Source organism: Grampus griseus (assembly GCF_964374135.1).
Source record: "Grampus griseus genome assembly, chromosome: 16".
Lineage (NCBI taxonomy): Eukaryota > Metazoa > Chordata > Mammalia > Artiodactyla > Delphinidae > Grampus > Grampus griseus.
Window position 1 is genome coordinate 61,773,910 of NC_139010.1, and position 277,197 is coordinate 62,051,106.

Below are 277,197 nucleotides of genomic sequence, written 5' to 3' on the forward strand. Positions count from 1 at the left end.
TAGGGGCACCATGAAAACAGAATTTTATAGTTGCCAGGGCTCTTAGAGACCATACGATCATTCTGAAAGGGCAAACTACTACAAAAATTTTACCTTAGCAGTTATCCTGTTTTCTGGGTCGTTCTGAATTGTTTCAACTCCTTGAAGACACCTCTGTTAAAATTGAAACTCGGGCTTCCCTGGTGGCGCAGTGGTTGAGCGTCCGCCTGCCGATGCAGGGGACACGGGTTCGTGCCCCAGTCCGGGAGGATCCCACATGCCGCAGAGCGGCTGGGCCTGTGAGCCATGGCCGCTGAGCCTGCGCGTCCGGTCTGGGAAGGTCCCACATGCCGCGGAGCGGCTGGGCCCGTGAGCCATGGCTGCTGAGCCTGCGCGTCCGGAGCCTGTGCTCCGCGGCCGGAGAGGCCACAGCAGTGAGAGGCCTGAGTACAGAAAAAAAAGAAAAAAAAAAAAAAAAAAGTGAAACTCATGTGTAATCCTCAGGGTGTAGAGTAGTGACTTGTGCACAGAGCTGGTTAATCACAGGACAAGTAATTTTGAGCCAGTGCTCAAAATGATCACATCCAACATATCTCTTATGTAGCAAAGAAAGAAGAAATATAATACATACAACTATGGAGCCATATTAGCACAAAGGCTTCTATCAACCTCACAGGCTTAGTTGCCTGAATGCTGTGGCTAGTTAATGTCTGAATGAAATAAATTTGATAGGGATTATTCAAATCCTTGAAGTTGAAAAGATGTTATGGCATCTAGATTTTTAAACTGGAATTTGAATACCACTTATAAAAGAAGTATGTCTGTACAGTTTTTTTTTTTAATTTCCTAAGATCTGAATATGTTAAGACTTGTCATTACACTGTGAAATGCTTATGATTCATTTGAGCAGAAGCAGCTAGGGATGAGGAGAGGGTGGGAGTGTGAGTGTAACAGTTCTGTATGATGCAGAAAGGGAGATGAAGTAGAAGGGAGGAAGTTTTGGATTCCTTTTTTGAATCAAAAATAGCTTAAATCAAGTAATTTGTTTACTTTTAAAACAGGAAAAAATGACCAAAAATCTGTAGTTTCCTGAATGACACACAAATCCTATTTCAGGAGAATAATTGTCATAATTGCAGGTTACTTTCTTAAAATACCTGAAAAAATTCCTTCCTAAAAGTGTAAGTTCACAAGGATAGAAAAATATATTTACACCACAGGGTGCTCGTACACCAAAGGAATTTGCTCCTTCCACGTAACCTCCACAGTAGCATTTAAAGAACTTATTAGCAAATTTACTGCCTAAATTAGAAATTTGGAAGGGAAAAGGAATTGACATGTAACTTGATTTCACTAGGTATAAAATTCTTTTATTTTCATTCATTATCCAACAAAAATTTATAGAATACGACAAAGACATGGGGCTAGATGCAGGGGGTGTAAGGATGAGCAAGACACAGTCCCTGCCCTCAAAGTCTAGAGGGAGAAACATACACATACTTTCAGACATATACTCAAATATACACATGCTCACACACACAAACAGACCCACATATACCCCCATACACATATATTCACATACATATTCATTGCTCATCACAAACACACCCAACACCCATACACTTTCACATACTCACACACATTCACATATAAACATATTTACACATACACACACACATACATTTGGGAGCTCACAAAGTGGAGACCATGAGTAGAGTATGTTTCCAAGTTACAAAGGGAAGGAGAAAGAAACAACAGTGGCAACAATCCTGTGAGACAGCTATTACAGAAGCTCAGTACGGCTAAGGAGATAGTCATAGTGGAGTTGTTAAATGCTAAGGAACTGGTTTACCAAGATCTAGATTCAAGTTCAGATCCTCCATTACTATCTCTGAGGTCATGTTGTCTCAGTTTTCCTCACTTTTACTTGGGAGCTATCACAGAACTTACCTCAAAGGGTTTATATGAGGTTTAAATGAGATGATACATGTAAACCACTTAGCACAGTGCCTGGCATGTAGTAAGCACTCCATACATATTCAGTTTTTAACTTTTAATGATATCCTTATTATTATCAGTGAAGGTTAGTTATCTGGTAAATTGTGAAGACAGTTCTCCGCTCACCAATCTGTCAGTGAGTGGAGACAAAACATTGTGTATTAAATGAATACTTTACGTGGCCACTGTTTAAACTTAATTTTTAAAGGATTAAAAATTCAAGGAAGGCAAACTATATTTACAGTTAACACAAACATCTAGATATCCCACTGGCCAATGAACTCACAAGTGTAGGTAGTGTGCTACATGAGGGGCAAGTTTTTCGCTAACGTCACAAGGGTCTCTGGCCCAATGAGTGGAGTTTGATAGTAATACTTGCTACAAATGTAAAAAACAAACAAACAAAAAAAACCCATCTAGATATCATGGTCATTATTGGGAAAATCTGAATCTGACTAAATATCATCTCACCTGGTATTATTAAATAATTTCTGTGGTTGTAACTTCATGGAAAAACTATATAAGCTATTATTAACTCCACAATCATTTCACCAAAGTATGTTGAACTTGATCACCTCATTTATACACTACTGACCATGTCATTTGATATTATTCATTGATATGATGAGGCAATTCATAAAATAAGAAATAAAGGTGGCCAGTATACATCTGAAAAGGTGTTACATCACCAACAATCAGAGAATTGTAAATGAGAGATTATTTTGGACTATCTTGGCAAAGTTTAAAAAGATGGATTGGGTGCTATTGAGGGGCTGGTGACACTGGCATTCTCATACCTACATTGTTAGTAGGAGCAGAGATTAGTACAACCTTTCTAGAGGCCAATTTGGCAATACAAGTAAAAACAATTAAAAATATGTTCTTTGATTCAGCAGTTCCACTCCTTGAATTTTATCTTAAAGGAATATAATCAGACAAATACACAAAAATGCTTGTATGTGCATGCTCACTGCAGTGTTGTTTGTGATGACAAAAAATTGGAAACCACCTAAATGCCTGCCAGTAGAGAAATGCTTAAATAAATGATGGTAGAGCTATACACTGGGACTCTATGCAGCTATTAAAAAGATAGATCTATTTGTGTTGACGTGAAAGATGTCCATGATCCATATCAGATACCATTTTTATATTAAAAAGGTATATGCATAGAAAAAAATTTGGTCATCTATAACTTTTTAAAAGCAGCTTTATTGTGGTATAATTTACATACCATACAATTCACCCATTGTAAGTTTACAATCCAATGACTTTTGGTAAATGCGTATAGTTTTGCAAGCATTACCACAATCCAGTTTTAGAACTTTTTTGTTACCATCCAAAGTTCCCACCTGCTCATTAAGGCTTAACTTTTAACAGTGGTTAGGTTGAGGATGAAGTCTGGGAGAGTGAAGGCAGGAGGGGAGAATTATAGACAGCTTCCTAGTTTATCATTTCTGTCTCATTTGAATTAATTTACACCAAGGATATACTATCTTTTCATTGAGAAAACAGTAAAGGTTTTTCTATTTTGAAAAGAACAAAAAAAGGAAACAGACTTATACCCTTTGACCCAAATCTACTTCTGGTAATTTACCCTAAGGAAATAATCAAATATGTGGAAAAGGATCTGTGAACAAATATATTTATCAATGTTTTATCTGAAACAGAGAAAAGTTGTTAAGCAATCTAAATATCTCATGATGGAAGAAAACAATTACTAATCACACTGAAATATGAAAGGTACAGGATGCAAATATTTATATGCAATCTTTATAATTTTATCCATGTAAAAAAAGTTAATGCACAGCCAGAAAGTCCTGTTTGGAAATATAATGAAATCTTTCCAATGGTTATCTCTGGATGGTAGAATGATAGCACTTTTAATTTTTTTGTGCATTTCTTCATTTCCCACAATGAGTATGTATTTTCTTTACATCTGAAGCCAACTACATAAATGATACTAATTAAAAATAGGGTTTCCCTGGTGGCGCAGTGGTTGAGAATCCGCCTGCGGATGCTAGGGGATACGGGTTCATGCCCCGGTCTGGGAAGATCCCACATGCCGCAGAGCGGCTGGGCCCGTGAGCCATGGCCGCTGAGCCTGCGCGTCCGGAGCCTGTGCTCCGCAACGGGAGAGGCCACAACAGTGAGAGGCCCGCGTACCGCAAAAAAAAAAAAAGAAAAGATTAATTATGGTATTGTTTTCACAGGTGTTTCTATTTGTCAAAACATAAAAGTGTATATTTTATTTATTTTTACAATAACTTATTTTCTCATTTTTATTGAAATGTAGTTGATTTACAATGTTGTGTTAGTTTCAGGTGTACAGCAAAGTGATTCAGACCATATATATATATATATATATATTCCTTTTTAGATTCTTTTCCATTATAGGTTATTACAAGATACTGAGTATAGTTACCTAAAAGTATATATTTTAAATATGTACATTTTATTGTATATCAGTTATACCTCAATAAACCTATTAAAATATAGTCTTGAGAAACAAGATCATCATACCCCTCTTACTGCAAGAGGGGTTTTGTTATGCCATTTTGGGGCTGGAGGACAAAATGATTCGGTAGGGGTACTTAGACAGCAAAATGGCCTCTGCTCCAGATAGCATGCATGCATGCATGCATGCATGCATGCATTCATTCATGGAATCTGCCTTCCTATCACATGCCAGGAATGTTGGTAGGTACCTGCATATCATGATGCTTAACCAGCCACTGCCCTGAAAATGCTCCCTCCTAGTGGAGGGGAAGGCGCGGCACCATCTGACAGATTGCAGCCAGCACCCACATTAGGTCGTTTTCCACTAGTGCTGTCCAAGGGGGCCGGAGGCAGATCAGGAAGTGAAGGCCTTAGTAAGTGGTTCAGATGGAGTCACGAAGGGTGACACCAGGATTACGGCTATGGAAGTGGCCAGAAGAAGGTAGATTACCGTCAAGGGAGTGTCGTGGTCATCACTCAAGAAGCGGGCTTAAACAATTTTTATATGTTTATGTCTGTCTTACGTGCACACTTGTAACAACAGCAGGAACTGAAATTGAGCGTTTGCCGGTGCAGGCACCTTGCAAAGGGCTTACATCCATTGCCTCATTTACTCCTCGCCACAACCCCCAGGTCGGGACTTTAAGGACCTTCATTTCACCATGAAGAAACTGAGGCTCGGAGAGGTTAGGCGCCCAAGGTCACAGAGCTCATAAGCTCTGGATCCAAAGCAAACAGCCACCACAGATACTTCCCACTCACTCTGGGGCCCGTTTGAGAACGAAAAGGTCCAGATCGGGACAGCTCAGCTTTCGCTCGCTACGTATTTTCCCAGATCCAGAATGGAGGAAACATCCGCTACCACAACCAACAGGGTCGTACGCAAAGGGGTAACTCCATCAAAGCCGTTGGCTGACAAGAATTTGGGGCTTGGAGGACAAACCCGGAGCAACCGTCAACCAGCTACCAGCTCAAGCACCAACAGCGCACCCCGCGCCGGGGGCAAGCAAGCCTCCTAGGGCCGCCAGCTTGCGGGGCTCAACGCGCGTGCGCGGGGCCAGAGGGGCCACCCCCGCGCGAGTGCGCGGAGAGCCTGGCGCGCGGCCGGGGGAGCGCGCGGGCGCGCTGCGGCGTCGGCGTTGGCGCGCGCTTTAGGCCGAGGCTGCGTGGGCTGGGGAGGGAGCTAGGCGGCGGCGGCGGCGGCGGCAGCGGCTGCGGCAGCGGCGGCGGCTGCGCCCCAGAGCCCAGGGGGACGCGCGGACCTCGCACCGCGGGTGCAGACGGCTGCGGAGGAGACCCCGGGCTCCCGGCCCGGGGCGGGAGAGCTCGGCCAGACGACTGCCCGCCTCAGAGGCCGCCGGCCGCGTCCCTATCCCGGAGTGGCCGACGCCCCTGGAGACTCGCCGTGACACGGGCCTAACCGCGGTGGCCGCGGGCGTCCGGACCACTCGGGCCCGTCGGGCCGGGCCGGTAGAGGGACGAGCGTCCGGGCAGGTGCCGTCCCCCGAGGGCCGGCCGGGGGCCAGGCGCTTAGCCGCGCGGCCCGCGGGCCGGGCTCGGCGGAGGGGCCGCCCGCGCAGCGTCCCCACCCCGCGGGCCGGAGCGGGAGTCGCGCCCCGCCTTCTCCGGAGACTGCCGGGCCGGAGCGGCGGGAGCCCGGACAGCCAGCGCCCGCCGTCGCCCGCCGGGCTCGCGCGGGAGAGCGGGGAGGAGAAACTTTGCCTCTTATTGTTGTTTTTACTCCTTAAGTGTAAGGAACTCTGTTGGGAGGAAGAATGTCCTTCTTCAATTTCCGTAAGATCTTCAAGTTGGGGAGCGAGAAGAAGAAGAAGCAGTACGAACATGTGAAGAGGGACCTAAACCCCGAGGAGTTTTGGGAAATTATAGGAGAATTGGGCGACGGAGCCTTTGGGAAAGTGTACAAGGTAAGAGGGAGAAACGGGAAGTTGCACTTGTGAGATCAAACAGCCCGTGGCCCGAGTGGCACGAGGATTTCTCGCTCCCGCGTCCTGTTCCTGTCTCTTGGACCTTATTCTGACTTCGTAAACGTACGTTGGAACTTTATTTAGGTTATCATCCAAGCAGTAGCTAAGAGGTAGGGTTTAAGGCTGAACAAAATGGGGCCTGGATGTAGTTTAAAGAGTGGTTGCCAAACGGAGGCAAGGTTTACCGTCTGCTCTGTTAAACGTTAAAGGAAATGAGGGTGTTCTTTAATTTAAAGGAGGGGTCTGGATGTGGCCCTCAAGCATTTTCAAATCAGAAACTCATTATACTTTTCAGTGGATTTCTATTTGTGTACTAGCTGTTTGCATTCGTATATATACTTACACTAAAGCAGTTCCCTTTTGGGGTCCAGAGTATATATTTGGTTGTATCTATTGCTCATACATAACCAGTCTCTTGGGGATGAGAGCGAAGTGATTGCTACTTGCAGACTATTCTTGACTTGGTGGCTTGACAGCATACTGTAAAATGGAGTGGAATTTCTGATAGAAAATTTTTGGAAGAAAACCTGCATCTGGTATTAGTTTCTAAATATAATTATAATAAGCATTGACTAGAAGTCAATTTCAGGGCTTAAGAAATTAAAAAAAAACATGCACCTACATATATACACATATTTTTACATACAGATATTCATTTCAGTAGAAAGAGGTTTGCTGTTTCAATAGGAAGGCATGGGTTAACTGTTTACTGTCTTGTAAGGAGTATATGAATGATGTCATCAGAATATTTTAATCCTGAAGGGTGAGGATTTTATGAGACAGTTTAAGGGGAAGGACCTACAGGGTTGCCTAGAAGTGAAAATATAAATAACTTAAGTTTATACAGGACTCTGCAGTTTTTAAAGTACTTTCACATAATTTGGCCCCCATGAGAGAGTTCTGCGAGATATGCAGGTCGGTAGTATCTACATTTCATAGATGAGGACACTGAGACTCAAATTGTTCACATTCACACTAGTCACAGCCTAGATTTGATCTCAAGTCTTCTGACCCCATATTTACTGTTACTTTTTTTCTTTTAACTTTAATGTCTATTGGTAGAAGTGATAGCATTTTTCCTTCTTTCTAAGCATCATCACACTGTCTGCCTTTGCCCTGCCTCTAATGCATCTCACAGCCCCTCATTCTTAGTCTGGAATATCTACTCTTTTCTGTGTGCTTTCAAAACACATTGTTCACCTTGCTTACTATGGCACTTGTCACATGTTAATGTATTTATGTTTTTATGATAAGACTAGGGGCCAAAATTATATACATTTGGGTTAATTCTATTGCCTTAGCACATAGTGCATTTCTCTTTATATTTGTGGAAATGAAGGAATGTGTGTTACCTGCTTGTGAGCGCTACTGAAGCTACTATGTGCTGTGAAAGTTGACAAAGTCAACTTCAGTGCCTAATGTGGAGGGTAGACTATGGATTTCAACAAGAGCTTACAGTATAGAATGTATGGTAGACAGGGCTTTTAGTGCAGTGGGAAGATCACTCCTGGGAGTTAAGAATTGTGTTTTATTGCTGGTTGTCACAAACCAGCTTCGAGATCTTCGAGAAATATAATGTCTTTGGACCTCCTTTTTCTGAGGTGGGAAATCATAGATTTCCCTAAATGTTTAGATTCTTTTACCCATTAATGTTCTGTGAGTATGCAGTTATCTAGGAAAGGCAAAAATAAATCCTCAAGGCATCTGGGATCTGGTAGTTAGAAGGCAGTAGGTGATTATGGGCAGTTTTCATGGTATAAATGTTTTATTGAACAGGAACAGTGTAATATTAAGACACTGGCTCCAGAGTTGGACTATATCTTGGCTCCCTCAATAGCAGCCTGTGACCTTGGACAAGTTACTTAATCGTTCCATGTCTCATTTTTCTCATCAGTAAGACCTACTCCTTAGTGTGTGAGAATTAAAGGAGATAAAAAATGTAAGACACAAAAAAGGGCTCAGAAAATGGCAGAAAATTACTGTTGTTACATTTACAGCTCGGAAACAAAATATGGGATGGGACAGGAAAAGGGACCTACGAAGATAGTAAACCATTTTCTGGCACAGGCAGATTGTGTGGACATGCTAATGCTATGTGATTTAATTCTTTAATGACTCTGCAAAGTGAATGTATCCTCCTATAGTGGGACACCAATTGAAAAAATTTTGAAAAACAAGAGACTTACTCCATGTAGTTGAACACTATAAGATTGTGTCAAGGATAATTTTTGTGGGCTTGATTATCTATTTTAGTGTGATACTTGAAGAGTGTGAGTTCTTTGCATCTTTTCTTTTCATCTTTCATTTTTTTATGCTTTCAAGGAGTAAGCTCTGAGATTTTTTTAAAAAGAAAATTTTAAATTTAAACTTATCTGACCTGTTCTGCCTTTTTTGTAACCTTTTTTTATTGTACAAGATTCTCTAGGAATTTTAAATGTATAGACTTCTGTGTAAGAGAAAAAGCTTTGATAGCTTTTGTTTGTTTGTTTGTTTTGTTTTTCTTTTTTTTTTTTTTTTTGCGGTTTGTGGGCCTCTCACTGTCGTGGCCTCTCCCGTTGTGGAGCACAGGCTCCGGACGCGCAGGCTCAGCGGCCATGGCGCACGGGCCCAGCCGCTCCGCGGCATGTGGGATCTTCCCGGACCGGGGCACGAACCCGTGTCCCCTGCATCGGCAGGCGGACTCTCAACCACTGCGCCACCAGGGAAGCCCTGATAGCTTTTTTTACAATTGTATGTAATAGAAAACTATTTCTGAAGTTGATTCCAACTGTCATTTGCTTATGGAAATTAGTAACTGTTACAAAGGTTAAATTTCTAAATAGGCAATCATTTTTCCGTCATATTGTTGTATGCCCTGCACTCAGTCCTGCACTATACAACTCTGTAACAGTTACTCTCTTGCCTGAAAGATCTTCCCAATTTTAAATTTATTTTCTCTTTTTAATAGTATTATTTGACACATAAATGAAGATATGTAGTATCCCTCACAATTTTTTATGTTTAGATTTCTGTTGCTTTTAACAGAAAAAAAAAAAAAGGAATGACATGAAATGATCTGTTGAATTGAAGCTGAACTATTGACTGTGTGCTGGATGAAAGTGATTCTTTTTATGTCCCTGATGGGCATGCACTTTTTTTAAAAAAAAAGTAGTGAAATATATAATCTTTGTATTGAAAAGTACAAAACATACATGTACTATTTAGCAAACAATAGTAAAGTGAACTCATATTAACAACCATCAGAGTAAAGGAATTCTGCCAGTACCCCAGAATCCTTCCCACCTCCTTTCTGAATTACTTCCTCTCTCCCCCTAAAAGAAACCGCTATCCTATCTGTACGTTTTTCATTTCCTTCCTTTCTTCATAGTTTACTATCTAGGAGTGTATAACTAAACATGATAACTTTAGTTTTGTATGTATTGAGTGTATTTTGTGTCTTGCCTCTTTTGAAATCAGCATTATGTTTGTGAGGTTTGTCTTTGTTATCGCTAAAGCGGTATGTAGTTAATTGTTGCATAGAATTCCAATATATGGTTACATCACCAATTATTTACCATTGTACTGTTAATGGATATATCAGTTGTTTCCAGTGTTTGGCTTTTATACACAGTACTGGTGCATATATGTATGAGTTTCACTAAGACTCAGGAGTAGAATTGCTGGGTTATAGGGTAGTGTATCTTTAATTTTACTAGATGATGCCATACTATACCAGTTTACACTCCCACCAGCAGCGTATGATAATTTCCTTGCTCTGCATTCTCTCCAACATTTGATATTGTCAGAATTTTTAAGTTTTGACAATCTGATGTTATAGTTTTCCTTGTGCTTTTAATACATCTTTCTCTGACTGCTAATAAGTGATTCTTTCCATAGGTTTATGAGTAATTGGAATTTCTTCTTTTGTGTTCAGGTTTCTTGTTCATGTTCCTCTTGGATGTCTTTTCCTTGTTTATTTGTAGTGTATTCTGGATTTTAACCATTTGCTGGTTATGGTTATTGCAGATACATTTTCATTCTGTGCCTGTCTTTTCATTTTCTTTATGGTGTCTTTTTATGAACAGGAAGTTCTTGACTTTAATATACTCCAACTTTGTTTTTTCTTTTTCAGTTAATGCTTTCTGTATTGTATTTGAGAAATTCTTTCCTGGAGTGTCCTTCCAGTTGTTGGATGGGATGCTGCCTGATTGATGAATCACCTAATAAAGCTAATTAGATCTTTGGAAAAAAAAAAAAAGAAAGGCTTTCCTAACCTGAGATCATGGAGATAATCCCCTATTTTATCTTCTAAGAGCTTTATGATTTTGCCTTTAACATTTAGGTCTACAACCCTAAATGTTAAAATAGATTTTTGCAAATGGTATGATATAGGGGTCCAATTTCATTTTTTTCTCCGATGGATACACAATTGTCCCAAGACTCATCACTGGGGGAAACTGTTCTTCCACTGCTCTGCAGTGCTGTCTGCAACATGTGTCTGTTTCTGTGATCTCTAGTCTCTTCATTGATCTATGAGTCTATTCCTTTGTCAGTATCCTGCTGTCTTAATTAGGAAAGCATTGAAACAAATCTCTGCTAGAGAAAGACTTCCCCTTGTTCTTATTCAGCAGTGTCTAGTATATTCTTGGCCTTTAGTGCTTTCATGTACATTTTAGAATTAGCGTAATTGAGTTCCACAAAAAAACCTGTTGTGCCTTTTTGAAGGGGTTTTATTGAATTTATATTTAGATCAACTTTGGAAAAATTAACGTCTCCCTGATACTGAGTCTTCCTACCTATGCATATGTTTTATCTCTAGGTCTTTTTTTAAATATCTCTCAATAATGGCTTATAATTTTCCTCCCCAGAAGTCTTAGGAGCTCAGACTACTTCGAGAGTCTCTTAAATGCTTTGTTTTTCCTATTGGAATTTCTTCCTTATTTTGGTTATGTACAGCCTTCAGTAGTCTTCTGAGAAAGGATGAATGGAAGGTTTGGTTTTTAAGACCAGGCCTGTCTGAATATGTCTGTATTATAATGTCATACTTGATGTATAGTTTGGTCGTAGAATTCTAGGTCAAAAATACATTTTTGAACTAGCGTTGGTGAGGACAAAGAGCAATTGAGAAAATCCCCATCCCTTACTTATGGCCAGTCTTCCAAAGTGATTGTATGAATTTATACCCCCATAAGTAAGGGATGGGGATTTTCTCAATTGCTCTTTGTCCTCATCAACACTTGCTATTGTTATTAATACTGTTATTAATATTTTATGTTAGCCATTCTGGTGAGTGTGAAGTGGTTTTATTTACATTTTCCTTATGACTAAAAAAATTGAGTCATGTGCCTATCGAATATTTGGGTATTTTCTTTTTTGTGGAAATTTCCTGTTTGCCCATTTTAAAAAAATAGCTGTATTGAGGTATAATTTATATAACTCAGAATTCACCTATTTTATGTTTATAACTTGATGAGTTTTAATAACTTTGTACAGTTGTGCAACCATCGCTACAATCTAGCTTTAGAATCCGCTTTTGACCACCTGAAGTTCCCTTGTGCCTATTTACAGTCAATTCCTGTTCCTGCTGGGGTTTTCTTTGTCTGATTACTAATGCGGTTGAGTTCCTTTTTATATACTTATTGGCCATTTGGATTTCTTCTTTTCTGAAGTGCTTGTTAAAGTCTTTTGGATTCTTTTTCTTTTTCTCACTGATTTATGGGAGTCTATATATTCTGTTAACTAATCCTCTCAAGTTATATATGATGCACATTATTTTCTCTTGCTTTGTAGTTTGTCTTTTCTTTCTCTTTATGATATCCTTCTTTTGTATAGACATTTCAGATTTTAATGTAATTCAGCTTATTAACTTTTTATACTTAGTGCTTTTTGTCTTAAAGTTTCCTTACCCAGGGTGATGAAGATGTCCTCCTCTGTTATGTTCTTAAAGTTTTATGGTGTTGCCCTCTTCCTATACATTAGGTCTGTAATTAAACTAATGTTGGTTTTTGTCTATAGTGTGAAGTAGGGGTCCAGTTTCATTTTTTCTGTGTAGATACCCAGTTGTCTCAACACAATTTACCGAAAAGACCACCCTTTCCCTATTGCTTTGCAGTGCCTCCATCATATGTCAAATGTCCATATACACATGGTATATTTCTATGAATTTCCTATTTCTTTAGGATAAATTCCTAGAAGTAGAATTGTTAGGGCAAAATACGTGAGCATTTATTAATGTTTACTGTGAAATTACTCTAGAAAGGTTTATAAATTAATTTTTAAATTAATTTTTAATTATATTGTAAGATGTTATGGAAAAACCTGAATGAACTTTTTGGCCAATCCAATACAAATAATTAAAGAACTTCTATTTATTGGGAAAATTAACTTGTTAGAGATTGAAATTAGTTTCTTTGACCATTACTCTAATTATTGTTCCTTCTCTTCTCTCCATAAATGTAACTATTATCATCGGTTTCTTTTTCTGTTTGTTTTGTTTTTTGGGTTTTTTTTTGGCCGTGCTGCGCAGCTTGAGGGATGTCAGTTCTCTGATCAGGAATTGAACCCAGGCTACGGCAGTGAAAACGCTGAATCCTGTCCTCTGGACCACCAGGGAACTCCCCATCATCAGTTTCATGTATATGTTTCTAGATGTTTTTCTGTGTACTTACGTATATATACATGGGTTATACCTATTGAAACAACCCAACAATGGTCTGTTTCTGTGCCTTTGTTCCTTGACCTTTTTCAATGTTAGTTTTTATCCTTTTAAAAAAGTATTTGCTTTTTCAGTAGACAAAAGGAGTATCTGTTTATTTCATTTTCCATTTCTCTCATTTTTAAAGAGATTGCCGTTTAAAAATTAATTGAATTATTCATATTCTAATAGAGTTGTTTTCTTGTTGATTTGAAAGTACTTTTTATGTACTATGAAAATGAGCACTTTATAATAATGGTGCAGTTATTTTAGTTACTTTAGTTTATGCTGCTTTTTTGATATAAAGACATATAACGTTCTTTATTCTACAAAATCTGTCAATGTGTTACTTTGCTTTTTTTTCTTCACTTTCATGCTTAGAAAAGCCTTCCCTACCCAGAAATTAGATAAATATTTATCTATATTTTCTTCTAAACTTCTTAATAGTTCAGTTATGAAGAATTTTAATTTTAATTCATCTGGAATATAATTTTTTTCTATGGATTGATATGGCGCTCTATTCTACCCTAAAAAAACCAAAAATATATTTTCTCTATTTCTAGAAATGTAAATACTATTATTTTGAAAATATAGCAAAGTATAAAGAAGAATATATAAAAATAATTCTACCTTTTAGATAACCTGTTAATTTAAAAGAACTCAAGGATATACTCATGTGGTTAGAAACTTGAACAATACAAAAAATGATAAAATTGAAAAATGAAAGCCTTCCCCGCCAGTCATTTTTCCTGAATTTAGCCACTATAATAATATCTGTGTATCTTTTCAGGTAAAGTTTTATGCCTGTATGAGCATATATACAAATGCTTGTTTGTAAAACTGAAAATATATCAACACATGCACGTTAGTATATACAGGTGAACTTAACTGCCTGTCAAATTGATAGCATAATCATACTGGAAAAGTGCTTCAAATGATGTTTTTAATTAATTAATTAATTTTTGGCTGCGTTGGGTCTTCATTACAGTACGTGGGCTTCTCATTGTGGTGGCTTATCTTGTTGTGGAGCACAGGCTCTAGGTGCGTGGGCTTCAGTAGTTGTGGCACGCAGGCTCAATAGTTGTGGCTCGTGGGCTCTAGAGTGCAGGCTCAGTAGTTGTGGTACATGGGCTTAGTTGCTCTGTGGCACGTGGGATCTTCCTGGACGAGGGCTCGAACCCGTGTTCCCTGCATTGGCAGGCGGATTCTTAACCACCGCGCCACCAGGGAAGTCCCAAATGATTTTTGAATAGAGTGCTCTGACTAGTGGGATATATTTAAAGGATAAAAAGAACAGCAAAGAATGCTTGAACTTTATTAAATAGGTTTGTTACTAGTAGTGATACTAATGTTATAATTCTGAAAATACTTTATATGTACTATAGGATAGAGCAAATTAATTATTATAGTGCTGTTTTCGGAACTAGGGTTGTAACTCGGAGAAAGGGGTTATAAGCATGAAATGTAAGGAGGAACCCTGTGACATTGATTTTTGAACTGGAGGTTTTAGTTTGAACTCGTGATAAAACATGCACTCATGCCCCCAACACACACACACACACACACACACACACACACACACACACACACACACACACACACACACTACATATATACATATTCCTGTTTTCCACTGAAAAGGCCTAGAAGTAATGATAACTAGTACTCCTAGCTCTTGGTTTCTAAATACCATTCCCCACTAAAAGGAGCCAGGGCTCGTTGAAAAGTCTGATCCAGGTCTGGGCTAGAGAAGTACAAAAGTGATAAAAATTGAAAAGTAAAAGCCTCCCCACTACTCGTTTTTTCCCAAAGGAGCCTGGATATCTTGGACCAGAAAGCAAAGATATGCTCAGAAATTAATGGGGACATGCCCAAAGAATACCGGTTAGTTTTGAGCAACAAAAATATCAACAAAATAGTAGCCTAATAGAGGAATGCTAGTTGGTTAATATATAAAGATTGATAAAATTAGAAAAACCACTATTTTGCAACCACACTATAATAATTCAGGCAAAAATTATTGATGGATGCTAAAAAAATCATTGTGTGGAAGGCTGTGGAAGAACATGGTTTCACCCCGTAAGTATCGTAAGTAAGTATCACCCAGTAAATGTACCTTTTTGGTAGAGAGAGCTGATGGATACCATCTTAATCAAGTGATCAAACCTGGGGTTAATCAACAGTAACAGGAGGAAATGTATTTTCTGATGTAATTCAGTGGGAACTGTATATAATCACCAAATGTAGTATTTTTGTTAAAGATATTTAACCTGAATCTGATAATGAGGAAACAATCAGACAAATCCATGGTTTGAACTTTTAAAAATGTAAGCAATAAAGGAGTTTTTTTTTTTAGATATTTGAGAAATTTGAATATGGAGTATATATTAGATATTGTATCAATGTTAAATTCTTTGGGTATGTTAATTATATTGTGGTTATATGTGAAGTGCAGCTTACTTTGCAAGTGGCATAGTAAAAAAGAAATGCATGTGTGTGTGTGTTAGTATATACATATCTATACACATACATACATATCTTTTACATATATATGTAAAAGATATGTATGTGGATCTTGTGTGCGTGTATTGAGAGTGAGAAAAGCAAATATAACAAAATGTTAATCGGTGACTCTGGGTGAGGGGTGTATGGGTGTTCACTGTCTGTTCACTCAACTTCTCTGTAGGTTTGAATTTTTCAAAATAAAAAAGTAAGGGGTCATATTTTAAAATACTCTTCTACACATTGCTTTATTTCACTTAACAGTTCTCCTTTTCACATTTTTTCCCTCCCTCTATATAGTCATCATTTTTCTCTTTCTCTTTTTCTATGAAAGGAGAAAGAAAGTCTCCTTTCAGAGTAGGCAACTACTTCTGTACTATTACTAAAGTTATTTGGTGTTTATTAAATACCGCATTATGTTTTGTACTCAATACCACATGAAGTCCAAATTCCTAGCATGTATACATTTATGTTTTAAAAGAGGTAACTGAAACTTTGGATTGCAAAAATAGCTTTAACGTGCTGGCTTTTCTTTTTTCCTTCTTTGTAAAAATCTTAGTATTTGTGTGGAATAACTTACCTTGACAGCAGCATGTTCTGGTCCTTTTATAATTTAACGTTGAGAATGGTTGTGTGGCAATGACCTTCCTTACCATCTAAAAGCCTTTATTTTTCTTGAGTTAATGTCCAGAAGTAGTACATCTTTGTCGTATTTTTAAATATTTTTTTGAAATTGTCTTTTCGTGTTCTCACTTTTTCATCTTTTCAACTACATAGCCTATGCAAATTTCCACAGCTTATCTTTCACACAATTGTCAATAATGTTTCAGTTTATTCAGGCTGCTCCGAGTCAGCAAGTCCTTGAAATAAGTGGGAAAACTGTGTGATCTGAGAATTGGTAAAACATTTTGGAAACTGCAGATTTAGCCAACATTAACTTATTACTGACATTTTGCTGTTGGTATCTTGACCGGCAGTAACTCAGTTTTCAATAAATAACCAGAACAATATAAATAAAATAGTGTTTGGGAATATAAAGAGAATATAGAGTATATTCCTTTCTCTTCTGCAGAATTCAGGAAATGAGATGAAAATTCTTTTTTAAAAAAAAATTTATTTATTTGGCGATGCCAAGCGGCATGTGGGATCTTAGCTCCCCAGCCAGGGATGAACTCATGGTCCCTGCAGTGGAAGCGCAGAGTCCTAACCACTGGACTGCCAGGAAATTCCCCGAAAAATGCTTTTTTAAAAAGCATTTCTGTAATATTTCCCAGATGGGAAGAGTATAGTTGATCCTCATTATTTGCGGATTCTGTATTTGTGAATTTGTCTACTTGCTAAAATCTGTTTGTAGTCCCCAAGTCTCTACATGCATTACTTTCACAGTCATTTGTGTACGTGTGCAAAGCTATGTAAAATGTGAGTCCCTAGACCCACACATTACATGCTGAGATTGAACTAGGTGATGCTACGTCTTCTTGTCTCAGCTCTCATACAGAGATTTCCAAAGGATGGAGACAGTAGAGAGCAATGTAGTGAAGTGCAAGAAGCTCCTGCTTTGGGACGAGTTGGATGGGGTTTGAATCCCAGCTCTGGCACCTGTTAATTGGGGCAGCCACCTAACATTTCTGACCCTCATTTTCTCTTTTGTAAAACAAAGAAAATAGAATCTACCAGGATGGGTTGTTTTTGAGATTGAAGATTATAATCTATGTGAGGAGGGGTGTGTGTGTGTATTTCTTTTAGGAGCAGTGGTTCAGTATTCACTAATTCAGGATTTGTAGTGACCTATATAGAACATAACTAGCACAAATAATGGAAAGCAACTGTATATCTTTGCCAAGTGATGTTGAGTAATTTTATTCTCATTTGATATTCACACTCATTCCTAGCAAAATCGTATCAGGGCTCTGAGAAGATCACCAGAATTAGCATATAATGTAAAACAGGTAGCAACAATAGCTAAACAATCTAAAACTATCTGCTTTCTCTAGTGCTATTCTTTTTTTTTTTCCCTCACTTAACTGCTCTTTGGAACTTTGAATGTTTATTAATCAATATTTGTTTTTAATTTTTTTAACTTTTTACTTTATGTTTGAGTATAGCTGATTAACAATGTTGTGATAGTTTCAGGTGCACAGCAAAGGGACTCAGCTATACATATACATGCATCTCTTCTCCCCCAGACTCCCCTCCCATCCAGGCTGCCACATAACATTGAGCAGAGTTCTCTGTGCTATACAGTAGGTCCTTGTTGGTTATCTATTTTATTTCTTTATTTTTAAATGCACAGATGTTTTTAAAAGTTTTATTTATTATTTATTTTATTTTTGTCTACGTTGAGTCTTTGTTGCTGTGCACAGGCTTTTCTCTAGTTGCAGAGAGCGGGGGCTACTCTCCGTTGCGGTGCGCAGGCTTCGCATTGCAGCGGCTTCTCTCGTTGCTGAGCATGGGCTCTAGAGTGCAGGCTCAGTAGTTGTAGCGCACGGGCTTAGTTGCTCTGTGGCATGTGGGATCTTCCCGGACCAGGGCTCGAACCCGTGTCCCCTGCATTGGCAGGCGGATTCTTAACCACTGTGCCACCAGGGAAGCCCCAAGAATAGCTCAGTCTGCCTTTAAGGGGCTTGTTGAAAGCCAACTAACAGCTGGAGGTGCCGGGGAATGAACCTGGGGCCTGGTACATGCATGTACATGTTGATCCCAAACTCCGTGACTATCCCTTCCCCCCATCCTTCCCAGTATGAGTTTGTTTCTGTTTTGTAAATAAGTTCATTTGTATCATTTCTTTTTAGATTCTGCATAACCAAATATTTAATACTACTCTGTGTCTTAGTTCTCCCATCTATAATCCTCATCTGTTTTAGAAGGATTATGCCACTTATTAAATTCGTGTCTTTCAGCTCCAGACACCCCCTTCTATGGCTCTACTTTGTGATGCTGTTCTAAGATTTTGCAAATCACATTTCTGACTTGCCAGCTGCTCACTTTTAGGTTTCAGAAGTATGGAGCACTAAAGGGAGGCTGCAAGGAGGAGGAGGAAGAAAGAACCTACACCTTTCTCTTTGTTTCCTGTGGGCTCCCTGTCTGCTTTCCTGTTACTTTGACCATCATCCTAGTGGAAATTCTTCACTCCAGCAACAGTAGTCCTGAATTCAGTTTGTAGTTTTTCCAGCACTCACAGAGCCAGCCTCATCACAGCCCTTACTAACACCAGCTCCAGTTGGCTAGTCTCCTCTTCTTCAAAAGGTACCCTAGCCCCACAAGATCCTCTTCCAAGTTCAGAGCTGCCAGCAGCAGCTGAGCAGAGCAGCACTCTCTCCTCAGGGAGCTCAGTTTCAGCTCTGCAGAATCTTTCCTCCAGGTTTCTGAGTTTTAGTTATTCCAGTCTCTTTCCTTGGCTCCTGTGATTCGTGAAGATAAAAACATAGTGATTTTTAAGTGATCACAACTGATCTCTGAAAACTGTTTATATATTTAAGTTATGTCTCCTTTAAATTAATATCTGAGTATTTGTTATTTCATTCTTGTTTTTATTAACATTTGTTTAGTTATAATTACATCTTTATGTGAAGAATTTTCATGCTTTAGGTGGTAGATGAGACTGGTTTTTTTAAAATAAATTTATTTATTTATTCATTTTTGGCTGCATTGGGTCTTCGTTGCTGTGCACGGGCTTTCTCTAGTTGCGGCGAGCGGAGGCTACTCTTCGTTGAAGTGTGCGGGCTTCTCATTGCTGTGGCTTCTCTTGTTGCGGAGCACGGGCTCTAGGCGCCAGGCTTCAGTAGTTGTGGCTCAGGGGCTCAGTAGTTGTGGCTCGTGGGCTCTAGAGCGCAGGCTCAGTAGTTGTGGCGCACGGGCTTAGTTGCTCTGTGGCATGTGGGATCTTCCTGGACCAGGGTTCGAACCCTGGTCCCCCGCACTGGAAGGCGGATTCTTAACCACTGAGCCACCAGGGAAGTCCCGAGACTGTTTCTTTTTAACACTTTATTTGCATTATGTTTGTTGATAGTTTTACACACTTAACAACGTTTATTTCAGTTTTGATTTTTCGAGTTCTCTGGAATCAGATCCTGATGAGTAATCAAGTTATTTTCAAACAATAATGTAAGAAGCACTATATTTTCTAATGTAAATTTTATTTATTATTTATATTAAACCAAATGGTATTATTGTTGGTTTAATTAGTATACCCAGGACAATGGAATAATGAAATTTGTTACTACAAAGAACTTTAGAGATTATCTAGTATTAATTATTTTTCCCCTTTCATGCCATTCTATTCACAAGTAAAATACACATCTTTAAAATCTTCCAGGACATTGGTAGAGGCATGCAGAAGCAGGATGACTTTTAACTTTACTCACAATATCCTTGGTCTCTTACCAGGGCTTGTATTTTATAGTGTTCCTCTTTAAGAACAGTTCCTCTGTACTCTTTCTTCCCAAAGTGTTAAGTTAAAATGGTGAGAGAAGGGCTTATTTCTCACTGGCTTATTTCCTGACTTGGGGGAGGGCGAGTTCTATTTATTATTTTTTCAACTGTAGTGTCTTTCTTAGAGAGATAAACGTAATGTCATATTTTACCAGTTATGATAGACTTTTTTTTTTTGCGGTACACGGGCCTCTCAGTGTTGTGGCCTCTCCCACTGCGGAGCACAGGCTCCAGACGCGCAGGCTCAGCGGCCATGGCTCACGGGCCCAGCCGCTCCACGGCATGTGGGATCTTCCCGGACTGGGGCACGAACCCGCGTCCCCTGCATCGGCAGGTGGACCCTCAACCGCTGCGCCACCAGGGAACCCCAGACTTTTAACTTTTAAACATCTCTCTAATTGGGATATGTCCCAATTTATTGATTGACGCCTTAGTATTGTTCGCCAGATGGCAGTTGTGATGTATCTGTCATTGCTTATGCTTTGTGAACGTAGTTGTATCTCTGTCATTGCTTATGCTTTGTGTCATACAGTTGCAAACCCTTGATGTTTCAATCAATAAACCATTTAAGAACGTTTTGAAGAAAGAATGTGAGTCCTAGTTGTCATCTGAAAGCTTCATTTAGCACCTGTGGTAAGATCAAGAAAGTATCAGCATTATAATTGCAAAATGGGAGACAGTGGCTTCAAAGAAAATTTTGGAGACAGTAGTAGAGGGGCACTTTTTAAAGAAATGCTGCATCACCAAAGCTTTTCATGGCTAGAGAATGATATTTTGTGGAAAAACACAGACATTAGATAATTCTGAGTGAAAAAGTGACTCAAGAGTTAAATGTGAAGAAGTGTTTAATTTTTCATGTATGCACAAGGGTAATATACGCTAACAATTTTTGTCTATATTTATCCAGAAGAGCTCTTAAAAAGGAATAATGTGAAAGTTCTAAATGATAAAGTGCCTGGCAGTTTTTCTTTCTTAGTGGAGCGTAAGATAATGGCACATCTTAAAAGACTTCGTAGATTTGATAAAATATGGTAGATTAGCATATTATTCTAGAGTGGTAGTTATGACTGATAAAGTTATCTTTTATCCATACATATTCTGTGAACCCTAAACATTAGGGTTACTTTGTTAGTAATTAGTATTAATTTTTACCTCTACCTAAGGAAGTAAAATGTAGCAAAATCTAATTAGGAGAATTCCCATATATAGGCTAATACCTGGTTTGTTTATTCTTTCTACCTAAGGAAGTAAAATGTAGCAAAATCTACTTAGGAGAATTCCTATATATAGGCTGATACCTGGTTTGTTTATTCTTTCATCATCATCTCAAAGGTTAGATAATAGATCCCTAAGAAATATCCCATAGACTGATTTTTTTGTATCTTATTGCCTCTGTAAAAATAATACATGTCCATTTAAAAATGTAAACAATATGAAAAATATAGAAAAAGTCAAAGCACGTGAAACTCTGCCATCCCCACTGATGATGTCTTTCCAGATATTTCTTATGTAGCTATCCCTGTGTGAAAATGGATGTGTAGTTTTTGTAAAACTGCATACCTTTTGTGTTTAGTAAGTTACTTTTTTTCCATTCAGTGATATGTTGTGGCTTTTGTCCCATCTTAAGAAATATTAATTGGTTAGTCAAATAATTTTAATGGTTGCATAATTTTCCATTGTAGAAGCATACTGAATGATTTAAGTAGGTTCCCGTTAATGGACATTTAGGCTGATTAAGTTTTCTTTATTGTAAACAGTGCTTTGATGAATATTTTGTGCATGCATTTTTTTTTTGTAAAATTATCTCCTTATAAATTATTAAAAATGGGATTTGGACATTTATTTGTTTATTAAAACACTTATTACTAGCTTTTGAAAGTTTGCTATTTTTTCTTTTAAGGTGATGGATTTACTGAAGTGATGGTAACATATATAATATTGAAATGTCTTTTAAAAACCCATTAGTATTTTAAGATTTGATTCCTAACTTTAAAAAAATGATCTTGGCTTCTACTACATATTTGGAAACCTTTCATTTCTAATAAATGGAGGTGAGAAGTTATTCAATTAAAATGGAAAAGTTAAAGTACTAAAAACAATGAAAAATAATTAAACTGATGGAAGTATAGGGAAACTGGAAAGGGTAATGATTAAAATAAAGAAAGGGCTTTGGAAACAACCAGGATTTGAATCCTGATTCAGCCTCTTACTAGCTCTACATGACCTCGGGGAAGCCTTTTAATGTCTCTAAATTTATTTATCCTTCTTAAAAGTAGGGATGCTAATATATCATGGGGTCATTTTGAGGATTAAATAATAATAGTAATAATTCCAGATAAGATGTTTGAATCTTTTTTACTATGTGTGGCAGGTGTTGTATTAAATGTTTATATGTATTCTTTTCACTTGGCAAGTATTTATTAATTCTCACAAACTCGTGAGATATAAGTATGTTTTATTGATGAGGAAGCTAAAACTAAAAAAGGGAGTTTGTAAGTTGCCCAAGCAACATAGTTAACAAGTGACAGAGTCAGAATTTGAGCCCTACCAGTCTGACCCAGTAGAGCCTGCAATTTGAAATTCTATCGTATGTGTATATAAAGCACTTAGCACAGTGAAAAGCATGCATCAGTTAATATTTATGTTTAGGCTATCTTTAAAAAATAAGTATGTCAAGAGAATGAGAAGACAAGCCACTTGGAGAAAATGTTGGCAAAAGATATATCTGATAAAAGACCGTTATTCAGAATATATTAAGAATTCTTAAACCTCAACAATTAGAAAACCTACAGTCTGATTAAAAAATGGCCAGAAGATTTGGACACCTCACTGAAGAAGATATTCAGATGGCCAATAAGCATATGAAAAGATGCTTAGTATCATATGCCATTAGGGAGTTGCAAGTTAAAACAGGGAGACACCACTACACACTTATTAGAATGACAAAAATTTATACCAACAACACCAAATGTTGGCAGGGGTGTGGAGCAGCAGGAACTCTCATTCATTGCTGTTGGGAATGCAAAATAGTATAGGCACTTTAGAAGACAGTTTGGCAGTATCTTGCAAAACTACACATACTCTTACCATATGATCCAGTAATTCTGCTCCTTGGTACTTACTCAAAGGGGTTGAAAACTTAATGTCCACACAAAAACCTGCACACAGATGTTTATAGCAGCCTTATTCACGATTGATAAAACTTGGAAACAACCAAGATGTCTTCAGTAGGTGAATGGATAAACAAACTGGCACATCTATATAATTGACTATTATTCAGCGCTAAAACGAAATTAGGTATCAAACCATGAGAAGACATGGAGGAATCTTAAATGCTTGTTACTAAGTGAAAGAAGCCAATCTGAAACGGCTACATACTGTATGAAAAACAAAACTATGGAGACAGTAAAAAGATCAGTGGAGGGGTTAGGAAGAAGGGCAGGATGAATAGGCAGCGTATAGAGATTTTTAGGGCAGTGAAACTATTGTGTATGATGTTATAATGGTGGATACATATCGTACATTTGTCCAGACCCGTAGAGCACATACCAGGAGTTAATCCTAATGTAAACAGTGGACTTTTGGTAATAATGATGTGTCAATATAGGTTCATCAGTTGTAACAAATGTACCACTGTGGTGCGGAATGTTGATGGGGGGGAGGCCGTGCATGTGTAGGGAGGAGAGTACATGGGAACTCTGTGTACTTTCTGCTCAGATTTGCTGGGAGACTAAAACTACTCTAAAAAATAAAGTTTATTAAAAAAAAAATTTAAAAAGCAAGTATGTGTTATAAGCATGAACTTTTGATACTTTTGTTTTTAGGCCCAGAATAAAGAGACCAATGTTTTAGCTGCTGCAAAGGTGATTGACACCAAATCTGAAGAAGAACTTGAAGATTACATGGTTGAAATTGATATATTAGCATCTTGTGATCACCCTAATATAGTGAAACTTCTAGATGCCTTCTATTATGAGAACAATCTTTGGGTAAGTATTTTCTGTTAATCTATAGGAATAACCAAAATGAGTTAATTGTCCTAAAGAGGTTTATAAGTTTTGTAGGCCTATTTTATGTACTACCTCTTCTTTTTAGTCACTTATGCTACTTGAATGAGAATTGACCTGCTGATGAGAGGGTCATTAACAACATAATTATCCTTAGCTTCAACAGATGTTTTTTTTTTTTTTTGCGGTACGCGGGCCTGTCACTGTTGTGGCCTCTCCTGTTGCGGAGCACAGGCTCCGGTCGCGCAGGCCCAGCGGCCATGGCCCACGGGCCCAGCCGCTCCGCGCCATGTGGGATCCTCCCGGACCGGGGCACGAACCTGTGTCCCCTGCATCAGCAGGCGGACTCTCAACCACTGCGCCACCAGGGAAGCCCCTTCAACAGATGTTTTGATGTGTATTTCAGATTGTACTGTATTTCATGATTGTTTGGCATTGGACTCAAATGTAGAAACTTCGTTAAGAATATTAAATTTCCTAAATAATGAAATTAGATGCCTTTCTTGTTTTTAATTAATTTTTTTTCCCAGTTGGAATTTCTTTCTTTCTTTGAAGTCTTTTTTTTCCTGCACTTTTAAAATTTTATTTTTTCTAATTGAAGTATAGTTGATTTACAATGTTGTTAGTTTGAAGTGTCTTGTTTAAATTTAAGTGTCTTGATTTAAATTTAAGCATTTACTTAAAATGTTTTAGAGTTTCTTTTGTTTTTTTGCAGTTGTTTATAATTTCTTATACTAAACTTTTGATAAATCATGTAATAAATTATAAAATGCTTACTAGAAATGTTAAATACTGGGTTTGCCAAAAAGTTCATTCAGGTTTTCCCTTATGGAAACTTTTTGGCCAACCCAACATTTATCTTACATATTATCAAGCCCAACTTTAGTGCATGATGTAGTGGCCAAGTCTGTATGTAAAAATTTTATTCATTTTTAGGAAATATTAGGCATAAATAAATATATAAGTAAAGTGTTAATATTTAGTATAATAACCAGTCAGTCACTTGCTCTGCACCGATACTAATTTAATCAAGAGGACTTTTTGAAATGGAGTTTTAGTTTTTTCTCCTTGAAGGAAGAAACAAAGTGTTACGAAAGAAGAGTAGATTGTACAAGCTGTACCTGATTGGGAATCAAAAGGCCTTTATTTTTTGATTTTGGTGACGCTAGGCAGGAGCTTGAATAAGTCAATTAACCTTTATGACTTGTTGACTCATCTCTAGGATGAGTAATGATCTGTCTCTCAAATTATTTTTCATATGATATAATGAATTTCCAAACAATTTATTGGCAAGCTCCTGTAAAAAATAAAGTGTTGTTATACAGAGGAGAAAAAAGTGTGAAGCTACACAATTTGTTAAGGTATGTAATTAAAAATAAAGTCTGTAGTTATTATTAGTGTGGTGCCTTCTAATATAGTTGTTCAGAGTTCTAGCAGAATGTTTCCAGAGATAGTAATGAAAATGAATTCCTAGACAACTTAATAAATAGATAAGATCTTAACTTGAGACTATTACAAAATAAAAAGCTGGACAACTGTGAGGGACAGTTTAGTGGGAGAGATAGACATTAATTAATCAAACAATCATAATAAATATAAAATTAAAACTGTGATAAGGGTTAAGAAGGAAAGGTGCATGGTGGTATGTACCAGGGAGGTCTGGGAAGGCATCCATCAGGAAGTGATAATTGAGCTAGGATCTGAAGCTTTTGTATATGTTTTTTCTCCTATTTTTTAGAAAAACTAAAAGTTTCTCTTTTCAGGGTTTATTCCTAGAAATAAAGTTAAAAAATATACTTGATCACTTACTTCTCAATAGTTACCTTAAAAAGGAGGGTATAAAATCTTTCAGTGGTGATGAAATGGATATATAATACTGTCCTGAATAAAAATTCTACACCTGGTAATTTTACAGAAGCAGGGACACTAAAAATGAAGATTAACAAAAATGCACATATTTCCACAATGTGTTTTCTTTGTGCTTTCTTAGTTGTATATCATTAAGACTTGTAACTCTTTTTACAAAGAAAATCTTTATGGTTGTTAGCATACTATTGTTTCTGTAACCTAGGTTATTTTATAGCTATTTCTTTATCTTTTATGCTAAATTGAAGAAAAAATACTCAAACTCAATGCCATGTTAGACACATGCTTTTTTATTTGCCTGCAGATCCTCATTGAATTTTGTGCAGGTGGAGCAGTGGATGCTGTGATGCTTGGTAAATGGTTTTTTGTTCTTCATGTTTATATCTTAAATTATACTTTAAAAAGTCAAATGATTTCAAACATTTATACATATATATTTATCTTATTGTTTAGAGACATTCAGTAAGTTAAGAAATCAGCCTAATTATTTTTATATTCTTGGATAATTGTAATAAAATTCTAAAATTAAACATTGAGTATAATATGTGAAGAAAGTTTTGTGTATAGTTTTTTAAAAATCAGTTCATTGTGTGTGATCTTTGGCAGTGATGGTAAAGTTATATAGCCTGCTGGTGCGCTTTCACTGTACAAAATGCAGATTTGTTTACTTTTTTCCTTGTAGAGCTTGAGAGACCATTAACTGAGTCCCAGATACAAGTAGTTTGTAAGCAGACTTTAGAGGCATTGAACTACTTACATGATAATAAAATCATCCACAGAGACCTAAAGGCTGGAAACATTCTTTTTACCTTAGATGGCGATATTAAGTTGGGTAAGTTTATTCCTTTATATAAAACATTTGAATTTGTGCTTTGAGATTTCCCCCGTATGTCTGTAACTTAATATTGTTTTGTTACAAGTCAAATATGTGAAACATGGAGAATTATATTCAAATACGTGAAACATGGAGAATTATTCAGTGTTAATTTTTTTTCCCCATTTATTTAGGTCTTCTTTAATATCTTTCAACAGTGTTGTATAGTTTTCAGAGTACAGGTCTTTCAATTCCTGTATGCTTTTATTTATTTATTTATTTATTTATTTTAAACATCTTTATTGGAGTATAATTGCTTTACAATGGTGTGTTAGTTTCTGCTTTATAACAAAGAGAATCAGCTATACATAGACATATATCCCCGTATCTCCTCAGTGTTAATTTTTAAGATACTTCCTTGGAGGGAATTCCTTGGCGGTCCAGTGGTGAGGACTCGGTGCTTTCACTGTTGAGGGCCCGGGTTCAATTCCTGGTCAGGGAACTAAGATCCCATACACCATGCAGTGTGGACAAAAAACAAAACAAAACTTCCTTGGATACATAATTATCCATTAACTCCCAGAATTCCTAAGTATAGGTACCTCATATAAAGACTCTTTAAAAAGTAAGAAAGGATGGATTTTTATTTTTAAAATGGCACACTTTTAAAAGACTGGCTAATTATTTTTCCTTTAAATTTTTGTATGTAGACTTAATACTTGTAAATATAATACATTTAGAAAATGCTATAGTATGTAAAACCACTAACTTAGTTTTATGTTCATTTCCAAAACTCGTATCTAGTGGTTTCTTTTTTCCATGTCTAGTTTTATATTCTATTTTGTAGATATGGTATCTTGGCTAAACTAACAAAGTAACTAACCTCAAGTCTGAAAAAGATGCCTAAAATAAATGTAAGGACTAGAATTTTTAATTTTGTTTTTTACACTGAGGGAATAAATGATAATTTCATAAGGAGAAATAGATGTAGATTTTAGATGGGAAATTAATGAATTTCATATACACATACAAATAGAAGTAAGTATCCCCAAGATATGAATTAAAAAAAAATCTGGTGATGAAGTCTAAATTTGGGTATTTTGGATGGATATTAAAAACAAAATATATTCAAAGGCCATGCTGATACCAGTGATCATAGTCATTTCACTTCACTTTGTCATGACATCTAAACAGGTATAATTTGATATACTACTAAATTTTAACCTTTTTATTAAGAAATGGTTACAGATACAGAAAACCACACTAACAGTTGTGTAGCTTATTGACTTGTAGCTTTGTACACAATAGCTTTGTGACCACCACCTAGATAAATAGAATGGGACTTCCCTGGTGGTCCAGTGGTAAAGAATCCACCTTGCAATGCAGGGTATGTGGGTTCAATCCCCCCTGGTCGGGGAACTGAGATCCCACATGCCGCGGGGCAGCTAAGCCCAAGTGCCGCAAACTACAGAGTCCACACTCTCTGGAGCCTGAGAGCCACAACTAGAGAGAAAAAACCCACACGCCACAACTAGAGAGAAGAAGCCTGTGAGCCTCAACAAAGAGGCCGCGCGCCACAGTGAAAGATCCCGCATGCCTCAACGAAAAAAGAACTAGATCCATGTCAGGCACCCTAGCAGCTGTTTCATGTGCCCGCTCTCAATCACACTGTCCCTCCCTTCTCCACAGGTAATCTATATCCTGACTTTTATAGTAATCACTTCCTTGTGTTTCTTTATGGCTCTATCACCCAGTGTTCATGTCTAGACTTTAGAGTTTAGACTTACCCATATTTAAAACCTGCTTTTTCTTCTAAGTCTCTTTTAATTTATAGGTTGCCCCCCACCGCCCTGTCATTCCTTTTTTCTCTTTACATTTTATCTATGGCATTCATTCTCATGGCATGCTTTCTCAAAGAAAGTTGGTTCTTTGGGGACAAAAAATTTTAGTGTTACCATGGTTGTGACCCTCCAAAGGCCCATAGATATACACAAACAGATATACAATATATCTGTGGCATTAAAATTTCATGGGGGGGAGGGAGGATTCGGAAAAAATGTCTAAAAAGGCTCCTTAGGAGAGAGATGAAAAAAAGGTTGAGAAACACTGATGTATAGGACCTAGGCTGTTGGACCTGTAGAGTTTCTCTCATCTTGCATTTTGCTGACTGTGTACTCCTGATGACTTTAGTAAGTTCCTCTCTGTATTTCCCTCAATTTGCAGATGAATCCAAAAGCCTCATCAGTCTCAAGTTTGACTTTTTTGGCAAGACTATAGGTGGTTTTGTGTTCTTTCATTGGGAGGCATGTATTACCGGCTTTTTGATCTTTTTTTGATGTTAGCAGCTGTTGATGTTTAATGCCTGGATCCGTTCTTTGATTGGAGTGGCAAAATGAATTACATCATTTTGTTTTTGTTTATTATTTTTGATAATAATTTTGGTGTAATTATTCATCAGTTATTTCATTATTTTCATTTATCATCATTATAAAATTAGGAATACTTATATAAAAAGACACTTCTCTTCAACTGTTTGGTTATTCAGGAGTATAGTTCCTATAGACAGGACAGGAAAAATGCTTGATTCTTTCCTTTTATTTATTTAGCTTTAAAGACAATGAATTGGTTCTCTCTCATCCTTAGTTGGTGGCCAGTATTTTTTTAAATGGCATTATTAATTCATGAATGTAATTTTATTTTATAGGTTTCAAATCTATTACAATTTTTATCCTTATTAAAGCTCACGTTGTACCATCTTGGTCAGTGGGAGCTTCTTCAAGCTGGCTTGTTAATCTTTTTGACATGACTCTACTCATCTTTGGTAGATTCCTCGCCGTCTGTTAGGTTGAGATGTTTCAGGCTCATCTTTTACATTTCCTGCCTCAGACCTGTAATTAGCCATTTCTTCAGGAAGCCCTGACGAAGAAGTTTCAGTAGGACATGGTATTTCAAGACCACAATCTGAGTGTTAGACATGCTTACAGTTTCTGGATTTGCCTTCATTCTAGGCCTTTACAAAGGACAGAGCTAGGCTCTCATGAGTTCCTACATATGACCTATTCAAATTCAGGGTAAAGCCTTTGTTTTTCCTTCTCTTAGCCCCTTCTGTATTACATCTGTATCGCTTTTCTTCTATCCTGAGAATCTTGCTTCTCAAGAACATTGAAGATAGATTTGGAGTATTCTGTAATTTCTCATTTTAACCTTCATTTCTGTATTCAGCGCTCACCACCGCTCTCGTTCATGTCTCTTTGGTTATGTTGGTTGTCTGAAGTTCATTCTCTGGTAGATTTCTCTGAAAGGACTCTCTGAGTTCTTATATAATGGTAACACTTCTACCCTTTATACTTTGAAGGTCAGTTTTGCTGGATAGAAAATCCTTGGTTCACATTTCTTTCCTTGAATATCTAAAATTTGTTCCTCTGTTTTCTTCTATTATAAAGTGTTATTGAAAAGTCTGATGAGAATCTGATTTTCTTTCTCGTGTAAGTCATGTGATCTTTTTGCCTAGATGCCAAAGACTTTTTTTTAAGGACTAAACTTTGACTGAACTTTTCTAAGTGTTGTTTTTTTGTTTCCCGCTCACCCCCCACCCCCCAGGAGGGTTTTCTGTAATTATAGATATGAGTATTTGTTCTGTTCCCTTGCACTGACTTTCTCCTTTGGAGACTTTTATTATCTTTTTGTCATGCTTGACAATCATCAGTATTTATAACTTTCTCTCAGGTTCTTTTTATCTTTCTTCATTTTTTTTCATTGTGGCGAAATATACTTAAAATTCACCGTCCTAACCATGTTTAAGCGCACAGTTCCGTAGCATATGGCGCATTCACACTGTCGTGCAGCCAACCCTACCGCGCCTCTCCAGAACCTTTTCATCTTCCTCAACTGAAACTCTGTACACATTAAAACGCTTAAGTCCCCATTTCCTCCTTCCCCCAGCCCCTGGCAACCATTCTCCTTTCTGTCTCTGTGAACTTGACTACTCTCCGTACCCCATGTAAGTGGAATCCTGCAATACTTTTCCTTTTGTGACTGGCTTATTTTACTTAGCATAATGTCTTTAAGGTTCATCCATGGTGTAGCATATGTTAATTTTCTTCCTTTTTAAGGCTGAATAATATTCTGTTATATGTATACACCACATTTTATTTATCCATTCATCCATTGATGGACACTTTGGTTGCTTCCACCTTTTCGCTTTTGTGAATAATGCTGCTATGAACATGGGTGTACAATATCTATTTGAGTCCCCGCTTTCAGTTCTTTTGGGTATATACCCAGAAGTGGAATTGCTGGATCATATGGTAATTCTCTGTTTAATTTTTTGAGGAACCACCCTACCATTTTCCACAGTGGTTGCGCCAGTTTACGTTTCCACAACAATGCACAAGAGTTCCAGTTGCTCCACCTCCTTGCCAGCATTTGTTATTTTCTGTATTTTTGATGATAACTATCTTAATGGGTGCGAAGTGGTAATGGGTGTGCATTTGTTGTGTTTATTTGCTCTTGCATTCCTCCTACTTTAGCCTTTGTTTCTAAAATTGTTTTTTATTTCTAACTTTCCCTTGAGTTCTGTCACCTCATTTATGAGTTTTAAAATTCTGATTTCTGTTACTCTTTTATGTCATCATTTTTTAGTCTTGTAGCTCGTTTTGAAATATAATTTTGATCTTTTTTAGTGCATGTTTTTCTGTAAGCATACTGAAATCTTATTTGAATACAGGAATATACTTCTGTGTAAAATAATGCATCATTAAAAATAAGTATATTTTTGAAGATTTAGGAATGCCAAAATAGTTTTGAGTTGGTTGACTTTTAAAATAGTTGCACTTTGTTTCATTAATTCATAAATACAGAGAACCTTCCAATTCTGTGACATTGTATTAAGTGTACACAGATGCATGTAGAACCATACTATCCTCAAGAACCATATATACAATAATCAAGTTTTTATGGTTTTGTCAGATCACATTGTTACAAATGGAAATAAGTATGTAAAATGCTATTTTAACAGACCAGCATATATATGCCATATCATTATAAGTAGAACTGTAAAGCACATAATGACCTTAGTTTTCCCCTTTGCACAAAAATGAAGATGGCTTCTTGTCCCTCCTTAGTTTACCTCCTGCTCATAAGAGTGCTTCGAGAGGTACGAATGTTGACAGTGGACCTTAGTGGTTTAGGCCTGTTTCTCAACCTCCTTTCCCAGTCATGTTCTGAGGGGGAAACAGTTAAAAAGAATAGACCATTAGTAGCTTCTAGGAACACACTGGAATACGTACTGAGCTGACTCTACCTGAGTAGAAAACCTCTTCTGGCAGGAATTTCATATTGTGATCTCAATCCCATCCTGTGGAAACATGGCAAGTTATAAGTTGAGGAAGTAGGGGGGTAATAGGGATGGAGAGTCCTGAATACATCTATTTATGTTGCATTTTCTGCAGATATATCTTCCAAGTATAGTATGTTCTATTGGCAAATTCATTTATTAATTTAATTATAAAACATTAATGAAATATCTAGTGTAACAAGAGATATTATAAGAGATAATATAAACACCATATTAAGAAGCTTAAACATTCTACAGGCAATAGGTGGCTGCCAAGATGTTTTAAGCAGGAGAACTACATGGTCAAAAAAAGAAAAGAAAGAACTACATAATAGACATAAGTAATTAGAATATAGGGCAGGATTTCATGAGTTTTAAGAGTTCTACGGCCAAAGTATCACAAAGGTTAAAATTACACATATGATTAATAACAGTAGCTGACGTTTATTGTGTGTATATTCTGTGCCAGGCCTTGGGGCATGAATACTAAATACAGGATTTTTGGTATTTATTCAGTTTTGAGAATCATGGCATGTCAAATGAAACTTTAAAAGTTAAATGTATATGGCATGAGGTAATTTATGCAGCAATAGCAATTTTATGTTGCTATTAATGATTGAGCTCTAAGCTGAAAAGGAGTTAACAACCGATAAAGCTATAATGTTACTGTGCCCTATAATTTAAACTAGAAAGCATCATTCCTAATTTTTTTCTTTGTGGTATAATTTTATGAGGAAGTTAGCAAGACATATGCTGTCATAAAGGCTGCTTTGGTATAATTTCTGTTTTTCACACTATAGAAAAAATGTCCCTTAATTTAATTGTCACATATAGCACTAGTTGGCGTTTATTTTGGTGAAGTGGATAGACTGATCTATTTCAAAGTTACTTTTTTTTTTTTTCAATTCTGGAGAATTTGTGATCTGAAGATGTGTAAGGATGGTGGTATCAAGTGTATTAATGATGGAATCTTTTCTTTGGCAGTTTTTTTTGGAGGGGTGGGTGTATGGCAGAAAGAGGGTGGTCAAAATTAGGATGATAGAGAAGTTATTTATCTTTCTATTTTGCTTACCCTTTAATAACAGTGGCCTTATTAAAGACTTGATATGCTTTTCCCTTATGTTGAATATAGCGTCCTTTACTTAAAAACTGTCATTAATACTTTTGTATGATTATTTCAAGCGGATTTTGGAGTATCAGCTAAAAACACAAGGACAATTCAAAGGAGAGATTCCTTTATCGGCACACCCTATTGGTATGTATTCAGTTTTATGGATTTGCAGCGTTAGTTATGTCAACAGTTATTATTACTCATGAATTTTGTCCACATAATCAATTATACTATCTTTCACGTGGTTTGTGATCACTGCTCTTAAGTTAAACATCTTAATTTTCAGTTCTCTGTCTTCATAGGATGGCTCCTGAGGTAGTCATGTGTGAAACATCTAAGGACAGACCCTATGACTACAAAGCTGATGTTTGGTCCCTGGGTATCACTTTAATAGAAATGGCTGAGATAGAACCACCTCATCATGAATTAAATCCAATGCGAGTGCTGCTAAAAATAGCAAAATCTGAGCCCCCTACATTAGCACAGCCATCAAAATGGTAAAGTATTCCTAAACAATTTTTTTTAAGAAGCAAAACTTGATGCTTTATTCTTCCAACTTTCCAAGGGTATTTAAATTTAGGTACATGGTACAAAGATTGTATGAAGTAGAAAACTGATTTTTGGTGTATTTTCAAGACTTAAGGACCATATAAACTCCTGTAACTGACTTTCCCCATAAATTAAAAGATACGAGTGATCTGAGTTCTACATGAAAGAGATATTTTCTGTACTATGAGAAAGTGAGGCATATATGTGATTGATCTGTATTTGTGGAGTTTAATATAATGGAAGGGGGCTTCCCTGGTGGCGCAGTGGTTGAGAGTCCACCTGCCGATGCATGGGACATGGGTTCGTGCCCTGGTCTGGGAAGATCCCACATGCCGCGGAGCGGCTAGGCCTGTGAGCCATGGCCGCTGAGCCTACGCGTCCGGAGCCTGTGCTCCGCAACAGGAGAGGCCACAACAGTGAGAGGACCGCGTACCGCAAAAAAAAAAAAAAAAAATATATATATATATATATGTATATATATATATATATATATATAAAATGGAAGAATTTTTGTGATTTTTAGCATACTTATGGATATATGGCTGTATCTCAATGACTTAAACTATGAATCTATTTACATATATGTAACTTATATTTATAGATAAATGACTTATGAAATATTAATATTCTCATAACTAGTTTTCTTATGTTGAATTAATACTATTACATACATAATGGAACTTAACCATAGTTTCTCAGAGTTTTGATTTTATTAACAAGAAAAATAGAATGTCATTATTAAAATTTTATTTTGAAGGTCTTCAAATTTTAAGGACTTTCTAAAGAAATGCTTGGAAAAGAATGTGGATTCCAGGTGGACTACATCTCAGCTACTGCAGGTAAGATAAGAGTAGTATGACAATGGCAAACCATATAATTGTTGTAACATCTCTTTAAGAAGAATACAGTTTCAGATTCCTTCAGTGTGCCCTCTCTCCACTTGAGTTTCCCTGTGCAGACTCACTCAAGGTTCATTGTAGTAGTTAACATTTGCTTTACAAACATTTGCTGCTGTTATTAAAGCGCATTTATTTAGCTTTTAAATTTCTCGTATGCTTTTTTGATTCGGTTTAATTGTGGTTTTTTCATTTTGTTTAGTTATTTCCACTTTATCAGTTACTTACATTTTGTCTCTCCAGTTACTAGAAAACAAGCACCTTGGTGGCAGGGGCCATGAGCTAATTAATTTTTTTTTAATGTCCCTTACAGTGAGGGTAAATGTTCAGTAAATATTGCTAACTTTTAAAAAATGGTGTTAAAGTGATTGGATAATTTTGTTTTATAGCAGGACTTGTTTGTAATATTTGAAATAAAATTTTGTCAATAATAGTATAGGTAGAGAAATAGAATGACAAGTCTTGAGGCAGTTACTGTTAGATTGAGTACAGCTCCTCCATTGTAGTTTTTTCGGTTGATCTATTTATCTGGGGGGAGAAGCGGGAAAAATTTCCTTTCGCTGTACAACAAGTATATCCTTGGAACACACTTTCTCTTATTATTTCACTACCCCCCCCCCCATTTGAAGGCCTTAATCTGTGACAAACACCAAGTGCTGAGTGTACAGAGGTGAATAAAATATCTTCTTACTCTTAAGAATATTTGAACTATGTCAAAAAACAGATGTTTATAGACACTTTTTATTAATTTTTATTGGAGTATAGTTGCTTTACAATGTTGTATTAGTTTCTGCTGTACAACAAGTGAATCAGTTGTATGTATACATATATCCACTCTTTTTTAGATTTCCTTCCCATTTAGGTCACCACAGATCATTGAGTAGAGTTCCCGTGCTAAACAGTAGGTTCTCATTAGTTATATATTTTATGCATAGTAGTGTATATATGTCAATCCCAGTCTCCCAGTTCGTCCTATGCCCCCTTCCCCACCTCGGTAACCATAAGTTTGTTCTGTACATTTGTGACTTTGTTCATCTATACCATTTTTCTAGATCCCACATATAAGTGATATTATACAGTATTTGTTTTTCTGACTTACTTCACTCTGTATGACAATCTCTAGGTCCATCCGTGTCTCTGCAAATGGCACTATTTCATTCCTTTTTATGGCTGAGTAATATTCCATTGTATATATGTACCACATCTTCTTTATCCATTCCTCTGTCAATGGACACTTAGGTTGCTTCCATGTCCTGGCTATTGTAAATAGAGCTGCAGCGAACATCGGGGAGAATGCATCCTTTCAAATTACGGTTTTCTCTAGATACATGCCTAGGAGTGGGATTGCTAGGTCATATGGTAGCTCTGTTTTTAGTTTTTTAAGGAACCTGCACACTGTTCTCCCTAGTGGCTGTACCAATTTACAGTCCCACCAACAGTGTAGGAGGTAGATACTTTTAACGGAACTTTAAAGCTTTTTGTAATTCTTTTATTGAGGCTTTATACATATTGTTACTTTCTAACAATTAAACATATTGTAAACATACTGTTACTTTCTAAAACTAGTAATGTACTTGAAACTTGCTTTAAATTTTAATTTAGATTTTAGGTTATGAAGTTTTCAGACATACAGAAAAGTATATATACCTACTACCCAGATGTAATATGTTATCATTTTTGACATATTTCTTTCAGATTCTTAAAAAAAGGTACAGATACAGTTGCAGGCAGCCCCTACTCCTGCTCAATTCCCTCCCCCTCCTTTTCCCAGATGTAATATCATCTGAAGTTGTTTGTATTTTTCCTACTTATATGTTTATGTTTTTGCCACATAACAATGTGTTTTATATATTTGAAATTTACTTCACAAGCATTTCAGTTGTTACTGAGTATGCTCTTTTTAATGATTAAACAGCATCCCTTTGTGACTGTTGATTCCAACAAACCAATTCGAGAATTGATTGCAGAGGCAAAGGCTGAAGTAACAGAAGAAGTTGAAGATGGCAAAGAGGAGGATGATGATGAGGAAACAGAAAATTCTCTGGTCAGTATTTAGAAAGGAAATTTCATTTAGGTCATTTTTAGAGTTGAGTTTTGAGGTATGATTGCAGCTGTGTCTAAGAATTAATTGATGGGTAGCATTACAAAAACCTTTAATTTTTGAGGTGAAGATTTATTAAGTTTGCTCCTTGCTGCCCATTTTTGTCATATTTATTTTGTGAAAATTTGTCAATTCTTTAAGTTATTTTTATAATTTCATCAAATTTTACTGAATAAAGATATTAAATCATTATATATATGAATTAAATCATTTTTATATATGAAACGTTATTTTGGTTACCATCTTGAAATTATGTTTTAACACTATAACTGTATAAAATCTTTTTTAGCCGATACCTGCAAGTAAGCGTGCCTCCTCTGACCTTAGTATTGCGAGCTCTGAAGAAGATAAGCTTTCACAAAATGCTTGTATTTTGGAATCTGTCTCAGAAAAAACAGAACGTAATACTTCTGAAGATAAATTTAACAGTAAAATTCTTACTGAAAAACCCACCACCGATGAACCTGAAAATACTGTGGTAGGCATTAATGAACATGTTAATGATACTCATTTAGAAGCTATGGCTGAACTTCATAATAGAGCAACAGTAATCGAGGAAAATGGGAGAGAGGAGAAGAGACCCAAGCTTGAAAATCTGCCTGACACAGAAGACCATGAAACAGTGGACATTAATTCAGTCAATGAAGGAAAAGAAAATAACATAATGATAACTTCAGAAACAAATATTGAACAGAATCTGAAACCTGAGGAAGAAGGGGATCAAGAAAAGCAACAGATATTTGAAAATAAGTTTATAAAATCTGAAGAAATTGAAGACACTGCTATTCAGACAATGGATTTAGTTTCTCAGGAGACTGGAGAAAAAGAGGCAGATATTCAGGCAATTGAAAGTGAAGTTGAGTTTACAAAGGAAGACACCCTCGAGGAATTGGGAAGAGATGACAAAACTGAAAAAGATATGATCAGTGATACAAGCAAAGTGATAGGAACAAATGAGGCAGAAGACATTGCTCAGAAGGCAACTGAAAACAGTGCTGAGGATGCTCAGAGTAATGATGGGAAAGAAGTGGGTGAAGTAGGCCAGATATTAGTGATCAAGTCCACAGAGGGTCCTGAGGCTGGTGGTACTGAAGAAGTTTCTATTAAAGAAATAGTTGAAACTAATGAGATAGATCAAAAATCTGTAGAAGGTAAAGGTGAGGAACAGTTAATCAGCAGTTCAGAGAACATAGTGGAGACCAATGAGGAGCTCGGGACAAATGAAGTTGAGATTACTGAATCGAGTAGCACTGAAGGAATGGAGGTCAGAAGTGCGGTGACTGATAGTGACCAAAAGGCTTTAGGAAGTGAAACTCGGGATGCTCGTGAAGCCACTGCTCAGATGGACACAGAGCAGAAAGATATCCCGTGCGAAGTGCCAGTTAAGGCAGAACCTCAAGTTCCTGCCACTTCACAGCCCAGTGAACCTCAGCCTGTTCTAATACCCAGTATTAATATCAACCCTGAAGATGCAGAAAATAAAGGAGAAATAGGTGCTTTATCAAAAACTGAAACCATGTTACCAGAATCTGAGAATCAAAAGGAAAATGATACTGATTCAGGCACTGGTTCCACTGCTGATAATAGCAGCATTGACTTGAATTTATCCATCTCTAGCTTCCTAAGCAAAACTAAAGACAATGGATCAATATCTTTACAAGTAAGTGTGCACGGGTCCTTGTTTGGGTGTTTCTTTGTTATTTTGGCAGTTGAGAGTTTATGTGAAACTGACATCTTGAAAACAAAACAACACTAAATCAGTGTAGTATTAACCCTATAAAATTCTTAAGGCCTATGAGGGCAATCAATTAAAAAATAAACTAAGATTCCGGATGTAATCTTTAAATTTTTTTGTAGTACCTATCTATTTTTGCCAACTTGATAGAAATAGTATAATACAGTTGCTTACTGGAATTTGGGTTTTCCTATTGTACATACCTAGGTATAATTGTAGCAAGAATCAGCAGTATATGAAAGAATTGAGGACTTGAAAGAATGATCTCTTTTTAAGAATGTTTAGGGTATAAACAGCCCTTGTTACCACTGGCACGTGCGGTGACCACTCTTACCTCCTCAGTCATAGCAATCGCTACTGCCGTGAGAATCATCGTGGGAAGAAAGCCAAACGCTAACCCTCGAACACTTGGAGCTGTTAAGCATAATTCTCCAATCTGAGTTACTGGGGGGGCTGTGTAGAAGTATGGAGTGGGGCCAGAGAATACGTATTTATAGCAAAAGATCCCATGGAATTCTGATACAGGTGAGACTCTGGATTGACAGGTGGCAGAAAAGCAGAAAGAACTGAAGAAAATTGACCTTAGGGATAGGACGCCAGGGCACGACTGATCAGCCTGCGTATCTGCCCCAAATTATTACATGTATTGCCGAGATGGTCTTCAGTTTTCAGGTTGTTTCCCTGCTGAAATTCCATTAATCTGAAGTTCATTCACTGACTTAATAGTTAGCCTTTCCAAAAAATTCAGATACTTCTGTGAGAATTAAGGTGATATTAGCTGTGGATACTTTAGTAGGAACTGAAGAAATGGAAAATTTGGAGGTTACAGGGAGGTAGATTTATTTTTGGAGCATGCCCACTTTAGGTTTTAGATGAAGTCTGGATAGGGTGGCCGTAGTTCAGGGCTCAGAGAGAGCAGTTTGAGAATACTGGAAGCCTAGAGAGTACAACAGTAAGAGGCTGAAGAAAGGTGATTAGTAAGTGCCAAAGATCAACTTAAAAATTCTAATGCATTTTGAATGTAGTATTTTCACATTCCCCTTTTGCTCCCTCTGCTTTCTAACCTTTTCCACCTATCAAAACTAAGTAATTATCTGTTCTGAATATTTACATGTTTACCAAGAAGTATTTGTAGCAGTGTTACACTTCTGTTATTTCTCTTTGCTTTTAAAAAGCATTTGGATAACCAACTGAGAAATGAAGAGTTTGGTCTTGATAAAGAATTTTGGGCAATAGCTGACAGGCAGATCTGGTATTTTGGGAGTACGGTAAAGGTGCTGTCTTTCTAGTAACTCTAAAATCACTCATCCATCTCCAGCCCTGAGATGGAAGAGGGCTGGTGATACTATTGTTGATGAAATGGATTTTGAATCCCAGTCCTGGCAGTGTTTATAAGTTATATGGGAGCCTTTCAAAATGAAATTCTCAGCCACGCTCAGACCTATTGATTTAGATTCTTTAAGGGATGAGCCCCAGGAATTCATTTTTAATTGCTTTGTAAGTGTTTCTAAAACAGAAAAGCAGAGGTATCTGCGAACCTACAAGATAAAAAGAGGAAAGAATGGTTAACATGTGAAAGTTGTACTAATTACTCTTTTTTGTGAATTGCTTGTTACCACTTGTGCCTAATTATGATGTGGTATAAAAATTCTACATGTACATCATCAAAATGCATAATTTCACTTGAAAAAAAATTGATTTTATCTGTAAAATCATGTGAAAGTCAAATGAGGTGTGAGATGATATAATTGGCTTCAAAGTTGAGTCTTACTGATTTCTATTCATACTATATAGTGTAGTCTTCATAGCTGTTCAGTTTCTTGTTTTTGTTTTTTTAAGAAGAAAATGTTTTCTCTCTCTAGTATTCCCCATATAAAGCCTAACTAAAATAAAATCTCACTCAGGAAACAAGAAGACAAAAGAAAACGTTGAAGAAAACACGCAAATTTATTGTTGATGGTGTCGAAGTGAGTGTAACAACATCAAAGATAGTTACAGATAGTGATTCCAAAACTGAAGAATTGAGGTTTCTTAGGTGAGTAGAGAAACAACATGATTTAAACTGGTTTTGTGACTTCTCAAGTCTCTGCAGAGTCTGAAGAATAGAAACAAGAGTAAAGTCTTGGCTAATTTTGGATTCTTGTATTACTTTTCCATTTGAAAATAAATGTTACTTTTAAAGATTTTTTTCTTTTAAAGCATTACTTCAAAGGTGTAACTTTTGCTGTCTTTCTCTATCCTTGCCATTAAATTTTATCAGACGTCAGGAACTTCGGGAATTAAGATTTCTTCAAAAAGAAGAGCAAAGAGCCCAACAGCAGCTCAATGGCAAACTGCAACAACAGCGAGAGCAAATTTTCCGGCGTTTTGAGCAGGAGATGGTGGTAAAGTCTTGGAATTTTGTACCCTTTTGTTAATAAAGAAATTTAAGGCTTAGAAAAAAACCCACCACTGGCAGGTTTTAGAACTTGTTCTCTGATTACTAGATTTCTCTGGCTTTGTGATGCATTTCTCGCCTTTATCTCTTTGGTGTTTTAGATGCTTTCTTTTTTCTTCTCTTCTCTTCTCTTCTTTTCTCCTTTTGCCTGACTTACAGTGTGTTGGGTGTTTTCATTTTTCTCTGATTAAATCTGTCATGAAAACCTGGAATCATGAAGCTAGTAGATGGTTTGCAAAGTTCTTAGGTGTGCCTGTTGCTGTATAACTTTTTATTGTTACAATTTGACCTCTCAGAATTAGAATCCAAGATTTAAACCAGTCTAGAGCAGTTGTCTTCAAACTTGGCTGAGTATTAGAACTTCCCGGGGAATTTTTCAAAATACACTTACTTCTCTAGCTACTACAGTTAAGCTTCCACATCCCTTTTCACAGCTGCTAGAGAAGTTAGTGCTGACTTGTAAAGGGTAATTGTCACCGAGTCTTTAAATTTTTACTTTGTGTTCAAAGTTGGAAAAGGAATTATTAATGTGATATAAAATTTCAGTAACTTATGTTGAACATGTAGCTTAATGTAGGTTAGAAAAAAGATCATCTGAAATGTTATAGGATTCATGGTTGATTATAGTACTTACATTTTGATAATTTTAAGTGGTAAGGATTGTTTTGTGTGAAGGTTGGCATTGCTGATTACATATGTTGGATCATAACTTAGAATTCCTAAGAAAATTATGAACTTTTTTTCTCTTTGAGTATTTTTACAGTACTTATATTCTGTTTTTTCAGGACCTTATAAAAACTGTTTCTCCCCCCCCATATTTTCCAAAATATTTTGCTTTTTAATTTTTTTAAAAAGGAAACACCCTTTACAAATACCTGTGTCTAAAATTGCAATGTTACTCAAGTATTATATAAGCAGGAATCTTTTGTTGAGAGAGTAGATTTATAATTCTAAAAGGTTTGTATCAATGAAATATGATGTTTAAGAATCTTAATGAGGAAGAGTAAATTTGAAAATGACAAGTAATGGTACGTTTTTAAAATAGACTTCAAATGAGACCTTTGATTTATCAAAAATTTTATAGGATAAATATTGAAAATTTTCTTTAGTATTTCATAGCAACTGGATATTCTTCTAGATTGTCTAAAATTTTTGAACATTCTACACTTGTACAATAGAAAAAAGTGTTTCCCATATTAGAAAAAAACGAAATGCACATCTTTTTGAAAAAGTTTTAAAACATATTTGAGTGCATTTGAACTTGTTCAGTATTGCAAAGGGTACATATGACGTCACTCAATTTAAATGCCAGTTATGTGCTCTTAGTAAACATCTTCAGTATAATGATATGAGCGTTAATGTTAAAGTTAAATGATCTTGAGCTACATCATTTTACAGAGCAAGAAACGACAATATGACCAAGAGATTGAGAATCTAGAAAAACAGCAGAAACAGACTATTGAACGTCTAGAACAAGAACACACAAATCGCTTACGAGATGAAGCCAAACGCATTAAAGGTGAACAAGAGAAAGAGTTGTACAAATTTCAGAATATGTTAAAGAACCGAAAGAAAGAGGTAAGTGTAACTACTGTTTTTAATGTACACTTAAGACTGTCTAAGGAATTAAGATAATACTTGGTAGTTAAATGGCACTCATTCATTTTTTTTTTTGGTCTTCCCAGCAGTTATGTAGGGTAGTAGTAAGGTCAGATGTTATCTCATTTTACTGCCAAGAAAACTGGAGTAGAAGAGGTTTTAATGGCCTGTTCAAGTTCACAAACTATTATTAAATGTCCAGCTAACCCTTGAACCAAGTCTTCAAATTGAGTGTAATCCATTTTCCTTTCAACCTATCACTTCTCCTTTATTAATGCAACATTTAAGGCCTGACATAGTAATGTTTTTTTTCAAGAAAGCATACTATGTTCTGTTTGCCGGTGGCAATAATAATTCATCTTAATATTTATTTGTAATATTTAATTCTTGCTTAAAAATTTTTTTTCTCTTGATTAGCTTGATTACCTTTCTTAGACTTTGTGTCAAAACAAAAGCTGAGTAAGCTGAAATTTGAAATAATATCTTTAAGTTTATCAAATTGTGAGATACTTTGAAGAATCACAGGTGGAAAATATCTGTAAAGTCATTTGATTATAATGAATTTTTTCATTTTTCCTGAAACTGTTCCATATTGTCATAGAATCTATTTGTGGTATTATTTACTATGAAAGATTGTCATTGTTTCAGAAAGAGGATTTACATATTGTATTAGTGTGTCTTTTTCTTCCCCAATTAAAATAACACTAAGAGAGCTTTTACATATTAGCAGTTTTGAGAGATAATTTTATAATTTATTCTGTTCCTTTAGTGTAAGAGGAGAATTTATCTTTTCATGATATGAAAGACCCCAGGACAATATTATGATCAGTTTTATTAGTTTTGGAACACACTAATATCAGCCAAACTAGTGAATACATTTTCACTTTTGTTGCATGTCCCAAGTACTCAGATTCATTGATTTTAACAATGAAATTATGCAGATAATGGAACATCATTTTGCTGAACTTGAGGATCTGCTTTAAAAAGGATACAATCAAGCGTTAATAAATACAGTGCATTCTATGATTTCTTTAGGTAAAGATAAATGAAATGGTATATAGCCTTTTGATTTGGCTACCATTTCTAAAAATTACTGTTTTATTACTGTTTATTATATTTTATATAGAATTGCTCTATATACCATGATGTATGCCTTTACTGTATTAACTAAATATTAATTTTCTTGAAACCATGAGTAGTTTTTATTAAGAGGTTATTTTTTAATATCAGGTTAAATTTTGTAGGCAAGTATATGATTTAATTATAGATATATAGAAGTTTCTAGTTATTGTTACTGTTTTGGAGAGGTTTAGCCAGAGAACATGTTTGAGATAGCGATATGCATATTTTAAATAATTCTATTCTGTATTTTTTTCCTTACCGCTAAACTTCTTGCATTTGGGGAGTCTCTTCTTTTTCATGGTGATTTGGTTTCATGAGAGATTACTGATGGGAAATTTTAAATACACTATGTTAAATCAAAATCAGTCTCTTTCACAGACCATCAATGGCGTGTGGTGATTTGGAATCTGGTTGCTTTTGGTGCTTCTACTTATAAACACGTGATCGTCTTTCGTAGTTGGATTACAGATCTATTGTTAGGTGGAATACATATCTAGGGTTTTGAAATGATTGAAAGAAGGAGCTCTAAAATACACTTCATTTTATAATATACTTTATTTGATATAATAAATCATAGCATATAAACTTACTTTATGAGGGGTTATATTACTGATTTTAAAGCTGACAATTGATTTTGGCTTAAATTATCAGCAAAGGAGAATGTTTTTCTAATCTAATCCCAAAATCATCAGATGTGTTCATTTTTATTGCACCATATATAAAATAGTTTATTATGAAAAAAGAAAACTTAGTGTCCATTTGTCTCTCCTTTGTGTATTCTAATGCTTACTTTCCCTTTTGTTTTTCTTTTGATCTCATTAAGTGGATTTCATTTAGAATTATTTCATTGGTTTTATCAAGCCAATTATGAAATTTTACAGATTTATAAATGAATGGCATTTGTTTTCCTTATATCCAATATTTCAGACAATGTCAGTAGATATGTTTATAATTTTATGATCTTTCAAGGTCAGTTGAGTTTATCACCTTTAGTTCAGCGTTAGCGTTGCAAGTAATTCTTTACTGATTGTCTTAGGATCTAAAGAGAGAAAGATATGTAGGGATAATTAAGCAACTAATTTTCCTTATATGGTGTAATGTCCCTTTCTGCACTGAGATTAAGCATGTTCTATCCTTTCATTCTTTTTCACCAAACTAACACCTGTGCTAATGCATGTTGAAAGGAGCTTTTTAACAACTTGACTTGACTTGTAGCTTGTCTGCTCACATAAATGCTTGCTGTGGAGAAAGTGTTTTTCCCCACCTCCTGCATGCTTATACACTGTAGGTTATAAATGAAGTGGAGAAAGCACCCAAAGAGCTGAGAAAAGAGCTCATGAAACGCAGGAAAGAGGAGCTTGCACAAAGCCAGCATGCTCAGGTAACAGCAGCAGCTTAATGCTACTAAAAACAGAAAGCGGCAATATTCTCACAGCTCAGTAAACCATGGTTGAAAGGGTAAATTCGGTACTTATGTGATGTTGACGTCTCCTTATACAAAGGTTCCCAGGGCATTCTTTATGTAGTACTAAATTCACACTAATGGTGACATTTAAGTTGCTAACGTGAAATTAAGTGAAATGTTTGGAAAGCTGACTCCAGATGAAATAAAGGTGTATGTTAATGTATAATCCACTGTATTCTTATTTTAATCATGATGGAAGCTTGTATTTAAGTGGTAATGTCAATGGTTGATAGAAGATTTTTAGGGCAAAAGAATATAGAGGGTGAGTATATAAGCTTTATGCATACAAAAGGAATGCATATTTAAAAGGCCATTAATTCGGGAGTCCCCTTATGGCCTGGTGGTTAGGATTCCGGGCTTTCACTGCTGTGGCTTGGGTTCCTTCCCTGGTCGGGGGAACTGAGATCCTGCAAGCCTGGTAAATGGTAATGTTAAATGGTAGATCAAATACTTATTACTGTTAAACTCAACAATGTAAGCAACTTAAAACCAGATTTTAAATGTTAAGTATGTTGTTTTTCTTTTTGGTTCAGAATCCAGCAGTTACAAAAATAGACAGTTTTTACCTATATAAACCTGATTCTAGATTATGATAAGGCTGAGCCAATTGATGGGTGAATTCTCTACAAAATAGATAAATTGGTATTTTCAACAGACTTTTCTAGAAGTATCTCACATGAGTATGAGGTCTTTTATACTTGGGATCACCTTTCTTTTAATTAAGCTTGCACTCAGCTGGGAGGCAAAGAGAGAAGTGAGCTCAGTTTGTAGTTACAGATGTTAATGAAAGGAAGAAGAGACATGGATTATTTATTTGTTGCTTTAAATTATCTTTTTAATGTGGGTTTTATGTAATTTAAAAAGTGGTTCCCAGACTTGGATTTTATAGATTCATGAAAAGAAACATAGAAGCAACAAAACCCTTTGGGAGGCATGACAGATGGGTTGCCATTAAAAATTTTTTTTGTTTTTGACAAGCAAGGTTATTTGAAACTGCCCTTTATTTGTCACCATCATTTCAAAAGAGAGATGATTTTAACACCATGAAAAATAAGGAAACTGTCTCAGAATTTAAGATTTTAATAAAACTAGCCTATTTGAATAAATGTAGTTGTTTTTTTCTTCCTGTGAGCCAATGAAAATTTCTGTCTTGGCCTGGTGTGGGGATTACTACAAGCACACCTCGTTTTATTGCTCTTCACCTTATTGCGCTTTTGCAGTGTTGTGTTTTTTACAAATTGAAGGTTCGTGCAGCCCTGCATTGGGCAAGTCTGTCAGCACCATTTTTCCAGCAGCTTTGCTCACTTCGTGCCTCTGTGTCACATTTTGGTAATACTCACAATATTTCAAACTTTTTCATTATTATATTTGTTATGATGATCTGTGATCTTTGATGTTACTACTATGACTTGCTGAAGGCTCAGGTGATGGTTAGCATTTTTTAGCAATAAACTACTTTTTAATTAAGGTATGTATGTTTTTTAGACATAATGCTATTGCACACTTTAATAGACTACAGCGTAAACATAGCTTATATATTTGGGAAACTGAAAAATTCATGTGACTTGCTTTATTGCGGTGGTCTAGAGCCGAACCTACAGCATCTCCAAGGTATGCCTGTAGTTAAGGTGATAATACCAAACACAGCATTTACTGTATGGCACATACTGTTCTAAATGCTTTACCTATATGAACTCATTTAACCTCACAACACAGGAGGTAGTTACTCATATTACCCCCGTTCTACAGGTGAGGGAACTAAAGCACAGGAGGTTGAATGACTCTCCTACGTTCATGCATTTGGTTAGTGGTAGAGCCAGAATTCTCATCTAGGCAAGTTTGGCTCTATGTTTCATACACTGAACCACCGCATCATACTGCCTCTTGTATTTAAGCTACCCCTTCTGTGCCTAATCTAAATTATTGGCTTGGCCCAGTGGTTGTTGGCCATGTCTTATTAATAGGTGAAGAGGAAGTCCTTGCTGGCCACACATCAATTTTGGGGTAATTTGGATTTCAAACCAGAAGATAACAATTTGGTTTAGCGTAAAGGAATGTAAAGTTTTTAATTCCAAAAGGTAATATGTCAGACTCCAGAGTTGAAATTGAGGATTTAGTGTTGAATGGTAAGTGATCCAATGCTTTAATAAAACTTTGTTGGTGATTTTTCATATAATTTGAGGGGCTAGCCTGTATTTTCCAACTAAAGCTGAAAGCAGTAGTAAATTTCTATCTGTAAATTTAATGAAGAATTTAGTAATCTAACAAATTTCAAAAGTATTTCTATTTAGCTACCACTTTTGATGAAGGTGTTAACACATGATAACTTGAGTCTAATATTTTAAACTTTTTAAAGAGTTTATGAATAATAGCCATATGGTCGTGGAACTAGAATGTATTTGATCATCTAGTCCAGTGGTTTTCAAACTGTACTCTCCCGAGCTCTTGAGTTTGGAAGAAGCATCTCGAGAATCCTTCAAAAAGTGAGGACAGGGCTTCCCTGGTGGCGCAGTGGTTGAGAGTCCGCCTGCCGATGCAGGGGATGCGGGTTCGTGCCCTGGTCCGGGAAGATCCCACATGCCGTGGAGCGGCTGGGCCCGTGAGCCGTGGCCGCGGAGCCTGCACATCCGGAGTCTGTGCTCCGCAATGGGAGAGGCCACAACGGTGAGAGGCCCGCGTACCGCAAATAAAAAACAAAAACAAAAAAAAGGACAGTAGGGCTCTGGGCCCCTGCTTCCAGAGCAGGACCACTTTACATCTGTTTTATAAACTGAGATTGTTTTGGTGAGTTTTTTAAAAAGAGAGTTCAACTGGTTTAAAAACAATGGCAGCAAATTAGAGTTTGGAAACCACTGATCTAGTTCAAATCCTTCATTTTACAGATGAGAAAGAGACCCCTTTGTTAAGTGACTTGTTCCAGGCCTCAGGAAACTCTGCGTTTGTATAATTATTCTTTCCATTTACAAAAAGTCATTCAGCTCTATTCTTACCTGGGAAGTGCGTTGTATTCTGATCCACAGGGCGTTGCTCAGGTCATGATTCAGTCTTTTCAGTTGTCATCTTGTGCAGTCTTCAACGCCCAAATGCAGGACGTAAGTCCCGCGTGCCTTGTAGGAGGGTGCCTTCTTCTGTTTTACCTGCTTTTTCTTTGGCTCACATGTGCCTTTTCATTGTTAGCTTCATTTGTTGTAAATCTAGAAGATTGATAGATGATAATGTCAGTGACGACAGTAGTAATAACCTGACATGAACTTTATAGTACAGTATTCTTTGAAGAGTTCACATTTGATTCTCGTTGCCAACCCCTAATATAGGGATGGAGTGTATCTGTTTTACAGATGAGGAAATCGAGGCACAGAAGACTAAGTGATTTGCCTAAAGTCACAAAAGAGATTAGTGGTAGAGCTGGAACTAGAACACTTCTACTACAGTGTTCTTTTTTCTGTCTACACCACCACAAATTTTAATCTGAGATTTTCACCTTTTTCAAGAAATATCTTCTCAATAGTATTTTATGAACTTTGCACATGTGAGAAATTGAATGCTGTGGTTAGATTTTTATCTTCGTGTGAAGTGACATTTTGATTGCCTATATGTTTATGTAGATGTTTTAATTATGGATATGGTCAGAAAAGCCATGTTAAAAGTGGTGATTTTAGTTCCATTTAGTTTTCCCTGTTCAAATTGTCCATAATGAATGGTGGGTTGCTATTCTCCATGTTGCAGTTTTAAATTAAGTCTGGAGTTCCAGGCTGTATTCTTTCTCACAGTTTCTATAGGGAAATGACTAGCTTATTTAACACTGTAATTTTTGTTTGTGATGTTTGATATACACAACTGGAGTAGATAGAATACAGCTTGATTTCAACCCCTCCTTCCCCCTCCTGAAATTATTTATTTATTTATTTATTTATATTATTGTCAGCCATTGGACTCTATAGTTTTCTGAAAGAGTAGTCAAAATGTTAATTATTTTTTGACGAGAGGGAGAAATTATGAATTACGAACACTTTTCTGATCATTACCATTTTTAGCTTTTAAGTTAAAGTGACCAGATGATGTACAAATAGTGCCACGTATCATAACCCTTTCTTAGAGTTTTCTAGAACCCAAAGCTGTATTTTTAATGTTCACAGTTATCTAATAGGATAAGATTCCTTATCAGAATTAAAACTTGTACATTTAAAGAACACTCATTTTACAATTTCTGTGTCCATTTTGAAATTGTTACTCTTAGTGATCAAATTGATCTGTTATTATTTTTTTAAATGAGTGTAATTTGTGCAGTCTTTTTGGAATGTAAGATCACTTTTCTTTTAGATCCTAAGAGTAATTTCTAATTACAGATTCCACTGTGAATGTATTATACTTGGCTTTTGAAGTTAGGAAATTTAATGAAAGCTCAGTGATATTAAATTTTCATTTCTTTTGTGGTAATAAAATATATTAATGTGTAAGGGACCTTTTCGGTAGTTTTTGGCCTTAATATAAAAAAAAATCAAATGTGCAGTATTCTTGACTGTGTAATCATCCACACTCTGCTTGATTCTTCAAGTCCATAGCTCTGTAAGGCAGCTGGTGTCTTTGCAAACTCTGATGGTTAGGAAACGCTTCCATACATTGCCTGCCTTGACCTGTTGATCTTTATTTACCTTCTGGAGCAGCACAGTGCTAGTTCTGCCCGCTTCTGTATAACAATCTTAGCTCCTTTTTCCTCATATACTGGCCGCTTCAGGGCATGCTTTTGTAGTTCCTTGTCATTCATTTTGAGTCTTGATCTCTGGACCCTTATTCCTTGCTTTGAGTTCTCTGTGGCTTACTTTTGAACTTTTCGAAGTATGTTACTAAGGGAAGGGACCCACTACTCTTTATATGGGCTGACAGATAAAACCAATTTGGGACCAATAGAGTGGAAACTCCTCGAAGGCAGTACTGTCTTTTATTAATTTTAGTAACCCTGTAAGTAGTACAGTCCCCAGCATTTACTAAGTGCTTAATAAAGGTTTTCTTTGACCTGAACTCTTATCTTGTTTAATTTAGACATAAATATAATAATACGACCAAAAACTGCATTGACAAGAAATCACGTTCACTTTTTTAGTGGCACTGGCTTATACAGTTGACCCTTGAACACCTCAGGTATTGGGATACTGACCTTCCGCGCAATTGAAAATTCACATACAGTTTTACAGTTGGCCCTTCGCATCTGTGGTTCCACATCTGGACATTCATCCAACCATAGAATGTGTAGTACTGCAGTACATACTTAGTGAAACACTCCACGTTTAAGTGGACCCACACAGCTCAAACCTGTGTTGTTCAAGGGTCCACTGTGTTTACCTTTTTTAGTTTCATGTAAATATTTATTTGCCCCATCTTTTACACTTGATTTTTTTGATAAATATAAATGTAATATTTTTATTTATGATAATCTGGACCCATTATTTCTGTCCACACAGATATTTTTTAAAAGTTCTTTATGCAAACTAGTGGTAAAAATGTTGAACAAAAGAAAACTTTTGATATATCTGCAGGTTATATTGTTTATTAAACAAGTTTGCACATAGAAATTTCACAGTGAAATTAGAGAATCAATTTAATTTTTATTACAAATGATATTTACTGTAGGAAAAGAGAAGCTTGACAACTTACTTTGTTACAACTGCTTATAAGATAGGATGGGGATTTTTGCATCTCTTTAAATAAAGCTCAAAAGCCTTATTCTAGATAGTTGAATTTAAATATTCATTGAGTTTTTATTTTTTTCTTTGCTGTGATAAAGCGATGTAGGTGACTGTAGTCAAGTTGGCAGTTGTAAATTTTTTTTGTATAAATTTGCTCAGCATTTATTATATCTACGGAACTGACAACTTGCGTGATATTTTTGTTTAACGACACATAAGTACATTTCCTGTCCCCAGTACATAAGACCATAGCTCAATAAATACAAAAGTACATGTTATTCCACTTGCAACTGGCAATTGTATTTTATAGAGACAGTTTATTAGTCTTATACAGTAGCAACTGTATATTTGTATTTATGCTAAAATACAAATCATGATGTAGATGAAACAGCAGCATTTGTGACAACAAACTAACAGGATGTCATGGATGGTAAGACCTGATTCTCACCTCCAGAGAAACAGTAGTAAGACAAGCATCTTGAGGAGCACTGCTGACTCACTCTTTGTGCACTGAAGACCAGGCTGGTAGTGATCTAGATCCTGTCAGACTCTGTCCAAGGCCTAAAAAATAGTTCCAAAATGGATCTTGAGGTTTTATATCTCTTAGATGTGCAAGAGGAGGGATTATAGGTGAAGTGCTGCTCAACCCCAAATTTCTAAATCTATACTCAAATTGATCAGAATACCCTTGAGCTGATCACAAACTGCTGTAACAGCCAAGAGGGGGATGGAGAGCCAAATGTTTACTGGCAAAATTTGCATTTCTTCAATTTGAGTATGCTTCCTTTCCTTCTGCAAATGTATAATCTAGCATAATGACCATAAGTCACTTCAACCTTCCCTTTCCTTACACAGTAATTGAAGGATTTTTTTTGAAAGTATAAGTTTGGCATTTGGGCAAAAATAGTATGTAGTCAGTAAATACTGTTGAATGAATGAGTGAATCCCTTACATGTTGGTAGAATTCTCTGATTATAAGGAATTTTGTTTGTAGAGTCATAAAATGTTAACTCATTTTCCTATTTCTAGTTCACATTTCTCTAGCAATGCATTATTTCTCATTAAATCCTTAAAGTATTGTTCTTTTTAGGCACAGGCTAAAGATACAGAATCTGTCTTTCTCTGTTAGTGTAGCCATGGTATGGCTTCGTCTTTATTAATAGAAAAATAGAGAGTTTAAAATCCCGATATGTTTTTCTTGTTTGCTCTTTATTGCCTCTCTTCCTGAAAGACATTTCTTGTTTATTCTTGTTTTGTCCACACTCTAGTGAAATGAATAGTCAGTTTTAGAAACTGTAAATTTATTTTTTTTCCCAAAGATGTAGGGCATTTTAATTATGAGTGGGTTATGGACTTCTTTTGTATGTGTTATTCTTAATAGTTTAGAATATTATGTATTCTAGTACTTCCTTTCTGGGCTTGAATTGGGTGACTAATACATTTATGTTATGTCTATACTATATAATTTTGGTGATTTTTAAATCTAGTTGACTTTAGAAACTTGGTTCAGAAATCTTGTTAATCACTAATATATACAGAGGTATAGATAAATGGATGTTTTGCTCAGTAGATACTTATTAACTGATGGTTAACTATGTCTAATAGGAACAAGAGTTTGTTCAGAAGCAACAACAAGAATTAGATGGCTCTCTGAAAAAGATCATCCAACAGCAGAAGGCAGAGTTAGCCAATATTGAAAGAGAGTGCCTGAATAACAAACAACAGCTCATGAGAGGTATATGAAATTATGCAGCATATGTATATATATATATCTCAAAACATTGCAGAGATATACCTTGGAAATTATTTGAATGTTTTCTTTTGCTAGAGTGGTAGAGGGAAAGATGAAGCAACTTAAATAAGAGGAAAATACTTTATAAAATTAAGAAATACTGCAATAGAAGTGAACATAAACATATAATCCTTAAAACATCTTTTTTGTCCAGATGATGGTAGAAATATACCTGAATAATTTTATGTACTCATTATGCCTTACAGTGTTGGTATACTTAAATTGGCTACATGATAGAATGGAATTTTAAGCACTTATTTCCCCTAACAAATACCTTATAGTTTTTTTCTTTCTCATTAAGATGATTAAATGGAATTTTGGTGTTGTGGGTAGGGCATTCTCTGTTTACAGGACATCAGAGCAGAACGGAAAGTGGTAATGGATATTATCTTTATGTTGGTAATATTGCATTTATAGCTCAGAATGTCCGTGTGTATTAATTAGTGTATTAGAACACTTGTATGTAAATATTAAAATGAAGACCAAAGTACATTAGTAAAAAGAGCAAAGTTACATTTTGAAATTGCTTTCTTCTTCTAGCTAGAGAAGCTGCAATTTGGGAGCTTGAAGAACGACACTTACAAGAAAAACACCAGCTGCTCAAACAGCAACTTAAAGATCAGTATTTTATGCAAAGACATCAGCTACTTAAGCGCCATGAGAAGGTTAATGAAAGGAAAATTTGTTCACTTTTTTGTTCATTTTAAAGTGTGCAGAGCTATTTATTTTTGAAACTTATATTTTTTACAGAATAAAGTTCAGGTTTCCTTTCTTTTATCCTAAAATTTCTTTGAAATTTGGAGTAATTAGTTGTATGTTGGTCACGATTGCAAACTCTTTTCTACAAATTCCAAGGAAGGTAACTAATTACAATGCTTAAAGACCTCTTATACATTATAATCTTCATCTTGTCTCTCAGAGTTAGCTATTTTGGCTCCATTTATGGTTCAGGTATCTTAAAAATGTGGACTCCCTATACTTAGTATACGAGAGTCAATATGCATCTCTTATTACTAATAGCTTATTTTTCTTATAAATTATTTTTTGCCTAGTATTTTGCTGGTTGGTATGCAACAAGGGAGAGAGTAATTTGGGGAAGCAACAGCAAAATGACATGTTTGAGCATACATGTGGGTACTGAGTATTATATCTACATCACTGGACTCTGAAACTTTCTTAGGAAACGGAACAAATGCAGCGTTACAATCAACGACTTATTGAGGAGTTGAAAAACAGACAGACTCAAGAAAGAGCAAGACTGCCTAAGATTCAGCGCAGTGAAGCCAAGACTCGCATGGCCATGTTTAAGAAGAGTTTGAGAATTAACCCAACAGCAACACCAGATCAGGATCGTGAAAAAATTAAACAAGTAAATAAGAAAATTGCTCTCTTTAAGTTTAAAAGTTTTGAGTGGCCTTTAGGAGTAGCACATAATTGTGCTGTAAACATTTGGAGCTACCTTGGGCTCGCTGATGTTCACCATGGCTCTGTACACATATGGCATATACCAACTCAGTCTCCCCCAGGTGCTGGCCACGGAGAGCTGTTCTCTTCCACGCCCCACACCAGATCCAGGGCTAGGCTGGTCCTAAGACCAGCTCTGGGAATAAGATGACTTGGCCAGCTTTTCAGTCAAACGTGTGGTCTCACTATACTTCTACAGTCACAGATCCCACACGCAAATTAACTGAGGTCACTAAGCAGGTAGGAGGAAGAAGGTTTTAATCAGAAGTCTCTCTCCACCTCCCTACACTCCGCCAAAGCCATGACGTAGACTCCAGCTTTGAGCCCCAGCATATTACTACTTGAAGCTTTAGTTTACTGTACTTTAAGCTTTGTTACATTCCCTAATTACACCTTTGGAAGATACAGAAATTACATTACTTGTTAACCATATTTATCTTTTGTTTTTCTTACTTATAGTTTGCCTCTCAAGAAGAAAAGAGGCAGAAAAATGAGAGAATGGCTCAGCATCAAAAACATGAAAATCAAATGCGGGATCTTCAGTTGCAGTGTGAAGCCAATGTCCGAGAACTGCATCAGCTGCAGGTTAGCTGCAGAAGCATGAATGCAAAGATGGTACTAGATGCACAGTACAGGTGGCTGGTTTTGAGGAAATAATAGCTACTCAGAGGAAGCCGCACATTGCTTGTGAAGATGCTGGGATTTAAAGGTTTTCTTTCCTCTGTAGACCCAAAGGAAGATCAGTTTAGTATCGCAGGCACTTGTTTAGAACTTACACAGCCGTGATTAGTATAAACATGAAGCTAATTTATGATATAAGAAGTTGCATCTTTCGGGCTTCCCTGGTGGCGCAGTGGTTGAGAGTCCGCCTGCCGATGCAGGGGACGCGGGTTCGTGCCCCGGTCCGGGAAGATCCCACATGCCGTGGAGTGGCTGGGCCCGTGAGCCATGGCCGCTGAGCCTGCGCGTCCGGAGCCTGTGCTCCGCACCGGGAGAGGCCACAACAGTGAGAGGCTCGCGTACCAGTAAAAAAAAAAAAAAAAAAAAAAAAAAAAGAAGTTACATCTTTCAAAAGTACTATTGAGAATTTTTAGTGTATTTTGCAAAGAAGATGAACAAAGTTTTAAAAATGATGTAGGCATTTTTTTATCATTCTGAATTTAAAATTTCTTTTTATTTAAGGAGAAATAGTTCATTTTCTTCAAGGTTTTTGAAAAAGGTGATAAGTATATGAGAATTCTTTTCCTAAGGAATTTAAACATTACTTTAGAGAGGACTGTTTTTGAACCTTACCTGGAGTATGCAGCTCTCTAATATAATATAACATAATATAATGTATTGTAATGTAATATAATTTCTAAAATGTTTACAGTTTCAGAGTAGTGTATACATTGTGGATATGCTACATATTTGCTTAATTTACTAGAGTGGAATAGTTTCTAACCCCATGTTCTGGTACCATTGGATAACATGCTTGCAAGTTGCCCTCTGAAGTGTCAGTTTTGTGAGTAAACCTTCTTAGAAGGAAAATCAGGATCAAACTACTTCTTTCTATTCAAGTTCTTTTCATATGGATAACAGATCTAGCCTCTAAACTTGCAAAAATGAAGTTATGACTCTTTTCATAATTCTTGGCCTTCGGTTGTTAGAGGAGAATTTCAACCTCAGTAATAGCTTTATGTTTAATGAATACTTTATTATTTTGGAAGATAATTGTATTTGTGAAAAATTGCTAACTTGATCTGAAATTTTTTAAATCCAAACTTTATTTGCAGAATGAAAAATGCCACCTCTTGGTTGAGCATGAGACTCAGAAACTAAAGGAGTTAGATGAGGAACACAGCCAAGAATTAAAGGAATGGAGAGAGAAATTGAGACCTAGGAAAAAGGTAATTTTAAAAGCTTTAATTAAAATATACTTGCATTCATCCATCCCTCCATCCTCCCAGCTATTGGCTCTTTACCTAATATGTGTCAGGAGCAGTGTCAGGGACAAGAGACACAGAGATGAAGAGTCAAAGTCCCTGTCCCCGAAAGGTTCAGAATCTAGTTGACAAGCCGTTGCAGATCAGTAGCAGCATTTGTCTGAAGGAGATAAGCACAAGATACAGAGCAGAGGAGCACAGTGTGCCAGCAAAGGAGGAGGAGTGCATAAGTCTGCTCAGAGAAGTCAGGAAGGGTCAGAGAGGAGATGCCTTGTAAGCCAAGTGAGGCTTGTTAGATGAGTAAGAGCTTGCTAGGAGGACAGACAGATTGGAGTGGAATGGGGGCAATTTAAGCACAGAAAAGAGAATGAGTGAAACTAATGTGTACAGGAATCATAAGTAGCTCCCTATCATTGTAGCATTAGAGGGAGTGTGTGCCTGTGTGTAGGCATTAGGGAGGGAGAGAGGGAAGGGATGACAGCTTTGTCTGGATGGGTCGACTGGAGCCAGATTACACGGCCCTTGTGTGCTGTGTTAATTGACAATTTAGTAAAATAGAGATGGCTTCCTACACCGCGCCAGCCAGCCAGCCAGCCAGCCAGCCAGCCAGCCAGCCAGCCATCTAGCCATCTTCTTTGTTTGCACTTGACTCCCTGCTAGCCTGGTCCAACTGGTCAGCCATTTCAACTCTGTCTTTGCTATTACTATATGATTCTCTCTCTTTGCCAACTGTCAAACTTAAACCTTTATTTTCTCTTGGGCTTCCTGCCTGCTATACATTTCAACGATTCCTTTCTTCCATTCACCCAATGGGTTAATCAAAGAAATATGTATTTAGCACCTACCATGTGCTAATAGTGCGGCTTTTTAACTTGAATTTTGTTTTTTGTTACATTTTTGAATAGGTAGTTCATTCATGTGTTTCTGCATTCAAAGGGTACACAGAGGGGTGAAAGTGAGAAGTCCCTTCTCCAGTTCCTCCTTTCACCCTTTGCAGTCTAGCTTTTGCCTCAAATTCCTCCCCAGTTGAATTGGTTGACAGTGGTCACCAGTGGCATTATCTACCTGTTCTTCTTAAAAATCTTCTTAAAATTTTTTTCTCACCTGACTTTTGTGACATACTCTTTTCTTTCTCTGTGCTCTTTCTTTGTCATCTAGTCACCGGAAATGTAGACATTTTCCAGTTTTACACTCTTACCTCTGCTCTTTATCTTGATGATCTTGTAGATTGTCATGGCTTCAGCTGCATGTTTAAGGACAATTCCAAAACTTGTATAGAACATGAATTATAAAGTCATACAGGTCTGGGTTCAGATCTCAGTGCTGACACTGATTAATTTTGTCTCTTAACACTTCTGAGCCCAGTTTTCCTCATTTGTAAAATGAGGATGTTACTACCTCCCTAATTGGGGTTGTTAAGACAGTTAACGGAAGTGATGCGTGTACAGTACTTGTCCCAGTACTTGAGATGTGGTCAGGATCCAGCGAATGGTTGTTATGGTTATTATTTTATTGTTTTTATTATCAGTTCGTGCTCTCAGCTCTCATTTTCCATATGGATGTTCCATTCCTCCTCATTTCATTCATTCTGTCCCATTGTCATCTCATCAAAGGTTTCTTTTTTTGATGACTGTATATAAAATATAGCTTCAATGCCTACCTCGAACACTCTCTATCCCCTCAACCTTTCTTTGTTTTTCTTCATAATATTCATCACCACCAGACACATTTCTTTATTGTGTGTCTTCTCCCACCAGGATGTAAGCTCCTTGAAAGCGGGGACATTATCTCGTTGTTCACTGATATATACCCAGCTTCTGGAACAATTCCTGCACATTGTAAATGATCAGTACATACCTGTTGAATGTTGTTGAACGTTGACTAAAGATTGTAAACTCAGTGGAGATAAAACTAAACTCAAAATCTTTTTTCTTTCATCTCCATCTCATCTTTCCCCCCCTCTCCAGTCCTACCCACCATCAGGTGTTCTTGCTAACATTTCTGTTCTCTTAACTGACATCTAGGCTAGAAACCTGAATTACCTTTCATTTCCATCACACCCCACGTTCAATCAGATGACAAATAATTTTGACTCTTATTTCATAATATTTCTCTTTCCCTTTACTGTCTTCCTACTATTGGCTTAAAATTGTTCAGTAATGTCCTAATGGTCCTTCTGGTCTCTTGTTCCCTTTCCTCCTACTTGCCTGCCATCACCAGAGTGTTTATCCTCAAGAGCATCTCTGTTACTGTCATAGTGGTGTTGATAAACCTTCAGTTCCAACAGAGTAGAATGTAAACGCCTCACTTTGACTTTGAAGCCTTCATAGTGCCACACTTTGCCCATATCAGCCCTTCCAGCTTCGTCTCCCACCAGCCACTTTGTTCCCGGTTCATGTTCCAGTGCTGGGTATAGTCACCGCTACTCACAGCAACTCCACAGTTTCCTGCCTCTGTGCGTTGTTTCAGCTCACTTTGTCTGGCGTGTCTTCCCCATCCTGTCTGTCAAATTCTTATCTTTCCTTTGAAACTAAGCTCATGGTGTTCCTCTTCTGAGAAACCTTCCTATACTTCCATCTTTTCCTGTACTTTGTATTTTTACAGCAGTACTTCTCCTGAGTCACTTGTCCACAAAGTAATTGATACCTCAGATATTTATCAAGCACTTACTATATTTGTTCCATATTGTGGGGTTGTAAAGATGAATCTGGTTTAGGTTTTACCTTCAAACAGTTTATAGTTCAATGTGAAAGAAAAGACATGCACGTCAGTAATCAAAATAAAAAAACAGAAAATGGTAAGTTCCATGTGGAAGAGACGGTTAATATCAATAGTTAATAACAGGTGCCGTCTGTTGAGTACCTAGTGTGTGCTCAGTACTTTATTACCACATTTAATCCTCTCATAGCAACCCAGTCGAAGTAGATGGTATTATCGCTGTTTCATAGCAGAAGCATGAAATGATTCTGTAATATAGAGAAGTTAAGTAATTACCCCCAAGTTATCCATTCATGTGGCTGAGCCAGGACTTGAACCCTGGGCTGGCTGTACAGCCTGTGGTCCTAGCTGTTGAGCAGTCTCTTCTCCCTTAGGATAACAAAGTCTTTGGGGCAAATAATTTTATCTGGGCTGTCAGAGTAAATTCTGTTTTTAATACCAGTGCATAATTTCTTTTTCCCTTCCTTTTTAAGACACTGGAAGAGGAGTTTGCTAGGAAACTACAGGAACAGGAAGTGTTCTTTAAAATGACCGGGGAGTCTGAATGCCTTAACCCATCAACACAGAGCCGGATTTCCAAATTCTATCCTATTCCTAGCTTGCATTCCACTGGATCGTAACAATGGGAAGCATTCTGTGGTTGGGTTTGTCTTCTTAAGTATGTCATTCTGTTCTCTTCATCTTCTGCCATAGTCTGTATCAGAGAGCTCACGAAGACAATCACCTGCCTCACCTTCCAGATGTTTTTTTGTTTGTTTTGTTTAGCAAAGATAAAGGGAAAGGCACTAAGACAGATGCTGGGCCATGCTGGCAAAGTAGCATCTTGCAGTAATTCCCTAAGGTGATTTTTGTATATAATCTTAAAAATTGTGTTGTTTAGATACTGTTACCTGAAAAACTGGTAGAGAGATAATGTTTAAAGTTATTTAAAAAAACCCTGTTACGTCACTTAAGTATTACTAAATATCTTTTTTCCTGACTTAACTTCTCAATGATGCCTAAAATCTATAGTTGAAACTGCTGTAGAGAGTTGGATTAATTTTTTGGTGTATCAGCTCTCATGAAAAAACTATGAGTTGCTCAAAATATGATATTGATTCAGTAAATAAATCTGTTACCTTTAAATGTTAGCATCAAACTCTTTTAAAAGAGAAAAATTATTTCAATAATTTGTCTAAAATACTTACCTGTTTAGACATGAGCTAATAATTAAGGGTGCTAGTTTTATTAAAATAGTGCCTAAAACACTAAATTTCAGTTGAGTCTAAAATTGCATTTCCTTTTTTGATTCAACAGGGACAAAACACCCTTAGCATTAAGCATTATTGTTTTTTAAATCTTGCTCCTGTTACCAATTGATAGAAATTTTCATCCTAAAGTATATGTTGTACCAAGTTGGAAAGATGAAAAAAATAAACGGTAGCTTTTAGATGTCCAAATTGGAAATGTAAAACTCACCAAATTAAAAAAAATACAGATATAGCTATCTCAGCTTATTTCCTAAAATAATACATGAGCTGGTTAAATGAATTCTCCCATCTTAGCAAATTCTGTTTAAAACTGTTGGAGGCTGGCAGGCTCTGAGTTATATTTATGAATATATTTTTATGAAATTAATCTTAAAAGAGGCATTTGTTCAGAATAGTTTTTAAGAATTTAAAATATTTAGGCAAATATCAGAAATGACTTTTCGTTGTTTTGAGATCAAGTCATTTATATTTTGGTTTTGTTTTGTTCCATGTTTAAATTATTTACTTTGATTTGAGTGGGAAAAGCCTGGAACCTTTATCGTGAGGGTGCTGATACGTGTAATTATTAATGAAATGTTCACTCTAGTCCCTTTTGAGGGTTAGAATTTCAAGCACGTGTCAGCTCGAAACAGTATTATAAACCGTATTTCGGGTGTGAGACAGTCCATTTGTAGACGAAGCTTGCTGCCTGCCATGTGCGCCTGTTCTGTCATGAGTGCCAGGTACCAAATTGTAGAAATTTCCGTTTTTAGTTATATTACATTTGAGGCTCGTGAGAAATGCAAATGCAACTTTGTGGGAACACTGATTCATGTTAAGAAAATGTAAATATCTGTAGCACTTTCTTGCAGTTAATTTGAAAACTTTGAATGCTGAACCTTATTTTTTCAGTGGTTTAGATGATTTAAAAATGCATGTGATTTTAATTTTGTAATTGTTTTGACAAGCATAATTTACTTGGACAACTTTGTAGGTAGCCTTAACTTCTGGCCAAGTTTGTTTTTTATATAAATATATATACATATATATATATTATGTATGGTTGTAAATTCATACACTTATCACATGAATGTGTTACTGTATACGAAACTCTTTTAATGCTTTATTCTCAAATGCTGGGTTGAAAAATGTTTTGAAAGACTTTTAAAATATATATCTTTATAAAGTAATGTTCAGGGTGATGATGGAAATTGTTTATATTGTTATGATAGAAATGACAGTATAATGTTACCCAGTGTATTTAATGATTTATTTGAAGAGGGAGAGAGGAAGAAGGTTCTCATACCACTTTCTCCTTTGAAATTTTCAGTTTATTGGCTTTTTAAAAATTAATACTTCAGGCAGTGGACATTTTTTCAGTATCGTTTAAAGGATATCCTGTGTGCTGAATAGTTTATGGCACATAATTAATTTGGTCTGAATATTTGGTTCTTTTTCTTCCTTTCAAGTTGACAGAGTATTGAATAAAGAGACTCAGAGTAGAACGATTGACACGCTGGTAAGTTTGTTAGCACCTCTTGCATCTCCCGTAAAACTGCCCTTTGGATTCCTTGTTCACGCTCGAGTTCTCTTTCAAAAGTGACCAGACCATGTGCATGTAGGAGCAGGACTACAGAATGATATTCATGTAGAGGTAAAAACCTTCATTTTAATACTTAAAGTTACATAAATCTTTTCAAAAGGTATTTTGTTGTATAGACCATGCTGTTTGTACCCATCCCTGCCCACTTCTTGCTGTAGGCCCTGTATTCACGTACAGAAGTGTGAGCCTTCTCTCTTGCATGAAGTGTAGGTGGGGGGTTGGGGAGGGACACAGACATCTTTGAAATCAAAGAGTGCAGTCAAAGGCATTCCTGAGTTGGTGGTTTTGTTGCTGTGGCAGAATGTGCTATGAAATGCATTGAAGAAGTTCTCCATGTGTGCCCCCTAATTACTCAGCCTCCCCTCCTCTCCCTGCGTGCTGTGGACACGCCAGGCCACCACGCTTCTGCAGGTCTAGCTCGTGGAGCTCGTTGCACCAGGTTGCCTTTCCTAGTCCTGTCAATCCATGGTCGGGTGTGAATTGCTGAATTAGCCGCCATACTATGTGGACTCAGAGTTAAGCTTTTTCTTACCGTTTTCTATGGGGAAGCTATAGGGTGGGTAAGGAGGAAATTTGGAGTGCTTATACCTTGCTGAAAATGTTGAAACTTTCCTGTGACAGGATACAGCAAATTGTAATTAAATATAAACCAGAACCAGAGCTACCTCTAAGTAGTGTTTCCTCAAGCACAAAGCTCTCAGGCATATGAGACCCACTGTGATGGAGGGTCTCTGATTTCTTGAGCATCAGTGAGTTTCAGAAGTGATTGTCTTTTGTAGTCTCCTAGTTCCCTTGTAACTACACACTTTTTTCCCCATTCCACACTGTGCTTAAATGACAAAGACTCTTCTGAGAAGCCAAATTCTGTCAAATGATTAGCTAGAGATATTGTTGATTACAGGGAAATGTAGAGCTGTGAGGCGGAGGCGGCGAGCTCTGTAGTTCCAGTTCTAATAGGCTTCTGGTTGAATAAATCAGTTCTTTCCTGGGAAATGATCTTTTATAGGAAATGGGATATTTTAAATGCTTTTCTTAAGTTGAAGGCACAACAGTTAATGCCACTACTGTTGCTATCCTGTGGCTGACATGGTTTTGATACAGCTTTAAAACTTCTGTTACCAAGCTTGGGGTAGAATGTGATACCAGTTTTAAATGTTGGCTGTAGCTTTTTGTAATCCTTCTCTGATTTGCAGTGTAATAACTTCACAAGCTAAATTTTCAGAAAGAATTTTGTTTCAGAAAATGCCTCTTGTCTATTTGGGAGCAACATGTCTTTTCAATCATGGGGTTGGCAAATGAAAAATAAAGTTATTTCTTACTCTACTTTGGGAAGCAGTCTTTTATTGGGACTATTTGAAACTAGATTGTCCTCTGTGAGAACATTTTGTAGCATTTTTTAAAATCCTAATTATATTTTAAAACTCGCAGTCCTCCAGATCTTCTGACCCTTCAGACTTACTAGCATTCCAGACCATCTGTAGTCATCACACACAAGAGGGTCCTTTTTACTGGTAACTTGGGACTGGTAACTGGTCTTTCATTGCCCAAACCCCGCCTTTGGGTGGTACTTAAAATATTTCCATCGACATATGTATATATACCTTTTTTTAATGTCCTTTTTTCCCCTTGGAATGGATTATTTTTCTCACCAAACATTTCACAAACTGTGACGTCACTTCTGCTAAAAACAACCTCTTTTCATCATTCACGCAAGATTCAGTAGACATACTAGGCTGACCATTTGGCACGTGGTCAGTTTGGATGGAGGGAGGCACAGCATGTCATTTTCTAATCCAGGAGCATTGCATACTGTGGAGCTCATGCTTGACTTTTTTTTTTTTTAATGAAACAAAAGAGGCTAAGATCCACTGCCATCCAGCTGAGGACATATCTCATATCTGGGTTCTGTCCAGAGAAGCTAGCGAGTTTGGGCTTTTACCGTATTTCTCTTGGGCATACGATTCTATGAAGACTTTGGGATAGCTTGGATAGGCAGATCTCATAACTAGGACAAAACTCAAAAGTCTGGTTAATCAAGGTAAGAATCATTAAAGGGGATATAATACTTGAGCTTCTAAAGCTACTATTACAAAAACAAATTGAGTCAGCCTTTAGGTAAAACTAACATATGAGAAAGGCACGATGCGTTCATTCATTATACATAAGTTTTCATTAGACAGTAAAATGTCAAAATTAACCGAAAATGTTTTCCTCCTTTCCTTTCTTCCTTCCTTCTTCCCTCCTCCCCTCCCTTCTTTTTTTTTTTTTTTTTGGTTAGATGGATCACATTAAGCATATTAAAAAAGAAAAAACCCTTTAATTGGAAATTTTGCAATTGAAATGACTCATCTAATAGACCACGTGAATATTTGTAGACATTGAAAAGTGCAATAAAACCAACTGCGCCCAGTCCCCCATGCATTTCCTAAGTGCAGAGCAGGGGTGCCGGCTTCCGGTGTCAGGCAGTCTGCTCTCCCTCCCCTCCCCTCCCCTTCTTTCCTCCTTGCCCCCTGCCTTTCTCTTCCTATTGGCTGCAACCTAGTTCAGTGTAACATACTATCAACTCTAGCGTGGACCTATGGAGACAGATCATAGCTGCAGTCAAACTTCCTAAGTGGGAATGTGATACATAGAAATACTAGTAGAAACCCTGTCACCACCTCACGGGAAGTGGATTTCTTAAGTTTTTTCAGCTGAGAGTTTTGTCTATGACTAGAAAATGCAGAGTGAAGAGAGGAGAGAGGAGGTGAGAGCACAGCCTTGCAGTGTTGACCAGAACAGTCCCATCACGTGGCTCCCAGGAAGGCACCCCCCCCCATCCCATCTTCCATTTCCTGGGCTCATTTTTAAGGTGAAGCTCAAGGGCTCCTGAAACAACTTTTATGTACCTGGCTTTCCTAGGCTGGGGCTTGAGCTCAGTGTTAAAGAAGCCGAGGAGCTCAGGCCTGGACAGCAGGGAGGCCAGCTTCATCCTCCCACACTGCATGCGGCCACTGTTGGGTCTACCCCGTGAAGCTGTTTCAGACTGTGTACCTTGGACTGAATTCTACATACATATATTTTGCTCCAGACTAAGATAAGGGTTCTAGTTGCTGTGCTGCCTCAGTAGGACAGTGAGATTCCAGCTTTTACCCTCTGGAGAGGTCTTGACATAAGCGCCATAAGCCACTGCGAGAACTGGTCCAGGCGGCTGTTACGCCAAGGGTCGCTCATGGCTTGACGGCGATGCTTCTCCTTCTCCGGCCAGCATAGACTTGGTCACCTAGAAGTTGGAAGATGAATGGGAAGTTAGAAAATGTCCTGTGGTCTGTGGGGACTTCCGCTTGGGTAATTACAGTAACTGTGACCACTACAAAACCGGCTTGAAAGATGAACTCTTCTGTAAGACTGTCAACTGATTGAAATTGATTACCCTATTTCATTACCAGCCTGGTTCTCCTTTTCCTCCCTGCATTGACATTCTTCTTCCTTTCTCCCTGGCTGTTCATTTGATAGTTACACAAAGTATGCTGTTGCCAGTACCTGCCTTTCGTAGCTGGCATTTGCCTAAAATTTTCAGGCTTGCTCTGGAACACGTGGCCTGCTTCCCAGCACTCCAGGAACTGTGGCAAGTGAGGCTTACCTTTGTCTCCTCTTTCTCCCTTGTGTCCTCGAGGGCCGGGTGGCCCAGGCTGACCTGGTGCCCCAGCAGGGCCCCTCTCACCTAGGAGGACAGAAGGGGGCACGGCTAAGCGAGGCACAGTGCAGGGCCTGAAGGAGCCGCACATGTTCCCAGCACGGCGCTGGCAAGGGAGCTGCTTCCCACAAGAGGCAGTCGTTAACACGGGATCCTGGTGGCTGTTTCCTGCCACCACTTACCTTTGGGGCCAGGGATGCCCATCTCTCCCTTCTGCCCAGGGGGTCCTGGGATGGCTCCATACGCTGCAAGGGGGAAAAGCTGGCCTTAGACGAGAGCTCGTCCTGGGGCTTGGGAGGTAAAGTGATTCGTTCAGACTGACACAGGCAGGTGGTGGTAGAGTTTGGACTTGTAAGAAGAAAACGGTTCAGAATTTATCCGATTTTCAGCATCTCAAGTGTTAACAAGGTTTCTGGGGAGACTGGTTTCTGTGGAACAGACTACACGGCAAGTGAAGTGTTGGGAAAGTAATCGGGGCGTGCCCTTACTTCTGAAGAAGTCCATGAGGTCCTCGGTCACGTTGCTGTAGGCAGAGAAGACCTTGCTGATGCCAGGGGGCCCCTGGGGCCCAGGCCGGCCTGGTGGGCCCCGCACAGTGTAGGCCATCCCTTGGAGCAGGCCCTGACCTGTAAAAACCAGAGTGGTGGGCACAGGCAGCAGGGGTCACCTGGCACCCTCCTCACGGTGGGAGCGCGGTGCCCTCTGACTGGCTCCCATCCCAAACTCTTCTGTGCGGCAGCGAGGGAAGAGCCTCCTTAGTCTCCCCTGTTGACAGGCACGTCTCGCCTCCGTGGGCTTGTTTCACAGGCCTTTTACTGCATAGCTGTGCTGGTGAGCCGCCCGGGAAAGGCTTAGTCAACAGCCTGCCCTCAGCCCCACCAGAAAACCTTCATAGTCATATAGACTCTTCTGGGAAAACAAAGGACAAAGACCCCAGCATCTCTGTTCCCTGCAGCATAGGTTCCAGTCCCGACTGGGCCCCTTGAACTAAGCTTGTCTTCAGTCCCTGCCCGTCTGATTCCAGAACTGCTGTCCTCCTGGATGTGGAGATGCTCACATGCTCCCGTAACCCCGCAGTGCTGAAGCCTACGTGTCCCCACTTACGCTGCAAGCTGTCAGACACCCGAACGGCCAGCTCGTTGTAATCCAGACCTCCAGCAAAGCTGGCCCCGAAACCACCGTCACCACCATACATGCCGCCTTCTGCCGCTGCCCCATAGCCTCGGCCCCGGCCTGTGTCCAGGCCAAAGGCTCCCCCTTCGCCCAGGGAGCCTCCGCTGGCTCCTCCTATGCCCGTGGAGGAGCTGTGGGAAGAGGCCCGACCGAGAGAAGAGGAGCTGCCGCCCCGGCTGTAGGAGCTGTCCGTGGACACCAGGCGGCTGTCCCCGGGGGGACCCTGGGGCCCGGGAGGACCCGGCGGGCCGACGATGAAGCCGCGCACGTCAGGGCCTGTGGGGAAGAAGCGGCATTAGTGGGAGCCAGGTCTGGGGGAGACAGAGCAGTGGGACTTGGGGGTGTCTCTCCCAGGGCCTCAGCACGCCTGAGCAGGATGTGAACTCGCACCGAGCGGGAGCATGTGGGCTGGGAGGAAGCCGGGCTTCCTCGACCGACCAGGGCGGCTTATGTGTTTGGCCTCCAGTTCCCTTCAAGCCCCGCTGGCTGCCCCTCTCACAGGGAGAAGCCTGGTCTGGGAGGGGATGGAGGAGGGAGAGTGACGTCAGGGACACGCACTTGTGAGGTAGCTGATCAGCTCACTCCGGAAGTTGTCGCTGTTTTCAGCTGCGTATGTCACCAGAGCTCCTGAGACACCCGGGGGCCCTCGAGGGCCTGGGGGGCCAGGGGGACCAGGAGGGCCTGGGATGGATGACAAGCCAGCAGCTGAGCAGGGGGCAAGAGAAAGAAAGATCAGGGATCCCCTGCCAGGACCGCGGAACTCCCAGCCTGGGCCCGTCTGGAAGGAGGCGGTGAGGGAGGCCCCCACACGCGTGTCCCGTCCTCCCCTGGGGTGACTGCTCCCCGCTGCTCTCCACCCCCAGTCCCGGGCCTCATTCAACCCAAATCATATCCCTTCCCCTCAGCCCTTCTGCCGCTGGGAGTTGGGGCTGCCGGCTGGGCACCTGGTCACCCGCTGGCCCCTGAGTTCTCTCGTGACTTGGACGCATGGTGTCCCCCCACTTCTCCCCCTGCCAGGGCTGAAAGCACCTCAACGTCAAGTGTGTCCCCCTCCAGGGCCCCAGAGCCCGGCCCTGTACCCGCTCTAGGAGGACTGGTGCCTGGGCTGAGCCCTCCATGGCTGCCCTGGCTCAGACCCGCGGGAGCCCTGAAGGTCAGGCTGCAGCCCTCGCCTGCCTCACTCCTTACTCTGCAGGTAGGATGAGAGGTCCTCCATGCTGATGCTGGACCACGCGCTGCCTGGGAGCCCTGGTGGCCCAGGGGGACCTGGGGGCCCAACAATGCCTCTGAATTCAGACCCTGAGACACCAAGGAAGAGCAAGGATCGGTCACAGCCTGGGCCAAGGAGCTCTGCCGTCCACCCCGAAGCACTCGGTCAGATGGCCCTGCTCGGCCGTACCTTGGAGCAAGGAGAGGAGCTCCTCGTAGGATGTTCCCGGCAAGCCTGGGGGCCCTGGGGGGCCAGGAAGCCCAATGCTGACTCCGGAGCCTGAGGAACAAATCCCAAGTTGCGATGGATGCAGATCAGACAGGGAAGGGCAGATGGAAACACCATGTCAGAGAGGAAGCCAGACAGAAGCAGCCTGAACAGAAACGGAGGCTGGGATAGGGGCGAGAGGGGCAGCGGGAAGAGACCGGCAGAGGGTAACGGCGCCACGGAGGAGAGGCCCCAGGGCCGGGGACGAGTGCAGGTCAGAAGTGCCCACAGCCCTCCTCCTGCTGGGTGTGTGCGTGTGTGCATAGAGAAGTGTGCATGTGAGTCGTGTGCAGGACGGTGCCCGGGACACTCATCCCGGCCTCCCTCGCCCAGCTCCGTGACCTGCTCTGGGGCCACAGGTTTGAACAGCTCTGAAGCGCCCCCGCTCCCTCTGGGTTGGGTGCAGCCTGGCGGGAGAGGGCCAGGGGGCCATTTCCGGGGTGTCCCGCCCACTGCCTGCCCCGCCACGGAGGCGGACACTCACTGGACATGTAGCTGAGGACGCGGCTGCTCAGCTCTGCGTAGTCCAAAGACTGGAGGGACCAACCTCCACTGGCTCCTGGTGGCCCTGGGGGACCCCGAGGGCCCATCAGGTACTGCCGTAGATATTGACGCACGTCATCCCCTGAAAGGAGAGGAGGCGCCGGTATGGACCACACGTCCAGCCTAACCTCCCCACAGACTGGCCCGAGTGATGTGTGAGCTGGGGGTTCTCAGACCCCCAGGGGGACATCAACAAGCTTCCGGGAGCTGAAGGGGCTCCTGCCCGGTTGTCTGTCCTTAGAGGGGAGAGCTGATGCCCCCTTTCCAGCTGGCTGCTGGGAGGGAGGAGGGAGTGGCTGCTGGGAGCGAGGAGGGAGTGGCTCCTTGTCCCAAGGGACCGCCAAGTGTGCCTGACAAGTGCGGCCAGGAGAGAGGGAAGGCACCCCACCCTCTAGCCCACCACAGCCGACTCACGCTGGAGCACAGCCAGGATGTCTTCAGAGGAGATGGAGGTGGAGGACGTGCTGATGCTGTACCCCGAAGCTGTGGGGAAGGAAACCGGTTACCCGCTTAGCTGGTACTGAAGCAACGCACTCATTACTCCAGAATCACAGACCCGGTCAACCAGCTGTTTCCGTTTGGGGGCAATGAATGCACGGGGGTGTTAGCAGGCTATTTATAATGTCTATATTTCTTAATCTGAACAAACCTTTTTTGAAGCTAGATTCGGCGGCCTGATTACCGTGAATTCAGCATTGAACATCACATTCAGAAAAAGGGCAAAGCAAACAGCAAATTAAGAGACAAGACTCCAGGAATAACCGTGGACCCTGGGAGGAAGGTGTCATTACAGGGGCTGGGGAGAGGCTTACTCTGTAAGTAGCTCACGACGAGGCTGGCCAGCTCTGAATAGTTGAAAGTCTCACCCGTGATGGTGGTGACAGGCCCGGGGGGACCAGGTGGGCCTGGGGGACCCTGAACTCCAGACAGATAAGACCTGATACTGTCACCTGCCAACAAAGAAATAAAGCAAAGTCAGGCTTGTCCCCAAGAGGGTGTGTCCTCCCCACAGAGGTGACCTGAAGTACTTGATGAAATGCAGCCACCCATCCCACACAGGGGCCAAGGCAGGGCCAGCAGGGAGCCTAGGCTCCCCTTGCTATAGATGGAGAAACTGAGGCAGGCTCTGTGCTGGGCCAGGCGGATCTCCATGGCTGTAGAGTAACAAGACTCCAGTCAGCCACCCATTTGACAAAGCTCTGGTGCCCACATGTGTGGAAATCACACCGTCACCTCCACAGCACATGGATGAGGTTGGGGGAGTGCACACCAGTATGAAAGTGTGTGTGTGTGTGTGTGCGCGCGCGCACGTGCATGTGGATGAGCATGTGGGTGTACGAGCCTCTGCTGGGGTGAGGACAAGTCTATGTATCAATACGTGGACACACACACACACACACACACACACACACACACACACACACACACACACACACACACACACACACACACACACACACACACACACACACACACACACACACACACACACACACACACACACACACACACACACACACACACACACACACACACACACACACACACACACACACACACTGCCCCACTCAGGCACCGGGCACTCACTCTGCATGTAGTCAGAGATGTACTGCTGAATCTCCAGGCCGGAGCTGCTGATGGAGCCTGGAGGCCCGGGGGGCCCTGGTGGGCCTGGTGGGCCCTGCGTGAACATGGTGCTCGATGACGATCCCCCTGCAGGAGAGAAAGCCTCTGAGTTGGTCTCTCCACCCTGGGGTCCAACAAGGGAGCCCAGGCAATGCTTTTACAGTCTGAGGAGGGAGATTCTTTCTCAGTAGGAGAACTAAGACAGTGGCAAAGAGCTCCTAGGAGCTCTCCCAGGCCGAGCCCTCCCTTTTCTTCGGCAACCTGCTCACCGCCCACATGGCCTCCCTCGCCCCTGAACCCCTAGCTCCCAGGCTCTGTGCTCGCCGTCATTCATCATCGGCGTTGCTAGTCATCTTTATCGTGCAGGCATCCTTCCCTCCCACCCCCGCTAACTTGTAACCTCCTTAAAGGCAGTTCAGAGATCCCAGCACGTGGAGAAAGTATCTCATCAACACTGAATCATGGATAAGTGAATGAATTAGTTAATTAACATCCTCACTGGCATGATCAGCCTCGCTTGAAGAAGGAGAGAAGAACTTGGGCACCTTTGGTTCTTACCTCGAGAGGGCCCACTGGGAATGCCGGGAGCCCCTGGGACTCCGGGATCACCTGGAATCCAAAACAAGCAGCTCTGTTTGCATCACCTCCTCCAGGAAGCCTCCCCTGGTTCCTCAAGTTCAACCACACTGTCAGCTGTGGCTCAACAACTGTCCCATGTTTCTCAGTCTCATTTCTGCAATGGTGTCACAGCTTCCCTGGGCAGACTGTATCCCCACCCCCGTCCCTTTCTCCCTCCAGGCTCTCCTCTCTTCAGCCTCTTCTTCCTTCCAAGTCTGTAGCATCAGCAAGTACTCGCTGCCCTCTATTCGGGCTCTGGGAGCCAGCCTTGCTCCCACTCCTCCCCACCTTCACTGACCTCTGTCACCCTTGGGTCCCTGAGGGCCGGGTGGGCCTGGCGGTCCTTGTAGGTTGAGTCCGAGAGAACTGGAGCCTGGAGGCCAACAACACAGGGCAGTCAGCCAGGTGGGGAGAGGCTCCGGCAGAGCTGGCAGCAGGGGGCTCAGCACTTACCTGAGGCTGAGAACCCTGGGAGGCCTCGCTCGCCTGAGGGACACAGCAGAGAGGGAACAGTCAGCTGTGCCGGCCTCCTTCTCCCCGTGCCCCAGCCCAAGGCACCACCTCCCTCCCGAGGCTCCCCAAGATTCAATGGCTGGGGCAGCACCGGCCCTTGGGTGGTATCTAGAGCTGCCGCACAGACAGACACACGCACACACATACGCACGCACGCACACATGTAAGTTCTCAACCATCAGAGACACACTCTGATCTACCCTCATCTGGACCAAACTCAAGAAGCTCAGGGATCTTGGAAGGTCAGCCTTTGCCACTCCCACCCCTACCCCAGGTTTGTTTGATGCCAGTTCTATTTACCTTGGTGTCCTCGGGGGCCTGGGGCACCTGGAGGAGAAGACAGTCATGAGACAGGTCCCACCCAGATGCTGTGACTGCAAGGGGCCCATGGGGAAGGAGTCGGGGCTCCAGGGCCCCTCGTGCCTCTCCTCCCATCAGGACAAGGACAAGGCTTCTTGACAGAGCTTCCGACCCCCCGCCCCACGCCCTGCTGCAGGCTGCTGAGCCCCTAATGGGATAGGGCAGGAGGGTGAAGGCCCGCTCATCCAGCCTCATCAGAACTCTCCCGGCCACCAGCTGGGTCAGCTGGGGTCAGCTGGGGTTCACACAGGCTCCTGCGCTCCCTAAGACACGGTGCTCACCTTGCTCTCCCTTGGGGCCTGGGGGGCCAGGTGGGCCTGGAGGGCCAGAGAAGAAGGTCTCTGTAGAGGAAGGAAATAGTTTTGAGTGTGGACGATAGATGGATGGATGGATGAATTTTCTACTAGAGACAAGTTCTGGGCTAAAGAATGTTCTAAAGTTATTTCCATATGTTTCTATGTTATACTGTCAGCATTTATCTCATTTCATGAGCATGTGTCCTACCTACTTTATCAGAGCTGGGCTCCCTGAGGACAGGAACTAGGTCTCCCCAGTTGGCCCAGAAGCTTCCCAAAGGCAGATCTCCCCCAGGCTGGGCAACCAGGGATTCTCAGGGTGGCTGGGTTGGCATCAGTTACCTTCTCTCCACACAGCAGGTAGCATGGAGTTTATGCAAACACACTCACGGTGGAAAGTCAGAAGGAGAAAGCATGGTGAGTAGGTCAGAAAGGCTGTGTGCCCATGACCATGGCATGGGCTGGGGCTGGGGCTGAGGTAGAGAACAGGAGCGACTTGACTCCCCAGCATTACCTGAGCTGGTCAGGAGAGATCCTGGTGGGCCTGGTGGGCCTGGCAAGCCTTCCCCTAGGTAAGAGAGCACCCAAGACCTATTAATGCCAAGAGGTGGGCCAGGAACACTCTGCCCAGGAGCAGAAGTGACAGAGAAGCTCTTTCCTAAGAGCCGGCCCAGAAGAAGCCTGGGCTCTGGGTCCCATCGTCTCTCATCTCCCATTGCTTAGCTCTCACCTGCTGGGCCTCGGGGTCCTGGGGGTCCTGGAATGGATGGTCCTGTAGAAGAGGGTGAGGAAGAGGCAATGCTGAACCCAGGATCTTGGCTTCCTCACTAAGTGCCTTGAGCCCCCTGCCCCCAAGATTCCCCACCTTCCAAAGATCCCTGAGGTGCTCACCTGGTGGCCCAGGTGGTCCAGGTGGGCCTTGGGGACCTCGTAAATCAAGACCCTCTGTGGAAAGGAGAAACCAGAAATGAGCAAAAGCTGTCATGAGGCTGCTCTCCGCCAGCCTCACCCCTCACCAGGATCCTCGGTGCTTGTGCTCACACCCACACACCAGGCCGTGGGTCATGGGTCGTGGCACAGGACCCTCCAAGACCCCCTCTGCTAGAGATGCCTTTTGCTCAGAGGCAGGGCAGGGCTGAGTCGAGCTCCCTGGTGGCTGATGGGGGTGTGCAGTGATGATTAAGAGCATGGCTTCGGTGTCAGACAGCCTGAGTTCAAATCCTGCCTCATCACTGCCAGCTTGTGGGCAAGTTCTTGACTTTTCAGCCTCAGCTTCCTCCACTGTAAACCAGAGGCCCAAGACCTACATCACAAGGGCCTTGTGCAGACTCGGTGGGACGACAAGGCAGAGCGCCTGGCACGTGGTGACTGTTAGACCAGGGCTAGCGTTGTCTTTGCTGTTCAGGTGGCCAGGTGCCCAGGTGGGAGGCCCAGCGGCATCTCTGCCTGGGTTCTTTAAAGGACTCTGGGAACCGGAGGACCCAGGAGTCAGCGCTCCTAGGCCGGGCCTATGGTTGAGAACCCAGGGACCCTCGTCGTTGTTCATGGTGTGGGGGATTCAGGACTCCTCCAGTCACACTCACAGGGCTGGGTTCAGAGGCCTCCTGGAATCCGGAGAGCCTCTCTGACAGCTGTGCCATCCCCTGTGACTCATCCTCCACAGCTGATAAAACCCCTGCTGTTCCTTCTCAGCGAGAGGACCTGGCCATCTTTACACTGGGGCTCACGATGACTCACTGGTGCAGCTGCCGCAGGCCCCAGTGCATGGCCACCTCTCCCACTCCCACCCCTGTGTCACCTGTCCCGGAGAACACGGTGGCACTCACGGGCGGAGAGGACCTCAGAGATGGAGCTGCTGCTGCCCATGAACGATTCACCAGGAAGTCCTGGCTCCCCTCGCGGGCCTGTGGGGAGGACACAGAGTTGGGGGACACCGCCTGCAGCTGTCAGTGCTTTCTCTCTGGAGCCGCCCAGGTGCTCGGGGTGGGGCAGGGCCAAGCGGAGCTGACTGTGGGCGGGGCTGAGCTGACTGTGGGCGGGGCCAGAGTGTTGGCTGGGAGCGAGACACACCCCAGGAGGACCTGGAGTCCGTGTTTTGATATTTGGATAAGTTGCTGGACAGTGACACGATTCTCAGGATCTGGTCACCAGAGGCCTGAGGCCTGTGAAGATAGCTGAGCTTGATCCTGACCCAAGAGCCTCAATCTCCCTTTCGGGAGGACCCCTACCTTCTCAGAAACATGGAAGAAGGTGGGACGAGGTGTCTCCTCTGGCTACGGAGGCCTTGCCGGGGCCTTGGAGAAGAGCCCGGTGGCCCCTCACCTCCCTTCCCAACATGCACATCTCTCACTTAAAGATGGGGTGCAGGGCCACCCCAGGAAGGAAGCTCTCCACAGCCTACAGTCATGCGTTCTTTCAGGGTGTGACATACCTTGCTGTCCTGGGAGACCAGCTGGGCCAATGGGACCTGGAAATGGGGTTGGGGAAGAAAAGGTTTTATCACACCTCTAGGGGCAGAGTTCTAGAAAGAACTGAAGAAAAGACAGGTGCCTGGGTACATTAAGTACCTTCCTCACAAGGCATGGAACAGTGGCCCAAAGAGGTCATCTTGCTTATTTGAAAGCAATAAGCAATTTGAGACCAGCCCTGTGGTCCATTCCAGTGAGAATTCCTCTGCCAGGCACTGGGGCCCCTGGGATGGGCAGGACTGCCCTCTCTGACACTGTCCTCCGATGGTTAGGGACTTCTAAACACCCCCAGTGTCCCCAGTCTCCCTGGAGTTTATCAGGAGGGAAGACCGATCCACACTTGCATTGGTCATATTAGACACAAACATTTTAAATAATTAAAAAATAGATATAAAAAAACAGCCATTTTGGATAAATAGAAAAAAGTATCACCCACAATTCTTTAACTTACAGGCATTTTGTTGTATTTCCTTCCAGCATTTTTTTGTCGTATATAAATATAGTTGCAACTACAGAGCACACATTATCTAGTATTCTGCTCTTTTATTTTTTAAAAAATTTTTTATTGGAGTATAGCTGATTTACAACGTTGTGTCACCTGCCCTTTTAAATAACACTGTTATCTGCTAACAACTTTAAGTTCATATTTTTGTAGCCGTCTCATTATTGTTGGACAATTTGGGGCTATTTGCTTCAAATAGATTCCTCGCACTTTTGTTGCTCTTGATGCATATTATCAAGTTGTTTTCCAAGAGGAAACAATTTGAGGACTGACTCTGACAAGTCAATACTGGTTCTGGAGGCAGAAGGACCTGGGCCGAACCCTGACTCTGCTATTTCTTATCCGTGTGACCTTAGGCGTGTCATTTGCCTGCTCGAGCCTCCAACGGTACTGTGGGGACCTAGTGAAGCAATGCCATGCAGGGCTTAGGATACGTGCTGGGGAGTGATCAGGGCTCAGCAGGCTGTCTGGGAGGGGCTTTCTCAGCCCCTTCCTACTCTTCCCCGGGTTCCGGCCCGGGTTTCAGGATTTGAGCGAATGCTGCTATAGTCAGATGCAAGCAAGGCCTGATGCTGATCTGGGGCAAAGCAAGAAAACAGACTGACCTGAGGCACCTGGAGGTCCTGGAGGTCCCATGGCTCCAGGAGGTCCCGGGGGACCTGGGACAGTGAGAGTCGATGATCCCTCTGAAAACAGAAGGCACGTTGAACGCTGAGCCCCACTCTCCTCGCTCAGAGGGGACCCAGGCCAGGCTGTGGGCCAGGTTGGGCCAGTATTACGTCTGAAATCCCCCGACCCTCCTCACTTCTGACTGGAAGCGTTCAGCACTGCGCCTTGCCCAAAGCGCGGAGCCCGCGGACTTGCAGGGTGTTGAGGCAGAGCCAGGGCGCAGTGCAGGGTCTACCTACCTGAAGTCACGATCCTGCCTGGAGCTCCCGGTTCACCTGGGAGGGGAGGCAAAGGAGAGTGGTTATTCCCAGGATCAGTTAGTGGCTCAATGAATCATTTTCAAGGCTTCTGATTGCATCTGAGACCCACTCCTGGGCTTCTAACCCTCAGGCTGAAGGCATTTTAATGAACTGAAGGGGAGCATACAGGATGCATTAAGCACCAATCTCTGCACTGGAGACCCTGGAGGCTCGAGCATCAATCTTCTTGGCCCACATTAGCTTTTGGAAGAAGCTGGGACTCTGCGAAGGGGCTTCATTTGTGGATGTTGGAGAGTTTGCCTGGTGGTGAGGCCAGAATGAGCTGACTCAGGAGTTGTTCCCCCTCCCACACTCTATCTTCTCCCACACTGGGCATTGCAGGCTCTTACTAGGAATTGCTTTAGGTGCAAAAAGCACTGAGAGGTCAAAGAGCAGAGGCAGTGAGCCTGTGGGGTAGAGCCTGGTTCCCAGTGCCCCTCAGGTGCTAATTCCCTGGGACAGTAGTAGGGTCTACACAGAGTCAAGAGGGGGTTCCGTGGTCTGGGAAACTCCGAGTCATGTAAAGGTTAACAGATCTCTTCTCTGCCTTGTGTCTTAGAGGGTTGAAAATGCGAATGTGCATGGAGGACTTCCAAGAAGGGAATGTCAGATTCACACTTTCCCAAGGCTGTCACGATGGAAATCCACATTCTGCAGAACCGAGTGAGTGAAGTAGAGGATGGAAAAACCCTTGACTGGAGATTCTTCTGGGACGTTTTTGTCACTTCCCAAGGCCTGTGGGCAATTCAGTCATCCACATGCTGAGGGGTGATACTGATTTCCCCCTTTGGGGAAGCTTGCAATCTGCCAGCCCCTCGAGGTCAAGGCCAAGAGAAAGCACTGGACTTTCTTTTTGTTGGAACACAACCCAGTGTCAGGTACAATGTCCACCTCTGTGCACGCTGGACAGAAAGTCACAGGCCCTGGAGAATGGCAGGGTGTCTCTCCTCGAGAATCCCCAAGCCTCTGATCTTTTACTAAAGATGCCATCAATCCGTGAGCAGATCTGTGGACCCAGAGACGTGTCTGCTTGGGATGTACTTGAAAGAACTCCTTGGCCCAACCTGTTGTTAGCCATAGTTTCTGGAAAGCAGGTCCCCCCGCCAAGGTGACAGTGACAGAGGGCAGCTCCACCGAACGTCAGGGTTCAGGAACGTGGGGTCACAGGGACAGAAGGAGAAGGACCGTCCCTGAGCAGCCCCTTTCCTGGACTGGCTTGGGGTTGGGGTCTGATGGCCCAGAACCGGATGCGAATGTCGCCCTACATGTAAGGGTCTGAGTCCTGAGGATGCCCCTCTGAGAACTCTGACTTTGGCCTCTTAGTAACATCTGAGAGGCTCCTCCCTGCCTGCACCAAAGCCCCCTCTCAGAAAGGGGGTGGCAGTGTCCCCGTTACACTGAGGCCTGTGTGGACCATAACACTTGTCCCAGGGAAGAGGCACATCATGGGGGGACCACGCCTAAGTAAGGGGACAGAGCACTCGTGGGGGGGCATTACAGAGTCAGCGGTGGGGACAGCACCCTTGCAGATCCTCCTCCATCGAGGGCTTGGAGACAGCCAGGCACCAAAGCGAGGCTCTGGATTGTGGGGGGAAGGGTGGGGCTTGAGGACTCAGGGCTTAATTGGTCAGAAGAATCCCTGGCTCCCCAGCCTCAGAGCCTTCCACTGAAGCCACTAGATGCCACTATTGATCCAGGCTCTGGCCACACAGGGACCTCCCTCCTGCCAATGCCTCCCCTCCTGCCAAAATGACCGGTGACTGTCTAATTTGGAAAATCACTTACCTTTAGCCCCTGGTCGGCCGGGGGTCCCAGGAAGTCCTGGTGTGATTGAAAACAAGTCAGTCAGGATGATTGAGGGCCAGCAATTCCAGACCCCCTGTGGTAGCACCTGGCGCTCTGTCACTGGCAAGGCCACAACTGCTGACTGAAACCTGCAGACCCACCTGGCTCAACCTTCCACCTTAGCCCAGCTCCCTCGAGGGAGCCTCTTGCTCTGAGCCCTTCTCCCTCTCTAGGAAATGGAGCAACAGCTGGGCTGGAGGCAGAGGCTCACAGGTCTAGCTTTGGGGGATCCCAGTCCCTCTGGGTGATGCGCCCCCTGCAGCCTGCAAAGCAGCCATTGTAACCCACCGGCCCTGCAGCCTGGGGGAGTAGGGGCTGGGCTTCCTGTATCTGATGCAACACCCCCTCTTGCTTTTGTCCACAACTCCACCAGGAAGCATTTGAAAGATATCCCTGTGCGCTCAACTGTTGAGGGGTGATGCTGTTTGATTTTATTTTACATCTTTGCCTAATTTCCTTTAGGAGTTGGGGCTGGTGTGGTGACAGCTTCTCAAATCCAAGTGGGTGCACACTGTCCAACTATCGGACAGGCTTTGACACTGGGGCTGTCCCAGGGAGGCCGGGCCCTTCTGCATGAGATGAGTGCCCACTCCCTACCGTGCCACAGGGGAGGTGGGCCTCTGTGGGGCTAATGGGACTCCTGGGCCTGGAGCCTCCTCTTGGGGGTCCCTGCACCAAAGGGGACCAGGCTCAGGCAGACAGCATTCACGCGTGACCTAACCTCATTCTCCTAGAACGGCTTTCTAGATTGTTCTGTGCATAGTTTTCCTTCCTAAGGTGTTTCTCAAGACTCACTTCAGAATGACCTGAACCCATTTTTGCTGGGGGAGTGAGGGAAGGAGAGGACACACTAAGGTGACTGGAGGAGCATCTGCTGAATGCGGGGATTGGGAGGCTTGGCGGTGGCGTTTGAAGTGGCAGTGACCCGATGACTCACCCTGAGGTCCTTGGGGTCCTGTGAGACCTATGGAGAGAAGAAGACATGAGAGGAGAGTTGAAGGGCAGAGGAGCCGACCCCTCAGCAGCAGGAGCGGGCAGAAGGGATTGGTGGGCGCAGGAGGACGAACCCCGTGTCTGGGGCAGCCGGACTCCAGGGTCCTCGCAGCCCTGGATGAGAGCAGTTTTCTGACTCACTGCTCCATCAGGGGATGGTTCTTAGCCCATTTGGGCTCAAGACCCTTTGGTGTCTGAGAGCTACAAGCCCCAAAAGTTCACACACTCACTGAGCCCTAATGCTGCCCCCAGGCTCCCTCCTGGGTGCTCTCCATCTGTGCGCCCACCAAAGGAGCCCAGGGGCCCCCTGCTCTTCATCGGCCCCTGAGGGTTGCCACCTCGTCCTCCCGGCTTTCTTGGCTTGTGTTGATTTGTTCCTCCTGCAGCCCTGAGGATCTTGCTCCTGCTAGGCCTTTGGTGGAGACCCTAACAACGGCTTATCTCCCCAGGCTGGGTCCAGGCACGGCCCAAGGGGGTCCACAGGGGACCCAGACACTGAGGTGGTGATAAACTGGCATTTTTAGGAGACTCCTTGCCCCTTTCTAGAACTCCTTGCTTTCAGTGTTGATCTCTCTTTTCCAAGTTGCCAGACTTGGTGACTCAGGTGTCAGGACTCACAGCCGCTGTGCCCGGCTCTAGCCAGCAGTTGTGGCATTTTCCTAATGAGCTGCTAGAGGAAAATGGATTAGGGAAGGTACACACACACACACACACATACACACACACACGCTTCCCACTCTGTTACCTGGCTTTCCTGGGTCTCCAGAAGGTCCTGGTAAGCCCCGGATTCCGGGCATCCCTGGAAGACCTTGTTCCCCTAGAGAAAGCACGACCAACGTGGAAACGTTTGCCTTTTAGGCACGCTGACCAGCCGACGCATCGGAGCCAATGGTCTCTTGGGGTTTTACTGAGTAACTTGCTGGCAGGTGGAAGGGAGGAGGGGGATGAGACCGGGACCTTGCACACCTCCCCGTGATGTACGCCCTCTGGCCTTGTGATCGGGAGGCTGGGGGCTGTGTGCTGGGACGTGGGCAGGGGGGGCAGTGGCGGGCCAGGGGAGTGAGGAGAGCAGCTGAGTGACCAACCTCTTGGGCCTTGGTGTCCGTCGGGGCCAGCTTGTCCTAGGAAAGCAGATGCAAGTTCATCAGTGACTCTGGGAGCTACTCTGGGACTCCCTCCCTCCACTGCGTTATAGCCTCCCAAGCTGTCTCCTAGGTGGGGCACCCATGCACCCCCTCCTGCAGCCATCAGACGTGGAAGAAGCCCTGTCGTTGTCACACCTGCAGGGTGAAGCTTTCCTGCCCTCTCCTCCTAAACCAGTAATGCCTCTTCTCCTGCTGAGAACTGTTCCATGGCCCCCACTGCATCTCCCACATCGACGGCACAGGACTTGCACACACCAGATGCTCAATACACGTCAGCCTCATTTGGTCCAGGTCCTGGAGGTCAAGATTCTCCAAGATCTTGTCTCCTCTGCTGTAGGCATCACCCTAACCTCCGTCCACAGTGATGTCCTTCTGGGGCCAGCTCTTCCCACCTGCTTTTTCCCACCTCTTTGTCTTTCCTCACTCATGTCTCTGCGTGGCATTTTCTAAATTGATGTGATTAAAATCTTCTTTACTTTTTAGAACCATCTGAAAAGGCATCTCCTTCATCCTTCCGGTTGGAAGAAACTTCTCTCTCTACTGTTTCCACATAGCACCCTGTACCTTTCATGGCCCTTATCATCGCACACAAGCTTTATCTCCCCTCGAGGGAGGTAAAGCATCTTACTCGCCCAGCACAGCATCCTGCACACCGTCAGCGCTTCCTAACACTTCGTTAATGAATGAGATCATGAATGCACCACGTCTCCATGGGTGGGGCTTAGACCCTTCTGGGATGTGGTGTCAAATGCCTGGCCCCGTGGGGGGTCTTTAGCCAGCCTCCTTGTCCTGGCTGACAGGTCCCTCAGTAAGGGTCAGCCAAAGGGCTGAACCCTGGAGTATCAGGGCTGTGCCTGGAATTCTGTGGGTTCCAAAGAACCTCAGCCCTTGTTTCTCCTCCCCAAGGGCCTGAGGGTCTTAGAGGCAGGAATCGGGGCAGATGGACCATATCCTGCCAAGCGCCTCCAGAGCAGTAAGAAACTGTCAGAGACAGCAGCTCTCTGAGCCCCAAGAGGGATGCCCAGATCCAGGAACAGCCTGTAAATGGAGCCTCTACCGGGGGTGGGTAGATTAGAGAATGGGAGATGCAGCTCTAGGAGAATCTCAACTCTAGGGCCATGACGATGACTGCGGCGGGGCAGACCCATGGCGTCTGCTGCTGTGAGACACTCACCCATTGCTCCTTTAGGCCCAGGCTCGCCCACAGCACCAGGTAAACCTTTCAAGCCGGGCTCGCCTGCAAAGGAAATGGACTAGGTGTTTGGAGGAGCTTGACAGTGGTAGAACACTCTACCCTCCCGGCCACCCCCAGGCCTGCCACCTCCCCAACCAGAGGAGCTTGGTGTGCCAACCAGAGGCTGGAGACACAGCGTCAGCTTTGACTCTAAAGTCAGGCCTCCCACCCCCGGCAGTAGGCACGGACTGGCCCAGAGGCGACGCCTGGTCTGAAGGGGCCTGTGTATGAGTCTTATTTCCTTGGCAACAAAAAGCTGGCCCTTGTAGCCAAAGCACTAGCACTGTCAAATTCCTTTTTAATCATGCAAGTTGGCAGGAGGTAAGTGGATACAAGTAGGGCAAACTTTCTGCCACTTAGGGAAGAGCTTAATTTTCCCAACTCAATTCTTCAAAAGAATCGGAGATAATCATAAGCTCCCTTTTCTGCCCCAGACATTGACTGTCTGGACCATACATGTTGATGCTGGCTTATACTCCATTCCGGGCTTTATTTTATCTTGTCCTGCTTTTTTCTAGATTGCAAGTCCCCTGAAGGTTTTAGACAGAGATTCTGTCTCCTGCTTCTGTATTTTTTCCCCCCATCTCCAGTACCCAATGGATTTACAAAAAGTCTTTAGTGGATCACAGTAGATTCCTGTGTGGGACTGACCTGTGAGGCCTCGGGGTCCTTTCTCACCCTGGTCACCTAAAATAAAAATGGGGCAGGGGTGGGGGGGTGGAGGAAACAAGCGTCAGTCAGAAGCAAGGAAAAGAATCTCACCCAGTAAGAGGGACCCCGGGCTGCAGAACGGTTCCCACTGCACCTGTAAGCTGCTGTCAGCTGAATGTTGGCAAGAACTCAGCATTAACAAAGCCCAAAAGGCACACTAGGTAGATCTCTTCCGGGTCAGGGCCCACCCACAAACTGACCCAGGCCCTGCTGTCACACCAGTGGGTGCTGTGGGCAAGAGGGGGACCACACTAGAGGGGAGAAGCCTCAGTGCTCATCGATGCCACCCCGAGGGCCACCCCAAGCATTGTGACGCTGGTACTGTTTCTCCTCTTTGTGCCTCAGTTTCCCTGAGAGGTTCGACTAGAATCTCAGATCCCTCCCAGCCCCAGGGTCCAGGAGCCAAGTCATATGGGTTTTTGGACACCAGGACAGGGGTCACATCTGGGTTCCCAGGAGTCGGCAGGGTGTGGTGTTGTCCGGGCAGCAGCAGGAGAAACATACCTTTGGGTCCTGGTGGTCCCATAGGTCCTTTGTCACCTGAAAAGGAAATGGACACCTTAGTGTAAAGAGCCTTGGTAGGGACGACCAACAAGGGGCAGAGTCTGTGTCTGAAGACAGGCTCCTCCGCAGTCCTGACTGCCCCTTCCCCTGATGCACCTGCTGGCCTGCACAGGCTGTTGGAATATCCACCAGACCCTGTCCCCCCAGACCTCCTCCTTTTTTTTTTTTGGCCGTACCACATAGCATGTGGGATCTTAGATCTCTGACCAGGGTTTGACCCGTGCCCCCTGCGTTGGAAGCATGGAGTCTTAACCACTGGACCGCCAGGGAAGTCCCCCAGACCTCCTTCTTAAGTGAGTGGCGTCTACAAGGTGATGTCCCCTCCCTCTAACCCCTTCCCCCAGCTTACCTCTGATGCCAGGGAGTCCCACTTCACCTCGGAGCCCTTGGCGACCTACAGAGCCTGCACACAGAGGAAACCACATGGGTGGATGAGTGTCCCCAGCTCTGGAAGGGATGGACATGCACACGGCACACACACACACAACACGTACACACCTATTTGGCACACAAATGTACACATACACATAGGCACACACACTCCCTGGAGTAAAAGTCAAGGGCTGCTGTTCACAGACTCCTCCCCATGTCCCTGCTACATCGTCCTGGTGCAGGTTCCTTGTCCCTGAGATTACCAGGCCCGGGGATGAGGACCCCTCATGGGACCCTGGCAGAGACGTTGGCCTGCATCACAGAGTGGGCTGCAGCTCAAGACTTCCAGGACAGCGGGACAAGCTCCGGCCCACAGGGGACCAGGTGAGGCAGGCGCTTTGCTCAGATCAAGGCAGGCTGGGAGCTGCCTGCTGCTGAAGCTGCTGGAAGGCCTCGTGCCCCAAGTCAGGTCAGAACAGATCTCAGGGGACCCATCGGTACCAGCCTCAGCCACAGGGGACACACGTGCAGATGTGAGTTTTGTGTCTCTTAGAGACTCTCTTTATAATTGCTTCATTTGCTTAAAAATGTTTGTTTCTCCATTTAACATCCCTCTCTTTTCCTCAGAAATAGCGTCTATTTATGAGAAGAAGGCTACTGACCTGGGGGACCCTGTGGGCCAGGAAGACCGCTAGAACCTGAGGAGGACAACACGACAACGATGATCAGATGGGTCGGGTACAGGCCAGGGACACTGACCCCATGGTGAGTGGCAGGTGGAAGGAGTGGGGCACGCACCCCCAGGTGAGGGCTGTGTGTGCACACCAGGACCCCAGAGCCAGTGGGTCCAGGAGTGATCCCAGTGCAAAGTCCTCCTTAGGCAGGAAGCTATAGCTGCTGGGATCAAGAGACCCTTTGCTCCTTCCCGGTCAAACATTTGAGCTGGGGTAGGGGCAGGGGCAGGGAGGAGAGTGGACCAGAGGGGCGTCACACAGTGAGAAGGCCCCATTTGCCTGGCTTGTCCAGACATATTGCTCTCAAACGTTTGCATCTCGGCCCTAGCCAGCAAGGAAATTGTCTGATTTCTGATTTCCAGATCCATCCCCCCACTTAGGGGCCACATAACAGGGCCATCAAAGAGAGATGGAAACGTGACTCCCAAATTCACCACAGAGCCAAAATTACAGCCCCAATCCTGATGCCCAGGGATTTCTTTGTGGGGGGACCCTCTGTGGGCCCGTCGACCCCACACAGGCCTGGGACCGTGGGTTAGGACCATCTGGGATCCCAGCGCCTGGATCTCTGAGATCCATCCTGGTTGTGGCAAACTTGGGTACCGTCTGGGTACCTGGCTTACCTTTGGGACCCACAGAACCTGGGACACCAGGTGGGCCTTGAATGCCTGGTTGACCAGCATCCCCTGGGGAGAAATAAGCACTTTGAGAGGGTACCCCCAGTTTGGTTGCCCACCCAGCCCAGTGGTGTCATTTGCAGGGTGGAGGGAACACTTCCCACCCTGCTAGTGGTCTCTGATCTACTGGGGTCTCCATGAGGCCAAGAATCAGCAAAACACCTTCAGTTTCTACCTCCAGAGTCTTTATATTCCATGAAGTCTGGCACCCAGTAGGTGCTCAATAAATATTTGTTGCCTGGTTGAGTAATATTTTTAAGAGTGAAGCTAAAAATAAAGCTTCTTGCTCACGACCTTTTGGCCTTGAGAGGATTTCTGGTGTCTGTGCTTCATTTCCCCTGATGAAAGCAGGCTCACGGTTAAGTATCTAATGCAACATCTTCCCAGCTCCCTCCAGGGCTGGGCTGGTGTCTGAAGCTTTCCCCGCCTCCTTCCAGCCATGAGAGGCTCCAGGGCAGGCACCCCACTCTGTCTTCCGTCAGGCCCTGCCCTGAGCTCTCCACCTCAGCCCCGTCTCGTCCCTACCCCCTCCCAGGAAGATCATTTCTCCCTGTGACCATGTTCTGTGGACTCAGACTGCAGGGGTCTTAGCCCCAGGCTTGAACGCACAGCACAGCCCACGCCCCCTCATTAGACCACAGTCTCTTCAGGGCCCAGCACAGCCCCTGGCTCAAGGCAGGTGCTCAGCTAATGCTAGTAAAAGACAGAGGGAGGGAGAACGATGTAAGAAGGAAGTGTGGACGCAGCTAACCCTCCTAGTGAAGGAATCACCTCTTACCTCTGTCTCCTTTCTCTCCAAACCCAGGAGGCCCTGGTTCACCGCGAGGCCCCATGGGGCCTTCTCGCCCTCTCTGGCCCATGGGTCCCTCCATGCCAGGCTCTCCTAAAGACAGGAATGTCCATCTCAGTTAGGGCCGCGAAGGACGCCCCAGGCAGCACCTCGCTGGCGGGACACCTGCCTGGAGCGTCCACACCCAACTCCCTACCTCTCTCTCTCTCCTGTAGCCCAGACTCAAAGCAGAAGCCAGAGAGTTTGAAAAGGCAAGTGAATCGTGTCCCATTTCTGCCCCAACCTGCCCTGCAAATGGCTTCTCTACTCACTGGGAGTAAAAGCTGACCCCTCGCGAGGCCTCCAGGGTCCCTCTCGACTCTCTGCCTTCTTAGTGGGCTCCAGCACCCGCCCCCATTCCTCCTGTTCCCTCCCAAGCTCCTGGACCCACGGGCACACGCTTGCCCCAGGGCGTGTAGCTGCTCCCTCTGCCTAGAGGGTTCCCCCAGATCTCCTCAGGCCTGGCTCTCGCCCCACTTTCACTTCTTTCCTCAAATGTCACCTTCTCAGCAAGGCCTTCCCTGCCGGCCCTATTTTCAATTACCCCTCAGCCCTCCCAACGCTCCACTGGGCTCTGTGTTCCCATTTCACGAGCCACTTCCTCCCTCTATGTACTTCACTTATTTATCATGTCTATTTTTTATCTCCACCCAAAAGTAGGCAGGGGTTTTGTTTTGTTCACCACGTCTCCCCAGCACCTAAAACAGGGTCTGACACACAGCAGGCACTTAACGAACATTTACTGAATGAATGAATGAATGAATGAGGGAATAAGTGAACAGAAAAGCGGTTCTCACCCACGCTGCCTTTTTGTCCCTTTGGTCCCTCCAGACCTTGGTGGCCCAAGGGCCCAGGGATACCTGTGGACACACAAGAATAGCTCAGCCCTGCTTTCCTCCCAAACCCCAGGATCAAGGACTGGGCAGCCTGCAACCTCAGCAGAACCATCAGAGGCTACGCACCTGGAGTCCCAGGGAAGCCTCGATCTCCTGTGGGAACAGAGAGAAAAAGTCAGCCAGAGGACTCAGGCGGGTCACCTAAGGAGCCACCAGTAGAATTCAGGTGGGATCGCCAAATTTAGCAAGTAAAAACATGGGGCTCTCAGCTAAGTTTGAATTGCAGGAAAACATTGAATAAACTTTTACTTATAGTGACAAGCGATTTAGTGTTTATATGTAATTCACATTTGACTGGGCATCCTATATTACAGTCAGGAGGGGTGTGGGACCTGCAAGCTGGAGCCTTGAGGAAGGGGGGCTGAGGCGGTGACCCAGGGTGTGCGTGTCGGGGCAGGGAATCCTGAAATTGAGGGCCACCAAGTGGAGGAACCCCAATTCCTGCATCGGGATCCCCTGGGAAGGAGAGAGGGATGACCCTGTCATTCCCAATAGTGATTCTCAGAATGGTCTGTGCAGCCCTGGCTTCAGAACCACCCGGGGTTGATCCAGGCCACAGGCTCACGGCCCCACCCACACCTGCTCCTCAGAGGCTCTGGGAGTAGAGCCCAGAATCTTCCAGCAATTCCCACATACCCCGAATCTTGAGAATCCCACTCAGCTAGATCGAGGGGCACTTCTGTGGTCACTGGGACTGGAAAGATCTTCCTGCCACCCCTAGGCCTGTCCCAGTGAGTGTCAGACCACTTTTCTGAGGACATGTATCAGTTTCCTACAGCGACACTGTGCCACCCAAGTTAGCAGGTGACTGTCCCCCAGCTAACCAACACTGAGGGGCACCTTTTCCTGTGACTATGTCCTGTCTCCCTGCCAGACGCCCCTACTTCCCCTGAAGGGAGGTGGTGTTGCTCCTACTGAATTCCCCCGCTCCAGGTGCTCCATTCCTGACTGGTGGCTTTTATTCCCAGCCTACCTGGGCCAAAACCCCTGAGAGCGGGCTTCTCACCTGGATCGGTGATTCCTGACCTGGTTCATCAGAATTAACCTGGGGGGAGGGGGTCCGTCCCCAGAGCATCTGATTCCTGGCAGGGCCCAGGAATCTGTATTTCTCAAAATCTCCCCAGGGTTTGTGCAGTAGCAGGCCCTCAGGCTGCCCTTTGCAGCTGGGGGAGATGCAGGCCCTGGATGCAGGCCTCCTCAGGGTCCCTGGCGTGGGAATCCCTGAGAAGGGGCCAGCGCCACCATGCTGCCCCAGAGATGTAGCCTGGCTCTGCCGTGAAGCCCCCGGGTCCCAAAAGCCCGAGGGTGTGAGGCTGCTCTGCAATTCCCGGTCCTACCACAAGGGGAGATGGCCAGGGGAGCGGGAGGTGCGTTTTCTGACACTTGCTGATCGCTTCAAACTGTCAACCCTCGCTAATATTTAAGGTAAAGTTTTCCAGGTTTTGTTTACCTTTAGGGCCTTGACTTCCCATGTCACCTAAAATCAGAAAGACATGAAAACTGTGAGATGGGGTGAGAACCCAAGGGCCATTCTCTCCTAGTATCTTAAGGCCAGCTGACAGCGTGTAAATGGCATTTCAAGGTGCGCTGGCGTGTGGTGTAGCTTCCTCGCGGTGTCCGTCTGTGTCTCTCAGGCACCTCACTCGGCCTCTCTTAGATGATGCCTTAGTTCCCTTCTCATTCTAAGATATTCTGACTGTAGAGCCAATTCTCAACGCTCCCAACAGATTCTGTAAGATCTTTCCACTGCTCATCCTTCAATGTGCAAAAAAGAGAAGTTTTCCGATCCTCCCAGAAAACCCAGCTCCAAGTGCAGGAAATGAGAGCAGGGAAAGGGCTCCATCCACTGTGATACCTTTAGGGCCAGGGTTTCCTCGGAGATTTCCTACAAGAGACAACAAAGCCTGAGTTAGCCGCACATCTTCTGTGTCACACACACATACACACACGCACACACACATTTGAAGGGGATCACTGTGGTACAGTAGGAAGAAACAGAGGCTAGGACTAGCCATCTGATTCTAAAGTGTGCAGGTTGTGTGATCTTGATCATGGGCAATTCTCCCCAGGTCTGAGTTTTACTAGCTGTAAAACAGGATAGCAATACGGGTCCTCCCTCCCTCCCTCCCAGGGCTGTCAAGAGGGCTGAATGAGGGGCGCTTGAGAGTGCCCTAAATGGGTGCCACGCCACATACAGGAGCCGGGACCGGGAGCCACTGGCCCTTTGCCTTGCGATGTGCTCACCGTTTTCCTGTTCTGCCATCAGCTTTCCCCTCATGAATTGCCATAGGTCTTCCTGACTGTAGCCGTCAAGCCCAGATTTGCCGACACCTTCGCCCAGCCTCGGCGCGACACCCTGCACGGAGTCCTGGCTGCTCCTCTCCATCTTCTTGTTGTAAAGGAACATGCTGCCCCTGCCCTTCTCCAGCTCGTCCACACGTGCTTTCAGGTTCCTCACCTCCTCGGCTGAAATGGACACACGGAGGCAGTGTCAGCACAGGGGCCCCTGAGCCAGTGCCTTCCAAGCTTCCAGGGGAGCCTGAAAAGGGGGCTCTGGAGTCCGTGGCAGCTTCTTCATGCCATGGGGACATTTTGTTGGCATATTTTGGGGGAGACAGTCTGTCGTGGCTACCAGCAGGATAAGCTACTCAAATTCGGAACCGAGCCTTGAAGACGCCTGGCCATCATCTGAGATGGTCACAGAGCTGGCCCTCTCTCCCAGGGAGCTGGTGTGAGGGCCAACAGAACGTGGAAAGTAAAAGGGCTATGAAAGGCCTGTCCTGATTGTTAAGGGCGTCCAGGTGCTTAGAGCAGGATGCCACGGGGTTGGGGCCCGGGGCCAGGACCGAGGAGCTGCCTTAGAGTTCCAGCTCAGCCACGGAGCAGCCATGGGACCTTGGCCAGATGCCTCCTGGAGGCCCAGTTTTCTCATCTGCAGTAACATGGGGTCTGCACCCATGATCTCGGGGCCCTTGGCCCCTGACGCTTGGGACATTCACTGATTCTTGCCCTTCGGAACAGGCAGCGGGGCTGCCATCACCACATACCCAGAGCGATGAGGCCAAAAAGCAGCCCCAGGAGCAGCAGCCAGGTGAGGAGCAGGCCCAGCAGCCACTTCCACCAGCTGCAGCAGGAGCCGCAGGGGCACCAGGCTGGCGCTGCTCCCCACGAGCCCTTGCCGCCTCCACCGGAGACCCCGCTGCCGGCGCCCCTGCCGCTGCTACTGCCGCCCCCACGGTGGCGGTTGTAGCCGTAGAAGTCTGTGGAAGAGAGGGCAAGGGTAAGGTGAATGCAGGCAGCTCTTGCCCTCTTCCCTCCAAATTCTCCAACTTTTGGTGCCTTCCTGTGGGCCTGAGTGAATGTGAGTGGGGCTTTCAGGTTCCTGAGTGGCTCCTGGAAAAAACACAGGGCTGTGGCTGGCGAAGAGTGGAGGTCTGACAACCCTGGCCTTGAGCTGTGTGACCCAGAGAAAGTCACTTAACCTCTCTGTTTCATTTATTATAAAATAGAATTCAAAGCTGACCTTTCTTCATGAGATGGATGTTGAATGAAATGAGATAAGGCATGTAGAGTAATTAGCAGAGGATGTAGCAGTTACAACCAGGCTTAAAACTCTTGGTTATGAACGTGGATCTGCTACAACCTCCTGCATTTTATTGTGCCCAAAGCTGATAATTCTCATCTTCACGTCTCAGTTCACATGGCTCTTTCCTTGTAATCCCCACAGTGCCTAGAACTACACTCAGCTCTTAAGGGGTGGTCAGGAAGCTTTTTATTTTTATTTATTTTTTAGTTTCAGTGAAAGCGTTTTTAGTTTTTAGTATCTAAAATGGGCTGACACCCCTTGATCTGCTTCTCTCACAGATTATGGGAGCAAGTGAGGAAAGTGTAAACGACTGCAGAAGTGCGTGGCCTTAGTGTCACCTTGCAGCCCGTGTGGGTGGGGGGAGGGGAGTGGTTTGTAAGACACGACAGTAGCCTTGCTGTGCTGCTCCTGCCATGTTGGCAGACTCTGCAGCTAAGGGCAGACAATGGGCACCCAGCAGGGGCAGTGTGGCCCGTGAGCACATCTCCTGAGCTAAGCTCCTTCAGCAGCCCTGCTCCAGCCCCCAGCCAGCCCCTCTCCCGCCCTCCACCCCGCTCCCACTGAAGGCTTTTGGGGAAGATCTGTAGAGTTGGGGGGCTCGTGCACGCCCTGGCTCCAGGCTAGGGGGCCGTTATCTATTCCATTCACCATAACCAGCCCTTTCTGCTCCAGTCACTGCAGGGCCCAGGTCTTACTCACCTGCAGAGGCGGCCTTGCCCTTTGCGGACACGGTCTTCACGTCTCCTGAAATACAAACACCGAGAACACATGTTTTGACTGAGCCTTTCAACTGCAGGAGCCCAGTCCAGTCCAGCCTGTGCGTGGACTTGGGACAGGGCTTGAAGTAGATGTGCCCCCAGGGACCTTGTGGAACAGCCACGTGCATGTGCAGGAACATCTATTAACTAAGTCCTCACAGATCTCATATTTGCAACAATCACATTGTTGAAGACATGGCTTGGCAAACAAGTCACAGTGGGAAAAAGCACAGTGTCATAACCTTCTTGTGACTTTCAACCTCTAAAGCCCAAGACATTCTTTGGAGGACCGTGTTAGGAATGACCATGGCATTCAAATAATAAATGTGCCTGTGAGAAATGACTCTTGATTTCTTGGTTACAAGACTGCACACAGGTTCCTAACCTGGGGTGGAGGGAACAGAAAGGCAAAGACGGACTTGGAGGAGGGCTGATCATGAGTCCTGGATGCTATCTGACCACTGAGTTTGTGGGCATGTGTGGAATTTTCTGGGAAAACTTGTTTATAGCTTTCATCAGATTCTGAAAAGGATCTTTGGGCTCCAAACCCCACCTCCACCCCTAAAATGTAAGGAACTGCTAACTTAGAAGACTTGGCTTCCAACCTTGAGAGGATTATAACTGATGTCATTTGCATTTTTAAAAAAATGTTCTGTGACTTAACTTTTCTCTTCCTGTACTGACCTCCTTAAAATCAGTGATTTGGAGAGATTCACAGGAAGCAGAGCAGTGAAGAAATGTGGTTATCCAAGACAGAATCCAGGTATTTGGGAAGAAAAAAAATAAAGCTAGCAAGCGCTTTGGAAAGCCTTTTTCTATTAGCTCTGAAAATTATGGAGGACAAGTAAGGTGAGAAAAAAATACCACTGTGGACTTTAGATGGACCATGAGAAGAGTTTGCTTCTATAATTAGCACCTGTGAATCAACAGGGGAGCTTGTTAAAATGCAGCCTCCGACACAGCAGGTCTGGGCTAGGGCCCAGGATTCTGCATTTCTAACGCGCTCCCAGGTCTCACAGATGCTGCTGGTCCAGGACCACACGCAGAGTGCTGAGGTCTTGGGAGACAAATGAATGACAGATGGATTGGCCGGAGTCAAAGTGGACAGCAATCAGATTTGCTCTTACCATTAGCTTCTGACATTAGGTAGGTGTCAGTGGTGCATGCAGCTTGCTTTTCCTTTTTTAGGGTGTCCTCTGAAAAAGAAGCTATGCACACAACCCACGATGACCCTGGATATTGTCTCCCCGCTCCCGCCACCCCACATCCTTTCCCGCTTGTGGAGGTAGAAGCTAGCCTGGTAGGAAGAGGGCCTGCTTTCCCGGGGTTAATCCCCCCAGTCTGGGCCTGTGGTTAGGAGACTTATTATTGCCCAAAGACACTCTGGGAGCTCTTTGCTGGAATTTCCCTGACTTGTCTGCATTCAAGGCAGACCCTGGAACACCCTATTTGTCAGCCATTTTCCATTTGAATGGGATGACTGTGGTTTCATCATTCAAATGTCTCAAACCATCTTGCTAGGACATTTGTCTACGCTGTTTGTCCTTCTTCCAAAACCCAGGTCTCGTGGGCTCCCACGTACTTGCAGTGACACTGGCGGGGGAGGCGGTGAAGACCTTCCCACTGTCCTTGGTCATGATCAGCAGCTCCATCTCCTTCTTGGCAGGTGTGTTGTCTTTCTCCAGGATCAGGAATTTACAGTCCTTGTGCAAGAGGTCATTGTTCTGGACACTTGTGGTGCTGGCTGGAGAGGAAAGAAGTGGGTGAGGAGGACGGAAAATGTGAAGGGAGAGGAAGAGGGAAGAAATGACCAGAAGAAGGAGAAGAGGAAGAGAAGGAGTGTGGAGGAAAAGAAAGGGTTAGTGGGTGTGTCAGAGGGTCTCCTGCTCTTGCTCTCCATGGTTACTAAGAAGCATCTTGGGGACCAGAGACACCCTCCCCTGCCTAGCTGGGCCTGGCCATCAGGAGGTCAGGTCAATGTCAGAAGTGCTGGGGGCTTGCCTGAAGGGCTGCCCTCCACCTGAACATTACAGGGTCTTCAGTGAATGGTCAAAAGTTGCTGTGTCAGGCAGGCCTTTCTTTAATCAACTGGGTGGGTTCATTTCTAACTGCAGGTCTCAAGTGTTTGCAGCCTGGGGGCGCTTTTCCTGACCACTCCGTCCAGCATACACACAGGCCTGTCTCTACCACCCCATTATGTCAGCCCTTCAATTATGTGTCATTTACTGTGACTATCTTGTATACTTTTTCCACTTGTTTGTTATCTGCCTCCTCCACTGGAACTGTCAGCCTGGTGAGGGCAGGAATCTAGCCTCCTTGCCTATGTCTGTAATCCGGGAACTCAGAACACGGTCTCACACAAAGCAGGTGAATGAGTTGTTGAATGGAGGGAAACGCACCAGAATCAGAGCAACGGAAGAGATGGACACATGACTCGTGGCAGCCTAAGTTGATAGATTCCACGGGAAGTAGGGAGGGTGCAGCAGCTTCTGGGGGGCGCCCTGGCCCTTGTGATGGGTAACCAGTAACCAGGCCAGGGGCTTCCAGCAAGGGTGGGGGCTGGGGTGTGAGTGCCTGACCCTGCGCAGGTGTGGAGCTTCCTGGCCCCCTGGGACAGGAAGGCCAAGGTAAGGTAAGGGGCATACCCCCCTGCCCACTCCTGAAAACAACCAAGAGGCCCGTGGGGTGAGTCCCATTTGCAGACCTCAGACCACCAATGGGTTATGTCCCCTCCTGCCATGTGTCACTCAGAAGCAGCTCTTCCTGTGGGCCAGCTTGCCCCCAGCAGCTGGGGACAGCACTCACCTGTGGAGGTGGACACCCCAGTGCTCACAACGGCAGGGCTCTGGGGCATGTTTCTCTTCACACCATATGCTGCAAGAGAGGAACCTATGAATGAGCAGAGCCAGCATAGGAGGGCAGCTCCACGCTGGGTGGAAGCAGCCTGACCCACCCTGGCCGACAGGCAGCCTCCCCAGGTGAGAGGAAGATATTGGGTTGGCCACAAAGTTCATTCGGGTTTGCGGTAGCATCCTGGACAAACTTTTGGCCAACCCGATAATAATGAACAGAATAATAATGAATAATAGAATCAACTTTCTCCCACCTTGGGGGCAGCAGTGAGTTTAGATGAAAACGTCTATGATATAATCCCCATCCTTGGAGGACCATTCCAAAGGCCACCTCCCCCGTGAAGTCCTCCCAGACCCTCCCACATTTCCTTCCCTTCTGAATTCCTTCAGCTAACACCTGCTCTGCACAGCTTGATTCATGCTCTCTAACAGGATCCCCCAGATGTTTCATGTGTCTTAGACTTTCTGCTCCAGCTTAACGGTAAGCAAGTTGAGTTCAAAGGCTGAGGCTCACACCTTTTCTGTCCCCCACCCCACCGGGTGCACTATAAAGTCAGCCAGATGATTGACTTGCAGTGACAGTGGGCTGTCAAGGACAGCAGTGAGACATGGGGATATACAGGAGACACCGCCAGCACAGGCTCCCACTCATGTCTGAGCCAGCACATGATTCAGGTTGGCATCTCTGGGTCGAGGTGTGGAGGGTTGTTTCTTTGGTGGGAAAGGTCGATTGATTTTTAGGGACATTTTTGCCCCTCTAATTCCCTTCTTGAAAAGGGCTATTGTGAGTTATAGCTGCAAAGAGGCGTTATTTCCCATCCCCTAGGCTCCAAACCCCAGTTACGGACCTGTGGAGGTGGTGGTCATGCCATGGGACAGGGTGGGTGAACTGGGGGCCAGATTGTTCTGCATGCCAAACACTGTGAGAGGAATTGAGGACAGGTGAGTGCAGGTACATAGATGAGGCCCCCCCAGGTTAAGGCAGCCAGTCCCAGGAGCTCCCCAAACCATTTTCACAAGTAATGCCTTTGCATATGACAGAGATCCCTGACATTCTCAGTTCCCACACTCTCACTGACACGGTGATTTTTTTTAATACCCCACCTCCCTACCCCAGGCAAAAGTTACTAAGCTCCATTTATTGAGTAGTTAGGTTCACACAACTTAATAGCGGTAGTTCGCATAGGGTCTGTTGCTGTATGCCTCAAAAATTTAAAATATCCCAGGGGTTCCCTTCCCTGCAGGACCCTTGGGTGCCGTGGTGTACAGTGTGGGAACTGTGGATACAGACACAGTGGAGGCTAAGAAGCACTGACTGGGCAGGACCCTTGTTTTCCTCCTTTCTTTTCTTGGCTCAAACACACAAAACTCCCCTCGCCCCCATTACGATTTCAAAGGCTGGTTATTTGTTTGTTTTTAACAATGTGCAGAAGCTCATTCCTCCCCAGGTAACAGCTTCTCTTATTCCATCCTGTCTAGAGTTTGGGGCACAAGATCATGGATCCAACATCAGCCTGCCCTCCTCAGTCAGGACTTTGCAAAGTATTGATTGAATAGCGAAGGCAGGAGGAACAAAGCATGAAGCTGGTGTCTTCTGGGCTTGTGGGACTCTAGTCAATTGGAGGTGTTAAAATCAGAAGGCAAGAATACCAGCCATCACCGTATTTATTAGTCATGATATCACAGAGGGGAGGCAGATTGCTTTAACAAAAGATGTGGGCGGATCACTTATTTACGTATAGGCTATTACGATGTACGTGGAACTAGAGTGAACACATACTTCTTTAAAATGATCCTATGTTTGCCTTGGACGTTAAGCAGTAACATTATTGAGCCCCCAAGGAACTGCGATATTTATAAAAAGATGTGAAGTTAAGCTCTTTCTAAATTAACAATGCTTTCCACCTGAAAATGTCCTGAGCTCTGCCTCACTTGGCCCATTTCCATCTCTCCACCTCTCCCATTAAGTAAGGGGACCAGAGCAGAATAAGCACGTAAGTGTGGTCTCCGGCGCCCTCCCCTTAGCCCTTTCCCTCCGGGACTGAGCCGTGTCTCCTATGGAGGGCAGGCTCTGTGCCTTCTAACGCAGCTCCTTGGCTGCTAATTCCACGTTGCCATGGGCATGGAGGAAGTCCTCATGCTCTCGGTCAGGAAGAACATCCTCCCTACAAACCATTGCATTGTCCTCACTAGGCAAGAGCATCCCTGTTTGTTTCAAGCTGGCAAGCACCGACCTGAGGAGCTGGTGCTGATTCCAGGCTGCAGAGCTGGGGAGCTAGAGGCCATGTTGTTTGGAACTCCAAAGACTGTGGGGGAAGAGGAAGGCTGGTGAGAGGACGTCCACACAGAACAGGGGCAAAGAAGCACAGGAAGAAAGGCCAGCACTGCATTGTGTTACATTTCTGTTTTTAGGAATAACCTGGGCTCTTGCTTTGCAGCACGGAACCAACCATTAGTCTGTGGTGTGCCTTGGGTCATAACAGCCAATGGGCGGTCACAGGTCGGTGGGGTTTGAGTGGACATCAGTTCCAGCCAAGCCCCTCTTGTTAGTGACCATTTTACAGAGAAGGCACTTTAAGCCCAGAGAAGTTAAATGACCTCTTAAGGTCACACAGTTAATCCACATGGAGTGAAACCACGTTCCTTACATTTGTTTTCATGTTCTTTCCCATTACTTTTTTTTTTTTTTTTTGGATACACTGTACCATGTAGTCCTTTCCATAGGGGACCCACCAGAGGAAATGCCATAGAAGTTGAATTGAAGTTCCAGTGGAAAAATCTTGGGATGCTTGGCCACAGAAAGCCCCTCTAAGAAGCCTTGGGGATGGAAAATGCTGGAGGGGTCATTCAGCTCCATCATAAGGCGTGGAGGGCTTAGCACTGGGAGGGGATGTGCACTGCAAGCCACGTACCTGATCCTGCAGAATAGGCATTGGTGTTGAGGAGGGATGAGCTCTGGGCTGTGATGTTGTTGTGATAGGTGCCCATGGAGGACCCTGCCGGCAGTGTGGAGGACCACATGTGGGAGGGAAGGTTGGCATCCAGGATGGTTGTGTCATAGGTGCCGGACACTGGAAACAGACATGCCCGACCACACCCCAGTGAGAGACAAACCCTCTCTGTACTGGGGGGATCCAGTGGGCTTGGTTTGCCAGGACTTTCCTGGTTTAGCCTTGAAGATCCCATGCCCTGGCAACCCCCTCAGTCTGAGGTGAACTGGGACAGTTGGTCATATCACTTCTGTTTGAAATCTCAGAGCTGGTGAAAACCTGACCTCTTGGGTTAGAAATTCTTGTTGGCTCTTGGTGAAATCTGAGGTAGGTAAATTTTTCTCTGCGGTCCACCCATTTCTCCTGCTAAGCCCCCTTTGCCACCTCCTGGTGCACTGTCCCCACCAACGGTCTCTCTCTCCCTCTGTTGCTGACTCCACCTTCCAAGATGCCATGGACCCGTGACTCCCTTACAGTAGAATTCCAGGCAGACAGCAGCACAGGTAGGGAAGCCCTCTGTCCCAAGGCCACGCTGCACGGGTGGCAGCCTTCTCCGGTTGAACCCTCCTTAAACATTCCCATGTGCCAACCAGACCCAAGGGGCACTCTGCCCCCAAGAGGGGCTATGGGTACTTCTTCAAGTCTGAAGTCAGTTCTGCCTATTTCTTATCTGAGAGGGAGTTAGCCACTCAGGTCACAAAGTACCCTGAGGTTTTGGTTTTATATTGAACAACACAAGATCACTATCTCAAGATGGTTTTTCTTCAGTAGTGAATGAGAGGAAAGCTTCACCTCATAGCAGAACTGGCTTCTTTCCTCATCTCCCTCCAGAGACCTTGCCCTTGGTAGGCACGTGATATATGAATGCTGAACTACACTCATCCTGCTTGACTCCCCCCAGAGGCCCTCACATCCACACGGGCAGTGGCCGTGTCCATCCTGCTCACTGTCTTTCCTCAGTGCCCGGTGCTTGGCATATAATAAATGTTCATTGGATGAATGAGTGAATGATAGAAAACACTGCAACTTTCCCCAATAGTCTTCATTCAGGGAACCTGGCCAACACATTCCCAGGACATGTCAAGAATCTCCTGGGAGAGACTCTCTAGGATCTAGAGCTGGACTATAGCCAGCACATAGAATGGTTGACCAGACGGGGGTGAGAAGGGTGCAGCCCACATTTTCACGCTGCAGGAAGAGCAATGCTCAGGGTTTTGTGAAGTCTCTGCCACGGCCTGAAAGCCCTGCCTGGACACATCTGCCACCTTGTTGCCTTCCTTCCACAGCAGATCGGGGCTGTGGGGCTTACCTGACTGGGAGCTGGCTGTCACCAGTTTGGTCTCCACGGTGCCTTTCTTGGGGATGGGGAGTGTGTGAGAGGAATTCCGGGTGGGGCTCACGCTTGCTGATCGGCTTCCCTTGAGCAAACGCTTGACGTCATCCAATTCCGTCCCTGCAAAGGAATCCTCCACTTTTTCATCAGGCCCAGGATTCCTTCCTGAGTCCAAGTGCAGTGGGAGGAACATTCGTGGCACTCTGAATACGAGGGAGGATGAAGCCTCCACCTCACCCCCCGGGACATTTTTGGTTAGCCTTATAATTTTTGCCTTTTGTCCATTTATAGCACCGATTAACCTGGTGTTTTGTAATATTAGTGGCCGCATAAATACAGTGCCTCTACAAGGAGGTCAAAGTTCTCAGTACATATTTCCTAATTAGACCTCATCAGACAGCACAGGGAAGATTCTGTGGCTGGAAGACACTGTCATCGTGGAACATTTACACCCAGGACAGTTGGAGCACCAGACCCCTTGAAACAAATGCTTCAGCAGTGGTCTCATCCCGGGTACAGGATGCCTCAGGTGTTGGGTCCCTGACCTTGTATGCTCTGTAGTGTCAAATGGAATTTGTGGCCCATAACTCTTAAATATTACACTGCTTTCCTGTGGGTTAATTGCAAGCCCCTCTGGCTGATATAACCTGTAGCGAGGTGATTCAGTGGAGTGAGCACCCCGTGCCTCCCGAGGTGGCAAACAGAGGGGAGGGGGGCGTCGCGCAAGGGCAACGCACAGGACATCTTCAGACGACATTGCTGGAGGACTGCCCAGGCAGCCCCTCTCCCGAGAGCTCCATCCTTTGTGCTCAGCACCCCGAGCCTGGAAGGACTCAGGTGAGACAGCATCAGGCCTGGAGTCCAGCCCAGGCCCTGAGCTCTTTGGGCAAGTCCCAGGCTCTGATTGCTGAGCCACTCGACCCAGATCTTTCTCCTCCTAGTCTTTGTACTTGGCTCTCACCCATTTGGGCTCATTTCAAAATGGCAAACAACAGGAGTCCAACACAGTCAACAGACAGAGACCGGGAAATCCTTGACATTTGAGATAAAGTTCAAACTCTCACACTCTGCTTCTGAGCCTTCTCTAAGCTTCACCAGTCCCACTGCGTCCCCTCCTGCCCTTTTTCCTTCAGCTGCACCGAACCTTCCTCCCGTGTCTCTGCCCTCTCCTCTCGCTGAGTCTAGCTGACCCACCCTTCTGTCTCCCTTCAAGTGACTGACTAGCCCGGGGAGACTCCTGTGGCCCCCACTCCCTCAGCTCCCTGAGCTGTCATGGTTGGTAGGTTTATTGTCTCCCCTTAGTCTGTGAACTGTGAAGCATCAGGGACCATGACTGACTCAGAGCTCCTCACCCCCCGCACCCAGCCCGGAGTCCCCGTCAGAGAAGGCCTTAGACATGTCACTTATGATGGAGTGACTGCACACATACGTGCACACGTGCACACACACACAGCAGTAGCCCTGGATTCCTGGATCCTTCCCAAGACCTGAGAACTTACATCGGGTAGATGGGGATGAACTCTGCAGTCGAACTCGGATCTCGCTCTCTGTACAGGGGAGAGATGGAGAAGCTGTGAATGAAGGAGCTTGGTTCACAGTGCCTGACACTGAGCTCTGAGCGGCAGATTATCTTTGGGCTGCTCTGCAATCTGTGTCCTGGGAACAGAAAAGCTAGGTGTGCCCAGGAAGAGTGCTTAGAAAGAGGCGTCTTCTCTCCACCCCCCAGCCTGCCCACAGCTAACCTCCCAGGCGCCTGGAGCAGAAACGCCAGGCTGAGCCCCGAGACTCCACCACGATCAGCAATGACCAGCCCCTTTCACAGGGCCCACTCTGCAACAGCAAGACAATTCTAAAGCCTGTAGTGTTTCCTTAGCCATTCTGGCCTCTGTAGGGCAGAAAGTGGGTGATTTAACATTATGAGCTTCAGGTGGCGTATTGGCCTCTATCGGACTATCAGCCTAAAGTTGTAGGTGGTCGGTATGTGCCTAACTTTCCAGTTACCAATACAACCAGGCCCCTGGGAAGTTTAGACTGGTCATTGAGAACTCCCGGGGCCTGTGAAGAATTCTGCCTTCCATATAGCCCTCACACGCTCCTTGCCACCCTCACCGGATATATCAAGGCCAGCTTTCTCCAGGACACATTCCCTCCTAGGGCCTTATCTACAGGCAGTTGTGGAGAGTGCGAAACTCTCAGGGAGCCCTTTGTCCCCTGGAACGATGAAAAAGAAGGGCTTGTGCTCACTTCTTGCTGCACAAAGGCAATTACAGCACATCTTGTTAAAGTCACCGAGGAGGCCGGGTGCGAAACCAGATGTGACGCCAGCACCTTCAGACAACCCACAGCAGTGCAAACCACTCTGTGTACTTGCTAGGTCGCTGTCAAAATCTACCCTTCCCACCCTCATGGAGCCAGCGGAAGACGCCCAGATGCTACAGGCTCCTTAGAAGCCGTGACTTATTCATTCTTTACACCTCACATTTCCTGGCTCACAGCTGGACACACGTTAGCAGCTCAGAAAATACTGGTTGAATGAACTGAACTGAATCCAGCAACGGAGCTTACCTCGTGTTTGGCTCCGTCCTCTGGTTGAAGAAGACGCTGAGAAACAAAGGAAAGTAATATTAGGCACATATAAGAGGTGGCATGCTAAATATTTGTGACATGGAGGAAGACCTATTTGGGTGGGAGGTGGAGGTTGTTTTCATAGTGCGTTTATATCCAGGTAGAAGCCTTAATGTACGGTGGGTGCTTAGTAGGTCACGCCCGCATAGCCAAAGGGCAGAGCAAGTTCTGTGAGCCTCAGTGCATTTAGGGTGTTAAGTTAGCAAATGAATGTGAAGTTGGCTCACACTTAGTGTTAACTAAGGAAATTGTTTGGGAGCATGATGCATTCGGACTGGCTGACCACACTGATCAACTGTATCAAAAGACTGCCAGGTCCTTCCCTTTCCAGGTCTTTTGTTAGAGACTGCCTTCATTTTCCCACTGTATGCAAATAAATGCATGAAATTATAATCACTGTAAAATCCATGATCATATCATAAATTCATATGCACAGTGAGAACCCAAGAATGTGGACTAAAGATTTAAAGTCATGTGAAGATACAGCCTAGGGTTTCATTTGGTTAAAATGTGTCCCTTTGAGACTGCTTTGGAGGAGGTGCTGGGATGTTTGACATCTGTGCATTCTAAGCCCTGCTCCCTTTTGCAGGGAGGTCTCTGTGGGTCCTGTGGAAGGAAAAATCCTATGACTGTTACCTGGCCTGAGGGCTTATCTGTCCAAGCCTGAGCCTTGTATGAATAACTTGCCATTTCACGAGCAAAGGCTTATGACAGTAAACTAATGGAGCTGACAGTCCCCTTAAGATGCTTCAGGATAAAGAGCAGGGAAGAGGGGTCAGCAGAGGTCAAACTCCTCGAGAAGAATCCGCTTAACTCATGATGCTCCCCCCTATCCCCACCAGGCATGTTTGACCATTTCTACAGAAAATAAGGATAGGACATACCAAACTCCTTCCGAGGGTACTCAGGGGAAGAGTTGCCGCTGGAGCTCCCTGGAGAGAGGAAAAAACACTTAGTACAAATGGCCCCTTAGGCCCAAACGGCTTCCCAGAGAGTGGGTCCTGTCTGAAGCTCTGCAGCCTGGGTGTTCAGCACCAGATTTAAACAGGATTCGCCCAATGGATGTGCTTGCGGCACTCCCTTCTGGTCACCGATCTACTGTGGTGGGGCAAGGTTTGAGCAAAGGAGAGCAGGAAGTTTTCGTTTCCTTTCTGTTTTCACGTCCTCGACTGCATTGGCCCTATGCAGTGCTTACACCAGCGAACCGGCTCTGATCAAATGAACGTGCTGTCAGCACCAGGGGTTCTCTGACTCCATGCAGCTCGTCCCGGATGTGGGCCTTGTGAAATGAAGAGACAAGCCCACGTGCCGGCAGAGCAGCAGGAAGCACTGTGGTGACCCCATCCACCTGGCCTAGGTTTGGGGCTCTCCCTACACCTGGCAGCCGTGGGTCAAAATCATTTACTGGGGTACCCATCCTTAATCCTGCTTCTCTATCATTGGTACCCATATCCATTCACTCTTAGACCCATCTGCCGCCTGGCTTGTCTATTTTCCACTAAAATGTTTCTTCAGATCACCAGGAACTCCAGTAACCTTAGGAGCAGGACCCAGATGTCTTCCTCTCGCCTTCTCCTTCTTAGTCATGAGCGCTCTCCCTCCCTCCCTCCCTCCCTCCCTCCCTCCCTCTCTCCCTCTCTCCCTCTCTCCCTCTCTCCCTCTCTCCCTCTCTCTGACTTCAGTGGCATCGCCATTGACTCCTCCTTCTTTCTGTGATCTGGCTGTTCTTTCTCCATCTTCCCCCAACTTTATCTTTGTATGCTCCCTTCTGCTTTTTTTTTTTTTTTTTTTTTTTTTTGCGGTACATGGGCCTCTCACTGCTGTGGCCTCTCCCGTTGTGGAGCACAGGCTCTGGACGCACAGGCTCAGGGGCCACAGCTCACGGGCCCAGCCGCTCGGCAGCATGTGGGATCTTCCCGGACCGGGGCACGAACCCGTGTCCCCTGCATTGGCAGGCGGACTCCCAACCACTGCGCCACCAGGGAAACCCCCCTTCTGCTTTTAAACTCTTTCCTTGGCCAACTCCTTCAGTTTTCCAACCTCTACTAACAACTCCTTGTGAAAAACCCCAAACCGGGTGTCTTGCCTTGACTTCTCCCCTTAGTGCAAGTCCTATGTGTCCCACTGCCTGCGTGGTACCCCCAGCAGAAAGCTGTGGCAGCAGCTCCACTTTAGGACAAAATAACTGAACTCGTCCACTGGGAGGCCTCCCCCTGGCCTCCCTGCTTCAGTTGTCGGCACCACCATGAACCCAACCACCTGTGTCTGAAATCTCAGTGGAAACACTGACTCCTTTTTCTCCCTTCCCCCCAAAATTGAATAATTAACAAGCCCGTCAATTCCAGCTCTGCAACACCTTTCACTCCAGGTCCTCCTGTCGGCTCCCATTGCTACCACCGCAGTCCCGGCCAAGGTTCCCCTCCCCGGACTACTGATCACCTCCTAACTTGTCACCGTGTTCAGCCTCTTCCCGCCCTATGCGTCCTGAGCATGGCAACCAGAGTTCTAGTCCTGGACCACAGACATGATGGACGCCTTTGCTCAGAAATCTCTGTGGCTCCTCACTGTGTGCAGAATAAACCCCAAACGTCTTGGCCTAGCACCGAATCTGAGTCTTTCCATCTCTCTTCACACAAGTACCACTGCTGCTCGTACCTGAGCCCTGGACTCCCGTCTTCGCTGTGCTGCTGTTCCTGCAGCCTGGAACAGCCCAGCTCTCCATCGGGTAAAGGCCTTACACATCATGAAGGCCCAGCTCAGATGCCACCTCCCACATAGACTCTTCCCTGAAGACCCATCTGGAAATGATAACCCCCTTCTACTTCACATTATAGCTTATCCGTCATCTTAACTTGTCTATTAGATTCTAGGCCCTCTGAAGACAAGATCCAGGTCTGATTCATTTAAGCGTCCATCCAGGCATTCTGCACGGCATTAAACGCCTGGTACATATCTGATAAAATACCAGTTGAAAAAGTGACTAAATGGATAAATGAATAAATGAGGGGTCGATAAATCAACAAAATCCCCAAGTAACCTGAGTCCATAAAAGAACCGTAACAATAGTGGAAAGAAAGGTGGGAAGGCCCAGGTGAAGACAGGTGGCTGAGGCTTCAGTCTTCAAAGGATGAGAGAAGTTACTGAGGGAAGAGAGTGGCTCTCTCTTAAAGTCTATGGGACCGGTACCTTCGTATGTTCCATGGCGGGTGACGTGCGTTTTTCTCTCAAAGGTCGAGCCTGGTGAGTTGGGCAGAGTGGAGGCCAAGTCACCAGGGGCCCTCCTGTAACTGGAGGTAGAGGCATTGCCTCGTGTGCTCCCGCCTACAAGAGGGGAAAAAGCACAGACCCTCAGAGCACTTCACAGATTGACATACGGTTCCACTAAGTGCACGCAGACTGCTCCTAATAAAGGAGGCCCTGTGGAGGGGCCAGAGGACTTCAGGAGAGCACGTCCGAAGGGATCCACCCCTCAGCATTCCCGTGGCTGCTCAGAGATGGGAGATGGAATTATTGCTACTGGAAGGTAGGGAGGTCCTTTATGTCTGTGGCCAAAGTGCACAGAAATGGGGAAGCGGGATGTTTCTTGAGGACTTGGCCTGCAATCGTAGAGCACTGCTGGGTGGACCAGAATACAACCCCACGTGGAAGTATTCCTCGAGAGGTAAGGGCAGGCGCTGCACTTGGTCAGCCCAGCTGTTTGCCTGTCTTGGGTCTTTTCTTTAGTGTCATTCCAAGATTTTAAAAATGGCTTCAGCGGGGGTGTGTGTGTGTGTGTGTGTGTGTGTGTGTGTGTGTCTGTGTGTGTGTGTGTCTGTGTGTGTCTGTGTGTGTCTGTGTGTGTGTGTGTGTGTGTGTGTGTGTGTGTGTGTGTTTTCTCCCTGCTTTGTTTTGTTTCAGTTTGAAAGCTACCATGAAAGAATGCTTCTTTGGGAACAACTAGGCCTGTGTTGGACGCTTGCCCGGTGGAAATGCACAAAGTGTGGGTTCATATGTCACCAGATTTCCTTAGCACAGTAACCCAATCATTAAGTTTCTTTTGTTGTTGTTAATTCAAACTGTAAACCCTCAGACATGCACACCCTTTTCTAAAAGAGATGGCTTAAAGAGAGTAATTCAGTGGGAAAGGAGTCAACTCCCCAGGAAGCCTTCTTAATTAATTATTGTTATTTATATCAGGGGACAGAATGATAACTGATTCCATTTTAAGTAGGCTTCAAATGTGGGTAGTTCGAAAGTCTCACCTTTGGTGGGATGTGTGTCCTTTACACAGCTCTTCGGGGTATTTGGAATGGGTGACAAACAGTGGTAATGGTCTCCCTCCATTCAGGACCCTCTCTCTCCCTATCTGCCCTACCCCAGCCCTCACACCAGCAGGCACTTACTTGAGTTTATGTAGCCGCTGCTGCCATGCATCAGGCTCTGTTTCTCTAGCCGACTCCCTCCACCAAGAGAGCCTGTTTTAGCATAGCCGTTGCTGGTGCCCCCTTCTGCAGAAAGGAGGAGCAGGTGACAATTTACAAGTGGAGTCAGTGCAGAGGGTTTCCTCGTTCCCTGCCCCTCGGAAGCCTTCCCTGGCTTCTCACCCACGAGGCTCTTGGTTTGGGGCCCCTTTCCCACCTGCACTGCACAATACATGCTGCCGTGCTCTCGGTTTGTTTGTTTTTGATACAAATGTCAAGAGCAAATATTCTACCCAATTTAAAAAGAAAGTTCCCTGGGTGGAGCATAGCAAGTTGCTGATTAGGAAAATTAAATATTTGAAAAGTCAGCAAGTGACGAAAACTCCTTGAGGCCAAGGCCTGGGTTGGTCTTGCTTTTTTTGAATGCCTGGTCGGTACACTGGACATGGCAGCCACTGGAAGTGTTGGAGGGATGAGTGAGAGCTCTGGGTTGCTGGTGTTTCACCTGGCAGCCCATCATGCTCCAACCTCCTGTGTGTGGATGGAGGGATCTCCCCACTCCCCACATTGAGCCAGGCTTCCCGAGAGGTGCAGGGCTAGTTTGAGGGCTCAGATCTCCATTATAGAATCCACTAACCCTAATAACCTCCTGAGAAAAAAGTGGTTTCAGACAGAAGCCTGGCTGTGGTTCCCTCCTCCACCCCAGGCCCAGGCTGGATAAAATTTCTGAAATTTTAGTGTCTAGATCAGGCAAACTTATAGAGACAGAAAGTAGGTTTGTGGTATTCAGGGGCTGGGGAGAAGGGAGGGGGAATGGGAGTGACTGCTAATGGCCGTGGAAGGTTTTTTTGAGTGATGGAAATGTTCTAAAATTAGATTGTTGCAAAGGGTCTGCACGATTCTGTAAATACACTAACAACAATTAAATTATACACTTTGAACGGGTGGATTTTGTGGGATATAAGGTAATTTCAATACAGTTGTTTGAAAAAAAGATTTCAGGGCTTCCATAGTGGCGCAGTGGTTGAGAGTCCACCTGCCGATGCAGGGGACACGGGTTCGTGCCCCGGTCCAGGAAGATCCCACATGACGCGGAGCAGCTAGGCCCGTGAGACATGGCCGCTGAGCCTGCGTGTCCGGAGCCTGTGCTCCGCAACGGGAGAGTCCACAATAGTGAGAGGGCCACGTACCGCAAAAATATATATAATAAATAAATAAATAAATAAATAAAAGATTTCAGATATTTTGGACTTGCTCAATGGGAGAGTGAGTACCCACGGAAAAGGTTACATGTGGAGCCCTTCACACAGGCCTTACTGAGAAGAAAGCTCTCAAGATGGTCACTTACTTGGTGGTAAGGACGTAAGTCTTGTAGTTATTGTTTCCGTGATAACTAGAAAAACACAAAGAAAAGATGAGATCTTAAGTAATGTACTGAAATCTCTGTACTTTGGCAAGGTCTCACATCGTTCACAGGTTCGGCTCATTAAATTAGGTTCAATATAGACTTTTATACACTTGTGCTTTAAGGTATTTGATCTGACCCACTGTAAAAGCAAATAGGTGCAATAACAATAGGTCTTAACGTACCTGGAAAACAGGTTTATATCCCTTTGGTACCAAAAGTAGTTAGTTACCCACTGATTTGAACAATGAGTTGTCTTGCATTAATGTCTCTCATATAACAATTAGATCTAGTCCAGGCCTGGATTTGCCCTTGAAGGAGGATCAGGCCCTCAAGTCACTCTCTTTCTCTGCACTGCCCCTTCTAAATGGTCACCCGGTCCAGCTGAGGCCAGCATATCATCCTGGCTGATTACACTGTGATGCGAATAATTACCTTGAACCCCTTTATGAATTTGGGGGTGTCTCAAGGACATCATAATTCATTCTAAAGTCTTCAGGGCCACCCCTGAGTGTGAGGAGGTGTAGGAAGGAAGGGGGTCGGTAAGTCACATTTGGTGCTTGGACAGATGAACATCCAAGACAGACTTGAAAATCCAGTCCCTTTGCCTCCCGAAACTGAGAGGACTCCAAGTGATGGTGAGTCTATAGAGGTCACAAAAGCTTCCGGTGTTTTTGAAAAACACCAGTTAGAAGAAAGACCTCTTGCCTTCCTGAATCACTCTCTCCTCTACAGCAGCATGGGGAGGTGAGTAGATTCCCGAAACCATAACTGGGCCAATTCTGTGCTCTGACTGTGACCATCACCAACCACTACCTCCCTCTGGGTTGGACATCAAGGAGCACCTATCTAGCTAAGGTCGCTGGTTTCTAGAAGCACCCTTCTCGTGCACACGCCCAAGCATATTCATATGCGTGTTGTGTATGCACGTATGGTTGGTGAAAGGAGAAAAGGATGAAGAAGATTGTGGGGCATCACTTTGTGCTGCTGGCAACGGCTGCATCCCACACCGGTCTTACTGCTCCCTCACCCTTTCCTTCTTCACCCTGCGTGTTCCTATTAGCTTGGTTGTCCTAGCAGCGACATGGCGTTATGAATGGAGCAGAAGCATCATTCCATGCGTAAAAGGAAATGGTTTTTCAGACTAAAATGGCAGCTTGATTTGAATAATAGTCCTTGAGCTTCCACTAAACCTCTCATTGTGTGGACCTTTGGGATCCTATGACACATAAAAATAAATTCTTGCTTAAGCTAAAAGTTCCAAGTCTGTGGAGCCAGAATTTTTTATTGGCAATATATGAAAGTCACAGGATAAATGAAAGAGTCAGAGCTGTTAAGGGGCTATTTTAATGTCTCTGAGTTTATTATTTGGGCAGTTTCACAAAAGAAATGTGTCTGTTTTCAGTTTTCAGTGTAGACTGCAACTGTGACACCAGTTTGATTCCAACTTTGTCCCTGCAATAATGGGATATTATTCTCTTGGATTTCTGTTGCCCTGCATCCCTAAAAACGAACACGGTTAAATAAGCTGTTGTAAATTCATTCAACAGGATATTATGAAACCATTAAAAATGCTGGTTATAAAAACTGGAACATAGAAATGGTGATTTTCATCTTTGAAGAAAAAGCAGAACACATTTTGATTACACGTGTGTTAAAAAAAATCAACAAAAGGCTTCTTATAGGAAGAAATAGTCTATTTAGGAAAACATTTAAAATGATACAGTGGGGAAAAAAGCAAAAAGAAAAAGCTAAGAAAAAAACTAAAAACAAAAGAAATAGAAAAAAAGATACAGTAGTTGTGGTAGAATTAGGAATAAATTATTTACTCTTTCCAAAAATTTTTTTACTTTTATAATGACACGTTTCATGCCCTTACGTCTTTCAGTGACTTCACTGCCATCTCGTCTGTTCTTCTTGGTTACATCCATACCATCGCCCCCTATGGAAAAAGCCAGAAACCATGAATAACCATGTCTATGACCATCACTTCATAAGTATAGGTCCCTACTATTCAAGCTGAGAACCAAAACTTGATTCCTAGAATTCAAAGCATAATTCTTTCGTGTGTATATTTTTTTAACAAGAGTCATTCCCACTTCCTGTATCAGTGAGAGAGTAATTTAATAGTTCCACCTTGGATTCTACTCCTTTGTATTGGGATTTTTTTTTATTTTTTTTTATTGAATGGAGACACCATAATTTATCTCATTCCCCACTGATAAAGATTTAAATTGTTTTCAACTTTAACTTTTTATAATACAATATATATACAAACAGGGAGAATAGGACAATGAATATCCCTGTTCCCATAATCCAGCCACAACAATCAAAAATTCATAACCTGTTTCTTTTTTAATTTTATTTTTTTATACAGGTTATTAGTCATCCATTTTATACACATCAGTGAATACATGTCAATCCCAATCACCCAATTCATCCCACCACCACCCCCCACCCCTGCCGCTTTCCCCCCTTGGTGTCCATACGTTTTTCTTCTACTTCTGTGCCTCAATTTCTGCTCTACAAACTGGTTCATCTGTACCATTTTCTAGGTTCCACATATATGCGTTAATATACGATATTTGCTTTTCTCTTTCTGACTTACTTCACTCTGTATGACAGTCTCTACATCCATCCACGTCTCTACAAATGACCCAATTTCATTTCTTTTTATGGCTGAGTAATGTTCCATTGTATATATGTACCACATCTTCTTTATTCATTCGTCAGTCGATGGGCATTTAGGTTGCTTCCATGACCTGGCTATTGCAAATAGTGCTGCAATGAACATTGGGGTGCGTGTGTCTTTTTGAATTATGGTTTTCTCTGGGTATATGCCCAGTAGTGGGATTGCTGGGTCATATGGTAATTCTATTTTTAGTTTTTTAAGGAACCTCCATACTGTTCTCCATAGTGGCTGTATCAATTTACAGTCCCACCAAACATGCAAGAGGTTTCCATTTTCTCCACCCTCTCCAGCATTTGTTGTTTGTGATTTTCTGATGATACCCATTCTAACCAGTGTGAGGTGATACCTCATGTAGTTTTGATTTGCATTTCTCTAACAATTAGTGATGTTGAGCAGCTTTTCATGTGCTTCTTGGCCATCTGTATGCCTTCTTTGGAGAAATGCTTATTTAGGTCTTCTGCCCATTTTTGGATTGAGTTGTTTGTTTTTTTAATATTGAGCTTCATGAGCTGTTTATATATTTTGGAGATTAATCCTTTGTCCATTGATTCATTTGCAAATATTTTCTCCCATTCTGACGGTTGTCTTTTCATCTTGTTTATGGTTTCCTTTGCTGTGCAAAAGCTTTTAAGTTTCACTAGGTCCCATTTGTTTATTTTTGTTTTTATTTCCATTACTGTAGGAGATGGATCAAAAAATATCTTGCTGTGATTTATGTCAAAGAGTGTTCTTCCTATGTTTTCCTCTAAGAGTTTTATAGTGCCCAGTCTTACATTTAGGTCTCTAACCCATTTTGAGTTTATTTTTGTGGATGGTGTTAGGGAGTGTTCTAATTTCATTCTTTCATATGTAGCTGTACAGTTTTCCCAGCACCACTTATTGAAGAGACTGTCTTTTCTCCATTGTATATCCTTGCCTCCTTTGTCATCAATTAGTTGACCATAGGTGCGTGGGCTTATCTCTGGGCTTTCTATCCTGTTCCATTGATCTATATTTCTGTTTTTGTGCCAGTACCATATTGTCTTGATTACTGTAGCTTTGTAGTATAAAGTCAGGGAGTCTGATTCCTCCAGCTCTGTTTTTTTTCCTCAAGACCGCTTTAGCTATTCAGGGTCTTTTGTGTCTCCATACAAATTTTAAGATTTTTTGTTCTAGTTCCATAAAAAATGCCATTGGTAATTTGATAGGGATTGCATTGAATCTGTAGATTGCTTTGGGTAGTATAGTCATTTTCACAATGTTGATTCTTCCAATCCAAGAACATGGTATATCTCTCCATCTGTTGGTATCATCTTTAATTTCTTTCATCAGTGTCTTATAGTTTTCTGCACACAGGTCTTTTGTCTCCCTAGGTAGGTTTATTCCTAGGTATTTTATTCTTTTTGTTGCAGTGGTAAATGGGGGTGCTTCCTTAATTTCTCCTTCAGATTTTTCATCATTAGTGTATAGGAATGCAAGAGATTTTGGTGATTTTTTTTTTTTTTTTTTTTTTTTTTGCGGTACGTGGGCCTCTCAATGTTGTGGCCTCTCCCGTTGTGGAGCACAGGCTCCAGACGCACAGGCTCAGCAGCCATGGCTCATGGGCCTAGCTGCTCCGCGGCATGTGGGCTCTTCCTGGACCGGGGCACAAACCCGTGTCCCCTGCATCGGCAGGTGGACTCTCAACCACTGCGCCACCAGGGAAGCCCTGTGCATTAATTTTGTATCCTGCAACTTTACCAAATTCATTGACGAGCTCTAGTAGTTTTCTGGTGGCATCTTTAGGATTCTCTATGTATAGTATCATGTCATCTGCAAACAGTGACAGCTTTACTTCTTTTCTGATTTGGATTCCTTTTATTTCTTTTTCTTCTCTGATTGCCATGGCTAGGACTTCCAAAACTATGTTGAATAATAGTGATTTGATTCCTAGAATTCAAACTTGAATTCAAAACTTGATTCCTAGAATTTGAAGCATAATTCTTTCGTGTGTGTATGTGTGTGTGTGTGCGTGTATATATATATATTTTGTGTGTGTGTGTGTGTGTGTGTGTGTGTGGTACACGGGCCTCTCACTGTTGTGGCCTCTCCTGTTGTGGAGCACAGGCACCGGACGCACAAGCTCAGCGGCCATGGCTCATGGACCCAGCCGCTCCGTGGCATGTGGGATCTTCCCGGACCAGGGCACGAACCCGTGTCCCCTGTATCAGCAGGCAGACTATCAACCACTGTGCCACCAGGGAAGCCCCGTGTGTATATTTTTTAATGAGTCATTCCCACTTCTTGTATCAGTGAGATAGTAATTTAATAGTTCCACCTTGGATTCTATTCTTTTGTATTGGGATCTTTTTTTTTTTTAAGGTCTAATTGAGCAGGCTGCCCCCTGCTGAATGTTAAAGGTCTTACATAGAAGATCTGGTGCCCTGACTATAAAACTTCCACTTTTTGCCCAAGTAACACATAGCTGAAGGATATCTGTCAAAGCACATGGTGCTTTCAACTAATTCATTTTGATGTATCCCATAGTGTTCAGTGTTCTATATGGAGCTCTACGAATACAAGACATTCGTGCTTCATTATTTAGAGTTCGGATGTGAGAATGTTTGATGGATTCAAATCAGGATAAAAATCATAATGGTCATACTTGTGTAGAACTTTACACTTCTTACAACATGAAACTTTCTCTTCGTAACACACCAGCTCTACTATGCTTATTTACAGACATAAGTAGTGAAGACATGAAGAAAATCAGTGTAAAATCTATTGAAATACATAGGAAAATATTTGTACATGTCATCTGTGTTCTCCCTTCACTCTTACTCTGTGTTCTGAGTAAAAAAATCATTGAGGTCTTGTCCGCTGTCCTGAAGCCTGGATGAGATAAGGCAAGGCTGACTTAAGGGGTGGGGCCAGGCTGGGGGGTGGGGGAGGAACGTGATTCAGGCTTGAACACACAGAAGACCATGGCAAGGATCCCTGACCAACTGGGTGCATTTGGCTGTAGTTCCCAGTCTCAGGCTCTGCAGGGACTTGAAATCTGGCTTTCCCTGTGGTTCTCTCCTCCCAGCCCCCCAACCTTCCCTTCCTCCTTGTTTATTTGTTGGATGCAGTTCAAATTGGATTCTAGAATTCTGGAGCAAGCTACTTCTGCCCAGGACAACCCTTTCTTGAACGCTTTTAGTCTTTTTCTCCTGCCTGGTGACCTTAGGGTCTACTTATCCATTAGGTGCAATGGGCACAGTGCCTAGCCCCATCATACTTTCAGGGGCCCACAAAAATGTTTGAACTTTTTTATAATCGAAAGGAAAAATGAACACAATCCAACTTGGATTATATTCTTTCAATGCAGGTTTTTTTTTTGGTTTGTTGTTGTTGCTGTCATTGCTTGTTTTTTTCCTGGAGGCAGGACATCCACAAAGGCAAAATTATCTAGGGCCGACAGAAGTCCTAGTGCAGCCCTGAATGACTGTCCCACTGAAAATCAAGACCACACAAGACCAACTGGTCAACTATCCAGGGAAATTCACCAAGATCCACACACTTAGCGTCAGGGCCTGATCGAATGTGCCAACTTTTTGCTCATCAGAGTTTTTTAAATGCAGCAAGGAATGAGGCATCACGGAAAAACTCCTGGCTGCATCTGAGAAGACACAGTTCTTTGCAGGTCAGGTATGTTTCCCAGAGCCAAAGAGCAGGGGCTCCATAAGCAATTTAACAATGGAGTCCAACCTCATTAGTGGGCCAAACCTAGCCTGTGACTGTCTGCATTCCAGCTATTACCTGTATGACTTATGTCACACCAACCTACCTACCACCTGACACCCTCTCTGAAATCCTTTGTTGAAGCATGAATTGCCTTTGGTACTTCTGAAATCCCTCCTCCTTTTTTTTATTTTCCCCCAACTGGTCATTAGCTGTGAAGCAGGAGGTATTTTGGAGTTCAAATGCCCCTGGCTAAAAAAAAAAAAAAAAAAAAATGCCCCTGGCTGCTGGTGGAGAGCCACCTAGGATGGCACCTGAATCGATATGAAATATTATCCTGAAAGGAACTGTTTATAACAATCCATGGAAACTAACTTCCCACAAGTTATTGCTTACTATGATCCTTTAATGAAAGTTGCTGCCGGCAGCTATAAATTTGGGTTTGGCTGGGTTGTTTCCACTTGTAGCCATCAAGGCAGACTGATGATAGCTCCACTCCATTTAAGAGTCTCAGCGTCTAGGCAGCAAAACTGGCAAGTGTTTTCTTGCTCTTTCTGTACCCCGAGATATAACAGACATTTCTAGGTATCCCCCATCTTTTTCTTAGGTCCCAATGATGAAGCCTTAAGATCTGCAGCAAAAAGCCAGGAGTTCCCTAACTTCCAGAGGGTGTGAGGAGACAGCCTGCTAAGAAATCAGATGCCCCCCTCCAGGGCCTGGGGGCTCTTCACTGACTGGTGCTCTGGGATAGAAGGCCCCCTAGGTGGGTGCAGGTAGATTGGTTCTTGCCTCTCTCTCAGCCTGCAGCCCCTAAATGGCTGCATCCCATGGCCTTAACACAATGATTTCTCGGGCCTGAAGTACACAGGACGGAGCTCTGCTGACCTTGCCAAAGCTCTTTCCCAGATTGATAGTCTGAAATGGCAAAGATGTTTTGGGAGGTGGATTCCGTTAAACCAGAGGTAATGGGAAGCTTTCTGTGAGTTATCAAAGGAAAATGATGGGTTGAGGCACAAATCTGGACAGGGATCATCCCGTGGGGGCCTATAGTTTTCCCACAGGACTTCCTTTTTAAATATTTTAAGTGCCGGTAGTTTTAAAAAGTGTAACTTAAGGGAAAGGAAAGTTACATGCCCAGGCACGTGTCTGAGCCTGCCTCTCCCAGCAGTGCTCATCCGTACACCTTCCTCCAAAAGCACTACTTAATGGAAGCACAGTCAAGTAGCATAATTTTAAACTTCTTGGATGTCTGAGCCACTTAACTAGAACCGAGGATAAGCAGGTCATTCAAGTTCTTAATTCCAAAATTATGTTCATTTCCATCCATATTTCTAAGGGGATGCTTTGTGGCTATTTCAATACTTAATGTTCTTTTGAAGATGTAAAAATGATCCTGTGTCATTTTCTTATGTAAGAAAACACAATGCAAAATCCTTTTTCTACTTGTATGAGGTTTTTTCCTTTCCCCTTCATTTAAATGATGTCACATCCACCTGAAACTATTCCGATGAAGATGGGGTGTAACCCAGGCACAAACCGCTGATACCAACAGAAAACCACCTCACTGAACTTATTATAACAACTCATGAAACACTTGGTCTTTGACACAAAGAAGGGAATAGAGAAGCTAAGTGTTTTTCTACTTTCCAATCTCTGCATACTTTACATTGTAAAACAAAACAACGGAATAACCAAAGTGTGGGAAAACCACCCACTAGCTCTTGCTCTGTTAACAGAGAAGGGGCAAGCAGTTTGCAGGGGGTATGAACACCCATGCCCTAGCGTTAACTGTTTCAGAGGCTTCTGATCCCATGCCACCCCACCCCCGTGGCTCCCCAGCAACGGGTCTCCAGCTTGCTGCATTTGGCATCCTCCATTTTCATAACCCAGGGGTGAGGGAGCTTGGGCCCTGGCTTTGTGACCATGCCGCTTGTTTCGAGCCATGTTTGGTTAAATCCTGCCGCCGCTAACAATGGCAAATGAGCCAAACCAGACAGATGCAAACTTCTTTCGGTCAGGCATAATTTAAGAATGTGGTTAGTCCTTAGGTCCAATCGGTTTCACCAATCTGGGTTTCTATCCAAGCTTGAAGCAGGACTCCTTGCTTTAACTGCCCCCATGTCAACTCTGATCAGATTCGTGTGAGTGTTTTGAAGGGGCTGAGAGTAAAGCAAGCCCCCTCTGACTCTCGGAAGGGCTCCCTGGGGGGCTGGACATGTGCTTTCGTTTAGTTCCGACTTTGATCTGTGCCTTAGCTCTAAGAGAAAGCATGTGGGTGTAAGGAGAAACAATTCTCCTTTCCAAATGAATTTCTTTTAAAAGTCTCGCTCACTACCTTTTATGGACAGAACAAATCCAACTCTTAAGGCTATTAATTGACCGCTTCTCAAAAGAAGTGAGGTACCACAGGCTTTGCCTACACTTCAAAAAGTAAAGTGGTCATTTGTCAGTTAGTAGTTAATGTGGTCCAGTGAGATACCTCAACTGGTAATTCTCACCCCAAAATGAATTCCTTTTGGCCCAAATTGGCCAGTAAAAGTAAGACAGATTTTTTTTTTTCTTGTTCCAAGTTTGCCTCCAGGAATTTTCTGGATTAATTATATCATTTCAAATATTCCACTTTACTTTAGATTAGGGGCAGTAATCATCAAGCGTGATATACAGCAGTGTCCACCCACCCCTTGAGCTTTATCAGAACCTCCCAGCGCAGACACCCGGGCAGCACTTTGGTTCTTAGTTCTCAGGGGCTACTTCTAGAAGCCTCAACTCACCTACACTTTAACTTCACCTCTGAGCTGTCCTCTTGCTGTCAAGGGGAGAGAGGGGAAGTAGAGGAGGGTGGGGAGAGAGAAACTGATTGAGAGAGAAGGAATTATAAACTCATCATATTTTAAATAAAACAATTTAACACAAGTCTTTTTACACTACTGAAAACAATACCAAAGAAATCTGGCCACTGGAGCTCACTTTATCTTAACTGGCCTTTTTCTTCTCTTTCTCACTGACAAAACTTTCTTGTTGTTCCTTTAAAAGACCTACCCTAAAAATAGAACACATGAGCCAAAGTAATCATTTATGATCAATTAATCACTTCAACCAGAACACTGGAAACTAAATAATGTCATCTCAGATTCTCTGACAAACATTGAAGTTCTCAGTGGCAAACCTCAAATTAAAATCTCACAAGAAGAGAAAACGGTCAAATTCCTATTACTTACCTAGGTTGAGGTGTTGAAGGAACCAGAAACAACTTTGAGTAAATGCCCCCTCTCTCCTTCTTCCCCTGACGTTTCCTTCTAGACGTTTGCTGTTCCCACTTTTTTTTATCCAGGCCCAGTCAAGGTGTGTTAGAGCTGAGTGATCTTTCAAAAATGTTCACTTCTTCTCTTGCCCTTGTTTCTTTCGGTTCTTTGCTTCCAAACAAGTCCTGACAAAGGTGTGTCGGCATTTACGGTGTGACTCCACCCTTCCAATTATCTGACACTTGCCGGATTAAAAAAAGTCTGCCTCCAGGATCAAACTTTACAGGAGGCAGAAACCTTCTCCAGTTTAGGTGGATCAATCATTTATGGGCCATGGGGAAAAGGGAGCAACTGTTCAGAATAAGGAAAAGACATTTTATTGCTCCTCCTTACCTTCTACAGCCAGAGAGCTGCCACAACCCGGTGTTCCCCTCGCGCGCTGCCATGGGAATAATCAAAATCCCCATGTGCGTGACTCATGGTGTAGCCAGGCATGTAGGGGCCTGTGGTCAAGGTCTGAGCCTGAGCCCTAGAAAAACTGTGAAGTTGACAGGATTTATATTCAAGACCTGTTTCCCCTATACATACCTTTTCCCTCTTTCCCCCAAACATACCTTTTCCCTCTTTCCCCCATTCTGACCCAACCCATGTCAATCTCACCTGGAGGAAACAGTGGGTGAACCAATTCAGAGTAAGACATTAATGACTGAAAACATAGAGCAATTGGTGGCATAGGGTTCATTTTTTAAAAGTAACCAGGTATAGTAATGCTGAGTCTAAGGAGTGATGTGAGTGACAGGATTTTAGGCATTTAGCCACCTAGTAACGGAGAGAGATACTGTTGGGGAGGGTTAAGGACGTTCTTGCCCCTCAATTCAGCACCCACATAGTCTCTACACATGCAAAGACATGTGTGGACTCCCAGAGGCCCTGTAACTCCAGGTACATTTCATGGGGCCATTAGACTTTTGTAAGAGGGCCAATTTGCGCCAATCTAGAAAGTTCTCATGAGCACCTGGATAGCATCTGGCTTTCTGGGACCCCTGAACACTAACTTGAGGGACTTCCCTGGCAGTCCAGTGGTTAAGACTTCACCTTGCAATGCAGGGGGTGCAGGTTCGATCCCTGGTTGGGGAGCTAAGATTCCACATGCCTCTGGGCCAAAAGAACAAAACATAAAACAGAAGCAATATTGTAACAAATTCAATAGAGACTTTAAATATGGTCCACATCCCTCCATACCCCCCCCCCCCACAAAAAAGAGTAATTTGAGACTCTTGGTGTTGGGAATATGGGAAGTCTGACCCTAGAACTCACGCAGGTGGTTCTTTGGAGCCGTAGCATCTTCTTGGGACCCAATGCCAGGTTTGGATTCCCTGTTCTGAGGCATTATTCCAAGATCCTGGAGGGGAGCTGAGGAATTCCTGTAGCATAGTGCCCATGCATGTCTACACTGTGCTATTGTGGGTACTCACACTGCATGGGAGGGTAGAAGACAACTAAGCACCCCTTGTGGGATTCTCACTCCTAAGCTCCCAATATTTCTGCGTTGAAGTCACTCATTTCAGATCCCTTTCAATGTTCTAGAATGTGACACTTATTGGGTTCTTGTTTTCTGGGATGTTCCTGCCTTCCCTAAATAAATATTTACTCAACATGTCTGCTGTTTATCTCACAGAAGAGCATTGAAGGATCTGAAGAGGGAGAGCTTTCAGCATGAAATGAACATAACCCTGCCTCATTTATTCACTTACTCATTAGCTCATGAATTAAACAAAGATATATTGGCTTCTTGCCTCCTGCTTGGAGGCAGACATTGAACTGAGAATTTGGTGGTGAAATATAGACATATTCTCAGTCCTTACGGAGTTCAGAGTCTAGTGGAGGAAGATAGGCCTTAAATGTATTAGTCTGCTAGGGCTGCTGTAACAAAATACTACTGGTTTTGTTAAAAGCCAGAAATAACAAGTCCAAATGGAGTCATTTGCCCCCACAAGAGCAAAGCAAGACTTAATTGCAATTCCAACCTCTCCCAGGAATGGAACCTTTAAGTAGACAATCCGAAATTTCCTGATCAGCACTTAGTGAGGTAATCTGCTTAATAAGACCCCTGCTGTTCCCTTCCCCCACAAAATGATGACCTGGCCTGAAACAATTCTTTCTTGTCTTTTGCTAATAACATCCTTGCCCAACCCTCCTTCTGCCTAAAAACCTGCCATTTTGTACAACCCCTTGGAGAGCCCTTCTATTTATTGGACAGGATACTGACTGATTCATGAATCCTTGAACAAAGCCAATTAGACCTTCAAATTTACTTGGTCAAATTTTATTTTTTAACAGATTGGTGGCAGTAGTGGGATCCAAAGTGAACTTCCGATGGCTGTCAGAACATTCAGGCATGGTACCCCGTGAACCATTTTGAGTTCACTACCTTTCTCACTGTTTCTGAGGGAGGTTGGCGAGGTCCTCTCTGGTTAGCTCTGCTTTTTTTGCACTCAAGCTCCCAACCTAATTGACTTTCCTCTACAGGACAGGTCAGCTTGAGCTTGTAGATGATTCTACCCAGAGCCCAACTGAGCTGGCGGATGCTTCTGCCTACAGCCCAGCCCCTAACTTTTCAGACCACAATTCCCCAGGTGAAAAACCCAGCCCTTAGCTCTGTCCCTGGATTCCACATTGGACACTGCTGATAGTTTGGTCTGCAGTTCTCTGTTTGTTTGGAATCTTTCCCCAGGTTTCATGTTGGGAGCTGTTGCGGGCAGCTGGAGCTCTCCATAGGTGTGGAATTAGACTATAGTCCCCACTCTTTGGGGTTTGCTGGTCCAATCCTTTCTCCAATCCAAGGTTCCATGGGAATTGGTGGGGTGTGCACAGGGCCATCTTCTGGCCAGGACACAGTAACATCTCTTACTTACTGCTAATACATTAAGGTGTTTGTCTTATTTTGTGCAGCTAAAGGCTATTGCTAAGTGGGTACCTGGAAAACCAAAAGAAACCCCTGTGGGGTCTGTCCCAGCATCCCCAGATTCCATGTTGGGAACTGCTGGTGGCAGCTCTAGTTCCCCCATTTATTTAGAATCATTCTGCCGTCCCCATTTTTTGGGACCTGCAGGTTCAGTTCTTTCTCCACTCCCCAGATTATTAGTATGACTCTAAGAAACCCAAAGGCCTAGCTAAAGAAATGGGATTCTTTATATCCAAAGAGTTGTGTGTGTCACCTTCTGGCATACTTGCTTACTTTGTGTTTAAAAACTATAGTCCTGGAAGTTGAAGATCTCTAACAAGATGGCAAGATTTTATTAAAAACAATCTAGAATTACAACAGTCATTATGAGGAAAATTCCAAAGAGATAAGATCATTTAAAAAGTGCACTTAAAAGCAAGAGCTGCTAAATCAAACAGAATTGAATACCTATTTTAATTAGCATGATGAAGGCTCCAAAAGTTTTTGAAATTTCAAAATAGTTTCATTAAAAGATTGGTTGGGGCTTCCCTGGTGGCACAGTGGTTGAGAATCCGCCTGCTAATGCAGGGGACACGAGTCCAAGCCCTGGTCTGGGAAGATCCCACATGCCACGGAGCAACTAGGCCCGTGAGCCACAACTACTGAGCCTGCGAGTCTGGAGCCTGTGCTCTGCAACAAGAGGGGCCGTGATAGTGAGAGGCCCGCGCACCGCAATGAAGAGTGGCCCTCGCTTGCTGCAACTAGAGGAAGCCCTCGCACAGAAACGAAGACCCAACGCAGCCAAAATAAATAAATTAATTAATTAAAAAAAAAAAAAAGATTGGTTGTACAGTCAGTGCTCGCGTGTGCACTCTGCCTTTGCCCAGCGCAGGGCCCTTTACATATAGCTCTTCATTTCATCACCACAACCCATTTAGGGAGGGATTATGAACCTCATGAAAGCCTGTAGCCTGTTAAGAGGCTCTGCTGATATTCAAAGCCAGTTCTCTTTCCAAAGGCCATGTTCTTATTCACCTGGAGATGCTGCCACAGCATGTCTTCCCTAACCCCATTAGTTTTTGCTGTTGTCTACTTCTGTCCCAATTATTTGTTCACTCATGCATTATATACCAAATAGCTACGAGATTCTTAATATGCGTCCTGCTCTGTGCTCGATGCTCTCAATACAGCAGGGAAATCAATGCATTTCTTCCATTCACGGAACTTACAGTCAATCAGAGGAAACTGGGAATTACTAATCATCATCATCAAACAGTATTTATTAAGTACCTAGAAAGTGCAGTCTCTGTCATTTTTGAAGCAATGCTTTACTTTGGTGATATCACCTTCACTTTACATATAAGGAAACGGGCTCAGATACATTTGGCAACTGGTTCTGATTTCAGTCAGCTGTAAAGTGTCTGATCAGGGATGCCAGCCTTGGCCTGCAAAATGTCCTGTTGCCTCCTCATGACATCACCTTGCCTCATTACTATGCCTCTTGATTCTTCAATGAATTTCTCATCAGGAACATAAGTCCCTGTGCCACCATCTTTTGCATTTTTTTGCCGCTACCATGTTGTTACTTTCCCTCTAAGTCACTTCTCTGTCAGAATCTCCCACAGATGGGATCATTTTTGTACAAAGTAATGTGTTCAAAGTAATGTGCTAATAGTCTCAAACAGCCTCATCTCCCATGAGAAACACACATGCGCATGCACACACGCACACACACTTTAGCCATGGCGCATGTATTAAATGAGCTAAAAAAAAAAAAAGATTGGTTGTAAAGGCTAATGAAAAATTAAAGACACTAAAGGTATTTAAAACAACACCTAGGCGTCCCCCATTACACCCTTCTAGGCGGTCATCAAAACACTGGCCCAGAAGTTGATGCCTCAATTGTAATCAACTGAAAGAAACACTGGAAAAAAGATTCTCCTCAAAGGCCCTCGCAAATTCTTCAACATCAACTTAAGTGCCCCGATATAGGCCCCTCCCAGAGTTGACGAAATTCTGAGGGCTTTTCTGGTAAACTGCTATATTATTCCCTTAAGCAGCCAAGGGGAAACTAAAGTTAAAATTTATTGGGTTGTTCAATACTGCCAGAAATATTCAGTTTGTTCCAACTGAAACCTGACAAGATATTTGAAAGGATTTAATAACTTTATGATCAGAAATGTGGCCAAATTGGAAGCTGTTATTCAGGGTCTGCTAGGAGTTTTTTTTTTTTAGGGTTCTCCCCTTAGCTAAATGTATCCAGAGGGAAGGAGACATTCCAACAATAGGTGGGTGGGTGCATCAGTTCTTTTTTGTCAATCCCCAAACCTCCTCTATTCATCTCAAAATAGTTGTAAATATTGGGATATTAGAAACAGAATTGTCCTGCAAATATAATCCCCAAACTCCGTCTTGGAGAAAACCTGGACACCTTCTCTGTGCCTTTTCTACCCTCATTTTCTCTAGGACCTAAGAGCCATTCTTTGAAATGCAAATGTTTCTCATCAGAAAAAAAGGAGGAAGAAATTGGGCAGATTAAAAAAAAAATTAAGTGTCTTCTCCACAAATATTAGTAGCTATAAGACTTCTATTTGCATCTATGTGTATCTATATATGTATGTTGTAGATGTGTGATTTTTTTTTTACCTCTGGCTGGTGTTTCTAAACTTAATTTGTAAAAGAGCTGTATTTAATTGGGTTAAAAGTCAAGTGCTTATATAAATTAAGGGTTGGGTATTCCACAACTCTCAGAATATAGAGACTAACCCAATTTTTTTTTAAGTTCACGTGATCTAAGGTTAATCTTTTATAAATAAAATCTAGTTTGTTTGTTGGTTTAATTAAAACAGACATGTCTTTAGAGTTACCAGCATTAAATATAACACTTTTATTCTACCTTGATTTACAAATTTGTCAGCAAGAAAAATAGGTATGATGAAGTTTTTGTAGATAATATAAACCACTTTTAGGAGCATATGATTTAGATAGGTATAATTGGATAAGAGTTTACAGATAAACTTTTTAACAACAATTATATTTTATGGTATATGTACTTAAAACTAGCGACTAAAATGTTTTTGGTAATTTGAAACCTTAGAGTTTTGCTAAATTAAGGTAAATGATGGGAATTCATTGAATATCTAGAGTCCAAATTAAAAAAAAACTGAAACATTAATTATTGAACATAGGTTTATCTATTTTAGGCTTCTTTTTAGAGAAACTAAAGATAAATTTGGTTCTCTTAGAAAACATTTCTTTTGTCACATTGAAAGATTGTACTGTGAAGAAGCACGTTTCTAGAAATAATGAAATGTATTCATGAATTTGTCGAACTAAAGAACGCTGGTATAAGAGACAGTCTACGATTATTTACTTCTTAAATTTTCACTAGAAATAAAGTTTCTAAAGGTTTAGAATACTAATGTAATTAAAGCTACTGAAAACAAAAAGTGAAACATCTCCATATGCAAAGAAAGTAGGTTGTGTGTTTTTGGCTAAGAAAACCATGAAGACTGAAGATGGATTTTTGTTAAGGGAAGTGAGAGTAATTTTGTCTAAACTAGACTTTCTGATTATTACAGAATGGAAGGGAAGAAAATGAAGGACAGACTAAATGTATACAGAAAGAGAGAGGGAAAAAAAGAATTTTACCTTGTGTAATCAAGCTGACTAAAATCCCATTGTTACTATAAGGGTTTTCAAAATTAAAATTTGACATCATAGTGTATTTATGTAAAACTAGAACTTTTCTTTCATCTGCTAAGTAGATAATTAAGTATTTTTCATACTGATCTGTGATTGTATTTAGTCAAGTGTCCAAACCTTTTGATATCTTCAACAAATCTTCCAAAATCAAGTTCCAAAAATGAAGTCTTTTTGACCTGGAAAAGACTTTGGAATTTTTCCAGAGGGCCCCTGGAACATTCCAAAATATTTCTTAGACTAATTAGGCTTACTTGATACATTAAATTACATGGGAAGTATTGCTAAATAGGAAGTAACATTAAGCCTTGTTCATGTTTTGTCTGTATAGATAGATGTTATAAGTGTTCCAGAAATTATGTAAAATTCCTGGAAGTCTGATGTGTCCTGCTATAAAATGTTGTCTGTTATCAAAATGGAGCCTCACACTAAAAGGACTGAACATGAGTATCAGGGAAATGCCCTGGCTGACTTTCACGCAAGAGCAGGAGCAATAGAATCTATAAAGACTGTGGCACATGTGGATGAAGCCCATTCTGCTTCTGCAAAAAATGACCCCTCATCACCCGACTTTGACATTCTGATGTCCTTGTAACATGGCAACAATCTGCTCCTGAATCAGAGACATTAAGATGGGTAAACAATGGCTGTAAATTAATCTCCAAAATATATAAACAGCTCATGCAGCTCAATATTAAAAAACAAACAACCCAATCCAAAAATGGGCAGAAGACCTAACTAGACATTTCTCCAAAGAAGACATACAGATGGCCCAGAAGCACATGAAACACTGCTCAACATCACTAATTATTAGAGAAATGCAAATCAAAACTATAGTGAGGTATCACCTCACACCAGTTGGAATGGGCATCATCAGAAAATCTACAAACAACAAGTGCTGGAGAGGGTGTGGAGAAAAGGGAACCCTCTTGCACTGTTGGTAGGAATGTAAATTGATACAGCCACTATGGAGAACAGTATGGAGGTTCCTTAAAAAACTAAAAATAGAATTACCATATGACCCAGCAATCCCACTACTGGGCATATACACAGAGAAAACCATAATTCAAAAAGACACATGCACCCCAATGTTCATTGCAGCACTATTTACAATAGCCAAGTCATGGAAGCAACCTAAATGCCCATCGGCAGACGAATGGATAAAGAAGATGTGTTACATATATACAATGGACTATTACTCAGCCATTAAAAGGAACAAAATTGGGTCATTTGTAGAGACGTGGATGGATCTAGAGACTGTCATACAGAGTGAAGCAAGTCAGAAAAAGAAAAACAAATATCATATATTAACGCATATATGTGGAACCTAGGAAAATGGTACAGATGAACCGGTTTGCAGGGCAGAAATAGAGGCACAGATGTAGAGAACAAACTTATGGACACCAAGGGGGTAAAGCAGTTGGGGAGGGCGGTGGTGTGATGAATTAAGAGATTGGGGTTGACATATATGCACTAATATGTATAAAATGGATAACTAATAAGAACCTGCTGTATACAAAAATAAATAAAATAAAATTCAAGAAAGAAAAAAAAGGAACAGACAGGGCTATGGGAAAAACAAGATGGTGGCTTGGTTTTTCCCGGCTCTCTGGCAAGCCCCATTTTTTGTTTGCAAATTTCTTAACCACTATAGGAAAATTTTTTTTTTGTCTCCAGAGGCCTCAGAACTCCTCCTCTGAGCCCTTTGCGTGTCTGTACCTGGACTTTGTCCAATTGTCGTTTAGTATGGGTTATCAATATGTTCTTGTTGTTGCATGTACGTTTTCTGGTTGGGTTGTAGTCTTCCCTTGCGGCACTTATATAACAATCAGGCCAAATTTAATATAAACAAATTAGTTTTACTGAGATTATGTTCGGGAAAAAATGTAGAGAGAAGAATTATGTTTGTACCTTTATAGATATTAGATTCTAGCCTTGTTAGTTATCTTTGAGGTTTTGTTATATAAATGTAAACTAGACTGAATCCTGAATTCTTCTAGTTTCCTCAAATATACGGCCACAAGAAATGTTTCACATTTTCTCCCACCCTTCTGCTTTGAAATCACACAACAAAAGATGGCCCTTCAATCTCCCTGAAAGGGACTGTACCAGGTCCTCCTCACTACCCAGACGGCAGCCGAACTTCAGGACTTGAGCCTCAGACACACATCACACAGACGAAAGGGCTATAGCTGACATCTGGTTCTGTACAAAGGCTAGAGACCTTCAAATCTAATTGACGAGGAAGAGGAGGAGCTGCCATTGAGGTAGACTGCTTCCACCCAAAATGATGGATCAAGACCTACTTTAACTAAACACGAAACCCTTTCTTATCTTTCCTTTACTCTGGCATACACCCTCATCTGTATCTCCCAGGCCGTTGATAAGGGGAGTAATCCCTGGAATTTAGAGCAACTTTTATTTCAGGCTAAGAGAAATTTCACTGACCCCTGGCTTGAATGGGCACATGCAACAATTCTTACAAATGAATCCATTAACAGTGCCGCCTTAGTGGAAGTAGTTCGTGCCCCAACAGGATTTATCTTCTTCTGTGGTGGTTATGATTCTCCTTGGACCTATGAGTGCCTAGATGGCTGGTGCACTGGTGAACAATGCTTCCTGTGTTATCTAACCATGTCCCTAACTATTCTGGAAAGGACTGACCAGGAGTTTTTTTTCATGATTCATGGTTCACTGCCTTTAGCAGAGCCCTAGTTCCCTGATTAGGAGTAGATGTGAATGAGACTATGATCAGAAACCTCTCCTTAACTCTTTTTTCTTTAGTCCTATTGAGATATAATTGACACACAGCACTGTATAGATTTGACATAAATACACTACCATGTGTAAAATAGATAGCTAGTGGGAACCTGCTGTATAGCACAGGGAGCTCAGCTCGGTGCTCTGTGAAGACCTAGATGGGTGGGATGGGGGGAGGGTCAGGGAGGTCCAAGAGGGAGGGGATATATGTATACAGTTAACTGATTCACTTCACTGTACAGCAGAAACTAACACAACATTGTAAATCAATTACACTCCAATTAAAAAAAAAGATGTATAGCATAATGACTTGACCTTCATACAGCATGAAATGACTACCACACTAACTTTAGTAAACATCCATCATCTCATATAGCTATAAAATTAAAGGAATAGAAGAAAATATTTTTTCCTTGTGATGAGAACTCCTAGGATTTACTCTCAACAATTTTCATATGTAACATACAGCAGTGTTAATTATATTTATCTTGCTGTCCATTACATCTGTAGTACTTATTTTTAACTGAAAGTTTATACCTTTTGACTGCCTTTATTCATTTCCCCCTTCTCCCACTCCTCGCCTCTAGTAACTACAAATCTGATCTCTTTTTATGAGTTTGCTTTGAAATATGATAGATTATGTTAGTTCCTAGTACACAACATAGTGATTCAATATTTCTATGCATTTCAAAATGATCACCATAAGTCTAGTTACAATGTCACTATACAAATGTATTATATAGTTATTGACTATATTCCCCACACTGGGCATTTCATACTTGTGATTCATTTATTTTGTACCTCTTAATCTCCATCACCTATTTCTCTCCTCCCTCCATCTTCCTGAAACTTCTCCTTAACCCTTGATGATAATGCAGATTCTATTGCTAAGCCATTACCTGCCCAGCAAAAGTCTTTGGACTCTCTGACCAAGGTTGTTCTTATTAATAGAATACTCCTTGATTATCTTTTAACTGATTAAGGAGGTGTCTGGGCTGTGGCCAACACTACCTGCTGCACCTGGATTAACACTTTTGGGGAAGTTGAAACTCAGATACATAAGGTCACTGAGTAAGCCACTTGGCTTTAGAAGATGAGTCCTTTGATGGGGTCTTTTTTTGACTTATTTGATTCTGATTGGTTTTGGTCTTGGGGACCATGGCTCCCAAGTGCACTCCAAATATTGGGAACTGATCTGCTTATAGTTATTATAAAAATCTCCCTGGTGCATTCCCAAGTGCACTCCAAATATTGGGAACTGATCTGCTTATAGTTATTATAAAAATCTCCCTGGTGCATTGTATCCTCTCAAAAGCTTTAAATACATGTTTCCAGCCACTAACTGCCAAGCAAATGATCTCCCTAAGACTGGAACATCAAAAAAAGGAATAAGGAGACCTTCAAGATGGCAGAAGAGTAAGACGTGGAGATCACCTTCCTCCCCACAAATACATCAGAAATACATCTGCATATGGAATAACTCCTACAGAACACCTACTGAAAGCTAGCAGAAGACTTCAGACTTCCCAAAAGGCAATAAACTCCCCACATACCTGGGTAGGGCAAAAGAAAAAAGGAAAAACAGAAACAAAAGAATAGGAACAGGCCCTGCACCTCTGGGAGGGAGCTGTGAAGGAGGAAAGCTTTCCACACATTAGGAAGCCCCTTCACTGGTGGAGACAGGGGGGGTGGGGTGGCAGGGGGAAGCTTCAGAGCCACAGAGGAGAGCACAGCAATAGGGGTGCAGAGGGCAAGCAGAGAGATTCCCTCACAGAGGATCGGTGCCGACCAGCACTCATCAGCCTGAGACACTTGTCTGCTCACCCACCAGGGCGGGCGGGGGCTGGGAGCTGAGGCTCGGGCTTCGGAGGTCAGACCACAGGGAGAGGACTGGGGTTGGCGGCCTGAACACAGCCTGAAGGGGGCTAGTGAGCCACAGATAGCCGGGAGGGAGTCCGGTAAAAAGTCTGGAACTGCCAAAGAGGCGAGAGACCATTGTTTTGGGGTGCGCGAGGAGAGGGGATTCAAAGCACCACCTAAACGAGCTCCAGAGACAGGCGTGAGCCGCTGCTATCAGCGCGGACCCCAGAGACGGGCATGAAATGCTAAGCTGCTGCTGCAGCCACCAAGAAGCCTGTATGCGAGCACAGGTCACTATCCACACCTCCCCTCCTGGGATCCTGCGCAGCCCGCCAATGCCAGGGTCCCGTGATCCAGGGACAACTTCCCTGGGAGAACGCACGGCGTGCCTCAGGCTGGTGCAACGTCACACTGGCCTCTGCTGCTGCAGGCTCCCCCCGCATCTGTACCCCTCCCTCCCCCCACTGCCTGAGTGAGCCAGAGCCTCCGAATCAGCCACTCCTTCAACCCTGTCCTGTCTGGGCAGGAACAAGACGCCCTCAGGTGACCTACATGCAGAGGTGGGACCAAATCCAAAGCTGACACCCAGGAGCTGTGCAAACAAAGAAGAGAAAGGGAAACCTCTCCCAGCAGCCTCAGGAGCAGCGGATTAAATCTCCACAATCAACTTGATGTACCCTGCGTCTGTGGAATACCTGAATAGACAACGAATCATCCCAAAATTGAGGTGGTAGACTTTGGGAGCAATGATATATATTTTTTTTTTCCTTTTCCTCTTTTTGTGTGTATGTTTCTGTTTCTTTGTGTGATTTTGTCTGTATAGCTTTGCTTTTACCATTTGTCCTAGGGTTATGTCTGTCCATTTAAAAAAATTTTTTTAATAATTATTTTTTATTTTAATAACTTTAATTTACTTTATTTTATTTTTCTTTCTTTCTTTTTTCCTCCCTTTTCTTCTGAGCCATGTGGCTGACAGGGTCTTTGTGCTCCAGCCAGGTGTCAGGCCTGTGCCTCTGAGGTGGGAGAGCTGAGTTCAGGACATTGGTCCACCAGAGACCTCTGGCTTTACATAATATCAAGTGGTGAAAGCTCTCCCAGAGATCTCCATCTCAATGCTAACACCCAGCTCCACTCAATGACCAGCAAGCTCCAGTGCTGGACACCCTAGGCCAAAAAACTAGCAAGACAGGAAAACAACACCACCCATTAGCAGAGAGGCTGCCTAAAGTCATAATAAGGTCACAGACACCCCAAAACACACCACCAGACTGGTCCTGCCCACCAGAAAGACAAGATCCAGCCTCAACCACCAGAACACAGGCACTAGCCCCCTCCACCAGGAAGCCTACTCAACCCACTGAACCAACCTTACCCACTGGGGGCAGACACCAAAAACAACAGGAACTACGAACTTGCAGCGTGAGAAAAGGAGACCCCAAACACAGTAAATTAAGCAAAATGAGAAGACAGAGAAACACTCAGCAGATGAATGAGCAAGGTAAAAACCCACCAGACCAAACAAATGAAGAGGAGATAGGCAGTCTACTTGAAAAAGAATTCAGAGTAATGACAGTAAAGATGATCCAAAATCTTGGAAATAGAATGGAGAAAATACAAGAAACGTTTAACAAGGACCTAAAAGAACTAAAGAGCAAACAAACAGTGATGAACACAATAAGTGAAATTAAAAATTCTCTAGAAGGAATCAATAGCAGAATAACTGAGGCAGAAGAACAGATAAGTGACCTGGAAGATAAAATAGAAATAACTACTGCAGAGCAGAATAAAGAAAAAAGAATGAAAAGAATTGAGGACAGTCACAGAGACCTCTGGGACAACATTAAACGCACCAACATTCGAATTATAGGGGTTCCAGAAGAAGAAGAGAAAAACAAAGGGACTGAGAAAATATTTGAAGAGATTATGGTTGAAAACTTCCCTAATATGGGAAAGAAAGTAGTTAATCAAGTCCAGGAAGCACAGAGAGTCCCATACAAAGCACAGAGAGTCTCCTTGGATAAATCCAAGGAGAAATATGCCAAGACACATATTAATCAAACAATCAAAAATTAAATACAAAGAAAAATATTAAAAAGCAGCAAGAGAAAAACAACAAATAACATACAAGGGAATCCCCATAAGGTTAACAGCTGATCTTTCAGCACAAACTCTGCAAGCCAAAAGGGAGTGGCACGACATATTTAGTGATGAAAGGGAAAAACCTACAACCAAATTACTCTACCCAGCAAGGATCTCATTCAGATTTGACGGAGAAATTAAAACCTTTACAGACAAGCAAAAGCTAAGAGAATTCAGCACCACCAAACCAGCTTTACAACAAATGCTAAAGGAACTTCTCTAGGCAGGAAACACAAGAGAAGGAAAAGACCTACAATACCAAACCCAAAACAATTAAGAAAATGGTATTAGGAACACACATATCAATAACTACCTTAAATGTAAATGGATTAAATGCTCCAACCAAAAGACACAGAGTAGCTAAATGGATACAAAAACAAGACCTGTATATATATATGCTGTCTACAAGAGACTCACTTCAGACCTAGGGACACATAGAGACTGAAAGTGATGGGATGGCAAAAGACATTCCATGCAAATGGAAATCAAAAGAAAGCTGGAGTAGCAATTCTCATATCAGACAAAATAGACTTTAAAATAAAGACTATTACAAGATACAAAGAAGGACACTACAGAATGATCAAGGGGTCAATCCAAGAAGATATAACAATTGTAAATGTTTATGCACCCAACATAGGAGCATGTCAGTACATAAGGCAAATGGTAAGAGCCATAAAATGGGAAATCAACAGTAACACAATCATAGTAGGGGACTTTAACACCCCACTTTCACCACTGGACAGATCATCTAAAAGGAAAATAAATAAGGAAACACAAGCTTTAAATGACACATTAAACAAGATGGACTTAACTGATACTTATAGGACATTCCATCAAAAAACAACAGAATACACTTTCTTCTCAAGTGCTCATGGAACATTCTCCAGGATAGATCATATCTTGGGTCACAAATCAAGCCCTGGTAAATTTAAGAAAATTGAAATCGTATCAAGTATATTTTCCTACCACAACGCTATGAGACTAGATATCAATTACAGGAAAAAATCTTTAAAAATACAAATACATGGAGGCTGAACAATATGCTACTAAATAACCAAGAGATCACTGAAGAAATCAAAGAGGAAATCAAAAAATACCTAGAAACAAATGACAATGAAAACACGATGACCCAAAACCTATGGGATGCAGCAAAAGCAGTTCTAAGAGGGAAGTTTATAGCAATACAGTCCTACCTCAAGAAATAAAAAACATCTCAAATAAACAACCTAACCTTACACCTAAAGCAATCAGAGAAAGAAGAACAAAAAAAACCCAGTTAGCAGAAGGCAAGAAATCATAAAGATCAGATCAGAAATAAATGAAAAAGAAATGAAGGAAATGATAGCAAAGATCAATAAAACTAAAAGCTGGTCCTTTGAGAAAATAAACAAAACTGATAAACCATTAGCCAGACTCATCAAGAAAAAAAGGGAGAAGACTCAAATCAATAGAATTAGAAATAAAAAAGGAGAAGTAACAACTGACACTGCAGAAATACAAAAGATCATGAGATTACTACAAGCAACTATATGCCAATAAAATGGACAACCTGGAAGAAATGGACAAATTCTTAGAAATGCACAACCTTCCAAGACTGAACCAGGAAGAAATAGAAAATATAAACAGACAGATCACCACTGAAATTGAGACTGATTAAAAATCTTCCAACAAATAAAAGCCCAGGACCAGATGGCTTCACAGGTGAATTCTACCAAACATTTAGAGAAGAGCTAACACCTATCCTTCTCAAACTCTTCCAAATTGTAGCAGAGGGAGGAACACTCGCAAACTCATTCTACGAGGCCACCATCACCCTGATACCAAAACCAAAGATGTTACAAAGAAAGAAAACTACAGGCCAACATCACTGATGAACACAGATGCAAAAATCCTCAACAAAATACTAGCAAACAGATTCCAACAGCACATTAAAAGGATCATACACCACGATCAAGTGGGGTTTATCCTAGGAATGCAAGGATTCTTCAATATATGTAAATCAATCAATGTGATACACCATATTAACAAATTGAAGGAAAAAACATGATCATCTCAATAGATGCAGAAAAAGCTTTCGACAAAATTCAACACCCACTTAATGATAAAAATCCTCCAGAAAGTAGGCATAGAGGGAACTTACCTCAACATAATAAAGGACATATATGACAAACCCACAGCCAATATTGTTCTCAATGGTGAAAAACTGAAACCATTTCCACTAAGATCAGGAACAAGACAAGGTTGCCCACTCTCACCACTCTTATTCAACATAGTTTTGGAAGTTTTAGCCACAGCAATCAGAGAAGAAAAAGAAATAAAAGGAGTCCGAATTGGAAAAGAAGTAAAACTGTCACTGTTTGCAGATGACATGATACTATACATAGAAAATCCTAAAGATGCTACCAGAAAACTACTAGAGCTAATCAATGAATCTGGTAAAGTTGCAGGATACAAAATTAATGCACAGAAATCTCTTGCATTCCTATACACTAATGATGAAAAATCTAAAAGAGAAATTAAGGAAACACTCTCATTTACCATTGCAATGAAAAGAATAAAATACCTAGGAATAAACCTACCTAAGGAGAAAAAAGTCCTGTATGCAGAAAACTATAAGACATTGGTGAAAGAAATTAAAGATGATACAAACAGATGGAGAGATATACCATGTTTTTGGATTGGAAGAATCAACATTGTGAAAATGACTATACTACCCAAAGCAATCTACAGATTCAATGCAATCCCTGTCAAACTACCAATGGCATTTTTCACAGAACTAGAACAAAAAATTGCGCAGTTTGTATGGAAACACAAAAGACTCCGAATAGCCAAAGCAGCCTTGAGGGAAAAAAAACGGAGCTGGAGGAATCAGGTTCCCTGACTTCAGACTATACTACAAAGCTACAATAATCAAGACAATATGGTACTGGCACAAAAACAGAAATATAGATCAATGGAACAGGATAGAAAGCCCAGAGATAAACCCATACACACACGGCCACCTTATTTTTGATAAAGAAGGCAAGAATATATAATGGAGAAAAGATAGTCTCTTCAATAAGTGGTTCTGGGAAAACTGTACAGCTACATGTAAAAGAATGAAATTAGAACACTCCCTAACACCATACAGAAAAATAAACTCAAAATGGATTAAAGACTTAAATGTAAGGCCAGACACTATAAAACTCTTAGAGGAAAACATAGGCAGAACACTCTATGACATAAATCACAGCAAGATCCTTTTTGACCTACCTCCTAGAGAAATGGAAATAAAAACAAAAATAAACAAATGGGACCTAATGAATCTTAAAAGCTTTTGCACAGCAAAGGAAACCATAAATAAGACGAAAAGATACCACTCAGAATGGGAGAAAATATTTGCAAACGAAGCAACTGACAAAGGATTAATCTCTAAAATTTACAAGCACTCAATATCAAAAAAACAAACAACCCAATCCAAAAATGGGCAGAAGACATACATAGACATTTCTCCAAAGAAGATATACAGATGGCCAACAAACACATGAAAGAATGCTCAGTGTCACTAATCATTAGAGAAATGCAAATCAAAACTACTGAGGTATCACCTCACACCAGTCAGAATGGCCATCATCAAAAAATCTACAAACAATAAATGCTGGAGAGGGTGTGGAGAAAAGGGAACCCTCTTGCACTGTTGGTGGGAATGTAAATTGATACAGCCACTGTGGAGAACAGTATAGAGGTTCCTTAAAAAACTAAAACTAGAACTACCATATGACCCAGCAATCCCACTACTGGGTATATACCCAGAGAAAATCATAATTCAAAAAGAGTCATGTACCACAATGTTCATTGCACCTCTATCTACAATAGCCAGGACATGGAAGCAACCTAAGTGTCCATCAACAGATGAATGGATAAAGAAGATGTGGCATATATATACAATGGAATATTAGCCATAAAAAGAAACGAAATTGAGTTATTTGTAGTGAGGTGGATGGACCTAGAGTCTGTCATACAGAGTGAAGTAAGTCAGAAAGAGAAAAACAAATACTGTATGCTAACACATATATATGGAATCTAAAAAAAAAAAAATGTTCTAAAGAACCTAGGGGCAAGACAGAAATAAAGACACAGACGTGGAGAATGGACTTGAGGACACGGGGAGGGAGAAGGGTAAGCTGGGATGAAGTGAGATAGTGGCATGGACATATATACACCACCAAATGTAAAATAGATAGCTAGTGGGAAGCAGCCGCATAGCACAGGGAGATCAGCTCAGTGCTTTGTGACCACCTAGAGGGGTGGGATAGGGAGGGTGGGAGGGAGATGCAAGAGGGAGGAGATATGGGGATATATGTATATGTATAGCTGACTCACTTTGTTATACAGCAGAAACTAACACACCCTTGTAAAGCAATTATACTCCAATAAAGATGTTTTAAAAAAATTAAAAAGGAATGAGAGAATGACCAGTTTGAGGATTATAAACCTGAGATTGTGACCCGTGAATGTCACAGGGATTAAACAAAATATCATGTCCTCTGGATACCACATCCAAGATCAACAAAGCTGCAAGAACTACGGAGTGGTAGCCAAGAGTGGTGCTAATTCCTTAAATTTTGATCATGTCTCTCAGTTGGGCTGAGAGTTTATCAAAAGGGGGATTTGTTAAAAAGATGTAACAAGCCCCAAATGGAGTCATCTGCCCCCACAACAGCAAAACAAGACTTACTGCAATTTCCACGTCTCCCAGGAACGTGATCTTTAAACATGCAATCTGAAATGTCCTTATCAACCCTAGTGAGGTAATCTGCATAATGAGACCCTGGCCATTTTCCCCCCAGTAGGAAATGACCCTGCCTGGAACAATTTATTTTTTTCCAAGCTAATAACATACCTGCCCCACCTTCCTTCTGCCTATAAAAATGTTCCATTTTGTACAATCCCCAGGAGAAACTTTCTATTTACTGGATGGGATGCTGCCTGATTCAACATTGAATAAAACAAATTAGATCTTCAAATTTACTCAGTGTAATTTTGTTTTGTTTTTTAACAGCTTAAACAACACATATTAATTGTCTCACAATTCTGGAGGCTAGAAGTCCAAGATCAAGGTACTGGCAGGTTTGGCTTATCCTGAGGCCGCTCTTTGCTCGCAGATGGCTATCTTCTTGCTGTCTTTGCGTGGTCCTCTCTGTGCATGTGCATCCCTGGTCTCTCTGTGTGTCCTAATCTCCTCTTCCTACAGGGACACCAGTCAGATTGGATTAGGGCTCACCCAACAGCCTCATTTAAACTTAATTGCTTCTTATAAGGCCATATCTCAAAATACTATCACATTCTCAGGTATTAGGGGCTAGGCTTCAACATCTGAATTTTGAGGAGAGACAAATTCATAACAAATTATCTACATAACAAGCAAGTGTGTACCAATGTACAATTAAGAATGTGATAACTACTATAAAGGAAGAGTGATGAGGCCAATGTATTTAAGTACACCAATGGAAGAGAGGGTGGCAGTGAAAGAGAAGCTGGAGAGATAGGCAGCGGCTAGATCACACAACACCTCAAGAGCTGTGTTAGGGAGGTGTGTTTTGGTACTGACAAATGTCTTTTTATTTATTTATTTTTGGCTGTGTTGTGTCTTCGATGCAGCGCAGGGGCTTTCTCTAGTTGCTGTGTGGGGGCTTCTCACTGCGGTGGCTTCTCTTGTTGCGGAGCACGGGCTCTAGGCTCGTGGGCTTCAGTAGTTGTGGCACATGGGCTTAGTTGCTCTGCAGCATGTGGGATCTTCCCAGACCAGGGCTCAGACCCATGTCCCTTGCATTGGCAGACAGATTCTTAACAACTGCGCTACCAGGGAAGTCCCCGACAGATGTCTTTAAATTGACATTAAGGATTAACTCTATACAGGCACTCTCTTGAGTGTTTGTATTATTAAGAAAGAAGAGAGACTGGAACTAATCTTTTCTAAGGTCTATTATGTGCCAGATATTTTACATACTTCATCTTATTTAATCCCTACAGTAACTCTAATAGGTGTATACTATTATCATCTTTATTTTATAGTTGAGAAGAGTGAAATTCAGAGAGGCTGAGTCACCAGGGCCAAAGATCTTACATCTAATATGGCCCCAGAAATAGGTAAGGAGCAGGAAATGGAGTCAATGATTGATCATGCCTACATGATGAAGCCGCCATAAAACCCCAATAGTATGGGATTCAGTGAGCTTCCAGGTGGGTGAACATAGCCACACACTGGGAGGGTGACACACCCCCAACTTCACGGGGACAGAAGCTCCCACTCTTGGGACCCTCCCAGACCTTGCCCTATGCATCTCTTTACCTGGCTGGCTGTTCCTCTCTATCCTTTATTATACCTTTTAATAAACTGGTGAATGTAAATAAGTGCTTCCCTGAGTTCTGTGAGCTATTCTAGCAAATAATCAAATGCAAGGGGGAGAGGGTAATGGAAACCTCCAATCTGTGGCCAAGTTGAACAGAAGTTGTAGGTAACCTGGGGACCTACTACTTGCCATGGGCACCGGAAGCTGGGGAACAGTCTTGCGGGGCTGAGCCCTTAACCTGTGGGATCTGTTGCTATCTCCAGGTAGAGTGTCAGTATTTATTGAATTCTTGGATACCTGACTGGCATAGCACAACTGGCTGGTGTGGGGAAAAAACCCACATCTGGTATCAGAAGTGTTGAGTGTGGTAGTGGTGTGAGAGTAATGAAAAACAGGAGGAGGACGGGGAGGTTTTTATACAGTGGCAGAGCCTATAACCCACTTGACTTTTGAACCCTTGTTTCCCAACACCTTGTGTAAAATAAAATTAAAAAATTAAAATATAAGTATGCCCATAGCTTTGCATTGAAAGAAAATAGTATCAAAACAGATCAGGCTGTGGGCAAATGACAACTTAAATAAGAACTAAAACCATTGGAACGGTGGGGACAGTTTCGGTCTAGAGCATTATGGTGTTGGTATAATTTATTGATGACTTAAGATACAAATCTGTCTACTAGGACTCGGCATCCATAGAATCTATTATTCAACTATAACTACTATATAAAATCAAACATGCTAACCAACCATGGGAATCAGCATGGCTGGTTTTTCCTTCCCTTAGGTTCTTGTAATAGTAGTGGTATTCTCCAGGGACAACGGAAAAGTCAGATCTGAAATAGATAAACCCCAATGTAATTCATCCAGGATCCTCTAAGCTAACTCAATAGCTACTAAGCCTGTGTGTGTGTATGTATGTATGTATGTGTGTGTGATGTTCGTGCATGTTCCCACGTGTTCATATGTGTGCATGTGTTGAGTACTGTTTACAGAGTCCTGTAGTAGGCACTTTGGGGGAGAAGAAAATTAAAAGAATTCAAGTGCTTATATTCTAGTTACTCAAGCCTCATAGTTTATTGTGCTTAGCAAACTCATTTACAATAAGACATTATCTTGGTACATGGAGTGAAAGAAACCTTATGTTCACCCAGCATTCATATAATAAGCTCCTACAATATGCTTGGTACTGGAGAATTGTCTTTTAAATTAAACCAAGAAACAACAAAATTCTTGCTAAAATGAAGAATAAGATATAGGAGATAGCAGTGACTAAGACACCGGAAAGGTGTTTCTTGTTCCCTGCCCCATTTGGAGCTGTGTTGATGAGTCATATTTAATCAATTTTTGATGCATCAGAAAGAAAATTTCCTTAAGAGGTAACTAGAAAAATATTCACCCTGCCCAAATTATCTACTGACTTTTAAATAGGTTGGGGAGAAAAAAATGTCTGTTTACATGTAGCCCAGATTGGCACCTGGTGTCTAGACTCTCATCCCTGGCTGAGTGACAAGAGTAAAGGTGGCCCCCGTTTTACATGGCTGATGAGTTTCTGAAAAGTGATGTGTAAATCCAGTTTTTGGTGATCAGGGTGAGCGTTTTCGTCAAATGGCTAGTCACTACCTCATCAATCTTCATGAATGTTGATTTCTCTTTGTTTGGTTTAAAGGAGTGAACCCTATAGATGGATTTCTACCTATTCTATGACCCTCCTCTCATAAAACAGTATCACATGATATGTGATATGGTGTTTTTGTGATACTTTCATCTGGGGATCCTGAAGCTTTGGGACACATTTGCCTTGCATTCCTAAGAAACAATATGAAGTGAAGTTGCTGAGGTGAGAGAAGAAAATTTTCTATTTAGTGAGATAATTTCAGTATCTACAATCATTGATTTAGCTCTTTTGTGGACAGTAAATCCACTGATTTAAAAAAAAGAATTCTTACACATTAAAATAAAAATGATACAATAATTATTTTTTTCTGTTTGTGACTACTTTTCTAAGGCTAGAGGACCGTATTTCCACCTATCTTCTCTTTGGTTAGCAGGTACTTCTGGATAATAAGACTTCTCTGTAAACAGTTATGACAGCAGCATATGTCACAGTCTATGGAAAGATTTGGCTTTTGGAAAGATGCAGCAAAAAAATAATACCAGTTCCTGCCCTTCACATGTCAGCTTAATGTCTCTATCGGCCTTTCTTGTCTATCACTGTTCTTGACTTGTACCCAAACTGTGTTCCTTGCTGCCTTTATTATAATAACAAAGCACCCTGGTTTCCTTTCTTCCAATTTCAGATCTATTCATTCATTTATCCTTTCAAAACTCACACATTATTTGCTGAATGACTAAAGAAACACCTATTGAGGATCTACCATGAGCAAGGCATTGGGTGTATAGATACAGCTGAGGATGAGCTGTAAAACCTGCCCTCAAGGAATTGACAATGTAAAGATATATGGCTATATTCACCACACATACAAATAATTACAATACAAGGAAGACTGTAAACCATAAGAGAATGAAGAACTATGGAAATTCACTTCCAGCTGGGGGCGTCGGCCAATGCTTCATGAAAGAGATGTCATTTGAGCTGGAATTTCAAGCACAGAGTCCAGCATGAGAGGCATAAACACAGGAGAGAGTAGAGCTCGCGTGGAGGATGGTGAAACATATTGTAAAAAAAGAGTAACTGGGGAGAGGTTGGAAGTATAGGGTGTGCCAGTCAGATCATGGGGAATCTGAAATGCCAGTCTGAGGAGGGTCTGCATTGTTCCGTGGGTGAAGGGGAGTTGTGGGAAGTCAAAAATAAAATGATGGGAACTGGGCCGAACAAAGATGAATCTGGTGACAGTATAGAGTGGACCAGAACAGATAGAGATGAGATAGGGGGGCTGATCAGAACAACATGGCAGCTATAGTTTAGGTGAAAGATAATAAGGGCCTAAAGTTTAGCAAGGCAAAGATGAAACAGGAAAGGAACCCGGGGGCAGGGGCGGTATCAGTGAGGCTGGGACAAGACAAGGCACCTAGTGATTGCTCTTGGATGAGAGAGAGGACAGTGCCTAGGATGATGCTTAGAGTTTTCCAAACCAACCACTGACCACAGCACCTTCCCCGCCAAGTTACCTTCCTCTGAAGTCCACCTGGTAGAGCTTACATTTCAATGGAGGATAAAAAAAAAAGTTTACTCCTTTTGGTTTGGGTTCTTCCCCATCCCCATTTTGTTCCGTGTTCATGACCTAACACATTACGAATGGGAGGTTTAAAAAAATGATTTACTTTTCTGTCTTGAAGAATTTAGATATTAAGACAATAGGATATTAGAATTTATCACCAGTAGGTAATACATTTAATTAGTGAAAAACCACCATGTGTTATGTCTAACACATGCCCTACTAAATTATCTGTAGCTTGTTTCTGATAATTCAACATTAATAGATTAGTTTTATCAAAAGACAGCAATGGACCAAATATGTGAAGTGCTGGCCTTAGCAGATGCTACCCTTTTATAATCAGAGAAAAACATGCCGGTATTCCGAAAGCTTCCCGCAATCATGGAAGAAACGAAAATCCCCTTGTCTGAGAGGGAAGCGATTTCTAGTCTTATATTTGGCATTGTTGACCTGCCCACCTTGGTGGTGTTAAGCCTCTCTACGAACTGAGGAAGCCAAGATATTTGCACTTTATTTGCTCAGAAATGACATGGGAGGTATGCCAGAAGCATCAAGGAGATGAAAAGCTCAATGCTGCTCATAGACAAAGATGTGTTCCAGTGTTTGAATATAAGTAGGCCAGTTGTTTAAAATTTGTATTAGGCTTGATCCTCATTGGGAAGCAAGGAAAAACAATTTAACAAAACAGCAGAAAACCACCTGACAGTGGGATTTATTACTGGGTTTTATTGGCTTTTCGTCCAAAGATCTACAAGGTCTGTATCAGGTGATGAGAATTATCTTGTACTGTAGGCCATGATTCAGAAGATGGGCTTGGCTCTCACAAAACATGTCCACACAAGGACTATCTTCATTAAGATGAAGACCGAACCCTATTATCTGGTTGGTGATTACCACTCTTTTCCTCACGGGTATTATCTCTCGTACATAGACTCACACTGAAAATCAGGTCTCATTGCCTGACATACTTGTTGACTTATTCCACTGATTATAACACGCATTTGAAAGTTTTTGAATTACTGTTACACCTGTGGTTCCCAGCTTGTGTTTTGGAGGACCTGGGTTTTTTTCTTTATTTTTGCCATCTGCCAGAATCAGATGTAAATCAGATTAACTTAAATTCAGTAAAATTCCATTTTTTAGTGTCCTATGAGTTTTGACAAATGCATATAGGTATGTAACCACCACCACATTCAAGATACAGAACAGTTCCGTCACACCCCCAAATCCCTTGTGCTCCACTGTAGTCCACCCCCATTTCCAGCCCTTAGAGACTACTCATCATTTTTTTAAAAATTTTTATTGGAGTATAGTTGCTTTATAATGTTGTGTTAGTTTCTACTGTACAGCAAAGTGAATCAGCTATACATATACATATATATATATATCTCCTCTTTCTTGGACCTCCTTCCCATCTATGTCATCACAGAACATTGAGCAGAGTTCTTGTGCTATACAGTAGTTTCTCATCAGTTATCTATTTTATACGTAATATCAATAGTGTATATATGTCAATCCCAATCTCCCAATTCATCCCCCCCCCACTTCCCCCTTGGTATCCATACATTTGTTCTCTACCTGTGTCTGTATTTCTGCTTTGTAAATAAGATCGTCTATACCAATTTTTTCAGATTCCACATATATGCATTAATACACAATATTTGTTTTTCTCTTTCTGACTTACTTCACTCTGTATGACAGTCTCTAGATCCATCCACGTCTCTACAAATGACCCAATTTTGTTCCTTTTAATGGCTGAGTAATATTCCATTGTATATATGTACCATATTTTCTTTATCCATTCATCTGTTGATGGACATGTAGGTTACTTCCATGTCCTGGCTATTGTAAATAGTGCTGCAATGAACATTGGGGTTCATGCGTCTTTTCGAATTATGGTTTTCTCAGGGTATATGCCCAGTAGTGGGACTGCTGGGTCATAAGGTAGTTCTATTTTTAGTTTTTTAAGAAACCTCCATACTGTTCTCCATGGTGACTGCATCAATTTACATTCCCACCAACAGTGCAAGAGGGTTCCCTTTCCTCCACACTCTGGACCTAATTAAACTTAAAAGCTTTTACACAGCAAAGGAAACCATAAACAAGACGAAAAGACAACCCTCAGAATGGGAGAAAATACTTGCAAATGAAGCAACTGACAAGGGATTAATCTCCAAAATATACAAAGAGCTCATGCAGCTCAATATCAAAAAAAAAAAAAACCCAATCAAAACATGGGCAGAAGACCTAAATAGACGTTTCTCCAAGGAAGACATACAGATGGCCAAGAGACACATGAAAAGATGCTCAACATCACTAATTTTTAGAGAAACGCAAGTCAAAACTACAATGAGGTATCACCTCACACTGGTCAGAATGGCCATCACCAAAAAAATCTTTCTGCTTACTTTGGATTTTATTTGCTCTTCTTTTTCTAGTTTCCTAAGGTGGAAACTTAGACAATTGATTTTAGGTCTTTCTTCTTTCCTAATATATTCATTTAATGCTATAAATTTCCCTCAAACACTGCTTTCACTGTATACATCAAATTTTGGTAACTTGTGTTTTCATTTTCACCTAGTTTAAATATTTTAAAATGTGTCTTGAGATTTCTTCTTTGACTCATGTGTTATTTAGAAGCATGTCATTTAATTTCCATGTATTTTGGGATTTTCCAGTTATCTTTCTGTTACTGATTTCTAGTTTAATTCCACTGTCATTGAGAGCAGACATTATATGATTTCTATTTTAAATTTGTTTAGGTGTATTTTATGGCCCAGAATGTTGTCTATCTTGGTGAATGTTCCATGTGAGCTTGAAAAAAATGTGTATTTTGTTGTTTTTGGATGAAGTAGTCTATAGATGTCAATTATATCCAGCTGATCAATGGTGTTGTTGGGTTCAGTTATGTCCTTACTGGTTTTCTGCCTGCTGGATCTGTCCATTTCTGATAGAGGAATGCTGACGTCTCCAGCTATGATAGTTGATTCACCTGTTTCTCTTTGCAATTCTATTAATGCTTGCTTCATGAAGTTTGATGTTCTGTTAGGTGTATACACATTAAGAATTGTCATGCCTTTTTCTAGAATTGACCTCTATCATTTTATAATGCTCTTCTGTACCCCTGATAATTTTCCTTGCTTTGTCTACTCTGTCTGAAATGAATATAGCTATTTTGGCTTTCTTTAGATTCGTGTTAGCATGTTATATTTTTCTCAATTGTCTAGTTTTCATCCATACTTTTAATCTATATGCATCTTTATATTGAAAGTGGGTTTCTTATAGACAACATACCGTTGGTCTTGTGTTTTGATCCACTCTGACAATCTGTATTTTAACTGGTGCATTTAGATCATTGACATTCAAAGTCATTATTAATATAGTTGGATTAATACCTATAATATTTGTTACTGTTTTCTATTTGTTACCCTTGTTCTTTGTTTCTATTTTTGTCTTCCACTCTTGCTGCTCTTTGTGATTTTATTTTTTTTTTTTTTTTTTTTTTTTAACATCTTTATTGGGGTATAATTGCTTTACAATGGTGTGTTAGTTTCTGCTTTATAACAAAGTGAATCAGTCATACATAAACATATGTTCCCATATGTCTTCCCTGTTGCGTCTCCCTCCCTCCCACCCTCCCCATCCCACCCCTCCAGGCTCTTTGTGATTTTAAATGAGTATTTTATGATTCCAGTTTCTCTCCTTTCTTAGCATATTGGTTATATTTCTTTTTTAACTTTATTTAGTGGTTGCCCTAGAGTTTGCCATATACATTTACAACTAAAGTCCACTTTCAGATAATGCTATACCACTTCATGGGAAGTACGAGTACCTTATAACAACAAAATAATCCTAACTCCTCTCTCCTGTCCCTTGCATCATTGCTGTCTTTCATTTAACTTATATAAGCATACATAAGTGTGTATACACACGCACACAATGGATAAGCATCCATAATTGAATACATTTTTGGTATTATTTTGAACTGTTATATATCAAATCAATTAAGAATAAGAGAAACAAGGGTTTTTTCCTGAGAAAACTTCTGCATTTTTTAGTATCTCAAAGTATACTTCCAGACCATGAGACATACTAGATATAAAGGTCATTTCAGAATAAAAAACTAGTCAACTATTTAAGAAGTTATGAAAGACTATTTATATGCAATTAGTGGCTTCAAAATAAATAAAAATTGGTACTAAGTAGACATAAACCCATAACCATGGTTATTTTAACACTTCTCTTTCAATAATTGATAGAACAGGAAACAGTCTCTCAGGATATAGATATTTGAAAAACTTGTCAAGTTAACCAACATGACTTAATTGGCATGACTTAATTGGCATTTATAGAACATTATGCCTAACAATAACAGAAAACACATTCAGTTTAAGTACACAAAGACGTTTCATCAAAAGAAACCATATGCTAAGCCATAAAACAAATCTCAATAAATTTCAAACCATACTGAAATACATAACTTATAGAATATATTCTCTGACCACAGAAGTGTTAAATTAATCAGTATATAATTGAGAACAAACTAGTGGTTACCCGTAGGGAGAAAGAAGCAGGGAGGGGCAAGATAGAGGTAGGGGATTAAGAGGTACAAACTACTCTGTGAAATTAAGCTACAAGGATATATTGTACAACACAGGGAATATAGCCAATATTTTATAATAATGATAAGTGGAGTATAACTTTTAAAAATTGTGAATTGCTATGTTGTACACCTGAAACATATCAACCTGAAACATAACACCTGAAACATATCAACCACACCTCACAAAAAGATTAAAAACAGAAAAAAAGAACCAGTATCTAAAAGGTATCTAGAAAATTCCTAAGTGTTTGGAAATTATACCACACAATTTTAAATAACACAACAATCAAGTAAAAAAATAAAGTAAATAAAAACATTTTTTTTTGGAACTAAATGAAAATGAAGACACAATAAATGAAAATCTGAGTAGACAGGGCTTCCCTGGTGGCACAGTGGTTGGGAGTCCGCCTGCCGATGCAGGGGACACGGGTTCGTGCCCTGGTCCGGGGGGATCCCGCATGCCGCGGAGCGGCTGGGCCCGTGGGCTGTGGCCGCTGGGCCTGCGCGTCTGGAGCCTGTGCTCCGCAACGGGAGAGGCCGTAGCAGTGAGAGGCCCGCGTACCGCAAAAAAAAAATCTGAGTAGACAGCTATATCATTCTATAGAGGGAAACTGAGAGCTTTATAGGCTTATAAGAGATGAGTGCATTAGTTTCCTACGGCTACTGTAACAAAGTACCACAAACTTGGTGACTTAAAACAATACATTTATGCACTTACAGTTCTGGATGTCAGAAATCCGAAGTCGGTTTTACTGGCCAGAAATCATGATGTTGGCTGGGCTGCTCTCCCTCTGGAGGCTTTAGGGAAGAATTCATTTCCTTGCTTTTTCCAGTTACTAGAGCTATATTATTTGCAGCCCTTGGTTCCTGGATGTTCTTCCATCTTTATAGCCAAAAGTATAACATTTTGCCTCAGTCACCACTCCGCCTTCCATCTCTGCAGTAGTGAGTAGTAGCTCCCCCTGCCTCCCTCTTATAAGGACGCTTGTGATTACATCATTGGACCCACCTGGATAATCTAGGCTGCTCTTCCCATTTTAAAATCCGTAACTCCCTCACAGCTATAGAATCCTTTTTGCCAGATAAGATAACATCTTCACAGGGTCCAGGAAGCAGTACTTGGATGTCTTGGGGGCCATTATTCAGCCTGTAGTTTAAAACGTTGCAAAAAGCTGTTCACACACCACAGGGGACCACGAGTCATCTCAATAGAAGGGCGGTCAGGTGAGGCATTCTATAGGGTTTGGGTGTGGGCTGGGTGGTTTCGGGTAAGGTTCAAAGAAGCAAGGTTTTCATCTGGATTGAGGTGTCAGAAAGTTCCAGAAGTTTTTATTTTACCTTCCCTTATTCCTTTTTTCATGCTCTTCCTTGCTTTATGTAGACCCATTTTTTCACCTTTATCATTTTTCTTCTCTCTAAGGAACTTCTAACATTTCTTGGAAGGCAGGTCTATTGGCAATTCAGTCCCTCAATTTTTGTTTGTCTAAGAAATTCTTTATTTCTCTTGCACTTTTGAAGGATAATTTCAGAGGATACAGAACTATAGGTTGGTGGGTTTTTTCTCTCAACACGTTAAATATTTCACTCCACTCATTGCATGGTTTCTGAGAAGTCAGATACAATTCTTATCTTTGTTCCTCTATAGGTAAGGTATTCTTTTCTTTTGACTTCTTTCAGCATTTTTTCTTTATCTTTTATTTTCTGTAGTTTGAAAATGATATGCCTATGTGGAGTTTTTTTTGGCATTTATCCTGCTTGGTGTTCTCTGAGCCTCCTGGATCTGGGGTTTGGTGTCTGATATGAATTTGGGGACATTCTCAGCCATTATTGCTTTAAATATTTCTTCTGCTTCTTTCTCTCTTTCTTATCCTTCTGGTATCCCCGTCAGATATATGTTATACCTTTTGTAATAGTCGCACAGACCTATATTTTTCAGTCTTTGTTCTCTTTGCTTTTCTATTTCTGAGAAGTCTATTGTTATATCCTCTAGCCCAGAGATTCTTTTCTCAGCTGTGTCTAGTCTACTAATAAGCCTGTCAAAGGCATTCTTTATTTCTTTTATGACTTAAAAAAAAAAAATCTAGGATTTCTTTTTGGTTCTTTCTTAATATTTCCATCTCTCTGCCTACATTGCCCATCTGTTCTTGCATCCTGGGTACTTTATCCATTAGAGCCAGTAGCATATTAATCAGAGTAGTTTTAAATTCCCAGTCTGATAATTCCAAAATCCCTGCCATATCTGGTTTTAATGCTTGTCTGATTCTTCAAATTGTGTTTTTTTGCCTTTTGGTATGTCTTCTAATTTTTTATTGCTAGCTGGACATGATGTACTAGGTAAAAGGAACTGCTGTAAATAGGCCTCTAGGAATGTGGTGGTGAGGTATGGGGGAGGGGGAGCATTCTTTAGTCCTATGACTGAGTGTCAGTCTTAAAGCCTATGCCTTTGGACTGTGAACTTTACAAATGTGGATTTTTTCTCCCCATTTAGGTGGGACAGAATAGCTGGAGTTGGTTGGAGTTGGGTATTTCCCTTCCCCAGGTCAGTTAGGCTCATAAAAATACTCCAGGAGGTTAGACTCTAGTTAACTAGTTTTCCCTGAGGTTGGGCCTTGTTGAGAACAGAGTGCTCTGGTGTATTTTAACGTGGTTCCTTTTGTCCTCCTCCTGCCAGAAGCAAGAAGGGATTTTTCTCCAATATTTACTGTGGGAATGTGGTCAAGCTCCTGGAGGTTAATCTCACAGTATTGTGGGGACCCCTTTGACTGGGTCCCCCTGGAGTTTTCAACTCTCAGAGCTGTCCACACTGAGTCTCTAGCAGTTGGTTGGTTACAGTTCAGGTTTTCCTACACCAGCACTGGTTCCTGGGGTAGTTTCTTCTCATGAGTCTCTGCTCCAGTAAGCCTCGACTCCCTGTGTTCACCTGTCTGCCTCTCCAATCTTGCGGTCAGTGGTTTGCCCTGTGTCCTCCCCTCTCTTAGGAATCCAAGGATGATGACTCCTCACATGCAGAACTAGAAACCAGACGTCTCTATTGTTATTATATTCTCAGTTTCATTCATTTCTGCTCTTTTATTATTTCCTCCCTTCTGCTTGATTCTAGTTTTCTTGTTTTTGTTTTTGTTTTTTCTGGCTGTGCCGAGAGGTCTGCGGGATCTTAGTTCCTCAACCAGGGATTGAACCTGGGCCCTCAGCAGTGAAAGCGCCGAGTCCTAACCACTGGACCTCCAGGGAATTCCTTGTTTATCGTCTCTTAAGATGGAAGCTTAGATAATTGATTTGAGATATTTCTTCTCATCTATTATAAACTTTACTAGTAAATATTCTTTCTAAGTATGTGCTACATCCTACAAATTTTGATATATTGTATTTTCATTTCATTTAAGATAGCTTTTAATTTCCCTTGTGACTTCCTTTTTGACACATGAGTAATTTAATTTTAAAATATTGGGGGGATTTTCCAAATATTTTCTGTTATTAATTTCTAGCTTAATTATGTTGTGGTCAGAGAACATACTTGGTATGATTGCAATTCCCTTAAATTTGTTGAGGTTTGTCTTATGTCCTGGGAAGAAGTCTTGAAAAAAGACTTTTGAAACTGATTAAAATTTTACTTGAATTTTTCTTACTTCCTTATAAGGTGATTGGGTCTTTCCCTTGTGTGCTGCTACAGGTGACCAGTACTTGTATCCCATATCCTGGGAGAAAGCCCTGCTTTTCCTTAATTTCAGGCTGCTTGATTGCCCTGCAAACTCAGCATTCTGAGAGGTTGAAGCAAATTTATGATTTTGTATTTCATCTGGATTTTTATTGTTGCTAGTATGGGAGTAATGCTTATTTCAGCTTTTACATTCCAGGCACATGTGGAAACCCTAAAGTTAAAAAAAAAATAGAGTGGGAATTTTAGGACACCAAGAGACTTAGGCAATTAAAGGGTGGTCCATTGTTCCTTTATTATCTTCCCAATACAATACTTAAAATCATTCAAATTTTTCTTCATATGTGTTTCAGCTCCCGGCTAATGAGATTTCTTCTTTTTTTGCCTAGATGTTCTGGAATACCCACTTTTCGACTGGGAGTAGATGCATTGGGTTTTGCCTGCTATCAGGTGACTGCTTCAAAAAAAAAAATGTTCTGACTTCTTTTATTACCACTCTTGTGGCAGAAATGATTGGCAGTGATGATATCTAACCATAACCTCTGTGATCTCATTTGAGACTGGTTCAGTGGGCAGATTTTTGCTATTTTGTTTTTCTTTTACATTAACTAGTAAGAAAGCAGTACATAGTACTATATTTGTTGAAATATTTGAGATTTGTCCTCTAGGAATGATGCACACACAAGTTAGGGTGATTTACTTCAGAACTATTAATTTCATTTTTTCCCCATAGAGGTATACAAATCGTTAATAGTGTGGTGAGTGTTCATGGACTTTGGTCTTATAGAGAGGAATGGACAAAGCATTTCCAGAAGTGGGCAGTACACGTAGGGTTATTACCACAGCTCTGTGCACAGCACACTGTTGACTGAGAATGTATTACCTGTTATAGTTGTCATGGTGGTTACCTCCCTATTTCTTCCCCAAACTTCATCTTAATCCATTGCCCTTGTTTGTGATGGATTTATTGAAGAAACTATGATCCATTCCTGGCCATTGGTACATGAAGAAAGCCTGTCCAGGGACTTACTGCTTCTAAGGAGACAAAAGAGAGACAACCCTTTTCTTTTTCAGGACATTGTTATCTGGGTACTGCTAAAGCACTACAGCCACAAGAGTCAAATCTCCACAGTGAGGTGATGAGAATTGAAAACATCCTTGCTCCTCAATGCCAACACTTGAGCACCTGAATAAACAGTCCTGGAGCCACCCTACCTCTGGATCCCTTGCATGTATGAGCATAGACTTCCTTATCACTTAAGCCAATATGGTTATTGGAGTTGAAAGCATCCTCACATATACCTAATAATAAGTTATAGTTTTCTCCAAATATAGATGCATAATAAGTAATAGTATTCTCTAAATATGTGTAGATGCTGTTGTGAATAATAAAGCACAAGTTCATTTTTAATGTTATTGGAGTCAAAGTAGCCCTCCAGAATTGCCTAATTTTTCAATCAATTGATTCCAAAAGTACAAGTATCATGATGTGTAACTCTACAAAATACTTTGACCGTAAGAAGAGATATTTACATTTACAAAGGTTGAGGGTGATTCACGCAGACTCAAATGTAGCTCACTCACTGTGAAGACCACACAGACACCTAATTTTTACAAGTACCATGAAGAAATTAAACATTCTCAGAAGACGCTAGACTCTTTGAGGCTAATTTTAGTTAAAAGTGGGCATAGTTCTAATATTAATATCATAAAATCTTGGAGCTCAAAGAGGTCTTAGAGATCAAATAATGATGATCCAAGTGAGAAAATTGAGAACCAAATAAACTAAATAAGTTACTGAAGGTAGTTAACGGTAGAATCAGGACTAGGATACAGATCTTTTGTTTGCTTCTTTTTGCTATGGCATTTGGGAAAGTTGTTTAAGATGCTCTTAACTATCCTAAATACTGAGGAACCTGAAGAATTACCCAAAATATGTGGCCCAAATCTATGCTATTAAAATCCTGTGCAAGTTTTAACAATTCTCAATTATGAACTTAAACAGAATAGCCCTGCTCTTGATGATTTTTACCACCCACTATTTTCTCTTGGAAGAAGTGGGCTCAGCTATCCTACATAGTAACAGGATACTTGAAAGGGCAGGATAGTTAGTGTGGCATAAAATCAAATATGTTTTATAAGATAACTTTTTTGCCACCTACTTTACATTTATCAGATTATATTCATTTCATCTATATAAATAAAACAGCCACAACAGGAAGAGTACCTGCAATGGGGTACTAAAATTTAATCATGTCTGATTATCTCAAATACTCCACCTCTTCAGAGTAGCTAGAGGACTTAATTAAACTTTTAAATGGAAAAAAAAAAAGATAAAGATCCAATAAGCAGTCTTTCCTTTTCCCCAGAACTAACAGGAAGCAACTTTAACTTCAACAAAAGTATTTCATAATAATCCTATGTAACTTGCAAGAGTATTATAAATAAGTTTCAAGAAGTGATCCATTAATAATGTATTACCATAACTTAAATAACATTTTAATAGGTAGTTTTGGAAGGAAGTCAACAATCTAAATTGAAAACCTGGGAAAACAAACCCAGACTGAGAAGAAATATCCCACTTGATGGCTGGCCATATTGATTTACTATATATAGAAGCCCTGCCAATATTCAAGGCTGCCTGTTTTCTTAGGGATAACTCATGGGTAGAGAATAATGTTCTTGGCACAGGAAAAGCACAAAAGGGGACTTTTCCTTTAAAGGGATAAAAATGCAGCAGGTATGTGATCTTTGGTTTTCCATCTTTGGTTTGTCTTGGTTAACTCGGGCATCTGAGAAAGGACTGAGTGAGTTAAGTTGTTTACATGAACCTTAACATAATCAGCCTATGAGGATTTTTTAGGTAAGGAGAGAGAGACACAAGTGGGAGACTGATGAAAGACAAGGGAGTTTTCTCTGATGCTCAGACAAGTGGGGCTGGGGAAGGGTAGGGTGGAAAGACACTTCCATTAGTTCCAAGATCTGATAAGTTAATAGTTGAAGGGGATTTCATTACAAAAGCTGGAAAGTCTGAAATAGAAAGTTAATTTCATCTCATCTCACACCAGAGAAAAACTCCACAGTAATGATCTACTTGTGCTCCCAGTTTTTACAGCCCCTCAGACTGCCAGCTTTATCATCTCAGAATACCCTCAGGCTTGTTCTAGGGCCCAGGAATTTCATGGGAAGAAATGTAAAGAGATCACTGACTATTTTGAAAAATCAGTATAGTGATGAGCCTGACAGTAAAGCTAAAAAACACAGGCTTCTTTTAACAACTTGGGGAGGAGACCTTACAGGTAGCCATGGATTTACCCTCCCCATATAAAGGTGAAGATTGTTCTGCTACTCGGACATCAGTACCCAGTTAAAGAAAGAAGAACACAAATCAGAAAAGCTAACACCCCATGGGTGAGACTGGCTGGAACAATTTGGTATCGATAGAGCTTCAAGGGCCAACCTCAAATTTAATGCCTATGGACACCATCCTAGCTGGTCTGCTTAACGAAGCTGAGAGTCTGACTTAACCCTGTTCCCCCACCTGGCGTACCTCTGACCACTTGTCCTGTGTATGTCCTCAGCACCTGCCCATACTTTTCTCTATGCACCTCTAACACTTGAATTTTCTCAAAACACTTCAAATATATTGGTTTCCTTAAAGTCCTTGGAGAAATGGGATGGGTTTTATCGTTTCACTGTATTCCCAACACCAAACACAGTGCCTGTAGTATAACAGGCATTCAATAAAACTCCTCTCTCTCTCTCTCTCACTCTCTCTCTCTCTCTCTCCCTCCCTCTCTCTCTCTCGCTCCTGATTAGTATTTACACCTACTACTGTGTACCTCCATAGATGTCCTGCTGGCACTTAAACTCACCATATTACAAACCAGACCTGTTACCTCCCCTTACCTCTCCTCAGTCATGGCTGTGGTGGTCTGCAGGGCATGGTCTGTATCAAGTCCCCTGTAAGTATTCAGAAAATATTCAAAGTGGAATGAGGAGAGAAATGAGGAAAAAGACAACAGAAAAGAAGTATGAGGAAAAAGTAGTAAAATAAAGAAGAGAGTCATGAAGGTAACAAAGAAAAGAAGGAAAAGGAGAGGAGTACGGTGGATAGGATGGTGACAAGGATATCTTAGATTGGTTTTCCTCAAATCGGGAGGGACAGAATGCATCCTGAGCCCTGTATGGAAGAACTAGAACACATTTCCAACTATTCCTCTTCCCTTCCAGTGTTGTATTAACTGCTTCCAGTTTGGATTAGACTCTCAGTGTTTTGTGAGTGTGATGAGAGAAGGGACTAAGAGGCATGTTTCCACCTTTTCGGCCATTCCTGCACATGTAGATAATAGGAGTGGCTGGGCCATTTTCCACTGTGGAGCAGGATTCTGTGTACCAGTCGGCAAAAATAAAAAGTGTGATTAGAAGCCTGTTCCTAACCTCATAGTTCTCAAGATGAAGCTCTTAAATAAAGGTCTGGAGTTGAGGTTCATTTGTTTTTCCCATGGGGAATGATTCCCTATTTTGCCTTAGGTATATAGAGGGACAAGATCTTGCCTGTTCTTCTGGTCCTGGAGTTCTTACAGTCTTGTAACTTTTTGTATGTTTTCTTTTTGGGTTCTGTTGCCAGCTTATTTTAAGTCTAATGCTCTAATCTCTCTGAGTGATGACATGTCATAACTGTAACCCCAAGACATTTTCAGGTAAAGGCAAGATGCAGGCACTCCTTGATTTTATTTGTGGGAGGTACATTCTAGCCTACACGGAAATGTGTAAGAAATATTCTGCCATTGTGAAGGCCTCAGTAAAATCATGCTGACATCTGGTAGTTTTGAAGGGTGCTTAGATCTATGAAAAGAGCATTTTCCAAAGAAATTATTTGTTTTCAACAGTTGTTCCAAAAAGAGGCTTAAAGGACTCCTGTGATTTTTTTTTTTAAAACAAGTGAAAGCACTGTTATTCCTAAGGCAGCAGCCTTCACATGCTGAGTATCAATCTGTACACCCCAGATTCCTGGGATCCCTGGCAGAGGTTTTTCCATTGGAATGGAGGATTTCACTGAAATATAACTGGGCAAGAGTTTGTGAACTAACTCCCTTTAGTCAACACATGAGGCAGGATGTGAAAACCAACAGCAGGAAGTCCCTTTCAGCTGAAACCCTGGCCCATGGACTTGAAGCATATTCTTTTTTGCAGTTTTTTAAACAAAACAGTACAAGCACTCCTCGATGCTTATTCACATGGTACAGACTGTATTAAGAGTTTTCTGTAGGTTTCTAATATAAATGGATATAAAAACACAGTTCAGCTTGTTGCCTTCAGGCGTGGTGCTCACAAAGCAATTAGGAAACAGTATAGATTAGAGCTCAGTACATCCCCATACAACTCAAAAGGTTGTCCTAAAAATTTGGAGTTCAGAGGCAAGAATCATTTTCCTATGAGAGGAACAAGGCATTCATTCTTAATAAAGCAAATGACATCAACCACACAGTAAATGAAATTATCACACAGCTTATTTTTAGATGAGTGTGATATTCCACAAAGCACTAACTCTGTGGATGAACCCTGCATTCCATTGTTTACATTTGTGCAGCTTGATTTACCCAAACACATCTGAGAACCTTGCATTTCAGAAAGCAGCTAACAGGATTCACCAGAGGACAGATCTGGCCTCAGAATGGGGACGCCTATTGGTACCTCAGAGACTTTCTCAGCCACACCTGAACCAGCAGTTCATGATGTATCATTAGGTAAGCACGTTTTCAGAAAAGAAAGAGATGTCTATATATTTGCTGTTTCTAAACAAGATTTATGATCTGGTGGATGGAAACAACAAAGATGAGTGATGGAAAAAATACGGGATACTTTGAGAATTCCCATAAGCTTCATGCAAAGGAGTATAATATAGGAGACAACCAGAATTAATGAATGCAATTCTTGCTTTGCGGTACCTCAAACTCATGTAACACACTGCTTTGTGGTAGTGGTTGAAGACACTATTTTAGTGAATAGGTAATTGTCATCATGCTTGTAGGTATACAAGTAGATATTAAAGTGTTTCAAAATGGTTTTATTAGGGATAGTTAGGGAGTTTGGGGTTGACATGTACACACTGCTATATTTGAAGTGGATAACCAATAAGGACCTACTGTATATAGCACAGGGAACTCTGTTCAATATTATGTAACAACCTAAATGGGAAAAAAATTTGAAAAAGAATAGATACATGTATATGTATAACTGAATCATTTTGCTGTACACCTAAAACTAACACAACCTTGTTAATCAGCTACACTCCAATATAAAATAAAAAGTTAAAAAATGATTTTCTTAAATAATTCCTCATAATTTTATAATTTTAATATTTTCCATGAAGAAAAAGTTCATTAAACCTAAAGTCATTACATGTCAATCCAATCCTTCCTCAAGTTCTGATTTAGAAAAATCAGTATTAAAATGAGACTGTACCAGTGGTAATTTTGGTATTATCTGGCTTAAAATGTTAGTAAACACATCCTGTCTCATGACAACTTTGAGCTGCCTTTGATGTGATCCTTGACTTTGGATTTTGTTAGTTCTATTTGTGGATTGTGTTTATGTGACAAATTTTTTGGTTGTTTCTGAACACCTCTGAGTGTATCTGCTTTCTCTTCTTCCAATGTATAATCGACACTCCCAGTATGTTGTTCTTTTCAATGACTAAAAAGTGGATTTTTCTCTAATCCAGTGCTCATAATTACATATCCAGCAAAGTTCACTCTAAGACCAAAACGCAGTCTTTAGATTTTCCCCGTTAGCCCTGCATACTTACTAGAAACCACCACTGCCTGCTTCTTCTTAGTAAACTAAGGCAGGTGAGAACAGTCATCTTCCCTTCCTGTCATAACGTTAGTCATTTCTGAGGTGCTGTCCTGGGAAGGAGTGGAGGAGAAATCTGCTGTCCAGACCCTCTCCTGGTGAGTATGATTGATATTCACATGGTAGGGTGTACTAAGCCTTTTAAGATGACTGTGCCAGGAGTAAGAATTTGCACATCCTGTCCTAAGTCTTGTGTTGATTCAGAGCGTGACTCAGTGATCCTCACTGTAGGGGCTGAGGGTAGAATGGCCCATGGCAAGTCTTCCTTGAAACATTATAATAGAATCTTTCACCAGAATGTTGATACACCTTCTAACTGCCAAAGACAAGTGGAAGGTAGAAGAAGCAACTTCTCTTGCCCAAGTACTTGACCCTGAATCCTTAACTTGATTATTACTTAATTCAAACCATTGGCTAATGGCATAAAAAGAAAATTACATCCTATCTGGAAAATAGCTGTAATTATAAAGAAGACAAAATCAATCAGCAATGGGAAAGAATAATCATTATGGAAACTGCATGAAGCTAAGAAACCAAATACCAACTTAAACTAAAAAGAAATTTAAAAATCCATTCAACTGTAGTGGTGAATATATGTCATTATACATTTGTCAAAACCCATAGAATGTACATCCCAAAGAACGAACCCTAATGTCAACCATGGACTTTAGTTAATAATAATATATCAATACTGTCTCACCAATTGTAACAAATGTACCACACTAATGATGTCAGATGTTCATAACAGAGGAAACTATGTGGTTGGTGGGAAGAGGAAGTGAGCAGGTATTGTGGTAACTCTTTGTTAATTTTTGCTCAATATTTCTGTAAACCTTAAAGTGCTCTAAAAATAGTCTATTCATACTACAAGGATTTAAAAAAATTATATACGTGTGTGTGTGTGTGTATATATATATATATATATATATATTTAACATAGTTAATACATAGAAATGCTTGTTACCTTAAAACTAAAGCTAACCATCAAGCTTTTCTTGTAAATCCAACTGAGGTCTGAGTTACAGAACCCATAGGAAGAGAGACTGATACTCCTAATTTTTTCTTTTTAGCATTTCAGATTCTACTTCACAGCAATGAAGCCAACATTTGAGATAAGCAATTAGTAACAATAAATATAATTAAAATTATGACACGTCCTTGAATGTGAAGCATTACTTGCAAAATGAAACTTGACTCGAACTGAAGTGTCCGACCAGGCCTTCAGCAGTATGAAAGCGCCTGGAGAAACCTAGACTTGCGTCCCCAAATTCATGCCATGTTCTTTGAGCCATTTTATTTGTGTCTGGATAATGAGATTTCCAAATCCTTTTCTTCCCTCCTCTGAATAAACATGGAAGACTTAGTAGGGTAGACATGGGAGAAGTAACACTGCAGCCCCACCATGAGATGAGGGCTGCCCAAGGCTACTTAGCAGGTTGGCTTCCTGCAGTCCTCAGAAATCAGTCATGCCAGTCAATACCTAGAAATGTGCTAGACTCACCTACTTGTCAAGAACAAGAAATAGACAAGTTACTCTGAGCCTCAGAGGAGTTCTGAGAGGAAGATGAGTCAAGATTTAAACATTTGTATTTTCCATAGTTTGAGCACCTACCTTGTTCAGTCATTAGCTGTGAGCTTTACCATTCTGTCTTCTTGGGAATGACTGGTGAAGAGCACAGGTTAAAACAAGACATGCTTCTTCTACGTGTCCCATTTCCTACTCCCGCTCTTTGGGATATCCTCCTATACAGTAACTCCAGGAGGTACAGATGTACTTATTCGTTCATGGTATATATTATACCATAAATAACAGAAATGTGTAGCAGATAAGACTTTTTTCTTATAAAGTCTGTATTTGTAAGGCAGTGTTCCTCTAATATAAGAGGGAGTTAAGAGATGAATGGTTGGGCTCTCCATGGATCCTTCAGTGAAGTCTTAGGGGTGCCCTAAACACCAGGACTTTAAAGCTTCAGACAGTGGGATGCTGGCAATAACAGACCGTGTGCTCCTGCAAGTGGTGGAGCATTGGATGACATGGTGATTTGGGGATTTTATGCTCTTTGCAGAATAGCATGAGATAAAGCCACATTTAATTTTGGCACTAGGAGCAATAATATTAGAAAGAAAATGACCAAACTACATGTTTACACGTCTTTACCAAAAAAAAAAAAAGAAAGAAAGAAAACCTTTTATAAAACAAGTATTTGTTAAATGTTGAATAAACATTTGAAATAAATCATTTACTGATGTTTCCTCTTAATATTCATTTTCTACCTATTCATCCTGTTATCTGTCATCCATTGGCAGACACTACAGTTTTAAGAAGAGTATACAGAAAAAAATATATAACTGGAAGCATTCTACTTCTATTTTAATGTTTCCTGCATATTTAGAAAAGATCACCCTGATTTTGATTTTACCTGTGAAACACCTCAGACCAGCTCACAGAACACTAATGTTCTCTTGAAGTACAATCTGAGAAGTTCTGGCTAAATGAAAGGGATAAGAAAAGTTCCCTCATCAAGCAGCTCTCTTGTACTGCCCCTGCCACCTGCCTCTATCCTTGCTTTAAGGTAATCACCACCTCCACGACCATATGTTCAGTGTTAATATGTTAATATCCATATTAAGCACTTTATCTGCTTCATTAGGTTTAATGGAGTAGATATTATTACCCATGGGATATAGCATGAGGAAACACTTTTAATGAGGTTATCATTAGCATGGCCTATAAAGGCAGGGTTGAGATTTAAACCCAGGTATGTCTGACTCCACTATCCATTCTCTTAACTGCTACCTATGCATCCTGCATGACCAAATATATAGCAACAAGAGTGGAAAATAACAACCCATTGTATTCTGTAAGCCTGTCAATAAGCCCTTAAATCTGGTGTTTGAAAACTTTTCAGTCATAAATCTATCACTGTATTACACAAGGAGTATCTGTGTCCTGTAATCAGGTTTTATATACGTGTAGAATATATTTTACAGAATTAGTTGTAAAAAAGAGGTGTTGATTGAAAAGTAAGAAGGAAGATTCTATCAGGATTGTTGTGAAGACAATAATATATAGTTCATATACCATTTTTTTCCCATGAAGCCTTCCTTGACTCAACCTTCTGGGAACTCCCTAAGCACTTTCCCTGTACCCTTAGCGCTTTATCTCGCAATTGAACCCACCAAAATCTGCTAAGTCTTTTGTGCAGGTGCTGGGGATACAGAGATCAAAGACATGGTCTCTACTCTCAAATAGCTCATGGTGAAATGTGTATTATGATACCTACAGGGTGCTGTAAAAGAGGAAAAGCATTTAACTCTAGGTAGAAGACTTGAGGGAGGGGGAGAAAAAGGAGAACGTGGGCCAATGGGAAGGAAGTGAGATGGAGTGGGGATTATGACCCTTGATCCTAGTCTTCAGTTGGGAGTAGAAATCAGGCAGATGGAGGCATGTATGTGTTCGTAGGTGTGCGTGTGTGCATGCATACACATGTGCCTCTGTTTTCTAGGCAGAAGAACGAAGCTAGATGATAAGGAGGAGAGGAGCCCGGCCTGTTATGGGAACTGCGAGCACATGATTCGAGAAGGCTTGTGTGCAGGGTGTGTGCTGAGAAATGGCACCAGGTCAAGCTGGAAAAGTATGTTTAAGTGATTTGGTGAGGAGTTTGGATTTTATCATGAAGAGGTTTGGGTATCATTGGAAGATTTTAAGATCTTTGGAATGATCATCCTGGCAGTAATATAGAGAACAGATGGCCTGGGAAATGAGATGCACAGAGAAAGCAAGGCGCAAGTCTAGGTGTCAGGAGACTCTTGAAGGCATCCAGGCCAGACTGAGCTTGGGCAGTGGCAGTGACGTTGAAGAGGAGGAGTGAGGTACAAGACATATTTAGGCAAATAACATGAATAAATGGGGAAAAATAAAAGTAATCTCAGTTTTTCAAGTAAATAAAACTTATTTAACTTCTTATGTTGTCCCTGAAAGGTTCACATTTCTCTACTTTTTCCAGAGGTGGTACTACTGGTATAAAGCACAATTAGCAGATTTAATAGAATTAGCGTTCTTTGAAGCACCCCAACATATATTCATTTCTTGTTGCACTACCTGACTCCTTTCCCCGAAACTGACGTTATGGGTGGATTTCCATGAACCTGACTTAACCTTTACTCTATTCCCTGGCTACACAGACTGAAAATTATGCTGCCTTTCACAAGAGGATGGATTAAGGGGCAGAAAAGACAAGCCTGTTGAAACCCATCCCATTGTGAATACAGCAACTCAAAGGCACCATTTCCAAAGAGGGCTGGTGGCATCACCCAGAAAGGGAGCACATCTTAGTGTTTGTCTCCAAGTAGCCTTTCTGGTCCAATGACAGAAGCAACAATAAGAAATAATAAGACAGGAAGCTGAAAGGTGTAGATTAGATCTGAGGAACAGTTTTCCCCTCAGAGAGGCTGTTCAATATGGATATCAGTTATGCCAGAGAATATTCTTCCCTGGAGATTGTTTTTGGGATTGTGGTAAAGTATACATAATACAAAATTTACTCTTTTAACCAGTTTTAAGTATACAGTTCTGTAACATTAAGTATCAATACATTCACACTGTTGTCACTATTCTACCTTAATATTCCCCGTCCCTGCCTCTATTGGATTGCTACACTGTCACTCTCTCTTCTTATCATGTTTGGAATTCTCACTTTTTGAGCTACTGATTAAATAATCCATCCATCCTTAGATTTATCCATTCAAAATATATTTGTTGAGAACTTACAGTAAGAGAAAAAAAGTTGTAAACATCAATGTATTCACCAAAACTTGTATTTAAATGAAACTCCCAAGCGGCTTCCCAATTTTCCCCAATTTAAACTGACAACCCATGATTATGTCATGTTTAGTACAGATTTAAGCAACCTCACCTTCACAATTTGTGACCACAGCCAATTCCAGTTCACTGTATACAGCAACAAAAATCAGCAAAGAAAGGGTTTGGAAGGCCAAAGAAAAGTCAAGTAGGTGAGGTCTGTGGCTTTACAGCCTTACTCATTTAAAACTTCACCTACGGTAAAATGTGGTTTATCTCACTTACAAGATACAATCAAGTTTAACATGATTGTTACAATACTCTATCAGCCCTAAGAAAGTACACGTATATCTACTAAATGCATATTTATATCATAAAATGTTAATCATAGAATCATGAACTTCCATAATCCTTTTTAGTCAATTATATCAAAAGGTCTTTAGAACATGAAGTATGCATTTCTTGTTAAGGAAAAAATTATGATTTTCTCAGAATTTAGCCCTAATTAAGTGGGCCCAGGTTTTGTGGTGTTTGATCTATTATTTGGACATCAAAACCCAGGTTAAATCTACAGAATAATTTGTAGTATGGAGTAAACAAGCCTAGTAATCTGTAATCTTTTATAAAAATAGATATATTTTTTATACATCTTAATTGGAGTATAAGTGCTTTACAATGTTGTGTCAGTTTCTGCTGTACAACAAAGTGAATCAGCCATATGTATGAATATATCCCCATATCCCCTCCCTCTTGAGCCTCCCTCCCACCCTCCCTATCTCACCCCTCTAGGTCTTCACAAAGCACGGAGCTGATCTCCCTGTGCTATGCAGCCCCTTCCCACTAGCTATCTATTTTACATTTGGTAGTGTATATATGTCCATGCCACTCTCTCACTACATCCCAGCCTCCCCTTCCACCCCGTGTCCTCAAGTCCATTCTCCATGTCTGCGTCTTTACTCCTGCCCTGCCACTAGGTTCATCAGTACCATTTTTCTAGATTCCATATATGTGTGTTAGCATACGGTATTTGTTTTTCTCTTTCTGACTTACTTCACTCTGTATGACAGACTCTAGATCCATCCACCTCACTACAAATAACTCAATTTTGTTACTTATTATGGCTGAGTAATATTCCATTATATATATGTGCCACATCTTCTTTATCCATTCATCTGTCGATAGACACTTAGGTTGTTTCCATGTCCTGGCTATTGTAAATAGTGCTGTAATGAACATTGTGGTACATGTCTCTTTTTGAATTATGGTTTGCCCAGTAGTGGGATTGCTGGGTCATATGATAGTTCAGTTTTTAGTTTTTTAAGGAACCTCCATACTGTTCTCCATAGTGGCTGTATCAATTTACATTCCCACCAACAGTGCAGGAGGGTTCCCTTTTCTCCACACCCTCTCCAGCAAAAAATAGTGTATTTTTTGGTAGTGTATTCATAGCAGACAGGGCTGTATGGGTGGGTAAAATTGGTTGATTGAGTCATCCTAAAAGCTAGTGGCTGAAAATAAATTGCTATCCCTGTAGACAATTATTGGAATGAAACAAAATCAGCTTTACATACCTTCAAAACCTGAGGAAAATAGCTCTGAGTGAAAATAACATGCACTGGGATACTGTTTTTTGAAAAGAGGAGCATCTTACCAAAGATTCCAACTCATTCCTCTTGGGGCAGCTTAACTGCACAAGCTTTATGCTAATTGTTTTTATATTAAAGATCTGGCAGCTTTACAAAAATCTTAAACTTGCACATGCAGGTTCAAAATACCCTATTTCAGTGGCCCAGAGTTAAGCTAGGAAAGCATTTCAGATAATGCCAACCTGTAGTAATGCAATGTTTGTTTGTATGTTTGTTTTTAACCTATGGGTGGTTTATAGTTTATAGTTTTTTAGGAATTTGCTTAACAAATGTGGACGTGATTAGTTTTCTGCCCTCCAAAACCCAAATCTGCGTTCTCTGATATCAAGGGATGCTATCTGCCAAATGACAGGCTTTCAAAAGTCAAGAAGACCGTCTTTGCTGGTGAGTGTTATTCCTGCACTTGGTATGAATTCCTCTCACAGCAGATCTTCAGCAGCATAGAGGTTGAGTTTTCAATATCCAGCATTCATAAAAGGGCATAGATTCACACATTATAAAAAAGTGTGAGAAAGAGAGTAAAGAGTACAATGGAGATAGAGTAAGCCAACGTTCCCATGTACTGTGGAGTACTGGCAAAAATTAAGTAAACTTCTCTTGATTAAAAAAAAAAAAGATAAAAGTTGGAAAGTGGACATAAGAAAAGTATAATTTGACTCAGAGCTAGTCACTTACAAAAAGTGAAAAATAACTGAGATGATATCGGTACTTGATAGCTGCTATAGTAATAACCAGAGTGACACATAAGGGGAAATTTGGGGAGGTGGAAGTGTTGGGAAGAGTTCGAGCTAAAGGTGTTCATTGTCGAAGGAAAAGTATTATCTGTCTTAATCGCCTGTTAACAAAGTCTAAATAGCTGAGTGAAGTCTTGGAGAACCATGTGAGGGTGAATGTAGGCTGCATTCTATGCTTCTTTTCCAAGAGCTTCTTTTCCATGGGAAAGATATATTTTCACTATAAAAAAACAGTGATATCATTTGCCAAGTGTGGGCCACCAGCATCATCATTAAACTTCACACATTATTTCTTGGGAGCCAGAGAGGTGGAGAGGTGGGTAATGTTGATATCACTGACTAGTGGCGTAATTTAGACACAGTGTGGGGTTAATGGGCACTAGGCATGATCTTGGAGATGGAAAGGGAGAGGATCAAGGAAGAGGTACCTTTGCTCAAGCCGCCTTCCCCACCTCTGACCATGCCTCTGCAAGGGATCCACCCCGGGGGGGTCAGACCTCTTGGTCGGGGGTTCTAGCATTCAGTGGGTTTGGTACTGCTCATAAAGGTCCCTGATGAAAACATTTTATGTTGCCTTTGGGAGTGGTGGGAAGGGATTAAGTTTCAGTCTAGCTCTTAGATCCTGAACTGGGCCAGAAAATTCCTGGTTATAGGCTAATGCACAGATCCACTCTACTACTGTTCTTATCATCAAACTTTGCCAAGGTGTGGAAGAGCAGAAGCCAAAAGATCAGTAGTGTCCTAGAATATGGTAGAATGGTATCTTAACTCCTTATTTTATTGGTACTAATAGACATTCTTACTCCCCCATTTTAAAAAAGCATCACCAAAAAGAAACCTTTCATATTCTCAAGACCAAAACAGTAATGAGACGTGAGGCTAGAGCACTGAACTGACTTCTTGCTAGCACTTCAAAAAGGTTTCAACACTGTGAAATTATGTTGGGAGTTGCTACCTCTCAAACTTCAGGTTGTTAAAGATGATTATAAGACATGTTCTGTTGCTTAAGGATTTGCTGACATCTATTGCCTTTTTTCTCCAAATGACATTTCTGAGTTAATAAAGGATCTGAGAAAGATGTGGCCTTGAGCAATACTTTTATTACCATTACTTTCCCACCATCTAACTCTTCTGCCATGACCCTCCCACTCACCCACATCCTACCGCCTTCCTCACTGCGTTATTAATCTGACCTGAATCACTCTATTCTTCTCCAAGAGAACACACCCCACTAATAGCAGTGAATCATAGATACTCTTACTTCTCTAGTCTCTAATGGACTTGATGAAATGCCAGGTCTAATAGAATAAAAGGATAGGAACTCAGGTGAAAGGAGTTCTTTAGGTTCTTGTTCAGTATATTACCCTCAATATTAGTTCCCAGATCAACTTTCTGGTTACCTGGTGGTGAACAGGTTTTCATCATTGACCCTCCCCTTATCTCCAGGCTCGAAGTAGCCATCCTGCTCAGTGAGGAAACCTCACAGGTATGCCTAATAGCTAAGTCAAGGGCTCTTTCACCTTGAAGTTGAAAATAAAATCCTTTCTTGTTTAACTTGACTAAAAATATTAAACAGTTTACCCTCAAAGGTCACTTTTTGATAACAAAGTCTTCCACAGTCTTTACAAGTGAGCCAATTACACTGTAGAATTCCATATGAAATATTTAGGTAATAGAGAAAAAAACAGAATGAGTTTGTCAGTTATTCAAAGGGAAATTTATGAGATGACAGAGACTAAAACTACATCTTCTTCACCATGGATAGGTCTATAGGATGAGATTTGAATTCATGGCAAGAGAAACGTAGAGAAGAGTTTTTGAAGGTGATTTTCAACTTACATATCAGTGTCATTAGAAATATTGAAAGCCAGTTGAGAGAATGTAGTAGACTTTCTTGTGAGTGTTATAGATTTAGTTTAACTTGTCCTGATGGACTTTATAATCAACTTAATCATGTGGATTTTATATAGCTCTTCTTCACCCAAGTGGATTTTAATTCCAGTTTTAAAAGTGTGTATGTATATTTTAAATTGCTTTAAAAATAGCTACGGATACTACCTATCAATACAGAAAAGTCAATGGAATGGAGTTTAGGTCATCCTGAGATTACTGTTAAGATTTTTAAAGTAATGCTAAAGCTAAGAATTTTCACAAAAATTACTGCCATAAAATTTTAAATTGTGGCTTGAAAGCGTGTGCCTGTGTGTATGCTTGGTTGTATGGAGAGAGGGGCAGAGAGAGAGAGATAGGGAGAGAGACACTATTCACTATTCCCTTCTTGCTATTAAAAAAGAAAAAACCCTCATAAAGGTTATTAGGTTTACGTCATTACCCCACCAACAATAATCACAGACAAGAATGAACGGAAGAGCATTTTACCACACCCTGATGAATAACAAAGTGGTGAATAGTAGCCTTGTGTACTGAAGAAAGTTAAAAACAGAGAAAGCCTGCCTTAGGTTAGTATTAATTACTATTATCATTGAATTCTATTGCCCAAATTATTCTCTATGGTGGAGTAAAGAGTCCTTGCCTTCTGGTTCTCTGGGGCAGTACTTTCCCCTGCCTGAAAAGTTTCATATGGGGGCTTACCTGGTGGCACAATCGTTGAGAATCTGCCTGCCAGTGCAGGGGACACGGGTTCGAGCCATGGTCCAGGAAGATGCCACATGCCGTGGAGCAACTAAGCCCGTGCGCCACAACTACTGAGCCTGCGCTCTAGAGCCCACGTGCCACAATACTGAAGCCCGCGCGCCTAGAGCATGTGCTCCGCAACAAGAGAAGCCACTGCAATGAGAAGCCCACGCACCACAACGAAGAGTAGCCCCTGCTCGCCGCAACTAGAGAAAGCCTGCGCGCAGCAACGAAGACCCAACGCAGCCAAAAATAAAATAAACACATTTAAAAAAAGTTTCAGATGAAACATACAATGTCATGTGTCAGAAACAACAAACTCCTAATAGGCCAGTAGATTTCAAGTTCCTAAAGACATGGAAATGGTGGCTAGGCTTTATCTAAAGGTACAATGAAAACTATAGGGGCTATATGCCAGATCCCTTACACTAAATTGAGAGTGAAAGGTATGTTTCCATTTTGGTACATAATGGGTGTAAGTAAAATGCAAACTTGTATTTGGGAAAATCATTCAATTCTAACAACACGTGAAAGTCTGAGATGTAGGTCAACAAATGCACATTTCTGAAATACAGGTTCTTCTGAGTACATGTTCTGAAGTTCTCTGAAAATCTGGCTAAAACAATCCCTGATAATATACCAGTTCACATAATAAGCAAGTCAGAACTTTTGCTAGGCAAGATGTTGTTTTCCTTTATGGAGCCAGCAAAAACACAGCTCTAAGCTTAGGTTATAATGATAAAAGGCTTTTGGAGCAGCTTATTTTAGGGAATCATAAAAACAACCCAACCCAAAGTGTAAAGAATATGCAGAGTGTGCATTATGCTTCAGGACAAATCACTCCGCTTTTTTCCAGTGTAACTGATGCCAATGGATGAGTAAAGGGAGAAATAATTGTACAGACTGGGACCTGGGGCTTGCTGAGGTGAGTAACACCTGTATCACAAAATCATGAGTTCTCTCATTTTGTAAATTCCTTGAGATTAATTTACATACTTTTTGAAAAATTTAGAAGGATCAGAATATATTATCAATTATATGTGGAAGCTCCAAGTCTTCTGCTATTTATGGCTTACGTGGTGAGGTGTCCTACACATCACAGCATCTTTTAAAAAAATCTGTGGCCTTTTTTGGGGAGGTAAGTGAAGGGGTGAAAGGATTATATGATGCATTCCTTTAGATCAATTAGGGAATGGTGAACATAGTTGCATCTCTAGCATAACTATCGAGTGCTTCTTAGATACCTACTGCTGCTTTTCACTGCCTGTCATGAATGCTCATTTAATTCTCCAAACCCTACGAGGTTGATAATATTATCCCCACTTTATTGATGAGGAAACCGAGGCACAGCGACACTACCTTACAAAGCACACAAAATGTTGGTGCTGGGATTTGAACCTAGGCAATTTGACTCCAACATTTATGTCCTTAATCACTGTATTAGGTTGTCTTCAGGTTCTATATTTACATCCCACTGTTTAGCACTCAGTGAATTCCTTCTGGATCCTAGCTACCTCTAAGCCATTACTATCAGATGTTAGTAAAAAGACAGGCTCAACGTTTAAAATGGCCATTCACTGGGATTCGAAACACTGGCCCGTTAAAATTCCCAACTTCCACGCGACTCAGAAATTACTCAACTGTCTTTTCCTAAACCCAGGGCTCCAACTTAGTTAACTTTGTTGTTGCACAGCAACGGAACATCACCACACAGGAAACGAGGAGGATTATTTTAGACTGAGGATGCCGCTGCCCAGTATTCAGCCAGGGCCCTATCTGCCTCAATCACCCCAATTCTGGACCAACCCAATCTTATTAAGTGATTGTTCTGCATCCTGTGTTGCACCATAACAGATTTCCTTGGGCTACATTTTCTCTCAGATTTGACAAGATTCGAAGCCAAGCTAAGAAATCTAACTTTTGAGGTAGATCCGGCAGAAAACCCGTGGCGGGACCGCAGTTTGCGGCAACGAAGGCTACAAAAGAGCTCAACTGCATCCGCCGGGGCTCTCAGAGAGACTGCTAACGTGTTTGACTGTCAACAGGCCATTGAACGCCGCGCTGCTCTTTCGTGGTCTCTGCCTTTGGAGTTCACAAGCTGTAAATTTAACACACAGCCCGCCGCGCAGCTCTGGGTCCCAGGAAGTCTGAGGAAAGGCCTTTGCTGGGGGGAGCGCGGAGAAGGGACTGACGGGAGCCAGGAGAACGGGAGGGGCATTCTCAGGCGTCCTTCACAAACACACAAAAACTAGGAAGTAGGAAGGGAAGTCGAAGCAAGGAGAGAGGAGGGAGGGGAAGCCGTGAATAAAAGCGCGCCCCTCCCGGAATCGGTTACTCGTTTTAAGCTCATTTCGGAGAGCGCCCGACCGCTGCGAAGGATTGCGGCCGCGCGCGCGCGCACGCGCGGAGTCCCACAGCTCTCGGGCGCTGGGCGGAGCAGAGCTACGCGCCTCGGTCAACCTGGCCAATCACGCTTTTCGGCCCCTCCCGCGCGGCCTCGCCCCGCTCCCTTGCGGAGGCTCGCGGCCGCGCGCGCGCAGTCCCGCCGCTCCGGGCGCCGGGCTGAGTGGAGCTGCGCGCGTCAGTCAATCTGGCCAATCGCGGGTCTCTTCCGCCTCCCGGGCGGCCCCGCCTCTCAGACTCCCGGCTGCAGGCAGCCGCTGGGTTAGTTCTCTACGCTCTCCGGGGATGGCGGAGAGAGGTAGCGTGCTGGGCATAGAGTGGGCGTCTGAGAACTGGACTTCTTCGGGGATTGGGTGGGGAGTCGAGTTGCGCTCCCTTTCCCTGGTCAGGGAACCTCTCAGCTCCACCTCAGGCCTGGGGTCTCTCGAGGGCTTGCTGTAGTGGCGGGAGGGGAGGGAGGACTCCCTGTGGTATTTTTCCCGGTAAAGTTTCATGGCCTTTGTTTGAGAAGCAAACTTCAGTCTCTCCTTTTCAGGGTCTCTTAGCTGCTTAATCGAAAACGATGCAGACAGGAGGAAGTTTACCTGTGCTTGGGCTTCTTGTTCCTCAGGCCTGGAGGGTCATTTGTTTTAGGCACACAGCCTTTAGGATTTAGGGTAGCGTGACAGGTCTATGTTTTTTTTGAGTCAAGATTTCAGTTACATTTCCTTTCATTGTGAAGCTGGCGTAATGAAATGAAAGAATTCCTGACTATCCAAAGTTGTTATCCAACTCACCCCCCCGAATATGTCAGATTTTGAGGATTTTTGTCAGATTTTATCCGTCAATAAAAACAAATGTGGAGTTGTTCATATGAGATGCTAGCTAGTTAACTTGTCATGAAAAAAACTAGTAGTCACCATAATGAGCAACACAATCCGATTTAGGAAAGTAAATGGAAAACTGAAAAAAAAAAGAAGAATGAATCACAACTAAGTGAAAGAAGGAAGTTGGCTGGCTTACTTGGTGATGTTATGTAAAACAATAAAAAATTCTTTGATAAAAATTAAGGAATATATAGAGGTGTGGGTTAATTTGATTTCCGTTTTGTGATTATTTTTTGTTTTTTAGAAGTAAAGCAAGATTTCAAGATGGAAAGTCCATCAGCCTCAGCTGTGCTGTTACCTAGCACTCCACAGGCTGGTGCCAATCCACCGTCTCCTCGTACAAGCAGTTCAAGAAAACAAGTATGAAAATCTTAGTTCTTTCAGTGGATCTAGTCTATATTTCTAAGTATTGTGGCAATGGTGGTTTCAAGTCTACTGAACATTGTCAGTTAACGTAATGTGTAAATTAGTAAGTAAAAATTTTATTAACATAATTTTAGGTCTTAACCCTTAGATAATGTATTGGACCTTCCCCTCAAATTTTCATCTTGACCCAATTATTTTCATTTAGTTTCAGTTCAAGTTTTTACAGCATTCCAAACAGGAAGTTTGAATCTGACATCATGAAGGTCTTTGGGGGAAAGATCCAGGTCGTTTCCTTAATTTGTAACTCTGAAGCACCTAACCATGTCAGGCTTGGGACAGTTGCTGAACAAATGTTTGTGATTACTGAGATAAGTGTTTCAGCACTGTTTTAGAAGGGTGCCGGCTCTGCTAATATAAAAAGGGGTTAAAACTTAGTGGAGCTTACAGGAACTAAAGATATTTTGTGATGGTTACTTTAGATATATGGAGACAGAAAGTCATCTAGTGGTGTCTGCCATAGAAACGTAAGGTCTTGATTTCTAGTAGATTTATTTATATCAAGTCTTGATTAACATTATTAACGTTTGATGCCTTTTTCAGCCTATGAGTGCAACCCTTAGGGAACGATTAAGGAAAACTAGATCTTCATTTAATTCTTGTTATGGTGTGGTAAAACGACTTAAAGTAGAGAGTGAAGAAAATGATCAGACCTTTTCAGAGAAACCAGCACCTTCAACAGAAGAAAACTGTTTGGAATTTCAAGAAAATTTTAAACACATAGACAGTGAATTTGAAGAAAGTACATATTTGAAAAATACCTTCAAGAATATCAATGCATGTGCATCTAAATCACTTGATTCTGAGTCATGCAGTGATCTCCAGAATGACTTTATGAGTGAGAATCTTCCCAAACATGGATTAAACAAAGAAAAAGCAAAATTGGTGAAGCAGATTCAGGAGAAAGAAGAACTTCTTCGGAGGCTAAAACTAGTCAAAATGTATAGATCAAAGGTAAGAAGAATTTCAGAACCATTGCCTAATTAATTTTTTTATTTTTAGATAAATGGTAGGAAAGTATTTCAAAAAGAAAAGTTTATTTTAGCATAAGAAGAAGTAAGCCAAGTATCCAGAAACCTGGCTTCCAACAGCTTTAACTCAAATATGTCATAGATTTAGAGTAGAGCAGAAGAGGCCTCTAAACACCAGGTATAACTTTTAAAAGTCCCAGCCCTTATTTCATATGCAGTTGAAGCTTTCTATCTAGTTTCCAGCCCACAGCAGTATTAGAAGCTTCAAATGTTAGCTGCAAGTGGCAATGAGAACAGAAGCAACAGTGACAGTGAATGAGAAAAAAAGCTAAAAATGGACCACAGAGTACAATGAAAAGTAATTTTAGTAATGATCTTTTGTTATTCAATTATGTGTAACAAATTATTAAAATAGTCCGAGCATTTTCTTTAAGAAAACAACAAATATATATTAGATTTTAGATTTCAACCCAGATAAGGTTGAAGAAAATAGAATTTGGGCACTTGGAAGAAGATGACCCTTACTTACCTGGATCAGTCATGTATATTGCAATTGCGCCTTCTTCCCCAGCAATGTGTCATAAATGATGGAATACTGTATCTTATTTGCTCTCTTGAATTTTTAGGACTTCTCTAAATATAACTACTTGAGTTTTATGAGATAGTGACATTGAAAAATATTAATTTGAATATCATTTTTTAAACTACAGCTGTGGTAGAAAAAGTAGATTGTTTTTTTTAACCCATATTGTTGCTTCTTTACATAGTTTTGCCCTATTTAATGATTCGATTTTTCTCTGAGGGTAAGGATAGCCCAGAGCTTCTACCAAACAAAACAGCCATAGAACTCAATTTGAGTGATAGTTACTTAAAACCATCCTACTTTTTTCCTGGGTAGAAGTCCCATTTATGTCCAAATGTGTTACCCTTTAAACCTACTACTCATCTACTGATTTGACAACTTTCATTAAGTAAGTTAGGATGGCTGTCTAGTTATTGACACACATTTATGTCTTTTTTTTTTTCTGTTTCAGAATGACCTGTCTCAGTTACAGATGTTAATAAAGAAGTGGAGAAGCTGTAGCCAGCTGTTGCTTTATGAGCTGCAGTCAGCTATGTCTGAGGAGAACAAGAAACTAAGCCTTACTCAGCTGATAGACCACTATGGGTTAGATGATAAATTGCTACACTATAACAGAAATGAAGAAGAATTTATAGGTGTTTAATTCATAATTTTTTTCTCCAGAATGTCTTCGTGGATGACAATGTAATTAAAAGATATTTATACATTTTAAAAGGAAGATGTAAACCATTAGGGCTTAGAGAAAGGTATCCTGGTGAACCTGGATCAATTTAGGGCCTTTGTTATATAAGTATAAACTAAGTTCTAAAATGAAAATTTAGTGTTTTGAATAAATTTGCCAAAGAAAACTTTGGCAAAAGTTTTGACAGTTAAAGGTGAAAAAAATTTTTTAAATTAAATCATGATTAAAAAAATAATTTGGACAACTGTGGAAGTGAGTTTTAATACATTGTTCTATTTATTGTGGTAAAAGTTTTATTTTAAATGTTAAAAAACAGTCCATCTAGTGAATGTCTCAACCGAAACTTGTCTGAAAATGCCTGCCTCTCCTAAGTTTATGCCTCTCCTTTGTTTCCACCCATTTACCACATATTTCCATCTGGATGGTCTAGCAGGTAAACTCATGTGTTCAAAATTACATTAGTTTCTGTCTCTTCAAGTTTGTTACTTGTATGCGTCATCTCGGTTAGTGAAGTGATCATCTATTTCTTATAAAACCACATGTCCTCACCACCCACTTCAGGGCATCACGGCATACGGGGCCTTTTACATTCATCTACCTTTCTAGTTTTATCTGTGAAATAGGTCAAAGCTAGCGTATCTACTCCATTAACAGTGACTCCTCAGTCAGAAACCCACCTTCACTGGGTTGGGGTTCTGGCTGCCATGTTGTACGTTATCTGTCATCCTGGCCATAGATGGACCCAAGCATCCCAGTCCTTGAGAATTCGGAATTGAGCTCAAGAAAAGAAAGCCCATCTCTTTTTGTGGCTGGAGCTGTTGTATGTGAACTTGAAAGCAGAAAAGCTGGTGTGCTTAAGTCTGCCCTTACAGAGGAAGGCAGAGATGACGGAGAGAGAACTTTGTGGGTCAGTGGCTTCTTGGTTCTGGTTTCCAGTCTCTTGGGTCCTTTTAAGGGCTGAGACAGCTTTACTTAGTTGTGGTTTTTTTTTTCCCCCAATCTTAAAAGAAAAGTACTTCCCTACTACTTGCTAAGCAGCCACTACCCTAAGCTTCCCCCCTCCGCCCCCAGCTGCTCCTTACTCTCAGCCCAGTCCTTCCCCGTGATCCAACAGACTATTAATGTTGGCATATCAAGACCCTGCTCTTGCATGCATTCTAATTGTTAATGCCCATGCCAGTAACCTACCCCTCACCCCGGCCTCAATTCTTGCCTTCTAAACACTGCCATTGTCATTGGCTTCTGTGAACCCAAGAGGACTGGCCTTCCCTGGCTCTGGGATTCCCAGATGGGCATCCCTGGGAAGCTGTGCTGACCAGCCTCCACTGCTTCTTGCTGCTCAGCCAGAGGTCCTAAATGTGGCAGGAGAAGTTTCCCTGGTGATGGTTGCCAGCATTTGACTGCAGCTGCCCATTACTGACTAGCACATCCCCTGGAGTCACCCTTACACGTCCGTTTGGGGGAACTACAGCATCAATGGGACTCTGGTTTTGGGAGAGTTGGGGAGCAGTTGGTGGTATAGCAATGGGGATTTCTAAGGCATTGGCTAGGTGCTGAGGGCTCCAACAGCTCAGTGAGCACTTCTACAAGAGGAGGTGGATCATGGAGTATGGATGGGGCTTATGGGAGAGTTTGGGGCCTAGGGGTGCCCATGAAGCAGTCCCCTTTTTAATAATTTCTATTGAATTTCACCTCCATTTAATAGGATATATTTATTAAGAACTACTGAATAAGAATTATTTTTATTCATTAAAATGAAAGCTAACACTTAGCACTTGCTTTGTGCCAGTTTTAAAAGTATGTTAACTCATTTGAGTTTTACAATTATCAACATCCCAGTTTTAAAGATGAGGAAATTTTAAGATTAAGTAGTTATTTAGTGACAGTTAGAATTTGAACCCAAGCAACCCAGCAACAGAGCTCATAACCATGTTATGTTTGACCCAATTAATTATATATATTACTACTTGATAATATAGATAATACCTTAAAGGGCTATAAAAATACAAATATAATTGCTCTTAGTTCAGCAGAAGCTGAGAGGAATCAGTACCATAAACATATCAAGAGAGAGGACTGGGTTCCATGACCCATGTGCCCTTCCAAAGCACCTGCCAATAACCCCAAAGCAGAAGATGCCTCTTGTTGAAAGTGCTGCTACTAGAATACAGCTTGGGGGCAAGAGGCTCTTGCTAACCTCCACTCTATGCCTCAAAGCTGAGGCATTCAAGCAAGGAGCATTGCCAGAATCACTCAGGGTAGACACTAAGAAACGAAACAGGCTGTTAAGACCTGGGAATCCACAGAGCACTGTCCAGCGAAATTTGTGGCCTTGCCTTAGTAGCAAATGGAGGCTTCAGGAGCTAACTTAGGTGACATGGAAATGTTACCAATAGGCACTACCCTGCTTAATCAGCCAAATCGACTACTTCAGGAATCATTCTAGGTCTAAGGGGGGGGAGCTGTCAAAATGATGTTGGTTCTATTTTCCTTACCATTCCCACCACTGATCACTATACAGGTGATCAATTATGGTACTATCCTGGCAATTTCTAAATAGAAGGTTTTAAAACTTCCAAATTTTTTTTTCCAAATAGAATGTTTTATAATTGCTCTCTTGCTTTACCTACGCCAGTGTACATTGGATATGGTGTTACTAATTAAACTTAACATTTAATTCACAAAGTGCAGAACATTGAGACATTGACACCCTTTGGAGATTGTGGTTCATGATCCCAATGGTATTACCTTGGAATGCAGCAGTCCATAGGCTATGGAAAGGCAAAGCAGTTTTCTGAACAGTTAATCTTCTCATTACTTATTTATCATCATCTACATGAATAAAGTGATAAACTATTTCATGGAAATGTAAGAATTCTGATCACCAAATTCCTTTGTGTGTGTCTGTTTCTCCACACCAAGCAATTCTCAAAACACCATCTGGATGTCCTACAATTCAACTCAATTCTGACACATCTATCTGGTGATAGCATCAGATTCTACAAGTTAAGGGCTCAGTCCCACAAGACTGCCCTCCACTTCAGATGCCATTTGAAAAACCAGATTGTTACCTGTGCTTCTGACCGGCTGGCAATAAGTCAGAGGTTCCCAAGATTCCCTTCTTCCTTGGGTTCAGTTAATTTGCTAGAGTGGTTCATAGAACGCAGAGAAACATTTTATTTATCAGATTACCATTTTATTATAAAAGGATCTAACTCAGGAACCTCGGGATGGAAGAGATGCATAAGGCAAGTTATGGTGAAAAGCTCAGACTTGCTTGCTCTCTCTGGGTACACTCTCCAAACCTTGTCCTTCTGGGCTTTTGTGGAGACCTCATTACATAGGCACAATTGATTAAATCATTGGTCATCGGTGATCAATTCAACTTCCAGCCCGTTTACCCTTCCTAGAGGTGGGGGTGGGGGGTGGGTGTGCGTAAGGGTGGGTGGGTGGATGGGAGGTTGGGACACAGGGTTGGTTCTCCTGGCAAACAGCCCCCATCCTTAGGTGCAATCCAAAAGTCACCTCATTAACATAACAAGACACCTGTACCTCTCTCATCACTTAGGAAATTCCGGGGGTTTTAGGATCTCTGTGCCAGGAATGGTGTCGAAGGCCAAATATATATATTTCTTATTATAAATCACAATATCACAAAATGAGAAAATGCTTTTTTTCTGTTTACTAAACTATCATGTGGGGCACAAAATTAAGTTCTGTTGCAAATACATATGAATATAGAAGATTATGTCATGTTTATGTAGAACGTCTATGTAGAAGAAAATATGTTGTAATTTATAAGTGATTTAGGGCTTGGTAAAAGTAAACAATTCGCCTCGTTCCCATTGGTAGGACAGGGAATCATCTTAAACATTCTATTAATTTTTTTTCTGATGATAGAGAAATGCTTACTGAAGAAAATGGGAAATACAGAAAAGTATAAAAGATAAAAATCATTCATAATCTCATAACATTTCTGGTAATTTTATAAAATTAGAAATACCAGTAGTGGCTAAAAATAATTTTTTGTCTTTAAGACTTTCTATATTACTACTGTGAAAATAATTTTTGATCAAATTAAGACTTAATAAAATAGATCTTGAATATATTCTGAGCTAAAATCGTGTTCATTCTTGAATAAAAATCATTCGTGTTATTTTAGACATTTATTCATGCAGGACATTTTTATAATGACTAAGGCTAAACTCAATCAATTTGCTATTAAAAATATGCCACTAAGAGGAGACTCTACTTAAATTTCCTTATATAAGAGAGACAGAAATCATTTTAACCAAATGAAATTATTTTTAAAATGACTGATTTGGTCTTATGTTTCCCACCAGCAGTTTTACATTTGAACGAAAGCAGGAAATGTTTTCATCCTTAATCTTTCAACTTCAGCCTGTAGTATTGAAATCTGCTCAGCTTGTTCTTTTGAAATTTTTGTTAACTTTTGCTGTTGCATCATGTTTTCATATCGTTCTTTGGCAATCTTTTCACAAGTCAGTGTAGACCCTTATCCCAGAAATGAAGAAGAAGGAATTATTTGGATTATTATCTATACTTTTAAATACAGAAACAGCACTCAGAATCAATTAAACATATGGAACAAATACTGGTAGCTTTATAACCACTGTACAGATTTTAGGAATTATGATCACTTTTAAAGAAACTGACAGTTGATTAAAGAAAAAAAATCTTACCCACTGCATTACAGATGTCTTTTCTCTCTGAGACAGCCACCAGTTCTTCTCGTAAATTGCAGCTTAGGGTATAATTTGCTACATCTTTTTGATTGCTGTACCTTCTCAGTTTTTTAAGCAGCTTTTTGCAGCTTTCCACATTCTTTTTGTGGGTCTGAAATTTTTGTTCCCATGACACCCCACAGAAATAATTTTGAAAAAAATATATTTTATAAAGACATTATTCTTAAAATTTAAATACATTGTCATCAGTAGGACATCTTACCATCATATCCCTAGTACCTAGCATAATACCTGCACATAGTGGGTACTTAAATTATTTGTTGAAAGATAGAATGGTATGTTGATACACATTTTAGAAAAAAATTTGTATATTCTTAGAAATAAGAGAAGATTTAAAAAACACATAGCCTTGAGATTACTTTGTTTCCATCTTATGTATGTTAAACACTCAAAACTGAGCATTGTTAGGCAATTAGGGTAAAACAAAGCCTTTACAATGCAAAGGAAAGACTATCAACACTTCTACTACATAAATCTTACGTAACCTAATGTGAAACAGGAAATTCACCTACACTCTAATATCTCCCAAGGGGTTAATTCAAATGTTAAAAGAAGTGCTTCACAACCTAAATGACTGACAGATGAATGGATGAAGAAGATGGGGTACATACATACAATGGAATATTGCTCAGCCATTAAAAAGAATGAAATAATGCCATTTGTAGCAACATGGATGGACCTGGAGATTATCATACCAAGTGAAGTAAGTCAGACAGAGAAAGATAAATATAATATGATGTTGCTTATAGGCAGAATCTTAAAAAAATGATACAAATGAACTTATTTATAAAACAGAAACAGACTCCCAGACTTAGAGAACAAACTTATGGTTACTGGGGGAAGGGAGAGAGGGATAGATTGGGAGGTTGGGGTTGACATATACACACTGCTATATTTAAGATAGATAAGCAACAAGGACCTACTGTATAGCACAGGGAACTCTGCTCAATATTCTGCAATAACCTAAATGGGAAAAGAACTTGAAAAAGAATAGATACATGTATATGTATAACTGAATCACTTTGCTGTACACCTGAAACTAACACAACGCTGTTCATCAACTATACTCCAATATAAAATAAAAATTAAAAAAAAAAGAAGTGCTTCAGGCTACCACATTGGTTACAGTTACAAAGACACTATTTAGAGACCTCTAATTACATCCTGAATATCAGTATAAAAGAGCAAGATTTTGGTAGGTTCTATTTGAATTCATGATTTGCAAACTATTACTTTGTTCAAATCTTTCACAACTACTGGAATTATAATGATCAGTATCCTTGAGACCTACCTTATCTAAAACAGCAATGGTTTGCTCCATTACTCCAATCTGAATGGCAATCATAGTCTCATAGTTTGGTTCATTTAGGTACTTTAAGAGGGAAAAAAAAACCCACAATGTATGTAAGGATATTTTTCTCTATTTCTTTCAGTAGATAATTTTATAAAGATTATCTTAGTTTTGAAAGTTACTGTTTCTCATAAAAATTATCTATCCAAGTTAGGATTGACTTGACTTTAGTGTCATGCTATTTACTTATATTTGGCTATTGATACACTCATCTATATACTAATAGTTACAAATGCCTAGAGTTTATCTTCTCATTCATTCATTCACTTATTCAACTCACCAAATATTTATTGTGTCTCATTTGAGAGTGTCTCACTAAGTCCCATACTAACAATATCCCAGTTAAAGATACTGAGGGAGATAACAAAGATAGATAACATGACAGAGACTTCAAGATAGATAACATGACAGAGACTTCTCTTCAAAAAGAGAACGTGTAGTATGATTAGTTGCCAGAATGTATGTAAGGTGACATGCAAATTAAAAGGTGGTTTGAGTTGGGCCATGGTTTCTCTGAACTGGGGAAATCAAAAGGCTTTATGGATGAGGTGGCATTTAAACCAGACCTTGAAAAACAGATAGATTAGGGATGTGAAAAAAAAATGCGGAAAAATATTGCAGGTAGAAGAACCAGTATAAGCAAAGGCACAGAGGTAGAATCCTGGAATATAAAATCAGTTTGGTTTGAGAATACTGATGTGTAAGAGGAACAGTGGGAATGAATTTCAAAAGATAATTTGAAGGACACTGAACGCCACTTAAGGATTTCAGAATTCATGTGCCAGGTAAGAAGAGGAACTTTAAAATGTTTGAGCAGAGTAGTAATGTTATTAGACCTGAATAGGAATGTGACAGCAGTATACGGTATAATTAGAAGAGAAAAACCCAAGGTCAAGAGACTAGTTAGGAGATTATTATAAAATACTCTAAACCATTGAAAAGGAAGGACTGAAGCAAGGTAAAGGCAGTGGGCATAGAGAATGAGGGAGTAAATGGATAAACTAGTCAAGACTTGGAAGACAAGGGAAAGAGAGGAATCAAAGAGGACAACAACTTTAACCCTGAGTGAATGGCTGAAAGAACAGAAATAAGCAAAATAAGAAGAGGAGCTGTTGGGAAGTAGGAAATACAGAAATAGAGCTTGAGAAAGGTCAGGTTCAGAGAGCTTAGATTGGAATTGGAATTTAATTGGAGTCCAGAAAGCTTGGATGAGTCTTAGCAGTGATCATGAAAGTCAGAAAAAGAGAAATCATCAAAGGAGAGGGCATGGAAAGAAACACAGAGCTGGGGGCAGAATCTTAAAAATAGCTATACTTAAGAGAAACAAAAGAGAAATGAGGAGAAGAGGCAGAGTGGTCTGACATGTTGGAAGAAATACAGGAGAAAACAGGGATGATTAAAGCCAAAACAATGGGCAATTAAGAATGAAGATGGATGGACTTCCCTGGCGGTCCAGTGGTTAACACTCCGCGCTTCCACTGCAGGTTCGATCCCTGGTCAGGGAACTAAGATCCCACATGCCACACGGCCCAAAAAAAAAAGAAGATGGACAAATGCTACAGGGATGGTTATGACTGGGAAAGGGACCACGAGATTTGACAATTAGGAAATTCTTGGTGAGCTGCAAAACAGAACTATACTACTGAATGGGTCACAAAGAACCAGAGGCAGCAAATGTAAACTACCAGAAGAAACAGACAGAATTCATAGTCACATTATGAACTACTTCTGGCATAGAACATGCTTGACGTCACAGAGGCTTCTTATTCAATACTGGTTGAATGAATGAATACATTAATGAATGAAATTAAAATTATATAGTGGGGGGCAGGGAGAACTTACCTTTTGACGATCTCTTGAAAAAAACAGCATCTGAATATCCCGAGCCTTCTGATTTAGATCCTCCATTTCCATCTCCATTTTCTTATGTTCCCACTCGATCTGAAATATTCCTTTGTGGACTTCTTTACTTTCCATCATGCTAGCAACTTTCTTTTGTCCTTGAGTCTTAAAGAAAAAGTACATTCCGATATTCATATAATACGATTCTGCATACAGGATACAGAATATTTGAAGCTGAATGCTTTTCTTAGAAAATGCTTGGAATGCAGAGATAATTCTATCCTCTTTCTTAAAATGTAGTAGATATTAAAAAATTACTTGATGGGCACAATCTGATCACTATAAAGCATGGTAGTTACTGAACAGAAGGGATTGTAAGATACATTTGAATGGCATAGCCAATTTACTTTTATGTCAGTGATTAGGCAGGAACTCCTCTTGACATCACCGATCTACCAATCTGTATGTGTTTATACCCCTAGTCTGCCCTGCTTCTTGACACTATAGATAAAGGATTGTAATTTAATGCAGCTAGGCACAGCAGTATCTTGTTGGTAGCTAGTGGAAAAGCAAAAAAATTCAGTGGGTTAAATATGATATTTAAACACCTAGATATTTTGTACTTCATTTCAAATTGCCTACATGAAGTTCAGGAATATTTTCATGGAGTTGTTCTCCCAGATTGCTAACAGTGAAACTACTATGTCTCTAAAATAAATTTGTATGTGAGTTCCATCAGTTAATGTTTTATATTTTTCCTCCCTTCTCCTTCAAGAACTTAGCTTTTTCAAGTTCATGCCACTAGACTATACCAACTGCTACTCTTTCTAAAAATTATTTTCATCTTTTGGTCACTGCTTGGGCTCAGTTCCTTGAATTTCCCACTTTCAATGCTCTCTTCTCTATCCTGCTCAGCCACCCAGCTCCCATGATCATACCCTTGATCTTGTCATCGCCAGTTCCAAAATCTTAAGGTCAAGCATTTCTCTGGAGCAGTATTTCCCAAATGTGGGAAATATTGCCCCACCAGGGGACATTCAACTATGTCTGGGGACATTTCTGGCTGACATAACTGTAGGGGGGCATTGCTACTGGCATCTAGTGGGTAGAGGCCAGGGAGGCTGCTAAACTTCACGCAATACGCAGGACATCTCTCCCCGACAAATAATCATCCAGCTCAAAATGTCAGTAGTGCTGAGGTTGAGAAACACTTCTGTCAAACTACCACATCTCCTCTCTCCTTTCCTTTCAGTCAACTTTGTCATAAGATTTATTTTATAGTCCTGGTCTCAACTTCCTCACTTCATATTGTTTCTTCAGCCATCAGCAATTGAGCTCCTGCCCCAACCCTCCACTAAGACTGCTCTTGTCAAGTAACTGACGTAGTGCATGGTTCCCTCCTCCTCCGAACTGTTTCTCTCATGGTTTCGAGGTTCCCTTCTATCTCACTGGCAGCTCCTTCTCAGTCTCCTCACTTAACTCCTTCTCTGCTAGATCTTTCAGAATTGGACTTCGGGTGTTGGCCCAAATGCCCTCCTCCTATCTACCCACTTCCTACGTGGTCTCAAGCAATCTTGTGGCATAAATTATCTATATGCAGATATCTATATGTAATAGTCCATATGTAGTTAAATATATGTGATCTACATATAGAATACTCCTAAATATGTATCTCAACCCTGAATTCTGGCTATTAGATATTTCCACTGGGTGTTCTATAGGTATCTCAAATTTAACAAAAGCCAACATTCTTCATCCTATGTCCCCAGCCAAGGCTACATCTCCTCAGTCTTTCTCATGTCAGTGAATGACACCATCACCTTCTCAGTTGCTCAAAAGCCAAAATATTAAGATTTATTCTTGATCCCTCTCTTTACCTGACCCTTCACATTCAGTCCATCAACAAATCTGATGGTTGTTGCTCTTACCCTAACAACAAAAATTGAAGAAGAATTAAAAACTTCCTGAGATAAACAAAAACTGAGGGAGTCCATCGTTACTAGACTGCTCTACAAGAATTGCTAAAGGGAGTCCTTCAAGCTGAAATAAAAAGCAAGTAGATAGTAACTCAAAGCCAGAAGAAATAAATAAAAAACAACCTAAATAAAAAATGTAACTACACAGGTAAATATAAAAGCCAGTATTCTTGTATTTTTGTTTGTAAGTACTCTATTTTTCCTGTGTGGTTTAAAAGAAAAATGCATAAAATAATAATTAAAAATCTATGTTAATGGACACACAGTATATAAAGATGTAATTCATGATAATAATAACATACTGGGGGAGAAACAGAGCTCCATGGAAGCAGAGATTTGCATACTACTGAAACTAAGTTGGTGTTAATTTGAACTAGTCTGTTATAAAATTAAGATGTCAATTGTAATTCCCAGGGGTAACCACTAAGAAAGCATACGGAAAAGGAAAGGTATAGGGAAAAGGAAAAGAGAAGGGGATCAGAATGGTACTCTGCAAAAAACCCCAATTATCTACTAAAGAAAGCAATAATGGAGGGACTGAACAACCACAAAATATGACATGCAGAAAACAAATACCAAAATGACAGCAGTAAGTTCTTCTTTACCAGTAATTACGTTCAATGTAAATGCATTAAAGCCTACAATTAAAAGGCAAAGATAGACACAATGGATTAAAAAAAGATCCAATAATATTCTGTCTAGAAGAGACTCACTTTAGATCCAATGACACAAGTAGCTCAAAGGTGAAAGGATGGAAAGATATCTTCCATGCAAACTGTAACCAAAAAACAGCTGGAACAGTTATACTAACATCAGACAAAATAAACTTTAACACAAAAATTGTCTTTTATATGCTGATAGAAGGCCAATCCTTCAAGAATATATAACAATTATAAACATATATGCACCTAAAAACAGTTTCAAAATATATGAAGCAAAAATTGACAGAACTGAAGGAGAAATAGACATTTTAATAACCATAATTGGAGACTTCAATATTTTACTTCCACTAATGGATAGAACAAGTATAGATCAATATAGATCAATATAGAAATAGAGGATTTGAACACTATAAATTAATTAGACATAAGAGACATATACAGAATTCATCTCTCAATAACAGCAGAATACACATTATTTGCAGGTGCAAATGGAACATTCTCAAATACAGATCACATGTTAGGCCATAAAATGAATCCTAATACATGTTAAAAGATGGAAATCATACAAAGTATCTGCTCTGACCACAAGGGAATGAAACTAGAAATCAATAACAGAAAGAAAACTGGAATATTTACAAATATGTGGAAATTCAACACCACATTATTAAATAATCAGTGAGGTCAAAAGAGAAATAAGGGATATTAGAAAATACTTTAAAATGAATGTAAGTGAAAATGTAACATACCAGAACTTATACAAATCCTTCTCAAACACTTAACAAAAAATTGAAAAGGAGGGAATATTTCCAAACATTTTATGAGGCCAACATTACCCTGTTTGATTATCAAAGCCAAAGACACCACAAGAAGAGAAAATTACAGGTCAATATCCTTGATGAACATGGATGCCAAAATCATGAACAAAATATTAGCAAACCAAAGTCAACAGTACATTAAAAGGATCACACACACACACACACAAACACACACACACTCCTAGACATATGTTCAAACTGCTGAAAACCAAAGATAAAGAGAAAAATCTCAAAGGCAGACACATTATTTTAAGAGGAACAAAGATTAAAAAAATATAGTAGGCATCTTGTCAGAAGTTCCGTAAGCCAGAAGAAGATGAACACTTTTAAAGTGAAAAGAATGAGAGGGAGAAAGAAAGAACCGGTCAATCCAGGGAACCCAGCAAAATATCTTTCAGTAATAGAGGTGAATCAATTTCAGACAAGGAAAAACAGAGAGAATTTATTACCGACAGCCTTGCACTTCAGTTGTTAAAAGAAGTTTTTAAAGTAGAAGGTATATAATACAAGACAGAAACTTCAATCTATACAAAGAAAGATCTCTTGAAATAGTGAAATTGGAGGGGAATAGAAAATGCTTTTTTCTTATTTTCATCACTCTAAAAGATAACTATCTATAGCAACAATAATAACAATATATTGTGGGTTAAGAGCATTTATAAAAGTAATATGTATAGCAACATTAGCACATAATTCCCAAATAGCACAAAATCCTCAAATATTTGGAAATTAAATAACACACTTCTAAATAACCCATAGTAACTTCTAATAGGAAGTTACAAGGGAAATTAGATAATATTTTAAATGGAAAGAAAATAAAAATACAAAATTTCAAAATTTGCAGAATGCAGCTAAAATAGTGCTTAGAAGGCAATTTATAACATTAAATGTTTATATCAGAAAACAAGCAAGGTCTGAAATCAATTTTCTAAGCTTATCAAACTTATCATTAGGTGAGGAGATTGACTCTAACAAAATAATAGTATGTATATTAGGATGAACATTTAACTCCGTGGTCCTGAACTTCTTTTACCTTAGAATTACCTGGCAGGCTTTAAAAAAATGTCCATGCTTAGGGGTGGGGTCTGGACACATTTGTAAACTTGTTCAGGTGATTCTAACGTAGAGTGAGAGTTAGCAACCACTGGTTCAACTGAATGAGAATGATTTACCATAGAAATGGGAGAATATGAAAAATATTTGGTACAGCAGGTGATATGTTGGTTTTTTTCTCCTTAAAGCATGAGAATTACCCGAATCACAGAATTCAAGTCTTCAACTATGTTCTTGTTGATGAGGATTGCATCAGAATAATCCAGCAGTAACTGGAAATTCTCCAGTTCTACTTGCCCTTGTTTAAGGAGGATTTGGATTGTCAAATTCAACTGGAATTTCACTTTGTCTTCCTGTAATCTAAATTGAAAAAAACTTTAAAGTAAGTAGTTGTAATACATTTATATTCCAAATTTCATCTATCATCTGATATATAAATTTGATAAAATATATCTGATATAAAAATTGAATATAAAATTCAAACTTAATTTTCCTTAAGTTGAAGGAAAACATGCTGGAGATTAATGTGGAAAATATTTTCCCAATGACAAGCTTTCCTAGAGGTCTCTATGATACCTCTTCTTACTGATGTGGAATTACACTTGGGCTGCTCAAAGAATGGTATGGACAGAAACACATTCATAAGGTTTTACTTCATGATTAAGAAAAGATTAATATGGTTTTGAATGTAAGTGGAAAAAACAGAGATGCTACCAAATAACAAATCTGTTAAAGTTCTGACTTTGTGTATTGATCTCTGATATTATATTAACAACGTTTAATCTGCATACTACTTATCAAATCTATTTTTAGGTAATTCATATTCCTACTTATCACCTAGATCTGAAAATGATGTTTAATGATGAATTTGGGAACATCAGAGAAGTATTTATCCATGTGGCTGTAAATATGGCCAAAAGTGAAGCAAGGACTTAAAACAGTATCCCAATTACTCTGGAAAATACAACAAGCTCCCTTGAAGAAAAAATATTAGCTGCTTAGGCATCTACATGGAAATTTCTTGGATATCTACTTAATTTTCCACACAGTTTGCTGGTGTGGCTTGAGCTTAAAAGTACTTACCAGCAGAAACATGTTCTTTCTGTGGAACACGTGTGGAAGGAGATTAAAATAAAAGATTTTCCCCAAGTTTGCCTATTTGATTAAGTCACAGGAATGTGAGGTATAGTATAGGGAATATAGTCAATAAAATTGTCACAACTTTGGGCTTCCCTGGTAGTGCAGTGGTTGAGAGTCCGCCTGCTGATGCAGGGGACAAGGGCTCATGCCCCGGTCTGGGAGGATCCCACATGCCACGGAGCAGCTAGGCCCGTAAGCCATGGCCGCTGGGCCTGCGCATCTGGAGCCTGTGCTCTGCAACGGGAGAGGCCACAATGGTGAGAGGCCTGCGTACCGCAAAAAAAAAAAAAAAAATTGTCATAACTTTGTGTGATGATAGATGGTAACGACTTATCATGGAGATCGTTGAGTAATGTATAGGAATATCAAATCACTATGTTGCGCATCTGAAACTAATTTTGTAAGTCAATTATGCTTCAAATTTTAAAAAAGGGAAAAACAGAAATTGAAGAGTAAAAAAAAACTGGACCATTTGCAGTAAGAACAGTGGAGCATGTAGGCAAATTTCATTCTGAAATAAGGTCTTATGTAACAAAATGCACTTTCTCAAGGAGAAGTTATAAAGCCATGAATATAGGTAAGCCAGTGCCAGCTGAAAACCAGTGAGTCAGCATTCTCTCCCCATGATAACACAACCTAATTTAGCCCTAGATTTTGAATAAATGAACATGAATGAAAGGTTCAAATTACAGGGTGAGCTCACGGAGTACTTTTTCAATTTCATGTTGCACCTTCTCATCATCCTCAGTTCTCCTCTGGAGGAAAGCCACCATTTCTATTAAGCCAGCTGCTTTCTGCTTTACCTGAAGAAACCAAACCACCAACATCTCAGAACATACGGAGCTTTAGAAATAAAAGCAAACTAATTTTAAAGAACTTTAAAAAACATACATTTTTTAACTTTGTTACAAAACCTTAACAAGTCCAACTTTCTAAGAAATAAACCAAAATTTAAATCCTGCCATTATGTAATATAAGAAACCCAAAACTTACATGGTACATCCCATGAATAATTAGAAAAGTATCAAATTTGCTTCTCACTGAAAGACAATACGCAAGCAACTAGAATTTTTCTTATATCTTATCATCTTAGATAAAGTTTTACAATCATAGATAGTTTAACAAAAATATGACAGCCTGACGCATGCGGCACACAATTTAGGTAATCTGGTGGCAGGGCCAGGGGGCAAGGTGTGGTCAAGAAGCAGCAAGAGGAAGAAGTCTCTTCCTAATTAAACACACTCTCAAATTGCTACCCTTTGTTACATTAACAAAATATTCTAGCAAAACTATAAAGCTGATTCTGGTGAAATATAATTCTTCTATGCAAAAAGGGATGAGGACTACTCAGGACCAGAGCAGACAGGAGAAGTTGTATCTACAACAGTGTTGTCCAAGAGAAATGTCATGTGAGCCATCGATGCGAGCCACATGTGTAATTTTAAATTTTGTAGGAGCCACATTATACACGTGAAATGAAACAGGTGAAATTAATTTTATTATCTTATTTAATACAATATATCCGAAACGTTATCATTTCAACCTGTAAAGAATATAAAAAATATTAAGACACTTTCCCTTCTTTTTTTCATGCTAAGTCTTCTAAATCTGTGTGTATTTTCCAGTTACAGTATGTCTCAATTAGGACTGTCCACATTTATTTCAAGTAAAAAATAACCCCGTGTGGCTAGTGGCCGTCAACTTGGGCCTACAAGTACTTAGCCTTCAATAGGACTGAGGTTAATATTTTATTTCTTTATCATTATTATTAATATTACTATTACCCTAGTGCGAAAACCTAAATAACTAGCCTTTCTAGAAGCACTGACCACCGTAAACTATATATTTGATACTAGTACACTAAATGAAATGAAATAAAATAATAAAATGTTATTATATACTTTCTGTTCATTTTCCACTTTCGCTCGTCTGGTCATGCAGAAATGTTCCCAGACGGAGGGGTCCAAGCCTTGTGGCATGTTATTAATACTGTCCAAGTCATCCATGGCTTTCATTAACTGGGCAAAGGCATCCTTATTCAATTTCCCAGATCCTGGTCGCTCTCCAAAAGGCACAAGACTGGTCGTATCTGAGTGCACTTTTTGTTTGTGAATCCTGGTATTACCAATAAAAGCCCATCAACCTTTCACATTCTCACATACAAAAAAAAAAAAAAAATCACTGTTAAATTAACGTAACCCTTAGCAGAGGTGTGATACTGCAAGACAGTTTCCTGTGGCTAGTGGGTGGATTACCCCAAAGAGAAAAGCACCCACTTGGACCTTCTTCCATCCCCTCTGGATCCCCAGACATGACCTCGGCTGGACTATAGATGTCCCCAGTTTCTGTCAGCAGTGGCAGTTTTACCTGCACGAGAAAATGTCTCCCTTCTGGGCATTTTAAGCAGGTAAGTAAATGCCTGAGGGAAGTGTGGATGTCCCCTGGTTCTGCCCCATACATCCTCTGCTGGTATCCTTGTTGCAGGTGAGTAGCCTGGAGAATGTTCAGCTATATGTGCAACTGGAGAAGTGCCTCTTTTTATCTACATTAATGGATTATTTTTGTTTCCCTGGCCTGCAGCTGGGAAGAGAAGGGTACAGAGATTTGTACCAGGCACTCACTCTCAAGGTGCTTTACAATACGCCGTGAAGTTACTATTGTTATCCTCTTTTTCTAGATGAAGGAAGCGAGGCTCTGAGAGAAGTGACTGGCCAAGGCCATAGGTCTGATAGATGTGGAGTTAGGATTTAAAGCTAATTCTGTTGGACAATAGAGTTTATGCTTTTTCCACTGCTGCCTCCCAGTATATGGGAGGTCTCACTTCTTTCTTCACAGGCTTATGTAACTCACTCCTTTAAAAATAGGGAAAAAAAGACATAAGGCTTACTCTAGACTGAATTCCTCAGGTTGCATGTAACCTGTCAAAGGTGAGAGAATGAGTTTGCATCTCAGACACAAATGAGCCTATATCTTTGTGACAAACTCCATGATTCCTACATTATGTCTGATTAAAAATTATGGAAATCTGAATTGATAAAAATTTGGAAATCTGTGAAATGTAGTTCTAATGCTACTCTCGGTATAAAAATCAGATATTTTAGAACTCTTCGGATAATGGTTATTTTCAATCATTTATACTGGCATTTTTCAAACTTTATCTTGAACACAAATCACATGAGATGCTCCGAGGAAAGGGTACTTGTGGTCGAATAAGTCTGGAAAACATTTCCTACTCTATTTCTAATACTTGGGGATGCAAAGGCTACAAAAAGTTCTGAAATGTTCTTCAGTAAAGAAAATCTTTTATCTTTTTCAGCCCAGTATTTCCTTAAACTTATTTTGTCCTGGAAGACTTTTATGTGTAATTCCAATTAATACTGCAAGGGACTCATACTTGCTGGAACACATCTTGGGAAAAACAGTTTATAAATCTGTCTGCCATTTGCGTCTTACAAGGAGCTACTTTCATGTATAAAATAGAACCTATAATAGCACTATGATTACTTAGATACTTAACTATTTTTAAATAGTAAAAAAGAAATCCTTAGTCTTCATTGCCTACTGTAAGATATAAGAATGATCTTTAACAAACTGAGTTATGATCAAGACACTTGAACATTTTCACATAAAAGATGTTACACTGAATATTACAAACTAATCGGGAGAAAAAGCTGACATCTAATAATGCTTACAAATTTTTTTCTCAAAAACATGATAACAAAGAGGAAACAAACCTTGGTCGGCGTTTAAAAAGTTTGTAGAGTATATCCACCTGATGACTGGGAATTTCAGAAAATTCCTTTTTAAAGCTGCGATCTAGAACCTAAGGGAAAACATATCATTGACAGGATTGTAACTTTGTTCAGAAGGCTTTTATTTGTTGACAATACTCTTTAACATATAGGTTGTGTCACTTTGATTTTAAAAATCCATGAAAACTTGGTTTATAACCTTGTTAGAGGGTGACCACTCACTGTGCAAGGATTTAACAAAGATTTACTTTGAACAAGAAGCACCTCAGTAAATTTAAAACATTACTTCATATAAGAGGTCTTAGAAATCATTCAGAACTGAAGTTTCACAAAATGATATTTACCTGTAAAACATGCAAGTTACCTCTATTTTATTCCATTCCGTTCTATTCTATTCTTCAGTTTGCTTTTCTATCCTGTTCTTCTCCATTATAAATCTGCTGATCATAGCCTACTAAATTGATTTCATAACCAACTAATGGGGCTTGCAACCTGAAGTTCAAAAACCTCCAAAGTCTAACTGTGCTCTCTCTTTTTTGTACAAGAGAGAGCTTGAACAAGAGAAGTTTACAAAAATTTATTTTACACAGTGATTTTTAGAAATACACAGTGGCATAGAATGAAGTACACCCGTAACTGTGATTACAGTAGGAGAAAAATCTGTGAGGAAATTAAATTATATCCCTCTTAATCTTCCCCAAATCCAGGCAGCATCAACTCTATTGCATTAGCAAGTGGGTGAGACAACAGCTCTCACTTTGTCTTCCGCCAGTAAGTTGTCGTAGTGTTCCTTGTACATATCGTGGTCTTCTCTAGATTTCCGGATGGCCTCTGTAGTCTGGCTCTATAATAACATCGGGAATAGAAGATTGGAACTGGAGATCTTTCAGGATAAACAAAAATACTGGGGATACTGAAAAGAACAAGGAATTCCCTAGTACAAGATAAATGTGAAGTGAAGTATCGATTACAGATAACATTCACAGAAGAAAGCAAACTGACTGGAGACTGAAAGGACAAACATCCACTCACCTGTTTCAAAGGGTAGCCAGCTGTGTATGCGAGTGTGTAAGTGACTAGGGAGCACACTACACTCTTGGCAGGGCAGTATGGATGATGAAATTGCACAGGCTTGGGAGTTGCATGGACCTTGGTTCTGAGAGACTGAATATATAAATGGACAACAGCCAGACCGTATATAAAGATAGAGCCCTCACTCATAACCTACAACCAGCCAGGAAGGGAAACCACAGCCTCTGCAGCGATCGGCCCTAAACCGCCAGGACTTGGTCAATAACTTTCAGCTTTCCTAATTTTTGCCACCATTTTCAACTTAGGACCAACCAGAGAAAGCCAAAGCTCCTTCCTAAACCAAGCACATAGGTTGCCAAGCTTCTAATTAACTTGCTCCAGGCTTCTCCATGCCAACAACTTCGAATCAGGGAATAGCTGAAGCCCTCTCTTCTATTCATTATAAAGCTTTCTCATCCCCTGCCTGCCTTTGAGTGTCTGCCAAACACAAGTGATGGTGGCTGATTCCCTTACTATACCAAGCTCTGAATAAATAGTCTGCTTATTCTCATTTGGAGGGTCTTTATTTATACCTACAGTTCCAGTTTCTGGTATGTCACACACTAGTGAGTGACTTAGCCTGTTACCAGTCTCTCTGAGATGGACTCCTCATCTACAAAAGAAATCCCGTACTCTGTAGGGTTGTTATGAGTAGGGTTGTATTTAGCAGGTGTTTTGCATATGCTCTTTAACAGACTCTTGGCAACAATAACTACATATGTCATTTGATACTTTATATCATTCATAAATGTCATTTATTAATACTAATAAAAGCTGACATCTTTTGAAAATTATCATGTGACGTGTATTTTGTATTCATTGTCTCTTTAATGAAACATATCTATTCATGCTCCTATTTGAGCTTTTCAAAATATGACAGCTTTTCATTCTATAAGCTAACCCATTACTTATATATTTAGTGAAACTTAGGGTGCCAAAAGGTCCAGAGAGAACAATATTCCCTAGAGAAGAGCTTGAAAATAGCTTTAAAGGTTATGTGTCTTGTCCAAGGTCCCATAGCTAGTCAGTGGTTAAAAGTGGGCCCCTTCAACCATGAAGCCACATGGCCTCATTTTATAAACCATATGTCATATGAAAGTTACATAGTTCGTTTGACTAAATGATTGCAGACGCAGAATCACATAACTTTATGAACAGATTGGAGTGGGCACTTTCATCTGACCCTGGGGCAAAGTCCCAGACAGGGAGCCAAGGAAAGCACACAGTTGAGTAGGAATGTAGAAGGAAGGAAGGGGCTAGGCATGTGAGCTCCTGTTAAGAGGGATCCCCTTTGTCAGAAGATGCTTGTACTCAGGTATCAGACACTATACTTACTTTCTCCTCCTGCTTCCTTGCAAGGTAGTTGTTCAGGAAGGCTTCTCTGGAGCTTATTTCTTCATCCAACAGTAAGGAAAACACAAGGTTGTTTATTTTCAATTCCTCCTGCAGAAATATTTAAAAAGGGGGAAAATGATCAATATGCCTACCTTTGAAAGGATTTCCTATTGAGGGTCACAGACTTGGCACTCATCAAGCAAGTTTATGACATACAAGCAAGAGAAATTCTTTTTAAGAAAAAGGGAATATAAACTTGCAATAACTGCTCAGTTGTTTTTACCTTTTTCAATTTTCATTGTAAGATAAAACACATACATAGGAAAATACGTAAAACAAATGTACAGTTGAATGAGTTATTATAAAGGCAAAACACCCTTGTAATCACCACTCAATTAAGAACTGAACTTTACCGCTTTACCACAGCCCTTTCCATGTGTCCCCATTCTAATCTCAACCCCGATAATAACCATTGTCCTGACTTTTATAGTAATCACCTCTTTATGTTTCTTTGCAGTATTATTACCCAAATATGTATCTCTAGGCACTATTGTATAACATGCTGGTGAAAAAACTGTCACATTTTAAAAGTCTCTTATAATCCACAGGTTCCCTTTCAGCCCTTTCTTTTCCTCACATTTATTTGCAGTTATCTGTAGTTTCACCTAGTCTGGGTTTTGCTAACTCCACACTTATGGCAAGTTTTTCAGAGTCCTTTATCCCATGTATTTCCTGAAAATTGGCAGCTGAATCAGAGGACAGATCAGACTTATGTTTGATCCTTTTATGAAGATCATAAAGGATATTGTGCTTTTTGATCAGGAAACAGGTAGTATCAAGTTGTCTTTCTTTTTGAGATGTTAGCAACTGTAGATCTCAATGCTCGGGTCCATTAATCCACTGGGAGCTGCAAAATGGTGATGTTATATTTCTATCATTCCTTTTTCACTTACTGATTGAAATCCTCTTATAAAGGGATGCTTCTCCCTATCTACTTGGTTACCTAGCAGTGTAGTTCATACAGGAAAACAGTAAATACTTGACACTTTCTCTTTATTAGTTTTTAGATAATAAATTTGTTGTTCTCCTTTGATGGCATTTTTATTTTTAAAATATCACACATTCATTAATCTAACAAATTTGATAGGTTTCAGTTAATTGCAATTATTATTATCGTTGAATCTTAAATTGTCCCATTTAGGGGAACTTTTAAAGTTGACTCCTGAGTCCTTTTGATGTTACTTAGTAGTCTTTGATAGTTTCCTCATTGTCTTGTATGAAAAGATGTTCTATCTTTTTAAAATAACAGCTTTACTAAGATGTATTTCACGATCTATACAATTCACTCCTTTAAAGTCTGTAATTCAATGGTTTTTAAAAATCAGATTCCCAGTTGTGCAACCATCACCACAATTTTAGAATATTTCATCACTTCTAAAAGAAATCCGTTAGCAGCCATTTCCCATTTCTCCCCACACCTCCCAGAGGCCTTCGCGCCGCCGCCCAAAGCAACCACTAACTTTAACGTTCTGTCTCTACGGATTTGCCTATTCTGGACATTTCATATATATGGATACATTCACTATGTGGCCTAGAGTGTCTGGCTTCTTTCACTTAGCATGTTTTCAAGGTTCATCCATGTTGTAGAATGTATTATTACATTCTTTTTGTAGCTGAATAATATGCCATTATAGGGATAAACCACATTTTATTTAACCATTCATAGTTGTTGGACATTTGGATTATTTCTACTTTTTGGCCATTATGACTAACGCACTCTTAAGACTAATGCTGGAGCATTCATTCCCAATCTCCCCCCACCTAACTACCATATGCATACATCCCCTCCCTGCTGGGCCAGTGATTATGTTCTTCTATCTGTGGCCACGACAACTGAGGAACAGCCCCTCTCCCATGGCTACGGGTCTTGCTGGGTCCTGGTAATAGTGCCCTTCCCTTGCCTCTTTAACTCTAGGGATGACACTGGCTTCCCATCGTTTCTAGTCTCCGGCTGTTTCACCATTCTTTACTGTTTCTCTTAACCCTGCCCATACCTCAGTGAAGAGTCCCTGCATTACCTCTCTTAAATGTAACCCTTTCAGGGTACCATTCCTATTAGGACCCTGACAATAGACATCCTCCTGGAGGTTCCTTAACCTCTCTCATCTTTTTTGGTTGACCCCTTTGCTTTGGTGAGATACATCTTCCAGAGATACATCTTCCAGAAGATTAGCTTCCAGAGAATGGGTGCATATAAATTTTTGAGACCTTGCATTTCTCAAAATATTATTCTCCTTTCACATTCAGTTGATAGTTTGGTCAGGTATAGAATCTAATGTTAGGAATAATTTTCCCTCAGAATTTAAAGCCTTCATTCTTGGTCTTCTTGCTTCTAAGTTATTGTATGCTTCATTTATATTCTTACTGCTGAATCAAATTAAGTCAGATTTTTCATCTGATCTTTTAGGGCATGTATATTATTCATTCATTCAACATACAAGATGAGCCCAGCCCTTTGCTAGTTGCTGGAAATACAAAAATGAACAAGACAGACTCGGTTCCTACCCTCACGGAGCTTATTATAGTCTTGGGAGCATTAAAAAGTGATTCACAATAAATTAAAATTCAGTTGTAATAAGTGATAGGAAGTAAAAGAACAGCGTATATAACAAGAAGATCTAACCTAGACTGGGACCTGACAGATGAGTAGATGTAGCCCAGGAAGCAGAGAAGTGGGCAGAGTCTTACTGCTGCGTTGGGAGGAAGGAGATGTGAACAGGAGGCAGAGAACTCAGCATGGCAAGTGAGGGGGGCGCCAGAGATGAGGCTGGAGCAGGAGTCATGGCCATCGAGTGCAGGACCTGGATGCCAGACAGGGTGTTGGTCTTTGTCCTAAGAGCAATGACAGGCCCTGGAGGCTCCTTAAAAGAACAAGTCATGTAAGTAAAGCTTTTATTTACCTGGCTGACAGCCATCTCCGCTCTCACTCTCCTTTCAAAGAGTCTTTTCAAATGTTCATCAAAATTCTGTGTGCTTTCTTGAATAGAGTTTTGAAGTTTCTTCATTTCTGTTTCTAATGACTGAAAGGAAATCAACAGCAAAGTTAACATTTAGGAACATAAAATGTTCCTAGGAAGTGGTTGTTTACATTTTGCTAAAACAAAGGGGCAGGTGGAGGGCAGGCCTCGTGAGGTACTCTGGGCTCCCCCTTTAACCAGAGATGTTTCTGCTGGGTCTGTTATATTGTGAATCTGAGATTTTTGCTTAAAAAAGATTACACTGGGGAAAAAAAGTTAAAATCACTGATCAGGGCTAATGATGCAAGCAGACAGAGGTCCAGTAAAACAAATTGCAGCAAAGTTTTCCAGAAAATTCTGACTCTCTAAACAGGACAGAAATTTCCAGGCACACAATCTGGCCCTAAGAAATCTTGGTTTGTTTTTTTAAGTTATGAATACAGTTGGTGGTTGAATGACGTGGGTTTGAAATGTGTGTGTCCATTTATACGCAGATTTTTTTTTCAACAAATATGTATCACAGTACTACACCATCCATGGATGGTTGAATCCACAGATGTGGAGGCCAACGGTAAAATTACACTCGGATTTTGGACTGTGAGGAGGGTCAGGGCCCCTAAGCCTGAGTCATTTAGGGGTGAACTGTATATATACATATTTACGTTATTTATACTCTCTCTTGTTTTCTGTATGTTTTCTCCGTCTAAATAGTTCTACATCAAAAGGAAAAAGTACCACCTCCTTCTTTAAAATTCCAACAAGACTTAGCACTAAGCACACAGTAGGTAAGTGGAAAGATATAAATTTACATTTTTAAAGAGAATGACATCTGCAGATCAATCCTAGACATACTGTTACAAACTATTTTTACCTTAGAAATTTTTGGTAACTTTTAAATTTTGATATAACTTCAAATTTACAGAAAAGATGCAAGAATAGGACAAAGAATTCTCATATGCTTTTAACCAAATTAATCAACGGTTAATATTCTACCCCATTTCGTTTATCGCTTGCTAAATCTCCCCCCCTTCCTCTCTCTCTCTCTCTCTCTCTCTCTCTCTCTCTCTCTCTCTCTCAACCATTTCAGAATAAGCTGCAGACACTTGAATGCAGGCTAGTTATTTTGGGGTCTGCCACTCAGGTTAGGTCTGTCTGGCGTTTCCTATGCTCAGACCAGCATGTACATTTCTAGCAGGAATGCTCCACAAATCATGTTGTATCCTTCCCAGTACACCACTTCAGGAGACACAATGCTGCTTCGTTTCACTTTGGCTGATGTTAACTGTGATCACTGGGTTAGGTAGTGTCTTCTAGTTTCTCTATTGTACCGTTCCCGCTTTTCCATTTGTAATTGATTTGTGGGAAAATACTTTGAGACTATGTAAAAAAAATCTTGTTTCTCATCAAACTTTTAGCATCCATTGATAATTCTCACCTGAATCAATTATTACTATGATGGTAGAATGTTGTTATTATTTTAAATTTATTTAAAAAAACCAAGTTTTCTCTATGCTGGCTTAATAAAGGAAGAGACTAACCCTGGGAAGATTATGGAGAGAGAAGTTTAGCAAAATGTATAGAAATATATGATACAAGGAGAAACACCACCTAAATTAGGCTAATTAAGCAATGAGGAAATATTAAAAATAAAACAAATACAGCTCTGGGCCAATTTGCTTATAATAATTTATGACACTATCTCATAGGAATGGAAAAATCCTATGAATAGTGGCCTCCTAGTAGTTGTTTATCAAGTTCAGGTGTTTCTGGATAATGGAAGCATCATTATATGGCAAATGGCCAAAGACACAGCCTCCTGAGGCCAGATTGTCCAAGGGTCCCCTATGCACCCTTCTTTAAAACACTGAGCTTTCAGGCCTTTGAAGCTCTCTGGTCTGAAAGGAACTTTTTATGATATCAAAATGGCCTTTTGCTAAAACCGTTCTTCAGATGTCCCACACTCTTCTCATTGCAGGCCCTTCTCCAGGCTTTTCCATCTGCCTGCCGTCCCTTCCTCACTCTTCAACCTGTTCATTCTTTCTCATTCTTCTAATGTGAGAACAAATGCCACTTTCTCAAGGAAGCCTTTCTTGGGTCCTGTCTTGGGCACTATCTTGGGTCTTAGCAGCAAAGTCTGGCACAGGATTCCAGTGCACATGCTTTTGACACCTATACGGGGGTGAGGGAAACGGGTAGGAAGGGGCAGGAGCTGAGCTATCATGTGCTCTCAGGTGGCCCAGCCCTGGCCTGATTCTCAGGGGTATAAGGGTAATAGAGAGGCTCTGCTGACCTGTCCCAATTTGAGCCGAGAGGGCTGGACTTTCATACTCTCATCTCATCAGTCAATTGCTGGCCGTTCTGGGTGGGAGCAGTGGTATAACCTTGCAGTGTCTCTGGACAATAATGCCCCCTTGGTCAGCCAAGGACAAGACTCCAGTGGCCTTGGGTATAAGCCTTTAGCTGCAGCACTCACAGCAGCAAAGGGATGGGCAGGCCAGCCTGTAAAGGGGGCCAGGTGAACACCCCGATCTAAGTCAGTGCCTCTGTGTTTACTGTTATAGATGGCATTTGAACTTGTCCTTCCTAATTTATCACACTGTAGTTAAATAATTATTTTGTGGATGTCCAGTTAATATATAACCCCCTTCACCACCAGACAGTGAACACTGAGGGTTGAGGGCTGTGTCTTTCTATTCACCACGTGTCCCTTGGATATAACATGGTGCACATAGTGGGAACTCAAGGAGTATTGGTTAAAAACACAAGTTTTCCCTCAAACATTCCTGGGGAAATCTAATTTTGTCTAAAAATGTCTGTATCAGATGCTGAGAAACGAGAAGCAGGGGAGGTGAGAGATGGGAGACCAAGTAGGAAGGATGAATATACAATGCAGAATCCATAACACCAAGATTTTCTCCCATTCCCAGGACTTCCCTGGTAGTCCAGTGGTTAAGAATCCACCTTCCAGTGCAGGGGATGCGGGTTCGATCCCTGGTCCAGGAATATCCCACATGCCATGGAGCAACTAAGCCCGGCCTCCACAACTACTGAGCTCATGCGCCACAACTACTAAGCCCATGCGCCACAACTACTGAGCCCGCATGCTGCAACTACTGAAGTTTACGCGCCTAGAGCCCATGCTCCGCAACAAGAGAAGCCACTGCAACGAGAAGCCCGTGCGCACCGCAACGAAGAGTAGCCCCCGCTTGCTGCAACTAGAGAAAGCCCAGTCGGCACGCAGCAGTGAAGACCCAACGCAGCCAAAATATAAATTAAAAAAAAATTTTTTTACAAATGAGTAAAAAAATAATTCAGTGTCAGGGAAGTAGGTAGAGGTATAAAATGAGATAAGATTTGCATTAGTCAATAATTGTTGAAGCTGCAAAAGGGCGTCATTATATATGTTTGACATTTTCCATAACACAGAAGTTTTTTTTAAAAAAGATTCTTTTAAAAGAGGGAAATTAGAGACAGTGAACATCAGTTTTTCAAGGAGACATTGAGCAGTGGATTGAGAAGAAAGTGGAGTCAAGGGAGTGTTTGTTTTTTCTTTTCTTTTAACTTTTTATTTTGAAATAAATTCAGACTAACCCCAAAGTCACAAGAATAATAGAAAGAACTCCAGAATCCTGTTCAAGGGAGTCTTTTTTCCTTTTGTATAAGATGAGAGATGTATACAATGTGTCTATGGAAAAATCCAGTAGAGGGGGAAAACTGACGATGCAGGGAAAAGGGGCAAATTGCTGAGTAACAGCACTGAACAGGTAAGATGGGATGGGACCTAGTGCACGAGTGGAAGACCAGGCTTGGGCAGTTGCAAGGCCATTTCACCCATAAGGAACAGAAAGGCAGGGAGGATCTCTGGATTCAATGCAGGTGGGTGGTAGATGTGGCGGGAGAGGCGTAAGGAAAATCTCTTTTCGTTGCTTCTCTTCTCCCAGTGAAAAAGAAAATAAGGTGAGAGTGAGTTGACGGTCAGGTGTTGGAGGTTTGAGGATAGGGGAGAACACATGAAGTGGCCCTCTAGGATCTCGCTAGGATCTTGTAGTCCACCCACCAGCAGAAGCTGCACCATGTGGTTACTTGTTAGAAATGCAGAATCTCAGGGTCCTTCTATGTCCTCAGAATGACGGACTCGGAATTTGTATTTTAAAAAAGCTCCCCCAGGTGATGTGGATTAAGCTAGGGGGAAATTGAAAGCTAGGGGGAATAGCATTGTTGAGCAGCTTTAGGGACCCAATAAAGGTTCAGGTCATTAGACTGAAACCAGTCAGTGTTTTTCCTTTACACACTGCATGGTGCAGGTGCAGAGAAGGTTGAGTCCTGGCTTAATCAAGGCTGAGGTTTTACCAGGTGGGCGTGGCCAAGGAGCCGAGGGTGAAGGTGTGGGCAGCGGACTACCTCCCAGTGCGAGACTGTGGAGTAAATGGCACTGCTTTAGGCGTCTATACTCTGTAACTTCTTGAAATCTTTGCTGCATTCAAAACTACTCACTTTGGATAATACACAGAGACACTGTTAGAGGACTGCAGTGAATAAAAACAGGGACAAGTTAACAATACGTTCAAAGGAATTGTTCACCATAAAGCTGACAAACTGCCCTGCCTCAAATGATGGTAAGATTTTACTTTCTTCACATTTACCTGGTTGTGTACCATCACCTTTTACATCTCTATTATAACTGTAAGCACTTTTAATGTGGGAATGTTTCCTTGTGATGGAAGGATAAAAGTGGGAGACCTGCATTGCAAAAATCTCAGATCAGAACTTTATTGACTGTGTCATTTTTCTCTCAAGTCTTTTCCTTGAAATTGAGAGCAAGTCAAGCAACAGTATACAACTCAAATTGACGTAGACAATAGAGAGCAGTCCCTTGCAGTGCCTTGAACATACTACCATAGGTGTTCATTAGATATTTGAAGAATGAGTGAAGGACCAAATGAACTGTAATGATGTGAAATTTGAAATCAATAAGAACTTTAAAAAATTGCTACATGTTCTTTTCGTTTTAAATTGTAGTAGGCCTTTAAATTTATCTCCACTCGCTTCTTCAAATTCTCTTGAGAATTTAAGCCCAAACACCATCTCTAGGCTATTAAAGACACTGAGAAAATAAAGAGCACTTCATTTGAAAAGATACTGAAAAAAAACCCTTGACAAGGTAGGTTATATTCTTTGCTCTTCTGACCTTTCTATACTTATCTCTTTCTTCATTTAATTCCTTGACTTTTTTCTCATACTCTTTGAATTGTTTCTTTTCCTTTTCAGACCACAAAGCATCAGGTTTTGACATGAAAGCAGGTTGAGGAATCACCTGAAGATATAAAGGAAAGCATATATTCTAGGTTAAACATAAATATAGCAATACAGTCAAACTCAGAGTTATTGTTACAGTTTTAAAAAAAAGAGTCCTTTAAGAGGGTATAGTTCTTCACATTGGCAAGGCAATGACCTAACACTTTGACCAAAGGATATGAAAAAATGTTACAACGGTTTTTCTGTCACTTAAGCGAGGGTAAGCATTTTGGGATGTACCCTGACTCTTAGGTGACAAGTTCAGAAGTGTGAGTTGATATCTTCATAGCTAGAACTATGCCTGAGCTCCAGGGATACCTATGTCAGGTATCAAAGGGAATGTTTCTTGGTGTATCTGGAAAATTAGAGGTTCAGTATTATCCCTACTTTCTGTGCAGACCCAAACAACTGTGGTTGTTTTTTTGTTGTTGTTCATTTGTTTGCTTTTCATCAGATTGGAAGGCAAGCCTGGTGTTTCAAACTTCTTCTTCTTTGCCTGATGTGGTAAGTTTATAAGGTACTGGGGGGTGGTATATTTGTCACTGTAGAATTTCTACGACTCAGGTTCACATGGGAAAAAATGGTCACATTTAAGTAGCTCTTTCCATCCCATTCCACCTTCCATAAGGATGACCAGGAATCTCACCATTCTCAAAATGTCTTCCTTCTTGACTTCCAGAACTCCTCCCATCATGTCCATGAGGGCTCGGCGTCTTGTGGTGGAGCCCTTGGGAAAAAGCCAAGGTCAGAGAGGGTCACTGAGACAGAGGTCTGACACTCCAGTGGCACTGGGGACAGCCCCCCTGTCCCCAATGTTAGAATGACTGCATTTAGGATTGGGGAGTGTGGGCAGTGGCATGCACGGAGGGGAGAAGAGGAGGCCACTGAGATTCCAGTGACCTCTGACCACAACAAATGCCTTGATGTGTTTCTATGGTGGAGTACAAGACTATTCAACCAAATTAGGAACAAATATCCCTAAAAGGAAAAGGGTCTTAGGTACCATTTAAAAAAACCGCATACCTGTGACAGAAGCAATCGCTCCATTTCACGGGTCACAAGCAATTCTGTTTTGACTTTTTGCTGTGGTTTAATATGTCTCTGAGCTGTAATCTGAAAGAGAAAATGTGGTTTCCTGCTGTTATTCTTACAAAATTCAAGCCATACTTTCTTTCCACACACCGGGAGGAGGTTAGAAGGGATTAAGGAGATAGAGGGACTATCCAGATTTTGCAACCAATTTCCTATCTTGGAATGAAGATGAGGTCCAAAATGAGAGAGTGAGAAAAATAGATGGTTACTGTTAACAGGGACTATATGAGTGTTTGTTATTACTTCTAAGCAACACTATTATCTTTTGCCCCAAAGTAATCAAGATGGTTTCATGTGAGCAAGGGTGTTCTCTTTGAGTTACTTTTTATAAATGAAATATGATTATATTTGAATTGTCTTCTTTAAGCATTTATTTGTAACTGCATTTGTGCCAAACACCTTTTAAGAAGGCTGTCCAGTGAGCCCCTTTCTCTGGGACCCATACTACTCTAATGGCTAGATAATTACTGGAGCTCCATCAGCCTCATTCCCATTATGTGACCCAGCCTCCATGGGTACAGGTGCTGGACCCAAGTTGGACCAAGAAGCCCCTTCCCAGGCAAATCCAGAACTAGGGCTAAGAGATTATAGTTTGGACAAATTGCTCTCTTGAGCATAGGCGATATAACATAGAAACTGCTAGAGGCAGCTGAAATGCAGAGAGAAGTGAGTCAAGAGATGAAGAAAGAGCACTTCTGGACTCTCCACAAGGTTCCAGTGTGTGGTTCCTGCTTCTTTCTAGGCTTGGTGTCCAAATCTTCTCTGGACTCTATGGCATTCATAGAAGAAATCCCCATTATTGCTGGGGCTGTGTTAACTGTTTTTGTTACTTGTAACCAAGAATGCTACCTTATACGGTTGCTTCTGGTAGCAAAAACAAGAAGAATAAATAAGAGCCTGGAAAACGTCATGAGAAAGAAGGGAAGAGATGATGTACGGATAATCGTACCTCAGTACTTTCCACAATGAGGGTTCTCTCTGGCTTCTCACAGTCCTCAAATTCTGGTTGCCAGACTGTTTCTTCCAACTCCAGATCCAAAACGATTTCTTGAATTCTTACATTTTTTTCCTTCACACGTGCAATTTCAATCTCTTTTTGTTTATATGCCGCATCAAACTCATTATTGAAAGCAGTTTTTACCTTGTAAATAATATCCTAAAATATCAATGTTATTATAAACACACCATGTATTATACCTTTCCTGGCAACATGGTCCCACAGCTTTACTTTCCCTCCAAAATCACTTTACAAATTATAAGCAAAGTAATCTTTCTAAAATACTGTTTATATTAAGTCACGTCTTGGTTCAGTAATCTATAGTGGCATCCCACCATGGGTAAGGTTAAGCAACAGCATAACTGTTATACTACAACATACTTCCAGAAATGTGCGATGCAATTCAGTGTGCAGGTATATTGATAAGTGGGTAATGGCTACTTGGAGGCTCTTTGGGCTATTCTCTCTACTTTTGTGTATGTTCTTAAAAAAATCCATCATAAAAATATTTTAAAAGAAATATTCAGTATTAAACTTGGGAAATATCTTTTCTTTGGAACCAGGTTTGAGGAGAGGAGGTGAGGAAAAGATGGCCTATAGAGGTCTGGAGAATCTTCCAGAGAAGCACAACTACACACAATATTCTTACTCTGTATGGACAGGTCATTTTCAGGTAGAAAGAGAACCCAAGCTGCCCAGTTGGATCAGCCATTTACTAAGGTGGATGTGGGTCCAACTGGATTGCCCCTAGCTCTGCTGATGAGTAGAATGATGGGTCAAACTAAAAGTAGACTTGACTTTACCGTCAGACTTCAGTCTATATATCTATCCTACTGAAGATGAAACCATTAAAGCAGGGTAGAAAATGATCTTAACGGCTGGCACCAGAATTTCTCTCAGGCTGAAATTACTTTCGTGTAGGAAAACACCTTAATAAAGCAGCAGGAAGGTGAGACACTGAGGGCATAGGTCAGCAGAAGCTAAGCAACAAAAGGGATAACTCAACAGTTCTCAGTATAAATGCACAGGAATTTTAGGTATTGGAGGAGACAAAGAAGAGAAAAAGATAGGAAGGGAGAGCAGAGTAACCCAGCAGGAGGCTAGAACTCAAATTGCAGACATGACTGAAGGATCTTCAGGAATAGGAATGGCCAAACATTAAATTTCAAACCGTCTGCATTGGTGCAATCTCAGTTACTGAGTTTTCGAAAACCTTCAGTAGGCGTGGCATGTACAGGTGTGTTCTGAAACTGACTTGTTTGGTGGAAAGCAAGGAGTAGGAACTTAGAGCCTGAAGGACACCATACCTTATCCCTGAGCCCCAGCACTTATAGAAATCTTAGAGAGGAAATTGTATTTTCCTAGATTAAGGAGATAGATAAGCATTCACATCTTGATCTTACAAGGAGGTTCTAATTGACATCTGGGTTACCTAGAAGGTGGCATTCAAGGATTTCTTTTATCTTTGAGTTTCCCGAAGATCTAAGTAGAAAAATGGTTTGCGGTGTTAGCCAGTGGAGGGTGCTCTTTAGAAAACCTGGTATCACAGAACCCACTCCAAATGGATGAAAACAACTCTTGTCCACGAGCTCTGTTTAAAGAACATGGATGCTAGCCATGTGGATATTTCTCTGTGTACTTTAAAGACATCATTTGATTGGCATTGGATTTCAATTTGAGCCTTTGCAAGACACCTCATGGAAAGTTTTAGAGATTTTCAAGGGTAAAGAAAAAATTCACCCACTTTCAGTAATATAATTTGGTTGATTTTCTCCTCTCTGGAATGAAGTTCCAGTTGGCTTGACAACAAAGAGGTAGGTACCCTAAAATCAGTACTCAGACTACCAAGCAGGTAATTGGGCAAGTTGGTATCTTTTGCTGTCCCATCTTCTTCCTCTTCTTCATCCTCCTCTTCATGATGCTTTTTAACCAACGTAATTGCAGACTGAAACTCTACAATTTCCTTCTGTAGCTAAATATAGAAAAAGATGAAATGAAAGTTATGCAATAAGAAGAATTCTCTAAAGGGACATTTTGGGACAACTTAATTATTTCAATAATCATTTTAAGATGTTAATTGTCTTGCCAACAACTGAATTTAAAGTGATGTCCTGAACCTGCTGAAGAGAAAGCCTCAGAAATTGATAGACTGTAGATAAATCATAAGAGTAAAAATTCTTCTTGATAGTGTGTAATATTCATATTTTTCTGTCGGGATGACAGCTTCTCGTAAATATTTTGAGTCTTTCTTGGTGCTTAAGCATTAAAAAATATACTTTCTCTTCACATTTTACAAAGGAACTTATTCACATAGGACTGGTATGTGTATGTAAAAAGAATTAAGCATGACTTCATTTTAGTTTTAGAAAAAGAATGGATGCAAAGTTCTGGCCAAAATGAAACTACACCAATTGGGCAGTGTTTTTAAGTGGTTTGACAGAGATTGCTGGAAAAAAAAAAAAGCTAGGATTGCTTTAGGAAAACAATAAATCCCACCAAAACAGATTCTACTTCATCCTTGGCCAACTATCTTAAAACACAATCCTCAGTGATAAGAGGGGGTAAAAAGAGTATGTGTGGATGAAGAACTTCTGAGCAGGACAAGAACAAAATCCCAAATCTCAATTTTAAAAGTATATCATCATATTTCAGGGATAGCCAATGTTGTTAGGATATAGGCTCCTTACGTGGATATAGGCTCCTATATTCATTAGAATATATTCCTACACATAAACAAGGAATATAAATATAAACACAAACAATATCTAAACGTATTTTAAGTAGTATTCCAACTCAAATCTGTATGAAGGAAATCCTGAAAGAAAACACGTCACTTATATAAACACATATATATTTAAAATTGTACTTTAAGACACTCTGCTTCAATCTCTTTTTGCTGCACAACTCTCTTCAATTCTTTCAACTCTTCATCTGTGCGTTCTTTCATTGGGAAGTTCTCAACCACACATGGGATGTGAAAGCACTTGGGAAAAAAAGAGCAAAATGAAATAAATCCATTTTTAGAACAATTGTGTGTATCTGGGGCAGAGTGGGGCATGTTTTCTCTCAACAAAATTAATCCATAGGTTATCATGCATGAGTGAAATGGCCCATGGAAGCTTTCTTTAAAATAAAACAATGTAGAGATTATCACACTAAGTGAAGTAAGTCAGAAGGAGAAAGACAAATACCATATGATACCCCTTATATGTGGAATCTAAAATATGGCACAAATGAACTTATCTATTTTGTAGACATAGACAACAGACTTGTGGTGGCCAAGAGGAAGGAGGGAGGGAGAGGGATGGACTGGGAGTTTGGGGTTGGTAGATGCAAACTATTACATTTAGAATAAATGTAGATAAACAACAAGGTCCTAATGTATAGCACAGGGAACATAACTCAATATCCTGTGATAAACCATGATGGAAAAGAATATAAAAAAAGAATGTCTATATGTGTATAACTGAGTCACCTTGCTGTACAGCAGAGATTGTCACAACATTGTAAATCAACTCTACTTCAATTAAAAAAAAAGAAATAAAATAAAACAATGTATGCCTTCAGTATTGGTGTAAACTTTTTATAAAAAATACTGTGCTTTTGTGAACGATTTATTTCTAGAGCAGTGCTTCTCAACCAGAAGTGATTTTGCTGGCCACTGTCTCCATCCTCTCCAGCCCCTCAGGGACATTTGGCAATGTCTGGAGACATTTTTTGATTGTCACTGATTGGGGTGGCAGAGTCTGCTGGGGCCTGGTAGATAGAGGGCAGGGATGTTGCAAAATCCTCCAATCCTTAGGTCAGCCCCTACAACAAAGAATTATCCAGCCCCAAGTGTGCCGTTCTCGAGAAACCCTGTTTTAGAGCAATACTCAATCACATAAATGGAGGGTGATCAATACTTCATTATCTAAACAGGGGGCATATTTGAAAGTGAAAAAGGTGCTGTTAATAGTTACTCTAGGACCACAGGCATAAACTGGGACTCTTGGTCACCCTACACAAAGAGGGAAGCTGTGTTGGGAGGAATCTCAATAAAAAGGCACAAAAAACAGTCCTTTAGAAAATGTGAAGGCAGGGGCGTCCCTGGTGGCGCAGTGGTTAAGAATTCACCTGCCAATGCAGGGGACATGGGTTCGACTCCTGGTCCAGGAAGATCCCACATACCGCGCAGCAACTAAGCCTGTGCGCCACAACTACTGAGCCTGTGCTCTAGAGCCTGCGAGCCACAACTACTGAGCCCTCGTGCCACAACTACTGAAGCCCGTGCGCCTAGAGCCCATGCTCCACAACAAGAGAAGCCACCGCAATGAGAAGCCCACACACTGCAACAAAGAGTAGACCCCACTCACCGCAACTAGAGAAAGCCCGCACACAGGAGCGAAGATCTAACACAGCCAAAAATTAAAAAATAAATTAAGAAAAAAAGATCATAAAAATCTCACTGTGAATATTTAAAAAAATAAAAAAGGAAAAGAAAATGTGAAGGCAGGTACAGGTAGAAATGTGAATAATACGCAGCACAACTAAGCCCGTGCGCCACAACTACCGAACCTGTGCTCTAGAGCCAGTGAGCCACACTACTGAGTCCACGTGCCACAACTACTGAAGCCCGTGCGCCTAGAGCCCGTGCTCCACAACAAGAGAAGCCACTGCAATGAGAAGCCACGCACCGCAACGAAGAGTAGCCCCCACTCACCGCAACTAAAGAAAGCCCGCGCACAGCAACAAAGACCCAACGCAGCCAAAAATAAATAAATAAAATAAATAAATTTATATAAAAAAAAGAAATGTGAATAATATTATGTCTAGTTTTCAATCTGTGTGGAATGTGAGTGAAGTGGCGGTTTGGAATAGACAGATATTGAGACCCGGATGCAGGTGGTGTCGTAGAGGAAAGAGGGAAAGAGGTGCTGAAACAAAGCTTAAGAGATGCTGGCTTAGAAGCACATGGGGACTGAGCAGAGAGGAAAGAACGAGACAAGGGAAAATGACACATCGAGGTGGAGTCAGTACAAGAAGGAGCAAGGTGTGCTTCGAATGCTTTCCTATATATGGATCTTCTTAAACTTTTTCTTTTTAAAATTTTCTGCCATGAGACTTCCCATGAAAATTTTCATTGGCAAAGGTGTTGTACCTGAAGTTCTATCTGTTACCTTAAGAGCTCGGCCTTTCACAGCCATCGAATTCCAGCATTCTCCTTTGATAAGTTCAGCCAAATATCTCTTGGCTAGGTTTTGCATCTCAGCATCCTTTCTTATCTTAAGGAACACAAATGAAGGGAAAAGTAAGAATGAAAATGTGGCCTCAAAAACAATCTCAATTGTAAAAACCAGATGCACTTGGAGGGGGATACTTCCCTGTCTTTGGTTTAGTCTGGAGGCTTAGGGTTCCATTCCTTGAGGACTAGGGTATCAACACAAACACCACTAAGGCAGGCAGGTCCTACACAGGAGCCAAGGCAGGTGTGTGGGCAGTTGCACAGCCATGGTAGCTGGATAGCTAACACACACACCATCACAGATCTGCCTGGTTGGCACAAGGTGGTAAAGCAAACCCACTGTGCCAAGTCTTCCTGTTTTATTAGAAAAGTTTGAAATATGTAAATGTTGGCTTACTCCTTGTCAATGCATATTTGAAGTGGCATTTTGTGACCTCTGTCTTGGGGTTTTATTGCACTATATTCTTCTATTGTTTATGTCCACTGTGAAATGAATGTTCCACTATTCTTGGGGATCGTATGATGTACCTTTTGCCATTTAGAAACATATGTTACCTCAATTAGTTTTACCTCCTTAAGTGATTAAGTATTCTTATTTTAATAAAGTTTGCCAAAAGAGCTGGCATGAAAGTGACACCCAACAATCCTTAGTCTTTAGGGTCCTCTTCAGAAACTTTTTTTTTTATTTTTTTACTGAAGTATAGTTGATTTACAATGTTGTACAGAACCTCTTTTATTGGCATTTCACTTTGTTGGCAGATCGTTAGCAAACTAGCTGAAAATAATATCTCCCAGATTAGAAAATGTCTTATTTATTTATTCATTCATTCATTTACTCATTTATTCATGTTTATTTTATTCATTGTCTGAACAAATACCTTGTTTAATTTGCGTTTTATTTATTTTTGATTTTACCCATTGAGTTAATGGCTAATACAGTTTTCAATTATTTTTTCTTTTTTTTTTCAGAGATCAAAAATGTTCTTTATTTAGAAATAAAGAAGGTATCTGATGGGCTCTGGACATGATGGTAGACTGGACATGGCTGAGGAAAGAATCTCTGAGCTAGAGAATGTAACAATAGAATCTTCAAAAACATAGAATTCCTTTATTCCTTTTTAATTTCCATGGAATCTGTAGTGATGTCCCTCTTTTCTTCCTAACATTAGTAATTGTATCTATCTCTTTTCTCTTAGCTTAGCTATAGGCTTATTCAGTTTATCAATCTTTTCAAAGAATCGGCTTTTGATTTCATTGATTTTTAAAATTTTATTTATTTTTTTATACAGCAGGTTCTCATTAGCTATCCATTTTATACATATTAGTGTATACATGTCAATCCCAATCTCCCAATTCATCACACCACCACCACCACCACCCCGCCTCGGTGTCCATACATTTGTTCTCTACATCTGTGCCTCTATTTCTGCCCTGCAAACCAGTTCATCTGTACCATTTTCCTAGGTTCCACATATATGCATTAATATACGATATTTGTTTTTCTCTTTCTGACTTACTTCACTCTGTATGACAGTCTCTAGATCCACCCCAATTTCGTTCCTTTTTATGGCTGAGTAATATTCCATTGTATATATGTACCACATCTTCTTTATCCATTCATCTGTCGATGGGCATTTAGGTTGCTTCCATGTCCTGGCTATTGTAAATAGTACTGCAATGAACATTAGGGTGCATGTGTCTTTTTGAATTATGGTTTTCTCTGCGTATATGCCCAGTAGTGGGATTGCTGGGTCATATGGTAATGCTATTTTTAGTTTTTTAAGGAACCTCCATACTTTTCTCCATAGTGGCTGTATCAATTTACATTCCCACCAACAGTGCAAGAGGGTTCCCTTTTCTCCACACCCTCTCCAGCATTTGTTGTTTGTAGATTTTCTGATGATGCCCATCCTAACTGGTGTGAGGTGATACCTCATTGTAGTTTTGATTTGCATTTCCTTCATAATTAGTGATGTTGAGCAGCTTCTCATGTGCTTCTTGGCCATCTGTATGTCTTCTTTGGAGAAGTGTCTATTTAGGTCTTCTGCCCATTTTTGCTTTGGGTTGTTTGTTTTTTCAATATTGAGCTGCATGAGCTGTTTACATATTTTGGAGATTAGTCCTTTGTCTGTTGATTCGTTGGCAAATATTTTCTCCCGTTCTGAGGGTTGTCTTTTCATCTTCTTTGTAGTTTCCTTTGCTGTGCAAAAGCTTTTAAGTTTCATTAGGTCCCATTTGTTTATTTTTGTTTTTATTTCCATTACTGTAGGAGATGGATCAAAAAAGATCTTGGTGTGATTTATGTCAAAGAGTGTCCTTCCTATGTTTTCCTCTAAGAGTTTTACAGTGTCCGATCTTACATTTAGGTCTCTAATACATTTTGAGGGTATTTTTGTGTATGGTGTTAGGGAGTGTTCTAATTTCATTCTTTTACATGTAGCTGTCCAGTTTTCCCAGCACCACTTATTGTAGAGACTGTCTTTTTTCCATTGTATATCCTTGCCTCCTTTGTCACAGATTAGTTGACCATAGGTGCGTGGGTTTATCTCTGAGCTTTCTATCCTGTTCCATTGATCTATATTTCTGTTTTTGTGCCAGTACCATATTGTCTTGATTACTGTAGCTTTGTAGTATTATTTTTTCTTAAACAGCTGTTTTGGCATATTAGTTCTCAGAACCTGTCTGATTCCCAGGCTCCTCCATTCCTCCCCTTGCTACTCTTGAGGCTATTTATCAATCCCTCCAGAATAATGCTAATACTGTGTCTAGGTGGTCATTACTGGGCTTTGGTCTTTGCCCTATTGTTGAGATCCTGGTCAGGGTGGGCTAGTAGCCTGGTCCCTTTAGGACTGGGATCCTTAGCTCTTCCCAGGGGTTAGTGTTCTGCTCCCAGGTGGATTTATGGTGCCATCTGCTAGCACTGTTCTGTCCTGAACCGTCTGGTTCTACTATCACGCCCAATCTAGGGCTGATATCTCTTCAAAAGCCCGGAGCTCAGGAAAACTAAACAACGTGAGGGAAATGAGCACGTGAAGAACCTTTCTCTGTACCAAAGCCTGCAACAGAGGATCAAGGAGGCTCCTCGAGGGATGCACGGGAATTTGATAAGCATCAAGGGATGGGGGCATCTGGGGCAGAGGCACAGGGTGGGGGTCAGGTGAGCAGAGTGTCTTCATCAGTGGTCAGTAGGTCAACAGTCCAGAGGAGCAGGTTCATGGGGCCGAGTGGTCAGACAAGAGCTTGGAGAAAAAAGCAATGAGAGGGTGAGAATAGGGGCAGGCACCTAAGCCGAACTCATTTTAGAGTGATCAAGATGAATGGGCTGGGAGGACCTGGTGCCAGAATAGGAGGTGGCCTTCCAGGCCCGTGAGGCCAGGGCCGAGGAGGATGAGCCAGAAGCCTGGTGGGCAGACCAGGACTGCTTACCTGCTCAGACTCGAGTTGTGGGCTCCTAGCCAAGTGACTCGACCACCTAAGCCTTAGTTTCCTTAAGTGGGGAAAACAATAACCTACCTTTTTGGATTGCTGTGATGATCAAATAACATTCAAAAAGCCCCTAGATTGGTGCCTATCTGTTATAATAAGAAAAAGGGATCATTTCTAATAGCTTCCTGTTGTATGTTTAAAAACAAAAGCCAAATTCTTCACCACAACATACAAGGTCTTCAGAGCTGGCCTCTGCCTACCTCTCCCACCTCATTCTGTGAGGCCCTCTCCTGTCCACTGTGCTACAGCCTTTCTGGCCTTTCTGGCCCTGGAATACTCTGAGCAATTTCTGCTTCAGGGCCCTTGTTCTTGCTGCTCCCTTTGCCTGACATTCTCTTTCCTCAGATCTCTGTATAGCCAGCTCCCTCTCTTCTCTTAGTTTGCAACTGAAAGGTCCCCTCTTTAAAGTTGTCTTCTCTGACCACAGAAGTAGATCCCCCACATCTATTATCGAATCTGGTTTGTTTCCATCATATAATATATAGAGATTTGTTTATGGTCTCTGTTCTCTACTAGAGTAGCCCCATGTGGGTGGGACCTATCTGTATTATTCATTGTATCCCCAGCACCTACAGTAGTGCCTGGCATGTAATAGGTGTTCAATAAATGTTGCAGAATGAATGAATGGATGGGCGAATGAACATCCAGGTGAATTTTATCTCCTTGAGTTAGTCCCTTGAGGTACTTTTGGTATTAATTCTGTTATTTAATATATTTCCTCTCATTCTCAGCCTCATGTCATTTACCATTTGGACAGATCTGCCTCATTTTCACATCTTCACTCCAGTCATTAATAAACATGTTTAACAGGACAGAGTCCTGGGCCACATGATTGGAGATTTCTCTCCTAGAATCATCAGTCAAATAACAAGTCTCTTTTTGGGGTAGCTGTTTAACCAACTATAATTCACTTAAATGTCCTTATATCCAGCTTTATTTAATTCTCTTTTTCAGTGGGGAAAATGTTTTTATACTTGCACACTCAAAGAATCAAATGTACTGTGCAGGTTGAGAGAGAGGTTGCTTAAGAACATCCTGTGTAAAACACTCTTAAGGCTTTTACCCAAAATAAAATCCATATGAGTAAGCAATGTGTTGTGACTGCCACAAAACAGTGCAAAGGGTGAATTAATAGAAGTACAGTACCTAGAAAAGTGGAGGTTTCAGTTTATGCTCTTCTCTAAACTGGAAAGATAATAATTAAAATTCTTTTGTGGGTGCCATACAGAAATAAAACGAAATTAGAGGAAAATTACAATAATAATAAAACTATTAAAACTACAGTATATGATATCATAGGAGCTGGGATAGTTAGCCTAGACAAGATACATAGGAAACATGGTAATTGCTAGTCTTCTCTAACCACTTTCACAGTGGCTATAGAGATGGTGCTCAAAGAGTAGAAGAATCAGGGAGTACAGGGAGAAAGATTTCAACTCTAATTAAGAAAGGGCTTACTAAACCAAAAATGTTTGAAGTTGGTATGAGGTGGCTGAGGAGATCTCTAAAAATGTTCAAGTATATGGTGGAAGATGGCTGGCATTAATGTCATGGGGGAGAGACAAACATCAGATGTCTGGCTGGTCTAGATGTTCTTCTTTCCCCTGACTCCCAAATTCAATAATTCTCTGACTCGTTCCATTTGTATGCACTAAATTTGCTGTATTCACATCACTCTAGAAAAAGTTTGTTTTATTTGCATTATCCTAGAAAAGTTCTCCTTCCTATTTTCTTTTTACTTTCTTTATTAAATCTTTATGGTGCTTAAATCAGATTTTTCCATACCTTTGCCACTTCTTCCTCACTTTCATTGTGGAGTCTTTCCAGTTCTTCAAGATCCAGGCCAAATTCTTGTTGCTCTAATTTTGCAATATTATCTACTGCTTCATTTTCTTCCATCATGTCCAGAATCTGAATTTTCCAATAGTAAAGGATGGAGACAAGCAAAGAATTAAACTTTAAAGGGATGGTTTTCCGAGTCTCTTGAGACAGCAACCAATAAAAAAAAAATAGATATTCTGTTTATCTAAATGTAACTATCAAATAAAGAATTAGGTAATAGGCTTATTTAGGTTTTAAGGTTTAATCCATAAAAGCTCATTTATCTAAAAACAACAAAAATATGTAATGATATTAAGGAATTACTGATATTTAGCTGTGCTAGTAGTAGTATTATTATGTATTTTCAGAGTTCTTATCTTTTAGACACATATACTTAAATAATTAAAGGTGAAATGATATGACATCTGGGGTTTTTTTCCAAACAAGCACGGGAGAGGATAGTGGATGGTGTATAGAGGCAAAAATATTGGTGATTAGATTTATTATATTATTTTTCCCTCCACTTTTATATATATTTGAACATTTCTGTAATAAAAATATCTTTAAAAGTTTATAGCTTCAAAAAAATTCAGTGACATAGAGCACACGTTACAACATATATGACAAAATATTAATATCTTCAAAATATAAAGAGCCCTTACAAATAAACAAAAAAAACAAAGACAACATGAGAGAAAAAAATGAGGACTTCAGTTTCAAAATTGACTGAGAATGGGCTTTACAATCTTCCTTTCTTGCCCCAATCCATAAAATTAAGAGGAAAAAAAGTGTATAATAAATCAATAAATCCAACACTGCAATTAAGAGGGGGAAGAAAAGGATTCTTCAATAGCATGGAAACTGTAAAGTCTGAAGGATGAAAATCAGTTGGATCTGAATGATGCATCATGGCCCCATGGGTCCCCAGGACAGAGCTCAGCAAAAGGTAGAATGGAATACCTGCTGAAGTCAGATCTCCTACACTTCTTCTTCCCAAGCTTGCTGAACTGGTATAGTGAAATTATAATAGGGAATTTCAATTATAAAGAGTGAGAGGGTGGCATGGACTTATATATACTACCAAATGTAAAATAGATAGCTAGTGGGAAGCAGCCGCATAGCACAGGGAGATCAAGGGAGATCAGCTCGGTGCTTTGTGACTGCCTGGAGGGGTGGGATAGGGAGGGTGGGAGGGAGGGAGACACAAGAGGGAAGAGATATGGGAACATATGTATATATATATATAACTGATTCACTTTGTTATAAAGCAGAAACTAACACACCATTGTAAAGCAATTATACTCCAATAAAGATGTAAAAAAAAAATAATGAAAAAGCACAGAGCAAAAAAAAAGAGAATTCAGCAAGGTGGTCATATATAAAATTAGTAACATTCATATCCAGTAGTATCCAATTAGAAAATGTTATAGAAAATATTCCACTCACAAAAGACCTCATAAGAGATGTATACAAAGTCACTTTTAGACTATAAAACTTCACTAAAGAACTTGTTAAAAATTTGAATAAAGATATATATTTATTTATATGTAATATATAATATTTATGTATTTTATAAATATATACTATATATATGTATTAAATTTCAGAGATGGCAAATAAATTCTTCACCAAATCACACTGTAAGCAGTTATTCTCAATTAAAATCAAATCAGAGATTTTTACAGAGCTCAACAAGCTAACCTTAAAATTCAGATGAAAAAGTAAGTGTGCCTAAAGAGGCCAACATTTTCTGAAAGTGAAGAGCGAAGGGAGAATTACTTTCAAGATATAAAAATATTTTATAAAGCTATAGCAATTAAAATAGTTTGGAATTGGCTAAGGAAAAGATCCATGCTCAATATCAGAACATAGAGTGTCTAGAAATAATTCCGTATTCATGGGAATCCAGGGATTGATGAAGGAGGCACTGCAGATCAGCGGGAAAAGGATGGTATATTCAATAAAAAGCATTGGTGAAGTGTGCTACTTACTTGAAAAAATAAAGTTAGATCTATACCTCATATCCACTCACAAAAGTAAATTACAGGTGAAATAAAGGAGTATCAGGAGAAAATACGTGAGATTTGGAAGCCTTTAAAAATCATGCACATAAAGTAAAAGCTATAAATGATCAATGCACTCGGATAATAATTTTAAACTTTTGCATTTAAAAAGGTACAGTATAGGGACTTCCCTGGTGGCGCAGTGGTTAAGAATCCGCCTGCCAGTGCAGGGGACATGGGTTTGAGCCCTGGTCCGGGAGGATCCCACATGTCACGGAGCAACTGAGCCTGTGAGCCACAGCTACTGAGCCTGCCTGCCACAACTACTGAAGTCTGTGCGCCTAGAGCCTGTGCTCCACAACAAGAGAAACCACCGCGATGAGAAGCCTGCGCACCACAATGAAGAGCAGCCCCAGCTCGCCGCAACTAGAGAAAGCCTGCGCACAGCAACAAAGACCCAACGCAGCCAAAATAAATAAAATAAATAAATTTATATAAAAAATACATATAAAAAATAAATTAAAAGGCACAGTATAAAAGTTGAGACAAAACAGAAAATATTTGTAGTATATTGGGCTGAACCATATAAAACAGCAATCTCATGTGGTGCAACCTAATAATAAGGGCTACCTCCAGATTTGCCCAGTGCACGCCTCCGTGCTCTTTTCCTGTTCCAGCTGAGTGGGATGAGATCAAGCAAGGCAACCTTAGAAGCCATGTGCTAGAGACAGCAGAGTCTCTGTCAGCTTGGGTCTCTGAATGACTGCATGGAACAGAGCAGCTGCTGACCTGAACACCTACCCAGAATTATTATATAGGAAAGAAATAAACTTCTCATCCCTATGCCATTATATTTTTGGAGTTTGTTTGTTACCACAGCTTAGCTAACGCTAATTATTATAAAGAAATATAAGTTAAAAATAAAAATAAAGAACTTCTACAATCAACAAGAAAAAGACCAGCAACCCGATAGAAATATTGGCAAAGGACATGAACAGGGAATTTATAGAAGAGGAAATTCAGTCTTCAGAGTTATGAAAAGATGTTCAGCCTCATTAGTAATCAGGAAAACAAAAATTAAGGGGAGGAAATTACCAAAGAAATAATTAAAGAACATTTCCCAGACCTGAAAGAGAAAGGTTTCTTGTTAAAAGTGCTCCAGTGCCTAGCACATGAAGGAGACAAGAAAGCCCAAACAAGCTAGGGTCCTGGTATGAAACAGAATGACACACTCAAATGGCATAAATGGGGAGAGGGACCTTTAAAACAGATTTGGCATGGTAAGGGAAATCAGCAAGGCATGATAAAGCATCTCAAGCTAGCAACCACGGGAAGCTATCACCACTCCCAGGTCTGAAAAGCAAGGATGGGAAGTGGTTACTAGAACCTGGGGAGATCAGTAGCTGTAGAAGAGGGCTAGCAGTCACTGCCAACTCATAACATCACAGAGAGGAAACTGGAGAAATAAAGACACTGACCTTGTCTTCTCCTGACCCTTGATCATCTGCTGATGCCACTCACTGTCTAAACCCAAACAGAAGACAGAGGCAAAAGAGCTCACTGATGCCATCCACAGAGGCCAGCCTCTTGGGGCTAGGAGCAGGGTGAAAAAGGGTGAAGAGTAATTCCAGTCTGCACCAGCAAATCAAGAGTATCCATCAAAGGTATGAAGGTGCATATTGTAAAATTTCCAAACACCAGAGAAAAAGAAATGATCCTGTAAGTTTCCAGAGATAAAAATCTGGTTACCTAGAGAACTGGGAATCAAAAAGATATTGAGGGCTTCCCTGGTGGCGCAGTGGTTGAGATTCCGCCTGCTGATGGAGGGGACACGGGTTCGTGGCCCGGTCCGGGAAGATCCCACATGCCGCGGAGCAGCTGGGCCCATGAGCCATGGCTGCTGAGCCTGCGCGTCCGGAGCCTGTGCTCTGCAATGGGAGAGGCCACAACAGTGAGAGGCCCGTGTACCGCAAAAAAAAAAAAAAAAAAAAAATGTATTGAATTCTCTAAAGCAAACACTGAAAGCTAAAAGACAATGGAGCAAGTCTTCAAAATTCTGAGGGTAAACCATTGTATTTGAGAAAAACCACGTCTCAAAAAATGTACCTCCTATGTACCCTTTCTCAAGAACAGAGTCAAAGCATTGTACACCTCTAGGGGGCAGGCACCACTCACACTGTATTACATTTGAATGACACTAGCACAGCTGCATGATAAATGATGTTCCCAAGTATGGGCCTGCACAGCAGTCCTGCTTAGAAAGCTACTGGAAGATGCACACCAAGAAGACAAAGAAAAACACACAGGACTCTGGAAACAGGGGCTCTAACTCAGGAGGCAGGTGAGACAATTTCCCAGGAAGATGGACAAGAGAAGTCCCTAGAACAGCAGCTGTGTGCCTGGTCTAGAGAGCAAGGTGCGTAGATTAGTGCTGGAACATAGAAAGCTCTAGAAGGGAGGTCTCACACACACACACAAAAATTCACTGACAGATTGATTACCTCAGGTATCTAGCATTTTGAGAGAGTCTGAATAGAAAGGCTTAATCTAAAACAAAGGCAATTGCTAATTCCAGGAAAAATAAAGTTGTAAAAATGGAAATGTAGTCATAATATACCATGTGGCTCAGCTCTGAAGAATATATATATAACTATAACAGTGTACCTACTGAGCATTGATTTATGTGCGTACAGTAGTGGTGGAGGGTGTAAAAGAACCTGAGTACTCCTCTTCCACACCAGAAAGCCCACAGCGAGTGTCAAAACAGAAATACCAAGAAATAGCAGTATTAAGACCATTACAAAGATGGAGGTAAATATCCAAACAAAAAGGCTGAAAGAACTGAAAACATTTACCTCAGGACTGCAGGAATCATAGTGAAGAAAAGTAGAGCAGGTGCTGCTAGAAAAAACATTTTTTAAAATTTATTATTTATTTTTGGTTGCATTGGGTCTTGTGGCTGTGCACGGGCTTTCTCTAGTTGCGGCGAGCAGGGGCTGCTCTTCGTTGCAGTGCGCAGGCTTCTCACTGCGGTGGCTTCTCTTGTTGCGGAGCACGGGCTCTAGGCACACGGGCTTCAGTAGTTGTGGCTCGCGGGCTCTAGAGCGCAGGCTCAGTAGTTGTGGTGCACGGGCTTAGTTACTCCGCAGCATGTGGGATCTTCCCAGACCAGGGCTCGAACCCGTGTCCCCTGCACTGGCAGGCGGGTTCTTAACCACTGTGCTACCAGGGAAGCCCCAAAAACATTATTTTTAATTATGTAACTCTGTATTATTTAATTTGTAAAAATGTAAATGTATAACTTTGACAAAAAGAAGTATTAAAGACAGTATTTGGGGAAGACAGGAAGAAAACCACTGTTTATATGTTGTATGGTATGATAAAAATTATACCCTATTAAAGTGCCCAAGAAAACTAAGCTTACAGGCAGAGAAAAAAATGGGGTGTAGTGTCTCATGCTGGGTTGAACAAAATAAAGTTCAAAATGTAATTTTAGACCGAGAGCCAAATGTATTAGTCTATGGAATCGCAACACTTACAGTTTTAGCAAGTGCTTTGATTCCTCTTTTTATCTCTTTCCTTTTGTTGGAAAACAGTTTAACCTCGTTTTTGATGGCCTGGAATGGAGAAAGTACATCATTTAAACAAGCAACAGGGACGATAGCGAGATGATAGGTACATATATACATACTTAGATACATAGATAGCACTTCCCTAGAAACAGAAATAAGGAAAAAAATTAAAGACTAATAATATAAAGTGTACATGAAATAATACCACTGCAATACTTTGCTTAAATCTAAATTGCTACTATGTAAGTGGCCACTGAAGCAACTGAGGAACTGAGGTCAATGATAAGGCCAACAGAAAGAAAATAATTTAGTGAAAAATTAAAGAACAGTTGCTAACAGAAAACTAGTCTGCTATTTTATTGGGAACTTGAGCGAGACTAGATAAGCAAGCTAAATCCAGACACAGGCTGCCACCTATGTCACCTTTCTGCACATCAGAAGCCACAATGTCTCTTCTGTTGCGGGCCCACCCCTTTTATTTAAGGCTACCTTGCAGCATCCCCCCAAATGTACCTCAGCATGAGGTATGTTAGTTCATTCTTTGCTTTGGCCTACGTGGACACTTTTCTCGGGTTTCGTATTAGCCTAAGTACAGCACTTAAAGCTCACATAACTTTATCTAAAACACTGGGCCGTGTTTAGTGTGTTTGCCTGCTTTCAGGGAAGGTACACTTATACGATGTAATGGTCTGCCAAGTAGTATCTCTTTCCACTTTCTAACTTTCCAAGGGGTTTCACAGGAAACTAATCTATTTGGCACCCCTACAAAGCATTATTTCAAACTTCTCTCATGTTTTATAAATACCTCTTGGTTTTTTTGTTGTATCCAGGGAATTTCCACCGTAGTATCAACTTTGACTAATTCCTCTTGTAATGAGTCATCGCTTAACCTCACATTCTCATTTATCTTAGAAGAAGACAGACATATCTTAAATTAAAAATTCATCAAGCTCTCCTCCTACCCTACTTTAATTGCTTTGAATCCCTCTTCACTTGTTGCATTTTAAAATATACTACCAAACATTTTGCCTGCTCAAGATGTAATGTTTAGCTAATTTTATTCCTTCCATTCTGTGCTTATATCAGCCACACTTTTCACTGAGAAAGCAGCAATGATCAGACAGGTCACACGTTCACCAGATCACTCTTGGCCTTCTTCCTGTTACTGTAGACCAAATGCTGCTGCCTATCAAGGCCTGCCCCACCATTTGTGCTTAGGATCTTAATCTTTTCCTCCTTCTTGAAGCCTCTGCACTTAAAAAAATTTCCATCACCCTTCTGCATCATCCATTTCTGCCTTCTACTGAATCTTTCCCTACAGTATCTAAACATGCTCTGGAACCTCCTGTCCCGGGAAATCTACTCTCCACTGACCACCACCTTCCCCTTTAGCTGCCACCCTATTTCTGTGCTCCCTTTGCAGCAAAAAATCTTGAAAGAGTTTGGAACGTCACACTCTGCTGGTTCTCCTGCAACCTCACTGGCTGCCCCTTCTCAATCTCCTTCGCCTCCCTGAATTCTTCTCCTGGAGTTCTAGAAGTTGCTCTATCTTGGTCCCCTTCTGTTTCTCACCATCCACTCTTCCATGATGATCTTACTCAGTTTTATGGCTTTAAATTCCATTCATATGCCCCTGACTCTCAAATCAACATCTCGAGTCCTGGACTCTCCCCAGAACATCTACACAATAGCGTACTTGGTATCTCACTTGGATGTCTAACAGTATTCTCATGCTCAGTCCAGGGAACTGATTTTAGATCCCCTTCTTTCTCCCCACAGTGGCTCCTCTCCCCACAGTCTTCCCCTTCTCTGTGAATGGTACCTTCTCCTACATAGTTCTTCAAGTAAAATATCTAGGAGTCATCCTTGAGTCCTTTCTTTCCCTTTCCCTCTATGTCCAATTCATCAGAAGTTCTGTCAGCTCTACCTCTGCAAACTGCCTGGAAACTACCACCTCTCCACAACACTCTTGCACCTCTATCACTGGTACCTAAGCCTTCTAACTCCTTCTCTGCTTCTACTCTTGTGCTCTACAGGAATCATTCTCCACACAGCGGAAGTAATCATTTCAAAAACGTAAATAAGATCTTGTAAATCCTCTGCTCAGAACACTTTAATAGGTTCTCATTACACGTAAAATTATGTCCAAATGCTACCTGCTTTACAAAGCCCTTCTTTCCCACCTCCAGGACCTTATCCCCTACCACTCTCTCCCTTGCTCACTTCAGCTGCACAGGCCTTTTTTAGGTCTTCAAACGTGCCAAGCTCTTTCTCCCTCTGCCCTGAGTGCTTGCCCCTGCCCCACATATTGGCACATTTCTTTTAAGTCAGATCACAGCCTTTCTCCGTGGAGGGGCTATTCCAGCCAAACACTATCACACCAAACCATTTTATTTGGTTTGGTAACAAAAATAGATTATTTGGTAACAAAATAGATCTTGTTACTACCTATTTTTTTCTTATTTATTTGATTATTTATCTATCTCTCTCTGCTCACACCCAACCCCCAATTAGCATGCAAGCTCCATGAAAGCAGAAACTTTTCCTATCTTTTCATGCCTGTATCCCCCAGAGTCCAGCACTTTGTAGGCACTCGATAAATATTTGTTAAATGATTGAGTGAATAAATGTCCTCTGGCTAGACACATCCTAAATAATGTATGTGATGTAAAAGTATAGAGAGACTAGTTTGAACAAGCGCCAGAATTGTAGTAGATTTGTTTTTTAAAGCAAGCCCAGACAGATCTTGTACTATGGTTTAAATGAGATCTGAAATGTGATATTTGTGTTGAGAAAGGCTGAATATTTTCTCTTAAATGTAGTGCATGCTCTTTTTGAAAATCATGAGGTAGCTGGATAATGAGGAACATTACTAAAATATCTGCTCAAAGAAAACCACAAACTGAAAACTGATATCTGATTTAGGAAGGAAGGAAGGAAGAAAAAAAAGAAGGAAACAGGGACTTCCCTGGTGGTGCAGTGGTTAAGAATCTGCCTGCCAATGCAGGGGACAGGGGTTCAAGCTCTGGTCTGGGAAGATTCCACATGCCACGGAGCAACTAAGCCTCTGCGCCACAACTATTGAGCCTGTGTTCTAGAGCCCGCGAGCCACAACTACTGAGCCCGCATGCCACAACTCCTGAACCTGCACACCTAGAGCCCATGCTCTGCTACAAGAGAAGTCACCGCAATGAGAAGCCCGTGCACCACAAGGAATAGTTGCCCCTGCTCACCACAACTAGAGAAAGCCCGTCTGCACGCAGCAACGAAGACCAAACATGGCCAAAATCAATCAATAAATAAATAAAATTTAAAAAAAAAGAAGGAAAGAAAGGAGGGAGGGAGGAAGGAAGGAGAAAGAAAACTATAGTGAAACTCAACTGCATGTTCAGGTTCTGATCCCAAATCCAAGGAATCTTTTTTTGCTATACTTAAATAATCATTCTCCTCATCCATGGTGTTCTCCAGGTAAGTTGAAAGTTGCTGGCTATATTCAAGAATTTCATTGGCTAAGTTTCCTCCAAACTGCCTGTATTAATAAAAAAGAAAACACATAGGCTACAAAATCACAATTTGAAAAAGACACATTTAGCAGTATTATTTCCAGATACCTAACCATTTCTATGCAAAGAAATATGTGGACAGTTCTCTGCAGTGCCCTGTAGATATTAGGACTCTGCTTCTTCAAGGACAGTACTTTCATGGGCTCCAGAACATGACAAACTTCTTGACCTCCCTGGGGTCATCTCTCTTCACACTGTCCCCATACCCTTACCCTACATGCCCTCTGTACCCATCTGCCCCGGTCATTGCGCAGAAGAGCCACTGCTCTGGTTGAACCCTCAGAGATAGTAGGTGCTGTACTGCTTCACATATATAACCACATTACCAAATTCAGTCCTCATAGCCCCCACCCCACACTCAGGAAAGTATTATTACTTCCACTCAATACACCAGGGCATTTCAAACTTCAGGCACATCAGCATGGCCTGGAGGGTTTGTTATAACAGATTCCTGGGCCCCACCCATAGAGATTTTGATTCGAAAAGTCTGGATGAGGCCCAAGAATATGCATTTCTAACAAGCTCACAGGTGCTGCAGATTCCACCTTGAATAACATGGTTATAGATGATTTAGAGGGATTGTCAGATGCCTAAGGTCACCAGTGCTGGACCAAGTTTTCAAACTCAACGGTTTTTGAGTCAGAGGTCCATGAGATTAACTGCCAATGGATGGAAATGTCCTCACTGCCATAAATAGGGCTCCAGCACATGTTTGCTGTTGCCTGAGATGCTATGTGATCCCTTACTACAAAGAATGCATTAGGATTTATATAGTGAGATACAGGTTAGCATTTTATTCAGGATTCCACGTATAAAATGGGCATGATGATACAGTCAGTCGTCAAATGGGTCTTTGAAATAAGTGGTGACCAAAATTGCTATGATATAGAATCTCCATAATATGTAACATTTCACAGTGTCACTGAGATACGCCATGTTTTATTATTGTTTTGCTCACAGGAGGCACCGTGAAATTTTTGTGGAAATGAATTGAGCATTGACTAGTGACGTGCATCGGCAGATCAAACAAGGTAACATTTCAAGTCCAGGGTGTCACCTTCATGTTCTCTATGCCCTGGCCATTATCTGTATGCTTGGCTAATATTTGTTTATTTAGGATTTTAATTTTAGTCTAAGCAAAGTCTAAATAATTTAATATTGTCTAGGCAAAGTCTAATTAGGAAAGTAAACGTGTATGTGTTTACAGATACATACATACCTATGTCAGGTTTTTTAGAGATAAATAGGAGTTATAAAAATGATCTACTGTTCAGAATTGTCCTCATTCCTTGTGCTCCTCCAACAGATTTTATGAAAGGGAGGACTGGTCACTTCATAGGTCTTAACTGGGTCTTTTTATTTTTTGTATTTTGATGCTTTGACATCTGGGGTCTTGCTAATAACCTTGGAGGAAATGCCCCTCCCAGGACCAGCAATTCATAGAGATGGTAAACAACTCATCTGGAGCTCACCTTTCAAATGCAAACCCACCAACTCAGAGCCCACATCCCCAACCAAATCCTCTATTGGGCTTTCACACTTGGGACCACTATTTCTATCCTAATCATCCCTGGGTCAAGTACCAGAAAACTAGCCGCAGCCCCTATGGCCCAGAGCCCAATTAAATTATCCAAACTAGTCAATCCCAAACCTTCCCGCTCCTTGCCATAGAAACCATATTGAAGACACTTGCCCACATTTCCCTGCTCCCTCTGCCTCCTTACCCTCCCTGGTGCTTCCCCATGTGGCACTCCCATAGCACCCCCTCCTCTTGGGATGATTAGTATAACAATCTTTTCAATGGCAGTTGTCTCCTGTTGTGTTGGCCTTGCTATTACCTAAATAATAACAACATCTTTATTTTAAAACACCGTATCATGTGAGGTTGCTTATTGTATACTGTACTTACCTCCATTTCAGGTTAACAAGGGTGCCGTCATGCTTCCCATTCACCAGAATGCTTTGTCCATCCATTGAAATTCTCACTGACTGAATTCCATGCCCCTGGTGAGAATGACTCCGACACTGAACAAATGTTTCCTTAATAGTTTTAGGAACAAAGTGCAGAAATTACAAATGCGATTCTACCACATGGTTTTTCTAAGGGGGTTACGTGCACTTTTGCTCGTGGATAAACCTTTTTCTATTTGTCAACAGCATTTTAGCTGGTATGGAGTAGCCTCTTAATAATTCATAGCACTGAAAATTCCTAGTACAAAATACAGTCACCAGTACTGGTTTGTTCTCCCTTCTGTGTAATATGGAAGAAGAGGGATTATTATCATCAATTTATAATAGGAAAATCAGACAGAGAGGTGAATGGACTTGCTGAAGACTACGAGAAGGGGCCTTGAGCAAGCAGTGCGGGCAAATTCAGATGCCTTCAAGGATTTTAGGCAAGTTCCCTTTATGTGCAGAGAGGCTGAGTGTGATGAGAGAAGGTGATGGGCTCTGTGAAGAATGACAGAGGATGCCAATTAAACCAGTTTCATTAGAACCCAAACAAATCACTAATTGGTACACAGTGCAATGGTTTAAACTCTTTGACTAAAAACTGAGATTTCTTTGTCACACTAGTTATCAACCATGATGCCTTTAAAATTTTTTAGTTTTTTGAATAGGCAATACATTCAAATGTTTCAAAATTAAAAAACTATAAAAGAGTATGCAGTGAAATCTCCTTCCTGCCCCCATTCCCCAACACCTCCCAAAGGCAATCAATATTATTAGTTCCTCCAACATCCTTTCAGAGTTTTTTTAATGTACATAAACAAATATTTATACAAACAATTTTTCACATAAATTGTAACATAATACGTATATTACACACCTTGCCTTTCCTCCTTAGCAATATATCTTGGGATTCTTTCCATACCGTTTCATAAAGATTTCCTCATTCTGTATTACAGCATAATATTCCATACTTTATTTATATACTGTTTATGTACCATTATTTATTTATCCAGTCCTCTGATGATGGACATTAGGTTGCTTTTACAAACAGTACTGCCATGAATAACCTCCTCTATGAGGTACTTTGCATAGGCTCACCCAGAAAAACTCTGACGTCTTGCCACTATCAGTTGTAGCGTACATTTACAAATCATTTGAATAAGAGACAATGTAGCAGAGTTTGCACATTGTTCACCTAAAAATAATTTCTAAGAGATTTAAGATTTTTCCTATATAATAATAATATCACTTTTGCCCAACTATATTCCAAATATGCTTTCTTGCACAAGTGAGCAAGGAGAGCTGGATATGCACAGCCAGGGCCCAGTTTACCTGTGGCCCCATGGGAGAGTGGCATGTGGGGTGATTGTGAGGCTTTGGGTGTGTGGGGTAGATCCCTGGGTAAAAATAACTGACCGAATTAAATTAAATTGATAACCAGTACTACTCGGTCTCAAAACCTAGAAAAGGATCTTTCACTCTTTTGGGAGAAGAAACTATTTTCATTTTTTCAGAGATCTGAGAAAAATGGAAATCAGAAATGGTAGTGGTACTGGTGACATCAAGGTCTGCAAGTGATAGGGGAGGACTCAGTAAGGGCCACACCCTTCTCCCTTATGCTCTTCTAGCATCACATGAAGAGTCAGGTGGCGGTGTGGCAGCAACAAGCCTAGAGGCCCTCCAGGCCAGGGAGCTAGCCGTAATCAACCCTAGGTTTGCACAGCAATTCACTATTTCCAAAGAAGTTTTGCATGTACCCTCTCACCAGCTCTCACCAGAATCCCACAGGGTGAGAGCAAGCAAGGCTTCCCTAAAATTGCAGAGGAGCAGCTGAAGCTCAGTGAGGCTCAGTGAGTTTCCAAGACACACAGTAAGTGGTGATGGAGCTGGGCTGGAGCTCACCTACTGTATCCCAGCCCCATGTTCCTTCTTTGCAAGGTCTCAGTCTATTTGTTGGCATTTCCTCCCTTAGAGACTCAAACCTTAGCACATAAATACACCCAGTGTTGGAATCAATAACACCATTAGAGCTAAATAAGTTGTGAGTCAATTTAAATAAGTTGTGAGCCAATTTACTTAAGAGTTCTAATTCCTATTGTAAGAGCTTTTGTTCCTTATATGAGATCAAGACACACATCCCATAACTGGAAAAAAAGAAAAAGGAGTTTACCAAAGTATGAATATCTCGGATACACAGAATTCCACATTTAGCTATTGTTATGAGCCACAATCCATGTGGAGACAGAGAGAGCATTCCAGGTCCATATTGCTTGCTTTGTACTTTTTGGTATGACTTAAGAATGCAAATACCACTATGCTCCTGCCAAAGGAAATGACCACATTATAGAAAAGCCCAGGGCAGTGGTACCTTGGGGTTTGCAGTTGAGCATATCGAGTCAGATTCAAAGCCAAAAACACTGTCATTAGAAATAAACTGATACATGATAAAGTGGGCACCTGTATTTGCACCACATTTTCCATCTCTGATTGCAAGTAGAAGTTCATTTTGGCCAACTAAGAAAAGTCTTCTTTGCATGTTAGCTACCATTAAAAATCCCAGCCTACAACTGACAATCTTTATTTCTCACTAATCCATTTCATACACCCTTGTGCTCAAGTCAAAATAAATGAGTCAATTTCCCCCCATGTTTCTCATGTATGCCCACCTTCAAACCTCTGCATGTGTTGTGACTTTTGTCTGGAATGCCCTTCCCCAACCCATCCCCACCAATTTGGCCCCCCTCCCTATATAAGGAACCCCACCTCCCTGCCAAGATTGCACGCAATATTTCTCATGTCTAAATCTGACTTATTCTTCAAAGTCCAGTGCAAATATTACTTCCACCAGGAAGCTTCTCTTGAATCCTCCTTATGATAAACCATTTCTTCCGTCTCTGAATGTCTTTGTCTCAGACCTTGCTGACATTGTCTACTCTGGGAGAGAAGCCCTTTGATTGAAGGATTTAGAAAAGCAAGGGTGATAGATAACCTGGGTCAGTATATGTAGCAGGAAATGACACAGTATGGGAGAAGTTTGAAGAGAGTATGATGAAAGGATGCCAGAAACATAGTTTAGGTATTTTGTGCAATTTTCTTTAGGACTCAGGTACAAAGTTCCACCCAAAATCATCAACCCTGTAGCTGCTGACACCTGTGGAATAGATTTTCTAATGATAGATTTTTAAAAAATAGTTTTGAAAGGCACTAAACTGATATCATGTCGTCTGCACTTTTATCTGACAAGTATGATGTTGTAAGTGTGAGGCTGCTCAAATGTATTTTATGATGAATTAACAAATCATGCTAACATATATCTAATTCAAAGAAATTATGTTACTATAATAAAGACATTTGTTAACTGGACTAGAGTGTTAAAGCATGGATCACATCTAATCGATACGATGTGTCAATCTTGACGGCTAAGAAAAATGATAGCCCGCTTAAGTTTTGGCATACTTTTTCAGGAAGAAGATAGCTGCAGATGTATGGCACTTGGTTACAGAAGCCATATATTCGGCTACTTTGAAAGTTCAAGACAGCTGAGGACAGAGTATGCTCTATCTCATACACGAACTTATGAATGAATGCATCTCTCAGCCTCCCTCGTTCATCAGCAAAGCTTGCAGAAACTATAAGATTTGGGGAAGAAGAGAAATCACTTGCACCATATATTGATTTTATTTTTAAAAAATTGTTATGAAAACTATGAAAAGCAAAATAAAAAAGTTAAATGCTCAATTAATGCAGAAACTATTAGGAGATAAAAATGATTGGAAAGCAACTTGGCTCCATTAGAAATACTTGAGTATTAAATGATTAATAGTGGGTAAAATATCTTTTATAAAGCCTTGGTTAATTTTATCAGTTAAGTAGAGACAGCATTAAAAGAAACTCATGATGGTCTAGAGTCTTAATTAAGACACAAAAGTACTTTGAGGTTTTTGACTCTTTTATACTCTATAATTATATATTTGCAAAATAGCTACCCAGATATATTTGTTATCTATTGATAAAATAAAGTGTCTATTTTATCAGACCTTTTTATCCCAAAAGCTTTCTTTATAATTTTATCAGTGAACGTAACTACACAGTAACCTATCTGATTTGACTATGTATATTTAAGGTTACAAAAAAGAGACATCACAAAATGACAAATCAATTTGACAAAAGTGACAGTTGGTCCTGTTTTTTCTCTGATAATAAGACAGATTCATATGAATGACAGGACCTAGAGGAAAGTCCACATTTCACGTTATTTAGCAGCCACATCAATTTCATTTTGTAAGACACAGAAAAGGTGGTGGCCATTTTAACCTCTTCACATGTTAAAAGGAAAAAAAATGCTATCACCAGGAAAAAAAAAAAAAAAAAAGAAGGAAAGCTATAGCAGCTCTTCAACTGGATGCCCAGGACAGAATTTGTTGATCATTTTTTTCTTTACCTTGTGGTAGTATTTTAGGCAGAGTAAATATTTCCAGCCTGCTTCTTCCTGTTTCTGGAAGTGGGGAAAGCACCATCACTTCTACTATATCTGTTTCCAAAGGAGACACTGTGGATATTTGTAAAATGCCTTTGCCCACCTCTGAAAGAAAATGGAAATCAACACCACAAGTCATCATTGATAAGTTTATAGAATCTTTTATACTCCCAGGTAAGATATCACACTATAGAACTGCCTTCACTAAATCTTTAGATCCAAATTTATTTACTGGATATTTAAGTGACCTTTAAACGTAAGTGATGGAAACATTTTTGATGAACAGATGGGGGCTTCTCCACAGTAGATGTCTGGGTTGGCAGACTCAATCCAGCTCGGTTGGACTCAGCTTCTTTCCAGACAGAGAGGCCTCCAGAGTCTGCCATGTCCACCCCACTCAGCAGCAGCTGCACGCTCTGGCCTCTTGCACGCTCTGGCACCCTCCAGCCATCTGCCCATTCCCGATACTGAATAAACTCAGGCATCAGTGTTCTTTGCATCTGTAGTCAAGGTTTTGCGGGTGTGGTGGGATTACACGTGCATTTGTGAGTTTGTCCTCCAGAAACCCAGGTGATCTGACCTCTGCAAGGTGCTTGGGGCCCACCTTGGATTCTCTCCAGATTCACTACTGCCACTCTCCCCAGGGACTGTTCAGCATATGTCCACTTTCTCAGGCCCCATCTCAGCCCCTCCCCTCAGGTGTTCACTGGATGACCTTTCCTCTTACTTAACGAGGAAGACAGAAAACATCTGACACAAACTTGACCTCAACTTTCTTATCCTGAATCTCACATTTTCTCTCTGTTTGTACCCATCTTCCTGCTTCATTTCTTAACATTTTTGTGGGAACAAAATGTAACCCTTTCCATCTGTGATTCTGAGCCCACACCTCTAATATCTTATTACACCATGTGCTATCAATTATCTCTTTTAATTTTCTTGTGTCTTGTATGGCTTCCCCTATTCAGTCCTCAAGACTCCCCTATCTTCAAATTAGGACCTTCCTTCAACCCTGCTAATTCTAATTCTCTTTTAGAAGTTACTAATTCTCTTTTCTCCACTGCAAACTTCTAAGAACAGAAGTTGCTACTTACTGACTTCCTTTTCTGACCTCCACTCCCTCCTGAACCTCTTTGTCTCTCTGTTCCAGAGGAGTAGCTGTCCCTGGGCTCACACACTGACTGCCTCATCCTAGCCCTCACCCCACTCACACTTCTGCCACAATCCACCCCTTCACGTAGCCTTCCTTCTTCAAGCTCTTCCTGGAGTGGGTGACTCCCAGTTCTGTCTTTACTCTGGCCCATCCTTAGTTTTCTTCACTGCCTTGTCTTCCTCTGCCCACAACTTCAGAGTAGGTAGCTTTTCCCATCCCACACTCTGACTGACCAGATATGTTGAAAAATGTAACATTTAGGCAGGACTGGTACCCATTCCGAGGTCAGCCATAGGTCCTACCACATTCCATGTCATCTAATTTACATATTTAGGTTACCTGTTTGACCTCATTAAACAATTGGATTTGCTTCAATTCTGTCTTAAACCATCTATCTCATCAGCTTCCAGGATTTCAAGATCAGAATTCTATCATTAAACTTTGAACTACAAATCTTCATTTCCAAATTTATGGTAAAGATTCCCAAATGAAGAGTTTATTGGCTTCAACTCTACAGAGCTATCACCCTATCCCTCTACCTCCATAACTTTCTTTTTCCCTGAGGTTTTTTGTTTGTTTGTTTGTTTGTTTGTTTTTGCGGTACGTGGGCCTCCCACCGTTGTGGCCTCTCCCATTGCGGAGCACAGGCTCCGGACGCGCAGGCTCAGCAGCCATGGCTCACGGGCCCAGCCGCTCTGCGGCATGTGGGATCCTCCCGGACTGGGGCACGAACCCATATCCCCTGAATCAGCAGGCGGACTCTCAACCACTGCGCCACCAGGGAAGCCCTTCCCTGAGTTTTTACTTCAATTGATGACAGCACAAACTTCCACCATCCAGGTTAGAAACTTTGGAGTCATTGCTGATCACTCCCTTTCACATATAATCAATTTTCAAGTCCTACCAATTCCATCACTCAGAGCTGTCCCCTCCTTTCTCTTCCCATGACTGCTGCATGGCCTCGTACATTGTGGAAAAGAGCACAAGCCCTGAAGCCGGTCTTCCTGAGTCTGAGTCCCGGCTCCACCACCACCTACCTTCAAGGCTTAGAACAAATACATAACCTCATTGTACCTCAATTGTCTTATGTTTAAATTGGGCATAACAGTAGCCTCTACCTCATAAAAGTTGTCTGTAAGAATTAAATGAATTAACACATGCCAAGTACTTAGAATACTGGCTATCACATGGCAAGGAATCCCTCAATAAATGTTGGCTATTGTTATGATTAATATCATTTCTTGCCTAAGTTACTGTAATATTACAGTTTCCTAACTCGTCTTTTTTATTCCATTCTCTTGTCTTTCTGCTCCAGCCTTCACAGTGATGCCAGAGTCATCCTCTAAAAACCAAGTCAAATCACACCAGTCCCATCTTGAAAACATCTGATGATGTGTCATTAACTACAGAACAAAGTCCAGACTCCTTGGATTGATGTTCAGCGTGCTCCACTTTCTTTCAGACTTTTTCACCATGATCATCATCTAGTAAACTCTTATTTACCTGTTACACTAGACTACTTACCATTCCAAGTGCCTTTGCTCAAACTTTTGTCCCAAGCTAGTATACCAACAAGCCCCATCCTCCACTACTTTAAGTCTTTGGAAAACTCTCCCCCAGTCCTCTGTGCCACCCCATCACTTCCACTCCTTTCTTCACACATGGCAGAATTAATTGCTTCTTCCCCTGAGCCTACACAGATCTCTGCTATTACTCTTCCACTAAATTGTCTCCTTGACCTTTCGATGCTCCTACAGAGCCTAGGTTCAGCATCTTACACCTAGCAGGCACTCAATTTTTAAAAATCAATACATAGATTTTAAAATATACATACATATTTGGTATGTAAAGCCAGAAAGAAAAGTATTAGTTCTTATTATTTATCACCTAAGCGCTATCTCACCTACCAAATCTGTGGTTTACCTGGGCGTTTGGATGCACATTACTGCAAAAGCTGGATGTCATTTTGTTTAAAGAGGAAACTCTAAAGATGCATGGAACAAAACTTTCTTTGGATATCTTAATTAAATAGAGACCAAATGTTATTTAAAAAGTATTTCAGGGATAAACCAACCCAGCGTTCTTTTGTAGTAACATTGGAAACATTTAGCCATTTCATTAATTCATTAATTGATTCAAGAAGATTTATTTACCATCAACTATGTACCAAGTACATGTACCGAAACCTCTAAATATGATGTGGGAATTCTCTTAAGTAACTTTGAACAGTTATTTAAATATCTCTGTTTTAGAAAACATGCTACAAGTAATTGTTTCACCGTAGCCCCATTTTCACAACTTTAAATTCTTTGGAATAAAGTGACCAATATTTTAAGTTAATAAGCATTCTACGTAAGTACCTATGAATCCAAGAATCTGAAATAAGCTTGAGGGTTTGGCATCGATAACAAAGACATGTCCTTCTGATGTTCCAACTAATAGATATATTCCTCTCTGGTCATACCTAGAAAAGAAGAAATCTGATTATCAGATTCTACTTGTTTCACTAATAAGATGGTAAACAACTTTATTGAATGACGGCATGGAGATGCATCCAAAACCAGCTATTCTTATGGTTTGTGATTTTTAATATTATCAGACCTTATAAAAGGCGAGTGATTATATATAAACATAATCATTACATTCTAGGCTAATACTGTTTCCCAATTGCAACTTATAAGTACATGGTCAAGAAGATTCACTAAAAATGGGTAACCATTTCATCATAAGTAAATGAAATATGACAGTAAAGCTTTCTTAATATTTCAAGTGGACATAAGCAATTGTCAAAGTAGTGATGAGTAGAACATTCCAATGCCTCTCAGTACCCATCCTGGCAGAAAGAGGAAGAATGTAGTGAAATGTTTCTATCCTATCATCAAATTGGAACAAGTGGGAAATGCGAATTAGGGCAAGAGAGAAAGATCTGAAAAAGGAGCACCAAAAAATACAGTACAGAGGAGCAGGATGTAAATGGAGGGAGACTACAGATCCTTCCCCACTGAGCCAGAGGCAGCAGAGCTTGTAGCAACAACACAGATGGTGGAAACCCAGCTCCTCCCGGCACTAGTTGAGTAATCTTGGGCAAATGCTTCCCTTAACCTCTCTGAACCTAAATTATCTCACTTGTGAAATAGGAACAAGCATAATACTTTTCTGAATGTGGGGCAAATATCACACTCAATAAGCTACAATGTGTGACAGCACCTCAAGCTGTAAAGCAGGGCATAAATGTCATTTCTTATTAATACTATTATGATATAACGAAAGAAAGAATAATAACATGAATCTAAATCCAATGCTCTATGCTGTCTTCTTAAAAGTATTGCTTCAAAAAATGTGAAATCGGGCTTCCCTGGTGGCACAGTGGTTGAGAGTCCGCCTGCCGATGCAGGGGACACGGGTTCGTGCCCCGGTCCGGGAAGATCCCACATGCCGGGGAGCGGCTGGGCCCGTGAGCCATGGCCACTGAACCTGCACGTCCGGAGCCTGTGCTCCACAACGGGAGAGGCCACAACAGTGAGAGGCCCGCGTACTGCACACACACACACACAAAAAATGGAAATCAACTAAATGTCCATCAGTATACTGTCTTTTAAAAATTATGGTATACCCATAGAATGGAATGCTATGTAGCTGTAAAAAAGAATGAGGAAGGTCTTCATGTGTGGATAGAAGACCTTCTCTAAGACATACCATTAAGTGAAAAAAAAAAAAAAAAATTGAGGTGCAGAACATTGTATATGGTTTGCTGCCCCATAAGAGCCAAGGCAATGACTCTGGAGCCCAATTGCCTCGGTTCAAATCCTAAAACTTGCCATTTACTATGCGTGTAATATTAATTATTATTTAAATTCTTTGTGCATCATCTTCCTTATCTCTAAAATGGACACAATAAGAATATCTATCTCATGAAGTTAATACAACAGAAGTGCTTGGCACACTCTAAGTGCTTGATATGTATTCATATAATTAAAAGGAAGTACTTTTTTTTTACTTGCTTGTGAATAAAATATATCCATGAGAAATTGGTAACAGGCTGCCTCCAGCGAGGAGAACTGGGTATTCAGGGACAAGCGTGGGAAACTGTACCATACACTGCTCTGTACTTCTTGAAGGTAGAACTGAGTCAGTATATTAATTTTCAAAACAATACATGTAAAACTTAAAATTAAAAGAAATCAGGGCTTCACTGGAATTCTCAACAGACAGGCCTGCCAAAGTTGCTGCCAGAAGCAGGCATTACTTACAGGAGGTGCTGCACGGGCGATTCAGAGAGATAGGCCTTATGAACTGAGTGAGGGGATTCAACGTCCTGGATGTCGAGGAAGTGGACAAAGCCACCCTTGGTCCCCACGGCTGCAGAGAGGGAGGAGGGAGAGCAAGCCAGAACTGTTGCCTGTTTAAAATAAACGCCATACAGAAACAGACTCACAGATATGGAAAACAAACTTGTGGTTACCAAAGGGAAGAGACAAGGAGGGAGGGACAAATTAGGGGTATGGGATTAACAGACACAAACTACTATACATAAAACAGATAAGCAACAAGGGTATACTGTAGAGCACAGGGAATTATACCTGCTACCTTGTAATAACCTATAATGGAGTATAACCTGCAAAAATACTGAATCACTATGATGTACACCTGAAAATAACACAGTATTGTAAATCAATTACACTTCAATATAAAATAAAATAAAATAACCCCCCAGATGCTCAACTTCACTGTGCCAGAAAATGAAACCTGCTCTCCCTCACATAAGAATTCTACAGTTTATTTGAAAAGCCTGCAGAACAAGAAGAGTGGCAAGTGTTGTGTGGTATTACAAATTATACACTCAACATTCTTCAGCTAATCGATAGCATAAGAAGTCACAGCAATCTGTACATCATCCTCTTTTATCCTAAAATTAGAATGATAAAAATATAAGGAAATTGCTTGAACTTTAAACCATGGCTTCATTTCTATCCTTAAATGATTGCAAAATTATTATACCTGATAATAATGAAAAATAAAATAAGAAATTTAAAATATATCCCTAGCATCTTTTGGACATCTTTATAGAATGTTAGCGATTTTTAAAAATCAGCATTCAACTGCTGGATAACGGTAGATCCTGAGATGCTGGCATAACCGAGGAAGACTTAAGAAAATAACTATTGAGTTGGCCAAAAAGTTTGTTTGGGTTTTTCCATAAGATGTTACAGAACTTTTTGGCCAACCCAATATATCACTGGACCATGTGGCCTGTCACCAAAGAAATGCATCACAGATTCCTGCTTATGTCGCGATCATTTACAGAAGATGATGTCTAAGAGAATAAATTTTTTGTCATGATACTTAAGGAATCAGATTCATTCCTCTATAGTTGTCACTGACAAAGCCCACTGGGTTTCCCCGGAAAAATAAGATGGAATCTAGGTGATAAGGTCTAACCTCTTCTTTTGTGCTTCATCTAGTTTCACTTGCTTATAGGGTGCTGTGTGCCGCAGTCTTGCACCCAGCACTTCAGACTAGGAAAGCGACACCTCGACTCCGTGGCCGTGTGGAGGAGCGCTGCCAATGACACCGCAATTCAAGATGGCGGCAGTGGCAGGCAGTGCGCAGAGACACTGCACCCAGAACTTGGATGTGAAACCAAAGCAGGACAGCTGCACTAGCGCCGCGAGAGCTCCAACCCCACCCCCCACCCCGTCCCCGCAATGAGGAGAACCATATAGAGCATCCCCACCCATCCCCCGTCCCAAAAACCTGTGCTCTAGAGCGAGAGCTCCCACCTCTCCGTTCTCCGATCAAAGAATAAAACTTTGTTTCTGAACCAAACTCAGTCTCAATCGATTGGCACGGGCAACACCAGAGAAGAGGACCCCTACTGGGGCCCAACTCGAAAGGGGTGGTAACATAATTACATTTTGTAGTTTGTTTTGAATAAAATAATGGAATGTTAGAAATAGAAAAGATCTTAAAGAGATCATTGTTTTGCAGACTAGAAAACGGAGGCAAAGAAAAATGTAGCAATTTGCCCCAGGATCCCATAGCTTGTAACAAAGCTCAGAGGAAAACTCAGGTGTCCTGCCCCATTAGAATGCACAGTTTCCCCATTGAGCAGGTTTTCATTTTGTTTTTTAAAGTGAATTTTCCAAGCCTTAACCAGTTTGAATCTTTAGTGGTATCTCAGTATGAAACTGGAAACGAAGTGGTGAGGGTTTGTTTTTTTAGCTAAAAGCCTTTATGGGAGATCTCAGTGTGTGTGTGTGTGTGTGTGTGTGTGTGTGTGTGTGTGTGTGTGTGTGTGTGTGTGTGTACGTGTGTCTGTGTGTCTGTGTTTCCTCAAAATAATCAGTTGAAATTACCCTCCATTCCAGGGCTATTGTGGACTAGGCTAAATATGTACAGCAATATTTGGAGGGGTCGTAGCTACCCTAGCAGGCACCATCAGGGGAAGCTAGTAGTGTTCATGCATCCTGCCATCATGACGCTGAGCAGGGTTCTCTAAGGACCACTGCCTAAAATGTTCATGGGGAGCACAGTCCCCAGCACAGGCAGGGAGATCTGGCCTCAGCACTGCTGGGTCAATACACTTATCATTTCCCCACGGGGCAGCAGTATCCTCCAGTAAGGAGAAACCACTGACTCTCCCCAATAAGAGCTGAACTACATGAGTGTACAATGCCTGGTTTGAAGCTCAAAGAAGGATTGTCTAATTAACTGTGACAGTCGTACGAATCTCTCCCCTCTGATCAGAGGAAGGGAAGACATCTGAAGCAGAAAGAGGGCCTTTTGGTGGTACCTATATCCCTCCTTAGCCAGGAAGTGCAAGGTAAGTCCTGATTATACAGACCCTTGGGTGGGTTGTTAAACATCTCTATGTCTCTCATCTGTAAAAGGTGTGATCAGATGAGCTTTAAGATTTTTCTAGTTCTAGTAATTCTAACAGAAATGAATACATATAAACCTTGTCACATAGATTATGGAATCTACACGTATTCTTTCAGGTAAGAATTTTTATCTTTACTTTTTAGGATGAGTTTTTTATCTCATTGAATTTTATGCATCTTATAATCCTCTTGCATCCTTTTGCATCTTGTAATCCTCTTATGTGACGTATGATGCTTCATCTTGTATTATAACTGAGATTTTAATTTATAACAGAGAAGGATTGTAACTCCTCTTCCTCCTACCAAGATCCATATCTCATCTAGAACTGTGTAATACAGAAAATGATAATTTAAGAAAAAATAGCATTACCACTGTTTCTTGGTCTTTTTATATTTTTTAAAATATTATTTTATGTAAAATGCACCATGAACATGGTGGAAAGAATGGTATCACCTTATGGTAGGCTAGGGTTAGGTTTAGGTAAGGAATTGTGGTTTGCCACCCAGCATCAACACACCTTCCTTCTGGAAAATTTCTTGAATATCCATTGAGAAACCATCTCTCCCCTATTTTCAGGGCTGAGTGGAACAGATCTGACTCCCATTTCCATGGCTGACTTTAAGCCAGTTAGCATTTCTCATCCCCCTGTCTACAGTGATTAGTTCAGGGTTATTATTAAGACATTAGGAGGTATTTACTAAGCCTTCTGAAAAGGAGAAACCTTTTCTCTTCCTCCTCCCACTGTAGGAGGCTTTCTTCCCTGATGATCTGATGTGACATTGGTACCTGTGGCATTTGGGTACCACTAAATGAAGCCTAAGATGAAACTAAAGACATAGTATACAGACAGAGAGGAAAACAAGATCCTTGGTAATATCATTTGAGTTGCTAGATCAAGCCACAGCTGAGCCCAGACAAACTCTATACTTTATAGTTGATTGAGTCAATAACCCCCACTTTTTAATTTTTGGTTCAAGTTGGTTAGAGTGGTACTTGTCTTTCATTTGTTTGTTTTAATTTATTTATTTTCGGCTGCACTGGGTCTTTGTTGCTGCACGTGGGCTTTCTCTAGTTTTGGCGAGCGGGGCTACTGTTCATTGCGGTGCACGAGCTTCTCATTGTGGTTGCTTCTCTTGTTGTGGAGCATGGGCTCTAGGCACATGGGCTTCAGTAGTTGTGGTATGCGGGCTCAGTAGTTGTGGCTCGCGGGCTCTAGAGCGCTGGCTCAGCAGTTGTGGCGCACGGGCTTAGTTGCTCCGCGGCATGTGGGATCTTCCCAGACTAGGGTTTGAAACCATGTTCCCCTGCATTGGCAGGCAGATTCTTATCCACTGCGCCACCAGGGAAGTCCCTTTCTTTCATTTCTAACCAATCCTCTTGAGGTTAGATGGGGTCATTTATCTAGTTATGGCCAAGGAGATGTATCATTTTTTAGTAAAAGCACTTAACTGCTAATTCAAGACCTTCCAGCACTCTTCCCATACCATGGCACTGAGGAGCTATTAGCTGGTGGAGCCTCTGTCGACTTTGTTCCCTGAAAGGCCGTGTGGAGCAGAGAACCTGTCAATCCACAATGAACTTACAGCCTGAGTGAGATATAAACCATTAGGGTTTCAGGAATAACTACCACCATACACCAATAGAGTACCTTATGTTCCACCCTCTGGGCTGTGGAATATACTTTATACACAAGAATTACTCTAATATATAAGGTAAAAATGCAATCAGGCCTCTGTAATGAGTATTTCCACAGACTATTGACATGTGAATATGAAAAAGTAGGTTGGAGTAGAATTCAATATATATATATATATTTAAATTCATTTATAAGGCACACTTACTGGGATATTCAGATAAATCCTGCTGACACAAGCACCATCCTCTATACCCCAAACACAAACTTCTCCTGACTGTGTGAGAGTCTGTAAAAGAAAGAAAAAGAAAACTCAAATGGAAAACAAGACTTTGCTATGGGAGTATGTTCTAAATTCCTTTCTAGTATGTCAATCTGATGATTTAGTATAAAATTTCATTTTATTTATGTGGATTAAAATTACAATTTCAACGTCAATACTTCTGATTTGAACAAATATTAACTATTACCTTTAATGCAATTTAAGTAACACATAATAACTAATTAGGATTAGAAAAGTGAAATAAAGTTTTTTTTTTCTGTGTAACATAATTGAAATAAGTTACTTGGAAATTCAATGAATTTCCTAGTGAATAAGCCTAGAAATAGAAAATCACAATTGGTATTTTAAAAAATTAATAGACTTTGCTTTAAAGAGCAGTTTTAGGATTACAGAAAATTTGAGCAGAAAGTAGAGAGTTGCACTTCCCTCCCTGCCCTTCCCAATATCCATACAATTTTCCCTGTTACTAACAACTTGCACTATTGTGGTATATTTGTTAGAACTGATGAGCCAATATTGATACAGTGTTATGGACTAAAGCCATAGTTTACATTAGGGTTTACTCTTTGTGTTATACATTCTATGGGTTTTGACAAACGTACGATGACATGTAATCACCATCACAGTATCATACAGAATAGTTTCACTGCCCTAAAAATCCTCTATGCTTCACCTCTTCATCCCTCCCTCCCTCCCCACTGAACCTCTGGCAACCACTGATTGTTTTTAGTGTCTCCACAATTGTGCCTTGTCCAGAATGTCTTACAGAGGGAACCATACAGCTTTCTCAGATTGCCTTCTTTCACAGAGCAATATGCATTTAAGGTTTCTCTATGTCTTTTCATGGCTTTATAGCTCATTTCTTTTTAGTACTGAATAATATTCCATTGTATGGATGTACCACAGTTTGTTTATTCATTCTCTTATTGAAGGACATCTTGATTGCTTCCAAGTTTTGGCAATTATGAATAAAGATGCTATAAGCATTCACATGCAGATTTTAGTGTGGGCATAAGATTTCAACTAATGTGGGTAAACACTAAGAAGCCCAATTGCTGAATCATATGGTAAGAGTATGTTTAATTTTGTAGAAGCTGTCAACTGTCTTCCAAAGTGGCTGTACCATTTTGCCTCAGTAGTGAATGAGGGTTTCTGTTGCTCCATATCCTCACTAGCACTTTGTATTGTCAGTGTTTTGGATTTTAGACATTCTAATAGGTGTGTAGTATTGTTTTAATTTGCAATTCTCTAATGACGAAAAACGTTGAACATCTTTTCATCATTATTTGCCATATCATTATTTGCCATATATTTGTATATCTTCTGTGTTAAGGTGTTTATTCAGATTTTTTCCCCATTTTTCAATGGGGTTGTTTATTTTCTTATTGTTGAGTTTTAATAGTTCTTTGTATATTTTGGATACCAGTATTTTATCAGATATATGTTTTGCAAAGATTTTTCTTCCAGCCTGTGCTTTGTCTTTTCTTTCTCTTAACAGTGTCTTTTGCAGAGCAGAAGTTTTTAATTTTGATGAAGTCCAGCTTATCAATTTTTTCTTTCATGGATTGCATTTTTGGTGTTGTGTCTAGAAAGTCATTACCAAACCCAAGGTCACTTAGATTTTTCTCCTTTGTTATCTCCTAGGAGTTTTATAGTTTTCGTATTTTACATTTAGGTCTACAATCCATTTTGAGTTAATTTTTTGTGAAGGGTGTAAGATCTGTGACTAGATTTTTTTTCTTTTTTGGCATGTGAATGTCCATTTCCTCCTGCACCATTAGTTGAAAAAATCTATGCTTTCTCAATTAAATTGCTTTTGCATATTTGTGAAAGGTCAGTTGACTATATTTCAAGACACTGTTCCATTGATCTGTTTGTTTATTCTCTCACAAATACCATACTGTCTTGATTACTGTAGCTTTATAGTAAATATTGAAATTGGGTAGTGTTAGTCCTACCCAATTCTAGAATCAGTTCTAGAATCAGTAAGTTCTAGAATCAGCAAGTTCTAGAATCAGTTTATTGATATCCACAAAATAATTTACTGGGATGTTGATCGGAATTGCATTGAATCTATAAGACAAGTTAGAAAGAATCAACATCTTAATAATACTGAGTCTTCTTACCCATGTACATGAAATATTTATGCATTTATTTAGATTTTGTTTGATTTCTTTCATCAGAGTTTTATAGTTTTTATCATATATATCCTGTACATATTTTGTTAGATTTATTCCTATTTTACTTTTTCAGTGCTAACATAAATGCTATTGTATGGTATTAAATTTCAAATTCCAATTCTTCACTGCTTGTATAAGAAAGCAATTGACTTTTGTATATTAAACTTGCACCCTGCAACCTTGTTATAATCACTTAGCTCCAGAAGGATTTTTTATTGATTCTCTGGGATTTTCTACATAGACAATCAGGTCATCTAAGAACAAAGTTTTATTTTTCTTCCCTCACAATCTTAATACCTTTTATTCCCCACATCCCCTTTTTTTTTTTTTTTTTTTTTGTCTTATTGCATTTAGGACTTCCAGTTGATTTCATTAAGGTTTTCTTTTTTAAAGATGTCCTTTATCAGACTGAAGAAGTTACCCACTATTTGTTGTTTGCTGAGAGGTTTTGTTTTGTAATGTTATTATTAATTATTTATTCAATTTATTTAATAGATATAGGCTCAGATTATTTATTTCTCCTTGTATGAGTTTTGGTAGATTATATCTTTCAAAGAATTGGTCCATTTCATCTAAATTATCAAATTTGTAGGCATAGAGTTGTTCATAATATGGTTGGCCCTCTGTATCTGTGGGTTCTGCATCTGCAGATACGGAGAGCTGACTGTACTATGCCATTTTATATAAAGGACGTGACCATTCGTGGATTTTGGTATCCACGGGGAGTCCTGTAACCAATCCCCCATGAATACTGAAAGATGACTGAACTCTTTTATTATCCTCTTAATGTCCCTGGGGTCAGTAGTAATGACCCCTCTTTAATTTTCATTCCTGATGTTAGTAATTTGTATCTCCTCTCTCTCTCTCTCCCCCCTCCCCCCACTGCCTCATTAACTTGGCTAGAAGTTTATCAATTTTATTGATCTTTTTAAAGAACCAGCTTTTGGTTTCTTAGATTTTCTCTACTGATTTCCTATTCTTAGTTTCATTGCATTCTGCTCTCATTTTTATTATTTCTTTTCTTCTGCTTACTTTGGATTTAATTTCTTTTTTCTATTTCCTAAAGTGGGGGCTTAGATTATTGATCTTAAACATTCTTCTTTTCTAATATATGCATTGAACGCTATAAATTTCCCTCTAAGCCCTGTATTCACTGCAAAATCCCATAAATCTTGATATGTAGTATATTCATTTTCATTTAGTTCAAATTTTTAATTACTCTTAAGACTTCTTTGAGCCATGTGTTATTAGAAGTGTGTTGTTTACTCTCCAGTTATTTTGGGGTAGGGGGAGTTTCCAGCTACCTTTCTGTTATTTACTTCTAATTTAATTCCATGTAGCCTGAGAACGTATTTCTTTTAAATGGTTAAGGTATGTTTTATGACCAAGAATGTGATCTATTTTGGTGAATAATTCATGTGAGCTTGAGAAGAATGTATATTATGCTATCATTTGATGAGGTAGTCTATAGATGTCAATTAGATCCAGTTGATTGATGGTATTGTTCAATTCACCTATGATTTTGATCTTCTGCCTGCTGGTCTGTCTCTGAAAAATTTCTTTTAACATTCCTTGCAAGGCAGTTCTGCCAGTGACAAATTCCCTTAATTTTTATTTGTCTGAGAAAATATTTTTTCCTTCACTTTTGAAGGATAATTTTGCTGGATATAGAATCCTGGGTTTGTTTGTTTTTTTTTCTTTCAACACTTTAGATATTCACTCTACTTTTGCTTACATGATTTCTGAAGAGCAGACCACTGTGATTCTTACCTTTGTTTCTTCAAGGGTAAGGTTTTTTTTCCCTTTGGATTTTTTTCAAAATTTTTACTTTGTTTTTGATTTTCTATCATTTGAATATAACAAGCTTTGGTGTAGATTTTTTTGGTATTTATCCCGCTAGTGTTCTCTGAGCTTCCTGGATCTGTCATTAATTTTGAAAAATTCTCAGCTATTATTACGTGAAACATTTCCTCTGTTCCTTCCTTCCTTTCTTCTCCTTCTGGTATTCCTATTATGTGTATGTTATACCATTTATAATTGTCCCATGTTCTTGGATATTCTTTCTTTTTCATTCTTTTTTCTCTTTGCATTTCAGTGTTGAAGGTTCTACTGACATTCTTTATTGATTCTTTCCTTTGCAAAATTCAGTCTATTGATGAGCCCACCAAAGGCATTCTTCATTTCTGTTACACTGCTTTTTATTTCTAATATTTCTTTTTTTCTTTCTTAGAGTTTCCACATCTCTGCTCATATTATCCAGCCATTCTTTCATGTTGTCCACTGTTTCCATAAGAATCCCTAGTATATTAATCATAGTTTGTTTTAAATTTCTGGCCTGGTAATTACAATGTGTCTGTCATATCTGAGTCTAGTTCTGATGCTTGCTCTGTCTCTTCTGTTGTTGTCTTTTAGTATGCCTTATAATTTTTGTTCAAAGCTGGACATGATGTACTGGGTAAAAGAGTATGAATTAAATAGGCTATAGTGTGAGGTTTTATGTTTATCTGGCTAGGAGTTAGACTGTGTTTACTGATTGCTGTAGCTGAATGTGTCAGAAACTAAAATTTCCTCTGGTGTCCTTGTTTTGGTCTGAGATGTGCAGTTTCTCCAGTTGTAATCCCCCTGGGTACTGGCTCCAGTGGTGGTTTCTACTTCTGGGCATCTGCTCCAGTAAGCTGTAATTCTTTGCATCTGCCTGTCTGTCTCTATAATTTTGGGGGGAGTGGTTTTCCCTATGACCTCAATTATCTGATGGGTCTAAGAGGAATTATTGATTTTAAATTTATTCAGCTTTTTTCTTTTTAAGATATATTAATTAATTTATTTAATTAATTTATTTTTGGCTGCATTGGGTCTTTGTTGCTGTGCATGGGCTTTCCCTAGTTGCAGCAAGTGGGGGCTACTCTTCATTGTGGTGTGCGGGCTTCTCATTGCGGTGGCTTCTCTTGTTGCGGAGCATGGGCTCTAGGCACACGGGCTTCAGTAGTCGTGGCTCGTGGGCTCTAGAGTGCAGGCTCAGTAGCTGTGGTGCATGGGCTTAGCTGCTCCACGGCATGTGGGGTCTTCCTGGACCAGGGCTTGAACCCGTGTCCCCTGCATTGGCAGGTGGATTCTTAACCACTGCACCACCAGGGAAGCCCAATTCAGCTTTTTCTTGTTGTGAGGTTCTTTACATGCTGGACTGGAAACCCAAAGTTCATATTCATTTTTACAGATAATTTTTACGCTTTCACAGGATCAAGACTGAAAGCAGCTTAAAGTAACTACAATGTGATACAATTTAAATTCTGTTTCTTGAATACTAGGGAGTGGGTAACATGATACTATGGATCAAGTATCTAAATCCTAAACATGAAAATCTTGTATTAAACTTTTTTATTGAGTTGAAACAACCCTAAAAACAGACATAATTCTTATCAGAGAACATCTAGAAGAAAAATCACATAATCAGAAAAAAAAAATCACATAATCAGAATCTGAAGATTGGAAGGAACCTTAAGTGTTACCTATTCCATAGTCTATGTATTTTTTTATTTGCTAGAACTCCCAAAATCTTAATAGATTTGTTGATGAATTATATGAAAACTGAAATATGTTTCTTGAGACCAACTAAAAGTAAGCAGTTAAACACCAGAAATAATTTTTCTTTTCTGCATGTAGAGGGAAGTTTTTTTTTTTTTCCTAAGTAGACTGAATACATGTTTTGTGCATGGCAACTATTTCGTTTTCATTTTCAGATCGGGCTGCATCACTCTGAGAGGGTAAACACTAATAGTTTAATAAGTGTTGACAACTCATTAGCAATGAATGTGTTTAACGACCTGACTTGGAAAGCTTGGATGGTGAATACAAACAGGATGGCTCCTACAGGGAACTCTGCTCAATATCATGTAGCAACCCAAGTGGGAAAAGAATTTGAAAAAGAATAGATACATGTATATGTATAACTGAATCACTTTACTGTACACCTGAAACTATCACAACATTGTTAACTATACTCTAGTATAAAACAAAAAGTTTAAAAAATAAAAACAAACAAACAAACAGGATGGCTCCTAAGATTTTAATTGCTTTGGTCATGTTCAGAGACTTAATATTATGAAGTCACAATATGACGATGTCATTCTAACTGGGGAGTAGATTTGATGATGGAAGTGGTTGGCATTTCTACCACATCTTCAAGAGTACGCTTGGGGGACTTCCCTGGTGGTCCAGTGGTTAAGACTTCGTGCTCCCAATCCCAATGCAGGGATTTACAATAGGTTGCACATGAACTTCCAAAATCTTACCCTTAAATCCTACTGTGAAACAATACCATATTCCTTACCATGCAGTATTCATTTCCAGGTGTGATAAAGTCTGTTGCCTGAAATTTCCCATCACAAGCCGCTAGGAGTTTTTCAAAGGTTGGCTCCTCATCAAAAGTGTAAATATAAATAGATCCCTGTAAACATACCAAAAAAGAAAAAAATAATGCAATTGTGTGTTCAGTTCAACAAATAGTTATTAAATGCTTACTGTGAACAAGGCACTGTGTGAGAAAAGGTAGTGGGAAAGTAGAGATAAACTCAGTAAGGCCCTGACCTTGAGGAGCTTAAAATATAAATGTTTATTGATTCATTCATTCATTCCTCAATTAACATAATCAATAAATAGGACTTTCTTCTTTTCTCCATTTCCAAGCATTTTTTAAGATTACAATACATATCAAAGCACTTTTTCCTGACTTTAAAAATAATGTCTACTTATGCAGAAAATTTGGAAAATGTAGAAAACCAGAAAAGTTGTTAAGATGAACTAACTTCTATCACATATTAGACCATGGTGGGCACTAACAAAAACTTTTAAATGTACATTTGTGAAAATTGTAGAGGTGTGGCTGAAGCTGTTACTTATGACGTGTTTATCATACTCAGGTTCCAAATTCACCTCTCCAAAAAATCTATCCTGGACATTATGCATCCCTGCCAAGTAACTGTAATACGGTCTGTTTATTTAACTAGCGATAAGAAGTCTGCTTTCAACTGATCACAAGTTCTTCAAGTTTACTTAGGTTAAACATGAATATTTTCGTTCCTGTTTATCTAAAAAATACAACTCTGTAAAGTCTAAAATTTGGTAGGTATTTACTGATTTTACCTTTCATTCATTTACCTTTCATTAATTCCTTCAACAAATAATGAGTGGATACACTGTGCCAGACACAGCTCTGGATGCTGGGGCTGCATCAGAGGACAAAACAGACAAAAGTTCCCTTCCCTTATGGAGCTTACATTCTACTGGGGACTTTGGCCAATGAATAAGATATCTAAATAATATATATTGTAAGTTAAAGAGCAATAATTATAAGAAGAAAAAAATAAAGCAGGGAAAGAGGATATGACATGGCAAAATAAGAGGGTGAAATTCTAAACTGAGTGTCCAAGAAAGGCTTTACAGAGAAGGTGTGTTTAGAGAAAAGACTTGAAGGAAATGAGGAAGGGATTCATGTGGATTCTGTGGGAAACGCATTCCAGACAGAAGGAACAGCCAGTGCAAACACTCTGAGGGAGGAGCATGCCTGGTGCGTGTAAGCAAGCTGCATGATGACCAGCATGACTGAAGCAGGGTGAATAAGAAGAGTCGCGGGAGATAAGGCCAGTGTGGGGAGTGGAGTCCACATTATGAAGGGCCTTGTAAAGCATAGTGAAGATTTTGGCTTTTACTCAGAATAACATGGGGAATCACTGGAGGGCTCTGAGTAGTAGAGAGAGATGCTTTGCTCACTTTGGCTGCTATGTTGAGTACACATAGTCTATTCTATCATGTACTGAGAAAAGTATACTAAAATCTCCTATTGAGATCATGATTTTGTTTTTCCTTGTCATTTTGTCATGTTTTGAGGCTATTTTATTTGGTACATATATATTTTAAAAGTTTATGTATTCTTAGTGAATTTAACCTTTTACTATTCTAAAATAAGCCCATTTATTCTTAGTAATGAACTTTGCCTATAAGTCTTTTTTGCCTAATATTAATATATCTCCAAAGGCTTTCTTTTGGTTAATGTTTGCATGATATAGCTTTTCCCATTTTCTAAATTTACTTTCAATTTTTAATTTATTTTCAATGTTACTGTATTTTTTTAAATTTACTTTCAATCTTATGCTTTAGATATGTCACTTGAAAACAGTGCAGAGTTAGGTTTGGATTCTTTTTGTTGTTGTTGTTGTTGGTGTTGCGGTACACGGGCCTCTCACTGTTGTGGCCTCTCCCATTGCGGAGCACAGGCTCCGGACGTGCAGGCTCAGCGGCCATGGCTCATGGGCCCAGCCGCTCCGCAGCATGTGGGATCCTCCCAGACCGGGGCACGAACCCGCGTCCCCTGCATCAGCAGGCGGACTCCCAACCACTGTGCCACCAGGGAAGCCCTGGATTCTTTTTAAATCAAATATGGTAATCTTCGCCTTTTAACTAGACCAACTATTCTGTTTTGCTTTAATTGTAATTACTAGTATATTTGAGATTAAACATTACATTTTAATTTATGCTTTCTATTTTCTCATTTGTTTTGTGTTTCTTTTTCTCTCTTTTCTTACCTTGTTTTGCGTTTTTTTTTAACATTTCACTTCCCCCCTCTATGATGTGGAAATTTCATCTGATGTTTCAGTTCTTCCATGGTTACCTTAGCAGTCAGAACATGCATACTTAGCTTATAAATATCAGAAGTTACTTAAAACATTTACTCTCTTCCCAGGAAATAAAATAAACTTGAAATACATTATTCCATTTACTCCTTTCCCTCCATCTTACATTATTGTTGTCTGGAATTTTAATTCAATGTTATTTTTAAACCCAACTTTGAATTATTTGTGCTGTTTTATACAGTCAGTGTTCACTTACATTTCTCTACACATTTACTACTGCTCTTCATTCTTTTTGCATCCCAGTCCTTCCACCTGGGGTCATTTTCCTTCTGCCTGAAGTACATTCTTTAGAATTTTCTCTAGTGATGATGTGCTAACAAACTCTCAATTCTGGAGTATCTAGAAAGTCTTTTTTTACCCCTGTACTGAAAAGTATTTTCCCTGACTATAGAATTCCGGGTGGTAGTAACCTTATTTCACTAAATCAGGGGTCAGCAAACTTTTTCTGTAAAAGGACAGCTAGTAAATATACTAGGCTTTGCAGGCCATGTGGTCTCTCACAACTACTTAATTCTACCATTGTAGTGTGAAAGCAGCCATAGATAATACATAAACAAGTGGGTCTGACTGTGTTCCAGTAAAACTTTATTTACAAAAACAAGCAGCAGGCTGGTTTTGGCCCATGGGTCTACAGTTTCCTGACCCCTGCACTACATGGAAGATCTCATTCCACTCTTTCTTACTTACATTATTGCCAGAGTAGTCAGCTGTTAGTGTCACTGAAAGTCCTTTGAAATAATCTGTTTTTTTCTCTGACTGCTTTTAAGATTTTCTCTTTGTCTTTGGTTTTCAAAAATTTCACTTTGTTAAGTCTAAGTGTGTATATTTTTCCTGCTTGGGATTCACTGGGCCTCTTGAAGCTGTAAATTCATGTCTTTAATCAGTTCTGGAAAATATCTCTTTAAATATTACCTCTGTCTCACTCTCTCTTCTCTTTGGGATTCCAATCAAATACATGTTAGATCTTTTCACTGTATCATTCATTTCTCTTACCCTCCCTTCTGTATTTCCCATACTTTTGTCACTTGGGTTCATTCTGGACAACTTCTTCTGATCTATCTTCCATTCATTGATTCTCCAGTCTTCTGTCAGACATAGTCATTTAATTTTTTCTTTGTTAGTATATTTTTATTTTTTAGAACTTCTATTTGTGTCTTTCTCCCTTCTGTTATGTTACTTTTTTTATTGTTTCCTGTTCTCCATAGATATTTTAAATTTGTCATTTATTAAAACATCGTTAGCACAGTTTAACTTCTGGTAATTACAGAAACTTAAGTCTTTCCATATTTAAATTTAAATTTCTTTTAGGCAGAAAATCATTGAACTTTACTTGTAATTCATCTAAAATCATTGCCTAACAATATAAACTAATATATCCTGACCTAAGAGTCTTCCCAACAGTATAATTCAGGTGGGCACTTGATTTTAACCTGTATTTATTTCCCTCCCTTCTTCTCTTACAGAACCTGTGTTTTCCTTAGAGAACCACCCATGACCCCAGTCTCAGTTCATGTTTGGGTGGATTGACTCTACCCAGGGTCCAATGGTAGACATGTGACTTAGGCCTGGTCAATGAGAGTTTAGAATCCCTCTGGACATAGTACTTGACCCAGGGGTAGAGAGGTGACCCAAGTTAGTACAATGAGTCTAGATTCCAGGACATTTTTTTCCAACTGGTATTTTCTACCAGGGTCACCAAGAGGATAAAAGTATAAAATTGGAGTTGCAGAAGGCTCTCTTGACACCACAGGGGCGAGTCTGCATAGAAAAGGAGGAAGCAGAGAGGAAACAGAGCCAAGATATGGCAGAAAAACAAGGCATGCAGCCTCGTGGGAGCTCCTGGATTTATATCAATTCCTTGCTTGCTTTCAGTTATACACACAAAAACAAACAAACAAACATCTTTCTGTTATTTAGGTCTTTTAAACTGGGTATTTTTTCATTTTCAAGCTAAAGAGTCCTGGCTAGTAGTGTTATCATTATGCAACACACTCTGCCCTTCATTCCTGTCATGCAATGATGATAATAATAATATCTGAAATTTCATGTCAAGAAACCACCATCTAGCATACCTTGTCTGTCTGAATCAGCAACATTCTGTAACTGGGAGAAAACATCAAATGTTCCACAGGCTCTTCAACCTCAAGAAAATCCTCTACTTTGTAATTTGTATCTTTAATAAGAAAAGAATACACAAAGCCATCCTAGAGACCAAAAACAATGAGATAAATGAAGAAAATTAGTCTTGATCAATGCATAGTATTCAATATACTTTCCTCATCAAACAAGCTAAGAATTATTGATTACCATCTACTATTCATTTTTGGAATCATCATCTATGTTTACATTATCTAGAATGCCGTGGCTTCTTACCTTTATTTAGCCAACTTTTAACCATGTTTCCTGGTCAATTTTCAATTTTATCTCTTTTGTGACACATTTTTCAATTACCTAAAACTTTACTGATCTCTCCTTTCTTTGAACTTCTTTAGCATTTATCTTCTTACCACATTCTTCATTATATAGGAGGTGGGGCAGATGAGGCAGAGTTTATCGTGTGGCTGGTATCCAGAAGTCTCCTTACTTCAAAGACCTTAGCCTTAATGTATGTATAATCATCATTATGTGCATTTCCTAAATCTCTAAATGACTCAAAGGTAGGGAGTGTGCTGTTTATTTCCTTTGTATTTTCTTTTCTAGTTTTTCACACAGTGCTAGAAACAGGGCAAGTATCCAGTAAAAAAGCGTTGGTTAAATGTTGATCAGTTAGTTGTAAAGAGCTTTAGGTTAATTTAACTACTCTCAAGAAAAACGGCTGGGTTCAGACTTAAGACCTGGGGGGAGAAATGTGCAAGGTGCTTTCTCCATGCCCATCATCCTTCTCCATCCCTCACCAGAGCAGATGCTCCAACCTCTCCTTTAAACTAGGTTAAAAAAACACACCAAGGGTGGCCTTGAGAAGGACAAATGCAGACTAAATGTAGGAGGAAGCAGTCCGTTGCAAGGTTGGGGAGAGGAGATTACAAGCTACATGTAGGTTAATGAGCTCCAGATTGTTTCTTGTTGGTGGAGCTACATCTCTCATTCTGACATCATTGCCTAGCTGCCCTTAGGTTCCTGGAGATGTGATCTGTGGCAAAAGATGACACAAAGCTAACAGTGTTCTGGGATGGCTACCAGTAGACCTGAGATTTTAGTGTAGGTCAGCTCCAAACCTTAGCATTGATTACAACCACATGGAAATGTAACTTGGTCTGGCCTCTTTTCATACTTACTGAGGCTATGTGCCCTAATAAATGAGAGCAAGAACTTTGGAGTTTGCCACACCTGGGTTCAAGTCCCAGCTTCTCCACTTACTGGCTGGTGAACTCTCTAAGACTTGACTCCTTTGTGCGTGTGTGTGTGTGTGTGTGTGTGTGTGTGTGTGTGTGTGTGTGTGTGTGTGTGTGTTTGTGTGTGTTTGGGGGGTTGGATTTTTTTAATCCTGTTTTTGCTTATTTGCAGTAAGATAGACATATAATAGATCATTATACATTTTGTATACATTTGAAATTCTTCATAATAAAAAGTTTTACAATAAACATCTCCCCAAACAGAATTTTAATTAATAACCTGACAGAACTTGACATCCCAAATTATGGCTCATCATAGAAAATGGAAGCAAATGGAAATTGTATATTTTCTTTTCCTTCTATTTGAAATAAATTTTTAACCATTTTTTAATTGAAGTATAGTTAATTTACAACGTTGTGTTAGCTTCAGATGTTTGTATATTTTCTTGAAAGCAATTAATTTTGAAGAAAAAAAATACATTACAATTCCAGAAGCAAGCACGCCTCCCTTCTGATATGCCACGGTGACTGGACTGACAAGATTTCTTCCAACTTTGGAAAAGAAAAACAAGGTGACACGTAATTAAAAGTGCTGTACAGAGCAATTAATCTCACTTGCTTTCCTAGGACTATTCATTTCTTTGTAATTCTTCTTTCCACAAATCAACGTCCTATCAGGATATGTGCTATGCTTCTCAAACAATGAAGAATAAAAGCTGTTTTGCAATGACTACTGATGTAAATCACACAAGTTTTTTTCTTTTAATGTCCTGTATCATCAGATCTATGGAAGTAACATTGTGGAATTATATAGTTAATATATTTTCTTTTTTAGGAAAGCAATTATCAGAAATTTTAAGGGGTCAGAAAGGAAAAAGACAAAAACTGTATTATTATTAAGCTGTATACTTAAGATTTGTACATTTTATGGTACATAAATTTATACCTCAGTAAATAAAACACAGTGGACTTAAAAAAGTAAAAAGAAAAAGTGATCTATAAGAACTTTGTTATTAATAAAATATTGTCCTGGGGAAAGTAACAAAAAGCATATTAGCTTTTATGTAGATAAACCACAAGAACTACAAGATCAAAGGCTCAGAGACATGTATCAGACTTCTACTAACTGAACACTACATGCTTGGCATTTCGCCAGATGCTAAGACACATACTGTCCTTTCCTCAAAGACTATTCACCCCAGCAGTCTCTTCTTTCCAATCCAACTGCCACCAGAGTCCAGGTTGCTATGACTCCTGGCCTAGTCTAGGTGCCTGCTACTTATAGCCACCCACTTCTAGGATTGTGCTTCCCTGAACTATGGATAATTAATCTCCCCAAGCACAATTCCAGTTGGGGCACATCCCCATTCAGGAGTTGATGTCAGTCCACTGTCAGCTGAATTAAGTATAAATGCCTTAGTCAGACATTCAAGGTCAGATATGGTATCAGATAGATGTCCCTTTGTTCCCCACTATTCCTGCATAACACTCGATGCTCCAGACAAACTGGACCAGTTCTTTTTCTCAGCCTTCCCCATGTTTTCTTGTTTATGCAGATACCATTGCCCCAAATTCCACCTACCCTCATCTCTGTCTGTGAACCCATCCTTTAAGGGCTATATTAAATGCCACCTACAAAATGACCTAACTTGGCAGTTTTCCCTCATCTGAATTCCCATAGCACTTTATGAAGTTCTCCTCACATCTTAATTTTCCTGGCTGCAATTATTTGTCAACTTGTCTTATTCTCTCTAATAAAATATAAATCAGCACCTTCAAGGTGCTGATTATGAGATTATATATTTGCCACCTATGTCAACTTGGAGGCACCTTGCTTAGTGTCCTCCACATTGTAGAAGCTAGATAAATATTTATTTAAAAGTATTTATAATATATCATGAAAATAATAAAAAATAGTGTACAGAAAGGAAATAGTGAACAATATAAGACAACATACAGGGACTTCCTTGGTGGTCTATTGGTTAAGACTCTGCGCTTCTACTGCAGGGGGCGCAGGTTCGATCCCTGGTCAGGGAACTAAGATCCAGCATGCCGCGAAGTGTGGCCAAAAAAAAAAGACTACGTACAACTAAGTCCTAAATTGTGTAAAACATTACAAGTGTGATAGGGATTTGGAAATGCGAAACACTGTTCGGTAATTCACTTTACAAACACACAGAAGTGCCAATTTACTCCCTAGCAATCTCTGGAATTAAACTATAGAGCCAAAGTTTGAGTAAGTCACAGTTCCTAACTTCAAAGAGTTGGTGACTAGTGGCAAAGACAGACAGACAGACAGGCACATGGGGCGTTGTAACAGCACAGGAAGAGGCTCTAACAAAGAAGTGAGTCTGATGGAACCCCAAATGGGGCACCTGATTTTGCCTGTAGGTTGGGGTAAGGACAGAGGAAGGCTCCAGAATGGATAATTTTGCCAGGTAGACAAGGAAGAGAAGGGCATCCTAGACAAAGGTAACTACCAATGCCAGCAGGCAGAATTTAGAGAAAGCACAGGAATGATAAGAACTTCTAAAAGGATCAAGTGGGAGAGCTGAAACTGGAAAGATAGGCCAGAAAAGAGGCTTAGTTTTTAGAGAGCTGAGGGATGGCATTGTGGACATGAGATCAGAGGGTGGACTGGGCCTGGAGAGTACAGGTGACAGTAAAGGGAAGAGAGATGGGGACTGGGGTAGGAAAGTTGAACCTAATGGCTTCACTTTCTCAGTGGAGTGAGTCAGGGAACAGGAGAGGGAGCAGATAAGGGACATGCAGCTGGGAAAACTTGCTGTAGGATGTGGTGTTTGAGCTGGGAACTGGAGGATTCAGAGAGTAAGGTGGCAAGGGAATGAGCTGGGTGGTATGTCTGTAAAATGATGGGAAGAAATGACTGGCTAGATCAAGAAACTCATACTGGGGAGCAGCAGGAAATAATATTATTAAAATAATAATATTTTTATTTTAATAATATTATTAAAATAATATTAATGGTGCAGGTAAGATCAGATTAGAGAGGGCTTGAAATCAAGGCAAAGTAGTCCTTGAGTTATATGTTGAAAATGGTCTTCAAGTTTGGCAGGGATGAGATGCCTGATTTGGGTCAGCTGCGGATTAAGGTCAATGAAGTCAGCCCTAAGGTTGCTGCAGGAATCAAGGTGTGAAATAATAAGAGGAATTGGAGTGGAGCGTGCATTGGTCAGGTTGGAGAACTTGCCCTGGTGAGAATCCCTTCTCAAAGTGTCTACACGTAGCCCCCCACAAGGTGACATTGGCTTCTCTGAGTCAGGCCCAACTCTGGCCACAGCTGATGGGACCAGGAATGGACACCAGATCCAAGGAGAATAGGTCAGATTCTCTCAGAAATTCTAACCAAGCAACAAAAAGTAATTTTCAAGACGGCAGTTGGTCTTAAAAGAAGGTCTTGTGGAGAAAGGGTCATTGTGGAAGGCACATTAGCTGATTAAACACAACAGGCATATATGTATGGGAGAGGATATAGCATAGTAGGTACGAACTTGGACTCTGAAGTCATTGTCTGGGTTCAGGTGTCAGCTCCATAATTTACTAGTTATGTGAATTTGGGCATGTTTCTTAACCTCTTAATGCCTCCATTTCCTCATCTATATCATGAAGATAAAAATGTATTTCCTTACAAATTTGTTTTAAGGATTATGTGACATATACATATAGAGTGATAGCAGAAAGTCTAGAGCATAGAGCACTCAATAAACATTAGTTAGCTACAAGAAACACCCAGAGGACTCGGTAATGAACTAGAGGATAAAGAAGGAGGAATCAAAGATGTCTCTAGAAAGAGAAAAATAGGAAACAAAACATCCATTGTCAAGTGCAAAACCATCACCAATGGCTACACTTCTGGGAAGATAAAGCAAAGCAGTTTCTTACCCCTTGGTGGTCCGTCTTCTATCTTATTAAGCACAGTTACCTTCAAGTTTTCTCCACTAATCATTAAAAGATGACCCTCTTCACAGCCAACATATAGGTCACTTGTTGGAGTCCAGCAGTGCATAGTCGGGTGAACCAAAGTATATAGATCATCTTTAGGCTTCAAGGAAAGATTTAAAACCTTGTGTTAAGACAACAATCATGGCTTAAGAGCCAGAGAAATACTCAGCAAAAACAATTTCCAAGACAAAATAGATGAACATGCGGTGGCTTCTCTGGTTGTGGAGCACGGGCTCTACGCGCGCTGGCTTAGTAGTTGTGGCGCACAGGATTAGTTGCTCCGCAGCATGTGGGATCTTCCTGGGCCAGGGTTCGAACCCATGTCCCCTGCATTGGCAGGCGGATTTTTAACCACTGCACCACCAGGGAAGTCCCACAAAAGTCTTGAGTAATAACTTCTACACTGTTTCTTGGTAGACTTTTTGATATCTTGGATCTAAGAAAGTCATTGTTTAGCTAAAATCACACCATTTGAGGAAGATTTTGGTCAACCTTTCCCCTCCTGGTTCTGCAGGGGGGCATGAATGTGATTTTCCTTGAGTGGCTATGGAGAGGCTGGCCTCGATCCTCTGCTTGGTTAACTGTCACGGGGAAAAAGAGGACACTTTATCTGCCTCTGGTAGCCTCTCTAGCTCATGAAACATCCTACTTGACTTTGATTCCATGGAAAACTCAGAGAGAAATGCACAAATCTTTGGGATGTGCCTAGAAGAAATGTTGGTTTTGGGAACTAAAAATAATATGGACCAAGGGTCTATGGCAAATTTTTCCTGTAAAGGACCAGGTAGAGAATAGGCTTTGCAGACCACATAGGTCTCTGTCACATATCCCTTTTTTTTTTAAATCACTTAAAAATGTAAAAAACAGGAGCTTCCCTGGTGGCGCAGTGGTTGAGAGTCTGCCTGCTAAGACAGGGGACACGGGTTCGAGCCCTGGTCTGGGAGGATCCCACATGCCACGGAGCAACTAGGCCCATAAGCCACAACTACTGAGCCTGCACGTCTGGAGCCTGTGCTCCGCAACAAGAAGGGCCGCGATAGTGAGAGGCCCGAGCACCGCTATGAAGAGTGGCCCCTGCTTGCCACAACTAGGGAAAGCCCTCGCACAGAAACGAAGACCCAACACGGCAAAAATAAATAAATAAACTCCTACCCCCAACATCTTCTTGGGAAAAAAAAAAGAAAAAAGAAAACATAGTAGGCTATAGTAGAAGAGTGTTTAACTATTACAAGAGAATCTATGAGAAAGTAATTTGTTCTTCTTGGTAGAATGAAGGAAGTGGACAGAGAGAGAATTATCATTTAGGATGGACCTGGAAATATGACTAAGGCAGAAGTCATACATAGAAGCACTCCATATGATAATTTTTTAAAGGATACATTGTCTTTAATTGTATGATTGGCCTATTTCATGCCCTCATAGCCTTGGATTGTTAGAAAATAAATACTTGAGTAACAATTTCGCCACCCAGTGGGCAGGAAAAGAAAGGGGACAAAACCACTCAAAAGGATTAAACTGTTGCTGATTAATGACATTTTTGTGGTGTCTAAACTGAGATATGACTCAGAGGGAAAAGAGTTACTCACTGACTATCATTATTTAATCATCATTATTTAAAAGTTGCCTGGGTTGTCTTGATGACCTTAGACTATAAATCACAAAAAGACAGACTCTTACCTCGTATGGCAATGGGCTCAAAAATCTTTAAAAAACCACACATATCTGGTTCTCACAATACCAGTGAATCTGTATGTATGCCATAGAAGGTGAGAATTAAAACTTGGAATTTTCTTGCCTTGGTATATTAAACTAGTATTGTGTGTGGCTTTTCTTACTTTAAGAGAAACCTGGGCTTGTCTTCCTATTACTTTCTTTCATCAGTAAATATGTTCTGTGCCATTTAAAAATGAATGTAATATTATGTGGTGCAAGCAGAAACAATAATTTTCAATCCTGGAACTTGAGAATTTTAAAAGAAAAGGTGCCAATAGTGTTTAAAAGTATTTGTTGGTAACACCACCTCCTTGTTCAGTCCTCTGGAATCAAACGTTTTGATCACTCGAGGACAAAATGTAAAAAACTCAAGCCCAACTTAATATTGCTTTAGAAATTGTAAGCATCTGAATATGTGTCAGAATGCTTGAGTTTTAAAAGGAATTTCTGTTTAGCAACTTCTGCTTTAAAAAAAAAAAAAAAGTAGATGGAAAAAGAAAACTGGACCCTTGAGATTAAATTCACTATCTTGGATCCAATTCTGCCCAGATAACACCTGCCTTTGATTTCCCCCATGCTACTACTGGATACCATTTCTAATGCCCCAAATAAGTTGTGTAACGTGATGCGGGCCTATTTAAAGTCCTATTTAATGTGTCTTTCTAGTGTTAGCTATAAGAGAAATAGGGGAGTATTTAACATTTGTAATTTTATAAAAATCCACATTTGTCAATTTTTAAGACCCTTAAATAGGTCAAGTCATTACTGGTTTCTTTGCCATTGGTACTGGGTCACAAGAAATTTCATTCACAGGAAGAAATAGAATCAAGACATTTGAGATCTAAGTTTAGTTATGCTTTCACTCATTGTTTTTAGCAATTTTTCTCACCTTATTTGTCTATAAAATGAAAGAAGTAAATACTGAGAAAGTTGATTTCTAATTTAAATGTAAAGTAAATGGCTTTAATAATATTCCCTGTATGATTTAGAGATGTCATACTTTAATATTAAATTTCTGTTTTCAGAAAAAGGTTAAAATGCACTGAGTTACAAAAGTCCTAGGAAATAAAGATGTCTGTTTATTATGAGCATTTTTAAAAATGGTAACTCCACATTTACTTATTTAAAGGTGGCATTTCATAGCATTTTTCAAATAACAAGAACAATTGCTTGAATTTTAAATGTTTTATGTAGGAACCATCAAGTTGGCACAAAGGGTGAATGATGTGGGCTCCCACAGAAATTTGTTGCACACACACACACACACACACACACACACACACACAAATTTGAGATGGTTGAAAATGTGGGTTCTTTGGCACCAAAAACTAAGCATAGAAACATTGTTTCAAGTTGTAAACCTTGATGGCTGATGTGTTTGTTTTTACTTTGCTGCCCCACTGTGGCTGAATGTGGTTGCATTTCCAAGCACAGGACCTGTACTATTAAAAGGAATTAGTTATTTTCTGTAATTTAAAAAAGTGAGTAATTGTCATCCTTTAGAGGAAATACTAAGAGCATACAACCTTTTCCCTTGCTGGCCAGAGATTTTTTGATAAACTAATTATCACATGGAACTATTTTAAACATCTATAGCTTAATTCTCTGCAGTGTTCAGAAACACTGGGGAAACTCTACTTCTGTTCTTCTGGGCTTGGAGTTTTCACACAAGCATTCACATAATGCAGGTTCCAGAGGCTCAGCAGAATCCAGCTTCTTACCTTCATCCCAAAGGCCCTGCATGTGTCACTCTCTGCTCCCTGCCTCGCTCTTGACCATCACTGCACCTCATTCCCCCTCACTTACTCTGCTCCAGACACAAGGCTCTTTTCTCAGCTCCTCAAACATACTGAGTTCTTTTCTTTGGGCCTTTGCGAGCGCAGTCCCCTCTGCCTGAACACTCTTTACGCTGCTTATAGTAGGAGGAGCACCTCCTTGTCCTTCAGTCAGCTCCCCAGAGGCCTTCCTTGAGCAGCAGGTTAATCTCTCCCTCACCTCCCCGCCCACCTCTCATTTATCCTGTTGTAATAACTGTCACGTTTTGCAACGATTTGCTGTATCTCTTTACTTCTGGTGTTGGTGGCGCTGCCACTTTGTCTCCCTGGTAGAACGGAAGCTCCGAGAAGCAGGGTTATTATGCCTGGTTGGTCGCCATACGACCCTGTTGCCTGAAACAGTGCCTGCTACCTACAGGGAGCTTGATAAGTATCTGCTGAATGAAAAAAACTGAGTAACTGTTGGCAAACTCCCTTACGAAGCTTTCTTCCACCGTTCTGCACAGCCTCATTTCCTCCTGGATTTGCTCCTGCTTCTGTGATTGTTCCTCCTCAGCCTCCTCTTCTTCCTCCTGTCTCTTGGCTGACTCCTTCCTCTCCGGCTCTCTTCCCTGACACCCTCTCTTCCCTTTTCCTCACCCCCTATTCCCTGCCCCCCGCCACGCTCCCACCATCCTCTCTGGGGGAATGACGCTGACCACACACTGTGCCTCCAGCCCTGCCTTCTCCTCCCTGACACTAGGTCCAAGTTGCCAGCTTCCACCTGGCATCTCCACCTGGATGCTGCCCAGCACTCCAAAGTCAATATTTCCAAAACTGAAATCACATCTGGGCCCCCTGTTTCAGTTAGCAAGGCCATCATCTTCCGAGTCACCCAAACTCAAAACTCCAGAGCCTTCATCTCTCGTGGCCTCCAGGGCTAGTCTGAAATAAAAACCAGGAAGATCCTCTCTATCCTGCATGTCTCATGGGATGGTCATGAACGCAAATAGGCAAACACGGAGAGGGGCCAGGTCATTACCCTGAAAGTTTCTGCCTCTTCACCCACTAGTCCGGCAACGGCTGACACAGGGAGCACAGGTCCATAGACAGGATCTTTGGGCAATGATTGGGGAAAAACTACATCTGTTTCATTACAAAATGACCCATCTTCCAAAGGCAGTTTTACTGACCTGTGGAAAAAAGAGGCATCAGAATAATCAGATCAACAGAAACAAGTCACTGATGGAACTGCTGCATATCAGTGGTAAGCAGAATGGGAGGTGTTACACCTCATTAAAAACACCTAGCAAAAACCAGATGAAACCAAATAGTAGATTTAAAAATATATATCATAAAAGTACAAGTAATACACAGTCATAAATATAGGGATTTTTCAAAAAGTTAATATGTAAAGCAGGAATTGTAAATTTGAACACTGACAGGGGTTAAGCAGGTGGTGTGTGGCCAGGTAGGATTGTGGCAGATGGGAAAGTGTTTTCCCTCCTGTGAGACAGTGGAAAATATGTACATAGGTCTCTTCCTAGTTTCCTGGCACAGAGGTCCTGAAACCCTTGTAAGTCCCCAAGTGATAAGAGCATTTGGAGCATCTTCTGTGCTACTGAGGCGATTCAAGGTGGGCTCCTGGGTGGCTCCGGAACGGGTGCTGGTCACCAGAAAGACCAAGCCATGACTAGAAGCTTGGAAGTTTCAGCCCCAACTCCCATCCTCCAGAGAGAGCAGAGGAGCTGGAAATGCAGCAAATAATTGATCATGTGACATGAGGAAGCCTCCATAAAATCACAATGGTAGGGAGTCTGGAGAGCTTCCAGGTTGGTGAACACATACACTTGGGAGGGTGATGCAGCCCAACTCCATGGGACAGAAATTCCTTCATTCAAGACCCTCCAAGACCTCGCCCTACGTGTCTCATCATTTAGCTGCTCATTTGTATCCTTTATCATATCCTTTAATAAACTAGTAAATGTAAGTAAGTGTTGTTGCCCTGAGTTCTGTGAGCTGCTCTTGCAAATTAATGGAACCCAAGGAGGGAGTATTGAAACCTCTAATCTATAGCCACTTAGTCAGAAGTACAGGTAACAACCTGGGCTCCAGCTAGCGTCTGAAGTGCAAAGGGGAGGACAGTCTTGTAGGACTGAACCCTTAGCCTGTGGAATCTGATTCTTTCTCTGGGTAGATAGCGTCAGAATTGAGTTGAATGGTAAGACACCCAGCTGGTATCAAGGAGACTTGCTTGGTGCCGGGAGAAACCTCCTCCACAAATGTCAGAATTGAAGTGTTCACCGTGAGTAGTAAAGGAGACTCATGGGGAAGAAAAACACAGTAGGGAAGAACTAGGCTTTTCCCTACATAGAAAAAGAAAATCTGAGTTTTTTTTCTCTATACACACCCCCTAAAGCTGGCAGGCACCACTCAGTTCCAACCAAGAGGGTTTGCTGACTTGTGAGATCTTTGGTTCCAAAATTTCAAGAGAAAATCATAATCTGTATATTTATGAGAAATTTCTCAAATTTTAAATATTGGCAACACACATGGACCCAAAAAACCATAAATGTAGGTTGTATTCAGCTACCTTTACAACCTCTAGTATCAAGAATTTACTTTCAGATTTGCCAAATATTTACTTTTAAACAACAACATGGCTATAAAAGTGAGTTTAGAGAATTCATGGCTTTATGTGTTAAACTCAAAATGTTTTTGGTTATGTTTTATGAATGATGAATAATTTTGAAAGATGATCACGCAAAAACAGTACTTACTACTCAAATGCAAGACTTAACTAAGTATTTTCAAATCCTGCTTGTTTTCTGATCCAGGGCAATCCACTCACTTTGCCTCCCACTTTATTTGCCTATAGAAAAATCACAACTCAACATTCAGAACTAAAGAAGCATATTCAAGGGAAGCAAAAGGAGAGAGAGATGTGATAAATTACTTGCCTGCCGTGGCGAGGATCTGATAGAGACATTACCCACTTTATAAAAAGGTACAGTGTTGTCAACTCTGCCTTGAGACAGATTTGGCTATTCAATGGGTTCTTGTAAAAATGAAATTGAGACATAAAGAATACTGAGGAGAAAGAAGTGCCTCTCTTAGGGTTTTCCATTTGAAAACTTCATTTACTCGCTTTGCATTGCTCTTTAAGAAGGCAGTTTTTCAAAAACTGCAATTTCAAGGATGTGTATGTCCAACGTTTCCTTAGTCTTTGACTTTGGGGAGTATGATGAGAATGGTCAGCTCAGGGGCACCTTGAGTCTTTGAATTCTTTTCAACAAAGGTACCATTATTATCAGCTATCACCAGGACATTGGTCATAGAACTTCTCTTTGACCCAGTTCTATTTAAACAGGCAATTCCATGACTTCACTACATGCAACTACCCTTTTGTTTACAGATAATGTGGCTGAAGGTATAATCTACACACTTCCCATATCTAAAAATTTCTTATTTTTGAGATTTCAGTTGGGCATCAAAGTAATAGGAGCAAAAAGTGATAACATGACCTTTTTATAAAAAATATATATATATATATATATACAATAGGCATGTTTTGAAATAGTAAGAGCAAATACAATTTTGATTTAAAACATGTGGGAAAAGCTTGATATTTAAAAGAAACTCAGTGGGAAATCAAAGCACAGAGAATCCTTTCGAAATGCAAACAACTACTCCAAGGAAATTATATTGATATATGTAGAAAGAATGTTTTAAGTTAAGATGCACGTATATACAGATGAACCCATTTACAAGGCAGAAATAAAGACACAGATGCGGAGAACAAACGTATGGACACCAAAGGGGGAAAGCAGGGGGCGTGGGGTGATGGTGGTGGGATGAATTGGGAGATTGGGATTGACATATATACACTAATATGTATAAAATAGATAACTAATAAGAACCTGCTTAAAATAAATAAATAAATAAATAAGGAAGGGGAAAAAAAAGAACCTTCTGTATAGCTCAGGGAACTCTACTCAATACTCTGTAATAACCTATATGGGAATAGAATCTAAAAAAGAGTGGACATATGTATATGTATAACTGATTCACTTTGCTGTACAGCAGAAACTAATGCAACATTGTAAATCAACTATACTCCAATAAAACTTAATTGAAAAGTATTTAAACAACAACCAGAAAAAAAAAGGATGCACGTACAAAGCCACTTAATTCACCAGACTGATCCAATCACGTTACATGAATGCAAACAAAAATCCCCCCTTTGTTGTGTTGCAATGAAGTCTCTTACTTTGCTTCGAGATAATGCTCCTGGTTACTTCTTTCGACTGTCCACACAGTCACTGCACTTGGACTTGACAAGCACAACTGGTGCCAGTTCATGGGGTTAAAAGTCATCTGGCTCACATCTATACCGGGTTGTGATTTCTTGCACAAAATGACACCCGATTCCCAGTTCCTGAGAGGAAAATTGAGTTTGGTGAAAAATAATTCGTTTGAACTTCATATCTTGAGAACATTTATCTAATTATTTGAAAACAATTTACATAAATTGAGAATTTATGATATAGCTTATTAATCTATGATCTTAATATCAAATTTATAAATAATTATGCTTATTATTATAGTGTGCCCTCCTAGGGAAGCAAAATAACTATTTTAAAATATTACTCTTCAATATGCTACTAAGGCTGTTTTATCTCCTTATCAAATTTGGATTTGACCCGTTCAAATCTAGAAAATGGAATATATCATCACATTTGCTGAGAAGTAAGTGTAGGTACCTAAATCTCTTAGTACACATGAGTACTCCTCATAGATCGAGACGTGCTGTACACACTGATGCCAGTAGACCATTTACTGAGCTTTTAAAATCATAGTACTAGTACCTTGAAACAGACTAAATCATTTACCTATTTGAGAGAATATCGTGAATGCCTATCACGAGCAAGTTCCTTTGCTAGATGACATACACAGAAAAAAAATTAATGTTGAGCTGTCTGGCTCCTGACTGGAGCCAGAACTCCATTCAGGGTTGTGGTTTGCGAATTGGAACTAATAGGTGTGGAGCTCGCCTTGTCTATCAGCTCCCTCCTGCTTCCACCTCTTTCCATCCCCGTCACAAAGGTCCCATCCATCAATATCAACCATTCTCTTGCTGGTACCACTGGTTCCCTGGATTTTTTGACTTTCTGCTTCAGATGCCTAGGAAAACCCATGAACCCTGGATGGATACGACTGAAAGCCTGGGCAGTTGAGAGAAAAGAAGAAAGACCACAGGACTATGTGCGTCAGTGACATTATAAATTCGTGGTTACCACCCCCAGGGACCCTCTATACCACCTCCAGTCCTGCTATGTTTCTCTGGTTGGTTTTCTCTCCTGTTCTCTAAAGTGCTGATTTTTTAATACTCTCCATTTTCCTGAAGCCTCAAACTCCTCCGCCTCTTTCTTACTCTCAGTAAGTGGCTTTGATTTCCACAAAGAAAACAGAGGCCATCAACTGAGAATTCCTCCAAATTTCTGCTAGCGAGTGTAGTGACCTGCCAGGATCTGTATCATTCTTTCCCTCTCCTCTTCTGTTACAGTGAAGGCATATCCTTTCTCCTGCCTAAGGCCAATTTCACCACCTGTGCTCTGAACCCTACAGGTCCTGACTTCTTAGGAACGTTAGTTTATCCATTGTTCTTTCTCTTCTGCATCTTCAGACTCTCCCTCTCTCCTGACTCCTCCCTGTCAGCACTTAAATTAAGCGCTCATCTGTACTATCTTAAAAAAAAAAAAAAAAAAGCCCGCCCTCAGTCTCACCATTCCACATCTCTCTCCCTCCCTTCGAGCCAGACTTCCCGAGCCAGTTGTTCTAAACTCACCGCCTCCTCTTTCTCACGCCCACTCTCTCATTCCAGGAAATGTGCATCCCATCACCACCATTCCATCGACAAAGCGGTGTGTCTCCAAGATCCACTGACATCCGCCTTCATCTCAAACCCAGCAGGCACTTCTCAGTCCTTGTCTAACTTCACTTCTGCAGGATTGGACTCCGCTCACCACAACTACCTTCTGGGATGACTCTTGGACTGTCACACAGCTCTCATGGGACACCCCATACCTGTCGGCCTCGCACTGTCTCTGGGACCTGGAGCACCTGTTCTGCCTAGCTGACTCGGTGGCTGGCCAGCAGTGTAGGCTTCAACTAACTTCACGGGCACACCTCATGCCTGCTCCACACGCACAGGGCCATCCCAGGTTGCAATAAATCTGAAAGCACGGCGGAGTTAATACCCTGGGCAGGGAAACTTTGATCGATAGGGTAACGGGAGTAGGTGGGTAAGTTCCCATATCTTCCTCTCCCTTCGCCAGCCCCCTGTGTCATAGCCCAGGGACTGTCCATGTTCACAGGAGTCCATTACGGCCTCTCAGAAGACCACCTGCGGGACAGAGCAGCCAAGTGGTGCCCAGTAAAGTAATGCGCATTCACATCGGCTCCTTCCCCTTCCCTGCCCGCTTTTCCAGCTTGCCTCCCACCCGGAACTTTACTCCCTCCTAAAGAAGTCGCTGGTGAGCTTCCGCCTCAGGCTCTGCTTTCTCTGGAATCCAGGCTGAGGCATATTCTTGGAACCTCCATGCCTCTGTCCCTCTTTGCTCCATGACTGCTCCTTCTGAGTGTCCTGTGAGATCCCTCTGCCTCTCTCAATCCCTTTTATTGGTCTTCCTCTAGGTTCTGTCTGAGGTTCCTCTGTAGGTGCTCTAATCCACTTTTCGCACTTTGGTTACTAAACTGATGTAACAACACCCAAATGTTAAACTCCAGCCCTCTCTCCTGTGCTCTGGGTCTGGCTATCTAGGACAGTGACAGATTGTGTCTCTCAACATCTGTTCTCCATTTCTTCCTCTGAGTAACAGAACCCCTGGTTTTTAGCCAGGCACATGTCACCCACAGTGAGGGCCATATTTCCCAGCTTCCCTTGTAGCTTGATTTGACTTGTGACTAAGCTGGCCAGTGGGATCTAAGTGGCACTGGTGTGTGCAGCTCCCAGGCTGGGCATTCCAACAAATGTTTGTGCCCTTCCCCTTATGCTTTTCCTTTCCACATGGCTCCCCAGAATACATGGCTAGTGCCCCACTTCAGACTAGAGATGAGGGCAACACGCTAGGAGTAGGAGAACAACAAAATAGGGTGGACAGGTCCCAGACACTGGGGAGCCAGCAGACCAGCCATGGGCTGCTCATACCTGGACTGCTGCATGGGAGGGAAAGAAACTTCAGTCTTGTTTAAGCCACCTCTTTAGGGTGATTTGGGCTTCTGTGACAGCAACTGAACCTAAATCCTAACTGATATATCAACTGCCAACTAGACATCCCCATTTCTTTATCTCAGGCACACTCAGCTGTCCCAACTCATCTTCCCCATTGCCTCGTCCTACCTCCCTCCACCCATGCTCTCTATATCTTTCTAAAAAGCACCACAACGTCCTCAAGTTTCCCAAGTCACAACTCTGGGTAAAACCCTCAACTGTCCCTCTCTGTCAGCACCACGCCCAACTTTCAGTCGGTCACCAAGCCTCATGGTACTGCCTCCTAAACATCTCCACTTTTCTCTGTCCCTATACTCACCACCCCAGTCCATGCCACAACCATCTCTCATCTGGACCACCACAGCCTCCTAATTGATGTTCATGGCTTACTTCCCTCCAATATCCTTCCATGATGTGACTAGGAGTGTCTTTACATGCAGATCTAATCATGTCACATCCCTGGTTAAAATCCTTAATAGTCTCCCAATGTCTCTAGGATAAAGGATGTGCCTACTCGCATGACTTATACATAGGGTGAGTATCCTTCTGTATTAATTATTGATAACATACCCCTTTCACTCTCACAAGTGTCCTGATTTGGATGGTAAACTACATGGTCACATATTAACAAGGCTGCTCATGAGCTGGCCTCAGACTGTCCCTCTGGGCTTGCCTCTCATGGCTGATCTCTTGTTCTCATCATTATGATCTCTTAATTAAATCTGCAAACTCGCCATATTTTCTGACCTCATGGCCTTTGCACATGCCTTTCCTCTGCTTAGAATCCTCTTGCTTTTCCTCTTCACAAAGCTGATTCCTACTCATCCTTTAAGTACTGCTATGGTTGAATTGTGTCCCCCACAATTCAAGGGTGGATGTCCTCACCCTCAGTATCTCAGAATGTGACCTTATTTGGAAGGAGGGTCTTTACTGAATTAAATGAAGCCATTTAGTGTGGCCCTACTCCAATATGACTAGTATCCTTATAAAAAGGGGAAATTAAGAGACAGATACACATACAAGGAGAACACCATGTGAACACAAAGACAGTTATTCACAGTCTGGAACAGATTGTCCCTCACAGTCCTCAGCAGGAGCCAACCCTGCTGACACCTTGATCTCAGACTTCTGGCCTCCAGAACTGTGAGACAATAAACTTCTATGTTTAAGCCACTCAGTTTGTGGTACTTTGTTAATGGCGGCCCTAGCAAACCAAGACAACCATCACCAGGTGAGTGGGTAAACGAACTGTGGTACATCCGTACCATGGAATAGAAAGGAATGAACTATTGAAACACACAGTACGTGAGAGAGTTTCAAAATAACTGTGCTGCATGGAAGAAGCCAGACCAAAAGAGAGAGTATATAATGTGTGTGCAATTCTAGAAAAAGCAAAGTAATCCAGAGTGTGAGTAAACACATCAGTGGTTCCCTGGGGGCGAGGGGCAGGGCAACGATGGTGTACAGGAATGTGTGGCAAGAGCCAGTAAGGAAGGGTCTGAAGAGCAAAGGGAAACTTTTGGACGTGATGGATATATTCATTATCCTGATTATGGTGATGATTTATGGGTAAGTCAAAAGTTATCAAGTTGTGTGTGTGTGTGTGTGTGTGTGTGTATGAGCATTATATTATATGCCAGTCATACCTCAGTAAAGCTGTTTTTTCAAAAAGTAACTCTGCATAAACTAAATGTTGTTCTCAGAATCTAGATTATTACATTTTTTCCTGAGAAATGCGGGTATGTAAGGAGTGTCCTCAACCATTGGTGGAACGTTCTGTATTTCCCCTTAATAAGATAAATTCCCCCCCCCCGAAGCAGTTTATATTATGGATGGAAGAGTGAGTGCAGCTTTGAAGGTGGCCACATGAAGTGACCCAGAAAAGACCAGGCATGTGTCTTATTCACAAGTATTTCCTCTACAGCTGGAAAATGGGATATAATGTTCCATTCTCTGAACATATAATTGTTCCAATGTCCCTAAAAACAATTACTCAAACTCAGCTCTAATATAGAGACCATCTTAATTTCAACATTAGTGGAAAATATGAAAATACTTCAAAGGTACAATTTGTTTTAAGAAAAGATGAAACTTTATGTACTTATCCATGTGTTCTGTACCTGACAAAGGAAATATTATAACAGGTTAACAAAAAGAGAAAGACGGTAATTAATCTCTTTTAGCTTTTGCCCTGCCAATTTTCTACCTGAAAGTAGTGACTATATTAAACCTTATGATTAGGACTTTTATTCCTTCCATTTTTCCTTGTTCTGGATTTTTCATGTATATGTCCTTTGATACAATCCAGAAGGACAGGATTAAAATGTGACCCAATGAAAGGAATTCTGCAGGAGGCCGCAACTTACCAGAGGGCCAGTTCAAATTCTGGGAGGGAGGAGTAACTAGCCAGGTAGGTGCCACAGTAACTGAATGAAAGTAAAGTGTAGTCCAGAAGAACATTGCCTAAAATACAAAATCCATTACAAGGATTTAACCATTCTGTTCAGATTAACTATAGTTTTATAGTTTAATTTCCCTTATCTAATAATTTTTACATAATTCAAAAGCATTTGGCTCCTGGAATAAGAGATGTCTTGGTTGATTTCTAACACTATTAACAGAAAGCTATGAGCTAAGTTCAGATACATGTTTAAAAGATTTTAGAGTGAATTAAGACCACAAGGTCACTCTCTCTAGTCTTCAGTGCAAAACTGAGCATGCTGCACCACGTATGTCCCCATTTGGCTTGAAACGGCCCAAGAACCATAAAATATTCCATAACTATATGAAACATAGTAACTAGAAAAATTATTCTAACAACTTGAAAAACCCTGGGGAATTGTAGTAATTCAAGCTTACTTCCATATCTCTGACTCTTAGGCCATATCTGGCCCTTAGCTTAGTATCTTCTAGTTCTTGGAACAACTGTAAAAGGTCTATTCTCATTTGTACCTACAGCTGAAGAAATGAAACATGACATTAAAAGTCTTAGCAACAACGTGTTTAAAATGTGCATCATGAAGATGCTAAAACAGGGACATGTCGGCTTCTGACTCCTTGCATATGAGCCTCTGGTTTCCTCTCCTTTATCTGCTCTTCAGTGTGGTTCCATAGATGCAAGCTTTGCCTTCTCCTATGTCTGTCTTTACATTCATGTCTTTGTATCAATTTTTACCCCCACCTTCCACAAAAAAGAATGCTATCAATTTCACTGCACTCTGCCTAGCAATTATGAACTTTAAAAAAATTGTGACCTTGATAAGCAGAATAATCTCATCTTGGTTTAAAAGACACTTTTTAAAATGAATATTGAGATGGAAGAGTTTTTATGTTTTTGGTCGTTGGTAGTCTTGTAGTTTGGGCAAGTTCCCTTGTTCTAATGAATATGTCTTTTTTCTTATTGTTTCATAAATGCTCTGAAAACGTTTGGTCATCCTTGTTCCAAATATTTCCCTCAGTTTATTATTTGCCTGTTAGTTTTTCATGTATTTTTGATGTTCATAAGATTTAAATTTGTATGTAATCAAAAACATGTCTTTCTATTTAAAATTTTATCCTTCGCGTGAAAAGTTCTTTTCCATCCTCAAATTATTTCAGTTTTCTACCACGTTTTTTCTACTTTTCAATGGGTTTGTTGTTTATAATGAACTCTTATTTTTGTTTGATATATGTTTTGATGTACAGTATGACATGAGTACCTAACTTGATACTTTTGTTCTCATAGTTTTAATACCATTGTTGAATAATCCATATCATCTACTATGTGCGTATGTGTAGGGGAGCATCTTCATCATATACTTAGCTGTATATATTCTAGAGTCTGTCCCTAGCCTCCTACTCTTCCATTGATGGAGTGATCCCTGCACCAATACATAACTATAGCACCATAATGCTGGGAGGGCCCTCTGCCTTGGCATCAATCTCTTTCAAATTATTCCCATTCTCTACTTTTTGTTCTGGAAGAATATTCATTTCATTTAAGTACTCCTGGCTCTCTAAAACATATGATAAACCTATGAATTATACTCTGTGAAGATATGAGAAATATTTTTATAATAACTGGACTCTCCATGCAGGAATATGCCTATGTTTAAATATTTTATATCAGTGATTTTTGTAGTTTTCTTCATTAAGGTCAGTCACATTTCTTCTTTGGAGTATTCCTAAGTGTTTAAATCTTCTAATTGTATGGATATTTATTTTGAAACCAGCATCTTACTGAGCATTATTTTATTAGTCCCAGTACACTATTATGCATTAACTCCTTTCCCATAGGTATAATTTTTCAGTTTCATATTTTGTTGCATTGGCTAGAAACTCCACGTTGGTTTTAATATTAGTGGTAACAACAGGCATCCTTGATGACTTAGTCCTAATTTTATTATAAATGTCTTTAGAGTTTCATTATTCAATATTAATGTTGGCTATTGGTTTGAATTAACTTTCAATTGCTTGTACAGGGCTACAGCCAAATAATAAAGCTGGGGAGGGCTTCCCTGGTGGCGCAGTGGTTGAGAGTCCGCCTGCCGATGCAGGGGACACGGGTTCGTGCCCCGGTCCGGGAGGATCCCGCATGCCGCGGAATGGCTGGGCCTGTGAGCCATGGCCGCTGGGCCTGCGCGTCCGGAGCCTGTGCTACGCAACGGGAGAGGCCACAACAGTGAGAGGCCCGCGTACCGCAAAAAAAAATAAATAAATAAAGCTGGGGAAATTATTTTTAATTTTATTTTTATTTAAAAAAATATTTTATTGGAGTATAATTGCTTTACAATGTTGTGTTAGTTTCTGCTGTACAGCAAAGTGAATCAGTTATATGTAGACATATGTCCCCTTTTTTAGATTTCCTTCCCATTTAGGTCACCACAGAGCATTGAGCTCCCTGTGCTATATAGCAGGTTCTCATTAGTTATCTATTTTATACATAGTAGTGTATACATGTCAATCCCAAACTCCAGTTCATCCCACCCCACCCCTCTTGGTATCCATAAGTTTGTTCTCTACATCTGGGTCTCTATTTCTGTAAAGCTGTGGAAATTTTAAAGATGAAGGGTAGTTACGGTCCATGTACAGGCATACTTTGGAGATATGGGTTTGGTTTCAAACCACCACAATAAAGCAAATATTGCAATAAAGTGAGTAACAAATTTTTTTCGTTTCCCAGTGCATATAAAAGTCATATTTACACTATACTGTAGTCTATTAAGTGTGCAATATCGTTACGTCTAAAAAAATAATTTCCTTAATTTAAAAAATTTTATAACCAAAAGATGCTAAGCATCACCTCAGCCTTGAGTGAGTCATAATCTTTTTGCTGGTGGAGGGGCCTGCCTCCATGTTGATGGCTGCTGCCTGACGAGGGTGGTGACTGCTGAAGACTGGGGTGGCTGTGGCTATTTACTAAAATAAGACAATGAAGTTTGCTACATCAACTGACTCTTCCTTTCATGAACGATTTCTTTGCAGCACACAATGCTGTTTGGTAGCATTTTACCCAGGGGAGAACTCCTTTCAAAATTAAAGTCAATCTTCTCAAACTCTGCCACTGCTTTATCAACTAAGTTTATGTAATATTCTAAACCTTTTCTTGTCATTTCAACAACCTCATAGCATCTTCACCAGGAATAGATTCCAACTCAAGAAGGCACTTTCTTTGCTCATCCATAAGAAGAATCTCCTCATCTCTTCAAGTTTTACAATGAGATTGCAGCAATTCAGTCATATCTTCAGGCTCCACTTCTCATTCTAGTTCTCCTGCTATTTCCACCATATCTGCAATTACTTCCTCCGCTAAAGTCTTGAACCCCTCAGTCATCCATCAGGGTTGGAATCAACTTCTTCCAAACTCCTGTTAATGTTGATATTTTAACCTCTTGCAATGAATCACCAATGTTCTTAATGGCATCTAGAATGGTAAACCCTGTCCAGAAGGTTTGCAATTTACTTTGCCCAGATCCATCAGAAGAGTCAGTATCTATTGCAGTCCTACAAAATGTATTTCTTGAATAATAAGACTTGAAAGTTGAAATTACTCCTTGATCCATGGGGTGCAGAAGGGATATTGCATTAGCAAGCCATGAAAACAACATTAATCTCATTGTACATCTCCACCAGAGCTCTTGGGTGACCAGGTGCACTGTCAATAAGCAGTAATATTTTGAAAGGAATCTTCTTTTCTAAGCAGTAGGTCTCAATAGTGAGCTTAAAATATTCATTAAGCCATGTTGTAAACAGATGTGCTGTCATCCAGGATTTGTAAAGTACAGGCAGAGTAGATTTACCACAGTTCTTAAAGGCCCTAGGATTTTCAGAATAGTAAATGGGCACTGACTTCAACTTCAAGTCACAAGCTGCATTAGCCCCTAACAAGAGAGTCAGCCTGTCTTTTGAAGTTTTGAAACTCGGCATTGACTTCTCTTCTCTAGCTATAAAAGTCCTAGAAGGTATCTTCTTCCAATATAAGGCTGTTTCATCTACATTGAAAATCTGTTGCTTAGTGTAGCCACCTTTATTAATTCTCTTAGCTAGATCTTCTAGATAACTTGCTGCAGCTTCTACATCAGCACTTGCTGCTTCACCTTACACTTTTATGTTATGGAGATGACTTCTTTCCTTAAACCTCATGAACCAACCTCTGGTAGCTTCAAACTTTTCTTCTGCAGCTTTCTCACCTCTCTCAGCCTTCACAGAATTAAAGCGAGTTAGGGCCTTGCTCTGGATTAGGTTTTGGCTTAAGGAAATATTGTGGCTGTTTGATCTTCTATCCAGACCACTAAAACTTCCTCCATATCAGCAATGAGACTGTTTTGTTTTCTTATCATTTGTGTGTTCACTGGAGTAGCACTCTGAATTTCCTTCAAGGACTCTTCCTTTGCATTCACCACTTGGCTAACGATTTGGTGCAAGAGGCCTAGCTTCCGGTCTATCTGGGCTTTTGACATGCCTTCTTCACTAAGCTTAATTATTTCTAGCTTTTGATTTAAAGTGAGATATGTGCGACTCTTCCTTTCACTTGAACACTTAGAGGCTATTGTAGGGTTATTAATGGGCCTAATTTCAATACTGTTGTGTCTCAAGGAATAGGGAGGCCTGAGGACAGGGAGAGAGACAGGGGAATGGCTGTTTGGTGGAACAGTCAGAACATATACAAAATTTAGAGATTAAGTTTGCCATCTTATTTGGGTGTAGTTTGTGGCACCCCAAAACAAATAAAATAGTAACATCAAAGATCACTGATCACCATAACAAATATAAACAAATAATGTTTGTTTATAAACAAATAATGGGGAAAGTTTGAAAAATTGCAATAATTACCAAAATGTGACACAGAGACAAGAAGTGAGCAAATACTATTGTAAAAATGGTGTCAACAGACTTGCTCAATGCAGGGTTGCCACAGACCTTCAATGTGTAAAAAATGCAGTATCTATGAAGCATAATAAAGCAAAGCACAATAGAACAAGATATGCCTGTAGACAGTTCCCAATGTATGAATGGGTTATGTTTTAAATGTTGTTTTAGTCTGTTAAGAACACAGACAAATCTCCCCACAAATAAAATGTTAAAGTACAGTGAATATCCTTGGCATGATCCAAACACTTCTCTGATCATAAGCTACAGAACTGAGACCAGCCTCAAGACTTCCTAAGCTTTCTGTCCAAGATGTGTTAAATGAGGGAATCGTTACATGGAGGCCCTAGTATATGTGCAACAGCCCAGCCTGGGTCAGATGTATCTATGAATGAGTCAATAATAAGTTAAATTGTAGGAAACATTGATTGACATTGTATATATGACATATATATATTATATATATATACACTTCATATATATATATGAAATGTATTATATAATTACATATGTTACACTTAATTTCATTTATTATCACCACAGCCTTAACAGTAGATACCATTATCCCCATTTCATGGATAAGGAAATTGAGGCTCAGAGACTTATCTTTAGAAGTTATACAACATCCATTCAGTTAGATTTTCCATAAATCATAAGGAAAGAAAATACTGTTCTGAAAAAGGTTTACAAACAACATTTAGTGCTCTAACACAGTGTTCTAGCCCAGTGATTCTCAAGTTTAACGTGCGTATGAATCACCTAAGGAATCTGGTTAAAACGCAGATTACAATTCAGTAGGTCCTGGATGACAGCAGAGTTTCTGCATTTATAATAAGCATCCTAGGTAACGCAATGCTAATTGTAAGCAGACCACATATTAAGTAGCAAGGTTCTAGCCTACTTAATTAAATTCTAAGTGATCAGCCTGATTCCTTCCTTATAAATGTGTATTACCAAAAAACAAAACAAATAAAAAACCCACCAAAACTGAAAAAACAATCCTTCAAAAGCAAAAAGACTTCATTTATAAGAGCTAGATCTGGTCATATCTTAAAACAAAATCCTTCAGTCATGGCAGAGGAAGCGTCTAAGATACCTTTTAATCTGATCCTTCTGGTTAATCCAGGAAAGTTGTATATGTAGATGAGGGGTCTCAGCCGCCGGTCAGAAAAAGCCACAACCTCATGAGGAACGTTAGTTGCCACGACACCCACGATTCCATGCATACACTGGAGTACAGTCTTTTTCTTGGTTTCAATATTAATAAATATTATGAAATTCCCACAAGGGTAGCAAATGGTGCTGTCGTTGACAAAATGAACATTCTGCCTGGGGAATCCTTGCACCCATCTTTGGGAAAAGATACATCAACATCAATAAAATACATTTCAAATACTTTTTCTTTCTTTCTTTTTTAAACAAAAGATCATCAAAATTTTTGAAACATATCTATTCTCTTTTCACCCCCTTTCTGCCCAAACACACAAGGTTGCTGTGAGACCAGTTTGAGTCCAGGCACTACAGAAACTTAAATGCCACCTAAAGCTCCATAGGTCTCAAGCACCTTCTTCAGAGAGCTTTTCCAGTGAAGCACAACCTCTGTTCAAACTCGAAAAAATCTCAGAAGGATTTCTGGGGTCTTGTATACTCGGAAAGGAAAAAGTAAAAACAACAGAGAGAGAAAAGAGCTTGGTCCTAATTGAAAACAGGGTGCATCCTGGTCCTTACCTTTAAAATTAGTTTTGATTTTTAAAATAAACGTTAAGAAAACAACTTTGAATAGGACTGCCTGCTTTATGGTTGTGAGCCCAGTAGGGAAATTGCTTCTTTACAAAGATGGAGCATGTGTAGCCATATTTTAGATCTAAAATGTAGAGATAAATGCAGCAAGTAAAAGGAATAAGTCAACATGAATGAAAAGATTAGAACACAAAAGTAACATATTTTTAAGTAAGGATTGTTTGGTGAGTGTAAGCTAGACCAAGGAGAGAGAGAGACTGAGAAGAGGGGGAGAGTCTACCTCTATTTAAATAGTAAAGATATGCTTAAAGATGGTGGAGAGGGCAAGAGAAAGCACTGGTTTAGAGAGAAACTTCATGGGAATGGAGAGTACAGCCAGGACTGGTGGAGGATGCTGTGTGAACATAGGGCTGGTAACACTCTAGAATGTGGAAGGAGAGCAATACCAGCTTACACCTGGGCAGCGCTTTATGCTTTTCAAAGGCCAGTATAAGTGCAAACAAATCCAGAGTCGGTGGATAGGAGATAGAAGGAAGGGATTGATGGCCCTAACTTCGGGGAACATCACCAAAGCCCACTAGGATGGGAGGAGGGCTGTCATTGGGATGGGGGTGGGGAGTGGGGAACATATATGAAAGCAAAACGGATCACTGAAGGTAATATAGCCAAAAAGAGGAGGCAGAAATGGAGAGTGGAGGAGAGCAGTACTGGGTAAGCCAGCGAGGGGTTGGGGTCACAGCATAGTGAGGGACGGAGGGGTGGGGCGTGGAAAGAGCTGGAAATGTGGTCATTGAATAAGGGGACGAGGGGAATGGAGAGAAGTCACACACAGAGAAAGGAAGTCTGCAGGAAGGCGTTGGGGGTTGAAGGAAAAGAGGTCGAATTTGCGTGAAAGCAGATCTACAGGGATGGGAGGAAGCGGATAGGGAGAGGATGCAGTTCTGAGGGAAGAATTTCCACTAGACGAGTCAGTCGCGGGGCCGCGAACGCCTCACCTCACAGACAGGGACGCGCCGAGGGCGACGTTGTGGGCTTCATCTCGCTCCCGGCCTTGCGACATGGGCCGTGTGTCTCTCAGCCGGGCCGTGGGTAGCAAACGCCGGACCCAGGCCAGTGTCTGCAACGGTTACACCGAGGCCCCTGGCTGCTGGGTTGGCGGTCTCCACTGTTTACACCGTATCCGGGAGACCGCAACCCCTGCGCCCATTGGCTCTGTCCTTTCAGCCGCTCCCTCTCGAGCCAAGCGGATTGGTGGAAGTGCTGACGGGTCTTGACCAATGGGAGAGCGGAGAGCGAAGCGAGGGACGGGCCCCAAGGTGGGTGCTGGAGTGGCCCAGTACAGGGCATATAATTACAAAATTAATAAATATCAGTAGCAGACTTTAATATTGAGTGGTGACCGTGCCAGACGTCTTTCCAAGCGCGGTCAGATATTATTTCATTTAATATTCAAACCCCCCAATCAGCCCCATTTTATAGAAAAGGAAAACAGGATAAGAGAATTAATTTGTCCAAGGCTACAAAACTGAGTGGGACTTAAAGCCAGATCTAGTCTAAATCTAGAGCTTCAAGCCTTTAATTACTTATTACACACTCTAATGGACCCTCAACTATTTCAAGGAGGAAGAAAGCTTCTGGAAGTAACTGATCAAAAGGTCAGCAGTTTTTCCTTGCCTCTTCCCTTCCCTCTCATACACTCTCTTGCCCTCCCCTACTTTCCTTCTGCCCTCCGCCCTCTCCAGTCCTCTCCTCTTCCTTTCTATAGGTCTCTCCTTCCCATCTTGCCACCTTCTCTTCGTTTCATTCACAAATATTTACCCAGTATTACTGTGCATTGTGCTAGTTACTTGGAACAAAATAGTGAGCAAACCAGATACAGTTCCTTCCTTCGTGGAACTTAGAAGAACTTCCTTCTTGGTGGGGCCCAGGGAGTGAGGGATAGACATCCACTCCATTACACAAATGTAGGAATCACAGATTGAATTAAGAAGAAAAGGAACATGATATTATAGGGCTTAAGTTGTGGTCCTCTCCTGGTTGGATGGGTAGTGTCAGAGCTGGTTTCTGTGTGCACATGCTGTTTTCACTGAGATTTCAAGGATGAGGAGTGATTGCTGTGGGTAGAGGATGGGGAATGGGCAGAGAACAGTTTTTGTAAAGGAATTGAGGCAGGAAAACAGATGGCATGAACTGGGAAGGGCAGTGTGATTGGAGCAGAGGGGGATCAGTAGAAAACACTGAAGGCTGGAGAAGGAGCACAGCACCAGGTAAAGGCCAAGTTGAGAATTCTGGTCTTTATCCTAAGAGCCACAGAAATATATTAAATGGTTTTAAAGAGAGGAATGACATGATCCAATTTATGTTTATAAAAGATCATTCTGGCTGCAGGAGGATTATCAATTGTGTAGGAGAGTAGAGAGAATAGAAATAGGAAGATCTGCTAGGAGTCGATTTCATGGTCCCAACAAGGGAAGCAAAGCAGGGTTGTCAGGCTGAGCACTACTGGCATTTGGGACTGGATGGGGGTGGGGGTGGGTCTCATGCCTTGCAGGATGTTTAGCAGCATCCCTGCCAGTAGCACCTCCACAGGTGTGACAATCAAAAATATCTATGGACATTGTCAAATGTCCCCTGGGGGACAAAATCACGCCCAGTTGAAAGCCACTGTTGAGTCCATGTGTTACAAATATCTTAAAGGTAAAAACCTGTAGACTTTGTTGATGGATTGATAAAGAGGGGTAAGAGAGAAGGAAGAATCCAGGATGGTCCTGGGTGTCTGATTATCACAGTCAGAGATGGTTGTGTCCTTTGCTGAGGTGGCATGAGGAAGGAGTGGAGCTCTGTGTTTCTGCCTTGAAGCATTTCTTTGCTGAAATGCGAGTGCCAAACATAGGCAGTGCTTAGTGAGAGTGCCAAACACAAAACTGGCTGACAAAATCCCACATTGCTGAGTCACAGGGAGAAGTGTCTTGGACAACAGTCAAGCTTTCTCCTCTAGTGCTTCTTAAGCTCTGGGCAATTTCTGTTGCTACTCCCTCACTAGTTGGCTTATTTGTATTTCCATCAAGCTCTCCATGCACCACCCCCCAAAACACAATATACCTTTAACTACAACTTGAGCATTTTAAAGCCACCACTAGAGAAGAATGTGATGAGGCAAGTCCTGCCGCTGCTCCCAGAGTAAATGGTAGGTAGAGGATGTAAGGTGGGCAGGAAGTGTGGACTCTGGGAAACAAATACTAACCTTGGCTGCGATCAGCTATGACTCTGGGAATCTGAACTTGCCCTGTGCTAGAGAAAAGGAGGAACTGAACAGAATCAAATTGAAAAAGCAGTCTTGTGGCTATCTTACTCCATGAAATCCCAACTGGGTTTTAGATGAAAACAGAGGTCTCCAGCTGGGTTTCTGGGAAATATCTGTGGCTGATATTCAGGAGAAGGTGCCCTGACCTCTGCACCATGCAGATCAGAGGAAGATGAGTGGCCTTTCTTTCTTAGTTGGGAAGGGGAAAGATAGACTATCCCAGAGAATGGACTGGAGAGATAAATAAGGAAAATGAGTTCCAGTTCTCACTGTGAAAGATTTACTGATATCGGTAGGGGCACAAAGCACAAACCTCACAGCATTCAAGAGAAAAAAGCTGAGAACTCTGGAGCCAGAAAGGGGTTAATCACAGCAGTATATCTTTCCGGTCGCAGTGGTGCTGGCAGAATGTTGGGTGCTATTACCTGCTGTTACCATGACAGAGGCCTGAGTCCTTTAAAGCGGGGGACCCATGGCCAGAGCACCCCTTGCTGCATTTGTGGGTGGCACTATGTCACATGTGTTTGACAAACCATGTACTTAGTGAAAGACAAGATAATGTCAGAGGAAGACTTTGTAGCGGCTGATGAAAGGGGAAAACAGGGTTATTTTTAAGAAGTATGATAAAATACATTACAGTGTAACAAAAAGTTAGGTATTTATCCCTGTGGGTGGTACCTGGAGGTAGAGGGGCTTCACCGTGGAGGCTTGTGAGGTTGCTTGGGGCAATTTTGCAGAACTGGTATCTATGGACTCTAACACAGACATCATTTAAAGAATTCCAAGGGCCATTCATGGGCAAAAACAGGAGACAATTTGCATTGTGGCACAAATAGCATTTAAAATACACTTTAGGAGAGCATTTAGTACAAAAAATTTTGAAGACCGTGGTTTACCATCATTACATGTTCAGAATTTGAGTTTGAATAATCTCATCAAGTCTTAAGATCCTCTTCAAAAGCTTCAAGTCTCATCTGCATTAAATTCTCCATTGAAACTTCTCACAAAAGTAAAAGTTTTAAAGCACTAAAATCGGGCTTCCCTGGTAGTGCAGTTGTTATGAATCTGCCCGCCAATGCAGGAGACACGGGTTCGAGCCCTGGTCCGGGAAGATCCCACATGCTGTGGAGCAACTAAGCCCATGTGCCACAACTACTGAGCCTGCGCTCTAGAGCCTGCAAGCCACAACTACTCAAGCCCGAGTGCCACAACTACTGAAGCCCACACGCCTAGAGCCTGTGCTCCGCAATGAGAAGCCATTGCAATAAGTTCATGCACCGCGATGAAGAGCAACCCTCACTCACCACAACTAAAGAAAGCCTGCATGTAACAATGAAGACCTAACGCAGCCAAAAGTAAATAAATTAAAAAAAATTTTTTTTAAAAAGCACTAAAATCCATCAGTACCTTCCATTTTATATCCTTTTATCTGACTTCGTTTCAATTTCCTTTGCCTTTAGGGTCTGTGTACTGTGTTCCCTTAGACTAGAGACAAAGAAATAATGCTTTCCAAAAAAACAACATGTACTGTGGCTATAAGTTTTTACTGGAAGAAACCTGACATGACCTGAGCATGTATAAAAACACCTCATTAATATCAATTTCTTATATATTAGATAGTATAAAATTATTCCAGTTGCATTCCTGAAAATTCACAGAAGAATGTTCTTATCAAGTAAGTGTATATGGGCAATAAAAACAGGTGATACTTAGAAGGAAGAAAACTATTTCTTACCACAAGGATCTCTAACTCTTTATCTTTAACCAGCAGAATCAGTTCAGTTTAGCTTCCTCAGGTTAATATTACTGACAATTACAGCTACAAAAACTACAACTACTGTGCCCTTTTACCTGTGGCTAACAGCAGTGTGTATCTAGATGTTCACATCTTATGCACACAAACACAAAGACCTTGGAGATGGTTCACTGTAATGCAGAGCAGTACTACAGAGCTGTAGTTTCCTAGGACAGTAAATTTTCTTTCAACTTCTTTCTTCTGCCTTGCAAACTGGTTCATCTATACCATTTTTCTAGATTCCACATATAGGCATTAACATACGATATTTCTTTTTCTCCTTCTGACTTACTTCACTCTGTATGACAGTCTCTAGGTCCATCCATGTCTCTACAAATGACCCAATTTCGTTCCTTTTTATGGCTGAGTAATATTCCATTGTATAAATGTACCACATCTTCTTTATCCATTTGTCTATCGATGGACATTTAGGTTGCTTCCATGTCCTGGCTATTGTAAATAGTGCTGCAATGAACATTGGGGTGCATGTGTCGTTTTGAACTATGGTTTTCTCAGGGTATATGCCCAGTAGTGAGATTGCTGGGTAATATGATAATTCTACTTTTAGTTTCTTAAGGAACCTCATATTGTTCACCATAGTGGCTGTATCAATTTACATTCCCACCAACAGTGCAAGAGGGTTCCCTTTTCTTCACACCTCTTCAGCATTTGTTGTTTGTAGATTTTCTGATGATGCCCATTCTAACTAGTGTGTGGTGATACCTCATTGATTTGCATTTCTCTAATAATTAGTGATGTTGAGCAGCTTTTCATGTGCCTCTTGGCCATCTGTGTGTCTTCTTTGGAGAAATGTCTGTTTAGGT

General features: G+C 40.9%; 4 protein-coding genes across 9 annotated transcripts; 2 read left to right on the plus strand and 2 right to left on the minus strand.

The window, feature by feature from the left end:
- Nucleotides 1-6,069: 6,069 nt before the first annotated feature.
- SLK (STE20 like kinase) lies at nucleotides 6,070-62,839 on the plus strand. 2 transcript variants are annotated; one of them, XM_082672931.1, is made up of 19 exons: nucleotides 6,070-6,398; nucleotides 23,889-24,053; nucleotides 26,242-26,290; nucleotides 26,620-26,769; nucleotides 33,269-33,341; nucleotides 33,500-33,694; nucleotides 34,504-34,585; nucleotides 36,558-36,686; nucleotides 37,033-38,403; nucleotides 40,383-40,513; nucleotides 40,739-40,862; nucleotides 42,314-42,493; nucleotides 44,925-45,017; nucleotides 52,391-52,520; nucleotides 53,118-53,242; nucleotides 53,758-53,946; nucleotides 54,501-54,626; nucleotides 55,817-55,930; nucleotides 59,158-62,839. In XM_082672931.1, the coding sequence occupies exons 1-19, from the start codon at nucleotides 6,249-6,251 to the stop codon at nucleotides 59,302-59,304; spliced, it is 3,723 nt and encodes a 1,240-aa protein (XP_082529057.1). In that variant the 5' UTR covers nucleotides 6,070-6,248; the 3' UTR covers nucleotides 59,305-62,839. The 2 variants fall into 2 exon arrangements, with proteins under 2 accessions (XP_082529057.1, XP_082529058.1); XM_082672932.1 differs by lacking the exon at nucleotides 44,925-45,017.
- Nucleotides 62,840-64,725: 1,886 nt separating this feature from the next.
- On the minus strand, nucleotides 64,726-107,616 carry COL17A1 (collagen type XVII alpha 1 chain; the record flags this gene model as incomplete). Of its 4 annotated transcripts, XM_082673771.1 has the most annotated exons (56): nucleotides 64,726-64,778; nucleotides 65,139-65,219; nucleotides 65,375-65,437; nucleotides 65,681-65,818; nucleotides 66,297-66,641; nucleotides 66,924-67,070; nucleotides 67,554-67,664; nucleotides 67,765-67,854; nucleotides 68,327-68,467; nucleotides 68,800-68,868; nucleotides 69,198-69,335; nucleotides 69,973-70,098; nucleotides 70,570-70,620; nucleotides 70,928-71,002; nucleotides 71,083-71,115; nucleotides 71,443-71,469; nucleotides 71,784-71,843; nucleotides 72,313-72,366; nucleotides 72,529-72,570; nucleotides 72,690-72,743; nucleotides 73,625-73,702; nucleotides 74,230-74,265; nucleotides 75,374-75,454; nucleotides 75,677-75,712; nucleotides 77,522-77,557; nucleotides 78,519-78,545; nucleotides 79,320-79,391; nucleotides 79,660-79,695; nucleotides 80,894-80,956; nucleotides 81,605-81,640; nucleotides 82,169-82,204; nucleotides 82,578-82,631; nucleotides 83,263-83,298; nucleotides 83,958-84,020; nucleotides 84,790-84,894; nucleotides 85,638-85,700; nucleotides 85,803-85,829; nucleotides 87,187-87,213; nucleotides 87,592-87,621; nucleotides 87,981-88,202; nucleotides 88,784-88,996; nucleotides 90,022-90,066; nucleotides 91,208-91,288; nucleotides 91,663-91,824; nucleotides 92,886-92,954; nucleotides 93,781-93,852; nucleotides 95,167-95,238; nucleotides 95,845-96,003; nucleotides 97,232-97,375; nucleotides 98,755-98,802; nucleotides 99,821-99,856; nucleotides 100,765-100,812; nucleotides 103,067-103,201; nucleotides 104,263-104,367; nucleotides 105,629-105,673; nucleotides 107,565-107,616. In XM_082673771.1, 56 exons carry the CDS (start codon nucleotides 107,614-107,616, stop codon nucleotides 64,726-64,728), a joined length of 4,548 nt encoding a protein of 1,515 aa, XP_082529897.1. The 4 variants fall into 4 exon arrangements, with proteins under 4 accessions (XP_082529897.1, XP_082529898.1, XP_082529900.1 ...); XM_082673772.1 differs by lacking the exon at nucleotides 72,529-72,570; XM_082673774.1 differs by lacking the exon at nucleotides 71,083-71,115 and having other exon boundaries at nucleotides 70,937-71,002.
- A 58,163-nt stretch (nucleotides 107,617-165,779) lies between these two features.
- Nucleotides 165,780-169,462, plus strand: SFR1 (SWI5 dependent homologous recombination repair protein 1). Of its 2 annotated transcripts, XM_082674270.1 has the most exons (4): nucleotides 165,780-165,845; nucleotides 166,658-166,773; nucleotides 167,380-167,790; nucleotides 168,842-169,462. In XM_082674270.1, the coding sequence occupies exons 1-4, from the start codon at nucleotides 165,833-165,835 to the stop codon at nucleotides 169,031-169,033; spliced, it is 732 nt and encodes a 243-aa protein (XP_082530396.1). In that variant the 5' UTR covers nucleotides 165,780-165,832; the 3' UTR covers nucleotides 169,034-169,462. The 2 variants fall into 2 exon arrangements, with proteins under 2 accessions (XP_082530396.1, XP_082530397.1); XM_082674271.1 differs by lacking the exons at nucleotides 165,780-165,845; nucleotides 166,658-166,773 and adding an exon at nucleotides 166,802-166,882.
- Nucleotides 169,463-173,420: 3,958 nt separating this feature from the next.
- CFAP43 (cilia and flagella associated protein 43) lies at nucleotides 173,421-272,334 on the minus strand (the record flags this gene model as incomplete). The annotated part of the gene is made up of 38 exons (XM_082673472.1): nucleotides 173,421-173,587; nucleotides 173,776-173,929; nucleotides 175,130-175,210; nucleotides 177,032-177,196; nucleotides 181,738-181,897; nucleotides 183,368-183,480; nucleotides 184,579-184,792; nucleotides 186,412-186,500; nucleotides 187,187-187,273; nucleotides 188,836-188,943; nucleotides 191,796-191,915; nucleotides 197,041-197,166; nucleotides 197,794-197,874; nucleotides 198,171-198,260; nucleotides 199,189-199,395; nucleotides 200,981-201,208; nucleotides 202,103-202,219; nucleotides 204,396-204,500; nucleotides 209,732-209,857; nucleotides 215,310-215,387; nucleotides 216,148-216,249; nucleotides 218,724-218,871; nucleotides 220,815-220,945; nucleotides 223,029-223,178; nucleotides 224,315-224,487; nucleotides 225,300-225,440; nucleotides 228,849-228,952; nucleotides 230,739-230,887; nucleotides 235,212-235,292; nucleotides 241,794-241,910; nucleotides 246,225-246,356; nucleotides 247,969-248,036; nucleotides 251,388-251,547; nucleotides 255,957-256,107; nucleotides 259,185-259,352; nucleotides 264,554-264,650; nucleotides 270,631-270,884; nucleotides 272,270-272,334. 38 exons carry the CDS (start codon nucleotides 272,332-272,334, stop codon nucleotides 173,421-173,423), a joined length of 5,007 nt encoding a protein of 1,668 aa, XP_082529598.1.
- Nucleotides 272,335-277,197: the final 4,863 nt, after the last annotated feature.

Excerpts from the sequence above, each read along its gene's own strand:
- SFR1 (XM_082674270.1), top strand. Across the intron at positions 166,774-167,379 it reads CAAGCAGTTCAAGAAAACAA|CCTATGAGTGCAACCCTTAG; the intron begins GTATGAAAATCT and ends TGCCTTTTTCAG. Across the intron at positions 167,791-168,841 it reads TCAAAATGTATAGATCAAAG|AATGACCTGTCTCAGTTACA; the intron begins GTAAGAAGAATT and ends TTTCTGTTTCAG.
- SLK (XM_082672931.1), top strand. The coding sequence starts at position 6,249 with ATGTCCTTCTTCAATTTCCGTAAGATCTTCAAGTTGGGGAGCGAGAAG. Across the intron at positions 52,521-53,117 it reads CAAACAACAGCTCATGAGAG|CTAGAGAAGCTGCAATTTGG; the intron begins GTATATGAAATT and ends TTCTTCTTCTAG. Across the intron at positions 55,931-59,157 it reads AATTGAGACCTAGGAAAAAG|ACACTGGAAGAGGAGTTTGC; the intron begins GTAATTTTAAAA and ends TTCCTTTTTAAG.